Source organism: Perognathus longimembris, chromosome 4 (assembly GCF_023159225.1).
Source record: "Perognathus longimembris pacificus isolate PPM17 chromosome 4, ASM2315922v1, whole genome shotgun sequence".
Taxonomy (NCBI): Eukaryota; Metazoa; Chordata; class Mammalia; order Rodentia; family Heteromyidae; genus Perognathus; species Perognathus longimembris.
The window spans coordinates 6,339,754-6,568,395 of record NC_063164.1 but is presented as its reverse complement, the minus strand read 5'-3'; the positions used below and the strand labels follow the sequence as shown (position 1 = coordinate 6,568,395).

The window sequence follows — 228,642 nt, the reverse complement described above, 5'->3', positions numbered from 1 at the left end:
GGGGTCTCCTGGGTTCTGGGGGAGCTGTCATCATTTGAGGGGAGCAATCTGGTCAACAGGAGTTGGTTTCTCCAGCCCAGGGTGCAGACTGATCATGCTAGGTCGCTGTCGCATTAGGAGGTGACCGACCTGTCCCGCAAGGCTCTGCTGTTTTAAGGGTTATTTCAGTCCTGGGTCACAAAGACATCCATCAGTTCTGTCTTTCCTGGAACTGAAGGTGATTGCAAGGTGACAGTGGAGAGAACGGCTTAGGACAATGACACAGATGGAGGCAGAGCTGTCAGGCTTTTCTCCTGCTTTGAGCTCATTTGTGGCAGCAAACACAGACAGGTTCAGCACCCGCTACAGACACACTTTCAATAGACGAAACTGGTCATCTCTAGGGTGAACAGAGCAGCATTAGCCTTTGGGGCCTGAGTATTTATTGAGATGATTGGTGAGGAACTTCAATCCCTAGGTCCAGTCTACCGGGCCAAGGTCACCTTGAGCTGGGATGTCTTAATCACGGTATTTTCTCTTGGAGACCGTGTGATTTCATTCTCCAGCTTAGGTTCCTTTGCCTTTCCATGGCTCATAGCTGACTACTACTTCTCATCTATGACTGGTGCTGACACAGAACTTTCTATTCTCATACTATTTTGAGGGGATTTGGTGTCAGTCTCCTGGACTGAATTAGAGAAGTTGGGTTTGCAGTTTTGCTTTTTTTAAAAAAAAAAAGTTTAATAATATTTGATCTCATATATGTTCAAACATGCTTGAGCCAGAAATAGCACTAAATAGTGAATTCTAAAATATAAAGCCTTTTGCTTGACCTAGAGATGTCAATGCTTAGAATTTACCTTATGGGTGTGTCCAAACAAGCACATAAAATATACATACAAGAAGGATATTTTTTTTGTGGTACTGGCAAGAAGTTGAAAACAGAATTGGAAAGCCCCTTGACTGGAGACTTAGTTTTTGTTTTGTTAAAGGTACAATATTTTATTTCTGCTACAAAGAAGCATGTAAAGTTATTTGTACCAATATGTAAAGTTCTCCAAAATTTAAAATTAGCAGATGCAGATGTATGTGCATATTTGAGTGGCGTGTGTGTGTGTGTGTGTTGTGTGTGTGCACGTACAACCCATTTGTCAACTTTAAAAAGGTTAAGGTATGGACATTCATTTACTCCTTCCGGAAGGATACTCCAAGCTCCACAGCACCAGGGGCCTCAGCAAAGCAGTGTCTTTCCATGGCTTCTTAGACGTGTGTGTGTGTGTGTGTGTGTGTGTGTGTGTGTGTGCATGTGTGAGCATGTCCTGGTCCTTGTGCACCTACCCGGGTCTGGGACTTCCTCCCTTTCAGGTAACTGCATTAAGCCTGGGTTTGGCTAGGAGAATAGAGCAGTTGGAAATGCTAAGTTGACATAAATAGGAAGCGTAACCCTCGTGCAGCCGTTGCCTTGGAAACCAGAGCCTGGGCAGTTTCCATAGAAACCATTCTCAGCCGTTTGCTTGAAGGCGTCGCCGCCCACTGATGCTTGGAGTCTTTCTTATGAGGAGGGGACTTGGATCTTCCTTGCCTGCTTAGGGGATGACAGTGGATGTCCCTGACATCCCGGCAGTGCCTGCCCAGGGACCTGGGCACCGGCTACCTCCTGCCCACGAAGGAGAAGCAGCCCTGCCTGCTACGGGGGGGTGTGTGTGACGCGTAGGAAGCAGAGACCACCAAGGGAGTGTGTGCACCGGCCCTGGGGTGAGGAGGGGTCGGCACCTGGAGATCCAGGGGTCTACGCTCTGCCCTGGAGACCAGGCTGGGCAAACACTGTCTCTGGGCTCCCACCTCGCCTTCTGTAGAGCGGGGAGTCTGGAGACTCATGCTGCAGCTCTTCTCCAGCACTAATAGCGCGGTCTCCACACAGGGCTCACTGGAAGAAGGGATGAGCTGGCAGCCCCGGCAGGCTTCCCGGAGTCCTGAGCTTTGCGGGCGGGAGGAGGAGGCAAAGCAGGAAATGGGAACACGCGCAGGGGTGCGGCTAGCGCGTCAGGGCTGCGGAGACCCCAAGGTTGGGGCCCGCTGAGGGTGGGCTTGAGGACTAGAATGGAGACTCAATCCAGGGCGATCGGCTAGGGAGGCAGTGCTGTCCCCGGAGGCCTGCGCCGCCCTGTCTGTCCCCCCCCCCACACCAAGCATCTTGTCATCCGTGCAGGGGCTGCATACACGCCAGCTACCGCAGCATGGAGGGAGCAGCCCAGGAACAAAACGCCTTGACATCACCAGCGGCTTCCTTGGGAGTTGTGGCTCTGCCCCTAACAGGGCTGATGAGAACCAGAAAAGGGGTCACTGTGAGAGGCCGGGGCGGGGGGGTAGGGAGAAGCGGGGGCAGGGGCTCTGACCAGCAATATCCTCCCTCACCCCACTCAGCCAGGGATCCTGTCGAAGCATCACGCCCCTGGCTCCCACTGCTCTCTTTTGCCTACCTCTTGTATTAGAGTGGGGGTCGAAACCAGGGTTTTAGACCCCAAGCTCAACGTCCAGGAGTCCCAAGTCAGATCTGGCTGCCAGATCCAGGCTCTGGACGCCAATCCTGGAGGAGTTTGGGGGCTGTCGGCTTCCCAGGTAACTGGGGACATTGCCCTTCCCACTGGTTCCCACTAACTAGCAGCTAGTTACTGTGATACACGGATGGATAACCTCCAGGGTGCCTCCAACGGGCGTCTCTTCCCAGGAAGAAACTAGCTGAGGGGCTGGGAATGTGGCCTAGTGGTAGACTGCTCGCCTTGTATACATGAAGCCCTGGGTTCGATTCCTCAGCACCCCATTGATAGAAAACAGCCAGAAGTGGCGCTGTGGCTCAAGTGGCAGAGTGCTAGCCTTGAGCAAAAAGAAGCCAGGGACGGTGCTCGGGCCCTGAGTTCAAGCCCCAGGACTGGCAAAAAACAAAACAAAGAAACTAGCTGAATAGGAAAGTGGAAGAGGAAGGAGGAGACTACAGAGATTTTAGGGAGAGAGCCTACCCTGCCCATCCCAGCCTCAGCCCCAGCCTGGCAGACTGAGGTAGTAGGTTCATTAGCGTACCACGGCCTCTCTGTCAGGCCTGGGGCCCCTTCCGCACGGCATTCAGGCATTAGCCGGGTCTGGAGCAGTCTCATGGGGTACCGTGTATAACATGCGAGATGGGGCAGCCCTTACTGGTCCGGACAGTAAAACTCCTGATCTTCTAGGTGATCAGAAACACCTGCCTGAAGCACGGAGGGGCCTGGGTGGGGGTGGGGGGGGTGTTGCCTAATGGAGAGAGAGGTGGCAAGACTCACCCCGTCTCGGGAGCTCCTTTCTCCCGGAGGGGGGGGTGTCGTGGACGGCATGCTGGCCACTACGCACCCCGGGCACTCACCTCCCAGGCTGTGTGTCTGCTCTGGATGGCACCGTGGCCAGCAGAGCTGCCCCACAAAGCCTTTCCAAAGATCCCCTCCCCCATCCCCCACCCCCCCCACCCCCCTGCAGGGCTCCAGCTCCCAAGGCTGGTCCATGGTTTCCAAGGAAACCACAGTCCCCGGGGCTCCCGGGGCAGGCTGGACAGAGCAGAGCGGGAAGCTTTCCAGTTGGATTGCCTCCGGGACGCGGTCTTCGTGTTGCTGTTGTTGCTAGTCGTAAAACTCGAATTTACCAGAATTGGGCCAAACACAGGGTGGAAAGAACAGCATTTCAGTGGCTTGTGCCAAGTCCCGGGGCTCCGGTGGCCCCACTCGGGTAGCCAGAGCCCAAGAATTGGATAGGCTGGCTCACGAGGGCCGTGTTCTGCATGGCAGGCACGTTGCTGGCCTGCTTGGGGAACTGGATGGAAGTACAAGTGAAAACGCCCCACCCAGGGTGCCCCGAAAGGCCGGGATATGAGGACACTCCTTCCCATCTCCCACCCCCCCCACCCATCCCATCTCCTACCCACCATACCTGAGCTGTGAAGAGATTCCTTTCCTGGGTCATTCAGCTCAGCCAGGTCGCAAACCCAGATGGAGCCCCCCCAAAGGAAGCGAGGAAGGAGCGGCCGGCACATGTTCCTGAGCCCCACTATATGCTGGGGGTCCTACTCAGTGCTACTCAATGGGGCCTTGTACTCGCCGGCCTCTCTTCCTTGTGAAACATAATCTAAGCCGGGCGCCAGTGGTTCACGGCCTGCAACCCTAGATACTCGGGAGGCTGAGATCTGAGGCTCTCGAGTCAAAGTTAGCCCAGGCAGGAAAGTCCATGAGACGCTCATCTCCAAAAAACTGCTCAGAAAAAAGCCAGAAGGGGTGCTATGGCTCAAGTGGTAGAGTGCTGGCCTTGGGCAAAAGCAGCTCAGGGACAGCACCCAGGCCATGAGTTCAAGCCTTAGGACCATTATCAAAAAAAAGCAACCAACCCACAATCTAGCCCAAGCCAGGCCTCCCTGCGCCTAGAGCACTAGAGATCCAGGCTAGAGGGTACTGAGGAATGAACCGGAAGAGGTTGGGGAAGGGATATCTAGGCCAAGCAAGCAAGGAACAGGGTATCTATGTGTTTGCTTCATGTCAAACATCCTCCTGTGTCATCCAAGGCCAAGCGTTTCCATAGGCTTGGGAGGACCTTGTGCGATTCTTTTCATGTTTCTTGGTGACCTTGGCAACGTTTCCACCCTACTACAGAAGGCTTGACTGGACCCGCACAGGTGGATGGCAACTGGCCTGTCTCCTGACCCCGAGGCCAAGGGATGGGCTGGGGCCATAAGCTGAGCAGAGAGAGAGAAAGTGTGTGTGTGTGTGTGTGTGTGTGTGTGTGTGTGGTTGTGGGGCTTGAGCTCAGGTCCTGAGCATTGTCCGTGAACTCTCTCCCTCAAGGCGAGCGCTCTGTCACTTTGAGCCCCAGCTCTCCTGGATCTGCTTGTCTGGTGGTTCCTTGGAGATCAGAGTCTGGTGGACTTTCCTGCCTGGCTGGCTCTGAACCGTGATCGTGAGATCGCAGCCTCTTGCGTGAGCCCCCAGTGCTGGCTCGAGCAGACTTCTGGTAGCGTGGCCTGGGGGCCCGGCCTTCCTTCTGCAGCGGGCTCGGGGAAGGACCCTGGCTGTCTCCAGCTCTCCAGCTGCCCCTCCGCCAGCCACCCTCGCCTCTGGCTTATCCTCAGGCTGTTTGTCATCTCCCCCATAGGGGGAGGTACGGGGACTCGGGGAGCAGCTTCGCCTCTCGGGCTGGGCTCTGGCTGGCGACCTCTGACCTTTGGGGCTTCCCCGGCCATTTGGGTCGGAGGCCCTGCATCTGTCCTGGCAGGACCAGCCAGTGCCGAGAATCAACACGCTCTGGTGAGGGGAAGGGAGATGGGCGCCGGTGGGCAGATTCTTCCCCTTCGCCCACACCCAGGACGTATCGCCTGGCCTTGTGAAGGTCAGCAAGCCGTGGCTAGCTCAGCTCCCCAGGAGCTCCGTCTGAGCCGCCAGCTCCTTCCCGGCTGCTCTCCCAGCCACTGATCGGCCGCCCCCGGCCCCCTTTGAGGCGGCGAGGGACGCAGTCTGGGCAGCCGCCGCCGCTCGGAGAGAATGCAGCCAGTGCCGGTGGCTCGCCCTGCGATCCCGGCTACTCGGGAGGCTGTGATCTGAGGACAGGGGTTCAAAGCCAGCCAGGGAAGCAAAGCCCATGAGACCCTCATGTCCACTTAACCACCAGAAAACCAGAAGTAGCACTGAGTTCAAGCCCCACAACTGACAGAAAAAGTAAGAGAGAGGAGGGAGGGAGGGAGGGAGGGAGGAAGGAAACAAAAGGAAGGCAGCCAAATCTGAGTGTTCCCAGCCGAGAGCAGCCTCGTGGGCTTGTCTGCTAGGACCCGGGTGCCGGGTGCACAAGCCCGGCCTTGCAGTCCCGGGCAGTGCTTAAGGCTGCCACTGTCACGCATAGCCAGGGGTGTGTGTACCTGTTTGTACCTGGCACTGTTCTGCCAGGCAATCAGGGTAAGTTAATGGGCCAGATAGGCAGGCAAGGGCTTCTTCATAGACATAAAACGATCACATAGTCCTCATTTGCTGGGGATTGTCCAAGAGCTGGCCCTGTCTGGCCTGTGTCCCGAGAAGAAGTGGCACGGTGGCCGCTGCATTCAAGAGGCAGGAACACGCAAGGTGTGCCGTCTGGGAGGAGCGCCCCGCCCCCATCCACAGGGAGAGCCACAGGTGGTATACCCACACCAGCAATCTAGGTAACACAATTCATTGAGCTCCTACTGTGTGCCGGGCACTCTGAACGTTTTGGAGGAACCAGGGATGGAGAAGACATCGTCTCTGCCCTCTAGGGCTTACCATTCAAAGCGATGGGCAGGGAATAGAAATATTAGAGATTTGGGGAGGGGGGGGCAGTACACATTGCTGTAATAACTGAACTCTGCCATTGTTCCCCCAAAAAGCACCCCAGACAACACGGCCAGGCATGAGCACACGGCAGTGAAGATTTCTGGGGTGAGGCATGACTGTAATCCCAATCTCTTGGGAGACAGAGGGAAGAAAGATCGCAGTTCGAGGCCAGCCCGTGAGTGAGACCTCCGTCTCAACATATAATCTGGGTGTGGTGACGTATACCCAATCTCAGCTGTTCCGGCGGTGTAAATAGGAGCACCTGAAAAATAGCTGAGAGCATTGGGGCTGAGGGCAAGGCTCAAGCGGTAGCAAGCGCAAGGTCCTGAGTTCAAATTACAGCATTGCCTAGGTGGTCATGGGATGCTTCTAGACAGAAAACATACAGCCTTTCTCCTTGCTATCATTCCCTCCCTACACAGTGCAGCCTCAACTCCCCTGGCATGCTGGGATTATCACTGCACATCATCTTCACAGAAGGAAACTTGCTTGCCCTGGTGCCGGTGACTCCGCCCTGTAATCCCAGCTGAGACATGAGGGCTACAAGTCAGATCCAGCCCAGGCAGCAAAGACCATGAGAGTCTTATTTCTAATTAAGCACACGCACACACACACACACACACACACACACACACACACACACACACACACACACACCTGGAGGTAGAGCTGTAAAGGCTAGCCTGAGAACCTGAGTGACGAAACATTAAGTTCTAGTGTTGAAATGATATCAGCTTCGAAACCCTGGTGATGACTCCATGCTAGAGGGCTGCACCCCCGCCCAGGAGACTACGTTCTTATAGTTTGACATTTAAAATGTAGGGAGCCCTTGTTCCCCTCTGTACCTGGGTAGCAACCAAGGTAATGGACAGTAAAAAATGATCATAGTCACAGACTATAGAAATAACCATAATAGTAGTAGAAACGCCATGGTAACTGTCGGGTTGGTTTACTTATGATTGCGTACTGGATTGTTTTAGCCCGCTCAAGCTTGCTTGGTGGTAATGGGAAAACATGGTTGCAATTGTTAAACTAAAGTTGGTGCTAGGTCAGCCTGACCACAGAATTCTGCTTCTGTAAACAGCTTGCTTAACCCATTTGTGACTTGCTCTACCCCCTGCACGAACCCCCTGCATCAGTGCTACGTGACCACCTGTTGTCAATTCCTGATATTGAGGCCAGTTCCCGATAGCAAAGCCAAAATAGATAACTGAAAGGGTAGACAGCCAGTAGAAGGAGGACAAGACTTGCTTGCTAAATGCCATCCAATCAAGTATCTGCCAAGTTGGAAATACCCTGCCCCTGTTGTAACCACAATCAAAACCCTGCCTATCTGAGGGTCGGGACTCTCAATCCAGATCCGCTGTGTCAGTGACGGTTAAGAGTCCAGGCTCGAGCTTGCAATAAAGACTCTGGTGCGTTTGCATCGGAATCGGCTCCTTGGTGGTCTTTGGGGACCCGAAATCTGGGCATAACAGAGCTCTGGCTCAAGAGGTAGAGCACTAGCCTTGAACAAAACTCAGGGTCAACACCCGGACCCTGTACTCGAGCCCCAGGATCAAACCTTTCTTTCCTTTCTGATTTTACTCAGCATTTAGTAAATGTCTAAAGTTGTACACCTATATTCACCTCTGCAAGAAACTCATGTGTGTGTGTGTGTGTGTGTGTGTGTGTGTGCATGTGTGTTGGTACTGGAGCTTGAACTCAGAGCCCTGCGTGCTTTTCTGCTCAAGGCCAGCACTCTACTACTTGAGCCACACCTCCACTTCCAACGAACCTGCTCTCGAAGGAGCCTGCATGAGTTTCCTACCAGCGCACGATCCTCAACCTCCAATCCTCTTCAGGAAGACAGACTGCGTCAGGACGCAGAGGAGACCCCTAAGAAGAGCTCTTCCCAGAGAGGGGAGGAGGAGGAGGAGGAGGGAGGACTCCCTATGAGATGTGGGGGGAGGCACCCCTTAAATGACCGCTGTCAGGTGACCACAGCTGGTCCAGCTGTCTTTTGCCACAGACCTGGGCGAGGCAGGACGCTTTATCCACCCCCTCCCACCCGTCTTTGCCAGCAAGCGTCATGTCACGTCTCCGTTTCCTCCATGGCGTCTGGTCTCCTTGGCCCCCCCTTGCTTGGGCACCGTCCCCTGTCCCCCTTAGGGCAGCGACTTTCCACTCTGCCACCTGCACCACCCCAGAGCTTTCCTCCAAGGGAAGTCCTCCCTTGGGGTTTCCAAGGACTTGAGATGAGACTGTCACACAGGTCTGACCTGTCATCCTGAGGCTTCCGGGGAAAGCCTGGCCATTACCACTGCCCACTCCCCTTCCTGTCACACACACACACACACACACACACACACACACACGTGAATCTCCAAGTCTCACCCACACACCAGAGTAGTCTCTGCTGCCGTCCCCTTTGCCTTCTCCCCCTTCTCATTCTAGAAATGCCATTTTGTCCCTGCACTAACAGTGGGGAGCTTTGTGTTCTGCAAGAGAACCCCACTGGAGCTTGTTCAAGTAAACAGAGACTCCTCGCCGGGCCCAGGAGCAACTTGCCAGTGCAGAGCCGTTGCTGGGCAACCGGCTGCTGCCTCTCGTCGCCTGGGGCCCCCCTCCCTCCACTTCCCTTCTGGCAGAAAGAAAGCGCCTTGCAGAATATGGGTGCAAGGATCCGTCGCCTCGGGCCCTTGGATGGCTGGCAGGGAGCAGGGCCATTGGCCCGCAGACCTCTGCCACCTGAACAGGCCACCAGGTCACGGTTTGAGTATCCAATGTCCCCTGCAGGTCCTGCGGTAGGACATTTGGTCCCAAGCTGGTGCCGCTATTTGGAGAGTTTCTAGAAACTTGAGGAGGTAGGGCCCGGTGGGAGGAAGTATGCTCTGGGTCTCTTCCTCACACTCTGCTTCCTGGCTGCCCGGAGGTGAGCAGCCTCCTCCTCTCCTACATGTTCCTGCCACCATGCCTCCATATGGGCCCAGTCACGCGGGGACAACCAGCCGCGCACTGAACCCTGGGAAACGTGAGCCAAAGGGAACCCTTCTTCCCTTGGTCACAGTGACAAAAAGTCTGATACATACCCATACCTACTTCTACATCCAAGTCTCTGGAGCTCGGTGCTGGTAGCTCGCACCTGCAATCCTACCTACTCGGGAGGCTGAGATGTGAGGATCACAGTTCAAAGTCAGCCTGGGCAGGGAAGTCTGTGAGATGCTTCTCTACACAATAACCAACAGAAAACCAGAAGGGATGGTGTGGCTCAAAGTGGTAGAGCAAATGAGCTTAAGGAGAGAACCTGGGCCCTGAGTTCAAGCCCCACAACTGACCAAGATAAATAAATAAATCCTGAAAAGACAACAGGGGTAGCGGCCATCAGTAAAGCTGAAGCACTGGCAGGCATTGCCTGCTGCTGAGCTGTCTTCAGTCTTGCCAGACACAGAGCCCAAAAAGCTCTGCCTGCTACAGATCGCAGAAAAGAAAGTCCTTACCGCCTGCATCTCTATTTTGTCTAGGTGACTTTGACCTCTAAATGTCCCTGAAGAATCGAGGCAGTCACAGGCATGATGACGAGCTGCCCAAACGTCTCTAATTCAGGAAGTCCATTTGTCCACCCAGTTCTTCCCCCCCACCCCACCCCAAGTGTTTCTAGGATTCCCTGACCTAGGCGCTACATGAAGTCCCCCAGGTGCCTTTGGCTTGGCATTTGCACTGCATCCCACTGCACAGCACATGCCTGACCTCCGGAAGTGCCAACCGAGGCCCAGCTGGAGCTCAAAGTCAGGAAGCTCAAGTACAGCCAGGAGAGTGGAAGTGGCCTTTCCCCAGCCTCGGTGCTCAGCAACATTCCGCCCACCCTGGGGCAGGCGTGGCCTCCCCACAGCCCACTCAGGCCTGAAGCCAGACCTCTGGAATCTTCCTTAACCAATCTAGGCCCTCCAAAGTCTTCCCACTTTTATTCGGGGCCCGCAGCACAGTCTCCAAACTGGACATCGCATCTTCTCTAAGCCAAGGTCAGGCTGGGCAGTGCATGGCCTGCCAGCGTCAGCGATCTGAATATCCCAGGGTAGCCAGGAGAGCCATTCCTGAAGTTCTTTGTCCTCTCTCCTCCTCCTCCTCTTCTCTCCCCCTCCCCGACACACCACCTGAACCAGAAACACACACCAACACGTGTGTGCACAGATGCCCCCTCCAGAGCAATTCCTAGCAGGGAGAAGCTCCTCGGATCTGCTGGGCAGATCCCCCCGACGTGTCTTTGTGTGGCTGCACCGCACCTTACAGAGACATGTTTCGGTTGGGCTTGCTCAAGGGGCAGCCCCGGAACACAGGTGCTGTCTGGGGCCTGGAAGATGATAAGCTTCGCCCGCCCGCCTGCCCCGCCCCCCCCAGCCCACCTTGAAGGGACAGGGCTTCTGATTCTGCCTCCTCCAGACTCCAAGGCACTGAGGGCGACACGGCTGTGCGTCAGGATCACTGCCCGGGGGGGGGGGGGGGGGGGGAGGCTCCGGCTAGGAGCAGGAAAGCAAGGGTCGTCGGAGACCAGGTCATCACGCACTGGGTGAACTTGTTTATTTGTCAAGGCCAATGCATCAAATTACTTTTCCAGTTAATCGGACCTCCTCCCTTCCCCTTGGCTGCTCCCCACGGCCGAGACTTCAGTTGAGACCCTCCCCCGGGGGTGACAGGGGGTCCGGTCCTCTGAGCCCTTGGTCCCGGTGGCCCATCCGGCCCTAACCACAGGGGCAGACTAGAATGTCCGTGGCAGACACCCCTCGACTCGACTGGACTGTCTCCTAGCTCCGCCCCCCCCCAACCTGGGGGCTACGTGGCCCCCACACAGCAGTCACCCAGGGACTCTGACCCAGCCCAGCGCCCCACCCCCCATGCCCGGCTGGGTATCACGGGGGGGGGGGGCTTCTGTGTAAGATGGCTGTGGGGCAGGGAGAGGATGGGGCGCAGCCCTGCAGCCCAGGCCCGTGGGCGGCCATGGCCTCAGCTCCGTCCACAGGGTCCTGACTCTGCCCGGCGGCTCCTGGAGGCCCAGGCTGGAGGGGGGGGGTCACCCCACTTGCTCACCCATCGCCATCACTGCTTGACATGTTCCCCCCCCACCCCGCACCTGGAAGAAGCATCTACAGAATGTCACCTGTACACGGCCACCGCTGAGGCTGACAGGGGCCCTGCCCTCCCCGGACTCTGTGGCCCAGAGGACACAGGGGCTCCCCAGGAAGTGGCTCTGCCCTCCCCATCCCCTCCCCCCTCCCCCACGGCTGCAGGACACTCCTCCCCCTCCTCTTTCTTCACCGCCTCCTCCTCTGCTTCCTCCTCCCCCTCCTCCCCCTCTGCCTCCTTCTCTTCCTCCTCCTCTCCCTCCTCCTCCCCCTCCTCCTCCTCCTCTTCCTCCCCTCTCCCTCCTCCCCCTCTTCCTCCCCTCTTCCTCCCCTCCTCCTCCCCCTCTTCTTCCTCCTCCCCCTCTTCCTCCTCTTCCTCCTCCTCCTCTTCCTCCTCCTCCCCCTTCCTTTTCCCCTTCTCCTCCTCCCCCTCCTCCCCTTTTCCTCCTCCCCTCCTTCTCTTCCTCCTCCTCTCCCTCCTCCTCCCCTTCCTCTTCCTCTTTCTCCTCCCCCTCCTCTTCCTCTTCCTCCTCCTCTCTCTCCTCCTCCCCCTTCCTCTTCTCCCTTCTCCTCCTCCTCCTTCCCCTCTTCTTCCTCTTCCTCCTCCCCCCTCTTCCTCTTCCTCTTCCTCCTCCCCCTCCTCTTCCTCCTCTTCCTCCTCCCCCTCTTCCTCCTCCTCTCCCTCCTCCTCCCCTTCCTCTTCCTCCTCCTCCCCCTTCCTCCTCCCCCTTCCTCCTCCTCTCTCTCCCTCTTCCTCCACCTCCTCCTCTTCTCCTCTGTAGGCAGGTCCCAGGTTTTACCTAAATCTCTGTCCTCCCTCCCATGTAGCCACCCTTACAGCCCCCGCCCCCGGCCGTCCTCCCCCCTGCTCCGCCGGAGCCTCTGCTCCTCCTCCTCCAGGCAGGCTCACTGAAGCTGCTCTCCGTGCTCAGATGCGGCTCCTCCCCCCGGCGTCCCACTCCTCCCGCCTTGCAGAACCGCCCCGCCATGTACCCTTCCAGGCTTTTCTCTGGGGGAACAGCTGGGTCACCGCCTGCTCCTTCCTTCTCCAGAGCACCGGAAGCCAACCGACGACGCAGCCGGAGCGCATTCGAGGGTTCAGAGCCCGCTGCTGCCTCCGCTGCTCCCCCCTTCCCCCCTGCCGGGCACCGGAGAGGGGCCCTGAGCCCCCTGGGCGACGTCCCCCGGTGATCGCAGCCCTTCACCCTGCCGCCTCGGGGTGCCATCAGGACGGGGGTCGCCGCTCATCCGCACCGTGGGTCTGAGGAGCTGGACGGCTGGGCTCGTGGGAGAGGGAGGGCCGTCCGCTCGCCACCCCGGGCCCGGCTCCTTCCTGCTCCGGGTGCGTCCTGATGGCTCGGGCCGCTCCGGGGTCCTCACCGCCCTACCCGGCAGTGTCCCCAAGGCCTGGGCCACACAGCCCCCCTCGCTCCTGCCGACGGCCCGGCCCGGGAAGGGTTCGCTGGCCTCCTGTGCTGGGGAGGGCCGAAGGGAGTGGGACTGCCCCCATGTCTTCTCGCCCCTCGACAGTCCTCCTGGCGTCGCTAGGACATTGCCACCGAGGGGGCCCGGCACAGGGCGGAAGGGCGCGGGCCTGGTCCATGCTGGGACCCCCACACTGAGACAGGGCTGGATCTCCGCCCAAGACACCCCACCGCAGCTGACTCCATGCATCCCCTCCCCCAAGCCCTCTCCTCCTTTCTAGAACCTTCCTGTGAAACAGATGGAGGGGAAAGCTGACTAACAGCCCCCCCCCCTCCTTTTGTGTTGTTGTTCACCCCGATGTATTTTGAATCATCGGCCTCAGACTTCTTGGGACGTCGAAATGAAGCGTTCACCTGGGTCTTAGGTTCACCCACAAATCCCAGCCCCGGGGCTCCTGCACATCAAGGGTGCTGTGGAAAGATGTCCGCGGCATGGAGAGCCAACATGGTGTCCATGGTCAAGATGGCATCACGCCAGCGAGGCCACTGTGGCTTAACCCCCTGCTGGTCACCGTGTCCTGCAGGACCAGCCGCACCCGGGAAGGCCGGTGGGCCATGATGCCCGCGCGGAACTCCTTGACGACGAAGTAGTAGCAGAAGACGTCGAGGCAGCAGTTGACGTTGGAGACGCACAGCGCCAGCTGCAGGAACAGGCTGATGGCGCGCCGGGCCGCGCAGGCGGCGATGAAGCCGTTCCGCACCAGGAACTGCAGCAAGAAGGCCAGGTGCACGGGGAGGAAGGACGCCACGAACACGGCCAGGCTGGCGCCGATGGTGCGCACGCACGCCCGCTGCTGCGCCCAGTCCTGCGTGCGGCCCCGGCGGCCCGCGAGCGTGCGCATGCTCCCGTACGAGCAGAAGCTCACGACGGCCGTGGGGAGCAGGAAGCCGAACACCTCGAGGGGGAAGAAGACCCGCGCGCTCCACGTGCCGTCCGACATGTTGTGGAAGCACGTGTAGGTCTCCACCTGCCCGTGGAAGCTGTAGATGGGCACGCTCCCCGTCCACACCAGGAGCCAGATGGCGAAGCAGATCCCCAAGGTCTTGCGGGGGGACCGCAGGTGGCTGACCAGCAGCGGGTACTGGATGGCCAGGAACCTGTCCAGGCTGATGACGGAGATGGTGAAGACGCTTCCGTACATGCTGACGAAGTAGAGGCACTCGACGAGCGTGCAGACGGCCGGGGAGGGCGGCCGCCCGCGGGACAGGGCCATCTTGAACGGGAGGGACAGCACCAGCAGCAGGTCGAAGACGGCCAGGTTGATCATGTAGATGGAGGTGGCGGCGTAGTCCCGCCGCCGCCGCAGGAAGGAGCTGAAGCCGCGGATGGCCAGCAGGTTGAGGAGCAGGCCCAGGAGGAAGGTGGGGATGTGGACGGCCAGCTGGAGGGTCCTGGTGAGCTCGTCCACGTCGCTGAACGAGCAGTTGCTGCCTTCAGGGGGCTGGCTCATGTTCTTGCCTGCAACGGCAGTCATGGGTTAGAGTCTCTCTCTCTCTCTTTCTCCCTGGGGACCCTGCCACCCCAGGGGACCCACCCCACCCTTGCCGCTTCCATAGAGCTGCCCCTCCACCGACTGTGGGATCACACCCCGATCAGCCCACCGCAAGCCGAAAGAGACGCTAAGTCATCGACGCCCTTCCTGCCCCTCCCCACCCCCTCCCCACCCCATCTATCAAATGGCCTCGTCCGGCTTAGCCCGTCATAAAGGTTGGCTCGGAACACTTCCAGCAGCCCGAGCCTGGGTGAAATCATCTAACACAAAGCCTATTCTGTAATAAGGTGTTGAATATTTCATGCAACGTATTGACCACTGGACTGAAAGTGGAAGACAGAATGTTGTAAGGGTAGGCTCCGTACCGTCATAAAGGGAAAATATCCAAGGTCGAGCCGTGGTGAATTGCAGATCGTCTGTATATCAATCCAAACATTCTCTCTCTCTCTCTCTCTCTCTCTCTCTCTCTCTCACTCTCTCTTTCTCTCTGTCTCTCTGCACAAAATATCTTTTTTTCAGTCAGAACTCCAGTTTAAAGGAGTAACAGCCCAAACCCTGCCCAAACTGGTTTAAGCAGGGAGAGAATTTCACAGTAGAAAACTAGGGTAAAGTTGTATTCAGGTCCAACTTGATCAAGGATTCACGTGCTGGTTCAGGGTGCAAGGGCCTCTTTCACACTGTCCCCTCTACCGTACCTCACTTTCCCCATGGGTGACCAGCGCTGACTCGGGCCCTCACTGTAAGGACAGTTACAGTCTGTGAACCGCATCCCCCCTCTCCCCACAGGACTGGGTCTGTTCATTGGGCCAGTCACAGACACTCGACACAGGCAAAGGCAAGGGAACTCAAGTAACCCCCTTGCCCGGGTTTCTTTCTGTAGTGTCTGCAGTTGGAAAGATGTCAGGTCTGGGACCGCTGCAGTCTCTGCTACCCCGGAAGAGAAATCCAGACCCCAGAAAATAGAGTCATCAAAGAAAGGACGGTAGCCCCAGGAATGTGGACCTGAGATCTCCGCAGGGCGAAGAAAGGCCCGAAGACAGGTAGGCAGACAAGCACAAGGGTGGAGGCTGCAGGTGCACCGCACGGAGTCTGAGCACTCCGGGTAGACGATGGGGCTCAGGGTCAAGACAGGTGCCCCGGAGAAGATGCTCAACCCAGGCCTCCAGCGGCCACCTGGCTGGAAACCTAATTCCAGTAGGACCCAACTGCCATCTCCCCTCCACCCCACCCATCCGCCCTCTGCCCAGCCCCTCCTCCCTCTCCCCCTCCCCCACGGGAGAGCCAGAGCGGAGGCAAGGTGTGTTCTTGTTTGCAGGTGCTCAGGGTCCCTTGGTTGAAAAGTTGGTCACAACTGGCCACTTCCATCATCCACGCCCCCCTCCTCCCCCAGCAGGAGCTAGGACACAGCTCAGCGAAGGCCTAGGCCCTCCCCAGCCTCCCTCCCCCACCCCAGGGCTGGCTAGGGGGGGAGGGGGGAGGGGGGCTGGGCAGCTACTGTTGTTAGCTCAGGCTATTAATCAGCCAGCACAAAAGAGTGTGCCAAGGAAAGCCAGTCTCTAATTCGCCAGCAGGTTCCAATGGACTCTTCCAGAAGCAGTCACGCTTAACATTTCCTCGAATCTTTTCCACGCAGGTGCCTTCCTGCAGTATGTATATGAATATGGAGGATATCTCTAAAGTTTTGAGAGTATTATTATACCTATAATTCCGGCCCGTGCTTTTCCAGTGAATAATATTTCTTGGAAGATGTTCCATATCATGACATTGGAGCCAACTTTTTTCCTTCTTTTGTTTCTTCGAGTGTATTAATTCTATTCGGGCATCTCTCAAAGTTTGACAATATTACATAATACTATATATTATTCTGTCCCTTGCTTTTCCGGTGAAGACTGTTTCTTGGAAGTCAGCCTGTATCGCTATGTTGGAGTCAACGTTTTCCTTCTTTTTTTTTTTCTTTCAAGTTTATTAATTCCATTTTAGAATCCAAGATGTGTGGCTATTCCACTGATTTTAATAAAATATCCCATGACATGACAAGGAAGAAATGACAAGCAAGTATAAGAAACTTATAAGTAATAAGAGGCTCCATACTGTGGTGGTTTTCCCAGCCTCTCACAGACCCAGTAGCTTTATCTGATAGTCACACCTGTTCTGGTGCTTACAACCCACTCTTGGCCCGGCTGACCTCCATTCCTCCCTGTGGCTTCATTCCTAGCGTCTCCTCTGTGGATTTGATTCTGTATAGACTTACTAGGACAGGGACTGTGAACAGAGCTAACAAGGTGTCATCAGATTCTGTGGACCTGTAAAAGGAGATCGAATGTTTGCACCCTGAGGCCCTGTCACTGTCACCACAGAAGACATGGGCCTAACTCTCAACCACTGAAGTTAATGAAAATAGATGTTCAAGCGTCATAGTGAACTGCCTGGCTCACAAGCACAGGGTAAAGCCAAGGGAAGTCTCTGGAAGTTGACACCATCAAGAAAATAGACAGTATAGCCAGCGACCAGTGGTTCACACATGTAATCCAAGCTACTCAGGAGGATGAGATCTGAGGATTGCAGTTCAAAGCCCTGGGGAAGGAAAGTCCGTGAGACTCTTATCTCCACTTAACTCCCAACAAAGCCAGAAGTGGAGCGGTGGCTCAAAGTGGCTGAGTACTAGCCTTGAGCAAAGAAGCTTAGTGACAATGCCCAGGCTCTGAGTTCAAGCCCCAGGACCAGCACACACACACACACACACACACACACGCACACGCACACGCACACGCACACACACGGCAGTAGACAATTGAAATAAGACCCCATAGGCCCCTGTGAGGAGATTCTGATTGTTTGAAGTTTTTTAACGTACCTTAAACAAAAACTATTCAATGGATGCTACTTGATTTGGTGGCTTTCCAAAGAGTCTACGCCATCCTAGGTGCCAACCTTCTTAAGCTTCATGTCACATGAGATCTAGGACAGCTAATCTCCTCGTGCTCACGGCTTCAGGCCCTTGTAATATGTGGAAGCTAGTGTTTGCACTAGAACATCTGGCAGATAGATCCCAAATTCAGCTCCTCCACATATCTGGTCCAGCTGGTGGAGGCTTAGAATCCATGTAAGCTAGACCAGCACCGGTGGCTCACACCTGCAATCCCAGCTACTCAGGAGGAGGAGGCGACCTCAGGATTATGGCTGGATGCTAGCCCAGACAGAAAAGTCCATGAGACTTTTATGTCCAATCAACCAGAAAATAGCCTAAAGAGGAGCTGTGGCTCAAGTGGAAGAGTGCCACCCTTGGGAAGAAAAAAGCCAAACAAGAGCATGAGTCTCTGAGTCCAAGCCCCAGTACCAGCACAGACGCGCGCGCGCGCACGCGCGCACACACACACACACACACAAATAAAGACATGAAATGAACGAATGTTAACTGTCAGGCAGCTTCTTTCAGAACAGCCACAGGCCTCTCTCAGATAACAGCCAGCATAACCTGTAACCCTCCAGACACATTTTATAGGCAGGAGAGAAAATAAGGCCTAAACCCACTACAGATTTCAGTAAACAATGCTGCACCATAGAAGAGCAACAAGCTTAGAGCCATCACCTTCGGAACACAGAAGAAAACTAAGAACCCCGAGTGAACACAAGTTTATGCGTAAAGATGGCCAGCCAACACAGACCTACCCTATGACCCAGCCATACCACTCCTAGGCATCTATCCTGGACAACAGTTCTCAGGATATCAAAAAGACATCTGCACATCCATGTTTATCGCGGCACAACTCACAATAGCCAAAATATGGAAACAACCCAGATGCCCCTCCACAGACAAATGGATCCAAAAAATGTGGTACCTGTACACAATGGAATACTACATAGCGATTAGAAATGATGAAATGGGGCTGGGGATATGGCCTAGTGGCAAGAGTGCCTGCCTCATATACATGAGGCCCTGGGTTCGATTCCCCAGCACCACATATACAGAAAATGGCCAGAAGTGGCGCTGTGGCTCAAGAGGCAGAGTGCTAGACTTGAGCAAAAAGAAGCCAGGGACAGTGCTCAGGCCCTGAGTCCAAGCCCCAGGACTGCCCCCCCCCCAAAAAAAAAGAAATGATGAAATATTGGTATTCGCAGGGAAATGGTCAGAAGTTGAACAAATAATGTTGAGTGAGACAAGTCTAGAACACAGAAAACAAAGGGGCATGATCTCCTTGATATATGACTGTTAAGGTGGGGGGAGGGGGGAGACAGTAGAGACCAGGTCTGCGAAACAAAAAACTTCTTGTCAAATGGTATTTCCCACAGGTTTGGGTCAGCGACCCTACATTATGTAACTAAAACCAAACAACTACTCAACATATAAAGGTCAAAAATTGACCTCTCAGTGGATCACAATAGTTCAACAGCTATGTATGCATGATCATATAAGACAAGGATGAGCAAACTCTATTGTTGACGTTATATTTAAAGTTCTAGGTGAATTTCCTTTGGCGTAGGCCACGTGGCTACTGTATATGTTTTTGGTACACTGGGTATTGTATATATGCCTACCTGATCTAGGGAAGGGAAAGAAAAACGAGGGTGTAAGATATCATAAGAAATGTACTCACTGCCTTTTTTTTTTTTTTTTGGCCAGTCCTGGGCTTGGACTCAGGGCCTGAGCACTGTCCTGGCTTCTTCCCGCTCAAGGCTAGCACTCTGCCACTTGAGCCACAGCGCCACTTCTGGCCATTTTCTGTATATGTGGTGCTGGGGAATCGAACCCAGGGCCTCATGTATATGAGGCAAGCTCTCTTGCCACTAGGCCATATCCCCAGCCCCTCACTGCCTTATTATGTAACTGTACCCCTTTTGCACAACACCTTGTCAACAAAATTTAATTTAAAAAAAGAGTTGGTTACAGGAATAAATTTATTAGGAGAGGGCGAAAGAAGGGGTAGAAACAATTCAATCATAAAAAAAAAAAAAAGATGTCCAGCCAAGCTGCAGAAAAGGCATTTGTTTGGAATAGGGCCAAATGCTCAGGCAAACTCCACGGTAAGCCCATCCTACCAGCGGGGTCGTTTGAATATAAGAACTAAAGTGGGCAGGAGAAAAAAAACAGTGATGTTCAAAAGCCAACCCAAGGGCTGGAGACATGGTTCAAGTGATAGAGCACCAAGAGCCTGGATTCAAACCCCAGTAATGACAACAACGCGCGCGCACACACACACACACACACACACACACACACACACACACACACACAGCCAACCCCAAATCCACACATGGCTAACCAAGGAAGAAAGCCCAGGCAGACACGGTGGTGCGTGTGTGTCAGCCTCGCTCTCGGAAGGACACAGCGGAAGGGTTCTTTCGGCACGGAAGTCCGCCATGAGCCTGAGTCCCGTAGGGAGACCCCATCTCAAAGACAGAGAAAGGCAGCGGCTCCCCACGGGGTCCAGCATGCTGGGGGTGTCTCGGCTGAGTGTAACGGGTATGGGGGTGGCAGGGTAGGCATGGATCAGCTACAGCGCTCCCCGGGGGGGCCTACGTTAAAGGTCACCTCTGAATCACTGCTGGGCTTCACGTGGAGATTTCTCAGATGCGAATCTTTGAAGCCAGAGAAGTCGTGCAGGCCGTGGACAGAGAGAAATTAGGTTGGGGGGTGGGAGAAAAATCCTCCCAGAGCAAAGCAGAGCCAACAGAGAGACTGAAATATTAATCCTCCGAATTCCTCTGAAGACTGAGGGAAACCACCTCTTAAAAGAAGCTTTAAAAAGATTCCAGGACTTCTGAAACAAGATAAGAAGGCACACGCGCGTGCCAAGCGTTAGCAATCAATCGTCCTTCTCGAAGACATGCTGCTTGGGATAAAGGTCGGTCTGTAATCTCCGGGTCTTGGGAGGCGGAGACTTAGAGGATTGCTGGTAGAAGTGAAGCGGGGCAGAAAAAAAATCCAAGAGATTTCACCTCCAGCTCACCAGCAAAATGCCATCCTGGAGGCACGGTTCAAGTGGCAGAGGACCAGCCATGAGCAAGCAAGCTGAGCGACAGCACAAGGCCTCGTCGTCGATGTCAAGGTCTAAGCAATACACCTGTACAGCCACCAGGGGGCGACCCCGACGCTTCTGCTAATGTGATGGTGCCCCGCTGTCATCCTTCAGCAAGAACCAGTGAGCTCTTTTTCTTCAAGGATTTCAGTGGGCCTGGTCCCAGCCTCTTACAAGGAAAGATAAAGAATTGAACAGGGAGCAGAGCGCCCATGGCTTATGCGTGTAATCCCAGCTATTCGGAAGACTAAAGACCTAAGGATGATGGTTCAAAGCCAGCCTGGGCAGGAAACTCTATGAAACGTATCTCCAACTAACAACCCATAAGCCAGAAGTAGAGGTGTAACCCAGTGGTAGATGAGCGAAAAAGCTCAGCGATCGTGCTCAGACCCGGAGAGCAAGCCACAGTACCAGCACGCACACGCACACACACACACATACACGCGCGCGCACACACAAAGCGGTTTGGGAGAGCTATGTGCATGTTCACACAAGTGTGCGTGTGTGCGTGTGTGTGTTGGTACTAGGGCTTGAACTCAGGGCTTTGCACTTGGCTGTACACTCTGCCACCTGAGCCACAGCTCCACTTCCGAGGACGTTTGTTGGCAAGCCTTTTATAACCCACTGGCTGGTTGCTAGAGAGCAAGGTGCACACTCAGGCAGGTGTGGCCGCCGGCAAGCAATTTCCTCAGAGTTTTCGACTTCCAGGAGATAACCACAAGAGAGCCCGATGCCGACGCTGAGGCGGGCACCTTCGACTAGTATCCACAGTAGGGTGGACGTGCTCCCAAATCTACGACGACACGGGAAAAGAGGGAAAGCTGGGATCTGGCGTGAGGCTGGGGGTAGAGCTCAGGGGCAGAGCACTTGCCTAGCAGGCAAGAGGCTTTGGGTTCCATCCAAGAAATTGGGAGGAGCGGGTGAGAGGAAGAGGAAGGGAGGGGCGGGGAGAGGAGGGAAGGAGAGGAGAGGAAAGGAAGGAGGGGAGGAACCTTGTGCACAAAATTGTCTCTGTAGAGTTCTGTTTATCCAGTTGCAAACACCCCATTGGGGTCCTGGAACGCACCCCGGCGGAGTCCGGAGACCAGTGAGATACTGCAGATAAACTAACAAAGAAGGAAGCAGCTCTTGTGTTGTGGGAAGGGAGGGGAATGAGCTAGAACCATACACAAGCACGTGGCTTCCCCCCCCCCCCAGCATTCCATAAAAGCAAATCCAAAGTCATCGCCCCTCTCCCCTCCCTCATTTTTTTTTTCTGGTACTGGGGCTTGAACTCAAGGCCTCACCTAGATTTTTCACTCCTGGCTAGCGCTCTACCACCTGAACCACAGCTCCACTTTGAGCCTCTTGCCGGTTCATTGAAGATTGGCGTCTCACAGACTTTCCCGCCAGGGCTGGCTTTGAATCACGATCCTCAGATCTGGGTCTCTGGAGTAGCTAGGATGACAGGCCAGAGCCCCCAGCCCCCAGCTTGAGCTCCAGATTCTTTTTTCTTTTTTAGAATGTGTATTTAATGTTTATGAGCATAAAATTGCTACGCATATTTATGCGGTACAGTGTAATATTTCAACACACGCACAGGAGCGCGCAGATCGTATCAGGGTAATTAGCACTTCCCCTTTTTATCTGTACGTTGAAGTCCTGGAGTCTCTCCTGCAGGTCTTCGTGCGCGACGAGCCAGGTTATGTGAGCAGCGGTTGCCTCACGACACTGCAGAACCCCGGGACTCCTTTTTCTTTCATAATTACAAAAATGCAAGTGTAAGATTAAAAAACAAAAACCACCAAAGTAACTATTGACTACTCAAATAGGATGCCCATCTTCAAAAACCACTGAAGAGGAAAAAAAGAAACAAAAACATCCAACTATGTAGCACAGGACCGTAAATGCGATGGGAAGAGAATCTCAGAGTGACGTGTCATTAGAAATTCAGATTTTCCTAATTCACTAAGAACAGCCTCTGTTCAGTTAAGAAGTGTAAGTCAGCGAGAGGTGGCATGGCTCACGCCTGTAATCTCAGCTACTCAGGAGGCTGAGACTGGAGGATCTCAGTTTGAAAGCAGACTAGGCAGGAAAGTCTGTGAGACTCATATCCTATTAAACATCAAAAAGGCAGAAGTAGAGCTGGGGCTCAAGTGACAGCATGATAGAGAGCCTTGAGCACAAGAGGTGCAGAGACTGTACCCCCAGCCCCGAACCCAAGCCCAGGCCAGCACCACCCGAAACAAAACAACAACAACAAAAAAACTAATCACAAAATCCCAAACTCATTAACGAATGACATTTAACAAAACCAAACCACAGAAAAATCTAGATGCAAACCTAACAACCTGTTTATAAAAATTACCAGAGGGAAAAGCCAGTGAAACAGAAAATGAACACAAGTCTGACTATTAAAAAAAAAAATAGAAAAATTCTCTCATTAAAAAAAAAAACAAAAAAACTTTAATATCCAAATGAGCACAGAACAACGAAATCTCTGGGAACTAATTTGGGAAGGGGAGTGTGATAAGGAAGAGTAAAGGGAGAAAAGTTGGTCCCACGAGTGTGATCAACATTGTACACGTGTGTGGCACTGTCACGATGGAAATGCTCTATAATTAAGTGATGTACGCTAATGAAATTTTTTTTTAAGTTTAACTTCAGACCGAGTGGGCCGGCTCGTTCCTGTAATCAGCTATTGGGGGGTAGAGATCAGGAGCCGATGGTTCGAAGTCAGCCTGGGGGGAAAGCGTTAGGGAGACTGCATTTCAACACACAAGATGGAGGTGGTGGCCCACACCCCTAATTCCAGCTAAGACGGAGGTACAGTTAGGAGGACTGAGTCTTGAGGCTGCCCCAGGCAAGGGCGTGAAACACTCTCTGAAAAACAACTGAAACAAAGAAGTTCTGAAAAGTAGCTAAAGTAATAGAACACTTGCCCAGCAAGAGGAAGGCTCTGAGTTCAAACTCTACTGCCATCGAGAATAACTTTAAGGAATATATTGGAAGACACATCATGCCACAGTGTGTTCGATGACCTGTGTCCTTTAGGAAGAGACGGAACACAGGGAGACATAGGAAGAGGATGACGGAAGAGTGGCAGGGGTCAAGGTGCACTGTGCTCAACTAACACGTCCAAGTAAAACCCCTTCTTCCAACTATGTAAACATAAAAGAGGAAGAGGAGGGGAGAGAGAAGGAGACAGAGACCACAGACAGGCAAAGGGCAGTTCTCAGGAGAGAGTTCACGGAAAGATTGAAGTTTTTTGTCCAATGTAACAGGCCAGCAAGACTCAACCCGAAATCATGCATGCAAATTTCTACAGGGCATTTGGGACTTAGTAACTTACACTGCCAACCATAAAAATCACGAGGCTTTCATCTAGTAATTCTTAGACTTTACCCGAAGTAAATTATGCAAAAGAAAGAAAGATTGCACCCAGATCGTTCGGCATTTTTTGGTAAATAGCAAAACATACATACACACACTTCAATGCCAGGAAGAGGTTCATTTCCCAAGGGTCAACCTACTCAATGGAAAATTTTTCTCTGCTATGTTTATGCTGACTCGGTTATGTAAAAAACCCACAAACTATAGCATTATACATTCAGAATGATTGCAACTATGATTTAAAAAAACCCACGCCCGAGGAGAAAAAAATAAAAAACCTAGAAAAAAAAATTCCACCTGTGCTTTCTTCCAGTTAGATGCAAAGTGATTTCTAAATAATTTACTTTTTCTCTTAATTTGTGTGTATATTTCTAATGACATCATACTTTCGGAAAACAACTCAAGAGGCTTCCAGATTTATACTAAATGCTGTGGGGGAGGGGGCGGGGAGAGGAGCCGAGAATAGAAGAATCGCTTTTGGGTTTCTCTCTTTTTTTTTTTTTTTGGCCAGTCCTGGGGCTTGGACTCAGGGCCTGAGCACTGTCCCTGGCTTCTTTTTTGCTCAAGGCTAGCACTCTGCCACCTGAGCCACAGCGCCACCTCTGGCTGTTTTCTATATATGTGGTACTGAGGAATCGAACCCAGGGCTTCATGTATACCAGGCGAGCACTCTTGCCACTAGGCCATATCCCCAGCCCTTTTGGGTTTCTCTTGAATGTCAGAGAAACAAAGCATCATCAGGGCATGATACTGAGGCCAAGAAAGCCATCGTGCTCACCGGTGCCCAGCGGACAGAACGGCACACCGCCTCGTCAGAGATGAACGCCTCAAGATGTAGTAGCATCTGGTGGGACAGGGGGGTAAATGAGAGAAGCCCTATGTTACCTGAGAAAGCAGATTCCACCAAGAGGGGAAGAGATCACCAACGAGACACCCATCCATTATTTGAAAAATAACGAAACAAAACACGGCCTGGGACAGTGGCACACACCTGTGAGCCCCGTAAGCGATCAAGAGGCGAAGGCAGGAGGATTCACGAGTTTGAGGCCAGCCTGGGCTACACAGCTCCATAGGTAAAGAAAGATATCTAAAATATAATTTTAAAGAGGGTAAAGAAAGATATCTAAAAATAATTCTTCCAGAAATAACGCTCCCCAAAATGTAATTCTGTCAAAGCTTGGTGATCTATTAATTGAAATAAATGTAGAAGTTAAAATGCTGTTCCTTTTCAAATTAGCGGTTTCGATTAAATAATCTTCGTTATTCTAAAGGTCAAAAGGAAGAGAACATTTACAATAGAAACTGAAATTGAAAAAAAAAAAAGCGTGCAATATCTCAATATAGAAAGCAAGGGGCAACCCCGCAGAGGCTTAAACAAATATAATAATTACAAAACTAATACGCCCTCTGAAAAGAAGCATCCATTCAAATAAACCCAGACATCTTTCGTTGATAAGAAACACAGAGGACATGAAAAAGGATGGGATGCAGAAGAGAAGGCTATAACGGCACATTTCTTTTTTCAAGTCGAAACGATTGAGAGAGTAACAGGAACTCCACAACGGTAAATAATGAAAAGACACCACATTCCATTTAGATCCCAATGAACAGAGCAAAAAGAACAAGGTGGAGACATGTCAGAAATGCAACAGAAAGCAAGCCAAAATTGCTGGGGGGGGGGGGGCGGGGGAGGGGAGTCATTGGAGTTAGAGACCTCCGTGATGCCTTCTTAAAACATCATCAATCAAACAGAGAAATTGGACCCTGGATGGCGCAGTTAATAGGAGAGCTAGCAGATCGGGGAAGAGCGGGCCATCATAAATCAGGGGAATATTCTCTGCGGTGCTGAAAGGTCGCTCACATCATTTATTCCCCCCGAGCTCCAGGCTAAGGCTGACTCCACTTCTCAGACCACAAAGAACAGACAGAGTGATTCTCGGAGCCGAGCCTCTTATCTGCAGCATCTCGGTTCCACCAGGCCGACGAGAGCTATTTCTAGGCGTCCTCTTGTACGGTCTAGTTGCTTCAATACCGCGCGAGTGGGCGATGGAAACCCGACGTGCAGGGCTGAGGTACCGGAAAGGAATGATGTTGGCACACAAGGCGCGGGTGCAGTTAGAGATGAAATGAAAATGGGGATTTGTTCTCGTGCTTGTAAACAGGAAAGCAAGAAACGTGAAGCGCGCCTACCCTGAGAGAATTCAGAAGAGGAACGGCAGTGGGGGAAGAGGGGGGTGCAGGGGACCCCGTCCCCTCCCCCCCCCCCCTTGGCTGCAGGGGGAGGAGCGAGGAGGGAGGACGGGCCAGGCTCTTCATCCTCGCCTCAGGCTCAGGACGGGCTCCGTGGGTGCCGCTTCTCGGGGCCACAGAAGGAGCGAGGCACCGCTCAGTGTCGACGAGCGGGCAAAGCAGCCGGGCCATGGGCGTGGGGTGTGCTACCAAAGGCGGGGGGATAGGCTCACGGCCAAGGTGGGGCTTGCTGGACTTGGTGACCTGGTCTGGATTCCCACCACGCAAGTCTGAGGATGATGGAAAGTTCCAGGCCCGGCTAGGTAGTGAGATCCTACCAAGGAGGAGGAGTAGGAAGAGGAAGAGGAGGAGGAGGAGGAGGAGGAGGAGGAGGAGGAGGAGGAGGAGGAGGAGGAGGAGGAGGAGGAGGAGGAGGAGGATAGAGAGAATACTTACAAACAATGGGGTCTCACAGGAGGGTATTTTGGGGTGTGGGGTATGGGGTGTCCTCCAGTCCTGGAGCTTGAACTCAGGGCCTGGGTACTGTCCCTGAGCTTTTTCGCTCAAGGCTAGTGGGTGGAGAGCGTGACTCACGGCTCCCCTTCAGGATTTTGGGTGGTTCATTAGAGATAAAGAGTCTCACCAACTTTCCTTCAAGGGCTGGCTTTGAACCTGGATCCTCAGATCTCAGCCTCCTGAGTAGCTCGGATGACCGGCCTAAGCCATTGGTGCCCAGTTGGTGTGTTTGTTTGTCATGGGGAAGTGGACTCTTCTTTCAAAGGGATTTTCGAAGGTTTAAGGAAGAGGAGGCAAAAAGCTCCTGTGTGTGAAGGGCGTTGGCCACACTTCCGTCGTCCTCCTGGCTGGCGTGGGGGGCTGGGGCTCTGTTCTCCCACGGGCCAGGCCCTGCTCGGTACCAGGCACCAAGCAAGCACTGGGAGCTGCCCTCCCCCTTAGTGCCAGCCCCCCCCCCCTCTCTGCACCGAGAGCGAGCCCCAACTCGCCTTGGCTTATGGTCACCCTACCCTCCGGCACTCAGAGTTCCACCTGGGGCAGCTGCGAGCTGTGTGCGCAGCTGAGGCCCCGAAACTCAGCTGCGCGCCTCCACCCGGACCCCACCCCCCACCCTCCCCCCCAGCCCCCCAGCCCCCCGTCATCCAGAGAACACGGAGGGCACGGCGGGCACCTGTCTGCAGTCCCGGCGGCTCTGCGAGGAGCCTTTCCTCCGGCCGAAGGCACAGACGCGAGGGCCAGATTGTGGGTGGGCAGAGCCCCGCACCGCCATTGGGGTGCTGTGGGATGCCAGCCTGGGGCCTTTCCCGGGCTGATCGCAGCTCTTCGGGGATCCTCACCCGAAAACCCAGTGTCCTCGGGATGTGGCATGGGGCACCCCAGCCAGGATGCAAATACTAACCCGGAAGCAGTTATCCATCACTATGGCCCTGGTAGGGATAGTTCATTCGTGTGTGTGTGTGTGTGTGTGTGTGTGAGTGAGAGAGAGAGAGAGAGAGAGAGAGAGAGAGAGAGAGAGAGAGAGAGAGAGAGAAGAACTAGGGGCCAGGATATAAGAAAGCACAGGCATAAAGAGAATAGCACATGCCCTCCCTGGTACAAGAGTTTGGTGGAGTTTGGGGGGGCTGAGTGGAGCTGGGGGAGGGGAGGAGCCAGTCCAGGGACTTGAGGTGGGACTGGCTCTGTGGCAAGTACCCCACAGAGAAGGGGGGGTAGGGGACACTCCTGGGGTGTTGCGACTCGTATACCCACTTTCCAGATGACGCGCGAGAGGCTCAGCGACGCTAAGGAGTGTGTGTGCGTTCAAAAAGGCAGGGGGGAGGGGAAGGATCACGCATCCCGAGTTCCCCCTCCCTCGGGCTTCTTCCACGGCCTGTCACCAAGGCCGGAGCAAGAGCAGCCGTCTCTGAACGGAAGGCGGGCCAAGCCGGCCCCGGGTCCCACACCTCCGCTCCCCGTATCTGTTGCCTCTGAGTCGCGCAACGCCCAGCCTAGGACAGTCCCACAGACACTGCCTAGCCTGCGGGCTCACTCCCGGAGAAGAAACTAGAAGCTTCCGGATCCTAAATGCCGGTGCATCGTCCCTCACGCCTCTCCCAGAGACGCTGGAGTAGAGTTCAAGAACAGTCCAGGCGGAGGAAAGCACCTGACCGCCGCAGACGGGTAAACCGAGGCGCAGCTGGTAAGTGGCTGGCCCTTGGCGTGGCACAGACCTCCTTCCTTGGGGCCTGCAGGTTACAGTTCGTGACAACGTGTAATCGTGAGCCTCTGGTAAATCCCCGACACGATGGTGGGCTAGCCGCAGGCCGTGGGCCCGTGGACCGTGTTGGCACGTGAGGCGAGCCCGGGACCGCCCCACCCTGCCGAGACAGCGCAACCGTGACTCAGACCAAGAGGAAGCCGAGGGCTCGCAGAGAAATGTCACCCGCGATCGGGAACGAGCCGGGCCTGCAGGGAGCCGCGGCGGTGGCTGCCAAAGACCGCGCGGGGGTTGTCATTGTCCCCAAAGCCTGGGGCAGCCCCAGGGGTAGACAGAGCCCAGCCCCACAAAGCCTGGCTGAGCTCAGGCTGGGTCACAGGCCCTGTGCCTCAGTTTCCTGAAAGGCCCAGAGGTTGTTACCTGTGTTGGGAGGGTGGGGGGGGGGCGTCCAGCAGAGCCAAGGGAGCGGAGAGGTGTCACTTCTCCTGCAGGCCTGGCCTCCTGCCTCCGCTGGGCAGGGCCACTTCCCTTCTCTGGGTCTGAACTTCCTCGGGGTACCGTGGGGGGTGGGGGTGGAGCCAGGAGGTCGTAAGTGACTCCCAAGGCAGCTGTCTGGTCGAGGTGCCTAGAGAGAATGGTGGGGGGGTCGGGGGGGGACCCTCCCTTCAAAGAACCAGAATATTGGGTATCCAGAGCATGTTTCTAGAAAGGTTTGCATGCCTACGTCCTCTTGGTGGTCGAAACCACTACCCCGCTTCAAGAGAGAGGCCAAGAGGCCGTGTGTACGTGCGTGCGCGTGTGTGTCTGTGTGGACGTGTGTGTGTCTGTGGGATGGAGAACTACTGACCACAGACGCAGGCGGCGCTGAGTGCCTTGCTCGGCCCGCGTGTGTGTATTCCTGGGGACTTCCATCTTTCGGGGTGAGCACTAAGAGCCTCCCAGCAGGTGAGCCCCGAAGAGCCCAGGCAATCAGTAAAGTCAGGGCTGACAGCCTGGCCCGGTAGGAGCTGGTGCCCAACACAGGCCAGGGAGGAGCCGGACTTGCTCGGAGAACCCAGGCTCCAGCTGTCTTGACATGTTGTTCTGCCTGTGGCTTTCATAGCCAACCAGGACACCGAGGCCAAGCTGGCCTGGGTGCCGAGGCAGGATTCGAGTCATCTGAGACGGAGGCCGGCTCCCACTGGGCGAGAAGCCTGGGCCGCAGCAGCAGGGTAGAGAGACACAGGCGTCCAGGGCCCACCTTGCTGCCCAGAGCCTGCCTGTGGGGGCCCGGGAAGGGGCCACATGGCCCTGTGTCTCCTCAGAGAAGCCCTCCCCCACCCGCTGCCCTGGGTAGCTTCTTCTCGCAAATCTTTCCTTTCCCTACGTCCTCCTTGCCGTTGTTTCTGTCTGAGAGCGCGGGCCGGGAGCTGACCGCTCGCACCTGCCGGCCCAGCGGCCCCGGAGACGGAGCACAGAGGGTCTCAGGGAAGACAAATCCAAGACACTCCTGTCTCCAGTTCACCACCAACACGCTGGAGGTGGAGGCTCGGCCTTGAGCCAAAAAAAAAACGCCAAGCAAGAGCCCGAGGCCCTGAGTTCAAGCCCCAGTACAGGCATACACACAAAAAGAAAAAAAATCATAAATGCATGCAGACACCTGATTCCCATACGTGTGTCAATAGGATTAGTAAATTACCTAAAAGACCACCATCTGCTTCCCCTAAACACACTTGCCCCCTGCCCCATGCACTCCAGAGATTCCCCTAATACCCCAAGGGTTGAGCCCCAGCGGGGGTGGCCAGGCAGGGGCCTGGCCAAGCCTTCTCTGTCTAGTCCTCCCTACGTCTTTAAATCTCCCCGGAGAGAGCCTTCAAGAAGAACTGCTGTCCAGGCCTCTCACCACCCAGAACAGCGTAGAGGCTGGGGAGTCCCGGGGCAAGATCCGGCCGCCTTGGAGAGGGAGACCCCAGGAGGTGACACCGGGGTGACGCTGGAGCACGTACCTCCGGTTCCCAGCAGAGCGGCGAGGAGGGGGATCCAGGAACGGGCTCCTTCCAAGGCGGGGAGCAAGCTCTTCGGGAGTGCTCAGCCAGAGGTGCCCCCTCCTCCCCTCACCCCTGCAGCCGTCGAAGGCCCAGCGCCGCCTCCATGAAGGCCCCCCGTGGAGGGGTCCGTTTGTGCAGAAATGAGCCGGGTAGGGAGCAGGGGAGGGCAAGGCGAGCGAGGGAGAGGCCGGAGGCACAGAGAACAGCCCTGGTTCTGTCCTAGGACGCCGGAGAAGCTCATCCCGGGGGGCCGGGGCTCCCGTGCGGCTAAGGACCCGGGTTCTAGGACACGTCAAGAGAGCAGAGGCCAGCCAGAAAGGAGAAAGGGTGACCGGATCATACCTGCAGAACAGGTACGTCATACAGGAAGCGGTCCCCTGAAAGAGGAAACGCAGACGTTCTTCGGACCCTTATCTAAGTCGAGATCAGCTAGGGTGGGACGGGGCCTCTCGGGGACTGGACACTGGCAAGCCCAGCCAGGGGGCAGTTTGGAATGAGGCAACAATCATAGAGAGAAAAAAAAGAATCGGGACAGGAAGTGAGGTCAGGGAGTTTGGGAGAGAAGGTCCCCGGGTCAGTGGAGGCGATCGGATTCTTAAAATAGTCCCACCAGGCCTGGGAGCCACCACGCTCCCTCAAAGGAGCTCTCTGCGACCTGGAGCCCATTGCCTAACTTCCCCGGAGTCACAAGTTCACCCCATCAGCCAACGTGCGATCATCTGCTAGGTAGCCAGCAGCTGCGGCACCTGCCCCCAAAACCACAGACAGGAGTCCCAGCAGGAAGGTTCCGCAAGCTCATCCCACAAACCCACCTCCACCCCCCCAACCCCCCCACCCCAGTCACCCTGAGAGAGTGTGTTTGGACCAAGGGTGGGGGTGGGGAAGGGGTGATGTTGACAATGGGACCCTCCTGAATGAAGGCAGCTGAGTTCCCAAGCAGAAGAGCAAGCATCCACAGAGGGGAAGGCAGGAGAAACCGAGGAAGGGGAGGCGGGGGGGAGGGGGGGAACAGAGCAGTCTTCTAGACCCAAACCCCCCAGGTTTTCTGTCCCCAAGTCACGTGACTTCCACGGGTGAGCTGGGAGCACTAGCTGGAATCTCGGCCAAGTCCTGAGGGCTGCCCGCCCCCCTCCTCCAGCCACCAACCCAGGCTGAAGATGTCTCGGCATCTTGAGCGTACGTCCCAGGGTTGACATCCAGGCAGGAGCCAGCAGCTGGTGAGAGCACCCCCTCAGCGCCCCCACCCCTGGGATCTGCCTGCCATCTTCCTGGGAATGTGGCATGGTGGGTGCTCCTCTCAGAGCCTCCTGAGTCCTCCCTGCAAGCCATTCTCCCTGTGGCTACTCCGGCTACTTCTTAGGTCTTTGCTCTCAAAGGTTAACAAGATGGCGCCCTGAAACCCCCTGAATGTGCAAAAAGGAGACACAGTGCGCGAGGGTTGTCTTGGCACTTGAAGTGTAAAGGCACCCCTGGGAGAGGGAACGTCATTCGCCACAAAGGGTCTAGAAAAGATGGGTGTTCGAGGTGTCTCCCCCCCTCCCCTGCTGAACTCAGGGAGAGAAAAAGTGGGGGGGGGGGGTGTCTGTGTGTCTGTGTGCGTGTGTGTGTGTGTGTGTGTGTGTCTGTGTCTGTGTCTGTGTCTGTGCCTGGACTAGGGCTTGAACTCGGGGCCAAGGGCACTGTCCCTTAGCTTGGCTTGTTCATTCAAAGCAGGTACTCTACCACTTGAACCACAGCTCCACTTCCATCTTTTTGCTGGAGTGGAGGTAAGAGTCTCACAGCCTTTTCTACCCAGGCTGGCTTGGAACCTGGATCCTCAGACCTCAGTCTCCTGAGTAGCTAGGACTACAGGCGTGAGCGCCGGGGGTCCAGCTTGAGCTTGGTGTTTTATGTTCGTGAGGCTGCCGCCTGGATGGAAATCTACCTCGTTCTCTGGCTTCCCCATCTTAGGAACACTGAACAAATGCTTCAGCCTTCAAACCACTGGCTTCCTCTTTCTTCTTCTTAGTTTTTCCTTATCAAGTAGTGGTACAAAGTAGTGGTGGTTTCGATTCCACAAGTCAGGTCATAAGTACACTTCACCGTGATCAAGGTGAACCCTGACATCGTTCTCCTCAGTCTCTCCCCAGCCCCTCCACATCCTCGAGTGGTTCAGTTTTCACATAATCTAATGACTGTATTTCCTCGCCCTTCCCCTTCCCCCTCCCCAGCTCCAACATGGTGCATCTCCACCTCCTGGTGTTCATGTTGTTAAAAGGGTCAGAGGCATTACACCCGTTGGACTCCCCTGCTGAATCGACTCTCCTTCAGTCAGTGTGTCTGTGTATGTATGCACAAAACCTGTATGTGTGTGTTCGTGTAGATGTGTATTTTAGGTCTAAGTTCCATCTAGGAGAGCAAAGGTGTCACTTGCCTGTGAACAGTGGCTTCCTCCTCCTCCACTGTCCCCAGGGCTGGGGGCGGGGAGGGGGGTTGGGGGCTGGAGAGCCAGACCCAGGGCGATTGTATATCTCCTGAGGGTCACCTCTGACCCCCGTGGTCCCTGCCCAGGCCTCTCTGCCCAGGCCGCCTCTGGCCTTTCCTTGACATTGCCGAAGGTTATAGACACTGAAATGTTCTTGCTGATTTCTTGGGGGGTGTCGGGGGCGGGAGGGAGGGGGGGCTGGGCAGGTGATGAATCCTTTTGAAATACGAATTTTCCGTTTCCTGTGGCCGTGGCCTGTTTCCTCTATCAGGGGCTTGGTGTGCATTTACTCTTTAGCTGTTACATTTCTAGTCCTCTCTTTTGTGAACTTTTTCTCTTCTCTTCCTCTCCCCTCCCCCCCCAGCCCCCCCCCCCCCAGCATAATATGTTTTAAGCATTGTTTCCCTGCACGGAAGTTGTTAGTCCTGCTGGTGATTGATTCTGTGTGTTCTGGTGGATTGCCTTGTAGCAGATGATTCATTCTGGTTACTCCCATGGGTTGTCTTTAATAATGAGAGTACTCGCCTCTGTTACTCTGCTTTACATTGCCGTAATCACCTAACTCAGAGAAGTACTTTAAGAAGGGACCACTCAGGCTTATGGTTCCAGAAGCTTCTGGCTAGGATCACTTGGCTCCTTTTTTTCCGGGCCTGCTGTGAGGCAGAGCTTCGCCATAGTGAGAGTTGAGAAAGGCCGGGGACCTGGGGTGATCTTCAAAGACACATCAGCCCAGGAGGACTTCCTCCAGCCAGGCCCCGCCTCCTTCCGGTCACCTCACAAAATAGTGCCACCAGCTGGAGACCAAGTGCTGGGGGACACTTCCTGCTGAAACCAAAGCACACCTTCCAGAGTTTGTCTCTAACTGTGGTATTCACTTCCTTCCTGGAAATCCTTGAGTTCGTGTGTGTATCTGTGTGTGTGCAAGCCTGTGTGTGTGCCAGCACTAGGGCTTGAACCCAGAGCCTAGCTGTTATGCTCAAGGCTGGTGCTCCCTCACTTGAAGCACAGCTTCGCTTCTTTTGGTGGTGAATGGCCTCACTGATTTTCCTGCACTGGCTGGCTTTGAACTGCAAGTTCTCAGATCTTAGTCTCCTGAGCTGCTAGGGTTACAGGTGTGAGCCGCTGAGGTTTGGCTTTGAGTTCATTTCTATTGGTTATAAATCCTGGAGTGAAGATAAGGATATTCTTCTCCAATACCAAGAGCCCAATAGTCGGGGCTTTGACCAACCCTGACATGCCCTGGTATCATGTGCCAGCAGATATAGATTCTACTTCTACTCCTTGATGTCAAGGACTTTCCCATCATGCCCCTCTCCAACACTAAGTTCAGGTTTCTTCTCCATCTCTAGATGCACGCCATTAATGGGGGTGACAGCCCCCTCCCGGACATGTTGCATGTCCCAAGGATTCGTCAGCGAGCTACAACTTCCAAATAAATCAGTTACCACCAGGAGGTGTACAAAACACAGCCTCAAGACAGAGGAGGCACCCAAGAGTCTAGACTTAGGTCAGGCAGCAAGCCCAAGGAGGCAGGACCACAAGCCCGCCCAGGAGGAGGCTCTAGCCTCTGTTGTCAAAGTCTAGCCAGTGTCTGAGCGCACCCAGCACCTGGCAAGGGTACCCTCCTGAAGAGAAACCCTCCGCACTACAGCCCCCCGCCATCTCCTGGGTACCTGCTCAGCAGCTGTTCTGCTGCTGGGATGCCTTGAGGAAGAGAAAATGTGAAAAGGATGACCCAGGAACAAAAACCCGGCTTCCCGTGAAGGTAGAAAACAAGCCCTGACCTCCAGGGGTACCGCTGCACAATCTCAAGTGACCAGAAGTCTTTGTTGATGTATTATGCAACTCTTAAAGTACAGAAACAGCTGGGAAGGCACGCTGAATGCTGTTATATAAAACACATGATGTTAGAAGAAAGGAAGGCTGTGATGGAAAGGGAAAGTTCTCAGCGTTCATTAAAATAATTGGATCTACACTTCTAAATGAAAAGAACACGGGCATGAATATTTATCAGATGAAAGCACAGAGGCCTTTTGCCTAAACACCCCCAGAGAGCTACACTGGAGGTAGAAGAGGAGGAGGTGGAGGAGGAGGAAGAGGAGGTGGAGGAGGAGGAGGAGGAGGAGGAGGAGGAGGAGGAGGAGGAGGAGGAGGAGGAGGAGGAGGTCCCGCCCCTCCCATGCTGGCTAGGCCCTGTCTCTGTCCCCAGCCTCTGCTTGAAACCTGACTTCCTGCTCAGTTTCCCACCCTGGTCCTGGTCCACTCTGGGCCTCTTCCTGCCTGGCCTCCTGCACTAACTCTAGCCCGAGCCCTGCCTCCAGCAGCTCCAGGGCCTCCGTTTCCACACCTGGGCAGTGGGCACAGTTACACTGCAACAAGACCTTCTCCTTCTCCATCCTTGTCATGGTCTCTCTCTGTGGCTCTCATTCTCTCTGTCTCTCTCTGTCTCTGTCTCTGTCACTTTCTACTTGGTCATAGAACAAGTTCTTCAGGAACAGACACACAAGACAGAACTCAGGTTTCAGAGCCTTGGGGGCCAGCTCCCCCTCTTTTCACAATGCCAAGGGAGCCACAGCTCCGCTGTCATGTAGCCATCCTAACTCTCCCTGGGGCTCCTCCCCCTGTGAGCTGCCCCCCTCCTCCTGCTTGCCCATCTCCCCTGACCCATCTCCCTCCAGCCAGCCCAGCCAGGCCCGCACCTCACCGGCCCGCCCTTCCCCTGCCCTGGCCTCTCAGCCCAGGAAGTCTTCTGACATCTGGGGCTCTGGCTTGGTCGTTAGGTGGATGCCTGACCTTTGGCCCCTCTCCCTACCTCAACCCCACCTCTGGGGCAGTCACGGGGAACTGGAGCTTCACACGGAATCCGTTTTCTTGAAAAGACTATGTAAGGACTGGGTTTATGGTGCAAGTGGTAGAGCACCCGCTAAGTAAGTGTGAAGTCCTGAGTTCTATCCCCAGCACCACGGTAAATAAATAAAATAATCACACAATGCATTTTACTCCCTTTAAACACATAAAAACATACCACGAGCGTTCTCTTCCTGTAACAAGAGCACTAGGCAACGTGTCAGCTCAACCTCTAACCTGGGCCTTCACCCCACTCTCCCGAAAAATGATACACACAAATACTTCGTAGTGCTTTGAGAACTGCTACCATCTCCTGGCGGGTTTTCACGTGAAGGACAGGGAAAGTGCTGGATACACTCGATTCAGCAGGTCAATGAAGGTTCCAGACACTTCTTTGGGAAGTTGTGGAAAATACAAGAGGCTCAGGAACCCGGAAGAGGCCTTGTGGAGCCCAGAGCCTCCCATGAAGCCCTCTGGTGGCCTGGCTTGACTCTTCTCTCCCATTCCCCTTGGGCATCTGCCTCCCAGGGGGTCCCCTTCCTAGGAGGACAGGCTGCTACTTGGTGGTGACTCAGCTCAGCTCAGCTCTCTGGCTCCCAGGGACAAATAGGAAGGCATAGAAGGTGGCGGGGGGGGGGGGGGGGGGGAGTCCCATCTGGCCTGTCCTATCTCCACTCGCTTCTGTCCTAGGAGGTATGGAGGCTACGGGGGGGGGGGGGGGGCTGATGACCCCTTCTGGATCCCCAAATGTCCAATCTCCTTGGATTGATCTCTCTGCCAGAGCAGAATTCCTGGCTGTCAGGGACAGGAAGAATTCCCAGACCACCCCAAGGGGGGCCCAGCCCCCAGACTCCAGCCCTAACGTCTGGTAGCAAGGCTTTATCCAGCAGCCTTTGCTCTGCCAAGGAAACCCCCACCTGTCTCCTGGGGAGCTGGTTTGGGGGAGCCGCCTCCTGCTGCCAGCAGGATCCTGACTCCCACCGCCCGGGGGAGGACCAGGTGCCCCCTGGCAGGAAGCCCCAGAGAGGAGGCAAGGGGGCAGGGCAGCTGGGCAGGCTGGGGTGGGGGGGAGGAGCTAGAGGCCAGAGCAGAGCCAGGGGGAGGAGACTCCGCCCTCTGACTTGAGCATCTTGGTTCTGTTCTTGTGGGTGTGTCCTGGTGATTTCACACAAGGACAAAGAAGGGCGCTCCAGACGGGAAAGTTCTATTTGCAGCACCGCTGTGCCCACTGTGAAGATGTGGACGCCGAGGACTCTAGCGGCCACATCAGCATCAGTCCATGGGCAGAAACAGGGCAAAGCCCCTACAGCCTGAGTCTGTTCATGTTAGGCTTCATTTGGGCCCCGGGCTCTGCCCATCGACTACCACACTGCCCGGGAGTGGGCAGCCCAGCCAAACACATCCTCCGCCGCGCTGTCTGAGGTCTCTCCACGGGATGGGCTCCTGGGAGATGTCTGGGCTTGGGAATTTTCTGGAGTGACCGAGGGTAGGCACCATGTTTATCTTTGGGCATCTTTGTGGCAGGGTGGTGGAGAGAATGGAAGGCCAGAAAGCCAACAATGGCTGTGTTGGCGAAGAGGCAAGACTTAGGGAACCAAGAGTCTCCAGATGGCGTCTGTCCTGGGGGGGGGGGCGGCGGTGGGCACAGGAGTCCCCAAGTCTACCTCTGTTCTCTGAGGCCAGGGACCACAGTCGGGTACTTTCTGTCTTGGCTGGCTTTGAGTCGTGATCCTCGGATCTTAGCCTCCCAAGCAGCCAGGATGACAAGCGTGAGCCACCGGCAGGCAGGGCAAGAATCATTCTTGAGGTCCTCAGGCAACAGGTCCTACACTGTGCAGATGGGACAGAGAACCGAAACACAATCCCGGCCACACGTGTCCCTGCCTGGTGAAGAACCCAAGTCCTGCCAGTGTCCTTGTGACCCGGCTCTGTGGGGACGCAGCCAGAAGCTGAGCCTCTCCACCTGCCAGGCCCTAAGGGAAAGAAGGTTGTGTTAGCCTGCTCAGGCCTTGTGGAAGAGGCAGGGGTGAGGAATGAGTGAGAATGAGGGGATGGGGGGGAGGGGTACCATCTCATGGTCATGGACAGAACAGACAGAATACCAAGGGAGGCTAAGGCAACCAGAGGCAAAGAATAATAGGGGTAGGGAGAGGAAAAGCAAATTCACAGATCAGTGCAGGGGGGGAGGGTTATCGTGAGACTGGGATTTGAGAGGAAGAGGCCAAGAGGACTGGAGAGGCAGCTACCTCCTGTGGAGAGTACTTACCAAGCAGTGTTTAGAAAATGGCAGAGCATCTCAGTGATGAGCTGTGTGTTAAGAATGCAGTCCAGGCCCAGCGCGAGTGAGTCACCCCTGTAACCCTAGCTACTCAGGAGGCTGAGATCTGAGGATCGCTGTTTGAAGCCAGCCCAGGCAGGAAAGTTTATGAGACTCTTATCTCCAAATGACCAACACACACACACACACACACACACACACACACACACACACACACACACGCAGGCCAGAAGTGAAGCGGTGGCTCTCAAGCCCCAGTCCTGGCTTACACACACACACACACACACACACACACACACACACACACACACACACTGAATACTTCTCCATGTTTAATGTGTGTTTAGCTTGCCAGCGGCTCCTTGCTCTTGGCCATGACACAGACTGACCCCATCCTTCTGCAGAGCTGGTCCAGGAGATCCACTAGTTCTCACCCTGATCTGTTCAATCACTCCCTGCCTGCTCGCCAGGAATTCAGTGTTGTGCGGCATCCCCCGGGCTAGCACCACCATCCTCAGGAAAATGGGTTCTTACGGATTTAGGGATGTGACTAGAAAATGGGGGGGGGGGGGGTGAAGTCACTGGTACAAGTGATGGCAAATGACCTTGGCAGTGGGAGCCAAGGACGGGGATCAGCGGATGTGCTGACGCCAGCCAGAAGCACTCGGACCCACGCCAGCCCTGTGCAAAGCGCCAACGCGTAACTAAAAAGCACGTTTGCCATCAGGAAGAGTGCATTGAAGCAAGTGTGACTGGCGATTCAGTTATAGTCTTAACTCAGGGGAATAAAACTCATTCCACACTCCCCACTCCTTTCCCAATAACACTGAAGCTTTTGCTGAACTTGCTGGCTAATTTTGTGTCCTGCTTTAAGTACTGTGTTCAGGCCAAGCATGGTGGGTCACGCCTGTAATCCTAGTTCCTCAAGAGGCTGGTTCTGAGGATCATGATTCGAAGCCAGCTAGGGCAGACAACCCCAAGAGACTCCAATTAACTATCAAAAAGTGGAGTGGTGGCTCCAGTGGTAGAGCACCAGCAAAACAAAAAGTGAAAGGACAGCACCCGGCTCTGAGTTCAAGCTTCAGTACCAGCACATGCACACACAGGTGCACGCACACACACACACACACACACACACACACACACACACACACACGGTGTCAACATTAACTAGTCCTCACAGGCTACCTGTGAGCCTTCCTGAAAGACCACACCAGCCTCCATCCAGTACCAGCTGGGGCTGGTAAGGCTTTCCTTGCTCTTCTGAGAGACCTTTTGTGGAAGCTACTAGAAAAGTGGCACCACTACAGATTAAACACAGTAGGAGAGGCCCCTCATCTTTAATGAAGCCTGACATCAAAGAGACCGAGAAAACTGAAAATAATGCCTCTATTCTCATTAAATATGTCCACTGAGTATTTTTCCTTTTTATTTATTTATTGTTTTGTGGTGCTAGGGATGGAACTCGGGGCTGTGTGCATTCTAGGCAAAGGCTCTATTACTGAGTCACAGTCCCCAGACTGTTTCGAAGTAGAAATACTGATTGATAGGGTCTCCATAGTGAAAATCTTAGGCTGGGCACTGGTTGCTCACAACCTATAATCCTTGCTATTCCAGAGGCTGAGAGCTGAGAACCAGGGTTCAGTGCAGACAAATCCAAGAGACTCGCCTCCAATTAACTAGCAAAACGCCAGAAGTGGAGGCATGGCTCAAGTGGTAGGGCACTAGCCATGAACCAAAAACCCAAGCAGGACCTCCAGACCCTGAGTTCAAGCCCCAGTACTAGCATGAAAAAAATAGAAAGAATGAGAGGATTAGGGAGAGAGAAAGAGAGAGAGAGAACTAAGGGCATGGTTCAAGGCGTAGAGCACCTGCCTAGCAAGTGCAAGGCCCTGTAAGTACAAGCTCAAATTCCAAGACTACCAAAAAAAATCTTGGTCAGGTGCTAATAATGATTCACACCTATAATCCCAGCTACTCCGGAGGCTGAGATCTAAGAATTCACAGTTCAGAGTCACCCGGGGTAGGAAAGACTGTGAGACGCTTATCTCCAATTAATCACCAAACAGCCAGAAGTAGAGCTGTGGCTCAAGTGGTAGAGCACTAGCTTTGAGTAAAAGAGCTCAGAGATAGCACTCAAGCCCTGAGTTCAAGCCCCAGGATTGGCACCCACCCCCCCCCAAAAAAAAAGTTTTGGAGGTCCTTTAAGGATATATAATAGTCTAAAGGAGTCCTGCGGTCTCAGGGCGTGAGACTCCCTGGCTTGGATGCAATGTGGCAGAGCAAGAGCCCGGAGCAGCGCTACTGGGAGCCAGAGCCTATCAGCCCACCCCATGCATCTTCCCTGGGCGCCATGCAAAGCAATGGAACTTGTGGGGGAGCTTCCATCTCTTCGTTCTGTGCCTTCCTCCTCTTCTCTGGCCCTTCTTCCTAGCGCTGCTCTCGCGTTGCTTTGCTTTCCCCTCCCTTAGTCCCAACTCTCATACCAAGAGCCACACAGATAACGAAACCTTCCCTTCTTCCTGAAGCTTTCTCTCACTTCGCAGTCGAGATTGAATGACATTTGAAATAGACTTTTCATTATTACTAATCCCAAATCAAAGTAAGTAATGTGCATATTTTGAAAACGCATCTTCGCACGCATGAGATGCTTTTTCCTATCAAGTTGGCAGAGATTTATCAAACAGAAGGTAATCTGGAACATGGACTCTTAAAATTAACCTGCTCTAGCCTGGCACTCGTGGCTTATGCCTATGCCTATAATCGATCGCAGTTCAAAGGCAGCCTGAACAGGAAAGTCTGTAAGACTTACCTCCAATTAACCACCAAAAAAAGCAGGAAGTGGAGCTGTGGCTCCGGTGGTAAAACAATAGCCTTAGACAAAAAACAAAAAAACAAAAACAACTGAAGGACAGCATTCAGGCCCTCAATTTAAGCCCCGGGACTGGTACACACACACACACACACACACACACACACACACACACACACACACACACACACGTAGCCTAGCCTTTAACCCAGAGGAGCACAAACAGCCACCAGCTCCCCTTGGCACCAGTTGCAGCCTGGAATTGTCTGGGTTCTTACAGAGAGGGTTCTCGAACGTCAGGCCGAGACCACCGGCCCAAAGGAACCGTTCCCAGGACCTGCTGGCATGACCCACGGCAGGAAACACTGGAAAGACCCTGTGGCGGGTACAGCTGGGACACTGGGAGTCACACACCTGGTGGCCTCTTGCAAGTAGGGGGAAATGTCCTTCTGGATCTCCAAGCCTTGTGCCAGGAATGCATGCGTGGAAGTCACAGCCCGGTCCTAGCCATAGCGCCTGGACAAAGGCAGCTGGAGTCTGCCGATGACTCCAGCTCTGGCCTCTGCTTTTCCCATGGTGCCTCTGGCCACTCTGCTCTTCAGTTGCTTCTCAGAGTCCCTGCAAGCAAGACCCTTGTCCTCAGACAGCTGGGAGGGTCGTGGGGGGTTTTCAAGTATTTGGGGGGTGGGGGAGGGGGGTGCTGCAGAATCATGGAGATCTCACATCACCAAAGCTGAAGCTTTCAGATGGTCAGACAGGCGTCTCCCCAGCAGACGCCGCTGGTCAGCTTGTACCTGGCTTGACTTACCCACTGCCTTCTGGAGCATTCCATTGTGCACTGGGAGGCTCTGACCTGTGGCCTAGGCTCCTACAGCCTCCCATGCTTCCAGCGCCACTCTCTTCCCTACCACTAGCCGGGGAGTGCCCTGGCTACCACGATTCCTGATGCTTTTGGTCCATTGATAATATTTTTACTCCGTTCCAACTAGGATTTGGTGAATTAGGGTGATTCCTGGACTCACAGGCACCCCAGAAAAAGCTTGCTCCCCAGTGACCAGAGGCAGGGAGAGTGATGCCTGGCTGAAGTGGCCAGCAGCCACCAAGGAGGTTTTGTGGGGGTTCAGGAGCATTCCTCGGGGTACCCGGGATGGTGAGAATAATTCCTCTCCACTCCAATGGTCATTGCAGCAATCTCAGAACCTGTGGTTAGGTTCCATTCCACGGCGCATGGGGGTGAAGTTGCTGATGGAATCCAAGTTGCTAACCCACTGACCTAACAACTGGGAAATTGCTCCAGATTACCTGGGTGAGCCCAACATCATCGTAAGCATTCTTAAAGCTAGAGATGGAGCTGGAAGAAAGTCACAGGGACAGGAGATGCAAAGGACTCAGCCACTCCTTAGGAGAGGAAAGATGGGGCCACAAGCCAAGGAATGCCAGGATACAAGCGGAGCAGCCACCCGAACGCCTCCCGAAGGTCAATAGACGTGCGCACGCCTTGATCGCACACCAGCAAGGCTTGTGCTGTCCATCTGACCTACAGAACCATAAGAGAATGCATCGTGCTGTTTTAAGCCACAGAAAAGGCGGCGTGTTATTGGAGGATGAGCCTGAACACACGCAGGAAGAGAGGGCTGGCAATTCCCAAGGCATCTGGAAGCTTCCTCCCCTGTGGAGGCAGGTAGGTCCTCGGTGGCAAAGGCTCTGGGGTCTGTTTAGGCCTTGGGGAACAAGTCACATTAGCTGAGCTCATTCGGAGAACCACAGCTTCCCAAAAACTCACTGAATTCCGGTAAACAGGGCCATGTCTCACTGAAGCCACAATGCCCAGGAAGCCATCACAACCAGGGGACTTCTCAGCAAACTGGACATCTCGTGTTTCACAGCTGCTGCTGCTCACGTCCCTGCCGTGCCCAAGTAGCTGACCCTGTCATCATCCAGACATCCCGGGCCTGGTCCCCCCAGCACCACCCCCTTGACAAGGTATCACCTGCATTACCAAGGCCAGCCCTTAATTGTTAATTTTCAGTGTTTCCATGATGACAACCCACAAACCCACTCTGTCACCTGCAGGGAACTTGACTCAGCCCTCTTCTGATCCACTTCCTGTTGATAGTGATGCTTAGCTTTCAGACCACAACCCTATTTCCTTTCTTTCTGCGTCATCGGCCGAAGCTTCTAGGCAGTTTCTGAGTTCTGACAATGTTGTTCAACTTAATATTTATTTCGGAACCAAAACCTCCTAGGAGATGGCGGTGCCGCCGGCGGCCTGGGCTCGGTGGGCTCTCAGCGGCTCTCTGAAGCAGAGGTTGGGTCTTTTCCCTGTCCCACAGGCCCGTGGCCCACCTCATCTCATCCCCGAGTGGCGGGAGTGTCTCACACCCACGGGGAACCCGTGTTATCATTCCAGAAGCGCCCTGGGCACCCGGTCTATTTTATTCTCAAAAGTTAAACACTTCATTTTCTCTTAAGCGTCTGCGTTTCTCGTCCTAAAGGGAAGTCGGTCAATTTCCTAATGACACAGCTTGGAGCACCCCTTCCCACCTGTCATTACAAAGTCGCTGGAGCACGTTTGCTAAGGGCAGCAAACGACTCTGGGCTTTATTATTTTTTTTTTTTATTCAAGAAGTACTTATCAAGCAATAACTGACTGGCAAACTGCTAGAGACACAGTAGCAAACAAGATAAGCACACCCCTGCCCTGGAATGCTGGCAACCCAGTGGGAGGAGACAGACAACAAACAAATGGCTAACAGAAGGTCAGCTAGAAACAGGGGCCAAGGACAAAATAAAAGCAAGGGGAGTTCAAACTCCACTATTATCTCTCTCTCGCTCTCTCTCTCTCGCTCTCACACACACACACACACACACACACACACACACACACACACACACACGGGAAGGGGATTGAGAGAAACAGAGCAGGGTATCATTTGAAATACAATACTCGGGGAAGGCCATACTGCAAAGGCATGTACACACCTGCACTGCAGAAAGTGACTTCCTTTCCTGATTTGTAACATGGGATGACAATAATAGTATTTATCTCATCAAAGTATTTTAAGGAAGCAAAGTTCTACTGGTTCCAGTCTGTAATCCCAGATGCTCAGGAGACTGAGATCCAAGAGATTAAAGTTCAAAGCCAGTTTGAGCAGAAAAGCCCATGAATCTCCATCTTCAAAATAACCAGCAAAAAGCTGAGATGGAAGCATGGCTCAAGTGGTAGAGTACCAATTGAGCAAACAAATTGAGCAAGCACATGGTCCTGAGTTGAATCCGTAGTAACACCGAAATGAATTTTAGAGATTACAGGAAATTGGCACCAGTGGCTCATACCTGTAACCTGGGTGGCTCAGGATAGGAACAGAGTCATCTTTTGAATTCCTCCCATTAATTTTATCCTGCTACTATTGTTATAGTAAATTTCCTGAGTCACCAGGAGTTGGAATCCTACTTCATACATAAATCCTTTCTGTGAAACAATAAACTGCATCTGAAATCTAAACTAATAAACTGCAGTGGCAAAGGAAAATAATAGTTCACAGCATACTGCTGGGATTGTGTAAGATAGTATAAATAACCCTACCCCATTAGTTCTCTGATGATTCTGTGCACCAGGGATCACCAACTAGAAGGGTCTGGACTTCCAGCCTCTCACAGTCCCTTAACACATAACAGGTCCAAGTCTTTGTTAGAGGCAGTGGTGATGGTGGAGCAGATCTCAGCAAAGAAACTTTCATATAAACTTCTTGCTTTCCTTATATAACTGTAACATCTTTTTACAACCTCAACATGGGTTCTTTTCTCACTACATATTACCTTCATCCTGTTCAAGACAATTCTTGTGTCTAGAATTAGTAGAACACTAGTAGTATCAGCATTCAGGACCTTGTTAAGCATCCATTCACTGGCATTTTTCTCAGAAAAATGAAATGTAATTCAAGCCTAGAGAAAATTCTGCTTGCCCAGGTAGACCAGATGTCTATCCGATTTTCTCAGAGACCATAAAAAAATGCTAGAGGTAAGATCACTGAGAACTTTTGTTCTATTCTTAACTGAAAAGAAGATTTTTTTTTTTTTGGCCAATCCTGATGCTTGGACTTGGGGTTGAGCACTGTCCCTGGCTTCTTTTTGCTCAAGGCTAGCACTCTACCACTTGAGCCACAGTGCTACTTCCGGCTTTTTTGTTTATGTGGTGCTAAGGAATCAAACCCAGGGCTTCCTGCGTGCAAGGCAAGTACTCTACCACAAAGCCACATTCACAGCCCAAAAGGAAGACTTTTTTTTTACCCCCAATTTTTATTCTTTAATCATGAAACTTACAGAAAAAGTAAAAAACAAAACAGATACCAAATTACCTTTCCAATTGCATGTGTATACAAAATGCACTTTTTTTTTTTTTGCTAAGTCATTTGAGGTAAGTTGCAGGTAAAAGTTCATTTCACACTTAAATACTTTACCTGCATCTCTTCAAGGAAGGACAGTCTCTTACACAACTACAGTTCCATCATCACAGTCAAGGCATAGAATATGGGTGTATTATTACATAAACAGGCAGTGCTTACTCAGATTTCCACCAGTTGTCTCCCAAATTAGTTTTATATTAATCAAATTCTTCAATATCGTATAAATATCCTCTTCCCAATCACTTTTCACCTGGCGGGATTGGGATTGTAATGGCTTGCTACTTTTATATAGTAGTTGCTTCATTTATTAACTGGCATTCTTCTGCGAAGAAAAGCTGATTTGTTTTAAATGTCATAAGTCACACTTACAACAGAAAAACCAATCTTTCCCTGGAAGTAGGGCAGTAAGCCTGAGCCCTGTGGAGGACAGCACTGGGGGTGGACAGTCACACTTCCCACGGTGGAAGTTGCGTATCCACGGCCCCCCACGGCTCTTCCTCCTCCTCCAGTTCCCCCTCCAACTGCTCCTTTCATTGAGAATTCTGTCACCCCAGGATTCAGCGCTTTATGCGCACCAACGTTTCATGTCCTGTAGGAAATGGCTGGTAATGGTCTCACTTTCCAGGTGAGGAAGAACACAGACCGAATTGAAACTCACCCTCGTTCACCTAGAGGGAGACCAAGGATTTGGACCACGACCACTCAGTGACAAAGGTCACATTCTTCAATGAATTATCATTTTGTAGATATATAGGTTCCCTATAGCAATCCTTACTAATAGCTTTTTAAAAAAAAAATCTTCTTCCTCCTCTTGTCTTATTGCACAATTAAAAGGTCAGACTACTCAAGAGACTGAGATCAGAGAATCGCCATTTGAAGTCAGCCTAGGCAGACAAATTTGAAAGACTCTTATCTCCAATTAACCAGCAAAAAGCCAGAATGGCACAAGTAGTAGATCAATAGCCACGAATGCGTAAAGATCAATGAGAGTTCGGGGCCCTCAGTTTATAAACTCCCAGTACCAGCACACACACAAAAAAGCCAAAGCCAGCCATTGGTGGTCCATGCCTGTACTCCTTGCTATCCAGGAGGATGAGATCCAAGGACTGCGGTTTGAACCCACCCCACGGCAGGCAAGTCCATGAGATTCCAAGAATCCCCCAAAAAGCTAGAAGCGGAGCCGAGACTCACACAGCAGAACACCAGCTTTGATCAACAAAGCTAAGAGACAGCATCCGGGCCTTGCGTTCAAGCCCTAGTACTAGCACAAACAGAAAAAGGAAACCTGTTACAGGATGTGGGCCAATTTTACCTTTCTCTGCATTCCTATCTATTCCTCATCTTTCCCACAAGGAACACGCATTGCTTTTATGGCAGACACGTAATGCTTCCAAGGAGAACGGGCAGGGAGCAGAACTTACAGACATCAGATTCAGAAGGATTTCCTCATCCGACCCACGATCCTGGGGAGAGCAGGTGGATCGTACCTGCCATCGTACGTTAGCAAGCAGCAACTTAGAAACACACATGACTACAGCAAAGTCTCTAATGTCTCTCGGTTCTCTAACAACAAGCTGGCTCTGAGAGAGACCCAGGGTCTTGAGCCTCAAACGACTTGCAAAGTATGAGCAAGACAAGGAATGACTGTTGGCAAGGCCAAGATAAGCAGTGGTCTGTGGCAGAAAAGGAGGAATAACCTTTAACCAAGAAGGTCAGATACAGAAAAGGACTCAAGAAACATCTAGAAAGAAGGCTAGAATCCCAGATCAACCTGTCATTATTCCAAGTGGGGAAGATTTAGGGGTTTTGTAACTTTCTTGTTTTCCTTATTATTTTTTGGGGTTAGTCCATGTCATTCTCTGTAGCTTTCAATGGAGGGGGGTGGGGCGGAATGTATTTGAAAGGAAGAAAAAGGAATTAGCAGAAAGATTGAACCCCATGACAAAACCGTGTGCAATTTTGATTGCCAAAAAGCCACCATGAGGACACTGTAAGAGCCGGAAAGTCACTACCCTTCATCCTCTGAAGAAGAAACAATAGAAGCTGAACACACCGAAAAGAAAAGCAGAGACTTGTCTTAGATTGCTCAGAAGCTCCTGGGGGAATCCCGCACCCTGCCAACGGGAGAGACAGGCGGTGAACCGCACTTACCTGGAGCCCAAGGCAGCGCTGGAGCCCGAGGAGCACGTTGGGTCATGCGTGGTGTGTGAGAGAAAGTTCTGGAAGCTGAGGGTAGGCTAGCTTGAAAGCTAGAAAGCCCTGGGGTCCAGTCTTCAGGATGCATACACTTTCCTGAGATTTATTCCACGTCCTCACCCTGAAAAATGGGAGAGAAAATCCCAGGCTTCAGGCAAGGGGGAGAAGAAAAGTAACTATTTCACAACAGGATCAGGACAAAGTAACCATTTTGAAAGCCCAGAACATTCTGTTCTCCCTACCCAAGGCCTGCTGGGAAGGGACACTGCTTGACCAGCGCCTTATCTTCCCAAGGGGAAGGGCGAGGAGGCAGCTCCTCCTGAGGCCTTCAAGTCCCGCATCGGGGCAGCAAAAAAGAGGCTGAGAGCTGCTGCTGAAGGTCACAGCCCAAGGACACGAGTCCGCTGAGATTTTTCATCCAGACTGCCGTGTCCTGGTGCAGCCATTACAGAGACCGCGACCTCAGGGGCTTGAACACCAGGGATTTATTCTCTCATGGTTCTGCTGGTTTCTTGGAGATAAGAGTCTCTCTGGTTGGTCTGCCCTCCCTCCCCCCCCACCCCGGCTTTGAACCACCCTCCCCAGATCTCAGCTTCCTGAGTAGCTCTGGTGACAGGTGTACAGCACCTGGTTTGGATGTATCTCACATACATGCTACGTGACCCAGGAGGACATTCTGTGCTGATAGGATACGAGAGGTGAGGTCATTGAAAAAAAAAACTAAAGGGCATTTCTAACTGTTCTAGGAAATCCGTTGTCGGGGTGCCTTCACATTTGCTATCTAGAGAGAGTCTAAGATGGCGTCCTGAAAGCTATGTGGCCAAAACAAGATGAATGGCCCCCAAATCCCATTATTGATCCATGCATCTGGATACAGCCCACATGACCTAATACGAGTCCCCATCTCTGGACACTGTTGATATGGAGGTTAACATTCCAGTACTTGACTCTGGGGGGGGACACATCCAAGCCACAGCAGGAATAAAAGACCCAACGAAGCTTCTGGAAGCAAACTCTTACATCCAGGGCTGGATAGTTAAGTTGTGAAGGTGAGATTAGGCAAGAGGGCTTGGCTAAGATGGTTAATTGAATAGAAACGTGGCTAGGAAGATAAGACTGGTTTAAGATTAGTGAGTTTGTCCAGATTGTACAGGTGTCTTTCTGCTTTAACTGTTCTTCTTCTGTTTTTGTTGTTGTTTGTTTGTTTGTTGGTGGTATTGAGGCTAAACATCGAGGACTCACCCTTGCTAAGCAGGCACTGTACCACCTGAGCCACGCTTCCAGCTCTTTCTGTCCTAGTTTCTTTTTGGATAGAGGCTCCACTTTTTGCCCAGGGCTGGCCCTAGATGGGGATCTTCCCATCTGTGCCTCCTGGTAGCCGGGTAGGCAGCTACCCACCTCCATTCCCAGCATGCCCCATACCCACCAAGCTTGTTGGTTGAGATAAAGGTGTCCCTATTTACACACACACACACACACACACACACACACACACACACACACACACACACACACACAGGGCTGGCCTGAAACTGTAATCCTCATCATCTCTGCCTCCTAAGTTCCCGAGAGCACAAGTGCATGCTACCACGCCCAGCTGGCTGTTCCCTAACATTCAAGGACAGCCCAAAAAGTTCATAAGACGCTACCCCAACCAATAACAACTAAGCATGGAGGTGCATGTCTGTCAGCTCAGCTATATGGGAAACATAAATAGGAAGATTATGATCCAGGCTGACCCAGGTATAAGTTCAAGACCCTGTTTGAGAAACAACTAGGACTAGGAACAAAACAAAACAAAAGACGAGGACATGGCTCACATGGTAAAGTGCCTGCCTAGAAAGCATAAGCCCTGAGCTTAAATCCCAGTACCCACAGGGGGAAAAAAGAGATTGAAGGAAAGAGGGAAGGAAGGACGGACAAGTGCAATGGATAGAAAAGCTACAAATGGGCTGGGAATATGGCCTAGTGGCAAGAGAGCTTGCCTCGTATACATGAAGCCCTGGGTTCGAGTCCCCAGCACCACATATATGGAAAATGGCCAGAAGTGGCACTGTGGCTCAAGTGGCAGAGTGCTAGCCTTTAGCAGAAAGAAGCCAGAGACGGTGCTCAGGCCCTGAGTTCAAGGCCCAGGACTGGCAAAAAAAAAAAAAGCTACAAATGCAATAGGTATTAGTCCATCTTTGTCAATAAATCCTTTAAATGTAAATAGCCTAAGTAAACCAATTTAGAAAACCAGAGACTTAGGCTGGATTTAAAAATGAAACCCAACTATGTGGTCTACAAGAAACCCACAAAAGATAAAGACGTTGAGCCTCGATCCTCAGATCTCGGCTTCCTGAGCAGCTAGGATTACAGGCACCTGGCTTGACCACTATTTTTTTTGTAGTGAAAATAACAAGAAAGATTATTCAGAAAGGAATACACTTTTTTTTTTTACCCTAGGACAGGTTTTATTGAAGTGTAGGAGTCACTGTCCCAAGCTAGAGGCATCTTATTGAATTACATTTGACATTTACCAGCCCGCATGGCTAAATTAAAGATCTATTGTATAAGGAACTAGGTGCTGACTCACCTTCGGCTGTAATGAAACCTCTCATTAATCCTTACCCACGTGAGGTACAAACCCATCTTGTGATGATTGCCTGAGCAATCTGAGAAACTGCGTCTCTAGCACGGAGGTTCTCCGCCTCACCCAGATCTAGGTTCTAGATCGTTGGTGTCCTGAACAAAAAAAAGTGAGCAGGACAGACAAAGTGCAGTGAAACATGGACTCATGGAGAACACTCCAGGAAAGTACAGGAAAGTGCATGCGCAGGCTGGGCTCTGCCACTGTGCAGGAACAGGCGGAGAGGAAGTGCTGCTGCCGCAAGGCCTTCACGGGGGCGGCCAGGAAAGCCTGGTGGGTCATTGCGTGAGGCCAGGCCAGGCCCTTGTTTGGCACGAATGCTGATAGACAGGTTGATTAAAAGGTAGAGCTTCTATACAACATGTTAGCACACACCCAGATCTGTCAGGATTTGAGGGGAGAGATGTGTAGCAAGCTCCTCATAGACATCCAGCTTGAACTCTGGGCCTAGGCACTGTCCCTGAGCTGCTTTTGCTACGTTTTGCTTCTTGACTTCTTTTGCTTCTTTGGCTGGCACTCTACCGCTTGAGCCACAGTGCCACTTCCAGCTTTTTCTGAGTAGCTTATTGGAGTTAAGAGTCCAGAGCTGGGGATATGGCCTAGTGGCAAGAGCGCTTGCCTCGTATACAGGAAGCCCTGGGTTCGATTCCCCAGCACCACATAGACAGAAAACGGCCAGAAGGGGCGCTGTGGCTCTACTGGCAGAGTGCTAGCCTTGAGCAAAAAAGAAGCCAGGGACAGTGCTCAGGCGCTGAGTCCAAGCCCCAGGACTGGCCAAAAAAAAAAAAAAAAAAAGAGTCTAATGGCCTTTCCTCCCCTGGTTAGCTTCAGATTTCAGCCTTCCGAGTAGCTAGGATCGAAGGCATGAGTTGTCACCAGCACCCAGCAATAGGCACCTTTTGTCAGCACTTTTGAGTGCTCTTGGAGCAATCTTTTGGAGCGGTTTTGGGGCCTGTGATCTGTTTTGTGTGAGGGAAAGCCCTGGGAATGGAGACATTCCTGCAGCCCCTCCCATCACCCAGAGACTCCAAAAACTGATACACTCTTGGTGTGAGCCTGGCTGAGATGGCTCACACCTATAATCCTAGCCATCCAGAAAACTGAGATCGGAGGATGGGGGCTGGAAGCCAGCCTGGGCAGGAATGGGTGTGAGACTCTTATCTCCATTTAATCCAAAAAGCTGGAAGTGACACTGAAGCACAAGTGGTAGAGTCCCAGCCTAGAAGGGAAAAGCTAAGGGATGGCAGCCAGACCCTGAGTTCAAGCCCTAGAACCTACGTGTGCACGTATGTGTGTGCACACGTACACACACATACACACTTTTTTTTTTTTTGCCAGTCCTGGGCCTTGAACTCAGGGCCTGAGCACTGTCCCTGGCTTCTTTTTTCTCAAGGCTAGCACTCTGCCACTTGAGCCACAGCGCCACTTCTGGCCATTTTCTGTATATGTGGTGCTGGGGAATTGAACCCAGGGCTTCATGTATACGAGGCAAGCGCTCTTGCCACCAGGCCATATCCCAGCCCCCCCTCCCCATTTTACATGAAAAAAAAAAATGCACCAACAGGGGTTGAAGAGGACACAGATTTGGAATGTGGAGTCTGGGGGTGTAAACCCCCAGGAAGTATAAGTCTGGAGGCATACACGTTTCCTGGGGCTCCCCGCAGCTCTGACCACAGCTCGGTGTCTCAAAACAGCAGCAGCTGTCACAGCTCCAGAAGCCCAGAACCGAGGCATGCGCAGGGCCCCCCTCTGTCTGGAGATGAGGGGGACAGCCAGCTCCTTGTCTCTTCCACTTGGTGGCTCCAAATGGTCGTGGATGGTGGCTGTCACACTCCAATCCCTGCCTCTTTCTGCCTGCATGCCGGTTTCCTGTGTGTCTCTCTCCCTGGGTGTCCTAAGATTGGGGCTCCATCAGATAATGGCTTCATGAGTCATTGTATCTCACCATCCTTAAGCCATGTCTGCACAGATCCTTTTGCCAAATAAGGTCACGTTCCCAAGTCCCAGGACTCACATGCTGGGCCGTTCTAGCCACCGTGAGCTGAGACTGTCACAGATCTGCGGGTGGGAGGCCTTGTGGCCAGGGCCGCTCATAATGGAACTGCCCCCACCAAACCCACAGGCTCTCACCACTGAGGCACACACAGGGCATTCTGGGAAATTCAAGTAGGCCCCAGCTCTACAGACGGTCTCTCAAGCCCCCTTTGTCGAGGGCTCTTGCCGTCATCTCAGACCCCAAGTGCCCGCCCCCCCCCCACATCAGATTTAGAACATTGAACATTGGTCTTACATGCCCAAATCCCCGGACAAGTATTGACTGGCAGTCCACCCAAAATCTGACCTAAAGCTGATGAGCACACTCGTGTGTGTGTGTGTGTGTGTGTGTGTGTGTGCCCGCGCGTATGCTGAAGCTTGGATTCAGGGCCTAATACTTCTCAGCTTTCTCCACTAAAGGTTGGTACTCTACCACTTAAGCTATATCTGCCTTTTTGGCTTTTTTGCAGGTTAACCGGAGATTAGTGTTTCCCCGACTGACTTTGAGCCACAATGCTCAGATCTCATTGATAAATGAGTCCTGAACCCCCCCCCCTCCCCTCCAACCACCAGGAAAGGGCGGCCCTGTTTTCCCATCCCTGTGGGAGGTGCTAGAAGGCCATAGTACAGAAAGCTGCAAAGCAGCCTTTAACCATCCAGGAGCCAGGCCCGGCCACTCCAGAGCAAAACCCACCAGGAGGGGGGGCTCCCTCCCTCTGGGGAAGAAAACAAGAAGAAAATGTGCTCGTGGATTTTATTTTTCTCTTTTCCTCCTCTACTTTTAGACGCTCCAGCTGGTTTTTCCCACGTTCTGAGCAGGACAGCGTCCTGGGTGAGCCGCCCTAGTCCAGGCCCTTGGAGGGAGAAGCGAGCCCAATGGCTCCTGGAGCGGGCCTGGGAACAGCCCGGGCAGAGGCAGAGAAGAGGCTCTGTGGGAAGGCAGGAAGGGGTGCCAGTGTCTCACCTGGGGTCTCACCGCTCCAAGGGAGCCCGCAGGGACCTCTTCCGCGAAGCAGGACTCTGGTGGGCAGTTACTACCAGGCTTTGCCAGCAACCGCCTGGGTCGGCCCCCTTCCCTCCGCACAAATGTCCGCCCAAGCCACGTCCGGGACAGACAACTGCTCTGCACTCAGTCCTGGGTTGCAGTGACTGCGGGGACCTGGGGATCGCCACGACGTAGCACAGAAGGGGTGGGTGTATTAGAGGAGTTGAGTGTTCACCCGTCTCAGACAGGGCTGTAGACGTCTCGGCATGAGCCAAGGCTGCAAAATCCAAAAGCTGTAGAGAAGATCAACAGGTTGGAGGCCCCGAGCTGACCGCCGCAGCCCCGATCCACTCTGATCCCCTCTGGGATGGGAGAGATGTTGACGGGGAAGAGGGACATCAGTCCCCAAACCATCAACTGGGAGCCAGAAGCATGGCTTAAGTGACAGAGCACCAGCCATGAGTGACAAAGTTGAACCAGAGAGCGAGGCTCTAAGTTCAAAACACACACACACACACACACACACACACACCTGCCTACAGCTGATTGGATGAGGAAGCCCCACCCACATTGTGGACGCAAATCTGCTTCACTCACTCAACTTTTGGGAAGAAGAGGCTGTACTAGGATTTGAGCTCAGGGCCTCACACCTACTAGGCAGGTGTTTTCTACCACTTGGGCCATGCCTCCAGCCCTAAGTTAACTTTAACGTTCTAATTCAATGTTGATCTCACCCCCATATGCTTACAAAAACAGCTAGAGTATTTAAACAAATATCCGAGTAACCATGGCCCAGCCTCATTGACCCATGACCCCAGCCATTCCTCCAGGCTGAGGCCCCTCCCTGACCTGTTCTACCCAAAGGGGTTCCGGTTCTTGAATTCTCCAGGGGCTTTTCTCCTCCCCAAGAAGCCCCTCGAAGATGCAATGGAGACTGCAGACGGTGCCTTGGGTGTGGGAACAGATCTCCCTCCCCGGCCCTGGCTAGGCCCCTGCATCACTTCCAGAGTGTGGGGGGCAGATAACAGCTACGGATCAGGTGGCTTGCCTTGTTTTTCTCTCTTCTAGAGGACAGTAGCATGGGAAACTGTACTATGGGGCCACCTGTTAGCTAGCTCTCTCCTACCAGGATGAACTCATCCTTCCCGCATGCAGGGGCCAGAGAGGGACTAGGAGAGCAATGCCCCAGGGCAGGGACTAGGGCCCCTGGGCTCCTGGGCCAACAGGAGGAGATGCCTCAGGTCTGTTGGGACCCACACAGGGGCACTGGCGCAGTTGCATCTGTTCTGAGGCTTTGCAGAAGGGGAGCAGAATGAACTTTGGAAACAGTCTCAGCTTTGCCCCCAGCTCTTCTCCATCTGGGGCTCCTTAAGGCCCCCTGGATTCCCAAGGAAGCTGTTGATTGGTTCCTGCAGCACCCTCTGGTGGTGATGGGTTTCTGTCTCCTGACCTGCAGCCCCGCAGCGCCCCCCGGTGATGAATGTTGGGAATTGCAATCAGGCCTCTTGCAGCGAAGGGAGAGGCTATAGAGTTTGTCTTTTCTTCGACTTGGCTTGGAGAATCCATGCCTCCCACACAAGGTGGGACTTCAATTTCTTTCCCTTTTCTATTTCAAAAGCATTGTCCTGCAGTACTGCGTGGTGGTGTCCCATCAGTGTTACGATCTTTATGTGTAGATGGATCCGTTAAAAAATTTGGGGTAAGAATAATTGTTTATCCTTTTTGGACAGTCATCCCTTCCCTCGCTCTCTCCCAGTTTCCCTCCCATCCCCACCCATAAGTTGTTTAGTTCATTTTCAACATAAGTGTCTAGTGAGTTCCACTGCTGTTTATTCATCCTTTGTCCCTCCATTTCTGTGCTGCTCTTGCCCTCCGAAGGAAAGATAAATGAACAAGGCAAAAAGAAGAGTTTAAAAAACAAAAACACAAAAACCTCGTTTCCATCTCCTGAAATTCTGTACGCTCAGAGGCACACAGGCATGGCGCCCTTGTGTTTCCTCCTACAAGTATCCTCCTTTGGTCCCACTGTGTGTGGATGCCTAGATTTTAGCGTGTCCTGGTGTATTTCAGGTCTAGCTTCCACACAGGAGAAAAAAACATGTTCCATTTGCATCTCTGAGCTTGGCTCATCTCACGTAGCCTGACTTGTTCTAGGTTCGTCCATTTCTCTGCAAATGACATACTATTCTTTCTAATGTGAAGGTCCCATTGTGAATAGGAACCACATTGTTTGGACCTGCTCATCTAAGATGGGGCGTTGAGACTGTTTCTAGAATTTGTCTGTTGCAAATACTGCAGCAATGAACATTGACACAGAGGTGTCTTTACGGTATCCTGGCTTGTGATGTTCTGGGCTGATAGTCTGCAGTGGAATGGCTGGGTGATAGAAATAAAAACTGAAAAAAAAAAAGAAATATGCACTTATTAGTTTTAATTATGAATTTATTTATTTATATTTTTTGCCAGTCCTGCGGCTTGGACTCAGGGCCTGAGCACTGTCCTTGGCTTCATTTTTGCTCAAGGCTAGCACTCTGCCACTTGAGCCACAGTGCTACTTCTGGTCTTTTCTATATATGTGGTGCTGAGGAATCGAGCCCAGGGCTTCACGTATATGAGGCGAGCACACTTGCCACTAGGCCATATGCCCAGCCCCCACTTATTTGTTTTAAAATACAGGTAAGCAGAAAGAAAATCCCATGTCCTATTGGTAAATAAAATAGGGCATCTCAGTAAAAAGACTTCAGATTCATCACTAATTGCACAAGGTATAATTATTCTAAAATGATCTTAAACTCAAATATATACTGAAACTCATCTATATCTATATCTATATATTTGCTAAATGTGTCAGCTCTATATCCTTAACCTAGTTATACCCTAGTTAACATGTCCATACAGCTTTTCCCCTTTATCTATAGTGTAATTGGGAGGGGGGGCAGAAATGGAGTGACACTGGGATTTGAACTCTGAGCCTAGATGTTGCTAAACAGGTGCTCTACCACTTTAGTCCCAGTCTCTTATGTACAATCCGCGCCCTACCCTGGGTAAACCCCTTTATACTATTTAGTATGCTTTCTTTTTTTTCAGTACAGGGTTTGAACACAGGGCAGGAGATTTACCACTTGATCCATGCCTCTGGGCCCTTTTGCTGTGGTTATTTTTTGAGACAAGGGTCCCATTTAAGCCTAGCCTTCTATCCTCTATGCTTCCTGCTTGGCTGGGATGACGGGGACCTATGGCTGCCCACAGCCTTTTCTGTTGAGATGGGGCTCTTGCAAATCCCTTTGCCTGGCCTGCCTCAAAGCAAGGCTCCTCATCTCGGCTTCCTTGGGCTGACCCACGCCCACCTTTTGCCAGGGCTGTCTTGGAACAGTGATCCTCCTGGGTCCCAGTGGTCTCCTTGTAGCTGGGGTTACAGGCGTGAGCCCCTGGTGCCCAGCCACCCAGAGGTCTAGCTTCTCATGCTGACCTAAAGAAAGACGCAGACATCTACCTAAAGGTAAATTGCCTTCCTCCCTCTCCCTTTCCTGTTCCTGGCTCTGCCTCCAGGGAGTTCCCATGCTGCTGGTGCTTTGCAGCTGTGGGGGGGGGGGGGGGGGGAGAGGAGGGGGGACCCAGTTGGCAGTGCTTACACCACCAGGGAGCCCCAGTGGGGCTCTCCTCGGAGAGGTGTTGGGGACCCAGCCCGGGCACGGAGGGCTCCAGCTGCACCCAGCTGCACCCCTGTACTCACCAGCTCCTTGAATGCAGCCGGACCTCACCTGGCCCAGCCTCCTGGGTGGTGGCTTGGGTTTGCCATCCCAGGGCGGCTACCGACACTCCCTTCACCACGAGGGGGCAGCGTCCACACAGGCAAGGAAAGCCCAGGGCCAAGAGCGTCCCAGCCTTGGGGTCCCCGTCTCGGCGGCGGCTGCCCCGGGGTCCCTCGGTTCCACCTCTCCGGGCTCCATGGAGAGCTTTAGCTTTCCGCTCCGTTCTGGCCGCGATCGGTGCCGGTGTGGTGGCTGACACCCCCCCTCCTCCACCCCCACTCCCCACTTTGGCTTTTTCCGTTCCAGGCTGGCTTTCTACAGCTCCAGCGGCGGCTCCACGTCGGGCTTTTGGCTAGTTATCCGGTGAGTCTGTAAAAGCAGAGTCTCGCGACTTTTCCCGCCCGGGCTGGCTTCGAACCACGATCCTCAGGGCTCGGGCCCCACCCCCCCCACCCCCGGTCCAGAGGAAAGCACACCCTTAGGAGGTGCAGGCGACGCGGGGGACCACGCGCGCGTTCCACCGGGCTCCCCCCCCCGCGTTAGCTTTCCAGGAGCGCGGGGCCGCGGCCCGGGGCGCCGAGGCGGCGAGGCGCCGGGGTATTGTGACATGATCCGGGAGGCTTTTCCCGGCGCCGGCCGGGGCCCCGGCCACTGGGACAAGCCGGCCAGCATGGAGCCGGGGTCTGGGCTGGAGTCTGCCCGGGCCCGGCGGGGGAGGCAGCCGGCGGCGCCGCCGCTCCTGTCGCCCTGGTTCCAGGGCCGCGGCCGGGTGCTGCTCATCGACGAGTTCTGGAAGCGGGAAGATGGGGACGTGGAGGGGCCCGAGGACCCCGGGCGGGGCCCCGACGAGCTCGGGAGGGACCCCCGGCGGGAGCCGCGGCGGGTGCCCAGCGAACGGCGCGCCGGGACCCCGCCCGCCCGGGCCTCGGGCAGCGCGTGCGGCTCCCGGAGGCTCAAGCGCTCGGGCGCCCACAGCCCGGTCGCCTGGTGCCGGTGCCCGGCCAAGAAGGCGCGGGGCTCGTCGCCGGAGGCCGCGGACTCGGACGAGTCGGAAGCCCCTTGGACCCCGCCCGCGTCCCCGGGCCCCGCGGCGACGGCGGAGGAGCCCGCGCCGCCCGGCGCGCAGCTGCTGCTGGTGCTGTGCGGCGCCGCCACCCTGCGCGCGCGGCGCTCGGGGCTCCGGCGGCTCCTGCGGCAGCTGCGCGCCCGGGACCCGCGCCCGCCCGCCGCGCTGCTGGGCGTGCTGGTGCAGCCCCGGCCCGGGGAGGAGGCCGCGGCCCGCCGCCGCCTGGAGGAGCTGCTCTGCGACGTCTTCGGCCCCGGCGAGGTGCACACGGCCGTCTTCGGGCCCGGCCGGCCGCAGGGCGCCCTGGACGTGCGGTGCGCCTCCCGGCAGGGGCCCCACCGCTCCCGCGTGGACCGCCAGACGCAGACGGATGGTGAGGGGCCGGGGGTGGCGGCGCGGGCGCGGGCGCGGGGCCGGGGGAGGAGGGCGTGGAGCGCGAACCCGGGTCCCGGCCTCCAACCCGCCCGGGAGGCCGAGGGTTGGGCACCGGTCGGCGTTGGGGGGAGGAGCTAGCCTCGGAGCAACCCGATTGGTTCGTTCGTGGATCGCGTCCTCCAATGAACGAGCTGGGTTGAGGCGGGGAGGCGGGGCCCCGCTCGCCCACGGGCCCTACCTGCAGCCCGCAGCTGGGAGCTCGGTTTCCAAGCTGCTCAAAATCCCGCTGCTTTGGTGCCGTCCTGGCTGTGATTTTAAAGGACCCAGGGCCCCACCCCACCCACCCCTAATCCACGGACCCCACAGTGGCCCCTCCGTCCGGTACCCGGTCGTGTTACCCAGGGAACTACAGTGGCCACAGGCGTGCCCATTGTGAGCCAGGCACTGTGCCCACGGGGCCTCCACCTCCAGTCCTCACAGCCGCCCTCGGGGCAGCAGGCCAGCCCCAAAGGTTTTGGGGCCTTGGACCCCCCCCTCCCAACACACACATACACACACACTCCGCTCTGTGCACCTTCTGTTTCCAGAAACGCCTCCAAGGCAGCAGCAGGGGCTGAGGGAGTACTCTGGAGAGATGAGGGGATCACAGTCTGTGGTTTCAGAGGCCCTGCCACCCTCCCCTCGTGCCCTCCCGTAGGCCAGAACCCCTCATGTGACCTAGGAAGGGCTAGCCTGGGGACAAATGGGGATGTGTGTGTCCTGGGTGTCTGGGACAATGCCAGGAAAGATTGGGGGGGGGGGGGCAGATAGCCCTCACTATCCTAGGTTCATATCCTCTAGGCTTCAGTCTCCTAACTCACTGGCACACCTACTCTGAGAGCCCCCCCCCCCCCCCGTGGGCAGGCCCATGCTCCTCAGCCAACTCCAGAAAACCCTACCCTGTCTTAGGGAGCAGGTTCTTCTGGACAATATCCACGGTCCTCCCTCTGATCACTTACACCCGCCTCGATACCACACACACACACACAATCTGGGGGTTAGCAAATGAGAGTGAAAACAGGCTAAAAGTCATTCTATGTCTGGATAGAATGTAATCAATGTGGCCCAGGCATTCAGGAGACTGGGTCGGTGGTGTCGAGGAATGGCTTCTCCCAGGGGTTCTCAAAGGTTTTTTGAGATGGATCTGTTTGAGAGGGGTCTTAGCCACAGAGGGGAGATGGAGTTGTATCCACCAGACCCGTAGTGGCCACAGGCAGCAGCTTGATGACCCGGAAGAGTTCTGGACAAGAACCCCAGTGCCGTTCTGGGACAAGCTTTTGTTCCTTGAAGGCCCCTCTGTTTCCAGGAACCATCCAGGCTAAGGCACCACTTAAATCTCTGTAGAAAGTTCTGAGTTTCCTCCACCTGTCTCCTGAGAGGATTGATGCATCCCTCAGTTGAAATGGAATCTCAGGACTCCCAGGAAATTCTTCCTGTGAATGCCTGATGCATTTAAGCCGGTGATTCTCAACCGAGGAGATTTTAGCAGCCCTTACACCTCCCAGGGTGTACTTAGCCACGCCTGGGGACATTCTGGATTGTAATGGAGAGGCTCTGTGGGTCGAGGCCAGAGAAGCTGCTACACTTCCTATGAAGTCACAGACAGGCCTCCCACAGTGAGGCATTATCTGCCCACAATGCCACAAGGGCTAAGAAACCTGACAGGAACCAGTGTGAGGCCACAGGTCAGGGGTCAGAGGTGTTCCAGATCTGTCTGCTTACAGACAGATCTGGAACACCTCTGACCCCTGAAGTCCCAGGGAAGCTACTGGCTGGAGTTCCCAGCCGCTCCCATTCTAAGTGGCCATAGCCAACTCGTTGAGCCCCCACCCCTTGCTCTGGGCTTCAGGGAATTGACGGAAGGGACAGGTCTTGTAGATTTAAGTGTGAACCAAATACAGTCTCCCCCTCATGCCTTTTTTGGGGGAGGGGGGGTGCTGGTACTGGGGCTTGAACACGGGGCCTCACACTCTCCCACTCTACGCTCTACCGCTTGGCCCACACCTCCCCTTCTGGCTTTCTTTTGCTGGTTAATTAGAGATGAGAATCTCATAGACTTGGCTGCCCCGGTTGAGTCTGGACCGTGTCTTCTGGGGGAGGGGTGCTCATGAAGAGAGAGAGAGCCCTAACCTGAAATCAGCCCTGTCCGTGCTTCCAGCTCGCTGTGTGACCTCAGGAAAGTGGACTTCTCTGGTTCTCCATATCTTCTTCTATAAAGGAATGATCTGATCCTTGAAGGCTTTGCAGGCTATAGAAGCCTGAAAACAGATCCTGCCATTTCATAGTTGACACTGAGCCAGGCCTTGGGGTTGGGGGGTGGGGTGGAGGGCTTTCTCTGAGCCTTTCCTAGCCAGCTAGCTCAGCCCTGGGCCTTCTCCTGGGCAGGAGTGAACTCCGCAGTCCTCCGGGCACGTGGGAGGGTAGTCCACTCACCTGCACAGCCACACATTCCTGGTAGAAGGTCTGTCTTTACTGGCAATGCTTTTTTGTTGACATTGGTAATGTTCCAGCTGTCTTTCCAAAGTACTTCCCCCTCTTCTGTCCTAAAATGAAAAATCACATCGTTCACTTACTAGAGAAAAAATTCACACACACAAAATGTGGGCTACGGGAGGTCGTCAGTCGTTGCTTTCTGTTTGCAGCTGGTATTTTGCAGGGGGAATTATATCCCAAATAAAAAGGAGAGAGAAATCAGGACATTCCCCCCTTTCCCGTGCCCACTCCCACAGTAGGGGAGGCAGGCTCCGAGTTGCTGGAACACTGCAGGCCAGGGAAGGCAAACCTCTCCAAGAAGCCCCAAGTCTTCTGGAAAGTTAACCTGCAGCTTACTAAAGGTGCTCTGAGAAGCGATCTGTGGGTACGTGGAAGTCGGCAGGGAAGTCGAGGGTCTTAGAATAAAACAGGGAGCTCACACAAACCGGGCCTGCACCAGCCGAGAGGGGCCTGAAGGTGGCGCTCTAGTCACAGAAGCCTCAGGATACAGGTGTCACAAGCCCCTGGCGTGCTTAGCTAGGCCTTCCACACAAGCAGTAGCCGCTGCCCCTCTGGCCATCCACCCTGGCCTTGCTGAGTACCCTCAGGAGGAGGGAGGACACCAGGCTTGACGATGCCCACCAAGATTATCCCAGAGCCCCTGGCCCTGGGGGGCTACCTGGCTTTTGTGACCTCACAGGAGGTGTGGCTAACTGTTCTCTGTAGGCCCTGGATCCAGTTAAAGACCCAGAGCTCATACTCCTGGGACAGAGGGCACCCGGCCTCCCGAGGAGGGAGCCAGGAAATAAGACGGCTCATGTAGGTTCACGTTCGGGCTGGGAAGACCCACCATGAAGAAGGTCAAGAAGAAAAAGGCCACCGCCAGGCGGCGCCGAGACTCCACCTCTCCACAAGCCAGCTCCGACTCCTCGCAGCAGCCCAGCTCCGAAGCTGCCCAGCCTTGCCCTGAACCCATCCTACCGCAACCCTGCCCACAACAGTCTCACCTCGAGGGCAGCCCTCAGATGTCCAGACCTGAGCCCCCCCCTCCAGAGCCCACGCCCCAAGCTCTCCCAGCTCCTGAACCCCGTCTCTCTACGCGGTGCCTATTAAGTTCAAAGGCCGATCCTTCAGCAGTTCCACCATTCTGGAAAGCAGGTGGGCAGACTTCTAGGGCTTAAGCTATTCTAGGCTTCCTTGCCATTAGGAGGGCATTGAGCTCTGCTTTTGGAGCGGGGCGGGGGGGGGCGAGGTTATTTTTTAATTTTAACTCAAGATACTAGAAGTCCTGAATTTTATGGAAGATAGACATCTGTGCTTTCACTGGGCTTCCCAATGATACCATTTCATTGGTGGGAGACAGGAAATGTTGTGTGACTGCTACAAACGTAAAACAAAGGAGGTGTCGTAAGCGTGTATTTGGTTTAGAAGGGAGGCGATTGTATTGTTTTACCCTGTATCGTCATGGCTGGGTTAAGAAGATAGTCTGGGGTGATGGAGAGGAAGAGGGGGCTGGAGGGGCAAGAATCACTGGGTATGAGATGGATTGTTGAGCGGGCTGGAGGATGCCTGTCTGTAGGTGGAGATGGGGGAAGAGATTTTTTCTATCTTGTCCCAGAAGTCTGACAAACAGCCCATGGAGAGAATATGCAGATAAGATACAGTATTCCCAGCAACATTTAATTAATTATTGTGGCAGTACTGAGGCTTGAATTCAGGGCCTCGAGCTCTCACTTGGATTTTTTGCTAAGGCTAGTGTTCTACTCCTTGAGCCACAGTTCCATGGCCGCCATTTTGGTCGCTAATGGAAGAGTCTCATGAACTCTTCTGTCTGGGGCTGGTTTCAAACCTCAGTCCTCAGATCTCAGCATCTTAAGTAGCTAAGATTACAGGTGTGAGCCAACAGCACCTGACATCCCAGCTAAATATTTTTATTTATTTATTATTTTGCCAGTCCTGGGGCTCAAACTCAGGGCCTGGGCACTGTCCCTGAGTTTCTTTTGCTCAAAGCAAGCACTCTACCATTTTAGCCATAGTTTCGCCGCTGGCTTTTTTTTTTTTTTTTTTTTTTTTTTTTTTTGGTAATTTATTGAGAGTCTCATAGACTTTCCTGCCCTGGATGACTTTGAACTGTGATCCTCAGATCGCAGCTTCCTGAATCACGACGATTACAGACACGAGCCACCAGCACCCCGCTACATTATAATTTTACGTAAACAATTTTTCACATATGTATCCTGACCATTGCATGGGCACTCCCTGTTTTTATTCGTTAAATTGTCAACCTTTTCTATGGAAGAGCTAGACGTAGACAAATAACTGCTCAACGTTACTCAGCAGCAGTAACTGTATCCTAAATGCAATGGCTATCTAGGAAATGTGGCGTCACCCCCATGGGTAGCCCAAGAGAGACTGAATAAGTTTAGCTATATGAGGGAATTGGGGTGGTGTTCAGCAAGTAGGGGGAGGAGCTGGTAATCACCAACTTACCTTTCTCACTGAGTACATGTACTGGATCCCCGGTACTCAGCCAAACCATCTAAGCTCACCTCATCGGAAAGCCCTGCAGGGACCATTCTCCTGTCTGGAGAAGACCGAGGCCCATGGAAGTCAGATGATTCGCTCAGGATCAGGGCCCGGTAGTACTGCCGGGGATTCCGGCCTCTTAATCATGCCCAACCTTCCCATTCCAGGGAGCCTAGCAGTCTCCCCAAGAGGAAGAGCCACGTTCTCGGGGCTTCTGCACCTGCCAATAATGGGCTCAGGGGCGCTGGGCGCACTAGGCTCCCTGGACCACGGCAATCCCTCTGGGACGCTGTGGGCACTAAACCTAAGCAACTGCTGTGAAGGCATCTCCATGGCTCCGGGACCCATGGTCCTTGATACGTGCTACTGGTTTGGTGGTGTGTTGTGTGGAACCACGGACGTGAGCATGTCTGGGTTGTGGCTTTCACAAATCATGTGTGTGTGCATGTGCACGCGCATGCACAAGTGTGCAAGCCAGGACTGGGGCCTGAACTCAGGGCCTCTCAATCTCACTTGGCCTTTTCCATTCAAAGCTGCTGCCCTACTACCCGAGCCACAACTAATTCTGGATTTTTATATTTTTTTTAATGGTTAATGGGAGATGAGTCTTACGGACTTTCCAGTCCGGGATGGCTGCAAACCATGATCCTCAGATCTCAGCCTCCTGAGTAGCTAGGATGACGGGCCACCAGCCCCCAGCACCTAGCTTTGTTCCCAACGCTTTTTAATGACTGCGTATCCCTCATTGCCGCCAAAGAGAACTTTGGCTTATTGAGACCACAGTGGGAGAGTATCAGCCTCGAGTGAAAAAGCTAAGGGACAGAACCCAGATCTTGAGTTCAATCCACAGTACCAGAAAATAATAATAATAATAATAATAAAGAAAAGAAACAAAGAAAGCAAACCCGACGTTGCCTTCTGAGAGCAGCGTGGCTGTTGGTGGAGTCTTCTAGAAGACTCCTCCAGGCTGCCCCCTGCCCTCAGCAGGCAGGGACGTCTGTCAATTCTCTCCTTCTCTGTCCACCAGGACCTCTGGCCTATACGGGCCTGCGCTCGTGCTCCTGCTCCGCCTGCCCGGGCAGCTCGGCTTGCTGGCGTCGCCTGGGGCTGTGCCACAGCCGCATCTTCGATGTCCTTCTGCCGCGGGACTGCCAGGCCATGTCAGAGAGCGGATTCCCAAACCTGCTCACCTTCTACAGGTTCCCAGGGCGGGGAGGGATGCGCAGGCGCAGACGACGGTTCCCCCGGGGGCCAATCGCGCGTCCCCAGGCCCTGGTAGCAATCAGGTGTAACCCCTGCAGGAATCACAGGCCACCAGAGGCCTCCGTCACTTCTGGGGGTGGGGTGGGGGGGGAGAGGCCAAGCCCTTCTGTCCCAACCCCTGCCATCCTGGCTTTCCTTTCTGCCTGAGAGTGAGAAGCCCTGTCAGTTCAATGTCACCCCACGGGGGCTCAGGGGGGGCCGCAGCTTCTTGACCTGCACATGGCTCCCCCGGACTTAGTGGTGAACATTCACTGTAGCTGGGCACTGGTGGGCCTGTCATCCTAGCTGCTCAGGAGGCTGAGATGGGAGGATCCTAGTTCAAAGACAGCCCAAGGCAGAAAAGTCTGTGAGATTCTCATTACCAATTAACCAGCAAAAAAAAAAAAAAAAAAAAAGCCAGCAATGGAGTATGGCCTAGGCGGTACAGCACTAGCCTTGAGCTTTGAGAAAGCCACACGAGAGCACAAGGTCCTGAGGTCAAGCCTGTGGGGTCATCACAGCCCGAGGTCTCCCTCCAGTAATAGCAAGACCTGCGCCCCCCACCCGTCCCCCGTTAATGCGCGCCCTGGCAGGGTCAGGTGCTGCTCTGTGAGTAGCAGCCCCTCCCACCTCGCTCACATCCAATGCCCTGCCGTTGCTCGGGAGAAACGCGTGTCCTCCTGAGAGGACCCCGGCCACTGTAGGAGGCAGGTAAAGACGCCCCCATGGTGCATGGGCTGGGAGAAGGTCCTCCACCCCTCAAGGGGGCAGCCCCCGCAGATCTCTATGGAGGAGCCCCCCCCTCCCAGGAGCACCCGGTCTCCTCCTGAACCTCCTCAAGCCCCTTCCCCACCCAGCCCCTCTCCCCCCACCCCCTCCTACTTAAGAAACTCATCTCCCCCCACGCCTGCCTCAGTCGTAGCTAGTCAGGAGGCTGAGATCAGCGCCAGCCCGGGCAGTCACATGTGTGAGACTTTTATGTCCAATTTAACCAGCAAAAAGCCAGAAGTGCAGGTGTGGTTCAAGTGGTATAGAGGGCCAGCCTTGAGCCAAAAAAAAAAAAAAAGCCAAGGGACAGTGTGAGGCCTTGAGTTCAAGAGAGACAAATAGTAAGAGAGACAGAGAGATAAACCAATATGGAAGTGGGAGTTGGGCATACCGGAGGCCTAGACAACCTAGAGTCCCGTCCAGAAGGCCACACACCTCTGCCCTTCCTGTGTTTATCCACCTGCAGCCAAATGGTACCCTATGAGCTAAAACCCAACCTGTGCTAGCAGGGAAGCATATTCTGCCTAGGACAGTGGAAAGCTGTGCAGGAAATCAGAGCAGGATCTTTCCCCTACTATGCGTCTGTCTGCCTGATGAGCTAAGCCACATGCATTTAGAGATGAGGCCAGAGCTCTGTGTCCAGAAAGGGTTACAAGAGTTTCATTCAGAACAGGACGGTGATGCATTTGGGGTTTGTTTGGTTTGGGTTTTTTTGTTTGTTTGTTTTTTTGCCAGTCCTGGGGCTTGGACTCAGGGCCTGAGCACTGTCTCTGGCTTCTTTCTGCTCAAGGCTAGCACTCTGCCACTTGAGCCACAGCGCCACTTCTGGCTCTTTCTGTTTATATGGTGCTGAGGAATCGAACCCAGGGCTTCATGGATACGAGACGAGCACTCTACCACTAGGCCATATTCCCAGCCCCCGTGCTGCATCTGTATTGGTGTCTAGGGCCGGGCAGGGGAGAGGGGAGGGGGGAGGGGGCTAGTGAATTGTACCTAGTGTAGGAGCTGAGGAAAAGGACCCTATAAAAGGTCCCTGAGATTTTCTACAGCTTACAATGAGAAGGAAAGGAATTATGGGTGGATGAAAATACAAAATCCAGACTCAGAATTTGGAAAGGGGTGTGGGGGTGGAAGAGATGGGGGCCTAGCCTGAGTCCAGGCACCAGTGGTTCACACCTGTAATCCTTGCTACTCAGGATGCTGAGGTCTGAGGATCAAAGCTAGCCGAGGCAGGAAAGTCCATGAAACTCTATCTCTAATTAACCAGCCAAAAGCTGGGTGTGGGAACTATGGCTCAAGCACCCTGGCCCTGAGTTCAAACCCCAGTACCAACACACACACACACACACACACACACACACACACACCTTTATAGTCTGAATCCTGTGCAAATATAAATGACCTGCTTCCACAGTCGTGATGCTGGCTTTGGGTGTCATTTACGCATTCCCATTAAAGAAGAATCCCCTTTTAGCGTTTTAGCTAAACAGATGGTGCACTTTTCAAACGCCTTCCTTGCGATTCTTAATGCAGTGGTGTACTTTTCCTGTCTTTAGCATGTCATTTCTGGAGGCTCCTAACCTCCAAAAAGGAGTCACTGACCCACCTCAGAGGGCTGTTGTGAGGACTGGAGAAGACTGGGTGCCAGGACCACCCCAGGGTCCCCCTCTAGGCTTGCCGAGTCCCAGACCCCCTCATCCTCCCATCCCAGGCGTCTTCTGGTCAGGATTCCAGGGGTGAGGTGGAGTCAGGAAGTGTTCTCTTAAAGGGCACGAAGGGATCTCATCCACCCAGCCTCTGTGGGTGGGTGGGTGGGTGGGGGGAACCCTGTATGTTCTGCTCCTTCCTGCCTATGGAGGGAACGTTAAACTTCCCAATCCACGCATCCTGCCTTGACTTACAGAAGACCTTCAGGAAAATCCGCTGGACGCAACTCACGTGCTGCAAACCCTTGGGACTGTTGCTGTGGCACTTGGGGTCCTGGGAGCTGCCTACTACATCACTGAATCCTAATGGACACCCCAGGCCCAGGTCTGGCAGGTATGGGCAGCCTCTTGACCCCTCTCTGAATGGAGACGTCGTTGCAGGTGAGCCAGGACTTGAACCTCTCAGAGAGAGCTCCAGAACCCAGGGCCTCATCCCTGGCTAAGGGTGGGCTAGCATAGCCCTGGGTACTCTCCCAAGTGCGGGAGAACAAAGCCCCTCCCTGCTCCCTGGCCGCTCTGCGCATGCACACTGACCAGGAGAAGAGGGGAGGTAGCATCCCCATCTCAGAACTGCCTGGAAGCTTACCCCGATGTTTTACGATTTCAGTCCCATCCGTCCTCGATGGCATGGTCCACCCCTACCCCCACCCCACCCCAGCTCCAGCGATGTCTTCCACCTTCTCCATCATTCTCCAGTCTGTTCCATGCTGTGCTGCGGATGATCATTGGTAGGTGTAGAAACTGCACCCCAAGGGGGTGGGGAGCGCGCCTCGCAGGGCTGTCTTCCATCCGTCTCCGCCTCTGCTGGGCTGCCTCGGTACAGAGCCTATCCTGAGCCTAGGAGAGGAGGATGAGAATGGACATCTTTGTAGAAAGAAAAAGTACTTGGAGAAAGAGGTCAGCTCTGGACTGTCAGAAGCCAGAAGAGACAATTCACAGGAGCCCAAGGCCCCCGGGGGCCCAGAAAGGGCGGTGGCTATAGTCACCCCGACTTCGACGACCCTGCTCAATTCAATGACTGCTTAGGAAGTGACAATGGGGCCTGCGGGGGGGGGGGGGTGTAGGAGGAATATAAGCCCACCACAGCCCTCCACGGCACACGGAACTGGACAGGAAATGGTCGCCATTAGGCAGAAGTCAATGTGTAAAATGTCTCGAAAGCCAAATCCAGAAAAACTCTCCAGTGAGAGCTCAGCATCCTCTCCGGGGTCTTACTGTCTGTGCGAAGGCTATTTGTGGGATCGTACTAGACTGCTGGGGCTCCCTGGCCCTCAGGAAGCACGGCAATGAAGAGCCTCCATTTCCCCATCTGTAAACAGGGAAAGCCACGGCGCTTTCTTCTTGGGCCTCTCGGGGTGGTGAAGGACTCTAGGACAGCTGGTGGCCAGCAGGTCTTGTCCCTTATCACTGTGGTGGCTGGAAAGGTACTGGCCTTGGAGTTGGAGGTGGGAAGTTCCAGTGTAGCCTGTGCCGTCTCTAAGTGGCCATTAGGGATATGTTCTTAACTTCGGTGACAGCGGCATCATCTTTAGAGTCTGGGGGCTGAAAACCCCACCAAGAGCAACAGTCGTGGGGATTCGGTGGGGGACGTGCAAGATACGAGTCTCACAGGCTTCCCTGCCCTCAATCCTTAGGTCTCAGCCTCTTGAGTAGCTAGGATCCCAGGCATGAGCCACCCACACCCAGCTTGAGATATGTTATAGCGCCTTCCACATCCCGTCGCACTAGGGCTCACCTCCACGTGTCCTTCAGTGACACTGTGGGCCTGAGCATCAAGAATAGCCCTTCTGGGCTGGGGATATGGCCTAGTGGCAAGAGTGCCTGCCTCATATACATGAGGTCCTGGGTTTGATTCCCCAGCACCACATATATAGAAAATGGCCAGAGGTGGCGCTGTGGCTCAAGTGGCAGAGTGCTAGCCTTGAGCGGGAAGAAGCCAGAGACAGTGCTCAGGCCCTGAGTCCAAGCTCCAGGACTGGCAAAAAAAAAAAAAAAAAAAAAAAGAATAGCCCTTCTGAGAAGCTGGACGTTTTAGTCACAATTAAAACAAATCTTTGCAAAAGGCAGCATGGTCCTGAAGATTTGGACCTGACTCAGCTTGTCCCTCTTCTGTCTAATGGGGCTGGCTTTACTGTGGTGGGGGTAGACAATAACCACAGAAAGGCTCCTCTAATGGGGTTTTAGTGAGTGAACATTCCATTTCTTTACCACATGGTGTCCCCTGTTTTGTAATGGCAGGGGGGGGGGGCGTTGACAGGCTAATGGAAAGTCTCTCTTTCTCGTTGCTGGGGTGCTCCAGTTTGGGGATAAGATGTCCCAGTAGGTCCAATGCCACAGTTGAAAGTCTGTGCCAATAAGATGTCCTACTACCTCCCTCTCCCCCTTTTTTTAAAATAAATTTAAACCACAAAAGGATGGGTAGAAATAGTTCCCAAGCTGGGCTTATCTAGAATGTATTAAGGTTACAAAGCTGACGCTGGGTGCCGGTGGCTCACCCCTGTAATCCTACAGCTACTCAGGGGGCTTAGATCCGAGGATCACAGTTGGGAGTAGTAATTAAGATAAGATTCATTTAAGTTCATGTCAATGAGTATCAAATCTGTAATGCAAACATCTTGAGTAGTTCTAGTAAAAGTTTTTGTTGTTGTTGTTTTGCCAGTCCTGGGCCTTGAACTCAGGGCCTGAGCACTGTCCCTGGCTTCTTTTTGCTCAAGGCTAGCACTCTACCACTTGAGCCACAGCACCACTTCTGGCCGTTTTCTATATATGTGGTGCTGGGGAATCGAACCCAGGGCTTCATGTATACGAGGCGAGCACTCTTGCCACCAGGCCATATTCCCAGCCCTAGTATAAGTTTGGAACATCAGCTGATTAAACAAGCGAGCTTATCTTCATCGCATACAGCAGTTAGGACAGTCATTAAGGTGGACAACGTTATGGATGTCACCAAGCCTTTCTCACTGAGTAGGGGCACATGGACACCTCTGCGTGGGGTGTTCTCACTGATGGGTGCCTGATGGGTGCGATGCCCTCCTCAGCTTGGCACCCAAGGCGGCTTGCGTACTTGGGAAACAGAAATACATTAAGAAATACATTCAATAAGCAACCATTAGTATTACTGTTCTACCGACTTAAGCAGTTAAATGGTGCCACTGAGGTAAATGTCAATGATCCTTATCTTAGTTACTACTCCGTTTGGTGTTTAAAAAAAAAAACAAAACTTGACAAGCTTAATAGTACACAATTAACTACTTAGACATGCAAAATGAAACACTAGTTTTATGTCAGTTTATTAATCTTGACCTCAGGGAGGGACATTTTAGAGTAGCTTTTAAATCACAGGCAATCTAATTACATGCAATTTTTTTTTGGGGGGGGGTGGGGGTTGGTTATGGGGCTTGAGCTCAGGGCCTGGGCATGATTCTTAAGCATTTTTGCTCAAGGCTGGTGCTTTACCACTTGGAGCCACAGTACCACTTCCAATTTTCTGGAGGTAAATTGTCAATAAGAGCTGCACGGACTTTTCCTGGAACTCCAATCCTCAGATCTCAGCCTCCTGAGTAGTCAGGATTACCGGCGCAAGCCGCCAGCACCTGGCTCATACAAATGCTTTGAAGTTTTATCACATGTACTTTATGAAATTTTCATACCCACTGCTACTTGGTTGAACCTTTTAAGGTTTGTCTTAATGTCTCCTTTCTCCATTTTTGGAACAACCAGTTAAGACAATCTTTACTTTTTAAGTCCTGTCTTATCCAAACCAATTTTTTCCTCAATTCCTTTTTAATGCCTTTTTTTTAAAACTCCTCCCATCTTTTTATACATTACATTTCCTTTTCTCTTATTTACTGATTTTCCCTTTAATTTGTATTTTGAAATAACTCTTGTAAAAATCTTTGAATTCAAATAACAGTTTTTAAAGAAAATATTCTGTATCTATGAAGAAAAGCAATTAAGAGATTTAATGTAAGTAATCATTAAATACATTTATTAGCACTCACCACATCTTAAGACCTCTTAAGTTTAAAACTACCTTTTCCCAGGGCTGGGAATATGGCCTAGTGGCAAAAGAGCTTCCCTCGTATACATGAGGCCCTGGGTTCCATTCCCCAGCACCACATATATAGAAAATGGCCAGAAGTGGCACTGTGGTTCAAGTGGTAGAGTGCTAGCCTTGAGCAAAAAGAAGCCAAGGACAGTGCTCAGGCCCTGAGTTCAAGCCCCAGGACTGGCAAAAAAAGAAAAAAAAGGGGGCTGGGGATATGGCCTAGTGGCAAGAGTGCTTGCCTTGTATACATGAGGCTCTGGGTTCCATTCCCCAGCACCACATATACAGAAAACGGCCAGAAGTGGCGCTGTGGCTCAAGTGGCAAAGTGCTAGCCTTGAGCAAGAAGAAGCCAGGGACAGTGCTCAGGCCCTGAGGCCAAGACCCAGGACTGGCAAAAAAAAAAAAAAAAAGAAATAAAAAAAGAAACTACCTTTTCCAGCCAGCTAAGCCAGTTAGCTAGGATACCTGAATTTATTAAACCTAATTGAGGTACAGTGATAATAGTTTTTATGCATGAAAAATATATCACATGTGCTCATACACTGTGCACAATAAGCTTTAATTTAGATATGTAAACTGTGCATAAAAAGTGAGCTCAAAAATGAAAACTGGCAGTAAATTGTTTTCTGGAATTCTGGTGGTAAATGACAAGTCCTTGCCAAATGTTTGATAGACCAATGTACCAATATAACAAGGACACTAGAGTACTCTAAGGTAGATTTCCCCCCCATAGGTTGGTGACAAAATGGCACAGGTCTTCGTGTCTGTTGTTGGGAGCAAGCAAGGCCAGTCCTTGAAGATGGATAAAACCACGTGACAGCCACTGCTAGAAAAGCAAAGACTGGGAAAAACTTCACCAGCAACACACACAGAATCCATCTCCTCTCAAAACACACTTAGGTGACCAAGAGTGGAATCCCTTCATAACAACCTTGTTAGAGGGCGTGGCTTTACGTTAGCACACCACCTGACCTTTGGGCACTCCTAGAGGAGCTTTAATCTGCTTCCAATCTTGTAGATCTTGTAAGGATTCTGGTCCCCATACCGGAACACCTGGACTTTGGAGACCTGGGGGGTCTTTCTTCCCATTTGCAGAAGAGGTCTACTCTAAGATTGTAATTTGTAGTGTCCCCCCTCAAGCCATATTTGTCACCTCCCGGCAGGGCATTGGGGCCAAGCTTGGGCACATGCCTCTGGCGCTTTAGGAGCCAGAAACACCTATAAAAGAAAGGCTCAGATTTAGGCTCTCCCCATCATTTCCAGGGGCTCCTGAGACAGTAGCCCACGGAAAGAAGGCTGCCTCTCCCCTCTTTTCTGCCTCTGGCGGCCACCTGTGGGGCTAGGGTCACGAGGAAGGCCTTAAGATCCTGATCTAGGCTTTGTATATCATCTAGCACGTTTCCAGTTTGAGATAAGCCTCAATCCCAAAAACTATCCCCTGAAGAAATGGCCCCACCTAAGTCTGTGAAGCAGCTCTTCCCAGGGTGGGAGGGGGAGGGGGAGGGGAGGAGAAGGGGAAGGGGAGGGGGAGGGGGAGGGAGGAGGGAGCCTGCAGAAATGGAAAAGAGGGAAACCTTAATCCTCACTCCTAAACAGATTGGGACAGTGACAGGGGCTGTGACAATAAGTTTTGTTGGGTAAAGTCAAAAAGGGCTTGAATTTCACGTTTTGGGGTTAGCGGGCCCATCATTTAGTCGGTATTGGACATAGGCAGTGACTCTGTCCCAAAGCACAAAAGGGACAATGAGCCTCTGGGGAGGCCAGGTCCTGGTGACAAGGAGGTGAAAACACTTGTCTCCAAATGCTGGACGAGCTCCCCAGAAATCCTGTGAGACACACAGACAGCATCGGGATGCCAAGGCTTTTGGAGAAACAGCGCTTATTTCCCTACCAACACTGGGCCAGCAGATTCGAATGCAAAGGCTGAGCCCCGAGACCAAGGGTACACTGGTACACTGCCATATATATTATACCCGGGCAGGCAGGCTTCAGACGTGAGAAGCAGCTAGGCATCCCTGTCATTCCATTGACTACTCGGTCTTTAGGACTCAGAGACCACTCTCACGCTCATGCGTTGTCAACTTTCAGTGCCCTGCCATGTCCCCCTGCTGCTTAAGTCATGGGTGGAACTGGAAGGCTGCTGGAGTTCTGGGTCACAGGAACTGTTTAAGCTAATGGTCATGTCCTTATTTTTTCTTAACAGATCCAGTTTCCATCTGAGGATCACGCTTGTCACCAGAATAAAGCAAAGGAAAAAAAGAAAAAAAAAACTTTCTTTTTTGTTGATTGCTTGCTTGTTAGCGTTTGTGAAACAGGATTTGATATGTAGCCCAGGCTGTCCTCAAACTCACAATCCTGCCTGAGCCTCTAGGGTGCTGGAATTATAGGCATGATCTACCATGCCCAGCTAGGATCCCATTTCTTTAGTCTCTTTTACTCTGAAACACAATAGTTGGGTCTGACAGGCAAGGAATAAATACAGTGATCTCAGGGACTTTTTGGGGAAGTGGGCAGGACTGAGGTTTGAACTCAGGACCTTGAGTGTGTGGGCAGGAGATCTACCACCAAGCCACCCCATTGACTCTCCCCCCCCCGCACCCTCTTTTTTTTCAGTCATGGGGCCTAAACTCAGGGTCTGGGTGTTGTCCCTGAGCTCTTTTGCTCAAGGCTAGCACTCTACTTTGAACCACAGCTCCACTTCCAGTTTTTCTGTGGTTAATTGGAGATAAGAGTCTCATGAACTTCCCTGCCTGGGCTGGCTTTGAACCACCATCCTCAGACTTCAGCCTCCTAAGTAGCTAGGATGACAGGTGTGAGCCACCAGTGCCCAGTGTGCATTAGGTATTTTTGAGATAGTGTTATGCCCAAGTCGCGAGAAGACCACCAAGAAGACCACCGAGAGCCAGACTTCCGAAATGCAAAAGCAAGGCTTTATTCAAGCGGGCCGCGGCTCGAGGCCTCGTCCTACCCACCGACACAGCGGAGGTTAGGAGGAAGCCCCGAGCTGCGATTACACAGGGTTTATAAAGGCAAAAAACAAAGTTACAACAATCAGGTGTTCAAGCAAGCAAGATTAGGACACAGGTACAAATCTGATTGGCTCAGGGCTCAAGGCATTCTGGGGGCGGTTAGAGTTAAGCATTCCCAGTGGTTAAAGTTCTTGACCAACTGGGCCCTAATAAGCTTGTCCTGGGTTTGCTCACAGGGCCTGCTTATCTCAGGTTCACGTGGTAAAGTGGGGTTCGCGTGGTAAAGTGGGGTCTGACTTCAAAGTCTGGCACTTCATTTCCCCCTTTTTTCTTTGGTACCTTGGGAGCCAATTATGGCTCCATTCTGTCCATTTCAATGGCTTGCCTGTCTAGGGGATGATATAGAGATAAGGCATGGGCCAATAGGGCCCAAAGTAGTAACCGAAAACAACTCTGGTCCCTTGGTTTTAAAGGGGGGGCTGATGGGTGAAGATCATCCATCTTCTGTAGCTTCTTCAGGCTGACTGAGGGGCGTTGACCTTACCTGGCCAGAAACCTATAGCCTTAGTCTACTTTACCAAGGGACTGCAAGATTACTTCAAACTGGAAATTAACTTTCAGCTATACAGGCTTACCATTAGCTGTATAGTGTTTAAGATACGAATGTCAGCAACAAAATAATACATGAACTTCTCAGCTGTGCTCTAAGGGTCGGGTGGTTATACCCGTATTCCTGAGCAAGCCCAAAACTACCAATGCCTTCTTGCATGGGACTTTACAGGACTCCTGTTAGTTGCCAAAATAAGGGGTCACTCCACTTTGGAGAGAGCTGCCAAAATAGCATCAACATTAGCCTGAGTAGCAAGGAAAGAAGGCAAAAAGAAAATTATAACAATATTCAGTCTAACTTTCTTTTCTTGAGGCGAAGGTGAAGCGGCTGAGTCGGGTGCTTGGAGACCTCCCATGTTCCACCACGGTAGTCATCGTCCAGGGCAAAGGGGTCAGCTGGCCTGGCGTGGGAGCAATGGACCCAAGTGGCGATGCCATCTACCTTGAGGGCGGTGGGAGTAGTCAGTAGCACCACATAGGGTCCCTTCCACCGTGGTTCTAAGGATTTGGGGTTATGCCTCCGGACGAACACCCAGTCCCCTGGTCTGAATAAAGGGGGGGTAGGGACAGAAGCAGAATCATATAATGCCTTAAGTTGGGGCCACATATTCTTGTGCACGAGCTGCAAATAATCAAGTTTACACAAAAATTTGGCATCATCCAGATCAGCAAGCAATTCAGTCTGAAGGCTAGGGATAATGGGCGGGGGGTACCCGTACATTATTTCAAAAGGAGTAAAGCCAGGCTGATAGGGAGAATTTCTCACTCTAAGCAGAGCAAAAGGAAGGAGTGACACCCAGTCTGCGCCAGTCTCTAAGGCCAATTTAGTTAAGGTCTCTTTTAGAGTCCGATTCATTCTCTCTACCTGTCCTGAACTCTGGGGTCTATAAACACAATGCGATTTCCAATCCATCCCCAGTGCAGCGGCTATTCCCTGACTTACTTTTGAGACGAAGGCCGGTCCGTTGTCCGACCCAATGGTGGATGAGAAGCCATACCTGGGTAGGATTTCTTCCAGGATCTTCTTAGCCACTATATTCGCAGTCTTATGCTTTGTTGGATAGGCTTCAACCCATCCTGAAAAGGTGTCTACAAAAACTAGCAAATATTTGTATCCAAATTTTCCAGGTTTAATTTCTGTGAAATCTACTTCCCAATACACGCCTGGCCTATCCCCACGGAGGCGAGTTCCTTTAGTAACTTGTTGATTGGGGGCATTGGTGAGCTGACAGGCCTTGCAATTTTTAACAATATCTTCAATAAGTTGGTCTCCTTGTCTAATTTTTACTTTGGAGTGTCGGAGCAAGTCCTGCATTTTTCGGGTTCCCATGTGAGAAACTCAGTGGATTCTCTTAAGGATCCCCTTACCCAGCCCTTGTGGCAAGATAAGTTTCCCTTCACAAGTTTTCCACCAGTCATTGTTTCCTTCTCTGTCCGGGGGTTTTGTGGGCCATGGGAATTTTCTTTATCCACTCCAAGTCTTCTTGGGAATACTGGGGCACAGGAGGCAAAGCTCGTGGTCCTGGGTCTACTAGAGTCAATACTTCTGCTCTGGGCTGGAGGGCTGCTTCCTTAGCTGCCTGGTCAGCCAAATTATTCCCTCTAGTCACCAAATCAACTCCCTTTTGATGATTCGGGCAATGCATAATGGCAATCTTTGCTGGTTCCCATAGGGCCCGGATGAGGCTTAAAATCTCCTGCCTGTTTCTAATGGCCTTTCCTTCGGCTGTCAGTAACCCCCTCTCTTGGTAGATGGCTTCATGGACGTGTACGGTGGCAAAAGCATACTGGCTGTCCGTATAGATGTTTAGTCTCTTTCCTTTTCCCATCTGTAAGGCTTTTGTGAATGCCACTAGTTCTGCTCTTTGTGCAGAAGTTCCCTGAGGGAGTGCCTCCGCCCCCACTATCTCAGTGTCCATAGTAACCGCCACACCCGCATACCTTTTTCCATCCCAAATGAAGCTGCTGCCATCGGTGAACCAGGTGTGCTCGGCCTGTGATAGCGGCGAATCCAGCAAGTCTGGCCGGAGGCTATGTGTTTGGGCCAGGATCTGCTCACAATCATGCAGAGGCGCGCTTCCAGATCCGGATCCGGCAGCAGAGTTGCTGGGTTTAATGTTGTAGGTACACAGAAGCTGATACGTGCCGAGTTAAGTAACAAGGTCTGGTAATGGACCATGCGGGCATTGCTCATCCGTCGGTCGGGCGGTTGTTTTAGCACCCCCTCTAGAGCGCGTGGAGTGGCCAGTCAGGTTCTGTCCCAGAGTCAACTTATCTGCATCTTTTACCAAGAGGGCTACTGCAGCTATTATTCTTAAGCATGGAGGCCACCCAGTGGCGACAGAATCCAATTTCTTTGACAAGTAGGCGACTGGTCGTTTCCAGGGCCCAATTGGCTGGGTGAGCACCCCTTTTGCTATTCCTTTCTTTTCAGCCACGAACAATGTGAATGGTTTATTCACGTTTAGGTAGGCCTAAGGCGGGGGCTTCCAGAAGGCTTTTCCTAATTGTCTCATAGGCTTTTTGCATCTGCTCAGTCCAATGAAATTCTGGGAGGTTTTTGGTGGCTTCATATAGAGACTTGGCCATCTCAGCGAACCCAGGTATCCACAGCCGGCTAAAGCCCACTGTTCCCAGGAACTCTCTGACTTGTCTGGCTGACTTAGGCACAGGGATTTTCAGCACAGTCTCTTTACGCGCATCTGACAGCCAACGCTTGCCCTCTTTTAATATGAAGCCCAGATAGGTGACTTCAGGTTTACAAATTTGTGCCTTTTTAATAGAGGCCCTATAGCCCAAATTGCCAAGAGTCTTTAAGAGCCTAGCTGTTCCCTTTAGACAGCTATTTTTGTCTGGAGCGGCTATTAATAAATCATCTACATATTGCAATAGACTTATTCCAGTATTTTTGGAGCGGTACTCAGGTCTTCATGTAATGCCTCATCAAAGATGGTAGGCAAATTCTTGAATCCTTGAGGCAGCCTGGTCCAGGTCAATTGACCGCTTATCCCAATTTCAGGATCGTGCCAAGTAAATGCAAAGTAGCTTTGGCTCTGGGGGGCTAAGGGCAGGCTAAAGAAAGCATCCTTTAGATCCAACACAGTATACCACACATGGCTCGGTGACAGGGAGCTCAGCAGGGTATATGGGTTTGGGACTGTTGGATGAATGTCCATTACTCTCTTGTTAACTTCTCTCAAGTCTTGCACTGGTCTATAATCATTGGAATTAGGCTTTTTTACAGGCAACAGTGGAGTATTCCAGGCTGACTGGATGGGCTTCAGAACTCCTAAATCTAGCAATTTTCTGATGTGAGGAGTGATCCCCTTCTTTGCTTCTAGTGACATAGGGTACTGGCGAACTCTTAACTGGGTCAGCCCTGGCTTTGAGTTCCACAAAGATTGGAGCACGATGTTTTGCCAGTCCCATTCCCCCAGTTTCTGCCCATGCTTGGAGAAATGCTCGTAGCCACTCATTTTCCGGAGAATCAGGCTTGGGATGCTGGTATAGCCTATACTCCTCTTCTAACTTGCCAGTTATTAGTATACTAACAGGCTTTTCTCTTGAGTTCGTCACAGAAGCCCCACTGCCTGTGAACTGTATCTGAGCTTTCATTTTTGTTAAGAGGTCACATCCAAGCAATGGATAGGGGCAGTCAGGGATGACTAAAAACGAGTGGGTTACCTGGCCCGCTCCCAAGTCCACTGTTCTTCGAGTAGTCCATTGATAGGGTTTAGTGCCCGTTGCACCTTGGCCCCATGTTGTTTTAGTGGACATCGGCCCTCTCGGGGCTAGTAATACTGAATTTTCTGCTCCCGTATCTACCATGAACATGACTGGATTCCCCTCCACTTTCAATGTTATCCTGGGCTCAGGGAGGGGATCTGAACCCCGACTCCCTCAGTCACTGTCCTCAGCCAACTTTAAGGCTGCCAACACTCTTGATCCTACTTTCTGTTTTTCTTTTTTTTTCTTGGCTAGCTCTGGGCAGTTTTTGATCCAATGCCCCTCCTTCTTGCAATAGGCACATTGATTCTTCCCCACTCTTGATTGGAGTTTGGGCTCCTGCTCCTTACTTGGAGATGAGGACTGTCTAAAGTTTCCTGCCTGCACAGAGGTCAGGATTTCCCTGAGGTCCTTCTTGTATTGTGCCTGTTGTTGCTCCAAAATTCTAGCCAAACTCCTTTCCCATCTTTGTTCTCCCGTTTCTCTCTTATTATAAACCTTTTCTGCCACTGCTACTAGATCCCTAACAGATTTTTCACCAAGCCTGTCTAGAGCCTGCAATTTCCACTTTATGTCCGGTGCGGCTTGATTTACGTAGGCAAACATAATCATCTGAGCGGATTCTTGGGTCTCAAGATCATACGGGGTGTATTGACTAAAGGCTTCCATGAGCCGCTCAAGGTATGCTGCCGGACTTTCACTTCCTCCCTGTCTAACATCATAAACTTTGGCCATATTGGTAGGTCGGCGAGCCGCCGCCTTGAGACCTGCCAGCAGAGCCTGGCGATAGACAAGGAGTCGCTCCCTACCTTCAGCCGAATTGTAGTCCCATGCTGGTCGGGTCTCGGGAAAATAGGTGTCAATCAAGGCAGGATTCGTGATGGGCGCTCCGGTGGGGCTGGGGATAAGTCTCCGGGCCGCTTCTTGGATACAATCTCTCTCCTCAGTGGTGAAAAGGACCTGTAAAAGCTGGCTACAATCATCCCAAGTGGGCTGGTGAGTGAAAAGTACGGTTTCAAGCAAGCGAATTAAATCCTGGGGTTTTTCAGAAAAGGGGGCATTTTGGGCACGCCAATTGTAAAGATCACTAGTAGAAAATGGCCAGTATTGGTCTCTCTTGTCACCCTGTGTCTTTGGAACGAATATTGGGGTAGGGGAAGGAGTGGAGGAGGGAGTCGGTAAGAAAGGCCGAACCCAAGCTGGAGCGTCCCTGTCAACGAGTTCCCTCCAGGTGTCTATATAAGGAATCTGGTCTAGATAGCCTGAACGAGGGGCATCGATTAGGCTTTGTAAAGTCCTGACCTTAACTATGTCAAAGCTCCCCCCAGGTGGCCAATTAGCTCTCTCAAGGGTGGGCCATTCAGACTTGCACAGGGTGATCCATTTTTCCTTCTTAAGGGCCACACCTAGGTTCTGAGCTATCTCCTTAACCTCCTTCCAGTGAGCTAGGGTCAAGTCTAGGGGGCTAGATGGAGGTCCCCAAGATAGAACGTTACCCATAGCTCTGATCAGATGTTTAGTCCAAAAGGCTACAAAACACAAAACAATTATACAGAAGGAGGAAAACACACAGGCCTGAGAAAAAGAAAAGCTACAAGTTGGAGATCTCCCAAGTTGGCCCACAACCTCCTGCAAGGGGGCAGAAGGAGTGGGCCCAAGTTCAAGGTGGGGTTCCATGGGTCCCCCTTCAAGGGCGGAGAGTCTGGGGAGTCCCCAGTCCCCCCAGGATTGCTGTGCAAGTGCGTCTGCTTCAACAACCCCTTCAAGAAATATGAGTCGGAACGGCCGTCCTCAAGAAGGAAACAAAACAGACAGACAAATGACAGGACAAAACAAATCAACAGCGCTGCTTTCTTACCTTCGGAGTCTGGGGTCTCGGGGGTCTCTGGGGCTATCCCGGACAAAACCCCAACTGTTATGCCCAAGTCGCGAGAAGACCACCAAGAAGACCACCGAGAACCAGACGTTCCGAAATGCAAAAGCAAGGCTTTATTCAAGCGGGCCGCGGCTCGAGGCCTCGTCCTACCCACCGACACAGCGGAGGTTAGGAGGAAGCCCCGAGCTGCGATTACACAGGGCTTATAAAGGCAAAAAACAAAGTTACAACAATCAGGTGTTCAAGCAAGCAAGATTAGGACACAGGTACAAATCTGATTGGCTCAGGGCTCAAGGCATTCTGGGGGCGGTTAGAGTTAAGCATTCCCAGTCGTTAGAGTTCTTGACCAACTGGGCCCTAATAAGCTTGTCCTGGGTTTGCTCACAGGGCCTGCTTATCTCAGGTTCACGTGGTAAAGTGGGGTTTGCGTGGTAAAGTGGGGTCTGACTTCAAAGTCTGGCACTTCAATAGGATCTCACTTCCTGCCCAGGTCTGCAATTCTGTTTTTTTGCTTCCTAATATTGCTGGTTTGATCATGTATGTGCTGCCCTCTTCTTTTGTTGAGATGGAATCATGTGAACTTTGCTGCCCAGGTTGGCCTAGAACCTCAGTCCTCCCAGGCTTAGTCTTCCGAGTGGCTAGGACAACAGCCATGAGCCACTAGCACCCGGTGTTTGGGGATTTTTTTTGAGCCATAGACAGACCCAGGATTTCCTTCCCTGACAGGCACCGATGCACTGCTGGACCTCCTGGCTTTTGGGACTAAACACACGTATTGTCTTTTTCTAGCATACTAATTAGGTCCCACCCCCTTTTCTAATTTTCAGTTTTTGCAAAGCCTAAGCCAAGCTGGCCTAAGGGGCCAGTCTCCTACTTCCTGATCTGTCTCAACAGGACAAGTAAGCTAGTTCTAGCTGTTGCCTCATAGCAAAAGGCATTACAGTTGATTCCATCCTACCTGTCTCCTAGGCGCCATTGCTCTACCCAAGGGAATGCAGGGCACTGGCACAGAGCTGCATGGCCCCCTGCAGAGCCCAGCGTAAATCTCGGGCACTGGGGGCTCGTACCTGTAATCCTAGCCACTCAGGAGGCTGAGACCTGGAGGATCATGGTTAGAAGTTAGCCTGGAAAGAAAAGTCTGTGAGACTTCATCTTCAATTACGCAAAATGCTGGATTGGAAGCATGGTTCACGTGGTAGAGCATTATCCACGAGCAAGCAAGCAGAGAGCATGAGACTCTGATTTCAAGCCCCTTCACCAACACACACATACATACACACACACACCAAAATAACCCTAAGCATAGCTGGGAACGGAGGTACATTCCTTTAGTCCTGACAGGTAGCAGGTAACCATGAGCCACAGGGAAAGGCAAAGGAACCTAAACTGGAGAATGAGATCACATGGTCTCCAAGAGAAAACACTGATTAAGACATCCCTGCTCAAGGTGCCCTTGGCCTGGTATTCTGGACCTGGGGATTGAAGGTCCTCACCAGCAAGCTGAATAAATATTAAAGCCCCAAAGGCTAATGCTGCTCTGCTCACCCTAGAGATGACCAGGTTTCCTCTATTGAAAGTGTGTCTGTAGAAAGTGTGTCTGTAGCGGGTGCTGAACCTGTCTGTGTTTGCTGCCACAAATGAGCTCAAAGCAGGAGAAAAGCCTGACAGCTCTGCCTCCATCTGTGTCATTGTCCTAAGCCATTTTCTCCACTGTCACCTTGCAATCACCTAGAAAACCAGAAAAGACAGAACTGATGGATGTCTTTGTGACCCAGGACTGAAATAACCCCTTAGGACAGCAGAGCCTTGCGGAACAGGTCGGTCACCTCCGAATGCGACAGCGACCTAGCATGATCAGTCTGCACCCTGGGCTGGAGAAACCAACTCCTGATGACCAGATTGCTCCCCTCCAGTAATGACAGCTCCCCCAGAACCCAGGAGACCCCGAACTGAGATCATGCCAGTCCGGCCACACCTATAACTGAGATGTGTCAACTGTGCGCACCTTTGTTCCCTGCCTCTAATTCCTCCTCTTAAACCGAATGCTCAGATCTGCGCTCTGAAGATGGCTGAAGGTGAAGTGTCAGCTTCCTGTGGCATCATGCCATATAAAGATCTTTCTCTGCCATATTTTCTAACAAATTTCTCATTCATTTTTTACTATACTTGACTCATGCCAGAGAAAAGGCTTGATTTGCTCTGCTCACTTGCAAATGACAAGCCCAACTAAAGTGGAAGTGGAGACCGGAGGATCACTGTTCAAGGCCAGTCCAAGCACATGTTCAAGACACTAATCTTTGCTACTCAGGAGGCTGCGATCTGAAGATGGTGGTTTAAAGGCAGACTGGGCAGGAAAGTCCCTGAGACTTTATCTCCAGTTAATCATCAAAAGTGGAGCTATCGGGCTGGGGATATGGCCTAGTGGCAAGAGTGCTTGCCTCGTATACATGAGGCCCTGGGTTCGATTCCCCAGCACCACATATACAGAAAACGGCCAGAAGTGGCGCTGTGGCTCAAGTGGTAGAGTGCTAGCCTTGAGCAAAAAGAAGCCAGGGACAGTGCTCAGGCCCTGAGTCCAAGCCCCAGGACTGGCCAAAAAAAAAAAAAAAAAAGTGGAGCTATGGCTGGGAATGTGGCCTACTGGCAAGAGTGCTTGCCTCGTATACCTGAAGCCCTGGGTTCGATTCCCCACCACCACATATATAGAAAAAGCCAGAAGTGGCGCTGTGGCTCAAGAGGTAGAGTGCTAGCCTTGAGCAAAAAAGAAGCCAGGGACAGTGCTCAGGCCCTGAGTTCAAGCCCCAGGACTGGCAACAAAAACCAAAACAAATTTTTTTTTTTAAAGTGGAGCTATGGCTCAAGTGGTAGAGCACTAGCCTTGAGCAAAAATGCTAAAGGACAGTGCCTAACCCTTGAGTTCAAGCCATACTACCAGCACCAAGAAAAAAGCTGGGGGACGGGGGGGGGGGGGATAGGGTGGGGGGGAGGGGTAGTTCTAGAGCTGGAAACAGCGGCCCTTGGCCGTGGAGACCAGGCTTCGAGTTTGCCTCTCTCAAAGCAGCTCCCTGGAAACCTCAAGGGAGAAATCACACACATATCCCAGCATCCTCTTGGCAAAACATGTCCTTGGCAAAGGTGGTGTCCTTCCTCCCAGCCTGCAGCTGCTCGAGGGTGCAATGCGGTTCCTTTCTCTCCTGATACCCCCCCCCCCCACACACACACACTATTCACAAGAGTGCCAGATACAGAAAGCCCTTATTCACAACCCCGCCAGCCATTGAAAGCTTTCTGAAAATGCAAATCGCCCACAAGGGGATTCTCTCTCCAAACACTTGCAAGTTGTGTGTTCCCACTGAAAGCTGGGAAGCAGAGCAGGGTTTCCCAGGGCCCCGAGGCTCCTTACGAAATACTGCTGGCATTTAACAGAAGCAGAACTTGGAGCCAGGCCAGGGCACTCAAGACAAGAGGCTCATCCCTTTGGGGGTGAGCAGATCTGAAGCCTCCTGTCTAAGTGGACCCCACCCTGCCCCGTCCCCACCGGTGGCCTAGCCACCTCTGGTCTTTCATTCTTCTGCCACATTCGGTCACATGGGTGACTGGGCTAAAAAGGACAGTCTCCAAATGAGCCAGCATCTCTGCTTTGGGGGTGGGAGGGGGTAGAGCCTGTGACTGCCTGGTCCTTCCACCCCCAAGAAAACCAGGACACTCAGGCTCAGATCTTCCCTGCAGAAGCAGAACCAGGTTGGGATGTGTCAATAAGCATCAGACATTGGGGGGACGGGGGGGGCGTTGGTCGGTTGTGGGGCTTGACCTCAGGGCCTGGGCTCTGTCCCTGAGCCTCTTCGTGCTGGTGATGAGCACTCTACCACTTGAGCCACAGTGCCACTTTGTTTTTGAGTGGCTAATTGGAGATAAGAGTCTCAGGGGGACCTTTCTGCCCAAGTTGGCTTTGAACTGCGATCCTCAGAGCTCAGCCTCCTGAGTAGCTAGAATTACAAGCATGAGCCACCGGTGCCCAGCTAGCCTCAGATGTTTTTGTCTCTGCCTCCTCCCGTATCTCAACAAGCTCCTCCTAATTTTTGTTGCTGTTTAAAAATGAAACAGGTGGGTACTGGTGTCTCATACCTTTAAACCTAGCTACTAAGAAAGCTGAAGATCAAAGCCAGTCTGGGCAGTGAGACTCTCATCTCCAAGTAATCAGAAAAAGCCAGAAGAAGAGCTGTGGCTCAAGTGGTAAAGTACCAGCCTTGAGGGGGAAAAAGCTCCAGAACAGTGCTCAGGCCTGAGCTCAAGCCCAGGGACAGTGCCAAGGGTCCTGAGTTCAAGCCCCAGTACCAACACATACACACATATATCCTTAGGGTAAGTGCTCTTGTTATGCCAAGTCGTGAAACGACCACCAAGAAGGCCACCGAGACTCAGACGTTCCAAAATGCAAAAGCAAGGCAAGACTTTATTCAAGCGAGCTGCAACTCGGGCCTTGTCCTACCCACCGACACAGCGGAGGTTAGAAGGCAGCCCTGAGTTGCGATTACACAGGGCTTATAAAGGCAAAAAACAAAGTTACAGCCATCCGGTGTTCAAGCAAGACAAAAAACAAAGTTACAGCAATCAGGTGTTCAAGCAAGCAAGATTAGGACACAGGTACAAATCTGATTGGCTCATGGCTCGAGGCGTTCTAGGGGCGGTTAGAGTTAAGCATTCCCAGCGGTTAGAGTTCTTGACCGGCTGGGCCCTAATAAGCTTGTCCTGGGTTTGCTCACAGGGCCTGCTTATCTCAGGTTCACGTGGTAAAGTGGGGTTCGCATGGTAAAGTGGGGCCTGACTTCAAAGTCTGGCTCTTCATTCTAACTTAATGAGTGCTGGAGGCTGATTTGGTAGTTGGTGAATGTCCCCCCATGCAGGTATAAATAAAGCTGTCATGTGGAGGAGGTGGAAAGCGGGGGGCGGGGGGCGGCTGGGGTAAGGATGCTGCCTTCAGTCCTCAAAATAAATGTCCCTGAGAACTGGAGCTCTAAAGTACCAGTAAGTGGCATCTCTCTCTTAGGATGTGCTAAGAAGATATATTTATTCTTCATTCAGGTTCAGAGTGCAAATCTCTGAATGATAAGAAGCAAGGGGCTTTGGTTGTTTTGGCCATCCTGGGGTTTGAACTCAAGGCTTCAAGCTTTCTGATTTTTGAGATGGGGGGTCTCGATTTTTTTCCCCCAGGCTCAGCCTGAACCATGAACCCTCCTATTTACCCTTCCCACTGTTGCTGGGATGACAGGTGGGAGCCACTACATCCAGCTTTTTCCAACTCTCCTTCGGCCCCCATTGGCCTAGAACCTCATTCCAAACCTTCCAAGTGGCTAGGATACAGGCGTGAGGCAGCAAAGAGTGTGTGTTTTCGCTAGGTACAGTAAACCACTTCCAGCGATGCCGCCATCTATGTTAACGTTGTTGCTATTCGTAGAGAAGAGAGCTGTTCACCAGGGAACCAACTGTGTGATTGCCAGTGCTAAACGCCCTCCTAACCCATCTTCGGGAGGCGAGAGGGCTGGAGAGTGACCGCATCACTAATGGCCAAAGACTTAATCAATCGCATCCATAAAAACAAAGTCCTCGGGGCTGGGGATATGGCCTAGTGGCAAGAGTGCTTGCCTTGTATACATGAGGCCCTGGGTTCGATTCCCCAGCACCACATATACAGAAAACGGCCAGAAGTGGCGCTGTGGCTCAAGTGGCAGAGTGCTAGCCTTGAGCAAAAAGAAGCCAGGGACAGTGCTCAGGCCCTGAGTCCAAGGCCCAGGACTGGCCAAAAAACAAAACAAAACACACAAAAACAAAGTCCTCAACAGAAGATCCACAGCTTCTGAATTGAAGACACCCCAGATGCTCCATAGGGACAAATGGCTCAGCTCAGGACCCTGTGGTGTTAGGCATGAAGTAACCGCAGTCAATCCTTCACCACTTGGTTCTTTGCAAGGCTCCATCCCCTACCTTTGCTAGGCATCCTAAATTCTAAAAAGAAGCCCCACCTAAGTGATAACCATGGTAACTGCTGAACAGTCTTCCTTTAGAAGCACAGCCCGCAGAACACGGACTGGGCCCTCAGATTAACACCAGAACGTGTGAACCCTTGGATTGTTGTCCCGGTCTGTCGAACAAACTACCAAAAAAGCGTGCAGAGTGCGGTGATAGGTGAGAAGCGATGCTTGTGTACAGAACTGCAGCAGCTAGCTCCAGAAAGTCAAAGTCCGCGGCGATGGTGCATCCAGAGAAGCAAAATGGAGATGCATGCCCGGAAGGAGGAAACCCCACTCCGATAGAGTCTACTCACAACTTTACTGCTCTGGCTGACAAAACCACATTCCTCAGATCTCAGCTTCCTGAGTAGCTAGGATAACAGCTGTCAACACACCAACACCCAGCTTGCTTGCTTGCTTTTCTTCTTTTCTTTCTTCCCTTCCCCTCTTCCTTCTGTTTTTAGAGGCCTGGGGTATGAACTCAGTGCCTTGTACTTTCTAGACAGGTGTTCTACCATTTAAACCATGCCCCTAATCACCCCCTAACTCCACCCCCTCCCCGCAATTCCACTGTTCCCTTCCTCTAAAAGCCCTTTGGAGCCTTGAAGACAACAGCTCCTCTTGCCTTCCAGGATGTTGGTTCTTGAATAAAACTGAGTATCATTTTCTGAGCCACAACACTGTCATGAGAATTCTTACATTTCTCCGTGGCTGTCCATTCTTCACTGAACCTACGAATAAAAACAGACAGTGTTCTCCAAGTCTTTGTTTTATGAAGGCTCCTGTGTTTTTTGTTTTTTGTTTGTTTGTTTTGGCCAGTGCTAGGATTTGAACTCAGGACCTTCCACTTGCTCAGCAGGGAAGCAGATGCTCTGTGGTCATGACTGAAGTCCACAGCCCTGTGAGCTATCTTTTGTTCCAGGGTTATCAGTCATGCCCCTGACAGTGGGGTGAGGAACAAGCTCACCTCTTTTAGGTCCTGACACAGAAAGGTCAGGAGGTAAGCCCTTGAAGCTACAACAACGAAATAGCAAATACAAGGAAAACATCTTCCTCGCTTGCAGCCTCCTAGGGGCTGCTGGGGGAAGAAAGGTATCTAGACTGTTGCCTCCACAGTTCAGACCCTGCTGACTATGAATGGTCTGCTGCCCAGGAAAGGTGTTTGGGGAGACTGCAAGCACAGCTCTAGTGCAGTCTTTGAAAGCTGTCCACCAAGGATCTGTTTCCAGTTACTTGAGCTATCCATCCGGACAACCCAAGCTGTTTTAAAATCTGGTGGCTGCCACCCCAAAGGTAACCACCCTGGTGGTCACCAGCGCCCTGGAGAAACTTCGGGCCAGCTGCAGCTATCACGGAACAGACTTCACTTATACTATCACCAAGGTGGCCATAGTGACTTTGCCTTGACTTTACCTCTTTGGCAATGCCAGCTTCAGTTGAGCCTTCCAGGACCCCTTGTGTGAAGCCGTCATGTAAGAGATGGGCCTGTGAATGAACTAGAAGTGTGCCCCCTCTTTGAACTGGGGCATTCCTTGCTGCTATTATATAATCACCTTGGGCTCCAGGAAGAACAGGATTCATCAATAAGCATCTTGGGACAAAAGCCAAACTGGACCTTTCCCAGGCAATGCCTTTTACTATCATCTACAGAGAAATGCCAAAAATGCAGGAGATCACCCCCGGGCAACTAGCTCCTGCTCCTCTGCGTCTGTAGCAAAGTGATAACAACTTCTTAGAGCACAAAAACTGAGATAATAGCCAACCCGTGAGCTAGGACTGTTTTAATTATGAATATCTATCTCACCCACTGCCCCTAAGTCTCCCAATTTAACCTAAGGCCAGTATTTGTATCCTAGCTGAAGATGTACTGATATGCTACCTTCCAGTGGCTGTCATGGAATAAAGCTCCTTTCTCTGCCCTTCATCATGTCTTTCGTTTGTTTGTGCATGTACTGGGGCTTGAACTCAAGACTTGGGCACTGTGCCTTAGCTTTGTCCCTCAAGGCTGGCATTCTAAGAGTTCAGCCACAACTCCACTTCTGCCTTTTCAATGGATAATTGGAGATAGAGTCTCATGGACTTTCCTGCCTGGGCTGGCTTCAAACCATGATCCTTAGATCTCAGCCTCCTGAATAGCTAGGATTCCAGGCGTCCATCACCAGTGTCCAACACTTGGAATCTTTTATCACGGGTAGAGTATGATGAGCTGATTGCACAAAGAACAGTCAGCTCCCACAGCAACCAGCCCCAAACACCCAGCAGCAGCCAGTGGGCGGACGACTCCAGAGAGTAGCCAGGAGCGAAGCGTGGAGAGCGCCACCGTGGAAAGCAAGAGGCTCTCAAGGACTGAGATTGCAGAGCCACTTCAAATCCTGGCCACTGGGAGAATCGCAGAAGGCCTTTGAGTGATTAGTGCTGCCAACGGCTGGGGGCCCAGCACCAAAGCTGAGCTGTATCTCTCTGTATCTGCACACTGGGATATTGGCACTCAAGGCTCAAAAGCAGTAAGCCCCCGGCTTTGTGAGACTAGAGCCATAGGGTCTGGCTTTGGAAGCCTAGAGCCCAAGTCTCTGATTCTCAAGACTTAGCGCTGTAAGCCTCTAGTTTTGAAAGCTCAGTTCATAGGCCTCTGGCACTCAGAAGCTCAGGGCTGCCAACAACAAGGTTCTCTGCCTATTTGCAATTGCCATCTGAAGAGAGCAAGAAAACCCCCAAGGGTTTATGACAATATTATTATACTGGGTAGTGTGTTCCAGCACGTAAGTCCGTGGTGGGGCTGCGGGTGGGGGTGAGGGAGACACACTTAAACTATATCTAAACCACAGCAGGACTGGTCTTGATGGGATCCAACCCTGTCAGCTTTTAAAGACTATGTCTAGGGCTGGGAATATGGCCTAGCCGTAGAGTGCTTGCCTTGTATTCATGAAGCCCTGGGTTTGATTCCTCAGCACCACATATATAGAGAAAAAAAAAAAAAGATTACATGATAAAGATCATGGCTACCTCCTGATTCATTTTGGCAAGCACCATTTTTCCCAAAAGGTTGATGTGGTAGACTACTCAAGTTCCAATTGATATGGCCAGGTAGATTTTAAAGAAGGCCCAGGTTGAATGAGTTCGAAGCCATCGATCACGATTGTACCTGTCCCCTCTTCAGGAGCCTCAGCTGCTGACAGATCCCCTTGAAGTCACCTTGAGGCTGTGACCTCCAGGGCATTTCACCCTTGCTGTGACACCACGCTTCTGTTCCCACAGTATTGTCCTCTCCGGTTCACTTTGATGTTCTCTGAGGTCCACAGCGGGTAGAGGCCGTTTGAGTCACGGCCCTTCTGGCTCCCAAACTGGCAGAAACGTCTAGGCTTGCAGCGTTCTAGCAGGCAAGACCTCCTAATGTTACAGCCCGGCAGTGGGCAGTGCCTGAGGGTGTTATGCCTCCATGTTGCGGCGGTTGACCTCCCAGATTCTTGAAGGGTGAGCATGAAGAACTTTATTCAGAAGAGAAGTGCCTCCGCCAAAAGGCTTCTGCTGCTCTCTTTCTAAGTAGCCGAGTTCAAGGGTTTTTATAACCTGGACTGTGCTCTGATTGGTTGCCCCTATTATAACGAGGTTCTGGAAGGTGACATTTTCTTGGCTGATTTCTGTGGCATCCTGACATCCTGACATGGTTGTTAATTTCTAATCAGGTTCCTTCCACAAATCTAATCCCCACCCACCCATCCAGGGTCATAAGACAGCTGTCAGAACTTGAGGAACTAAAAAGGGATAGGAAAGGGCAGAGGTAGGATATTTTTTTTTTCCCTGCTGGAACCAACGTTGTCTATTTTGCATCCACGACCCTGGATTCTACCTGATCTACTCTTTCGCCTTGACAGCTCAGGTGTTTCCCAGCAAGATTCCTGTCCCTTGTCCTGACATGGCTGATGTCCTGGGCCCTGTGAGAGGGTAAGAGGGGTTTCTTCGAGCCACACTTCTACCTTACAGCATTTCCTCTCCCTGCCCCACCTGAGGACCGCCCCCCTTCTCCCCTTCCCTTCCCCCCCATCTCTTGCTTGCAAGCACTCTCACCTCTTGAGTTAAGACCCCCCCCCCAAACCCTTTTGTTTCTATTTCGTTTTGGATGAAGGGTGTCACTGACTTTGCCCAGGCTTGCCCAAAGGCTTCCAATCCTCCTACTTCTGCCTACTGCCAGAGTAACTGAATGGCAGGTTTGCATACCTCTCTTCTCTGGCCCTGTGAACACACCTTCACCAGATCCCTACCGTTGAAATGCCACCGGGGTGATTAGACAGTAGCTGACATGCAGAGCTGTATTTCTGGTACCTCACTGGAGCCAACCCCAGTTAGGCAGATAAGGTCTGCTCATCCAGCAGCCAGAACACAACTCGCACGCGGGCGGCTTGCCAGCCTGGCCCACAGCCACGGGAAGGCCCAGTTTTAAAGCATCTTCTTCTTCCTATGACAGCCTTATTCGCTGTGGGCCTTGGGGTGTCCCCCATTTCCACTCCTGACAAGCCACCAGCTCCACCTTCAGAGCCCCCAGCACAACTGTCTTGGGGAAAAAAAAAAAAAAAACAGAGTAGCAGGGAAGACAAGAGAACAAAAGGACAGATGATAAAACACTGGTAGCTCACGCCTGTAATCCTAGCTACTCAGCAGGCTGAGATCTGAGGATCTAAGTTCAAAGCCAGCCCATGCAGAAAGTCCATGTGCTTCCTATCTCCCAACTAGCTACCAAAAAGCCAGAAGTAGAGGTGTGGCTCAAGCAGGAGAGCAGCAAGCTGGAGCGGAAAAAGCCAAGCCAGAGCATGAGAACCTGAGTTCAAGCCCCAGTACACACGCTCTGTCTCTTACACACACACACACACACAACAACAACAACAGTGAAAGATGAGCTCTCTGTTTTCTGAACCAGCATTTCCTTATTACATCTGCCACCAAGCTGGGCTTAAGTGAACCATCAAGAGACAAAGTTTTTCACAAATCTCAGTCTCCCATTACACCTCCATTGAGCTCAAGAAGAAGAAATGCATTTGCTTTCGGATTTTCCTTGGGCGTGGTGGAGAGGAGGAGGCAGAGATCATTCTTGGCATCTGGTCTGGCTTTTTTTCTTTCCTTGTTTTTTCTAAGGTTTTTTTTTTTTGTAATTTCCTGCTAATTTCATAATAGAAGCTGTACTGTGCAAATAACACAGATAAAGGTAAAGTCCAGTGGCCCTGGACTCCAACCTTGGTTAAATATTCCACCATCTGTCTGATCTGCCCTCTAGCTACCTCCGGAAGGTTTGGAATTTGTTACCTGGATGTCGAGGGGCTGAGAATCAGTAGTTCAGGAGGTAGATGAGCTTTGGAATAAAAGTTCTTGTTGGTTCCCTGCTGGGCCTTCCTCTGTCCCATAAAAAGATGTGAACTCGATGGGGGTCCACTCATTTCCGGATCCATCGTCCATCCGTCTTCACTGGGGGCTCACCCGGCTCTACCACCCACGTAGTGCAGGCTTTCTGAGAAGGCAGTTATGCCCTGAGCAGGCCCCACAGAGGCCAGAGGGTGCGTGGATCATAAGGTCACTGACATCTGAGGAGGCTGAGATCCCAGGATCACAGTGCAAATCCAGCCCTGTCAGGAAAGTTCACCAACGATTGGCCAGCAAAAAGCCAGCAGTGGAGGGATGGCTCAAGTGGTAGAACACCAGCTTTGAGTAGAATAAAACTAAGCCAGCATGCAAGGCCTTGAGTTCAACCGGAACAGGCACACACACACACACACACACACACACACACACACCACACACACACACACCACACACACACCACACACACCACACACACACCACACACACACCACACACACACACACACACACACACACACACACACACGAAGTACCACCCTACCCCCGAAAAAGTAGCTGGGCACCAGTAGCTACTCAGAAACATTCTTGAACAAAAAAAAGCTAAGGGACAGCACACAGGCCCTGAGTTCAAACCCCAAGACCACCGCCACCACCACCACCACCAACAACAAAAACCAAGTGGAGGAGGAGGGTAGGCCTAGAGAAAATCTTACACTCCATCTCTTGCAGTCTGGTAGAGAACCCGGCCCACCCCAGCCCCAGCCCCATCCACGCCCCCACTGAGGCCCCCAAAGGCAGCTCCAGGCCTGCCAGCGGGGAGGGAAATGCAACACCTGCACCTGTCCTCTTCTTTTCCCTTCTTTGTGGCCAGCGTCTTTAACCACAGGATTCACTTCATGAACAGAACAGTGGCCAGGTGACAGTGCCAAGGGGCTGTGCCTTGCTGGCACTGTACCATCATTGAGGTAAACTAGTGGTTTAATCCTTTACTTGTCATTAGTTAGCACTTCCTAGATCTCTCTCTCTCTCTCTCTCTCTCTCTCTCTCTCTCTCTCTCTCTCTCTCTCTCTCTCTCTCTCTCACTCCCCTGCAACTTCTTGCTTTGTTTTCTTCTTTTTTTTTTTTTTTGGATGGGTCATGGGGCCTGAACTCTGGGCCTGGGCTCCATCCCTGAGCTTTTTGGCTCAAGGGTTGTGCTCTATCACTTGAGCCACAGCGCCACTTCCGTTTTTGTTTTTTTGTTGTGTTTTTTTTTTTTTTGGTGGTTAATTGGAGATAAAGAGTCTTATGGCCTTTCCTGCCCAAGCTGGCTTTGAACTGTGATTCTCAGACCTCAGCTTCCTGAGTAGCTAGGATTACAGGCGTGAGCCACCAGCACCTAGCTTTTTTGTTTGGTTTTGTTGCCAGTGCTGGAGCTTGAACTCGGGACCTGAGTGCTGTCCCTTAGCTTTTTTGCTCAAGTCTAGTGCTCTACCACTTGAGCCATAGCACCACTTCCAGTTTTTTTGGTGGTAGCTGAAAAATAAGAGTATCACAGATTTTCCTACCAGGGGTGGCTTTAAATCTCCCTCCTTAGATCTCAGCCTCCTGACCAGCTGGGATTACAGGAATGATCGCTGACAGTGGGTTCTCTTATTTGCTTCCTGATGGAGTATTTCCTTAGTATATATTCAGAGAGGGGCTTTCTGATTCACTATTTACCTGAAGTCGAAATCTAGGCTCAACGTTGCTCTTCTTTAATACTTTAAAACTGTTTTTCAACTTTTTCTTAAATCTTACATTTTTCTTAAATTCAGGATTAGGAAATCTGAAATCCATCTGAGGCGAATAGACCAGGAAAACGAGGCACGGGAAACAGTTGCCGGGAATTCAGAGATAAACACTCTGTTAATGAACAGCTTGCTTAAAAGCACACAGGCACTATTTTCTTGGCTTTAAGCCTGACCCTCACTCATAAGCTTCAAACTTTAACAAAAAAAGGAAGCGAAAAGTATAAATGGAAAAGAGCAGCTCTCTCTCTCTCTCTCTGTCTTTCCTACCTCCCAATTTTGTGCACTTGTTCAGACATGTCAAAATGACCCAAACTTAATGGGCAGAACAGTTTTTATATTGCTGGGCCTAACTGGTAAAAGCATAACAGCAAAATGACAACATATACAAGTGTCAGATAAAAACAGAGCACTTATCCTGGAGCAGATTTGAGCCAAGCCTCCAACTCACCTTCTCACCATAGAGATCTGTGATGTTAGAGCACTCATTACACCTGTTACACAGTGTGTCCTCACGCAGGTCTGGGTTGTGGACTATCTTTCCATCTTTGCTCTGTTAATAAACTTTCTTTTTCTTTTTTTTTAGCCAGTCCTGGGGCTTGGACTCAGGGCCTGAGCACTGTCCCTGGCTTCTTTTTTGCTCAAGGCTAGCACTCTGCCACTTGAGCCACAGTGCCACTTCCGGCCTTTTCTGTATATGTGGTGCTGGGGAATTGAACCCAGGGCCTCATGTACACGAGGCAAGCACTCTTGCCACTAGGCCATATCCCCAGCCCTAATAAACTTTCTTGTTCTCTAATTCCACGTGCCCTAAAATTCTTTTTTTCCCCTCAGTCCTGGGGCTTGGACTCAGGGCCTGGGCACTATCCTTCAGCTCTTTCTTGGTAGCTCAAAGCTAGCACTCTACCACTTTGAGCCACAACTCCACTTCCAGTTTTTGAGTGGTTAATTGGAGATAAGAGTCTCTTGGGGACTTTTCTTCCCAGGCTGGCTTTGAACCGTAATCCTCAGATCTCAGCCTCCTGAATAGCTAAGATTACAGGCATAAGCCACTGGCACTGGGATCTAAAATTCTTTTTTGCAACGATATCAAGGGCTCAGTGCCCAAGGGCCAGGTGGAGGCTTCTTCCCTTTTGGAGACTTCCTCCCTGAATCATCGTCCAATTCTGGTAACAAATCTAACTTTTGTTCCTTCTTCAGTCCTTGTACTACCCAACCGCTTGGAATGCACATGTGATGGCTAGAACATTAGCTGCAATCTTGGATCGGTGGACAATGTTCATTGTGTTTATGCCACTGTTATTCAGTGTTATCAGACCTGAAATGAAAATTAATTTGTCCTTTAAATCTGCTGTTTTATACTTTTCGGAAATCTAATTTTTATCCCCCCCCCCGCCCCCCCCCCCGCCCATGAATTCATGTTTTCCTAAATATCAGCTATCTCTGCTGGCAATAGGCCCCCTCTGTAGGAGACTAAAATCTACAATCTACCTTGTGTCTCTCCTGAGCTCAGGAAGAGACATGGGGGAAGGGGGGCTGGGGATATGGCCTAGTGGCAAGAGTGCTTGCCTCGTATACATGAGGCCCTGGGTTCAATTCCCCAGCACCACATATACAGAAAACTGCCAGAAGTGGTGCCGTGGCTCAAGTGGCAGAGTGCTAGCCTTGAGCAAAAAGAAGCCAGGGACAGTGCTCAGGCCCTGAACCCAAGCCCCAGGACTGGCCAAAAAAAAAAAAAAAAAAGGAAGAGACATGGGGTGAGAATTGCAGCAGTTTTACAACGTGGACCTGGCTACACCCTCTTTGTCAACATCTGGTGACACTGTGGCCTGGACACTGTTCTTTCCATAAGCTGAGCCCTGTGGATAAAATCCCTGCCAGTGAAGAAGGCTCCAGGCCTTGTGTTGTTTCCCATCTCTGATTGGCAGGCTGGGGTGGGGCAGTATTCCCCCAGCCTCCCCTCTCTCCCATTTGGCACTGGGATGGAGGGCACCTGAGGGCTTCTCCTGTCTTTCCATTGGTTTCTCAGGGCCCACCTGCCTCTGGTGGGTGTGGCCTCCGTGGGTGTGGCCAAGCTGATAAGCAAAGGAAAAGGCCCAGTGCCTCAATTACCACATCAACTTGCATTAGGTTTTTTGGTTTATTTGTTTGGTGGGTGTTTTGTTTTGTTTCCTTTATTGTTGGTTGTGGGGCTTGAACTCAAGGCCTGGGTGCTGTCCAGTGAGCTCTTTTGCTCAAGGTTAGCACTCTACCACTTCGAACCACAGCTCCACTTCTAGTTTTCTGGTGGTTAACTGGAGATAAGAGTCTCATGCACTTTCCTGCCCTGGCTGGCCTTGAACCACAATCCTCAGATTTCAGGTTCCCGAGTAGCTGGGATTTCAGGTACTGTTTTTCATAACATCCATCTCCATCTAAATTGTCTCTGTCTCCCGGCCCTGGCTGGAATGCCTGAGCCACGGAGGTGAACTCCTCTGTTCATGGCTTTTTCCCCAGCACTGGGCACACACAGTGCCCGTTGGACATGTGCTGATCCTGCTCGCAATCTGGTGCTCTTCCCACCCGCACTCTGCTCTCTGCTTGGAGAACTGAGGCACCCTCCCAGCGGAATCCAAAAGACAGTGTGTAAAGACAAAAAGCCACACTAATATGGATCGGGGCCAAGGTCCTTCCTCCAAGTTCCGGCTCAAACTGCTACTGAATAACGACACTTGGGGAAGGGCTGCATCTTCAGTGAATCACCACTGCCGGCACACAGTGGGTGCTCAAGAAACATCGTTTTACACAGACACAGAAAACACTTCTCTGTGTGTATGTGCACGTGTGTGAACTCAAGGCTGGAGCTCTACCATTTGAGCCAAGGCTCTACTTGTTAATTGGAGATAAGAGTCTCGTGGATGTCCCTGCATGTACACTGGCTTCTAATCATGATCCTGAAATCTCAGCCTCCCGAGTGGCTAGGATTACCGTGAGCTACCGGCACCTACCCACCATAATACACTTCGGAGGAGACGATTTAGCAGAATGACTGGACACAGGAATCAAGGCAAGCAGAAGAGGAGCTGGAGCTTATTTATAGCCTGAGGGCAAGGCTGGCCTTAAATAACATGTTATGGGGATTGATCTCAGTGCCTACCACTTGAGCTGCTCCCTGCTCTAAACAGGTTTTTGACACCCAGGCCCTTTTGGTCTACTATTGTACAGCAGGTGGGAAAGTAATGGGCCTAAGGTCCCCACCACAGTAACTACTTGAATGTAATTGAAATGAAATAGCATAAAAAGTTGGTCCCTCTGAAGCACCAGCCTCCCTCTAAGCGGCTCATTTCTAGCACCACACACACTGTCCTGTCGGGCAAAAGTGAAGGAGAAGGGAGGAAGCGTGTTCTGCTTCTGACTGTCCAACAGACACCCTTCCCCGCCCTCAGGCAAGCTAGCACCCTATTAGTGTCCATGCCAGACCCCCTCCCCTCTGCTCCATGGGGGGTCACCAGTGCACCCTCTTTCTCTCCATCTCCTGCTCTCCGTAAGGATTTGTGGAAGTAATCTTGGACCCATTTGGGGGCAAACGTTGAAGCTTCAGAAAGAAGAGCTCTGGAGTATCCCCTGCCCTCCCCCCACCCCACCCCCAGTCCCCCCACCTGGCTTGATCTGTTCCACTCCCACTCCACAGCCCAGGGGTCCGAAGAGCGCCAAGCTCTAGCCCTATCCATGTGGGGATTCCTTCCCATTTTTGGGGGGGTCGGTTGTGGGGCTTGAACTCAGGACCTGGGTGCTGCCCCTGAGCCCCAGCGCCACTTCTGGTGTTTGAGTGGTTAATTCGAGAGAAGAGTCTCACGGGGAGGTTTGTTTGTTTGGGTCCAGGCTGGCTTCGAACCCCGATCCTCGATTTCAGACTTCTGCGGGGGGGGGGGGCGGCGGGCAGGATCATTTTGACTCCCCGACTCTTGGCTGCCTCGGTCAGTACCGGCCGAATGAATGAATGAATGAATGAATGAATGAGCGATCCACGGGCATTCCGTCTCCCGAGCTGAGCGCCGGAGCTGCGGGAGGATCCCCGTCCCCGTCCGCGGGCCCGGGGGGTCCGGGCGGCTCGGCTCCCCGGGGGGGGGCGTGTCCTCGGGCCCCGGGGCGTGGGAGGCGGGCGCGCGGGCGGCGGCGGCGGCGGCGGCGGCGCGCGGGGCGGCCGCGGCGAGCATGGAGCGCGAGCAGGCGGCGGCGGCGGCGGCGGCGCGGCCCGGGGCCCCGGCGGAGCCGCCTGGATTCCAGGCGCTGGTGGAGGCGGCGGGGGGCCGCGGGCAGGTGCTGCTGGTGGGCGAGCTGTGGGAGCGCGAGCAGAGCCGCGCCCTGCTGCGGGACTTCGCCCGCGCCGTGTTCCCGCCCGAGCCCGCCGGGGGGCCCCGGGGAAGCGCGGCGGCGGCCGGAGCCGAGGGCGCGGACTCGGGCCCGGGCGCGGCGTGCGGGGCGCCCAGGGCCCCGGGGACGGCGCCGCGCGCCCTCCGCTCGCCGCTGGTGTTCGTGCTGTGCCGCGCGGCGTCGCTGGCCGCCCGGGAGCCGCGGCGCCGCGTGCGGGAGATGCTGCGGGACGTGCGCGGCCGGCGGCGGGCCGGCGCGGCGCTGGTCGGGGTGCTGGTGGCCGACGCGGAGCTGGAGGACGCGGCGGCGGCGGCGGCGGCGGGGCTGCGGCGGCTGGAGGCGCTGCTGCGCGCCGTGTTCGGCCGCCAGGTCGGGGGCCCCGTGCAGGCGGCCGCCTACTGCCCCGCGCGCCCAGCCTCCAGCCTGGCTGCGCAGACGGCCGCCTGCCGGGCCCTGCAAGCCGCGGGACCCGGACGGCCAGGTGAGGCGCGGCCGGCCTGGGGACGACGCCCCTCTTTAGATCGTGGTGCCCGGGGGGGGGGGGGAGGGGATAAACTGAGGCCCGGGGGCGAGCCGAGGGCAGATGGCGGGGAGGGGGGCGGCGGGACTCGGCGAAGATCTGAGGAGTTGGTGGGGACGGGGCTGGGGTGGGGGGGGGGGACACAAAAAAGTCCTGAGATGCAAATGTAGGGGTGATGCGCCGGGGAGGAGGGGGGGGCGGAGCTTGGGAACTCAAGCTGGGGGCGGCGATGCCTGGAGCGTCCGGAGCGCGGCGCGCGGGGGACGCGCGGGAGGAACCCGCGAGGGGTTGCCGCGGCCGAGGCGAAGAGGGGGTGCGGGGTGCGCGGACGCCAGGGCCGGGGGGGGGGGTGGGGACCCGGCTTCCCTCCTAGGTTCCACGCTCACCTCCCTGCCCTTGCCCTACGGTGGGCCGAGGCTGTGCGCGTGTGCGCACACGTGTGTGTGTGTGAGTGCGCGCGCGCGTGCGCGTGGAGGTCCGCTGCGGCTTGAACTCGGGGCAGGCGGGGGGGGGTCCCCCCCCTGAGCTCTTTGGATCTAAGCTAGCGGCTCTGCCATTCGAGCCACGCCTCCACTTGGGGCCTTCGGGTAGTGTATTGGGAACCGATATCTTCCGGATCTCTCCCTTCCTAAGTACCCAGGGTTACAGGTGTGAACCCCCCCATCCCCCCGGGGGCGCAGCTGCGGACACCCCGTTTCCCCTCCACCCGCTCCTGAGTGTGGAGGGCATTTGAGGGCTTTTGCTGCTGCTGGCTCAGAAATCTCCTCTTGGTATTTCAGGTTCTATAGGAACAGTGGCCTGGGATTCGAACCCGCCCTATAAGTAGAACTGACTCTGATAAAGTGGAGGCCTCTGCGTTACACACACACACACACACACACACACACACACACACACACCCCTCTACTCCATCCGCCGCTCCTAAATACCTAGTGGGGGCAGGCTGCATTGGGGTGCCCCAGGGCTCTCCCCAGGCACCTGTGGTTGGGGGACAGCAATGCACAGGTAGGGTAGGGGCTTTCTCAGTGCCCGTGACAAATATCATATGCGCTCGTGCCTGTCTGATGAGGGGTACCGGGTCTCCAGAAGGCAGACCTGGGGACCCCTGCCAGGCCACACCCCCACCCCCCTTTCTGTGAGGCTGCATTGGAAATTCCACCTTCAGCATCCTGAGACCCGAGGACCCTCCCTAGGGTATCCTTGGGTTGATTATTCCATCAGCCTGGGGTGGGGGGGGGGGCGGGGGAAGAGGAGAAAGAAGGGAATTCACACAAATCACAGATGTCCTGCACCGCATGGAACTGTTATCTTCAGAAGTCTAACCCTAATCTCCAAACCTAAGGCTTCTTCCATTCCCGCGGGACAACGTTCAAGTTGTCACCTGTTCACTTGCTTCGGCCTCCTAAGCTTTTGTACGCCTGGCTCTCGCCTGGGCCTGAAAAGCCCTTTTCTTCCCCCTCTGGTCTCCATCACTCCCTTCAGAAATGGACTTTCTCCTTCAGGAAGCCTTTCTGAAAACCTGGCACTCTGGTGTGCAAGTTCACCAGTGACGTGCCCACAATCTTTTGTGTTTCTTTTTAAGTAGTTTCACAAAGGGGGGTTTCAATTAAGTCCCAGGTCTTTTGCCCTCCTGTTCTCTAAGCTCTCACCACCTGATTTTTAAAATCTAACTTTATTTATTTTGTCAATGTTCTCTTGGGAGTTGAACCTTACATTCCATTTTTTTCCCCCTGCCTAGAAGGAAGAATGGATTTTTGCACGCCTCCACCCTTCCCCCCCCCCCACCTCCAGCTATTGCTTGGCTTTTTTTTTTTTTTTTTTTTTTTTTTTTTTTTGCTCAAGACTGGCACTCTCCCACTTGAGCAACACCTCTATTTCTGGCTTTTTGTTGGCTGACTGGAGATGTGAGAGTCACAGACTTTTCCTGCTGGGGACTCGATTTGAACCCTGATCCTCGGATCTCAGTCTCCTGAGCTGTGGGGATTACAGTTATAAGCCACCAGCAGATGGGTCTCTCCTCCTTCTAGATCAATAGGAACAGTTGAACAATTTGCAAAGTTCTCTGTTAAGTGTTTTCCTCCTTTTGTGAAAACATATTACAAGATGGAAACCATTTATGAATAAGTAAAGGTCCTAAGTCTCATGGTAACCCATTCCTTCTCAGTTCTTGCAGTGGGTAGCACCGGTTCTGTCCCACCCCTAGACCGGCTCATACTGCTAAGGTTTCCTTACATTACTGTGTTTGCCAAAGTTTACCAGCCTCTTTCCTCACTGCCTGATGACGATTCTTGTTTTATTAGCTTGTTTGCCTTGTGACAGGGTTCTTTGGCCCAGTATCTGTTACCTAATTCAGCTGCCTTGGGTTGAAAAACCTAAGGATCCAGGATTCAATCTGGTTAGAACTGGATATAAATTAACAGTAAGTCTCCACTGGGTAAAGATTGTGGAGGAGACTTGAGGGAGAGGTTCTATTGCCAGGATTTTTGTTGGTGGTGTTTTGAAGTATCTTGCAAGTGCTCCATGTTGAGCTGCACCCCCAGCCCCTTTAAAAATACTATCCCTGATAGCTTCATTGCAGACCGTGAAGAGCTCAGATGATTCCAAGAAAACTAAGGTAGTGCTGTGATCTTAATAAGACAATTAGAGTTGTTTAAAGTTTTAGATGTAGTTATCAAAAGAGATTCAATCTGCTCATGTTAAGTAACAGTCTGGGGCTGAGATCTGAGGATCTCAGTTCCAAGCCCGCCCAAGCAGACAAATTAGAGAAACTCTTATCTCCAAGTAATGAGCCCAAAAGCCAGAAGTAGAGGTGTACGTTCAAGTGGTTGAGCATCATCCTTGAGTAGAAAAAGCTAAGCAAGAGCTAGAGGCCCAGAGTTCAAATACTTGTGCCAGCATACACACACACACACACACACACACACACACACAGAAAAATAGTTTGTACTGACAACCAGAGAGATACACAGCTGCCCTTTGAGTGTTTTCTTTGGTGCTATGTAATTGTAATAAATTTTGGGGTCATTGTGGTGCTATGGCTTCCCCACCATAGTTCAGACAGCCCAGGGGTTTTGTGAGGGTGAAGTGGAAACTGGGAGGGTTGGGGGGGAGGGGGGAGCTGAGCGGAGATTCCTGGTCTAAAGCAGCCACTGTCTAACATCTATCTGTTGGGCTTTGCATTCTTTCTCTCAGAAGGCTCCTGGGAGAGACCCGGCCTCCCAGGGCTGCTGACCTGCTTTTCTTGGGGTCTCCGGAGCCAGAGGAAGAACCAAGATGCTCCCTTTTCCCAAGGCCCAGCTCAGGGTAAGTGCTTCAGTTGCCTGTACAGTACTGGAAGGACACTGGCCTGAAGGGCAGCGGACTAGCAGGCAGGGAGGAGGTGCTCCCTCCTCCGTGCTGGATCCAGGGTCAGCATGGTAGCCAGGTGTCTGTTCCTCCAGGCAATGGGGTCAGGCTCAGTCCCCTAGGGCTTCCGCCTCGGGAGTCTCCCCCTGGTGAAAGATGGGCGAGGAGGACTAGGGTGAATGTGGTGGGCCAAAGGTGTCCCCTGAGGCCCAGGAGTAGCAGGGAGCCAGTGACCTCCGAGCAGGAGGGGGAAAGCTTTCCCTAGGTGAAAATGGGAGGGTCCCGCGGGTAGCTCACACCTGTCAGCAGAGCTGTTCAAGACACCAGAGTCCCAGTTCAAAGGCAGCCCAGGCAGGAAGGTCTATGCGACACTCATCTCCAACCAACCAGCAAAAAAACCAGAAGTAGGGCTGCGGCTCAAATGATAGAGTGCTAACCCTGAGAGGAAAAGCTGAGGACAGTACCCAGGCCCTGAGTTCAAGTCAGTACTAGCAAAAAGAGAAAAAAAAATTTAAATTGCCTACCAAGCTTAGTTGCGCAACCTTTAATTCCACCTATTTGGGAGGTAGAAATGGGAAGGATCATAGATGGGGAGCAGGGGCCAAAGGGGGGGCTAGTGAGAACTCATCTCAACAAATAAGCTAGCGGCATATGTCTGCAATGCCAGCTATCTAGGAGGCGAAGGTAGAGGATCTTGTTCTGAGGCTAGTTGCAGGCAAGAACAAATGACCCTATCTTAAAATATAAAGTGAAGAAAGGAGGGGGGGGTGGAGGTTCAGCTCAAATGGTAGCAAACTTGCCTAGTAAGAACAAGGCCCTGAGTTTATACCCCTGTACTGCCAAAAATAAAATAAAAATTGCACTTACAGACAGTCGCAGTTATCCTTAGACTCCAAAGAGGATTTGTTCGAGGACCTCTTGTGGAAACTAAAATTTGAGAGCACTAAAATCCATGATATAAAATAGCATACTGTTTACATATAACCTATGTATTTTCTGTATTTTCTCCCGGGTGTTTCTTTTTCTTTTTCTTTCTTTTTTTTTTTTTTTTTGCCAGTCCTGGGTCTTGAACTCAGGGCCTGAGCACTGTCCCTGGCTTCTTCCCGCTCAAGGCTAGCACTCTGCCACTTGAGCCACAGTGCCACTTCTGGCCATTTTCTACATATCTGGTACTGAGGAATCAAACCCAGGGCTTCATGTGTACGAGGCGATCACTCTTGCCACTAGGCCATATTCCCAGCCCCTCTCCCGGGTGTTTTAAATCATCTTTAGATGACTTAAAATCCCTAGTTAAGTGTGATTACTATGAAAATCCTTGTTATACCATACTTTTAGGTAATAATGACAAAAATGTACACATGTTCAAATATTTTCAGTGTATACATTGTTCAGATATTTTCAATGTATTCCTTTTCAGATATTTTCAAACCAATGTTGGTTGAATCTGGATGAACTCAGGAATAAAGAGAGCTCACTACTATATAGACTGTTTTTGGGGGTTTTTTTTTTTTTGCCAGTCCTGGGCCTTGGACTCAGGGCCTGAGCACTGTCCCCGGCTTCTTCCTGCTCAAGGCTAGCACTCTGCCACCAGAGCCATAGCGCCCCTTCTGGCCGTTTTCCATTTATGTGGTGCTGGGGAATCGAACAGAGAGCTTCATGTGTAGGAGGCAAGCGCTTTTGCCATTAGGCCATATTCCCAGCCCTATATAGACTGTTTTTGAAATCTGCTTTATCAAAAACATTGTGACTATCCATAGCCATACTTACATACCAACATGTTTTATTTTTCTTTAAAAGAGAAAAAATTTGCCGGGTGCTGGTGGCTCATGCCTGTAATCCTAGCTGCTCAAGAGGCTGAGATCCAAGTCTGACAGTTTAGAGCCAGCCCTGCCAGTAAGGTCCATGAGACTCTTGTCTACAATTAGCCACCAGAAAACCAGAGGTGGTGCTATGACTCAAAGCAGAATGCTAGCTTTGAGCAAAAAGAGCTCAAAGACAGTGCCTAGGCTCAGAGTTCAAGCCCCATGACTGACATGCGTTTATAAGATAGAGAATTCCTGTGTGTACTCGGCCCACTTTCTGCCAATGGTAACATCTCACAAAACTGTCGTGCAATCAGTTATCATGGTTTGTGCCTGTAATCCTAGTTACTCAGGAGACAGAGATCAGGAGTATCATAGTTCCAGGTCAACTCCAGCCAAAAAAAAAAGAAAAAAGAAAGAAAGAAAAATCACACACTCGGATATAAAGAAAGGATCATGGTCCAGGATTGCCTGGGATAAAGGCGAGACGATCTCAGGCACCCATGACGAATGCCTCTACGCCTAGCTATTCATGAAGCTGTTATCTGATGATCTCAGTTTGAAACCAGCCCAAACAAACAAATACAAGAGATTCTTAACTCCCTAATCAGCAAAAAGCTGGAACTGGAGGTGTGGCTCAAGTGGTACAGCACCAGCCTTAATATGTGTATGTGTGTCTATGTATGTATGTATGTGTATATATGTATGTATATATATATGGAGAGAGGGAGGGAAAGAGAGAGGGAGGGAGAGGAGAGAAGGAGGAAAAGAGAGAGGGAGGGAGGGAGAGGAAGGGAGAGAGAGGAAGGAAAAGAGAGGGAGGGAAAGAGAGGGAGGGAGAAGAGAGGAAGGGAAAGAGGGAGGGAGAGGAGAGAGGAAGGGAGAGAGAAAGGGAGGGAGAGGGAGGGAGGGAGGGAGAGAGAGATGAAGGGAAAGAGAGAGGGAAAGCTAGAACTTGCCCATGCAAATAGGGCTGGAGGCGTGGTTTAAGTTGTACAGTGCTAGCCTAGCAAGTGTATAGCTGTAGGTTTAAGCCCCAGTACTACTTCCCCACAAAAACATTGTGAGTGTGGTGTAGCTCTACAGATTTTTATGCATGTGTTCCCTTCCTCCTTCACTTTCCCGTTCCTCCTGTTTTCAGTAGTGCTGGGATCAACCGTGACCCTGCACACAGTAGGCAAGTACTCTACCGTGGAGACACAGCTCAGCTCTCTAACAGCATTTCTTTTTTTTTGGCCAGTCCTGGGCCTTGGACTCAGGGCCTGAGCACTGTCCCTGGCTTCCTTTTGCTCAAGGCTAGCACTCTGCCACTTGAGCCACAGCGCCACTTCTGGCCATTTTCTGTATATGTGGTGCTGGGGAATCGAACCCAGGGCCTCATGTATATGAGGCAAGCGCTCTTGCCACTAGGCCATATCCCCAGCCATGCATTCTTTTTTTTTTTAATGCTAGTACTTATCCTTGAAACTAGAGCCTTGTATTCTTGCTTGGCTTTTTCTCTCTAAGCTGTAGTTCTACCACTTGAGCCACAGCTCCACTTCCAGCATTTTACTGGTTAACTGGAAGTAAGAATTTCACCCATTTGTCTGCTTGGGGTAGCTTTGAACCTGGAGCCTAAGATCTCAGCCTCTCATGTAGCTGGGATTACAGGTGTGCGCCACCGGTGCTGGGCTGTTTTTTGTTGTTGTTGTTTTGCCGCGTCTGGGGCTCACACTCTGGGCTTGGGCACTGTCCCTGAGCTCCTTTTTACTCAAGGCCAACGCTTTACCACTTGAGCCGCAGCTCTAGTTCTAGCTAGATAGTTTATTGGAGTTTATTGGAGATAAATCTCATGGACTTTTCTGCCCAGGCTGGCTTCGAACCACAATCCTCAGAATCTCAGCTTTCTGTGTAGCTAGGATGACAGGCGTGAGCCTCCAGCTCCCCATTTGGCTCTTTTTAGGTAGCTACTCCGAAGGGCCCACTTTCTCCCTCCCAGTCCTCTCCTTACACTTTGTCTTCTCATTGGTCACTCCTTCTCCTGTGATCCAGGGAGAGCCCAGGATGTGGAGGAGGAGCTGGCACTCACTGCCGTGTTTCCCAATGGAGACTGTGAAGACCATGGAAGTGGATCCAGGGCCCAGGATGGAGTTGTCCATCTTCTGCCTGAGCCCGTAGGAGATCCGAGATGAAGGCCGACCCCTCGGGCTGCCCCTGGCTCTGATCTCAGCCTGGGGACTGGCCCTTCTCGCTGAGCTCATGTCTGCACGCGGACCTCACCTGCTGGGAGCTGTCACATTCCCTCGTGCCAGCTAGGCAGTGGGACTGGCTAAGACGAATGGAGCCCAGAGGACAATCTCTCCCCCGGGAAGGGCTCACTCAGTCTCCAATCACAGTGACATTGGTTTGTCTCTGGACCTTTGCTTCTCCGAGTTGGAGACAGTTGACTTTCTACTTTAAGACTGTGCTCTGGGCAGGTGTTCAAGGGTAAAGCTGTGTCAGAAGTCATCAGATCTAGCCAAGTGCCAGTGGCTCACACCTGTAATCCTAGCTACTTAGGAGGCTGAGATCTGAGGATCACAGTTCAAAGACAAGCCAAGGCAGGAAAGTCTGTGAGACTCTTATCTCTAGTTAACCACCAAAAAGCTGGAAGTGGAGCTATGGCTCAAGTGGTAGAGTGGTGTCCTTGAGCACAAAAGCTCAGAGACAGTGCTGGGCCCTGAGTTCAAGCCCTAGTATTAGCACAAAAAGAAATCATCAGATCTACACCCTTGGATATGTCACTCAGCCTCTGGGGCTTCTGCTTTCCAGATGATTGAAGGGACTGCCAGGCCAGTGGCTTTCAACAAGGGACCGGGCAATGTGTGAACACACATGCATATGTGTATGTCGGGGGGCGGGGCTCACTGTGACGTGTGGGGCACCCCTGCACTTCATGGCCTCTCACCATGTTCAGGACAATCCAACAGCAAAGAACTGCTTTGCCCACAATGCCAACTGTGACACCTTTAAGAAACTGGAAGGGGCAGCTCCTATCTCTGTCATTCTACGAAGAGTCACCTTCAAGCTTCCTGAGGCCTTGGCTTTCAGCACAAGCCAAAATAAAGACTTCCGTGTGAGCCTGGGGGCTTGTTGGACCCCAACCAAGACTGTCAGTTTGTTGCAGGGCCAGGACAGAAATAGCCTTGCACTCCGGTGAGAAGAAAGGACCTCTGGCTTCTACTCTTTCTCATGGGCACATTGACTTTCTGGGCCAAGTCCTTTGATGATAAGATTCCCAGGAGCAGCCCACGGAACAAAGGAAAGCTAGGAGGGAAGGATTCTCAGGCCTCTGACTCCAAGGTCAGAGCAGACACAGCCTAGAGATTCTCGAATCCGTGTGTGTGTGTGTGCGCGTGTGCGTGTGCGTGTGTGCGTGTGTGTGTGTGTGTGTGTGTGTGTCCAACAGGGTGGGCAGTTAAGAGCTGGCAAGGCCCTGTCCACACACAGGGGCGCCTTGGCCTTACCTCTGTCATTCTTGCCTGCTCTGCAAGAAGCCGGTTTTGGGAAATATGAGCAGCTCCTGATTTTCCCTGGTGAGGAGCCCAGGGAAGCAGCCAAACCCCTTCATTCCTTTCTGATTCACTGGGCAGATGGGCATTTGTGCCCGTTCTTTGCCTAGCACCCAGCAAGCGCTGCATTACCTGGAGAAGTCATCTTAGCCCTTCTGCAATGGTAGCAGCTTGGAGGTTAGGAAAGGGGCAGTGCCCTGTGCCGGGGCTGCCACTTCCTCTCTGTAGTAGGGAGCCTAATGCTCTCCCCCCTGCTCCCCCCCCCCCCGGTCCTGAGATGCTGAGTTGGGGCAGGATGGCAGCAGTTACCATGGACCTCATCCAGGGTTGTCTCCCCATTAGATGACAGACAAGGAAATTTCTGTTCGTTGGTATTGCTGCTTTTCCTTTTAAATGAGATTGCTATTTTTGAACCTGCTATATTTGTCTATTTCCCTACTGATTTCTATGCAGTTTTATTTGGTTGGAGGAGGGGCTTTTTTTTTTTTTTTTCTTTCTTGGCTAAGCATTTGTCTGGGGCAAAAGTTACAAGACTGAAAAATCCTTTGTATTTGTTGCCAATGTCTGAAACTTGGCATATTAAAAAAAAAAGGTTTGCACATTTAAAAAACAAACTAGTTTTATGCTGTGGCTTCACAAAGCAGAGATCTAATCATCTCAATTTGAAGCCAGCCCAGACAGACAAATCTGTGAGACTCTTATCACTACTTAATTGGCAATAAAAGGAAGTGATGTATGGCTCAAATGGTAGAGTCCCAGCCTTGAGCGAATAGGCTGGCCAAGAGTACAAGGCCCTGGGGCTGGGGATATAGCCTAGTGGCAAGAGTGCCTGCCTCGGATACACGAGGCCCTAGGTTCGATTCCCCAGCACCACATATACAGAAAACGGCCAGAAGCGGCGCTGTGGCTCAAGTGGCAGAGTGCTAGCCTTGAGCGGGAAGAAGCCAGGGACAGTGCTCAGGCCCTGAGTCCAAGGCCCAGGACTGGCCAAAAAGAGTACAAGGCCCTGAGTTCAAATCCGAGTACTGGCACCCCAAAAGAGAAGGTTTTCCGGGTGGTGGATGGGATATGGCCTCTCTGTGATTTACCCTCCCCACCTCCCCAGGCTCCCTTTGAGCCCCTCCCCCATCCTCCCAGAAGGGCCTGAGGGAGGCCCTGGGCCCTTCTCTCCCCCCAAGCCCCCCAGGCCATGGGTAGGGGAGCACCAGCCAGGACAAATCACCAGTGTGGCATGGAATTTTGCCACTTTCAACTTGGTTATTTTCTCTAACGAACCACGCAGTCCCTTGCTGATACCTTATCAAATGCAGAACGATCCTCCCATTTGTTCTCACAGTGCCTTCCTCACAAGGACTTGTGGGGAGTTGAGGATCTGCACAGATGGTGAAGCTTCTGGAATAGTCTGTGAGCTGAAAGTCCTCCAGCCATAGTGACATCTCCGTCAGTAATGAGGCTTGAACCTTTTTCTTTTTTGTCAGTAATGAGGCTTGAATTTGGGGCCTGGATGCTGTCCCTGCACTCTTTCATTCAAGGCTAGTACTCTGCCACTTTGAGCCACGGTGCCACTTACAGTTTTCTGGTGGTTAATTGAAGGTAAGTCTTACAGACTTTCCTACCAAGGCTGGCTTTGAACCACGATCTTCAGATCTCAGCCTCCTGAAGAGCTAGGATTACAGGCAGGAGCCACCAGCACTAGTTTAATATATATTGCCAATCTAGCCTGAACTCGGGGCCTGGGCACTGTCCCTGAGCTTCTTTTGCTCAAGGCTAGCACTCTACCACTAGAGTCACAGCGCCACTTCTGGCTTTTTCTGTTATGTGGTGCTAAGGAATCAAACCCAGGGCACATAACAGAAAAAGCCGGAAGTGGCGCTGTGGCTCAAGTGGTAGAGTGCTAGCCATGAGCAAAAGAAGCTCAGGGACAGTGCCCAGGCACTGAGGTCAGGCCCCAGGACTCACAAAAAAAGAGATAGCATTCTGATGATGATGATGATGATGATGATGTGTGTGTGTTTTCACATATACATGTTAAACTGTCCTTATCTGAGTCTCAGATAAACTTTTGTCATGTTCTGTTGTAATTTGTCTCCAAGAGTCCTTTGGTTGTCAAAACAAAACATCAAGCAAACCTACAAAGGGCAGCTGGTGCCTGTAATCCTAGCAATTTAGGAGGCTGAGACCTGAGGATCGCTGTTCAAAGCCAGTCCAGGCAGGAAAGTTGGTGAGACTTTTATCTCCAATTAATCACCAAAAAGCTGGAAGGACAGCTGTAGTTCAAGGTAAAATGCCAGCCTTGAGTGCAAGAGCTCAGAGACAGCACTCAGGCCCTGAGTTCAAGCCCCAGTACTGGCACCAACAAATCCCAAAATGTAAAAAAACAACAACTCTACAAAGTGCCAGATGCTTATGCCCTCAGACCTGCACACATCACCAGAAGCTAGCGATGACTCTTAACTTGAAGGCCAGCCCGGCTTTACAGTTCTGCACAGTGACATGGCTGGACTTTGTCCTCTTGGCAGAGCAGACCCAGCCAGCCAGGGGAGGTCGCTGGCCTAGGAGGGCCGCACATGCTCTCTGACCTGCTTCTGTGTGTTAGCATTGGGGCACGAGTAGAATTTGGCTGGGACAGCTGCAACTTGTGTAACTGGGGTTGGGGAGGCCAGGGTGACGGGATCCAAGGTAGAGAGGATGACCAAGGATACTGAGCACACCTCTGGTGGCCTTACACTTTGGGCTAGCTGGGAATGGAGGCACAGGCTGCCCCCTGGGCTGTGACAACGTTGATAGGTTCTGAGGGATCCTACAGGTGAGGGAGGGGAGAGCAGGGTGTTGGATAATCAGGTCCCCATTGGGGCTGGAGCTTCCTGTCCAGACTCCCAGCCCCAGTGGGCTCCTGCCCTATGGGGTAAGTTGAGCTTGATTGTCTTCCTCTGGATTCCCTGGGAGCTTAGCTTAATCCTGTGACCAAACTCTCATTTTGAGCTCCGAGTTCCTTTTCTCACTGGCTAAGGAGGTCTTATCAGAGTGGAATGTTGCTTCCATCATCAACCTAATCACAAACTAAGCTCTCCCCTAACCACCTACCTCCCTGCGGAATATTTGCCCCACAATTCCTGCCTGGGAGTCACTCCAGGCCCCTTCCTCCCTGGCAAATTGGGAGTCTCTCTACAGTCTCTACCCCCTCCTCTCCTGCTATGGTCTAGTCCACATCAGCAGCTCCCAAGGGCCAGGCCTGAATGAGAAGTAAAAGGAGTGGGGTTCAAGAGCAATCTAAGAGCCAGGTGCTGGGTGGTTTACATCTGTAATTCTAGCTACTCAGGAGGCTAAGATCTGGGCAGGAAAGTCCACGAGCCTCTTATCTCCAACTAGCCAGCAAAAAAAAAAAAGCCAGAAGTGGGAGTGTGGCTCAAGTGGCAGAGCACCAAAGCTTAGGGACAGTGCCCTGAGTTCAAGCTCCAATAGTGGGATCAAAGAGGAAGGAAGGAGGGAGGGAGGGAGGGAGGGAAAGCAAAGGAGAGGAAGGGAGGGAGGGAGGGAGGGAGAAAGAGAAATCTAGGGTAAGACATTAAGGCAGTTTTCTACTTTCTGCTGCACATCAGGAAAAAAAAACAGTTAAGATTAATTTAAGCTTAATTACACTTCATATTTAGCTCACAATATTATTTTATTTTGCCAGGGGTTAAACTTGGGGTCTTGCGCTTGCAAGCGTTTGGCCAATTGAGCCACACCCTCAGTCCTCTTGCTTTTTATTTATTTATTTATTTGTCTTTTTTTTTTGGCCAGTCCTGGGGCTTGGACTCAGGGCCTGAGCACTGTCTCTGGCTTCTTTTTGCTCAAGGCTAGCACTCTGCCACTTGAGCCACAGCGCCCCTTCTGGCCGTATTCTATATATGTGGTGCTGGGGAATCGAACCCTGGGCTTCATGTATACGAGGCAAGCACTCATGCCACCAGGCCATATTCCCAGCCCCCTCTTGCTTTTTAGTTTGCTTTTCAGATAGGATGTCTCACTTTTGCCTCCATGGACCCACCTCCGCCTCCCAGGTAACTGGAATTACAGGCAATTTGCCACCATACCAGAACCAAGATACTGTTTCAACTGCACATTATTAATAAAGGAGTTCACATTCTATTTTGCATGCCAAGTCTTTGCACCTAGTGAGACGCTTAGAGCCCAGATATATTTGATTTCCATCAGAAATACTCCATCTGTATTTAGATGTCATTAAGTTTATAATTGCAGAAAAACACATCCTCAGACTGTCCCAGATATGCTTGAAGGCTTCTCAGTAACTGAAATGATTATCCATTCAATTTTAACTAATGCAAATTTCAACATTATAAATTCATATTTCCATTAAATTTTTTATGCTGGTCCTGGGGTTTGAACTCAGGGCTGGGGCACTGATCCTGAGGTGTTTTTTTTTTGCTCAAGGCTAGTGCTCTACCACTTGAGCCATAGCTCCACTTCTGACTTATTTGCACCTTAGTTGGAGATAAAGAGCCTCAAGGACTTTTCCTGACCAGGCTGGTTTGGAACCAGGATCCTCAGATCTCAGCCTCCTGAATAGCTAGAGTTACAGGCGTGAGCCAGTGGTACTCGGCTTTAGCTCCTAATTCATTTCAATGAAATGTAGCACTGCAGTTCAGGTCCTTGCGGGCATGAGCACATTTCCGGTGGGGAAGGGGACTCGGATTCTCTGAGGTTCCCTTTCTGGGAGCTAGGCCTGTGCACACCTGCCAGGCCCCGGCACCTGGAGCTCCTGCAGCCAGCGCATGCCGAGCCGGGCGGCCCACCAGGTGCCCAGGGCACAAACTTCCCTCCCGGGCCCTGCTGCCTCAGTTTACCCCGGTCAGTAATAGGGCGAGGTGCACCCTCATTTCCTACACAAGCCGTGGGAGGATCAAGTGACTGGCTGCCAATCACATTTCTGCTCACCAACAGACAAGCTGTTGCTCTAAGGATGCCGTTTCCTAGGCAATGTGGGGCGTGGCCCGGCGGGGCGTGGCCTGAATGGGGCGTGGCCTGGCCGGAGTGTGGCCTGTCTCAGGGGCGTGGCCTGTCTCGGGGGGCGTGGTCCTCGGGGGCGTGGTCGCAGGCTGTCACAGCGGAGCCCGGGGCCGTTCCTGTCCTGGTCCTGGGCCCCGGTAGTCTTGCCCATCCCCGGAGGAGGCCACAGTTGACTCCCTTAAGGCTTTGAGATGTGTTGTGGCCCTTTTGAACGTGGAAGGGGATCCTTTCTCATAAGCAGAGCTCATTCTGTCAGAATTCCTCCTGTGATTTCATTATTATTTCAAAACAATAGAGTTTTGGAGAAGGCAAGGATTTGAAGCGAGGGGGTCTCGGTGTTCATGCAACTGTGTGCCCAACACAGTGCTCTAGCGGCTGGCTAGTGAGATGTGGTTTTGCCCTTGAGTTGTACCTAGTAACCGGTGCCCTTGGGACAGGTTCAAGGACACTGGATTCAACTGTGAGGTAAAGACTGTGAGGGAGGTGAGCTAGGAGGTACCAAAGAAAGCTTCCTGCCCAGATCTTAGCCCCCTGAATAACTAGAGACACTACTCGACTGGGCCTCCAGACGAGTGGTATTAACCAGGGCTATAAGGGAGAGAACCTAGAAGACGGAAGACAAGGGCAAAGGCAAGGTGCATGGTGTCATGGCCACTCTGGGAGCTGCAGGGGTTCAGGATGGTTGCAGTGCAACCAGCCAGGTATGACCAAAAAAAAAAAAAAATAGAGAACTCCTGGTCTTGTTTGGTTTTGTTTGGCTTGGGGTGTGTGTGTGTGTGTGTGTGTGTGTGTGTGTGTGTGTGTGTGTGTAAGCAAGTGGGTGCTGGTGGCTCATGCCTGTAATCTTAACTACTCAGGAGGCTGAATTCTGAGGTCATGGTTTGAAGCCAGCTAAGGCAGGAAAGTCCATTACCAAGAATGAGATGGGAACGGAAGGGAAGTAGGGAAGAAGAGAAGAAGAGGAAAGGAGGAAGGAAGGACAGAAGGGAGGGAGAGGGAGGGAAGGAAGGAACTTATCTCCAATTAATTAGCAAAATGCCAAAAGTGAAGGTGTGGCTCAAGTGGTACAGCACCAGCACTGAGCTAAAGAACTACATGAAGCTGAGCACCAGTGGCTTACACATGTAATCCTAGATACTCAGGAAGCTGAGATGTGAGGATTGAAGTTCGAAGCCAGCCTAGACAGGAAAGTCAATGAGACCCTAACTTCCAATTAACCACCAAAAAGCTGGAAGTGGAGCTGTAACTCAAGTGGTAGAGATTTAACATTGAGCCAAAAAACTAAGGGACAGCACCCAGGCCCCGAGTTCAAGCCTTAAGGCCAGGAACGGCAAAGCAAGGAGTTTAATAGAGAGAAGGCACACCATTGAGGTAAATGGTGGGCTTCCAGTTAGATGGTGTAAGAGCCAGAGCAAAAGAGAAACGTTTACTGCTCTCCTTGTAGGAAATAGGAGGTAAAGCCCCTTCGTTGGGTTTGATGGTGCTTCTGGTTGGCTGTGAGGATTGTTTGGGAAAGTTGGGAGATGGCGAGCAGGGAGTCACAGTCATCGGGGTCTGCTGTTCTCCAGGAGAGAAGAGAGAAAGATGGACAACAGGTAATGGATGAGGATGGAGACAGCTGGTAGAACAGATGTTAAGGGGACAAGATCTGGTGCTAAGTGGCTGAGAGGGAAGGAAACAATTGGGGGTGCTCCCATATTCCTGCATCCGTAACTGAGAAACACAGAAGGCAGAGGTGAGAGAAATGGGTTCCCAGTGGGCAAAGGTGTGAGACCCCAAAAGCCAAGCTGTGAGACCCGAAAGGATTGGGAGGATGGAAGGCCTCCTCCCAGAACTCTCAGAATGCTAAGAGTTTCCTGAAAAGTCAGTCCTAGCTTGAGGGAAATTCAGATTGCTATCCTGGGTGCAGGCTAAATCCACCCCAAACTTTCTGGGAACTTGGGGATAGACAAAAATCTATGCTAACCTTAAGCCGTCTGCTGCTTAAGATAAAAAACAGTTGTTTATCACTTGAGTAAATTTATACCATGATTGGTGCGTGAGACTTCAAGGAAATGGTGACTTCACTTTTTGTGTATGCATCTGTACCCTACTCAATAGATACCTTGTAAAATGAACCCAGGACACCTGAAGCTGGGGGAAAACTTCAGGCCCCCGGCGCCCCAAACCTCAGTCTGGTGTCCATCATTGTCTTGTCCCCAGGTTGCAACAAAAAGGTTTCAGGGAGCAGAGGCATTTACACATGCTAACATTTTGAATTAGTAGGCAACATTTAAAATCCTAGGACCGGGGCTATCGCTGAGTGGTAGAGTGCACAACTCTGGATTCCATCTCCAACCTGCAAAAATGAATGAATGAATGATATTCCAAAAATGTCACGTGGGGTGAGAATTTCTGGCTTTTCTTAGAAAACCCGAGTTAACTGTCACACTGTGTGTGACAGTTAACTAGCATTCATGCAAGGTAACACTGCAGGAGCTGAATGTAGCTGCTTCACAAGGAGCCTGCAGTACCCTCCCTCTTTCCCTCCCTCCCTTCCTTCCTCCCTCCCTCCCTCCCTCCTTCCCTCCCTCCCTTCCTTCTTCTCTTCTTCCGGCTTCCCTTCCATTCCCATCTCACTCTTGATACTAGGAATCAATCTTAGGACCTCATGCATGATTGGGTGCTTTGCACTAAACTATCATGAGCTTGCTAACAAATGTTATACTACTGTTTTTTTGTTGTTGTTAAAAGAGAAAAAAACCCTCTCACTTTCCTCTCCTGGAGTTCATTTTGGGATATATTATTTTATATGATCAGAGCCAGAGAAGCCTTGTACCTTTGTGTTCCTCCCCTAAGAGTATCCTTCTTTGATACCACTGTTTTGTTTTTCTTTATTTCAGTTGGTTGTGGGGCTTGAACTCAGGGTACGGGCACTGCCCCTAGCTCTTTTGCTCGACTAGTGCTCCTGAGTAGTTAGGATTGTAAGTGTGAGCCACTGGCATCCAGCTACCACTGGTTATTTTTGAGGTAAGGTTTTGCTTCCTGCCTGGGTCCACACCCAGATGGTGATCCTCCTGTTTTTCACTTTCCTTCAAAGCTGGAATGACAGGTATACACTGCCACACCCAGCTTCTTCCTTTGAGACGAGTATTATGGACTTTTCTGCATGTCTGCCTGAGTGAGTTTCAAACCTCAATCCTCAGATCTCAGCCTCCAGAGTAGCTAGGATGATAGGTGTAAGCTACTGAGTCAGACTTGCTCCTAATTTTTGACACATGTAAATGTCCAGTATGAGTTATTCTAAAAGTAAACAATCTTTATTGTTTAACTTTACAATAGACTGGTTATTGATTGATGTGTTATAATTTTTTTTTTTTTTTTTGCCAGTCCTGGGCCTTGGACTCAGGGCCTGAGCATTGTCCCTGGCTTCTTTTTGCTCAAGGCTAGCACTCTGCCACTTGAGCCACAGCGCCACTTCTGGCCATTTTCTGTATATGTGGTGCTGGGGAATCGAACCCAGGGCTTCAAGTATACGAGGCAAGCGCTCTTGCCAATAGGCCATATCCCCAGACCCAAAACAAATATTTCTGTGAAGTTATTTATTTAATTTTTATTTATTTTATTATTATTATTTTTTTTTTTTTGCCAGTCCTGGGGTTTGGACTCCGCCTGAGCACTGTCCCTGACTTCTTTTTGCTCAAGGGTAGCACTCTGCCACTTGAGCCACAGCACCACTTCTGGCCATTTTTTTTTCTGTATATGTGGTGCTGGGGAATTGAACCCAGGGCTTCATGTATAGGAGGCAAGCACTCTTGCCACTAGGCCATATCCCCAGCCCTGTGAAGTTTATTCCGAAGGCAGAGTTTGCTTTAAAAAATTTTGCAGAGTTTGCTTTAGAAAAATCACTTTTTTTGAGACTGTGTCTTACTATGTAGCTCACACTGATCTTAAACTCACGATCTTTATGCAATTCAGCCTAGAAAATCACCTTTCTTTCTCTTTCATTATTTAAACCATACTTCATGCTTATTGCACATTGAAATAACACTTCAGGAACAATAAGTTAAAATACACTACAAAACTATCATCACCTTGTGGGGTTTTAATTTTACTTATTGACATAAATACAGGAAGCTGGAAGTTGGGATACATGGGGGAGGTGGGCATGATCAAGGGAGGGGGGGTAAATGAAATGGAGAGAGGAAGGGTGGGGGAAGGCAAACGTCCTGTCCTATTCAATGTACCTATGTGACAATGGAAGGAGGAAATTGAGGAGGAGGGTGGGGTCTGGAGATAGGGGGCAGAGCGATGAAAGGGTGGCCTTGATCAAGATGTACTCACGAACACACTGAACTGAAGCCCGTTTGCACAACTAGAGTAGTTTTACAAAGAAGCTTGAAGCTTCCAAACGCAGCTCACATGACATTCGGCTACCACTATAAATCCAGCATAGTCTGAGCCCGCTTAGCATCCTTTCTTTCTAGCTTAGAGTAACTGGGCCTCCTGGTCTCTTAACAGTCACGCACTGACTCCACCATCACCATGGAGTCCCATCACAACTGCAGATGTCCAGTCTTGCCTTGGTGGGGGACGCTGCAGTGAGACAGCCTGGGCGGCAGGTGGCACTGCGGAAGATGCTCACACCTTCCCTACCACCCTTTCTTATCGCAATGGCGGGTGAATGGTCGGGTCCTTTCCTCGCCGGGGTTGCCATTGTAAAGCCTGATGCAGGTGCAGGATAATATTTCCACTCCTCAGAAACCCTGACCTCAAGGAATGTTATGGAAAACAAAGGCGTCATTTTTTACATTTGTGCAGGAGGCAGCGGTGCCAGAAAACAACCTAAGGAAGGTGGCAAGCCTTGGCGAGCGGCGGCAGGCGGTGCGGCGGGCAGCCCCGGGGCGGGCGGGGTCCTAGACTAGAAGCGAGCCGGCGGCCTGAGCGGGCGGCTGAGTGAGCCGCGCACCGGGAGAGTCGGGAGGCGCGGAGCCGCGAGCGGGCCCGAGCTGACAGATACCGGCGCGGCCAGCACAGCGAGCGAGCAGACGGGCGAGTGCAGGGCGCAGCCATGATCACCTCAGCCGGTGAGCGGGTCTGGGAGTCGGCGTCCAGAGGGAGGAGCCGCGCCCGAGCCGGCTTTTAGCTGAGTCAGGGCCGGTGACTGGGCACCTCCGGGCGGAGCGCCGGCCGCGCGGCCCCTCGCCGCCCAGGCCCACCCGGGCTCGGGGGGGCTGGAAGGCCGATCGGGCCCCTTCGGCCCACGAGAATCGGACCGGCCTCCCCTCCCCCCACTCCCCGGGGTCCACCGCCGCGGCGTCCCTCTCTTGCCACACCCCCGTACGGGGGACCACCGAGCCTTCCTGGCCGGGCCCTGGACCCCAAGGAGATTTCCTTCCCTCTGACCTTCCTGGCCTTGGTTGTGTAGGGCCGTTCATTCACCCCAGCCCCTCCCCACGGTGTCTGGGGGCGGGTGGCTGGCGGGGCTGCTGCATAGATGCTTCTGGATCCGGCCATAATGCATTCATTCTCCTTAGGGTGAGATCCGAAGTGAGGGTTGAGATCGGGTCAGTGCCATTGTGTTCAGTAAAGCACCCAAATAACTTTGTTCGGTGTGGACAGTACCCTGAAGACAGCATTTCAGCTGTGCGAGCCAGCTTAACAACTCCCCCCCCCCCCCCCACAGCTTGGTGCTCAGTATGTCTTCTGCATCTAAGAAAGAACTCTTGGGTCTGTCTTCAGAGAAAGTTTCGTACACTGTCAGTAGTTATATATAGTTAAGGTAGTGACAATTGAAATAGAACAGCTACAGAGATCAGCTTATGGAGATTCTTTTAAAGCCCCCAACTACAGACTGATTTTTCATATAGCTGTCCACAGACTTGGTGGTTTTTGTTGTTGTTTGGTTTTGGTTGGATCTTTTTTCCTTGGCTGCTTCTCCTTCCTTTCTTGTCGCTTTGCCGTGTACTTTGTCCGTAGGTATCTTGCAAACAAACTGGTGATCAGAAGACAGTAAGCTGGGTGGTAGGGAGCCCAAAGTTTTTTGAGGATTAATTAAGGAAGTTGAGAGCTGCTCGCTGATATGGTTTGTTTCTTTGTTTAATGCTGGTACTGGGGCTTGAACTCAGGGCCTGGGCGCTGTCCCTTAACTTTTACACCCAATGCTGGCAACCCTACCACTTGAGCCGCAACTCCACTTCCAGCTTTTTGCTGGTTAATTGGACATAAGAGCCTCAGACTTTCCTGCTCTGATTGTCTTTGCACCAAGGTCCTCAGATTTCCTCCTCATGAGTAGCTAGGATTACAGGTGTCAGTTTAAGGTAGCTATATTCAAACACTTCAGTAGCTTCTAACTTTACCTGGAATTAGTCTTTTGTCTCCAGGATACAAATGATTGAGAGACAATGTTTAGTAAGAGGAAGAACTTTTCCAGTGGGCAAATTCTTAAGACAAACATTAAATTTCTTGCCACCTGTAAATATAGGCCTCATTCCATTTCAGATCCTCCATTGCCACTGACTATCAGTATATAGTAATGCTGTCTTCAGGGTGTAGCTTTCACTGAACACAAAAGTTCTCTGGGTGCTTAACTGAATACCCTTAGAGTGGCCCCCAAATAACCTATCTCATTTCTGTCTTGGCCCAAACCACCTTCATCTCCTCCATGAGTTGTGATAATAGCCATAGACTTTGTTCTTCTGTAGTACCTCTGTTGACTTTGTTCTTTTCAGAGTTTTTCTTTTAAGCCTTTTTTTGGAAGACCAAAACAGCTTTTAGTTATTATTTATAAATGCTTTTTGTAAAGGTGATGTACAGTGGGGTTACTTAAGTAAGGTAATGAGTACACTTCTTTTTGAACAGTATTCCCCCTCCCTTATTTTCTTCCACTTCCCTTCACTACCCCAAAGTTATAAAGTTCATTTCCAACATAGTGTCTAGTGAATATCACTGTTCAATTGGTTCACCTTTTGCCCCATGGTTTCTGTGATTTCCCCTTCCCTGCCAAAAATCAAATAAATTTAAACACAAGACAATGGGTACAGGAAAAAAAAAGTGTCAAAGAGCTAGGGATGTGGCTTAGTGGTAGAGTGCTTGCCTAGCATGCCCTGGGTTCGATTCCTCAGCACCACATAAAGAGAAAAAGCCAGAAGTGGTGGTGTGGCTCAAGTGGTAGAGTGCTAGCCTTGAGTAAAAGGAAGCCAGGGACAGTGCTCAGGCGCTGAGTTCAAACCCCAGGACTGGCAAAAACAAAAAGTGTCAACAGGGAACAAAAAATCAAAGGCGGGGGTGGGGGTGGGGGTAGGGGGAGAAGTAACTGCAAACAGTACACTGAAAAAACCTCTTGTTTCCATTTCTTGGCATTCTTTTTTTTTTTTTTTTTGGCATTCTTTTTGATAAGCATCATTTTATATGTTCATATGCATAGATATTGAGCCATTGTGATCTTTGCCTAAGAGTCTCCAGTGCTGCCTCTGGTCCACACTATATCCCAATCACACTGGCCTTTTTGTTTAATTTGTTTCTTATTTAAAGTCCTTGCACATTCTATTCCATTTCTCAATTTTTTTCAAGTTGTCTCAGCTTCCCAATCTTTAGTCTTAACTGAAGTGTTAGTTTTATCTAGCTACTCTATTAAATGCTGCCTTTTCTCCTTCCTTGCTGCCACCACTCCGTCACAATTCTCTACTTATCACTGCCTTTCTCTCCCTAGTGGAATTTTGGGCAGAATGTTTTTCACTGCACTTAGAACACTGAGACTATGGCAGCAGTTCAAAAGCATGCCTTAAATAAAGAAATCAGCCAGCCAATCATATCAATGAATAATTCCCTAGAGTTTCCAAAGTAGAGGTCAAAAGATTGTTTGATCTTACTCTGATATCATATGGTTGACTGTTATTTGTTACATGTTAGACTACTTGTTAGCTTCTCCTCCAAACCTTTTGTTAGTTTCCTGTCCTATAGCTTGGGATCTGTCCCAGGTGCTAAGCAGTCCAGTGTTGTGGTGCTGGTGTATCTGTATTCACTCAGCACTTGATCCTCACTACAGTGAATAAGTGAATAAGAAGTGATTACTGGTTGTTTGTTTGTTTTTTGGTGCCAGTGTTGGAGCTTGAACTTAGGGCCTGGGTGCTGTCCCTGAGCATTTTGAAAGCTCATAGCTAGTGTGCTATCACCCGAGCCACAGCTCCACCTTGTTCTTTTGTTGTTTATTTTTGAGTTAATTGGAGGTAAGAGTCTCTGGGACTTTCCTGCCTTGGTTAGCTTTGAACCAAAATCCTCAAATCTCAGCCTCCTAACTAGCTAGGATTACAGATATGAGATTTGAAGATGAAAGGGAATGAAGAAGATAGGTGCTTTCTTACGGGAGAGATGTAAAATTGCAAGGATTTGATTTAACTTAAATATTAAGCACAGGACATAGGGGAAAATAGTGCTAAATAGCTTTAAAACAGTAGATTTCTACACTTTTCCCTGCCTGATCTTCAGAGGCAATTACATTAAACTGTGTGTGTGTGTGCGCACATATATCAGTGCCTGCATGTGTGGGCCAAGGGTTTGAACTGAGGACCTAGTGCTATTCCTGAGCGTTGTGCTCAAGGCTAGCTCTCTACTCTTTGAGCCACAGATCACTTCCTTTTTCATGGTTAATTGGAAATCAGAGTCTTATGGATTTTCCTGCCCTGGCTGGCTTTGTACCACTATCCTCAGATCTCCACGTAAGTAGCTAGGATCCAACTGTGCCTGTCTTAAACTTTCAAGCAGGAGCAGGATCTTCTGGAATACACCTCTGTACTAATTATATCCAGGTAGCTGTAAGTTAACTGAGCAATTTTAGGAAGTATCTATAGATTTCCTATTATGACCTAACAGGTTTTCAGCATCCTTAGGTCTTTCCCATTCTTTTACCCATTCAAAGAGAGTTCTGTTTTCTCTTTATAGAAGGAAATATTAATATGTGGAGTGTGAAATATTTGACATAGTTGTGTTCCATTGCAACAAGCTGACCTTCTAGCCAAAACAACTGTGTAACCAATTAGTCCTAAGTGAAACAAAATGAAATCCAGCTTCTCTTGGAAAAAAAAAGCTATTCAGATACAGCATCTGGTCTATGGTGTATCAAATACAGATTCTGGTCCATATTCTAATCCATATTACTAGTTTGCTCCTTTTCACTAAAAAAAAAAAAAAAGTACATTTTTAATGGAAATGTTTTTCATTTTGGTGTTGCTTATGGGGCTTGAACTCAGGGCCTGGGCACTGTCCTAAGCTTTTGTGCTCAAGGCTAGCACTCCTGTCTTTTGAGCCACAGCTCCACTTCCGGTGGAAATATTTTTAATAGTTAATTGGAACATGTAATGGCTAAAATGATGCATTTCTAATTTATCTCTTCCTCTGTTCTGGCTTTGCCCTACAAACCTAGAGTAATAGATCCTTTTTTTTGGCCAGTCCTGGGCCTTGGACTCAGGGCCTGGGCACTGTCCCTGGCTTCTTCCCGCTCAAGGCTAGCACTCTGCCACTTGAGCCACAGCACCGCTTCTGGCCGTTTTCTGTATATGTGGTGCTGGGGAATCGAACCTAGGGCCTCGTGTATCCGAGGCAGGCACTCTTGCCACTAGGCTATATCCCCAGCCCTAGATCCTTTTTTTTAAGATCTTTTTTATTTTATGTTTCAGAGTAGTAGTATGCCCTTGTTTTGCTTGCTTAAATTTGTGCTCTTTCCATTTCCTTATGGCTCCCTAAAGACTGCTAAGCTATTTGGCAGACCTTTACTTGGAAATGGCTACATCTCCTAACTAAATTGCTTCATCAATCAAATCACAGTTTCAACTCATTGTTGCAGAACTATTTCAAAAACTATATGGGAGGGCTGGGGATATAGCCTAGTGGCAAGAGTGCCTGCCTCGGATACACGAGGCCCTAGGTTCGATTCCCCAGCACCACATATACAGAAAACGGCCAGAAGCGGCGCTGTGGCTCAAGTGGCGGAGTGCTAGCCTTGAGCGGGAAGAAGCCAGGGACAGTGCTCAGGCCCTGGGTCCAAGGCCCAGGACTGGCCAAAAAAAAAAAAAAAAAAAACTATATGGGAAATATTTGAAAGAATTTAGTTTCCTTTATAATGCAACAAAATTTCTCATGCCTTTTTCTCATGATGTTCATGGCATGACTGTATTTTAAAGAGCATTTTTTCAAAGAGGGCAGTTATTTCTTTTATTCTCCTGTGTTACTGAGACCTTTAAGATAAGTCGTATGGAGAATGATGCTTATGTTACAGAATCTATAATGAGCAGACTTGCTCATTTAATAAAATCTTTCCTGTTGCTGTGATGGGAATGAGGTGCCTTAATATGAGCACCTTGAAATAATTTAGATAGTTTACTCTGTTGGGTTAATAATTAAATATAACTTTTTTTTCCCTAAGCAATTATATAATTGTTAACTTATTTTGTTTTTTGTTTTTTGTTTTTTTTTTGGCCAGTTCTGGGCCTTGGACTCAGGGCCTGAGCACTATCCCTGGCTTCTTCCCGCTCAAGGCTAGCACTCTGCCACGTGAGCCACAGCGCCGCTTCTGGCCGTTTTTTCTGTATATGTGGTGCTGGGGAATCGAACCTAGGGCCTCGTGTATCCGAGGCAGGCACTCTTGCCACTATGCTATATCCCCAGCCCCTGTTAACTTATTTTGTGTAAATGAATTTTATTCTAAAATTATATGTGAAAGTTTCCCAGTTTGGTCAATAAGATAGGCCAGTGGTTCTCAACTGTAATAAGCACAGAATCACAGGGAAGTGTGCCTTCTGGGACGTGATCGCCTATGTTCAGTTCTCTAGGTATGGAGTGAAGCTAAGAATTTGTCAATCCCTGGGCATCAGTGGCTTACCCTTGTAATCCTAGCTACTCAGGAGGTTGAAATCTGAGGATCACAATTCAAAGCCAGCCTGGTAGAAAAGTCCATGAGACTATCTCCATTTGACCAGCAAGTGGTAGAGTACCAACCATGAGTGGAAAAAGCTGAGCACCCTCCCTGAATTTGTATTTCTAATGGGTTTCCAGATAATGTTAATGTTGTTGGCCCAGTGACCACATTTTGAAAAACATTTGTGTTAGGTAAATGGTGTGATATAAATGAGGTTGATGACAGTTTATATATGTATACATAATATTTCATGAGAGGTTGATAACACAGCTAGTTTTTCAGCTTCAAATTATAAACCTCTATAGTTTTAAAGAAGAGTGAGGGGGCTGGGAATGTGGCTTAGCGGTAGAGTGCTTGCCTAGCATGCATGAAGCCCTGGGTTCAATTCTTCAGAACCTCATAAACAGAAAAGGCCAGACAGAAGTGGCTCTGTGGCTCAAGTGGTAGAGTGCTAGCCTTGAGCAAAAAGAAACCAGGGAAGGTGCTCAGGCCCTGAGTGCAAGCCCCAAGACTGGGGAAAAAAAAGAAGAAGAAGATGAAGAATGAAATTCTCTGTACATCACCTTTCTAATAGCAATAAAAAAATTAAAAGAGGGCTGGGAATATGGCCTAGTGGCAAGCGTGCTTGCCTCGTATACATGATGCCCTGGGTTCAATTCCTCAGCACCACATATATAGAAAATGGCCAGAAGGGGCACTGTGGCTCAAGTGGTAGAGTGCTAGCCTTGAGCAAAAAGAAGCCAGGGACAGTGCTCAGGCCCTGAGTCCAAGGCCCAGGACTGGCCAAAAAAAAAAAAAAAAAAAAAAAAAATTAAAAGAAAAGTCAACCAGGCACCAGTGGCTCATGCCTGTAATCCTAGCTTCTCAGGAGGCTGAGATCTGAGGATTTTGTTTCAAAGCTAGTCCTGGCAGCAAAACCCCTGAGACTTATCTCTTATTAGCCATCAGAAAACTGGAAGTGGTAGAGCACTAGCCTTGAGCTGAAGAGCTCAGGGACAGCACCCAGGCCCAGCATTCCAGCCCCATGACTGACAAAAAAAGAAAGAAAGAAAGTCCAAAACATGGACTCAACCCAGATGCCCCTCAGTAGATGAATGGATCAGGAAGATGTGGTACATATACACAATGGAATTCTATGCCTCCATCAGAAGGAATGACACTGCCCCATTCGTAAGGAAATGGAAGCACTTGGAAAAAATCATACTAAGTGAAGTGACCCAGACCCAAAGAAACATAACCCTATGGTGTCCCTCATAGGGAATAGCTAGTACATGAATAGGCTAGTCATGGTAGAAGACCAAAATACCCCAATAGCTACACCCATATGACCACATAAGATGATGCCAAGTGAAATGAACTCCACGTTATGGAAACAAGAGTTATCCACTGTTGTAATTATTCTCAACACGCCCTGTGAACTCACACTACTTTTTTTTTCTCTTTTTTTCTTGTCTGTTTGTTTGACTGAGTGGTTTGTCTAGTTTTGTTTCTCCTGTAGTCCCTTCTTGTGGCTGTACCCACGCTACCACTGTATTACATCCGAGTACCATGGATGCTGTTTATAGGGGTAATAGAACAGGGGAAGGGAGAGGGAATACCAAAATCGAGAGACAAAGAACAAAAAGACAAACCATTCAAAAAGCAACACTTAGAAACCATTTGGTGTAAACCAACTGCAGGGGAAGGGGGAGGAGGAAGGGGGAAATGAGGGAGGAGGTAAAAAAATATATAAATTAAAAAAAAAGAAATTATAGTTCCCCTAGTGAAGTCACCCCTAAACTATAGCATTTTCTTTCTCTTTCTAAGACAAGGCTTTATAACCTAGACTAACCTCAAATTCAAATTCTTCCTATCTCAGCCTCCTAAATGCTGGGATTGCCTAGCATTTAACTCATATATTTTTGTGGTTTTTTTTTGTTGTTGGGGGGCGGTGCCTGTACCAGTGTTTTTGTCTGTACCAGAATTCAAGGCCTTACACTTGCTCGCTTGGTACTCATCACTTCAGCCACACTTCCAGCCTAGCTTTTTGCTGGTTACTTTAGAGATGGAGTCTAGTAGACTTTTCTACGTGGGACAGATTCCAGCTGAGTTCCTTAAGACCTCATCCGCTTGAGTAGCTAGGATTACTTATAACAAGAATGGCAGATGTTTTGACCAATTTTATTTACTTTCTCTCAAAGACATTGAATGCTTTTATATGTTAGAGACATGAGAAAGACAATTAGGAACAAAACTACTCTACAACAAGAATAAGCAGGTCATCTCCTGCACTTATTACTTTATAAGAAATGGAAGACTAGAAGGGGCTGGGAATATGGCCCAGTGGTAGAGTGTTTGTCTTGCATACATGAAGCCCTGGGTTCAACTCCTCAGTACCACGTGTATGGAAAAAGCCAGAAGTAGCACTGTAGTTTCGGTGGTAGAGTGTGCTCAGGTCCTGAGTTCAAGCCCCAGACTGGCAAAACCAAACAAACAAAACGGAAATGGAAGAATAGAGAGATGAAATAGAAAGGAAAGAATTGGTACTGGGCTCATCCTTAAGTGTTAGGATGTTTCTAAGTGGCACAAACAGGTGCTTGGTGTGAATTGAACTTCTTATGTCAGTATAGTCAGAACAGACTACTTTTATTGTTGGTTTCCTCGCCTCCTAGGTAACTTTATAATTACAAGTATAATAAAAATAAATATTGTACATGTGGAGGTTTCTAGCTGCAGTATGTGGATTGTCTTCCATCTTCTGTCTTCTTAATGGCTCGTCGTGTACAGTTCAGCCATCTCTTCCTCACAAGTCTTCCATTCGGTATTTGTCTACATTGTGATTCACTCCATGAAGATTCTGCTCTTCTCTTTTCTTTCCTTGTAGACTCATGCATGATACCACACATAAAATTCAGAAATACACAACTAGCAACAAAAAGGAGATCAGTTGTTTCTATAAAATGCCATGTGTTGGTTTTTTTGGCCAGTCCTGGGCCTTGGACTCAGGGCCTGAGCACTGTCCCTGTCTTCTTTTTGCTCAAGGCTAGCACTCTGCCACTTGAGCCACAGCGCCGCTTCTTGCCTTTTCTACATATGTGGTGCTGAGGAATTGAACCTAGGGCTTCATGTATACGAGGCGAGCACTCTTGCCACTAGGCCATATTCCCAGCCCCAGTCCTCAGTTCTGTGGCTCTCACCATCTCTGCCTCTATCAGTGATTTTTGACTTTGCAAGTTCTAGATTCTAGTTGGTTGTGAGACTTTGAGGCAGCATTCTTCACCTGAGCGTCGTGTTCATCTCAGGACAGCTTCCATAAAGCGGTAGACATGCAGCAAGAGCTCCTCACACTCATGCTGTTTTAAAATCATGCATACCCCCATGCATGATCTCAGAGGCACATTCCATTGATTGCAGTGTAGTAGGACATTTTTCTTTTCTTCTAAGCTGGACTTGTCTTAATTGGTAGACTAATAAATGCTTGTTGCTTGGCAGATACTTATAGACCCTTAAGCCCATTGTCTATAAGGTCCCTTTATCTCCACTGTGTCACTGTAAGTGCTGCACTTGTATGTGAGAATAAAGGCCTCAACTGTTCATTTCTGTTTGCACATGTTTTATAATCATGATATGCCTTTTGTCTTATAGCTGGAATTATTTCTCTTCTGGATGAAGAAGAACCACAGCTTAAGGTATGTGTTGAAGACAAACATTTAAATTTATTTTCATTTGACAAAGATTTGGAATGTTATTTCACGTGGCTGTAGTCCTTTCCATTTAAACTAATAACCTGATGTCAGTCCTCTATATTTAAGGAAGGAAAAAGTTCATTCTGTGAACCTGTGAAGCTTTAAAAGTTTGTGGTATCTACATTTTCTTTTCTTTTTTTCTTGGCCAGCCCTGGAGCTTGCCTCAGGGCCTGAGCACTCTCAATGGCTTTTTTTTTGCTCAAGGCTAGCACAAGCACTCTGCCACTTGAGCCACAGCGCCACTTCTGGCCGTTTTCTATATATGTGGTGCTGGGGAATGGAACCCAGGGCTTCATGTATACGAGGCAAGCACTCTTGCCACTAAGCCATATTCCCAGCCCTACATTTTCATTTTCTTTCTTTCTTTCTTTCTTTCTTTCTTTCTTTCTTTCTTTCTTTCTTTCTTTCTTTCTTTTTCTTTCTTTCTTTCTTTCTTTCTTTCTTTCTTTCTTTCTTTCACCAGTCCTGGGCCTTGGACTCAGGGCCTGAGCACTGTCCCTGGCTTCTTTTTGCTCAAGGCTAGCTAGCACTCTGCCACTTGAGCCACAGCACCACTTCTGGCCATTTTCTATATTTGTTGGGCTGGGGAATCAAACCCAGGGCTTCATGCATACGAGGCAAGCACTCTTGACATTTTTTGTCATTTAAAGTAGCCACCCTACATCTGGAGACAGTTATCTAGCTAGAGAGAGTAGTACTTTTAGCAATAGCAGTTGGTTTTCCTTGAATTTAACATAACTGAGGCAAATAAACCTTAAAAGAGCATTGGACTAACCCTCCAGTTTCTTTTCTTTTTTCCAGTACTAGAAATTAAACCCAGAACCTCACACATTTTAGGCAAGTGTTTCACCACCAGAGCTATTCTGATAGCCTTTCTTATTTATTTAATACTGCGGTTAGAATTTAGGGCCTTGTGCGTGTTACCAGGCACTCTACCACTTGATCCACACCCCTGCTTCCAGTTTTGTTAATTAATTGGAGATAAATGTTTCTGATTTGGACTGGCTCAAAACCCTGATCCTTAGATCTCATCCTCCTGAGTAGCTAAGATTACAGGTATAAGTCATTAAGTCCTTAGCACTCGGCTTTAGTCCTCTTCCCCTCCCCCATAAGAAAACAAACAAACCAAAACCCCACTTTGTTTTGCCTTGTCCTTGCACTCAGGAGCCTCCTGTCTCCCCTCCTTAGTAGCAGTGAGGTATTTGTTACCACAATGGCTTCCTCCAGGTTTGGTTTTGTTTTTAACAAATAACAAAAAAAGTTGTTTCTTCTGTATTACATATTTAAAATTATTTTCATTTGACAAAATTTTGGAATGTTACTTCATGTGGCCCTATTCATTTTCATCTAAACTAATAATCCGATGTCAGTCTTCTATATCTAAAGAAGGAAAATATTCATTCTAGTAAGGAATAGCAGTATATGATCAGTCTGATGTTTTGTAATTGCAGAAAAGAAATGTATAAACCCAAATAAAAGCAGGTTAATTTATGAATTTCTATGTTTGTTATAAATTAAAGGCCTTAGAAAATATTACTAAGTATTTGGCCATTGATTTGTTGGGCACTTTTAAAGAAAGTATATTACTAAATCTATCTCAAAATAGAATTTTGGTTTTGTCTTTCACAGGAATTTGCACTACACAAATTGAATGCAGTTGTCAATGACTTCTGGGCAGAAATTTCAGAATCTGTTGACAAAATGTAAGCAATTATTCCTACAATTTTAAGTAAGGTAGATCCTCTTTCATTTTCTGCGGATATGAGTCTTTTGGCTTATTACTTCATTTAGTAATTTACTACTTATTACTTCATTTAGTAATTGTGGCTTGAATATTTAGATTTGGGCTTTTGGACGGAGGGCAGTATTGAGGTTTGTGCTGGGGCCTCATTCTTGCTAGCTGGGCACTCTACCATCTGAGCCATACCCTCAGGCCTGTTTTTCACTGGTTATTTTTTGAGGTACAGTCTTGCTTCCCACATTCATAACGACACCTCCATCCACCTATTTCAGGCCTCCCAGGATGATAATGAATCCACCAAATGCAGATTCCCTTCATGGAGATGAAGCCTCTCTGACTTTTCTGTTGCTCTCTGGCCAGGAGCCTCAGTCCTCCCAATCCCAGCTTCTCGTGTAGCTTGGGATAACTGGTGTGAGCCACTGCACTCAGCTATGAGTTGAGGGGCCCTTGAAAACTTGAACTGGGTGAACTTGAACCCTTTTCTTCTGATCTCAATCTCTAAAGTATCTAGAGCCACCTGTAGCCAGCTAGATTTAAGATTTATGTTATTTTATTATTCAAATAGTTGTACAAAGAGGTTTTCTTTCAACAAATCAGTTTATAAATACAATGCATCTTGATCAATGGGATTTTTTTTTTTTTTTAAGGAAAACCACAGCTTAAATGAGGCCTGTCTTTTCCTAATTTCTTTCAGAGAAGTTTTATATGAAGATGAAGGTTTCCGGAGTCGACAGTTTGCAGCCTTGGTGGCTTCTAAAGTATTTTATCACCTGGGGGCTTTCGAGGAATCTCTGAATTATGCTCTTGGAGCAGGTGACCTCTTCAATGTCAATGATAACTCTGAATATGTGGAGACTATTATAGGTAATTATCTTCTATCTTGGCCACTTCCTTCTTGTCCTGGTGTATATAGCATTTTTCTTTTTTCCTGAATATGATATTTCTAAGTATTTTTTATTTTTATTGTTATCATAAAGGTGATATACAGAGGGCTTACACGGGGCTGGGGATATAGCCTAGCGGCAAGAGTGCCAGCCTCGGATACACGAGGCCCTAGGTTCGATTCCCCAGCACCACATATACAGAAAACGGCCAGAAGCGGCGCTGTGGCTCAAGTGGCAGAGTGCTAGCCTTGAGCGGGAAGAAGCCAGGGACAGTGCTCAGGCCCTGAGTCCAAGGCCCAGGACTGGCAAAAAAAAAACAACAAACAAACAGAGGGCTTACAGTTACATAAGTCAGGTAATGAGTGCATTTCTTTTTGAATAATGTTGCCCCTTCCCTTACTGACCAAATTATTTTAATTGGAAGTACATATTCTTTCTGTAATAACCTTATGTAGGCCGAGTTTTCAGATTTGTCTCAGAATGCTAGTTAGCTGTTACATCTCTTTCTAACCTAGTGAGTAGTTTTACCTAATGCTAAGTAGGATGATTCTGAATGACAAATTAAATAATACTGATATATATACTCCTCCATTTGTTTTATTTTGCTTTTTGAGGCAGATATCATGGCTTCAGACTAGCCCTGAACTTGTGATCCTTGTGCCTCTGCTTCCTACCTTGGGATTACAGGTTCATGCCACCAGGCTTCATTTATTTGTGTATTTTTGAAGTGAGTGGAAGGGATATGTTAGTTTTCCATCACTATAACAAGCATCTAGTTGTAAAGGAGAAGGGCTTGTTCTGGCTCACCATTATTTTTTTGAGGCTATAGTTTGGGGCTATGGCAAAGTGGCACATCATAGTGGAAACGCATAGTATAGGGGGACTGCTTGTTTCATGTTGGAAGAGATGGTAGAAAGGCCCTGGGATCCTGTTCAACGGCATGTGGATTCCTTTCTACCTCTAGCTGTGCCAAACAGGAGACACACTAATAAATGGGCTTCTGAAAAACGTTCAGTTATAGCAGTGGATAACTTTATAGACGAGGCTTTAGTGTCTCTATCTTGTATTTCAACCAGAGTCACAAGTTCTTAAGAACTAAGGCCTGGGCTTCTGGTACAGCGCAATGGTAAAGTGCTGGCAAAACACAGCTGAGACTTTGGGTTTCATCTCCAGCACAAGCCAAATCCTCTCAAAATTATGAAAGGCTTTCTTTGTTCAAAAATTGTGTGTCTTCAAAAAAGAACGTCTGAAAGCTGCTTTCTAGTAGTTAAGGAAGGGACCACGCCCTCAGACATGTCTTGCAACTGTGAAAGCTTGGAATCATAGTTTCAAAGAGCTCCTGAGCAGGTACTGTGCCAAGAATGTACAGTGTAGGTACTTTGCACTGTTGACTAAGAGGAAACCCGCATTATTCACCTGGTCTCCTAAAGGCAGAAAATTGGAATCTCTTCCAGGAATTAAATTGGGAAAGTGCTAGCAACAAAAAGTTACCTTAAAATGCCCTTAAAGTTCTAACTAAGATAGTATTGAGATTTGAACCCAAGCCTCATGCTTGCTAGGCAGGTACTCTACCACCACGCCACCTCCAGCTGGTTGCTGGTGGCTCTAGCCTATAATCCTAGTTACTCAGGAGGCTGAGATCTGAGGATCAAGGTTCATCGCCAGCCCGGGCAGGAAAATCTGTGAGACTTTTGTCTCCAATTAACCACCAGAATACCGGAAGTGGTGCTGTGGCTCAAGTGACAGAGCACTAGCCTTGAGCTGAAGCACTCAGGGACAGTGCCCAGGCCCAAAGTTCAAGCCCCATGACTGACCCTCCTCGCCTGGCACTCTACCGCTTGAGCCACAGCGCCACTTCCAGCTTTTTCTGAATAGTTTATTGGAGTTAAGAGTCTAGGGCTGGGGATATGGCCTAGTGGCAAGAGCGCTTGCCTCGTATACAAGAAGCCCTGGGTTTGATTCCCCAGCACCTCATATACAGAAAATGGCCAGAAGTGGCGCTGTGGCTCAAGTGGCAGAGTGCTAGCCTTGAGCAAAAGGAAGCCAGGGACAGTGCTCAGGCCCTGAGTTCATGCCCCAGGACTGGCAACAAAAACAAAACAAAAAAACAAATAGCTCTTGTAAGTAGGACTCTAGTTACAAAGTACAAGGAGGTAATAGAAGCCTTCCCTACCTCTAAGCCGTATATAACATCTTAGCTTAATAAAGGTGATTGTGGATCCAGAGACTAGTTTCATATGCTTGTGTTTGGATGGAAGTATGAGTCACCCATCTGGTTTTGTATTGAAATAATTTTGTATATGTTAGCAAGATTTAGGGGGATATACAAAATAGAATTTTGCAAAGGCTTCCTACAGTCTTAATGAATTGCATAAACAGTACATACAGAAAATATAAGACAAGGAAATTTTCTCCTGGTTTTGATAAGCTAGGAATGAGGCTTGATTTTAGGCATTAGTTACCATATAAACCTGAAATATATTTATGATATAAACATAAACTTGATGTGAAAGAATGAACCTCACTTGAAACTTGGGAAGTACAATTTTTTCCCTTCAGTTAGATGATCTAAAGAATATTTTCCAAATGTCCTAATTCATAGCTTCTATTATGATAGGATAAGAATGATGTTTCCACACATACCTGCAGTTGATTGAAAAAGCTCTTGTTGGCAGCTGCAGAACATTTTCTACACTCAGAATTATTTAGTGTCTGTTTTATGACTGCTATTTGGACTCAACCATCATAGTTCTGTCTGGATGAACCCTGAATGTGGCATACTCCTGTTTTATTAAGTCTACAGTTCCCCTAGAAATACAGACTGATTTAACATGGGCCATCAGAATGGGATAACAGTTCCTTATGCTAGTTCAAATTACTTGGATTTTAATTTTGTTCTAGTCCCACCCCCCTCTTTTTTTTTTTTTTTTTTGGTCAGTCATAGGGCTTGAACTCTGGGCCTGGACACTTTCCCTGAGCTCTTCAGCTCAAGGGTAGGGCTCTATCACGAGCCACAGCACCACTTCCAGTTTTCTGGTGGTTATCTGGAGGTAAGTCTCATGGACTGACTTTCCTGCCTGGATGGCTTTGAACCGAGATCCTCCTGAGTAGCTAGGGTTACAGGTGTGAGCCACCTGAGTCCAGCTAGTTCCCTTTTTTCTCTTTGAAAGGGGAGACCAGCCGGTGAGTTATAGAAAGGATAATTAGAACATACATTACTCCTCTTGAGTGGCTGTTTATGTTCTGTATGAAGGTAAAAGGCAGCTTTTCTATTTGTACCTAGAAAGCATATATAACTAACTTGCAAATTGTATTACTATAAAAGTGGGGTTTTTTGTTGTTGTTTGTTTTTACCAGTCCTGGGGCTTGAACTCACTGGGTGCTGTCCCTAAGCCTCTTTGTGCTCAAGGCTAGTGCTCTACACCTGAGTTATGGTGCCACTTCTGCCACTTTCGACTTTTTCTGAGTAGTTTATTGCAGATAAGAGTCTCACAGACTTTCCTGCCATGGCTGACTTTGAACTGCAGTCCTTAGATCTCAGCCATCTGAGTAGCTAGGATTATAGCCACCAGCACCGGCCATAAAAAGTTTCAACTGAAAATATAAATCAAGTAAAATTTTGAAATGTGCATATTTATAGTTATAAGTATATATGATTATAAATGTTGACCTTGTCATTTTTGGTAGTATAGCCCAGTTTATAAGGTAATTCAAGTTATTTTGTTTTCTCCATAGCAAAATGCATTGATCATTATACCAAACAGTGTGTGGAAAATGCAGATTTGCCTGAGGGAGAGAAAAAGCCAATTGACCAGAGACTGGAAGGCATTGTAAATAAAATGTTCCAGCGATGTCTAGATGATCACAAGTATAAGCAGGCTATTGGCATTGCTCTGGAGACACGAAGACTAGATGTGTTTGAGAAGACCGTACTGGAGTCGGTAGGTAGATGATACCACTTTAGAGCTTGCTATTGATGGTGAATCAGCAAAGCAAATTGTTTAAACTGAAAATTAGTTGCTTGTGAAAAGAAAATCTAGTTAAAAACAAGATGCTGTTTTTAAAAATAGGTTTATGTGTATATGTGAACTTTGGTTATGCTTTGTGTTCCTAGAGTATCTACTTTTATCTTGCCACATTTCTTTTTTACAGGGGGAAGCCCCTTTTAAAGAAGAATGTATTGATAAGCTACTATTTTAATACCTTTACTATGTTAAATCTAAGAGCTAGATAGCAGATTTAAGAATCCAGGAATTAAGATGACTTTAAGACACCACGGCTGAGTTAAATGGATATGGTCTCCAGCCCCACCTTGCACTCTCCACGAGTTATTTCTCTGTACTTCAGTCATTTTGGCTTTGACTTGTCTTCCTGTTCTTTTATTGCCCCACCCCACTCTGCTAAAACAAAAATCTTTCCTTTTCTTACCTGCTGTATTTCTGTTCTGCTTAGAACTCAGCTTAATTATTAGTTGTTTGTGAACCTTTCATCAATACAAAACCTCATCCTCCACTTCAAAAGACTGGTCCAGTAGTTTTGTTAATTTCACGGAGCCCTAGGTTTTTCCATAGTATCCATTTTATTTTATTTTTTATTTTTGTGATACTGGGTTTTGAACTCAGAGCTTACTATAAGCAGTTATTACTCTACCATTTGAGCCACACCCCCAGCCCATGATTTTTAAATTAATTTTATTAGATACTTAACAACTGACTTTCCTACCAGAAGCCACCTGTTTTTTTTTTTTGTTGGTTGTGGGGCTTGAACTCTGGGCCTTGGCGCTGCCTCTGAGCTCTGCAGCTCAAGGATAGCACTCTACCACTTGAGCCACAGTGCCACTTCTGGTTTTCTGGTGAGTAATTGGGGACAAAGTCTCATGGACTTTCTTGTCTGGGCTGGTTTTGAACTCTGATCCTCAAATCTCAGCCTCCTGAGTAGCTAGGATTACAGGTGCGAACCACTGTCACTGGGCTGGCTACCAGGCATTTTTTGGGGGGGCCAGTCCTGGGCCTTGGACTCAGGGCCTGAGCACTGTCCCTGGCTTCTTTTTGCTCAAGGCTAGCACTCTACCACTTGAGCCACAGCGCCACTTCTGGCCGTTTTCTATATATGTGGTGCTGGGGAATTGAACCCAGGGCTTCATGTATATGAAGCAAGCACTCTTGCCACTAGGCCATATTCCCAGCCCCTACCAGGTATTTTTGTACATTTTATTACTCTATTCCCAAATCCTAAGTCCTAGTTTAGCAAAGTAATGATTTCAGTGAGTAAAACAAATGAATAAATATGAATAAATACAAATAATTACAAATATAGATAAATATAAAAATAATTCTTATTTTACTCCGAATTTCAACTCTATGTAATTGTAGACTCTCGTTATGTTCATGTGAGTAAAATTAAAATACTTGCTATTATTATCATTTAACAGAGAGAGAGAGAGAGAGAGAGTGTGTGTGTGTGTGTGTGTGTGTGTGTGTGTGTGTGTGTGTGTGTGTGTGTTAGCAGTTGAACTCTGGGCCTTGTCCATATTATGCAAGCACTCCACCACTAAGTTGTGTCTCCAGCCCCAAGAAATATTTTGTGGATGCTCTGTGCCAACCACTGTTCTGAGGCATTGAAAACACACTGGCAAAAAAGTTTTTACCCAAATCAATTTTTCTGGATAAGTTCTTGCATTTTTGCCCAGGGCTGGCCTCTTACTACAATCCTCCTACCTATGCTTCCCACGTAGCTGAGATTACAGATGTATGCTATCACATCTTGCTTATTGTTGAGATAGGGTCTGGCTAACTTTTTATTTGTGCTGGCCTGAACTGAAGTCCTTTTCATCTCTGCTTCCCGAGAAGCTTGGTTTATATGTGTGAGCTGCTGCACCCGGCCTAGGTTTTTTTTGTTTAAAGGGTTGAAATCATTGGCAGTTTTGAATGATTAAAGAAGATAGAAAATAATTCTATTTCTAAATAAAAAATGCTTAAGTAATTATATAATGATATATCTTTTAATTATCTTGCAGAATGATGTCCCAGGAATGCTAGCATATAGCCTTAAGCTCTGCATGTCTTTAATGCAGAATAAACAGTTTCGGAATAAAGTCCTAAGAGTTCTGGTTAAAATCTACATGAACTTAGAGAAACCTGATTTCATCAATGTTTGTCAGGTAATTACATTGTGTTACATTACATTCTATTTTATTCCCCCATAATTCTGTTACATTACATTACTGTTCTTCTCATATGTTTATCAGTTGCTCTTTACACAATCCATAGGAAATGGAGTCTCACAACACTAAACATCTATTTTGTTATAATTATTCTTCACTTTTTACTTTTTATTCTTTTTTTGTGTGTGTTTTGAAAATAATCCAAGCACTTAAGTAAATTTTGGAACCACATTTTAAAAAAGGAAAGAAGATAACTTAGGCCCTCTTGTGTCATTATGAAGTATGGAATTATAAAGTGTAGCAATTATCTGTGTTGCTTACTCAAACACAACCAAACATCTGGGTATATCTTATCCCTTTTTCTTGGATGAATTTGTTCAGAAAAACATTTAAATAGTACAGAAAATATACAAAGTAAAATTTGTATTTTACATTTTACAAAATGTGTTAAACATTTTTTTAAATGAAGTTTTTAGATAGGTGGTATACATGCACATGATTTAAAATTCATAAAGAACCATAGACTATATAATGCAGTCTTTCAGCCACAATTCTCTTCTCTGGAGACAATATTAGTTGTTTATAGCTTTCCTGGTAGCATTTAAAAAATTTTTTTATGTTCAATTTTTGAACTTCTCTTCATTGTGCTAGGGCTATTCAGTGTTTGTACTTTGCATTACTTAAGCATTCTCCTATTATTGGTCACTTACTTTCCCCATTTTCTCTTCTTAATTTATAATAACTTTGATCATATGTTTATCGTGAAACTGACTTACTTGCTGCTTAAGGGCACAAGAAAACTTAAGCTGTTTTTAAGAGAAAAGCCTAATTTTGTTAGAGGATAATTTTGCTAACATACATACAGATGAAGAGTAGAAGTGTACACAGTGATCATTTTGATTTCTCTTGTTCTATTGTGGCCTAGTAGTAAGTGTTAAATGAATGAATGACTCCTGCAATGTATAGCAATACCGATAATACCGGTTAAAGATTATTTGTATGTAAATTATGGATAAGGATTCAAAGAAGGGATGATTTATTTGGCATCTTTTACTGAGTAATGTTAATAACTCAGGCACGATGTTAGGATGTGTGAATGTAACGTGTATAAGCTTTTTTATGGAAAGCAGATGCATTTTCAGAAACATTTGCTTAGTGTTCAGTTCAGAACCAAAATGCTAGACACCATGATCTGCTCCACCTAGTCTGTGTTTATATTTAAAGGTAGGTTGTTTGCCCTGTTCTAAATACTTTGCAGATGAAGTTTTCAATTACTGTATGCTTGTTCTTTGTTTCCTTTTCAGTGCTTAATTTTCTTAGATGATCCTCAGGCTGTGAGTGATATCTTAGAAAAACTGGTAAAGGAAGACAACCTTCTGATGGCTTACCAGATTTGTTTTGATTTGTATGAAAGCGCTAGCCAGCAATTTTTGTCATCTGTAATTCAGAATCTTCGAACTGTTGGTACCCCTATTGCTTCTGTGCCTGGATCCACCAATACGGGTACTGTTCCAGGATCAGAAAAAGACAGGTATAAATATCTTTTTCTGCAACAGAACTAACTGAACAATCTTTATTTTGTTTTTTTGGGGGGGTCACCTGTTTTTGTTATGTCTGTTGTTTATTAATTTTGCTGAATAAAATGTTTTTTTTTTGTTTGTTGTTGTTTTTAGTTTGGGAGAATTGGAACAACTGGGATTCCTTCATCTTAGAAATGCTTAGATTTTTTTTTTTAACTTTCCTTAGAAATACTCAAAGAGGAAACATTTTCTTGCAAAATAACTTAACTTGACAAGGTGCAGATGTATGACATAACACAAATTCTATTTGGTAAAAAATTAATTAATTATAAATTAATGGTTCTCTTCATTTTAGTGAGTCAATGGAAACAGAAGAAAAGACAGGCAGTGCACCAGTAGGAAAGACACCAGAAGCGGTGAGTGTGCTTTTGTAGTTGAGGTTGCCATTTAGCAATTATTCCTGTGGTGCATCGTAACCACCCCCCTCCTTTGTTTCTTTTTGCATAAATCATGTTTTATTGAGTTTAAGTTGCTACATATATTTCACAATACACATTTTAACCTTCACAGTGATGAAGATCATTCTGTTCCACAAAGCTTACGAACTCTATGAACTTTAACAATAAAACCATTTCTTCTAGATCAGGTGATATGTATACTTCTATCTTCATCAAACACCTTTTGAGTAAACGATTCATACCTGCTCTTTTTTTTGGTGGAGGACAGTGCTTGGGTTTGAGCTCAGAACCTCATTCGTCTTGCTTGCTCAGCTGGCTCTACCGCTTGAGTGTCTAGCCCTCTGTGTACCTTTTTGAAGTTATTGTTAAGTAAAACTCAAAGTCACTTTATAAAAAATAGATTGTTTAGTGCTAGGCACTAGTGGCTTAGGAGGCTAAGATCTGAGGATTGAGGTTCAAAGTCAGCCTGGAAAGAAAAGTCTGTGAGACTCTTAAGTCCAATAAAGTAGCAAAAAGTTAAAGTAATAAAAATTGTGAGATCTTACCACAAGAATGATCTCTGCTTAGGGCTGGGACTATGGCCTAGTGGTAAAATGCTTGCCTCATATGCATAGAAGCCCTGGGTTCGATTCCTCAGCACCACATATATAGAAAAAGCCGGAAGTGGTGCTGTGGCTCAAGTGGTAGCCCAGAGCAAAAAGAAGCCAGGGACAGTGCTCAGGCCCTGAGTCCAAGCCCCAGGACTGGCAAAAAAAAAAAAAAAAGAATGATCTCTGCTTAGAAAAGCTTCACAAAATGAGCATAAAACATGACATTTACAAATTATATCTTAGCAGATAGGGGGCAGGTTAGTTATGTGTATGGTGTATGAAAAACTAGAAACAATGATGTGTTAAATGTAAAGTTTTCCCTGTCAGGACTTTTGGATACATAAAGTTCAGCTGTTCTTCTGGGCAGAAGAACAGCTTGGTGTCTTAGTTGTTCCTAAGATTATGTGTATATGTTGGTTTAGGATTTTGGTTTTCTGAATCCTAACTGGGAAATTTTTCATCTAAAGCGTAAGTTTAGTATAGAAATGTGGTTCATGTGGTAGAGTATCTGCCTAGTAAGCACAAGGCAACCCCAGCGCCATAACAATGTAAAAACAGTGTAAGTTGGCTATGTATAAAGTAATTTTTCATTTGTTTGTTTAGTGCCGAGGATCTCAACCAGAGGGGCCTGAGCTAATTTCCCAACTCATCCTACCTTTTGAAAATACTAAACTATTTTACACTGGGAACTAGCTTTGAATGAGTCATATTTGTCCATTGACTTGGTCTGTATCTTCGTAGTATCAAAAGGAATAAGTAAAATTTTCTTCTTCCTTTCAAGTAGTGATAATTGAATTTTCTCGATGTTACCAGTAAAATATTAGATGTGTATATATGTTTGTATATTTATTGTTTTAATTAATTTAAAGATGGCTTAATGAATTTCAATAATATATGAATTTTGATTCTTGTTTTGACAGAGTCCAGAGCCCAAGGACCAGACTTTGAAAATGATTAAAATTTTAAGTGGTGAAATGGCTATTGAATTACATCTGCAGTTCCTAATAAGAAATAACAACACAGACCTCATGATTCTAAAAAACACAAAGGTGGGAAATTCATAATTGAGATTTATTTGCTTGTTTCCTTTTTTTTGTTGCTGTTGGTTGTGGGGCTTGAATTCAGGTCTGGATGCTGTCCCTGAGCATTTTTGCTCAAGGCTATCACTTTACCACTTTGACCCACAGCGCCAGTTCTGGTTTTCTGGTGGTTAAATCACAGACTTCCCTGCCTGGGCTGGCTTTGAACCACAATGCTCAGGTAATCCTAGATAAGCAAGGATTACAGGTGTGAGCCATCTACACTTTTGTTTCTTATTAAGTACTTGGTTGTATTTATTCCTAATCAAGGAAATTCGTATTTTACACTTTTGTAAAAACAACAAATAAATAAATATAATAACAGCGTGAGAGGCCCAGTGGGAGAACTAGTTTTTAGCTTGTACAGCCTTGAGTTCAATCTCCAGCAATGGCAACAAAAACAAAACACACTTGAACCCAGCTCCACTTCCAGCTTTTTTTTTTTTTTTTCTTGGTGTTTGGAGATAAGAGTCTGGAGTTTGTCTTCCTGGGCCAATTTCAAATTACAGTCCTCAGACCTTAGCCTTCTGAATAGCTGGGAATGTAAGCAAATTTAGCTCTCTTTTCCCTCCTCCCCTTTTCTCCCCTTTCCTGTATCAGTAGAGAGGCTTAAACTCAAGGCTTCACACTTTGCTTTGCTTTTTCCACAAAAGCTGATATCTACCACTTGAGCCATACCTCTGCCTCAGATCAATATTTTATTATTATTTATTCCTTTGCTTTTTTTGGTGACAGACCTGGCGCTTAAATTCAGGGCCTGGGTGCTGTCCTTAAGCATCTTTGCTCAAGGCTCATGCTCTATCACTTGAGATACAGCTCCACCTCCAGCTTTTGTGTTGGTTAATTGGAGATAAAATTCTCACAGACTTTCCCGCCTGGGCTGACTGAACTACAAATCTCAGCCCCCTTAATAGCTAGGATTACAGTGTGGCCACCAGTACCTGACTAAGATCAATATTTGAACTCTCAGATCAATTTGTTCCTGTTTGCATTATAAAATAAGTGCAAGCATGCACACACACTGGCATACATGCTATGTATGAATACTTGGTCAATTGTAAAAATACTGGGTTTTTTTTGCAGGATGCAGTACGGAATTCTGTATGTCACACAGCAACTGTGATAGCAAACTCTTTTATGCACTGTGGGACTACCAGTGACCAGTTTTTAAGGTAAAGATTTCTACTTTGGTTTTAAACAATCTTTGACTGCAACTGTATTGAAATTGCTATACGTCTATGTAGACAGCTTTCTCTGCCAACCAGTCTTGTCCTGGCTATTTTATGCGTTTTTTTTTTGTTTTGTTTTGTTTTGTTTTTGCGCTAGTCCTGGGGGCTTGAACTCAAGGCCCAGGCACTATCCTTGTGCTTTTATGCTCAAGGTTAGCACTCTACCACTTGAGCCACAGATCCATTTATTGCTTTTTAGTTGTTAGTTGGAGATAAGAGTTTCATAGACTTGCCTGCCTGGGCTGGCTTTCAACTACAATCCTCAGATCTCAGCTTCCTGGGTAGCTAGGATTATAGGCATGAGCCACCGCTACCCAGCTGTACACATTTTCCCCCTATTTTTAGTTAATATAAGATAAAATGAATTCCTTTTACTAGCTTGATCATAGGCTTTTGAAGGAAATACAATAATCTCTGAAAGTTTAATGTAATTTTCCTTTTATTCATATTAGAATTATATATAATATATTTTAAGAGTCTTTAAATATTAAGGACTTAGAGCCAGGCATGGTTTTGTATGGTTCTAATCCATGTACTTGAGAGGCTAAGGTTGAGAGGATTTGGAGTTCAAGGCTAGCCTGGGCTATGTAGTGAACCCTCTTAAAAACCTTAGAAAGTAAGTTAGAATCAACAGTAATAATAAGCTTTGTTTTCTTACAGAGATAACTTGGAATGGTTGGCCAGAGCCACAAACTGGGCAAAATTTACTGCTACAGCCAGTTTGGGTGTAATTCATAAGGTAATATATGTTGTTTTTTTGTGAATAGTGGGCATCAGAACAGAAGCAGTTTTTCTGGAATTAAGAAATAAAAGCCTGATACAATTCATTGATTGATAGGTATATTTTGTAAGCAAGAAAGATACAATGTGGAAATTCTTTCTTCTGAAGACTAAGACATTTTACATTTTGCAAGGGGCAAACTGAAATGTTACTTGCATAGTCTAAAGTGAACTTGGGAAATATTATAAAATAAAAGTAAAAATTGAAGTATTTACAATTTTTTTCTAATTGTAGTGTCTCTTAAAGGCTCTGAGTGTATGGGAAAAAGAGCTCCCTTCACTACCTCCCTTTCTTCCAGCAAATGGATATTCTTGGGGAAAGGCAGGAATTACAGTGATACTGGGTATGCTTCCCCCACCCCCCCCTTTACTGACGTCTTTGTGACTCAAATCTACAGGGTCATGAGAAGGAAGCATTACAGTTAATGGCAACATACCTTCCAAAGGACACTTCTCCAGGATCAGCCTATCAGGAAGGTGGAGGTCTCTATGCACTGGGTCTCATTCATGCCAATCATGGTGGTGACATAATTGACTATCTGCTCAATCAGCTCAAGAATGCCAGCAATGATGTAAGTATTGAGATGCAAAACTAAATTTCTATTACTTAAGACTAGGAAATTATGCCAAACTATTCCCAAAATACACTCTTTTCTTATTTATTTTATTTATTTTTTATTTTTTGCCAGTCCTGGGGCTTGAACTCAGGGCCTGAGCACTGTCCCTGGCTTCTTTTTGCTCAAGGCTAGCACTCTACCACTTGAACCACAGCACCACTTCTGGCTTTTTCTATATATGTGGTGCTGAGGAATCGAACCCAGGGCTTCATGTATATGAGGCGAGCACTTTACTACTAGGCCATATTCCCATATTCCCAGCTCCTTCTTATTTTTTTTATTTTTATTTTATTTTTATTTTTTTTTTTATTTTATTTATTTTTTTTTTTGGCCAGTCCTAGGCCGTGAACTCAGGGCCTGAGCACTGTCCCTGGCTTCTTTTTTTGCTCAAGGCTAGCACTCTGCCACTTGAGCCACAGCGCCCCTTCTGGCCATTTTCTGTATATGTGGTGCTGAGGAATCGAACCCAGGGCCTCATGTATACGAGACAAGCACTCTTGCCACTAGGCCATATTCCCAGCCCCCCTTCTTATTTTTTTTTGATAGGGTGGTGGTGAGACAGAGTCTTCCTGTGTAGCCAGGCTGGTTTGAATTTGTGATCTTCCTATGTCTGACTTGTTTTCAATTTTCATTCTCTCTTTTTCTTTTTTGGCTGTTCTGAGGTTTGAGCCAGGTCCTCATGCTAGGTAGGTAGGTGTTTTTCTGCTTGAGCCACCTCCCCATTTCTTATTGCTTTCATAGTTTTTTTGTTTTGTTTTTGCCAGTCCTGGGGTTTGGACTCAGGGCCTGAGCACTGTCCCTGGCTTCTTTTTGCTCAAGGCTAGCACTCTGCCACTTGAGCCACAGCGTCACTTCTGGCCATTTTCTGTATATGTGGTGCTGGGTAATCGAACCCAGGGCCTCATGTATACGAGGCAAGCACTCTTGCCACTAGGCCATATCCCCAGCCCCGCTTTCATAGTTTTTTAAAAGCATCTCACTCTTTTCCTGGGATAGCCCTGGACCTCTTATTTATGCTTTCTGAGAAGCTGAGTTGCCAGATACACACTATTATGCCATGCTTTTAATTTGTTGAGATGGAATCTCCTGACATTTTTTGCCAGCTTAGACAAAATCAGCCACAATCTTCCACTTCAGCTATCTGAGGATTTAGCATTAGAGTCATAAACTACCATGCCTGGTGTTGTTTTCAATTTTGAGAGACAGTTCTAGATTTGTAGCCCAGTGTGGCACTCTACCACTTGAGCCACAGCAGCACTTCAGCCTTTTCTGTTTATGTGATACTGAGCGATCGAACCCAGGGCTTCATGAATGCTAGGCAGGCACTATCACTAAGTCACATTCCCAGCGGTATTTATTACATTTATTGATTTGCATATATTGAACCAGCCTTGCATCTGTAGGATGAAGCCTACTTGGTCATAATGTATGATTTTTTTTAAATTAGTCTCTGGATTCTATTGGTTAGTATTTTATTGAAGAGCTTTGCATCTGTGCTCATCAGGGAAATTGGTCTGTAGTTCTTTTTTGTTGGATCCTTACCTGGTTTGGGAATGAGTGTGATAATGGCTTCGTAGGATAAGTTTGGAATTGGTCCTTCTGTTTCTATTTCACAGAAAAGTTTGATGAGTATTGGTGTTAGTTAATCTTTAGAAGTCCTTTAGGATTTAGCTGTGAATCCACTGGGTTCTGGGCTTTTCTTTATTGGAAGACTTCTTATTACTTCCTCAACAGCCCTTATGGGCCTGTCTAACTGGTTTATATCTTCTTGGTTCAGCTTAGGCAGTTTGAATGTTTGTCCATTTCTATTAGATTGTCCTTATTTGAGTGTATAGGTTTTGAAAGTCCTTTATAATAATTTGGATTTCTTGGTTGTTTGCTGTAATGTTTCCTGTGGCATCTCTAATTTTATTGATTTGAATTTAATCTCTTCCTCATCAATCTCACTAGTAGTAAAATTTTTCTAAAAACCAGCTATTTATTTCATTGATTTATGTGTAGACTTTTTAGTCTCTAGTTCATTAATTTCTTCCCTAATCTTTGCTATCTTTCTCCGTCTAGTAATTTGGAGTTTAGTTTATTTTTCTAGCAGTTTTAGTTGCATCATGAGGTTATTTACTTGAGCTGTTTCTGTTTTCTCTATATGTGCTCTTTAGAGCTATGAACTTTCCTCTCAGCACTGCTTTTGCTGTATCCCAGAGGTCCTACAATGGTTCTTATACTTCATCACAGAATGTTAGAACTGTAAATGACCTTGGTTATCATCTAGTTTAACCACTCTATTTTAAAGAAAACTAACCTCTGCTGTCTCAGAATTCAGAATCATTGTTAATCTTTTAAATATAATTTTAATATAATATTTAAATATAATTTATATATTTTAAAGAACCCTAGTGCTGGGAATGTGACTTAGTGGTAGAGTGGTTGCTCTGAGTTCAAGCCCCAGGGCTGCCCCCCCCCCACCTCCAAAAGAAACCCCTAAAATAAAATCTTAGACTTTAGTTTTCATGTTTATACAAGCTCTTTTTGAAAGCTATCAGGAGATTGTTTAAGGAAGCCACAACACTTATTCCTCCTACTTCAGTAAAAAAGAATAAGACGAAGGGATGGTTTGTCTCCACTAAAAGCCCCTTGTCCAGAAACCATCTGTATGTATTCATGTCTGTCTCATTTCTTCTCATATCAGATGTGGTTTATGGTTACAAAAACCAGCAGCAATGGACAGTAGTAGAAACTTGTTCTGACTAACTTAAGGATTTTATCTAAGAAGTAGCTGACCTGATTAACAGTAAATCTTATTTATAAGCCAACTTTTTATTAAGAATCAGGCAAACTTGGGGGTCTGTATAATAGCTAATTGAGTTGTTTCTTCAGGGCCCTCCTGTCAGAATGAATGAACTCTAAGACATTTTTGTCCTTGGACTGTTCCACTTGGGAAACATTAAAATTCCAGGGAAGAAGCATCCTTTTGGCCTGAATTGAGTCAGAGCCCATAATTTGTCTAGAGCAAGGTAGGAACTTCCTAAATGACAGTTCCAAGTCTAACCAAGAGGGGAGGAATATTCCCAAGACAAGGTTACAGTGCTGTCATCAGTAAGAGGATAGCGTTCATTCAACTCACTAACCCACTATAGTCTCCTTTTTCAAATGAAGACCAACTTTATATGCCCTGACTCCGTTTTCTCTTTCTTCACTACCATGTTTCATTGGAAACTTTTTCTTCTCTATCGTTAGCTTCTCCTCAATATAGCCTTCTTCTTGTCCATAAACATGCTAGGTTTCACTATTCCCCTTTCCCTTAAATATCCCTTAAATATCTGGCTGGGAATATGGCCTAGTGGTAGAGCGCTTGCCTAGTATGCATGAAGCCTTGGTTTCAATTCCTCAGTACCACATAAATAGAAAAAGCCAGAAGTGGAGCTATGGCTCAAGTGGTAGAGTGCTAGCCTTGAGCACAGAGAGGCTCAGGGACAGTGCCCAGGCCCTGAGTTCAAGCCCCAGGACAAAAGAAAAACTTTTCCTAACACTTGCATCTTAGTTGTTAATTTTTCCCCTCTGCTTCACATTTAAATTTGCTAAAGAGAGTTATACTCTCTTTGTCCTCTTTTATCCTTTTTATTTCTCTGCTTATAACTTATATCAAGAAGCATTGATCTGTTGAAACTGAGATTGCCATCACTGGATTTTGTGTTACTGGATCTTTCATTGTTATCATCGAGCCAACCTGCGCATAGTTAGTATCAAAGTATATTTTGAAGTTGGAATTTTAAAGCTTAGATTCTAAGTACAGTATATAAAACCAATGGAGCCAATGCTTTTCCTTAGATTGTTCGACATGGAGGCAGTCTGGGCCTTGGTTTGGCTGCCATGGGAACTGCTCGCCAGGATGTCTATGATTTGCTTAAAACGAACCTTTACCAGGATGATGCTGTTACAGGTACTTTTGTTGATATTTTTGGTAGCCTCTTAAAAATACAATGGGTCATTTACTTGAAGGAGTGGATTTTGTCCCATTTGACAGACAGATTTATCTTATAAAAATTACATTTTGTAATGTATTTCCAAGATATCATATCCTATGTATAGGAGCTGACTTTTGCAAAAGTTATGAATCATCTATTTGTATCATAAGGCTATTTCATGATGCTTGGTGATAATGTAGAAAAATGGTGCTATAATGTCTCCTTTGAAGTTACTGTAGAATTTAAAAGTATATTTCATCACAGTTGTTTTAAATGAAAACAGCTCTGAATATATGGATGTATTTCTACACAATATCTTCCTTTTGACCACATGATTTGAAAAAAAATGCTATCAGAAATTAGTGGTTATTTTGATGAATGATACAAATCAAAGTTTTTGTTTGTTTGTTTGTTTCTTTCTTTCTTTTTTTGCTAGGCCTGGGGGCTTGAACTCAGGGCCTGAGCACTGTCCCTAGCTTCTCTTTACTCAAGGCTAGCACTCTACCACTTGAGCCACAGCACCTCTTCTAGCTTTTTAAAAAAAAAATATGTGGTGCTAAGGAATTGAACCCAGAGCTTCATGTATACGAGGCAAGCACTCTACCACTAGGCCATATTCCTAGCCCATGTTTTTGTTTTTTAAGAGGTGTTTTTCCCCGACTTTGACAAAACTAGGGTTTGAATTCAGAGCCTCACCTTGGTTAGGAAATACTCTACTGCAGCCATGTCCCTGTTCCTTTTTTGCTTTGGTGGTTTTTGAAGTAGGGGTTTATTTCTTCCTCAGGTGCACATCTGGACCTGACTATATACACTTCCACAAAGTTGGATGACAGGTGCATGTGACTACCACGTCCAGCTCTTTGTTGAGGAGTTTTATGAATACTTTTGCCCTGGCTAGTCTCATACCACAGTTCTTCCTATCTCAACCTCCCAAGTGGCTAGACTTACAGGTGTGAGCCCCTGGCACCGCCTGGATATGCTTTATTGACTGTATAAACATAACACTCTTTATTTTTTACTCATTAGGAGAAGCAGCTGGCCTGGCCTTAGGTTTGGTTATGTTGGGCTCTAAAAATGCCCAGGCCATTGAGGATATGGTTGGCTATGCACAAGAAACTCAACATGAGAAGATTCTGCGGGGCCTTGCAGTTGGCATTGCATTAGTGATGTATGGGAGGATGGAAGAGGCTGATGCTCTCATCGAATCTCTCTGTCGTGATAAGGTGAAGCCCCATTTACCTTCTCTGTTAGATCCTACACTCTGGTTCTCTAAAAAATTATCCCTGTTCCCCTCAGAAGACCGAGTACATTTGTTCATCAGACTTCTTGCAAGATATATAATTTGCCATAACATTTAAAAAGGAAAGTTACTGGCAGGGATGAATGCAAGTAGTAATTTGAGGATCTTCAATTTTTCACAGCTATAAATCAGTGATAATTCAGATAAACAGATCCAGAGAAATTCTCTAAGAATTTACAAGGTACCTTTGGAAAGCATGGTTTTTGAACGAGAGATACAAAGTTTAGTTGGCCACAGTTGGCTCATGCCTGCAATCCTAGCTACTTAGGAGGCAAACATTGGAGAATCGTAGTTGAAGGCCAGGCTAGGCAAAAAGTACATGAGACTTCATCTCAGCTAATAAAAGCCTAGATGTAATAATACATGTAACTATTCATCCTAGCAATGTGTGAAGCATAAATAGGAGGAAGCATCCCTGGTCACAGTTGTTAATCCCTGAACTAGTAATGTCTAAATTAAGAAGGGCAGCAGTTTTATAAAATATGATACAAAGTTTATTGCTCATGGTTCTTTCATCAGAAAACAGTGATATCTCTGTAATTAATTATTTGGGTAAATTTTTTTTTCTGTTACCTTTTATTTTTACTTTTTTTTTTTTTTTTTTTTTGCCAGGCCTGGGCCTTGGACTCAGGGCCTGAGCACTGTCCCTGGCTTCTTCTTGCTCAAGGCTAGCACTCTGCCACTTGAGCCACAGCACCACTTCTGGCCGTTTTCTGTATATGTGGTGCTGGGGAATTGAACCCAGGGCTTCATGTATGGGAGGCAAGCTCTCTTGCCACTAGGCCATATCCCCAGCCCCTATTTTTACTTTTTAAAAGTTTTTTTTACATTGGTCCTATGGCTTGATCTCAGGGCTGAGGCATTGTCCCTGAGCTTTTTTCCTCAAGGCTAGCACTGTACCACTTGAGCCACAGCTCCAGCTCCACTTCCAGGTTTTTCCTTTTTTTTGGAGACACTCATGGACTTTACTGCTTGGGCTGGCTTTTGAACTGTGACCCTCAGATCTCAGCCTCTTGTAGCTAAGATTACAGGCATGAGCCATCAGTGCCCAGCTTGTTTTATTACTAGAGTGGTATTATGTATGGTAGGTAGTCAGTTGTAATTTGTACAAATCACTAAAAGCTGGTAGAGAAGAACCACTTTCACAGTTTATTGATAAATGTACTAATAAATTTAATATCAAATTCCAATTCGTTAATAGGAGAAAAAGGTGATCTAGAATATGGAATAGTGAGAAGCTAGCTTCTTTATTGTTTGTCTTAAAAATGGAAGGGACTACCACAGCTGTGGTGTTGGCTGTTTAAGTGTATATTTCCTGGAGAGTGTGAGGCAAGATAAATACTACACATAAAATTAGGAATTAAGAACAAATCCTCCTTTTAGAATTTTACTTCCTTTAGGAAGCTACCAAACATGTACTTGAGTTCATGGTTTCTTTAAAAAAAAAATTAACCGTATAGATGCTGCTATACTACACCTATCATACTGTAGCAATTACTGTTTTGTTTGTTTGCATATAGGCTTATTTGTTTGCTTGTTTGCTTTGGGGAGTGGGTCTCACTTTCCCCAGGCTGGGCTCAAGTAATCCTCCTAATAAACCTCCTAAGTAGCTGAGACTATAGGCTTGTTCCATTGTGCCTACTAGCAGTTACTATTTGGATTAAGTTGAAGGTTCATGTTGAACTATTCTTTCTTAGGACCCAATTCTTCGAAGGTCTGGAATGTATACCGTAGCCATGGCGTATTGTGGCTCTGGGAACAACAAAGCCATTCGACGCCTCCTTCACGTTGCTGTAAGTACTCTGACCTTTCTTGGGACTAGAATAGAAGGAAAAGTTTACAGCTGAACAAAGTATCTAGATGATGTGGCACCTTTGCCACATGTCCACCATCAGTGGTCTCAGGTGCAGATTTTCATTCATTGGACATAATAAGCTATAGCAAGCACTGGGGTCACCCAAGTTTATAGGCAGTAAGACAGAATAATGGTATGTTAGTGTGATGGAAGTCTTCAAAGCCATGGAAGTGTAATTTCCCAACCACACTCCAGGGGGGTGCCCTCACAAAGCCATGGAAGATGTATCATCTTAGGACAGGCAAGTTTAAAAACAAGAAGAAACCACTTCTTTCTAGTTCCTAAAGTTAATTTTCAAGTACCCCAAGACACATCAGTATTGTAAGAGACACTGCTCAAAAAAAAGCCAATGCTGTGTGTTTCACAGCAGGCTTTTCCATGGTCCTTTCAATTTGGTTGTAGTTTATCAAGAATAAACACTAGTAGCAGAGTGCCGGTGGCTTACTTCTTTTTTTTTTTTTTTTTTTTTTTGCCAGTCCTGGGCCTTGGACTCGGCCTGAGCACTGTCCCTGGCTTCTTTTTGCTCAAGGCTAGCACTCTGCCACTGGAGCCACAGCGCCACTTCTGGTCTTTTCTATATATGTGGTGCTGAGGAATTGAACCCAGGGCTTCATGTATACGAGGCAAGCACTCTTGCCACTAGGTCATATTCCCAGCCCAGTGGCTCACTTCTATAATCCTAAGTGTTAAGATTTCTGAGAGAATTTCCAGAGGATTGTGGTTCAAAGCCAGCCCAGGCAGAAAAGTCTGCCCACTCCATCTCCAAAATAACTAGTAAAAAGCCATACTGAAAGCATGGCTCAGGGGAGCAAGTAAGCTGAATGACCATGAGTTCAAACCCCAGTATTGCCACAAAACTAAAGAATAAATAGTATTGCCTGGTCACTCAGTAGACACCCCACATATGTCTTAAGAGTGGGCTTTTGTTCTCATGCTAGAAAAAAACAGATTTCAAGGTTATCTTCTCATGAAGAAATCTTTAGCCATGTTGTTGATTCCTTCTTTCCAGAGATATACTTACATCCCACGATATTTATTAGTAATTTATCCTTTCATGACACAATATGTGCCAAGTTCTAAATGTATTTTGCTTGCACTTTCCTTTTTGGAAACAGCATTGAATAATCGATAGATTTTCAGTGTCATGCTAACAAACTATGATGCAGCTAAAAAGTCTTCAGAAGTTGCCCTGAATCTTCAACTTGATCAGGCTCTTGAAAGCTTCTTAGCATTGAACTGGAATTCTTCTTCTTTTTTTTTTTTTTTTTTTTTTTTTGTTGCCAGTCCCGGGCTTGAACTCAGGGCCTGGGCGCTGTCCCTGAGCCTCTTTGTGCTCAAGGCTAGCACTCTTATCACTTAAGCCACAGCACCACTTCTTATTTTTCCTGTTTATGTGGTACTGAGGAATTGAACCCAGGACTTCATGCATGCGAGGCAAGCACTCTACCACTAGGCCGCAATCCCAGCCTTGAAATGGAATTCTTCCATGTAAGGAGTTTGTTTTTTCTAAGTTAGGGAAAGCCTGCTTAAGAATAAATAAATGTTTCATTTAGAAAATTTTTATTTATGGTGTGCCGTTTTAGCATGATGTTTTGGTAAACATGGTGAGGGAAAGGACATCATAATGAAGAAATGCTAATGAGGTCTGATGCACATTTGAATGATTCAGGCTGGGAATTTACCCTAGTTATGCATGGTATGACATAATCACCTTGGCCTTTTCCCCTAGGTAAGTGATGTCAACGATGATGTCAGGAGGGCAGCAGTGGAATCACTTGGGTTCATTCTGTTCAGGTAATAATTTCTAACTTCCAGTTCCGTTCTTTGTTTTCTTTAGTCACCATACAGCAACTAAATATCTGAGGAATATATATATATATTACTTGCAGGAAACATTAATTGTGATCTGTTTATCTGAAAAAAAGTGTCTTGGGTTTGAGAAGCTATTTGAGAAGTAAAACAATTTAATTATTTCTATCCATTTTTCATAGTGTCTTGCTTAATTTTTAAATTGCAAATAACACCTCCATTATGTATCCTCTTGTGTATATCAGTAATTCAGTTATAATGTTATGTGTTACACCATTTTTTTAAATTCCAAAGGCTCTTTAATGAAATTAAAAGTTAATAAGCTTTGCCTGAAAGGAAAAACAGTAAGATCTTGAAGATTAATAAAGCTTATTTTGGCTTGCAGTTGTTCAGATGCGCCTTCCTGGCAGTATAATGTAGTTATGTTTAAGAAGGCACACTCTAATCTGCCCAAGTTGACTTTTCACTTCACTTCTTTCTAATTGACTGACTTTGGGTAAATTACTCAGCCTCTTTGAGCCTCTGTTTTCCCATCTGTAAAATGAATATGATAACATATTGGAGAATATTTTTTTCCTGACAGTTAATAAGACTAGTGTATCTAATGACTTTAGAACACCGTGTGGCATTAGTCAGCACTACCTAAGTGTGGTGCTGCTAGCGGTAAATGCAGTAGAATTTCTTCCAGAGTTCTCAGGCAATGTTATGAAGGCAGGTTATTTAGCACTATTGGGATACTGCCTTCGATCTTACTTGTGATGAGATCATATAATAAAACCAGTTCCTGAAGTTTATATTAGATAAGTCAACTCCTTACAATCTCTAAAAGAGATTTCTACTCCAGGTTCCTTAGGAATGAAGATTTGTTGTGAACTGTTATATAATTTCTCATATAGTTCTTATGTATTTGTTTCTTAAATTGCAGCCATAGGAAGACAGCACTTAGTACATCTTCACCTGTCTTGAAGTGTTTAAACATTTGCCTTAGGTTCAATAGGGAGGATTAGAGGCCGGTGTGGGAAAGGTATGCACAGTTGGCACAGTTCAAAGGTCCATGTAGGTTCAGAGGTGGTATCCGCTGGTCTGACAGTCTGTTTCCTCATGATTGCTCAGGGAGGCCTTATTACAGTAAGTCATAGATGCCTGAAGGTGGTCTTGCCCTTCCTGAATTTCAATATGGTCACAAAATGACTTCATGTGCCTGATGTTTGGGAGATTGTAGAGCCAAATCGAAAACTTTTACTTTCACATAAACATATTCTCCGTTCCCATGCAAAAGCTAATCTAGTGGGTGTTGGAGCAGCTAATTCACCTGGATTTTTGCATCTGCCAAGTGAAGAATTCAGGCAGCCACTGATGTAGTAAAAGTGACAGCAGTTTATTAAGAAAGGAAGAAGACATTTCAATAGACTGGGTCATATCTGGGGTAAGCATGACCCTTACAAAAGTCCACTATAAATTAGTTAACTTCATAACTAGTTAATAACATTATAATAACCAGGTAAATAGTCACCCATTTATTGCAAGTTATAAATATTTTCTTCAGCAAAACAGTTGGGGTGTGCAGGGATGGGGTACAGTGGTAGAGAGTATGAAATCAAACTACAGCATGAAGCAATAAGAATAGAAAAAAAGAATAGACCAAAACAGTTTTATATGATATAGCAGGCTAATGGGTCTTTACTTAGAATAGTTGTCTTCAGTGAAGTTATTCAGCCAGATAATAGTTTTCTTCACTTTATCATCCTCTAACCATCATTTCGTCCACCTACTCACACAGACAACTAGAGACCCTTCACTGAGTCCTATCAACATGTTGACCTAGATCCTTCTAGTCCAGGAACCTCAAATAGTGTATGATTAATATTAGTAAGATTATTTCCTATGTGATGCATTTCATAGAAGTGTTAGGTATTCATTAATAAATATTCCCAGATCTCTAAAATTTGGATAGCTATATTCTAGCTATGTAGCATAGCTAGATTAATTGAACTCAAGACAGTCTGCTAGATAGGCACTCTATACTTGAGTCTGCCTCTAGGCCCATTTTGCTTTGGTTATTTTTCTGGTGGAGTTTTGTGTTTTTGCCTCAGCCTAGCCTCAAGCTATAGCCCTTTTAGCTATGCCTCCTGCACAGCTAGGATTATAGGTATGAACCACCACCGAATACCTGGCTTATTTATTGAGATGGGATCTCACTAACTTTTTGTGCTTGCTGGCCTAGAATCACTGTCTTCCCAGTTTTGACCTCACCAGTAGCTGGAATTGCTTGGAAGTATTCCGTACTGTGCCCTTTCTATATATACTTAGTCTTTTTGTGCTGTTGCCATTTTTTGGTTCTCTTCTAAAATTTGCCAGTAGAGTTCCATGGTTACATCCTTAATTATATTCTTTTTTTCTAACTTTTAAATTTATTTACATTAGTCCAAAATATTTATATATCTAATAATTAATATTTATATAATATGTTCTTTGAAAACTTGTATTTCTTAATATTAAAAAAAAAAACAAATATTGGGGCTTGGACTGTGGCTTAGTGGTAGAGTGCTTGCCTAGCATGCATGAAGCTCTGTTCAATTCCTCAGCACCACATAAACAGAAAAAGCTGGAAGTAGCACCGTGGCTCAAGTGGTAGAGTACTAGCCTTGAACAAAAGGAAGCCAGGAACTGTGCTCAGGTCCTGAGTTCAAGCCCTAGGACTGGCCAAAAAAAAAAAAAAAAGGCAAATATTTAAATATTACCAGATAAGAGGAGAACAATTAGCTGTACAGTTACCCTTTTTAAAATTAGTGTTTAACTATTATAACCAAGTAAACTAAGATTCAAAATGTAAATAAGCATCACAAAACAAAACGAAAGCATTTTTTTCACTCGTGAGGTATTTCCTATTTTAAAAAGAATATACATTTAAGAATGAATCAGTGCTTTACAGAAAGTTAAATAATGAAGGATATGAATCTATTAGGTTTTTGGTACTCTTAAAAAAGTAGAATTTTTGTTTGTTTAGATTCTTTTACACAGAATGAATTTGAAATGTTAAAAGAGAAAAAATTGATGTTAAAAACATCTGAAATGGGGCTGGGGATATGGCCTAGTGGCAAGAGAGCTTGCCTCGTATACATGAGGCCCTTGGTTCGATTCCCCAGCACCACATATACAGAAAACGGCCAGAAGTGGCGCTGTGGCTCAAGTGGCAGAGTGCTAGCCTTGAGCAAAAAGAAGCCAGGGACAGTGCTCAGGCCCTGAGTCCAAGGACCAGGACTGGCCAAAAAAAAACAAACCTGAAATTTCAAATTGGCAGAATTCCATATTCATCTACTTTCCAATGTAAAAAAAAAATTGAAACAAAATCTTTTGGTCTAAAAGATGTATTTACTTGTGCATAACTATTAAGTAAATATAACAGAATTTTTTTTAAGGAAAAAAAATAATGGTACCTTCTGTGTAGTTAGGTCTAATTAGTCCTATGATAAATTTTTCAACATTTTTGCACCATATCTGGGATATTTTAACTGTACCCCCAAATAGGTTACCATCACTGTTTCCATATTTGGTCCTATTACAATTGCATAAATATATTCTTACTTTATAGAGGCTATTGATTTAGCTTTGAGGTTGAAATCTAATGTGGTGAGTTTCTTACCCTGTTTTTATTTTGATCAGTTTTTTCTCTTTCTAGTACAAAAATCATTCTCTTCAAAGGAAAGGTGGAAGCCAAGTAGAAGTTGAATAATCGTTTCCTTCCTATTATCATCCTAGCCAAGGTCTAACACTAACCTTTCCCTACTTTTGCTAGAGTCTAGGCACAGTTGAAAAACAAGACAAAACAAAAATGGTTATTACCGTTTAGAGTGAGGGTTTTGTCTTGTTTTGGTTTTTTATTGTTGATGTTTGGTTTTTAAATTTTTATTGGAAAACTCAAAAGTTTACTATAGTAAGCATAATCTTCCAAATGTGCCCTGCAAAAGACAGTGCTTTATTTATTTCTTGCCAATGACTTTATGTATCATATTTGAAAAGTATATCCTGCTACATAGGAAGTTGATGGACTTGGTGAGACTGTTGTTATTCCCTTTTTAGCTGATACTGCATCTCTGATGATCAGAATTCATTTCTGCCTTCATATTTCCTGTAGCTTATACATAGTTAAAATTCCCTGTTTTCAGCGGCAGATGTCTCCTGTGAACTGTTTTCTGACTTTGCTAATAAGCTTTCTACCTCATAGCAGGATAATCAGATCAAGTCTGAGGCAATGAGTTGTTTATATGCTTACTAGTTCTAGGGGCTTTTCCTTTATTCCCTCTTCTTTTCATCCCTTCCTCTTCCATAGGCCTTTCCTTTGACCTGCCTTGCTAAAGGATATTTCTGAGTTCCTTTTCCATAATAATGGTTCTTTAAGAGGTAGAAACTAGAAAATACTTAAGAGATGGTCTTTACTTCTTTTAAAGCTGAAGAAAAATAAAGGAGTACAGATTGGAGCCAGGCACTAGTGGCTGCTCATGCCTATAAGCCTCGCTACTCAGGAGACTGAGGTCTGAGGATCATGTGAGACTCTTGTCTCCAGTAAACTACTTAGAAAAAGCCAGAAGTGGGCTGGGAATATGGCCTAGTGGTAAAGTGCTCGCCTCGTATACATGAAGCCCTAGGTTCAATTCCTCAGCACCGCATATATAGAAAAAGCCGGAAGTGGCACTATGGCTCAAGTGGTAGAGTGCTAGCCTTGAGCAAAAAGAAGCCGGGGACAGTCCTCAGGCCCTGAGTTCAAGCCCCAGGACTGGCCAAAACAAAACAAACAACAACAACAAAAAAAAAACAACAGAAAAAGCCAGAAGTGGTCCTGTGGTTCAAATGACAGAATACTAGCCTTCACCAAAAAAGCTCAGGGACAGTGCCCTGAATACAAGTCACAGGATTAGGGCTGGGGATATGGCCTAGTGGCTAGAGTGCTTGCCTCGTATACATGAGGCCCTTGGTTCGATTCCCCAGCACCACATATATAGAAAACGGCCAGAAGTGGCGCTGTGACTCAAGTGGCAGAGTGCTAGCCTTGAGCAAGAAGAAGCCAGGGACAGTGCTCAAGCCCTGAGTCCAAGCCCCCAGGACTGGCCAAAAAAAAAAAAAAAAAAAGTCACAGGATTAGCACACATGCGTGCACACACACACACACACACACGAATTGGCCACCATTTTCTGAGTGTCTACTATGTATTCATCTAATTCTTATAAGAACTACGTAAAATATAGACTGAGAAGACAAAAACACAAAGAAACTATCATTTCTAAACTTAATCAGCTATCTTGTAAGTGGTACAGATTGGTCTCCTTCCCAGATCTAACAGTACAAAATGAAATGGTGAATGTAATTATTTGTGCCTGAAGTTCAGCCTACTCCCTGTATAAACATTAGAAGCTATGATCACAGTTTGTGGCACCACTTAAGCTTTATGTCCCCAGATTGACTTCTGGTTTGAGCACATTCATTCAGTACCTTTTAGGAGCATAATGTGTTTAAGTACCCAAGAAGGGTCTCATTTTCCTCTTCTTCCTCTGTTTCCTCCTGTCCTTCCCTACCTCCTCTCCTCTTCCACCTCTCTCCCAACCTCCAGTGATTAAGTACCTAATGCTAGCCATTTAATAAACAACTAATGTAAGGTCCTGTTATTTTGTGTGTCATCTGATTCTTCTTCTGCCTATCCCTTCCATCAAGACAGTTTCCTGATTGAAGGAAAATTATGACTATGTTTTACTAAATGAGACTATTGCAGGCACTCTTAGCTTACATCTACATGTGACTATTGTGTATACATTTAGTTTTCACTCTCATTCCTGTCACTTCTGTTCATATTTATGCCAGGGATCAGACCTTTTTTTTTTTTTTTCTGGCAAGGCCCATTTGGATAATATGTAAAACATCATTTTTGGGCCATACAAAGCTGTCAACACAGCAGCTTGCAGCAGCTGATAAGAAAAATGTCAGGTCTTTGTCATCCGGCACCAAATGATTAGATCTGGACTTTGCCCACCTGTCTTGCAAGGATTTTAAAACTGTGAAAACAAGGCTTATTTGTTTGACTTCATTTCACTCTTAGCACAACTTTGCATACAAATTTATAGCACTTTTTTTTTATAAGGCTGAAATTTATTGATTTACTTACTTAATTTTATTTCATTTAAAAGACCTAACGTCTTGACAGATACTTGGGTTGCTTTTGTTTGTAACCACAAAAAAATGATATTTTTCATTAGTTACTTTGTCAATAAGGAAAATTGGGTAATTGTAACATATAACTGTTCATTTAAGGAGATGATTTCTGATGTACGACATGCATACAGTTCTTTACATAATTCTTACATCCTGCTCATCACCTTAGTCACTGTTGTGTTAGACAAAAACTGCAGATTCTGCTATACATAACTGACTTGGTCTTCAGTTTTATCACCTTCATTTTCAGTGAGGAGAAGTGTATCTAGTAGAATGGTTGATGAAGACTGAATGGTTGAGTTTCGGAGCCTCACTGGGCTCTGGTGCGTAGCAGGACTAATCCCATTTCGAATTCCACATTTCATGAAGAATTTTGAGTTCTCTGCCCTTGGATTTCGGAAGTAGATTTTACTGGAACATTTTCTGAGAGTTCTTACTGACTTTGTGGCGCGGTAATTGCAAGTGATGTATCGGCCAAATGCACTCCGAAATGTCTTGTTGAAGAGGGTGTAGACCAAAGGATTTACCCCCGAGGAAACATAGCCTATCCACACAAATATCTCCAGGAGCTTCTTGAGAGTAGTTTGGTTGCAGGAATCGCACATAGCTAACGTTATATTTGTAATGAAAAAGGGGCACCACATAAGCAAAAAGAGGGAGAATACAATTCCAAGGACCTTTGAGGCTCTCTGTTCATTGGAAATGGTTTGTGCTGACTTTCTTCCAACCGAAGACATTCTTCGCATAAGTGTTTCATCATTAGAGTTGGGCAGAGTTTTGTCTTTTCCAGAACAGTCTAGCATTGCTACCTTTTCAGGTGATGAGCAAGGTGTTTCCTCTGTTTGGAAAACAGTGGACACGGTCAGCCATGTTAGACGTTGAGGTGGCTTGCTTTTGGCCATGCATGCTTTCCTCTGTAAAGTCTGGATAGTGAGAAAGTAGGTGACGATCATGATTGCAAGAGGTGTAAAGAAGGCAGCCAGAGAGCCAAAGAGCATGAAATTGCCAAAACGCTCCTTGGTCAGTTCACAGGTGATATTGTTGGTATTCAGTGCATTAGTTTCTAGTCCTTTAATAGGGACTGGAATGGCAATGCCTAAGGAACAGGAAACAAGGTAGTATCATTATTATAATTTCTACTTTTGTTCAGCTTTTGTCCTAGTAACTTTATACTGATGGATGCATTGTAATTCCTGAGACCCATGGTGTAGTCTGTTGAGACATTTATCAGTGGAACCTTTGGCAAATTGAGTGTAGGTGAGCAAAATTTGCTGTTTTTTAAACAGAGATTGGTTAGTAATTTCAAGTTTACAATGGATGTTTCTTGAAAGGTATATGTCAGTGAAAGAAGAGGCTATCTTTATCTGTTCTGTTTTTCTGAAGCAATTTTTGATTTTTGGTCTATCCCAGGTTAAGGAAAAGTAATTCAGAAGGGAAGCTAGAGAAACTTCAGTACTGTCATTCAGTATCTTAATTCTCAGTAGATATTTATTTCATTTATTATTTATTGACATTGAGATAGTTTCCTTTCCTTCTGATTTTTCTTTTTTTTTTTTTTTTTTTTCCCCTTTTCGGTTATGGGGCTTGAACTTAGGGCTGGGTGCTACCCTGAGCTTTGTCACTCAAGGCTGGCACTCTGTCACTTAGAGCCACACCATCACTTCCAATTTTCTGAAGGTTAATTGGAGATAAGAGTGTCGCAGACTTTCCTGCCTGGGCCAGCTTTGAACTGCCATACTCAGATCTCAGCCTCCTTGAGTAGTTACAGGCATGAGCCACAGTGACTTTTTGACTTTTTAGGAAGAAAATAACGGGCGGGGGGAGGGGATCGAGGATCAGGACTAAAACTTATCCCACAAATCCCTTGTGTGTGCTAGGCAAATATTCTACCATAGAGCCATATCCCTAGTCCATAAAGAGCTCATTTTTATTTTAAATGATAATAGTAAGTTGAGAGTACATGAATTGTGAAGATAATTTTTAAATTAGAGGAATGAAATTGAATTTATAATGCATTAAGTACTATGATATAGGTAAATATGTTGCATAGCAAATTTGCTTGTTATCAAAATGAATGATGGCCTGGGAATGTGGCTTATTGGTACAGTGCTTGCCTATCATGCATGAAGCCCTGGGTTCGATTCCTCAGCACCACATAAACAGATAAAACCAGAAGTGGGGCTGTGGCTCAAGAGGTAGAGTGCTATCCTTGAGCAAAAGGAAGCCAGGGACAGTGCTCAGGCCCTGAGTCCCAAGCCCCGGGACTGGCAAAAAAAAAGAAAAAGAAAAATGAATGGCAAGGGTTATATTGAATCTTTCCCCTTCAAAATTGCAGATATCATTTAAAAAATCTTAGTTGATCTCTTATTTGTGTTGGTGTATGAATCCAAAAATTACTTCATTATCCTCAGAGCCTGTGTATGGTGGTAGCTAAAGAGCCCCAACAAGAGTATTTTCCTCAAACCATTTATAGTTTATGCCACTATTCTTCTACGTTTTTCATCTTCACCACCAGAAAGAATATTCTGTATATTTGGCAGCATGCTGTAGCTTAAGGCCAAATCCAGCTCACAGTGTGTTTTTGTGAAAGCTTTCCTGGACCACAGACACGGAGATTTTTTTTTTTTTAATTATCTTTGTGTATGGCTGCTTTTGTTCTGCAGCAGAGTTGAGTAGTTGTGATAGAAACCATAGACCCTACAAAACTGAAGTACTTCCTTTCTTGCCCTTTATAGAAAAAGTTTGCTGATCCCTACTCTGCCCTGTTATTTCCAGATCATCATTCTACTATTCTTTCACCCCACCAACATGTCCCTTTCCCACACAGTCAGCTTGATGACATATGTCTGTCTCCCTCAGTACTTGGCAGTAGTCTTTCACACTGCTGTGCCATTACCATCACTGACTTCATCCCATTGGTGATCTTCCGACTCTTCAGTCTTTTGTCCTCTGATTATTATTGCAATTTTTTGTCATTTGAGGGACTTGAACCCAGGGCCTGGGAGCTGTCCCCGAGCTTGCTCAAGGCTAGTGGTGTAACACTTTGAGACAGCTCTACTTCCAGTTTTTTGAGTGTTTAACTGGAGGTAAAGGTCTCATGGACTTTTCTGCCGGGCTGGTTTCAAACCACAGTCATCAGATCTCAGCCTCCTGAGTAGCTAGGATTACAGGTGTGAGCCAACAGCACTGGCTATTATTGGCTTTTTTTGTTTTTTTTTGGGTTTTTTTGGCCAGTCCTAGGGCTTAGACTCAGGGCCTGAGCACTGTCCCTGGCTTCTTTTTGCTCAAGGCTAGCACTCTACTACTTGAGCCACAGTGCCACTTCTGGCCTTTTTGTATATATGTGGTGCTGAGGAATCAAACCCAGGTCTTCGTATATACAAGGCAAGCACTCTTGCCAGTAGGCCATATTCCCAGCCCTGTTGGCATTTTTTTAAACTAACCATAACTCAGTCCACTTGGCATGATCCTGTATCAGAAGGCATGGACTCTGATCTTTCTCTTTTTGTTTTGTTCCTCTACACTGCTAGAGAGTTCTCTTTAACTGTTATCTTGGCCACTAGTCTATCTGTCCCCTTCTGTTTTCATGTTCTAAGGACATGCTTATTAAGGCTCTCTGGTTTGTTGGTAATAAATTTTGGGTTTTCACTGTTACTTTCTATAGCCTTAATCTGTTTTTAAAACTTAGACTTAACTGTGTTCTAAGTATCATGTAGGTGTTTTAGCCCATCATATGCCGCTATAACAGGATTACCAGCTGAGTAGTTTATAATGAAGACATTCATTTGGCTCACAGTTATGAAGGCTAGGAAGTCCAAGATCCGGAGCAGCATCTTAACTCTTCCTTTATAAGGATGAGCCCACTCCACCAGTGACAGCTTTAATTCATCAGAGCAGAGCCCTGACCTCATCACCTCTAAGCCCTACCTCCCAACATTGTTGCTTAGGCTTCTAGCACATGAATTTTGAGGATCACATTTAAAGCAGAGCACTAGAGTAACTGTAAATTCAAAAAAGAAAGTAAAAATTATTTGGCACTTCATAGAACTGTCATCTGCATTTTGTTTTTTCAAAGGTACTAAGTTGTGGTTGCTTCTACAATAAAATGATGAAGTTTGAAAAATGGTATTGCCCTTTGGTGCAAAAAAAGCTGTAATAAGAGTCCTTATGCCAATTATATGTTCCTTTTTTCTTTTATTGGTGTCCTAGGGTTGAACTCAGGGTCTCTTCATTTGCATGCATCTGCCACTTGACTCATGTCCTAGCCTACAAATGAAATCTATTTCTGTGAGCTGAGCCTATCCTATTGCTCAGTGGTACAGCCATTGCCTGGTAGGAACTGGCCAGAGGAGTCACTTGGAATGAATGACTAGATTTTCTTCATTCCACTTCAAATTTGATTATCACCATTGCCTCCTATCTTCATTGTGTCCTGGGGCCAGGAGAGCACTATTCTGTACTGTCAGTCAGCCTCTGCCTGCTAAATTGGTCTTTTTTCAATGCTTACAAATCTCTTCATTCTGAATAGACTTTTCCTTAATCCTGGTTTTTATCCCATAAAAAGCAGCAACGCTCCTTGCTTTTATCTCTAAATTTTTCAAAAGAAGTTTGCCTGTAGTAGCATTTCAGGAACATAAAGGTGAATTTCTTTCTTGCGATTTTTTTTACCATGTTCTTACTCTGATTTAGGAGAAATACTATCTTTCCTTTAGCACTGTAAATTTCTTAATATTTTTTCCTCTTCATTTTTTTAAAACTAGGAAGTTGTGAATTTGCAATCAGATCATTGTATTTGTTGTATTGATAAGTATTTTTTTTCCCCAGTTCTGGGGCTTGAACCCAGGCCCTGGGCACTGTCTCTGAGCTTCTTTTTGCTGAGACTAGCACTCTACCACTTGAGCCATAGCACCCCTTCCAGCTTTTCCTGTGTATGTGGTACTGAGGAATCAAACCCAGGGCTTCGTGCATTTTAGGCAAGCACTGTACCCCTAAGCCACATTCCCAGCCCTATATTGATAACTATATTTGACTTTCTGACATTAACTTGTAAGAGCTTTGATTAATGTACACTATACTTCGTGTAAAGGTATTGATTGATAGCTGCTATCTTTGAGCATTAAAAATGAGACCAGGGACATAAAACAATCTAGAAGAATGGTGGTTTCTTCCTATAAATCATTTCTGGACATCAGTTTAATATTATTTCTGCATCTAAAAATTTCAACATTTAAGACTTGACTGCTTTTATTTACTGTATACGTATATTAGAATATTGGCTTCCTGGGTGAATTTATGATCTTTGACAAATACAAAATGTTTGGGTTTGTTGGGTGTTTTTTTTCTTTTGTCTTTTCCTATTTTTTTTCAGTATAGCTTTTAAGATACATCTCTTTGTGTTATGTTAATGTAACTATGGGATTAGTCAAGTTAGCAAGGACTTAATTCTCTATTGACAAATATGATGACTGTTTTTTCTCAGCTTTTTTGCATATCAAAATTAAAGTGGGATGATAGTGTAATAAACATGGAAGTTGGTTCTATGGACATGAACCTTACTACTTCTTTTCAGTTATTGCTGATAGAATGGTTTAGAAGCTTTCTGTGACATAGTACCTGTTACATTGATATCTTAATATAGACTGTCTTACTGTTTCATTCTGAAGAGTTTTCTGGACCACCAGAACTGGTGTTCTTCTAGTCAAAGGCAACTAAAGTCTATGAACTCTACCCACATCCTGGCATTCCCCACATACCTATTGAAATTAACCACACCACTGTAATCTTGATGAATGCAGTAGCTCGGGAGTTATATTGATTGGCCTGGATTGGCTTTTTGATGGCTATATAACGATCCACTGAAATGGCACAGAGGTGCATGATGGATGCAGTTGAAAAGAGAACATCAAGAAATAACCAGGTAGGACACAGAACAAGTGGAAGGGGCCACATAGCCTCTGAAAGAAAGAAAAACAAACACATTTTCTCTTGCAGAATGACAACCTTCAGTTTAAGCTTTTTTCTTTTAAATTTTAAAAATAATACATATTTTTGTAACTTTTTTCATTTACTCATCTGAAAATTTATGACTTTATAAGACAATGTCTTTAGGTCTTGGAGACAATAATATTAAATATAGTATTTCAAAGCATGATACTTTTTAAGACATTTTCTGTTTTGTGTAATGATTACATACATACCTTTTTTTCTAAGTGAGCAGTGTAGCATTTTTAATATTATTTTGACCTTTGCTATTTTGTAACCTTTTAAAAATTTAGGCAGTATTGTAACTGGAACCTAAATTTACTATTCAAATAAAATTTATTTTTAACTTGCTATTGTATGAAAATAGGACATTTTACCATATGGAGGAAGCATATATCATGAAGTATATTAGGATGGGCATGTCCATGAGGCAGTTAGTGAGCTTTAGGCTCACTAATAGCAATAACTTCCGGTATGATTCTAATTTAGAGCAAACTCTGGTAAAATAATTAAGTAGTGATTTTTTTTTTTCCTTTTAACAGAAATAGTTCTTGAGTAGAGATGGTAAAAGGAATGACTTTCCAGGTTATCCTCTCATATGCCATCATTCCCTCTAAGAACTGGAGATGGAATCAGCATCTTGGTTAGAGTAATACTTAAGTTATTCAACTCTAATAACCACTTCTGTAGTCTTAAGTATTTGAGAAATACATATTCAAATTTAAGTTTGAGTATGATCGTTTTTAACAGAGCTTTTCAATAAATTTACTTACAAAAGTGCCCATATTCTTTTCGATTTAATAAATTGTGCACTATATATATATATATATGTCCACCACGTACACATATCCAGTTTATAATTAACATAATTGCACCTCAGATAAACCTCATTGGCTATGATACTGCCATTGCACAAAGCTCATATATTCCGTTTTAAAACAACTAAACTTTATTTTAGAATTCAGTTAAAATTAAAATTTCAGTTAAAATCCATTTTACCAAAATATATACCATGCGTATGAGATTATCTCTGTCTATTTTTTTGTTTGATTGTTGTATGTCCACAGATAAAATTTAAACCATGTTTCTTCTACACTTGCCTTTGCAAAAATATATCTCACTTTCACCAGTACAAAGTGACTGAGGGAATTGAAGGAAAACCAAGATAACCATTTTAGGATGACAGGACACCTAGCTGTGAACTGTTTATATTTAAGGAACTTATAGGTAGAGATTAGAAACCCAGATCATGATTTAGGGAAAGAGTTTTTAGGTAGTCTTGAATATAGTATTTTCAGGAGTCTAATAGGGTTTCAGTGAAAGAGCCTCAGGCTGTATACTTGTCTTGAGCTGTATTCAGAGAAAGACCAGAGGAGTGCTGGTTGCTAATTCTAGCTACACAAGAAGCGGAGACCTGAGGCTTGGGCAGAGAAGTTCTCAGGACTCTGTCTCCAGTTAATCAGCAAAATGGGGGACTGGAGTTGTGGCTCAAGTGGTAGTGTCAGTAATGAGCAGTAAAAGCTGAATAAGAGAGAGTTCAAGCTCCAGAACTGATACACACACACACAGAGAGAGAGAGAGAGAAAAGAAAAGATACTGGTAATATTAAGGATTAAATTTTTTAAAAGGCAAGTAATTACTACGCTATATAAGTGCATACTCTAGCATCTTTTAAAATGATGTGCTAATAACTTAAACAGCTATTTAGCTATTCTAATCATGGATTATGCTTTTGAAAATTAAAGTCTGGAAAATTCTAGTCATAAATCTTGTAGCTAGGAGCAGGAAGCCACAAGAGAGCTCTTATATAAACGTGAGTGTCTTTGGAATTTTACTATCTGACCTGCATATTCCTCATTGTGGCCTAAGAGGGAAAGCTTTCCAGTGCGGATTTAAGCCTTGTTAAGCTCTGCTTCCTGACAGAATACATTAAGAAAGAGTGAGAGGCTAAGAATTGCTAAGACTACTAGCACCGATCTTGAAGATTCTTAATTTTATAAGATACATATGAAACTAACAAGGCTAAAGTTATAGGACGCTTTCATAAGAAACTGAAAGGGGTAGGGTATGGTGTGGTACGTGCTTGCAATGCCAGCATATTAAAGCTGAAGCAGGATAGTTGTGAATTCAAGGCCAGCCTCAGACCAAAAGGAATTTAAAAAAGAGACTTAATTCATGGTGGAGCACTTGCCTAACATGGGTGTAAAGCCAGGGGGGAAAAGGCTTTTACAGTCACCTCATATAATAAGATAATTTGTGAGTTATACAGTTAAAATCGTTCTAGACATTTTAATAAATGGACTTTTCCTGGTTCTTATATTTTAATTCTTAAACTTTTCAAGTTAGTATTAATTTGGTAGGCATAAACAGCAAAGCTTCCATTTAGAGTAATTGAAAATTGGTGTCGTGCTAAATTGGTGTGTTAAGATAGTTTAGCTATTCCAAAACTTTTATGGTTACTTTTACCAGGAGTTTCAGTTTGTGTGAAAATTTGTAATTACTTATTTGTTATAATGTGCTATATCCAGCCAGTTCCCAAAAGCACTAGGACATAGTCTAAAACTTGAAATAATAAAGTAAAATAGCTGCAAACTTAATTTTTTTTTTGTAGGATCAAGAAAGTGAACTATATGACTTGCCAGTAGATTTGGGAGGGAAGGACTGGGAGAGAGTGGGGGAAGGGATGACACTGTATGAAAGAAATATACTCATTGCCTGACTCATGTAACTCTAATCCCTCTGTACATTGCCTTTATAACAACAACAAAGTAAATTTTTAAAACTGTTTCGAGTCATTCTAGGGGAAATAAATTATAAGGAATGTGGAGTAAATCTATTCTGCCCCTCATAAAAACTAATAAAGGAGAAAACATTGTTGTCTCACAAAAAGAAGGGCATAGGACTGTGGATAGAACTTAGTACCTCATGGTGCTGGGGATATGGCCTAGTGGCAAGAGTGCTTGCCTCATATACATGAAGCCCTGGGTTCAATTCCCCAGCACCACATATATAGAAAACAGCCAGAAGTAGCACTGTGGCTCAAGTGGTAGAGTGCTAGCCTTGAGCAAAAAGAAGCCAGGGGCAGTGCTTAGGCCCTGAGGCTAAGGCCCAGGACTGGCAAAAAAAAACCCAAACTACTTAGTGCCTCACAAATGCTAGGAAAACACTCTACCAATGAGCTACACTGCCCACAAATTCCATTTCATGCCTTCTTCTTCTACTTGCTTCCCAATTAAACTCAGAGGAGTTAATTTTAGTAATATTTGAGTAATGGCATTTCTGTGGATGCTTATAAGTAATTGTAGTCTGAATATTATAGGAGCAAAACAAGTCATACGTTGGTTTTAGATTTATTGGTAATTAATTAATTGGTAGTTGATAGTAGCACAATTTTTTTGTTATTCAAAATGATAACGATGCTCTAAATACCATCATACATAAGGGGTGTGTCATTTGGTATCTATTTCCCAGAGTTCTGCTTTATGTGTGTAGGTCTGGTACCTTCCTCGGGCATCTCAAGATTTGTAAAAGTACTTGGTGCCCCAGTATTCTTACCACTTAATATGAAATAAAGTTAACTGGGGAAAGAAAGAATTCTTCCCTGTCCTTGCAGAAACAATTTATTATCTCTCTTGTTAGATGGAGTTACCTTATAAATGTTGGCTCTGTATGCCAAATATGAATGATCATGTGGGCTGCTAGGGTTTCTCATGTTTGTGAGGAAACAAAATAATAGAGGCTGAGAGGATGAATTCTAGAATTCTGGGTTTCCAGCATATCTTACCACTTTGTGATCTTAAACAGATTAGTTATTGCTTTGTTCTGTGTCATCTGTAAAGTGGGCTAGTAATACCTCTTTTAGAGCACTGCTATGTAGTGTTTCTAAGGTTCAAGAGATTTAATAAAGCAACGTGTATGACATATTTAGACGAATATATGGCATAGGAAAAGCATAAATGTGAGTTGCCTTTACTGTTACTTGCTAGAAATTAGTCAGCTAGCCCAACCATAACACTGCTACTCATAAGCAAGCCAGTATATAAGTATATTTGTATAAAATAAGTATTTTATTTGTCTTGCTGTGTACTATAGTAAGAGTGCAGTTAATCTGATTGAAAACCTGTACTGCAAGGAGCAGGGAACGAGAGGCAAACATGTTTATCTCTGTCCACTTTTTTTTTAATGTGTATTTACATATTGATTTAGCATTTGATGCAGTAGTGTTCTAAAAGTTCTCACAATTTTATTTATTTATTTATTTTTTGCCAGTCCTGGGCCTTGAACTCAGGGCCTGAGCGGTGTTGTCCCTGGCTTCCTTTTGCTCAAGGCTAGCACTCTGCCGCTTGAGCCACAGCGCCACTTCTGGCCGTTTTCTATAAATGTGATGCTGAGGAATCGAACCTAGGGCTTCATGTATGTATACGAGGCAAGCACTCTTGCCACTGGGCCATATTTCCAGCCCAGTTCTCACAAATTTGAATCTACAAATGTAACAAATTCAGAAGGTCAAATAAACACAAATATTGCTATCTTTAGTGCCCAAAGGCAAAACTTTAGACATCATAATGTTTGGGATATATCTGTTGACTTTTGAATTCAGTTTTCCATGAAATTGTCTTTTGTTAAAGTTGAATTTTTGACTACTGTTTGTTATGACGTAGAAACAACCCATTTGTATTTCTTTGGGGCTCTGCTTGGGTTTTGTGGGGGTAGAGGACGAAGGAATGATGTCTGCTTTCTTTTTCATTCAGAAATCTAATTTATTCTAAACACCATACTCCATATATTGCCTAGATTTTAACTGAAAACTACCCACTCTTTAGCTTTTATTTTGACTTTTTTTTTTTTTTATCTTGGGGCTTGAACCTCAGGACCTGAGCCTTTTCACTCCAGACAAGTGCTCTATCACCACAGTGCCACTTCCCAGGCTTTTCTTGTTTGTTAGTTTGTGTTAGAAAGCCAAGTTTTTTGAGAAAGCCAAGATATATCATTTGCTTAGAAAAGTAATTAGCATCAATCTGTAAGCCAAAAACATAAAATAACTTCCCTGTTGAGGACTTGGAAAACTTTCTTAAAATCCATTCCAAAAGGCCAGGTGCTGATGCATCTGTAATCCTAGCTACTCAGGAGACTGAGATCATGGTTTGAAGCCAGCCTGGGTGGGAATGGCCGTAAAACTCTTGTCTCTAATTAACCATCATACAGCTGGAAGTACAGCTGTAGCTCAAGAGGTAGAAATAGGCTTGAGCACAAAAGCTCAGGGAAAGTGCTCAGACCCTGAGTTTAAGCCCTAGGACAGGCGCGCACATGCACACACACACATATATACATATATATGTATATATGTATATATGTTTGTATTCCAAGAAAGCTGTGCCTACAGAGTTGACAAAGATATAGAGTTTATGAACTTAATTGGAGCAGGACAAGTCCTAAACACCTTTTATGTTTAAAACGGGCATGGTTTTCAAATACCTTTTTTTTCTTTTTTTGATGGGAATGAGGCCTTGCACTTGCTAGAGAGAGACTCTACTTCTTGAGCCAAACTTCCAGCTTGTTTTGTTTTGTGATAGGGTCTCTTTGCCCAGGCTAACATGGACCACAGTCTTCCTAATCCTCCTATTTTCCATGCTGTAACTCAAATGACAGGTATGCATCACCATGCCAACTCACATCTCACCTAAATCACATTTAATTTGCACATTCTATTAATACCAACCAATAATTAATATGTGTAATATACTGGGCTCTGTCTGACAATGTCTTGTACAGTTTAAGATGGATGTGACATACCCATTTTACAGTTTTATAGATAGCACTGAGATACTAAATGACTTGTCCCAGCCAGCCCAGGATTGAAATCCTTGGGGTACCTTGGGTCAAGAACACAGCTTTTAACCACTTCACACACTATTTTCCACAGCAAACTGTTTCAACTTACACATCATTAGGTAAGGGTGTGAGTAAGTAGTAGATGACCAAATGCCATCTTTTTTCATTCACGTTTTTAACAACCAGTTATACAATAAGAGATCTTAAATGGACATATCTTTTTTACATCAAAATTAGATTTTCAGATTCTGTATTGTAAGCTACTGAAGTGTGGTCGCGTCATTTTAGGAATTGCAGACCACAACAGTTTAAAAATAACATAAAACTAAAGCTGTAAAGTCCATTGCTCCCAGAGGAGGAAAGGTGATGGAAAAGTTGAACTAGCACAACTTATTTGAATGGTAGTTTTGTGCCATTTGTTATAATTAGATATTAAATAGATATTCATATTAAACAGATATTAGATATTAAACAGATGAACATCTGAATAAAATATCCTTCAATGTAAAGGCATGAGAATTTGGTTTTTTAATTGCTCACTTACTTGCCCCCCCCTTCTTACCCTCCCACATTTAATTTTAGTAAAATAGAAATAGAATTGTGTTTTAAGTAATGAATTAACACCATGTTTTAAGTAGTGGTTAAAGCCCCAGGTTAGTTCATTATAATTCTTTTAACTTCATTGTATGGTATTATTACTGATAATAAAAAGTTTTGAATACTTGGCAAAAATTTATAAATAACAAATATTTGAGAGAATATTAAAATGTTAAATAAGAGATTCCACTTATTTTATGTTAAAATTTTGGCTTTCTGCTAACTTTGGAGAATAGTTTTGACAACAATTCTAAGTATAAATTTATTTTTTTAGCTGTTAGGATAACCTACTATCTTCTTATTGAATACATAGGATTATCTTTGTTATCTTTTTTTTTTTTTTTGCCAGTCCTGGGCCTTGGACTCAGGGCCTGAGCACTGTCCCTGGCTTCTTTTTGCTCAAGGCTGCCACTCTACCCCTTGAGCCACAGCGCCACTTCTGGCCTTTTCTATATATGTGGTGCTGGGGAATCAAACCCAGGGCTTCATGTATACAAGGCAAGCACTCTTGCCACTAGGCCATATTCCCAGCCCCCTGTTATCTGTTCTTTAGTTTCATTTTTCACCTTGCATTAGTACTATAGAACTTTGTCTTTTTAGGAGTATAATCTTAGCAATTTAGCTGATAATTTAAGTATCTACCATAGTTGTTGCCGTGAAGTAGATATTTGGTATTAATGGACTGGATTTCGAAGTTAATCCACTTGTACATCATTCATTCAATTATTAATTCATCATAGCATATCAGCTGAATTTTGTAGTAGTATGAAATAAGCATTTTAACATTTTCTGTATACCTTGTGAATTACTGTTTGTGGTGTATGTATTTTTACAAGTATCTATATACCACTACATAATTTTTACCTTATTTCTTTGAAACTTCAGAATTAAGTTGCTTCAGTTCCCCATTAGAGTATTTCCATGGTTACACGTAGCATTAGACTATTCAAAGAATTACAGATTTGTAAGAGGAACTATCATAGACAATACTAAGGACTCTAGAATCTGATTAAAGCAAAGAACCTTATTTATTAGTGCTTGTCCTGTCACAGAATTTTCTTGATTTACTTAAAGCCTGGGCAAATGTTTGATTTATTTTAGAAGGTTTAAGCACCTCACCTTCATATTTTATCTGGGGGAACCAGTACTTAGTTTCAAGTACATTTCTATTATTGCTTACAAAGATAGTTGGAATAATAATTTTCTTCACTTTATAATAAATTAATGCATCCTAGCTTAATAAATTTTACTCCTGTAACAGTGTTTATGGCTAGGATGTAGCTCAGTGGCAAAGCGCTTGCCCTGCAAGTGCAACATCCTGGGTTCGATCCCCAGTACCAAAAAAAGAAAAGACAAAAAAACAACTGTTTATTCTCACCATAAGTATAATTCTTAGAAACCGTATCTGCTACAGATAATCCTTTTTCTTAGGTAATTTATGAATGGAATATCAATTTACACCAAATGTTAAGTTAAATACCTTTTAATCCTGCTTTGAGGTAGGCACTCCATAATTCATCAACAGATTTGTTTTGTGTTTACCTAAATTTTTTAATCAGATATGAATAAATTAAAAGCTACTTTTGCCTGTATTAATATTATCTTTTTATTATAGCAAAGGTTTCAGTGTCAAACTACATTTCTTAATATTATGACAACTAGGGCTTTGGCCCACTCTTCTTAATTTAAGAGGTCTATCAAGAGCACATATGCCCAGACATAAAAAGATTGAACAGATCCATCATCTCTTGGGACACTGAGCCAGCCCATTTCCTTTAGCATCTAAACTTGCTCTTAACACGACACATATGCAAAGATTGTGTTCCATTTCAAAAAAACACAGAAATTATCTGGTGACTCGAAGACCTAATAATTAGTAATTAACCTAGTACAGACCTATTCCACAATTTTCCTAGTTACTGATTGCTTTATTAAGAGGAATGGAGTTTGGAAGATAAAAAAGGAATTGAATCTTTTCCTTTCAATTTTTATAGGTAAAGCAGGCAGAATTTATGAATATTGCTAATTTAAATGGCCTATTTGATTTTATTGGATGGTTGAGGAGGGAGTAAACATGTTTTTCCCAATGTTATTTTTTTTAATCTTTAAATTATCAACTATAGAAAATGAAGAAAAAATGCACAACTTTTACCAGCTGTATCTTCTGTTCCAATCCATCTTTTATTCCAAAGAATATAAAGATCAAATGACTGTCCCGTTCACTTAATAGTGTATCATAGTTTAATGATTTTATGGCAAAAAGAAAGAGAAGTACTTACCAAACATTATTGTCAAGAGGGCAATTGGCATCACAAACAATCCAACCAGTAAGTCAGCTACTGCCAAGGACATTAGAAAGTAATTGGTAGCATACTGCAGCTTTTTCTCCAGTGAAACAGCCATGATGACCAGGGTGTTGCCCCCCACCGTGGGGATTATCACCACCAGGATCAGAAGAGCTGCCCAGTGCAACCTCTTTCCCTGTTCCTCACCAAGCGCTTTCATTTCCTCTGGCATTGATTCTGTCTGTAATCCGGACTGGTTAGAAGAGATCAAGCGGTCAAATGTACTCTGAAAAGCATGCTCAGGAATTGTGCTTTGTTCCGACATTCTGGAAGAGATTGCCATTTGCTGTTCTGCGATTTGATCCAGTTCCAGACAGTGCTTACAATAGTCAGTAGATAGGTTGGTCATCAGCTTTTTTAAGGCATCGTATTCATGCCAAACACATGAAACCAAAATTGACCACCTTTCTTTAAAAAAAAAAAAATTAATGTTCTTTAGGATAAAGAGTGTACACACATCTGCCTATGTTTGTAGACAAGACCTTCAAGTTTTGGTGTTTTCTAGAAGCATAAATTTCAGAATGCTCAGTCTCTTGCCGTAGTCTTTGAGTCTGGTTTGATTTCAATGGCAGAGAGTTCCACCTAGGTTCAGATATGTAGATTGCATTATTTTCAAAAAATAATGAAAACTGGAATTTCGTAGCCCTTCGCAATAGCTCTAATGCTGTGCCAGTTCCCACACTTAATGAAAGAAGAGATACATTAATTTTTCAGTGGTTCTACGTCACTAGATGTTTAGTGATTCTTATTTTGTCTTTATCTTTACGTTAGAAAATGTACTGAAGAACAAGGGGGAAAAAGCACTAAATAGTTCTGAATAGAACTTTGTGTATACACTTGGTTCAATCCAGAAAGACACCAAGTCTACCTAAGGTCTTAATAAAAAGAAGTCTATCTTACTGCTGATTTACATGCCATTTTTATAATGTATTTCAGAACCCCTTCCGTTTGAGAGAACATAAAAAATTGGTATTACTAGGATCTCAATCATTGCTTTTAGTAATTTCATTTGTCATAGCATATTTAACCTTTTTTTAAATTTAGCTACCAAATATGCCAAATTTGAACTAATACTTTTTTTGTTTAAGTACTATTTTTTCCTTACTATTCCTGGTTCAGTCGGGAAGTAGGAGAGGCTAAAAGGAAGGGCAAGCCCTTTTAAAATTTAAATTTATAAATCTCATATTTAAAAATCTACTCTTTAACATCTGTAAATTCTAAATCACTAAATAAAAATAAAAGATTTTGTAAACAGAGTTCTTCAAGATTAAAAAGCAAAACTGCAAACCCTTTAGGTAGTGCCCTATGTATCTGTTCAATACTTACCTATCCTTTGCTTTTGGCTTTCCTTTCCCAAGCAAGTTGTCCTTGGATCTGTTCAGTGGACCCACTTGCTGCTGTGACCGGAATCCTCCTCCATTGACTTGCTCTGAGCGTCCACGGCCGGCACTGGCGCTTGCAAGCAGTGAAACAAGCATGTTGCAGAGCTGCAAGCATGCCAAGGAGGTTATTTCCTCTTGGATACATCATTTTTAGATCATAGCAGCCCTCATTACAATTCATAAAAACACCAGTTAAATGTGTTGAACCAGTTCATGACCATTATTCAAGTTATGTTCTTAAGAGCTCTTTGATATTTAGGACTGTAATAAACTGTTATTTTAGCTTACGTTAGTTTTGTTTGAAATTCAGCGTGGGCTGTTTTTCCTGCTTGAGGAAAAAACTGAGATATAATCTAGAAATTTTGGAACTTTTATTTTGTGAACCTTCTACCCTGTTAGCCGTGCAGTGATTTTCACCGTTGTACTTTCTAGCAGTGCAGTAAGGTTCTTAGCCTTGTGCCTTTGCTGTGGAGTACAGTTAATTTGCTGTAGTTACAACCTTATATAGAAGAACACAGAAAGATAAGAATTCTACATGTATACACAGATTTTGGCACTAACCTTGTCACTGCTCATTTTTAAACAGCTTCTGAGTTTCGGGGTTGGTTCACAACTTTTTTTCCACAGATTTTACATAGGAGAAAGTGTATAATCCGTGGTGAAAATATACTTCTGCCTTATTTCAGAAAATTGATGTATAAATCTTAACATTAGTTACGCTATTTTCTCTAAAACTGTAAGACTGGCTTAATATGAGAACATTAGCATTCTCCATGTTTCGTTACTTCTAGATCACCAATGACATTTGTGCCCTTTTGTTTGAAATTTGTTTTTGAGCCTGTGTTGAAAGTTATTGGAAAATATTTCATTTCAGTTCTACTGAGAACTTCGTGTGTGTGTACGCGTACGTTCTTGAACTTAGATCCTAGGCACTTTATCTGAGCTTTTGTTGCTCAGGGGTAGTGCTCTACTATTGGCTTTTCCACTTCTGGCTTTTTTTTTTGGCCAGTCCTGGGCCTTGGTCTCATGGCCTGAGCACTGTCCCTGACTTCTTTTGGCTCAAGGCTAGCACTCTGCCACTTGAGCCACAGCGCCACTTCTTGCTGTTTTCTATATATGTGGTGCTGGGGAATCGAACTGAGGGTTTTATGTATAGGAGGCAAGCACTCTTGCCACTAGGCCATATTCCCAGCCCCACTTCTGGCTTTTTTTTTTTTTTTTTTTTTTTTTTGGTATTTAATTAGAGGTGAGTGTTTCATGGACTTTCCTGCTTGGGTTGGTTTGGAACCACATTCCTTAGATCTCAGCCTCCTCAGTAGCTAAGATTACAGGTATAAACCACCAGCAGACCGAGTGCAATATCTGCTTTTTTTTTTTAACTGAGAATGCTATATTACAGAAAAATATTCAGAATTCTAGGTGAGAATATATATTAGTAAGCAATCAGATGGATTCTGGTGTGCCAGGGTTTCTATTTTAGGAATAAGAAAGAATTTTTTTTTTTTTGGCCAGTCCTGGGCCTTGGACTCAGGGCCTGAGCACTGTCCCTGGCTTCTTCCCGCTCAAGGCTAGCACTCTGCCACTTGAGCCACAGCGCCGCTTCTGGCCGTTTTCTGTATATGTGGTGCTGGGGAATCGAACCTAGGGCCTCGTGTATCCGAGGCAGGCACTCTTGCCACTAGGCTATATCCCCAGCCCAGAAAGAATTTTTTAAAAATGCTCTCCCCTTCCCTTCCCAGATCACAATTTGCCCTCTGTGCTTACACAGGCTGGTAGAGATTTATAAAGAAATCATGTCAGATTGAAAACAGCAAAATCATTATAACCAAAGTCTTGTGTGAAATAAGCCTTCATGTATTTGTGTTTATAGATAAAAAAAAAGTTTAATACCCATTGATGATAGTGATTGTTACAATGCCTTGCCAGCATTAGCCCTTTCGTTTGTATTCACTCGTTTTCTTTCATTATACAAAGTCATTTAAGGGGCTGGGAATGTGGCTTAGTGGTAGATGCTTGCCTAGCATGCATGAAGCCCTGGGTTCTATTCCTCAGCACCACATAAACAGGAAAAGCCGGAAGTGGCACTGTTGCTCAAGTGGTAGAGTGCTAGCTTTGAGCTGAAGAGCTTAGGGACAGTGCCTAGGCCCAGAGTTCAAGGCCCACGACTGACCAAAATAAAAAAAAATTTTTTTTAATGGTCCTTTGTTTTATTTTATTGTTGCATTTTTGTTGGTCAGTTCTTTGACACATGGTCTTAAAATTGCATTTTGTTTTGCAATGATTAAAAATAAGAGCTCTTGAATCTGTCTTGTTCTACCCCCGCCCCCTGCCCCAGGCTTCATGGTTATGGGGTGAGTAGAAGGCAGTCTATTTTTGTATTTTAAAATCAGTTTAATGGCTATGGATCATAAAAGGGTAGATGAATCTCTTAAGTCAGCAAATAACTAAACCAGTTCTCTAATATCCCATGTACTTTCAGTAGAAAGGAATCTGTAAGTCCCCACTCCAAGTCTTGTACTTTTCATACACACACACACAATTTGCCTCTCTTCCCCTTTAATAAAAACAAAATTTTCACATGATGGTAAACCTGAATAGTAGGAAAAAATGTTCAGTGATAAATTCACTGCAGACAGTTTTAATGAACATGTTTCTCTGCATCCTCCAGATTATAGCAACAAATTAAAAGGTGAACAATACTTTAATAATAACAATCAGGGTCAATTGGGGGAAAAAAGAATTTATAGATATAAGTCTACTGAGAATATAAATACATGTAGCTCTCATAAAACTGAGCCCTCCACAGTTACGTGGCATAATAATTGGTAGCATAGTGATCATTCCCGTGTATTTAAGAAAAGGCTAAATTATGTCCATTCAGCTTGGTTTGGATGCCAGGAGATGTTCAGGTGCATTTTTTAAAGATTTTCATCTAAAACATACAAAACGGGGCTGGGAAAATGGCTTAGCGGTAGAGTGCTTGCCTTGCAAGCTTGCCTTGGTTCGATTCCCCAGCACCACATACACAGAAACAACCAGAAGTGGCACTGTGGCTCAAGTGGTAGAGTGTTAGCCTTGAGAAAAAAAAAAAGAAGCCAGGAACAGTGCTCAGGTCCCAGAACTGGCAAGAAAGACAACAACGTACAGGTGTGAAAAAATAAATCATACAAATGTGGTAGAGCTAAAATTAGCTCATTTCAACAGGATCCACAGCACATATCAGATATTTTTCAGCTCCCTTCCCCCCATTTCTCTCTTGTTTCTCTCTGACCAGATCAGTGGACAAGCTAAAACAGTAAGAATTCCAAACTCAGCCTGTTCTTGAGCTCCATCACTCACTCTTCCTAATAACTGAATTTACAATTTACTTTTTTTGTGTGTCTCAGTTATGGGGCTTTAACTCAGGGCTGGGCACTGTCCCTGAGCTTTTTTGCTAGCGCTCTACCTCTTTGAGCCACAGCTCCACTTATGGTTTTCTGGTGATTAATTGGAGATAAGAGTCTCAGGGACTTAACTGCCAAGGCTGGCTTTGAACTTAGATCCTCAGATCTCAGCCTCCTGAATAGCTAGAATTACAGATGTAAGCCACCAGCACCCTCCTGACTTTACTGTTTTTCTCTCAGGGCTGGTTTTAGCTAACTGGGTATAACAGCTTCTAGGTCCTAAACAGTTTGTGTTATCTGAATGGACTCTTACAAACTTACCCAGCTTGAGGTGCTGAACAGTGTGAATCTCACAGTGTTTAGCTGGGTTCAAGTTTTCAGGACAGCTGTTTCATTCAGACCACTTTGAACTTGGTTTTGGTTAACTGGGAATAACAGCTTCTAAATCCTAATCAGTTGATGTAGCCAAATGAACTTTAAAAAAATAATAATTGTTGGCTGGGAATGTGGCTTAGTGGTAGAGTGTTTGCCTAGCATGCATGAAGCCCCAGGTTCCATTCCTCAGTACCACATAAACAGAAAAAGCCGGAAGTGGTACTGTGGCTCAGGTGGTAGAGTGCTAGCCTTGAGCAAAAGGAAGCCAGGGACAGTGCTGAGGCCCTGAGTTCAAGCCCCAGGACTGGCAAAACAAAACAAATCAAGAAAAAAAATTGTTATTATAAAGTTGATGTACAGAGGGGTTACAGTTACATCTGACTGTGCTATTTCAATAGAGCACTTAGGCAAATTCTATCTTTAAAGTGATTATCATTTGTCCTTGCCACACCTGACTTCCATATGGTTGCTTAATCCTAACTTCTCTGCAGTCTTGCTGAGTAAGGCATTTCTTTTTTCTCACACAGAACCCATGCCTTGAGAATTCATCTCTCAGCTCTTCCTTTCTCTTGGAAGGCAAGCAAGCTCAGGTTTTCAGCAATGAAAAAGAAAATATTTCCATGTATTTTAGGTCTTTTTAAAGAATTGACTATCTTTTTCTTAACCACCTTGGAAACTTTATTAGGAAAGGAATACACTTCCATTAGACTGAAAACTTGACATCTCTAGAGAGAGTGACAGTGATTTTTACAAAGTTTATATTGAAGTCTATTTCCTTATTGCTCATGATTAACTACTACATATTATCTTCCCCCTTCCCCCTTTAATTACTGGAGACCCTGAAGCCTTTTAAGGAATGGTAAATATAAGTCTTTTTTTTTTTTTTTTTTTACTACTTCCTGGTGCTTTGTAGCATAGGCCTAGGTGAGGAGTTTCTTGCTCTATTCTCTGTTAAGGGAGGTAGCTGGTATGGCTAGAATCTCAGGTCATGCATGATCCAGGGGCCTCTCGCTCTCCAAAAGATCATCAGCAGTGTCAACCATGGATGTTGAATCCAGATGAACAAGAAAGAGGACAGGGGCTGGGGATATAGCCTAGTGGCAAGAGTGCCTGCCTCGGATACACGAGGCCCTAGGTTCGATTCCCCAGCACCACATATACAGAAAACGGCCAGAAGCGGCGCTGTGGTTCAAGTGGCAGAGTGCTAGCCTTGAGCGGGAAGAAGCCAGGGACAGTGCTCAGGCCCTGAGTCCAAGGCCCAGGACTGGCCAAAAAAAAAAAAAAAGAAAGAGGACAGGAGATTCCCAAGTTTCTAGCACAATTAGGCAGTTCATTGGTCTAGGCGTGCCTATATTGGTTAGAATTTTGTAAAGTTAGCCTTTAAGCTATACTATTTGTAGTTTTATAGACTTTCAATCAGTAGATTGAAAATGAATCATCTGTGCAGTGAAAGTGATAGAAAGTTATTAGGAAAGAAATAGACTCTTGGTAGATTGAAAGTGACTCTTGGAGCTGGGGATATGGCCTAGTGGCAAGAGAGCTTGCCTCGTATACATGAGGCCCTGGGTTCGATTCCCCAGCACCACATATACAGAAAATGGCCAGACGTGGCGCTGTGGCTCAAGTGGCAGAGTGCTAGCCTTGAGCAAAAGGAAGCCAGGGACAGTGCTCAGGCCCTGAGTCCAAGGCCCAGGACTGGCCAAAAAAAAAAAAAAAAAAGAAAGTGACTCTTAACAACCATAATTTCATTCTTGGAAGCCCAGTAACACTAATACTTAGGTATAAACTAAACATTTCTCCTTAAAACTAAATCTTGGCTTACAAGACACCTAGTTCTGGTTCTGTATCTTACAGTCTTTTCTGACTCTACTCATATTCTTCTATAATATGCAGACCTTGTCTGTGACTGCTTTCCTTCTTTACTGCACTTAAACTATTGGCTTTTCTGCTGCTCCCCAAACATGCCAAGTATGCATGGTAAGGCCTTTCAGGAGTTTGTCTACCTTAAGGTAAATACTTAGCATACTTCCTTAACCTTCTGTTGTCTGGTTTAAATGTCACCTTCTCATGGATGCCTACCCAGCCCTGAATTCTGCACCCTCCGATCCTGAATTCAGAATCCCTTACCTTGGGGCTGGGAATATGGCCTAGTGGCAAGAGTGCTTGCCTTGTATACATGACGCCCTGGGTTCAATTCCCCAGCACCACAAATACAGAAAATGGCCAGAAGTGGTGCTGTGGCTCAAGTGGCAGAGTGCTAGCCTTGAGCAAAAAGGAAGCCAGGGACAGTGCTCAGACCCTGAGTTCAAAGCCCAGGACTGGCAAAAAAAAAACAAAAAAAAAACCCCAGAATCCCTTACCTTGATCTCCTTTGAACTTCACCGCTTGGTAATTTATTCACTTATCATGTTAACTGTCTTGTGCTAGAATCCTTCTTGTTCACTAAGTCTATACAGCTTGGAGTTTAACTTGCCTTTCATCAGAATTTAGAAGTTTGGGGTCCTTATTTCTGGGACTCGCCCTCCTTCTCTTCAAGACTCCCATCATCTATATATCAGTAAGTTTGATGGTTTCCCACAGATCTCTTAGGCTCTGTTCCTTTTCATTTTTTTCTTTCTGCCTCTTGGAATAGCTGCGTTTGACCTGTCTTTAGATTTACTGGTTATTATTCTTGGTCTTGTCTTCCCTTTGTTCTTCTGTATCTTTGTCTTCATCATGGTCACTGGCACCTCACCGATCTCAACATAGAAAGTCTTCCTTGTCTCAGCCTTCTAAGTCCTGGGATTATTACAGCTATACCCCACTATGCCTGGTCGGTTGTTTCTTCTGTCCTCTCAGTTCTGCTATTAAACTTTTCATATCAGTTGTTGAGCTTTTCACCTCTATAATTTGTTTGATTTCTTTTCATAATTCTTTCTCTTTGGTGATACATCTCTTTCATTTGGTGATATTTTGTTCTCCCATTTTCTTTAGTTATTTGTTCAGGGTTTAGTTTATGTATGTATGTAAGTATGTATTTATTGTGCCAGGACTGGGGCTTGAACTCAGGACCTGGGCCCTGTCTTTCAGCCTTTTCACTCAGGGCTAGCACTTTAGCCCCACTCCACTTCCAGTCTCATGGTCTTTTCTGCCTCCTCTGGCTCTAAACCTTGAACCTCAGATCTCAGCCTTCTAAGTAGCTAAAATTTACAGATGTGAGCCATGGACACCTGACTGAGTCTGTGGTTTTATTTAAAATAATTGATTTACATCCAAAGCCTGGGCTTCCTCTGGAATAATTTGTTAATTTATTTTTTCTGTGAATGGGCCTATTTGTATGCATGCTTCATAAATTTTGTTGAAAATCAAACAGTTTGAACATTATAATGCAACAATTCAGGAAATCAGATTATCCCCTTTTCTATAGATTTGATGTTTTTCTTGTGGAATGTTGTTTACATCGTGACCTTTTCCAGAATTTTTTTTTCTTTTTGTCTGTCATGGGGCTTGAACTCACGGCCTGGGCCTTGTCCCTGAGTTTTTCACCTCATGGCTAGCAGTCTACCACTTGAGCCACAGAATCACTTCTGGTTTTCTGGTGGTTAATTGGAGATAAGGGTCTCACATACTTTCCTGCCTGGACTAGCTTTGAACCCTGATCCTCAGATCTCAGCCTCCCAAGTAGCTAGGATTACATTATAAGTGTAATCATGGTCGTGTGTGTGCACTAGAGTCTGTGTTCTGTTAGCTTAGTGGTGAGCTGTTGTTTTCATTATCATTATTTAAGTAGCTATACAAAGAGGTTACAGTTCCATAAGTCAGATTACGAGTACAGTGCTTCTTGGTCAGTGTCACCCCTTCATTTGTGTGCTGGTGTTTTGACAGTTCTTTTTTTTCCCCTGAATAATTACTTATTTATTGTCAACGTGATGTACAGAGGAGTTACAGATTCATACGTAAGGCAGTGGGTATATTTCTTGTACAATTGGTTACCTCCTCCCTCATTTCCCCCTTCCCCCTTCCCCTCTCCCCCCATGAGTTGTTCAGTGGGTTTTGTAAGTATTGCTTTTGGAGTTGTTTTTTATCCTTTGTCTCTCAATTTTGATATTCCCTTTCCCTTCTCTAGTCCTAATACCACCATATACAGTATCTAGCGTACTCAGATGAGATACAATGATAGCACAGGGACAGCCACAGGCAGGAGATACAAGAGGATCAACAACAACAAAAAAATCTATGGTTTCACTTGGCGTGTTGAAAGTAATTACAACAGTGATATAACACTCGTTTCCATAACATGGAGTTCATTTCAACATCATCTTATGTGTTCATAAGAGCATAGCTATTGGGCTCTTGGGATCCTCCTCTGTGACTAGCCTAATTTGACAGAGTTCTTAAACACCTTTGCAGGCAGGCAGGCAGGCAGGAAGGAAGGAAGGAAGGAAGGAAGGAAGGAAGGAAGGAAGGAAGGAAGGAAGGAAGGAAGGAAGGAAGGAAGGAAGGAAGGAAGGAAGGAAATCTTGTAGTTTTGCTGATTGACCCTATTGTGGGGCGTCCATTTAGGCTGAGCCGGGCCACTTACACTGTGCTCTTTCCTGCTTTTGTGGAGCCTGCAGTAAAAGCTAAAAGATTTTTCAAGCCTTTTCTGGACAAGCATCCAACTCTGGCTATGTCTGTGGTCTTTCTTCTCTGTTCTCCTGATATTCAGGGGAGTTTCTTAGAGTCCTTATTGCCCCCATTTACCTCCTTCCTAAATCTCTTGTTTCACCAGCTTTCCAGCCTGCTTAGTGCTTATTTGCGTATCGCTGGCCCCAGGCTCCCATGGGGAGGGTGCTCCAGCCTTGGAACCCTGAGTCAAATGAAGGCCAGCCCTTGTACTGGATGTCAAACCAACCACAGTTCTGTGAGAGTTAAGTCTGAATTGTTCCAGAGCTGGTGGCGTTAACATCTATCCCAAGAATGCACCTTGCCAGCTTGACTGTGCTGGGTTCTCCTCTCATAGTCATACGATAGTGATGTCTAAAGTTAGCTCTAGGTTGACCATGTTCAGGTTCAGCTCTAGTTAAAGACTGGTAGTATATACAAGATGTAATTAGTTCTGTTTTGCTGATGTTAGTTACTGATAAACAATCTGGGCTTCATTGGTTCATTATAGGTTGCAAATGGTGATATAATTTTATCATCTCTGAAGTTATTAGGCATTACTTTTAAAAAATTAAACACATAACACCATATGTGTTATTGTGTGTAAAGATTAATGTGCACAAATTTGGCTTTCAGTGAGTGTTTGCATTCTAATCATTGCTTAGAAACATGCCTTTGTCCTTTCAGGGCTGCCTGCTGGAACACTGAAATAAACATAATATTATGGTTTTATTGTATTCTTGAAGAGATGAATGTCTATGCTACTTTATTAATGAACTTGTCATTCCTTGTCTTAACACTTGTTTTTCCTCAAGAATGTGTCTGAGTTGGAGCTGTTATTAGATTGAAAGTGACTCATGTTTTAAAATATACCTTTTAATTTATAGTCCTTACAACCTATTTCAGTCTTTATTGCAGTCCTTCTTGTTCTCCATCAGACTCTTAATATTTGTTGCTTAGCAATTAACTGAAGAAAAGAACTCGAGCTAGGCACTAGTGGCCCATTGTAATCCTAGCTACTTGGGCAGCTAAGACTTAGAGAACCATGGTTCAAAGCCAGGCTGGGCAGAACAATCCTCACCAGCAAAAAGCCAGCCTAGAGTAGTGCAAGCAAGCAGGGCACGAAACATGCTCTAAGTTCACGTGCTGATAACTGGACTGGAGGAGAGATGATTTGAGTTTTGTTTTGTAGTTGTCTTAAGAATCAGATGAGTATTTTATTTTGTTAGCTCTCTCTAAAAAAGATGAAGCAATCTAGAGATCAGAATCCCAAATGTAAGTATAGGCATAAACTCAAATGCAGCAGGGCATAGCTGGTTTGTGCCAGTAAACTTAGCTACTCAGGAAGCACAGATCTGAGGATTGGGGGTTTGAATCCATCCTTGGCAGGAAATTCTGTGAGACTCTTATCTCCATTTAACCATCAAAAAGCCCTAAGTGGAGCTGTGGTTCAAATGGTAGAACACTAGCCTTGAGCAAAAATCTCAGGGACAGCACCCCAACCCCTGAGTTCAAACCCCAGGACGGGCACCAAAAAAACTAAACTAAGCTAAACACCTCAAACTACAGCATTTTCACAGATTAAACTAAATTCCTGGTTCTGGTCTGAAGCCAATTTCTAGTTCTGTACCTAAATGATGTAGCATAGAATTTTATTTCACTACACTATCAGCTCTCTGCAGCAGACATGAAAGGGAGCAGATACTGTTTTATGGATGAAACAAGCCTCAGAGAGTTTCAGTGCTTGTCACTGTTAATAAATGGCTGTACTAAAATTGGAGTCCAAGTCCTTCTGAGTTGAAGTCTCTTGTTCTCTCTACCACAACAAACAGAAGAAAAGGGAAAGTTAGAGGACATTTATGGAGATCCTAAGGATTTCACTTGACATGGCTGGCTGATTACTTGTGGGGATTATGTAGATGAATGTCCTTGTTGGGGGGGGTCCCCTTTCTTCCTCTTTCTCTAAAATGACTGTAGTGTCTCTGGCATATTTTGTTTTAGATATCCAACCGGCTCTTAGTCATTCAGGATAACTATTCAATTTTCTGGAATCTCTTAGAGAGTACAAAGGACTTAAATAGAGGCATATACACAACACAACAGGAATGTGTTGTGTTAGTGCTCTGACATTGTGGAACTTAAACTAATGAAAATTATTGTAAATTAAGAATTCTACCAGGGAACTATCCTAAGGTTTGTAACTTCAAAAATTATTTTGTGATGACCCTTGTTAGGAGGAAGAATGTTTCCGTGTATGTGCATGTATTACTCTGTTTTTCCTCTATTAGTGAAGATGGATGAGGAGGAGAAAAGCCACCACGTTCTTGAAAATGTCTTGATTTATGGATGTGATTTAATGTTGGGGCTGCAGCAAATATTCAATAGGAAAAACAGTAGTTAAAAGCCAGTGTGTTGAAAGAAAGGAATTCCTACGTGTGGTTTATGGTGGGATGCTATGTCAGCGTCTGGGCACATGGCCTTGCACAGTTCCTGCTTTGTGAAAGGCTTGTTCAAATAGTCATCCTGGCAGAATGGCTGTTAGCTACAGACATGAAATTGTACTGAAACACAAAACCGGAGTTGGGTTCCTATTTCTGCGTGTATAGCTTCTTTTCATTATGAAGTAAATTACATACTTGGGATTAAAATATTGCTTTTACTGTTGCTGCTTATAGTTTTGTTTCTAAAAACATGTAAGAGTGATATGATTGGGGTTTTTTTCATTTTCTTTACATGATACTATGTAAGCTAAAATTTAAAACCTAAAAGGATACATTTCTTTTTTTAATATGGGAATACTAGACTCCCAAAATAGCATCTACACATTATGGCAGAGGTTAGGGGTTAGAAGGAGTAACTCTCATCCAAAAAGTGATTTAGAATCTACATTATCAGGTGATTGGCAGATTGTCACTAACAAGGCCTAAATGAGCTTAAATCAGGACTCCGTTTTCTCAAATGTTTGTTGTCATTTAAACCACTTTATACATAACAAGCACTTAGTTATTATGACTCACCAGACCTAATCATGAGGTGTAATGATACAGAGAGACTGCTACAAATAATATGTATTTATACTGTATGTTTCGGAGCTCTTTGATATACGTGATCTTATTTGGTCTCTGGGACAGCTAGCCTACTAGTGCAACTGTACTCATAAAACACATTTGCTTCATTAGCAAGACTAAACAGATTAGAGCATGAGCAAAAGGAGGCCATCGGAAAGAGTAGAACTTTAGAGAATAAAACGACACATCCATCCACTGGAGTGGATTTGACAAAGAAAGGGGAAGGTTAAGGGTTGGAGACTTACTATTAAAAAGCTTGGATACCTGCTGTGTCAGTATTCCTGGTGTTTTATTTTCAGTGTTGTGTCTCATTTGTAGTTTACTCCACTACTTTTTCTTCAAGCTTTCTTCTTTTGCTCACACTTAAGTCTGTGCTCGGTAGTCCCAGTGCCAGCACAGGTCTCGCCTGTGCCCTCTAGCTGACTCCTCTGAGATACTTCCTACTCCAACGTCAGAGTGCTCAAATAGAGAACACTTGGGTAGACTTTATGACATACTGCTCACATGTATATTAAAACTATCCCTGGTTTTGATTTTCTAGCTGGATTATAAATTGAGACAGAAAGGGATCACAAAGGGTTTGGTAGATTTCTGAGTGTTCAGTCATCAAACCTTAAACCTAAAAGAAGATTCTTGTTGGTGAATTCTCTATAAATTGAGTTTGAATCCCTTTGCCTCTTCCTAAGTAATTTTAAAAAATGTCATAGTTATGTAGAACATAGAGTCTCATCCCTTAGTCCTTGATACTTGAATATTAAGTGATTTTATTAGGTGGAAAGATGTGTAAATTTATCAGGATTTAGGTATCATTTCTGGGAAGAACTTTAAATTCTTAGTCTGCTTAGGAGTGAAGAAAGTTACATGATGGTGATGTCGATTTTAAGTTGTAGAATAACTCTCTAGCATTCTTTGGTATCATGTTTACTTCATAGGAATATTACTCATTGAAGTTGTCCTGAAGTACAGGCATTCATTTAAATCTGTGATAACTGCTTCACTTCTAGAAGCCAAGCCATAGCATTATAAAAATGGAACTGACTTTATAAAAGTTGGAGTCTTTTTTTTTTTTCAGATATGGAATGAGACTTTCAAAGTGATTAAACTTTGTCTAAATTGGTACGGCAAACAAAATAGGATCTAGAATATGGATGTCATATATATTATATATATAAAACTTTATTACTTTTTATTTCTTAACCATTAACTGAAAAGGTTTGTTTTTACTTTTTTTTTCTATCAGTTACTTTGGTTTTTTTTTTTCCTGTACTAGGGTTTAAACTCAGAGCCTTGGGCTCACTCAGCTTGTTTGCTTGGCAGGCACTTAACACTTGAACCATGCCTCCAATCCTGGGTTTTTAGTATTTATTTTGGAGATGGACTCTACTGGTTTTTCTGCCTGGGCTTGCTTTGAACTCCTGAGTAGCTCAGACTACAGGCATGAGCCAGCAGCGCCCAGATTATCTACACATTTTTACAGAATTCTTACAGAATAATCAAAAATACCTCCAAGGCTCAAAATCCCCAGTTTTCTGGAAGTTTCCATCTCACCTTCTTGTAGTGACTACCCTAGTCCTGCAGCCTCTCAAGGTTAGCCACTGGAACAGGAAGAAGAGTCAGGATTCCATTAGTCAGGTTTGGCCTGTTCTTGTGATTGCTGCAAATATGAAGAGTATGGGGAGCAGGAGAGGAAGAAAAAACTTAACTAAAATAAAGAAAATAATTACCTAAGACTTGTATTAACCATGCTGGTATATGACTAGGGTAACACTACAGTATCTAAAATAGTCTTTCACGCAGCTCTAGAAACATCTGTAACAGGACATCTATAACAGGACTTGGGGAGCAGAAGGCACAGTGACCAGGAGAGTGGCTCTGGAGCAGTGTGCTGTCCCTCACTCACGTGGCCATTTGTCTCTGTGGAGAGAACCAGAGAATGACTGGAATGCAAAGCTGTGGTTAAAGCTAAATTTCCACTATCACCAATTAGAATTGTTGGAAGTCTTAATTCTGCAGTTTATTTGTCAAGCACTCTGTTGATTCCCATAATCTTTAAAACAAACCTGCCCCAAAAAATCTTTATTAAAGTTCTTCCAATTTTATGTATGATATGTTACCTATAACAGTGCCTTCTACTCTGTTTCTCCTCAGGACCCCTGAACAGTGCCCAAGTGTGGTTTCTTTGTTGTCAGAAAGTTACAACCCTCATGTGCGCTACGGAGCAGCCATGGCCCTGGGGATCTGCTGCGCTGGCACAGGAAACAAGGTAAAGCTCAAAGCCAATGGGGTCGGTTCTTTCCTGGCGCCAGACTGTTTTCCCTTGTAGAAAAGTTTATGTAACAGCTGTATAAATACAAGAGTGGTCTGATGTCAAAGACTGAACTTGCCTCGCACAGCTTCCCAGTACTCCCTCATAGTTTTCTTTTTCCCCCTCCTTTAACTGTTCTAATCATTTTACATGGTTATTTTCAGTGTTTAATTTGTATAGTTGGTATTAGAGAAAACAAGATTCTCACCTGAAGCCAACAAAATCAGCTCATTTAGCCTGGCGCTGGTGGCTCATGTCTGTAATCCTAGCTACTCAGGAGGCTGAGATCTGAAGGTTGCTGTTCTAAGCCAGCCCAGGCAGGAACGTCCATGAGACTCTTATCTACAATTAATCACCAAAAGACCAGAAGTGGTGCTATGGCTCAAAGTGATAGTACTAGCATTGAACAAAAAAAAGCTGAGGGACAAGCACCGGGGCCCTGAGTTCAAGCCCAACAATTAATAGAATGGAAGGGAAGGGAGAGAAAGAAATTCACTATTGCTTAACTAAATAACAAAGTTTTCCTTTGTTTTGCCGCTATTTTAAATTATCTAGGATAGATTCCTAGAAGTCAAATTCTTGTTTCATATTGCCAAATTACCTTCTTCAGTATTTGACTGGGTTAGATTTTTTTTTTTCATTTTTCATTATTTAACTGATTCATAAAAACAAAATGAGCTGGGTGCTGTTGGCTTATGCTTATAGTCCTGGCTACTCAGGAGGCTGAGATTTGAAGATCGCAGTTCAAAGCCAGCAGGAAAGTACATGAGAATCTTATCTCCAGTTAGCCACCAGAAAACCAGAAGTGTTGCTGTGGCTCAAAGTGGTAGCACTCTAGCCTTGAGCACAAAAGCATAGGGACGATGCCTAGACCCTGAGTTCAAGCCCCACAACCAACCAAAAAATAATGTGTTGGCATTTTTTTAATGCCAGTACCGGGTCTTGAACTCAGGACCTAATTCTTTCATTTACTGGTACTCTGTCACCTCCATATCCCTCTTTTTGCTGGCCAATTAAAGATAAGAGTCCATATCTAACAGACTTTGCTTCCTGGGCTGGCTTTGATCGGGTGATCCTTATATCTTAGCCTATGATTAGCTATTACAGGTATGAGCCACTGGCACTTGGCTAATACTGTGGTTAATGAGGTGCCATGTTCATAATGTTGAAATCAGGTCAAACACTTTTATAGTGAAAGCATTCTGAATCTGTGCTTCTGGTGTTTAAAAATACACAGTACATAATAGTTATCTGTAGTCAGCCTGTTATACACCCTGAATCAGAACTTTTTATTTCACTCTACCTTAATACTAGCCATTGATCAACACCGCTCCCCTCCTTCACTACCACCTTCTTCCACAATTCCCTATTGATGAACAAGCAGTATCCACAGCATTGACATAATCATCACTCTTTGCCTCTGATAGGCACATGCCTATGTTTTCTTATAGTAGTTCCAAGGTCTTTGACTCATTTTAAATTGACTTTTATACAGACGGACCCAGTTTCAGTCTTTCACATGAAGCTATCCAATTTTCCAAGAGTCTTTCACTGAAAAAGCTATCTTTTCTCTACGTGTTTTTGTCAAGAACCAAAAGGCTATAGCTGGAGGAGCTTATTTCTGGGGCTTTTATTCCATCTCTTTGTGTCTGCTTTCCTACCAGAATCATGCTGTTTTTGTTACAATGACTTGTTTTTGCTACGGTCTTTGATGCTCATATGAATTTTTATGATTGGTTTTTCTGTTTCAAGTGATCATTGGAATTTTGATGGAGATTTCTTTAAGTAGATTATTTTCAGTAAGATGATCACTTTCACAATATTCTCCCAGTCTGTACAATCAAAAATGGAGGTCTTTCCATCTTCTGTCTTCATCTTTCTTCATTGTTCTGTAGGTTTCATTATAGGGTTGTTTTCTCACTTGGTTCCTGATATTTAATCTTTTTGAGGTTATTGTAAATGAGATTGTTGTCTTTGTTTTTTGGCCTATTATTACATTAAAAAGCTGAGTTTTGTGTATGGATTTTGTATCATGATACTTTGCTGAGAGCGTTGGTCAGATCTAAGAATTTTTTGGTGGAGTCTTCAGGTCTTATGGATAGGGTAAGGAAAGAGTAGAGAAGGAATAGTTTGCAAGGGAGTCAGTGGGGAAAAGCAGTCCTAGATTATAGTGGAAAGAAAAGGAGAAAAGAAAAAGGGGATAAGGGGATGACTGACTGTATAAAACTAGAGTAGTAAGAAAGAGAAGGACTGGGAACATGGCTTAGTGGTAGAGTGCCTACCTAGCATGTATGAAGACCTGGGTTCCATTCCTCAGTACCACATACACAGAAAAAGCTGGAAGTGGCGCTGTGGCTCAAGAGGTAGAGTGCTAGCCTTGAGCAAAAAGAAGTCAGGGACAGTGCTTAGGCCCTGAGCTCAAGTACCAGGACTGACACACACACACACACATATACGCACACACAGATCTGTTTAATATGCTGGAGAGCTAGCTGTTCATGTGCCATTTTAGGTGAGTTGGAGTCTTTCTGGCTTTGCTGTTCTCTGTATTCTGCAGCCCTCTTCCTAATAGTTGGTGCAAGGTGGCAAGGGGACAAAGGGAGGCAGTTACAGGGGCTGGCGCAGAGATTCTCAGCCCTTTTGATTGGGGTAGGTTGGTCTGTGGCATGATGGGGATCAGATCCCTAGCCCTTTTTCCTGCTGGCTTGGGGAGCTCCTTCACCCACCACCTATGCCCTGGCACACAATTTCTTTGGCCCTTATCACTGTTTTTGTGGACACTGGCAGCTGCTGCACCTTCCGTGGCCCGTACAGAAGGGTATTAGCAGGCTGTCAGGGCTCGGTTAGGCTCCCTCTTGCAGAGACACATGGGAGCAGAGCTGGCTGGTTGTTGGGGCTCCATAGGGTGCCCTCCCTGGCATGGACAAGTTTGTTGAGGCCTGGCCGGGAGCTATTCCTGGCACTGCTGTGGTGGGGGCTACGAGGGGACACTCACTGTCCCCCAGCGTCAGAAGAGTCCCGGCAGAGTCCTGTAGTAACCTCACAGTGAAGCGTTGTCTGAATGTGGCAGTGCTGGTGCGCACTCCTGTGGCTGTGTTTGTAAGACTTAAACTTCTCAGACTGTAGGCTGCCGCTGCAGCCAGACCACTACTCTCTCAGGTTTAGAATCCTATCATCTGCATATCGATCATTTGACTTCTTCCTCTCCTATCTGAATCTCTTTTCTTTCTCTTAAATTTAAATTTAATATTAAATAAGAGGGAAGGGAGTAGACACCCTTGTCTCATTCCTGACTTTAAAGGGAATTTTTCCTCCATTTAATAGGATGTTGGGTGTAAATTTGTTATACATAGTTTTTATTATGTTAAGTTTCTAGTTTGTTCATGGTTTTTATCAGGAAGGGATGTTGGATTTTACCCAAAGCCTTTTCTGCAACTAAGATGATCATGTGATTCTTGTCCTTTATTCTGTTTATATTTGATAGTACACATACAAGTTTGTGTGAAACACTTCCATATCCCTGGAATAAAAACAACTTGATCATGGTGCATGACTATTTTAATGTGTTGTTGAATTTGAATTGTAAGTACTTTATTAAGATAGTGATCATCAGGTATATTTAGTTTGGAATTCTCTTTTTCTGTTGTGTCATTATCCAGTTTGGGTATTCTGGTAATACTGGCTTTATAGAATGAGTTTTGTAGCATTCTTTCCTTTTCTGTTTTATGGAATAGTTTCAGTAGCATCAGTGTTGATTCTTCCTTGAATGTCTGGTAGAGTTCAGCAGTAAATCTGTCTGATCCTGGACTTTTCTTTGGGAGTCTCTATTACTGCTTCAATCTTGTTGATTATTGTAGATCTGTGTATATTTTCTCGGGTTTGGTAGGTCAGATGGCTCTAGAAATTTATCCATTTCCTCTGTAGTTTCCAGTTTCTTATAACATAATGAACAAAATTTTTTTGAAATATTCCCTAATGGTCCTCTGAATTTCATTGGCATTTGTTATGCTATTCCCTTTTCATTCCTAGTTTTTGTTTGTTTGTTTGTTTTGTTTTTTTGTTTTTGTTTTTTTTGCTGGTTCTGGATCTTGAACTTAGGGTCTAGATGCTGTCCCTGAGCCTCTTTGTGCTCAAGGCTAGTGCTCTGCTACTTGTACACAGCTTCACTTCCACAGCTTTTTCTGACTGGTTTATTGGAGATAAAGTTTCATGGACTTTTCTGCCTGGGCTGGCTTCACACCATGATCCTTAGATCTCAGCCTCCAGAGTATAGCTAGGATTACAGGTGTGAGCCACTGGTGCCCTGTTCATTCCTGGTTTTTATGAATTTAGGTCTCCTTCTTTTGGTTTGTTTGGCTAATGGCTTATCAATCTTGTTATCTTTTGAAAGAATGAACTCTTTCTTTCATTATTCTTTGTTGTTTCTTTTTGTCTCCGTTAATTTGTTGCCCTGATTTTTATCGCTTCTTTTCACCTTCTGGTATGGGGTTTGCTTATCTAACAGCTTAAGGAGAATCATTTGGTTATTTATTTGGGCATGTTTATTTGAGCTCTTTCTGGTTTTATAATGTAGGCCCTTAACAACAAATGTTCTGGTGAGTTGTGTGTTTTTATTTTATTCTAAGATTTTTTGATTTAGCACTTGTTTATTCCATGACTACTGCTCATTCAGATGTATACTCTTTAGTCTTCATGTGTTTTTATATTTTCTGTAATATCTTTTGTTGTTAATTTCTACTTTTATTCCATTGTGGTCTGATAAAGGAAAGTACTTCAATTTTCCTGTGTTTGTAAAGACTTGATTTATGTCCTCAACTAGGATTTATTTTGGAGAAGGTTCTGTGGGCTGCTGAGAAGAAAGTATATTCTGTGCTGTTGCATGGAATATTCTGTAGATGTCTGTAAAGTACATTTGATCTGTGGTATCATTTAATTGTGAAGTAGTTGGTGGTGGTAATGGTGGTGGTGTCTGTGTGTATATTGGGGCCTAAGACTCAGAACCTTGTGATCTCAGCTTTTCCAAAACCTCAAGGCTGGCACTTGACCACTTGATTCACACCTCTGCTTCCAGCTTTTTGCTGTTTAGTTGGAGATTAAGGGTCTCTCAGAGTTTGCCCAGTTTGGCTTTGAATCATATCATGGACTTCAGATCTCAGCCTCCTCAGTAGTGAGGATTATAAGGCATGAGCCCCTAGCATCCCACTAATTCTCATTTATTAATTTTTTTAAAATCAAAATGACCTATCTTCTGGTGAGGGTGAGATACTGAAGTCATTCACTATTGTTGTTTTGATGTCTACCTGTGTTTTTATGTCCAGTAGTGTTTGTTTTATGAAGCTGCAAGTCCCAACATTTGGTGTATATGTGTTTACAATTGTTATATCCTCTTGGTGGATTATTCCTTTTATCAATGTGAAGTGACCTAGTAACTTTATCTAGTCACATATTACTCAAGTTATGAATCAAATAGATTTTTTTAGTATATTGGCAAGGATTGTATAAAAAATTATAAAGATATTTTATCCTGTGCGTCTCTGCGCTGTCTTCATTACCACCTGACATGTTTGACTGTTTAGCTACTGTCTAAACAACATGATCACTGCTACAACTACATATCTTCCTGACAATTTTTTGGAGGAGTTTCTGACATATAAGAATGTATCTTCTGGGCTGGGAATATGGCCTAGTGGCAAGAGTGCTCGCCTCCCATAGATGAAGCCTTGGGTTCAATTCCCCAGCACCACATATACAGAAAACGGCCAGAAGTGGTACTGTGGCTCAAGTGGCAGAGTGCTATCCTTGAGCAAAAAGAAGCCAGGGACAGTGCTCAGGCCCTGAGTCCAAGCCCCAGGACTGGCAAAAAAAAACAACAACCAAGAATGTATCTTTTGTTTTATTATAGAGGTCATTGCACTTTGTAGAAACTGGCCTTTATTTTTTTCCCCTACAATATATCTTCTGTATACAAGGGAAAAATATTTTTGGACGTTTTACTTGCCATTTTTTTCTCTTCTGTCTTTAATTGACATTTATGTCAGACCTCATACATTAAATACAAATTAGATTTTCTTTTCTTTCCAGATTATTCTACACTTAATATAATATCTAGGAGCAAATGTTCTCTGAGACACAGCATCTGACAAGTTAATCCAATGAAAAATGTTTATTGCTTAGACTTAAACAAGTCTGCTTTATTTCTAGATAATTTTGTAAGACCTAGGTATCAATAGATACCTGTTTTGTCATAACTGCTTCATAAAGAATAGCAGTATATGTTTACACTGTGTTTGGTGGTATATGCCTGTAATCCTAGCTATTCAGGAAACCCAGGCCTAAGGATTGCAAGTTCAAGACCAGCCTAGGCAACTTATCCAGACCTTGTCCCAAAACAAAATCAGAAGAGTGGAGTCTAGTTCAATGATGTACTGGTAGAAATGTCTAAGATGTGCTAAGCAGTGGACTCCATCCCCATTGCTAAAAAAATCAAAATACGAATAACTGTTTGAAAACCTATTCCTCTGTACGATATCATCACACTTTTCACTGAAGAGATAGAATATACATATCTGGTGTGTATCACTGTTAATAACTCTAATTTTAAAAAGTATTTTAAGTCCACATGTGAAATCTAAAGTCATCTCCTGCTGCCCCCAAAAGAAAAGGATTCAATGTAGTATTTTCTTGGTTCCTAGAGTGAAGGATACATAGTAAATAATCTACTGGATCTAGAAATAAGTGTGGTAATACTGTAAATCCATTTTTTCTGGTCCTCATAGGTATTTTCTTATTGAAAAGTGGTAGTTGATACTTGCCAAAAGTCTGTGAGGTGTCACAAAATTGTATGGAGGCACTGAACAGATGCTAGGACAGTGTGCATATTTTGTTTTGTTTGTTGCAACGTACCTAGAGCTTTTGTTATGATACTTAAATCCCTATACTTGTGTACATTTTGAGTCAACCAGATGGGCAATAAATATATTGCTCTTATTTAATTGAGGAATCCTGGTTTTTTTTTTTTTTTGGCCAGTCCTGGGCCTTGGACTCAGGGCCTGAGCACTGTCCCTGGCTTCCTTTTTGCTCAAGGCTAGCATTCTGCCACTTGAGCCACAGCGCCACTTCTGGCCGTTTTCTGTATATGTGGTGCTGGGGAATCGAACCCAGGGCCTCATGTATACGAGGCAAGCTCTCTTGCCACTAGGCCATATCCCCAGCCCTTTTTTTTTTTTTTTTTTTAAATAAAGCTGCTGTATTGGAGAAATAACAGAGTTTAGAAAACCCCACTGCATAGTGTTCTTTACTTGCAACAATTAAATACATGCTGGTCTATTAATTTGTTTCCCATTAAGTAGAATCTATCTTATTTTGGGTGGGAGGGCAGGTGGGTTTGTTTAGTTTGTTTTTTGGTGCTGGTCCTGGGTCTTGAACTCAGGGCCTAGGAGCTAGCTGTCTCTGAGGTTTTTTGTTTTTTTTTTGTTTGTTTGTTTTTTGTTTTTTTTTTTGCTCAAGACTAGTGCTCTACCACTTCAGCCACAACTCCACTTCAGCTTATTTTTGTGATTAATTGTAGATAAGAGTCTCACAGACTTCCCTGCTGGGCTGGCTTTGAATTATAATCCTCAGAACTCAGCCTCCTAAGTAGCAAGGATTAAAAGTACCAGTGACAATTGGCACCTGGCCTTCCATAATTTCTGTATAACCTCTTTTACCTGAAGACAGGAGCACTCCAGTTCTACCATACTCATTGCCTTTCACTTACAATACATTTCTAAACTTTTGTACTCCCAAGAAGTAAATTAGCTCGTTACTATACTGTTAGATGAAAATAAAGCTTTTGTTGTTGTTTTTGTTACTACTTTCAGGAAGCAATTAATTTGCTAGAACCAATGACAAATGACCCTGTGAACTACGTGAGGCAGGGTGCACTCATAGCTTCGGCTCTCATCATGATCCAGCAGACCGAAATCACCTGTCCCAAGGTAAGCAAACAAAACAGTTCCCTGTGAGAAAACTGGCTCAGAATTCCCTTCACTGATTTGCCTTCTTTAGAGGGTATTTTTACTTGAAATATACTGAACACTGAAGTCACAGGAAATAAAGAGTACGATTTTAGGCACAGAGAACAGGAAACGTGTAAATGTAGAGTATTGCTTAAATGCATGATTCATGGATTTATACACTGTGTTAATTTAAGTGGATAGTAATCATTGTAAACGTAGAACTCATGACAAAATCTTGAACCTTATTGCCTCTCAATGTTCTCTAAAGCTTTTTTAGTGGGAATGACTTGGTACTCTGGTATAGGGTGTAAATTCAAATCATCCTTGACTTTTTGATCCATCCTTCTGAGGCAATAAAGAGTCTTTTAGTTGCTATATAGTACAACTTAAATTTTCAGAAGTATATCCACATTCTGTATTGGAATGTCTCTGCTCCACTGGTGATCATCTTGGGCAGAGTTCAAATCTCTCAGGACAGCTTTCTTTCACACTTGACTCACATCCATACCACAGTAATGCTCTTTTTTTTTTTTTTAAATCAAGTGTTTTTCTTTTTTGTTTTATTGTTATTGTAAAGGTGATTTACAGAGGAGTTGACAGTTATATAAGTTAGGTAATGAGTATATTTCTTTCTTTTTTTTTTTTTTTGGCCAGTCCTGGGCCTTGGACTCAGGGCCTGAGCACTGTCCCTGGCTTCTTCCCGCTCAAGGCTAGCACTCTGCCACTTGAGCCACAGCGCCGCTTCTGGCCGTTTTCTGCATATGTGGTGCTGGGGAATCGAACCTAGGGCCTCGTGTATCCGAGGCAGGCACTCTTGCCACTAGGCTATATCCCCAGCCCCCCACAGAAATGCTCTTGAATATTTTGCTGCCTTTGGGGGTAGGAATAATAAATAGGCTTTCAGTGCTAGTGTCTCAGTGATAGCTGATGTCTCACTTCATGTCAGATGTCAGTGCACAGTAATTCCTGATCATATTGGGTGCTGTATATGATCTTTCTGGAGCCCTTTCTTAGACTTGAAGTGATGGGAAAAGACAATCCCAACTCTCCCCAAATATCCTCTTCCCCCCTCTAGGTGTCTTCTTTTGTTTGGTTTTATTTTTGTTGCCAGTTCTGGGGCTTAAACTCAGGGCCTGAGCACTGTCCCTGGCTTCTTTTTGCTCAAGGCTAGTAGCACTCTACCTCTTGAACCACAGTGCCACTTCCAGCTTTTTCTATATATGTGGTGCTGAGGAATCCAACCCAGGGCTTCATGTATATGAGGCAAGCACTTTACCACTAGGGCATATTCCCAGCTCTAGGTGTCTTCTTAACAGGTTTTGAGACTTGTGTTTTAAATTTTATTCGTGTCAATCTCTCAGGCCCCATGTTAATGTTTGGGACTTAATGTCATCTTTGCATATCAACCAAAGTTTTGCATTCAGCTGGGAAAACAAAAGGGGGCTGAGAATATGGCCTAGTGGCAAGAGTGCTTGCCTCATATACATGAAGCTCTGGGTTCAGTTCCTCAGCACCACATATATAGAAAACGGCCAGAAGTGGCACTGTGGCTCAAGTGGCAGAGTGCTAGCCTTGAGCAAAAAGAAGCCAGGGATAGTGCTCAGGTCCTGAGCCCAAGGCCCAGGACTGGCAAAAACGAAAAAAAAAGGGGGGGGGCCCATTCCTCTTCCTGTCTTGGTTTTTCTGTGTATATACCTCAGACTGTCACATGTATGTGTATATATGTAAATCTACATATACTAAAATTATGCTTTATATATTAAATAGGATTATTTCTTCAAATTCTTAAACTTAGAGCTCTTAGCAGCCTTGTATTAGTTCTGTTTATATATGTAAGAACCAGTTTTTTGTTTTTGTTTTTGCTTTTGGCCAGTCCTGGGCTTTGGACTCAGGGCCTGAGCACTGTCCCTGGCTTCCTTTTTGCTCAAGGCTAGCACTCTGCCACTTGAGCCACAGCGCCACTTCTGGCCGTTTTCTGTATATGTGGTGCTGGGGAATCAAACCCAGGGCCTCATGTATACGAGGCAAGCTCTCTCGCCACTAGGCCATATCCCCAGCCCAAGAAGCAGTTTTTTAGGTTAAAGAAAAAGTAGGGCCTGGGAATGTGGCCTAGTGGTAGAGTGCTTGCCTTGCATTCATGAAGCCCTGGGTTTGATTATTCAGCACCATATATATACAGAAAAAACCAGAAGTGGCACTGTGGCTCAAGTGGTAGAGTGCTAGCCTTGAGCAAAAAGAAGCCAGGGACAGTGCTCAGGCCCTGAGTTCAAGCCCCAGGACTGGCAAAAAAAAAAAAAAAGTTGGTAGTCAAATATTAATGTTACATTCAATTCTTCTTTATCAAGCAGATATAGAACACCCTCATTTTCAGCAAAAGTATAGAATTTCATTTAAGTTTAGCTTCTAAGCAGTTACTATCATTTGACTTTTTATCCTGATTTTATGGTGTATTATTTAAAAAACTTCTAAAGCATAAACATCTTTCAAACATTTTGAAATATAGCAGCTATCATGAGTAGCTTTTATTTCTGCTTTTGATCTTGTACTGAGCTTTTGGAGCTTATCCAACTGAATAATGTCATTAAAGAAGCAAGTGTAGGAATGTACCTCCTTGAACAGTCAGATGTGTTGATATTTTTTTCACATTGGTCTCATGTACACGTTATTTACATTATCAACAAGATAAAATGTTTTACCCTTCTCTACCATCTTTGAATCCTTTGGGGATAAGGTAAAACAAATCATATAGTTTGAAGGGGAAAAAAGTTCAACCCTAAAATGATTTATATTTAGAAATAATGAAAATGTACAGCAGTTCATATAATTTAACATTTTTAATAACTCCAAGTTACATTGTTGATGAAAGCCATAGCTGGGTGAATAGATAGAGTTATACTCCCATCTTCAGGTTATATCAGAATATTGAGATTAATTAACAGTTTTGAAATGAGGGCTAAGAGTAAGGCTCAGGTGATAGAGTGCTTACTTAGCACAAAATGCTGAGTTCAAAACTCAATTAGCATTCAGAAAGGAAAAGAAAAGAGTGTTGAAATGAACCTGTAGTGTAGCCTTTGCCATTGATATAAACCTAAGTGTGCAGTTGTGGTTGTTTTCACAGTGAATACAAAAGCGTATTTATTGACAGTGTCTCTATTTCTGAAGAAATGTAAATTCTTTGCTGATTTATGGAGAGTCCTACCCCATACATTTATTTACATTTCCAAAGCACAGAAAAGACACTTAATTCCATCAAAAATTGTAATCCTCCCTCAAAAGAATCTGGGAATGTAGTTTAGCAGTAGAGTGCTTGCCTAGCATGCACGAAGCCCTGGGCTGAGTTCCATTCCTCAGCACCACGTAAACAGAAAAAGCCAGAAGTGGCACTGTGACTCAAGAGGTAGAGTGCCAGCCTTGAGGAAAAAAAAAAAAAAATCCAAAAAGAGAAACTAGATGTTTTGTGAGATTCATTGTGGAAATTTCCAAAGGAAATGTTTTTGTGTAATATTAAGTGCAGCTCCATGCCATTTTGTGCTCTATATATTGTGGTCTTAGTTGAAGAAACTCTAATACATCTTTGCTTTGTTTCTGTTAGTTCAAATCATAAACATAGACCAACATACATAAACCCCTGGATTGTTAAAAGCCCAATTAGAAAGACCTTTAGGGTCATGTTTATAGAATAGCATCCTTTTATAGGTCCTCAGCACTAGTTTTTCTTAAAAATCCAAGTCTTCCCCTTTTGTGTGTGTGTATGTTTTTTCTTTTTTGTCAGTCCTGGGGCTTGGACTCAGTCTGTCCCTGGCTTGTTTTTGCTCAGAGCTAGTCTTGAGCCACAGCGCCACTTCTGGCCCTTTCCATATATGTGGTGCTGAGGAATCAAACCCAACCCAGGGCTTCGTGCATGCTAGGCAAGCACTCTACCATATTCCCAGCCCTCAGATAGATCCTTGATATGCAGCTTCATTTCTGTAATCAAGACAGAAAAAGGTAGAAAGGAGTTAACTCACATGATAAGTACCAGCAAAAATGATCCCAAAGAATTTTGTTCCTTTCTGCCTGACATCTAAAAGTTTTTTTCAATACAAGGCATAAAAATTAGAACATGGGGGAGGGGAGAATGAGGGAGGAGGTAACAAACAGTACAAGAAATCTATCCAGTGCCTAACGTATGAAACTGTAACCTCTCTGTATATCAGTTTGACAATAAAAATTTTAAAAAAAATTAGAACATGGTGAATGAATATTGAAAATACAGGATTTTAGAAAAGATAGATTTTAGATATTTATACATAATGGAAAATATAGAACACAGAGTAACCTAAAATTTTCATTGCCTTTCCTAAGTTTATCATAATATAAAATGAGGCATTAAATGTATCTTCATGTATGAATTCTACTTTTTGCTAGGGGGGAGATACAGTGACAGTAAGAAAGTTGTAATCCTCACCCTAATTACCACTGTCTGTGATGACCCAATAGTTGTTAAATTAAACCTATATTTAATTAATTTGAACATGTACATAGTAAGTATTTTATATTGTAAAGATAGAATATTTTTTTGTAAAAAAGATCTGATGTTCCTCTTGCCTAAGGTCTTCTGGCCTTTGGTCTGTTCTAGAAAAACCACTTGCCAATGATTGTTTCCACTGTTTATGTCATTCTTCCCATCTGAAAATAGAGGGAGTAAACCAGGTGATCTCCAAGTTGTCTTCTGAACTTCAAACACAGTCTTAATGTACAAAAATAAAAATTCAAGGAAATGTTTCATATAGGAGAGAGCAGCATAGAGAAGAAACTCAGTAAAGGCTGTTAATCAATAGAGGTGGCAGGAGATAGACTCTGTAAGTGGGTGAAGACCAGTTGGAACAGACTGGGCTAGGAGGGGAAGTCAAATACTGTCAGGAGAGAGTATTTGCAATTATGAAAATAAAACCAGGAAACCTGTTGGAGATGCTATTTGGGGCAGGGGAAGGGAGGACGGAATGGGGCAGAGAACATAATTGAGGGATGAAATGGATTGGAGTACAGTGTAAACAAATGTGGAATATATAACAATGAAATCCACACACATATAACTAATATAAACTAATAAAACGTTTTAAACTAGCTTTTTACTATTAATTGGATAAGCCTGTTTTATTTTTATATTGACTTTTAAAGACCTATTTTCGATTTCACTGAATGCTTTCCTATTTTTTGAGCACATAAACTCTCTTCTGTAACTTACATACAGTACTTTGCCCTGTGCATTATTTTTATAAGTTCATGAAATGTTTCATAAACCTTTAGCACATAAATTTCCATCCTATATAAGGTAATGTAAGTGTCCATCTAAAATAAGTTCCAGATCAAAGGAATTTGACCTGTTGAACCAGAGTAAAACATAAAATGTTAGGATTTTTTTAAACTAAAAGGGAATTTAATAATGTTTTAATCATTCTGGGTTTTATAGTTAAAGTAAGACCTAGAGATGTGACTTATAAATGGTTATTTTCTTAGCAGTAACATCTCATTATTTTCCCCCACTATAATCTATCGTTGCCTGTGAATAAAAAATGAGAAGCATCCTTAAGAACAATATTTTGTTAGCAGCATTTAGGTTGCAGAATTAATAGTCAGGAAGGACAGTGGGATTTTGTCCTCATATGGTAAGACAGCTATGTTTATTGAAGGATGAGATGCCTTGTACATATCACAACATATATGCTATCTCAAGCAATTCTTACAATAGGTAAGAAAGGTAGAAATGATGAAACTAAGGTTCAGAAAAGCTAGTAACTAGACAGACACAGTAGCACATGTATAGAGTCCCAGTTACTCAGGAAGTCAAGATAAGAGGATCATTTGGGCTCAAGAGTTCAAGACCTGCTTGGGGAACAAAAAGAAGAAAAGGCCAAGAAAAGACAGTAATTTACTCTAGAGACTTGTAAAAGCAATGATAAACATAAGGTAGGATTGTCTGAATCTATTACTCTGCCCCATGGACCCCTCAGACCAAGGCAAAGGAAAAAGGGAAGAGATTCTGAAAAAATACATACTGTAGATGAAGTCACTATATCAGGAAACTCAAATGTGGTATTTTCTGCTTTTGGCAGATTTGGGGAGCTCCATGATCATGTGCTTCTTGAACAAGCAGACTTCTTGGGTGCCTACCATTTGAAAAGCACTGTTGGGAAAGCAAAGTGTAAGACATGGAAGAAGCATAAAATAGTTCCCTTGTTGCCTTGGATTTAAAGGAACCACTTTATCAAAAACATACTTTATGAACATTTTTATTATGAAAGTAATAGCATTTCAAAAGCTACAGAAAAGAATAAAGAAGGGAACAAAAGTTGCTGGAAATCTCACCCTAAGTGTGAGTGTTTTGGTATGTTCCTTTAGATAAGAGTCTCAACTCTACAGGAAATTAGTGTGTGTTCATAATGAAAACCTTTAGTATATTTGTGAGCACACTAACCTCACACAGCTCAGGGAAGGGTAGGTTAAGGTGGAACTGAAGGAAAGTAGAACTGTTGGAAATATGCCAGGTTGATGGTAAGCAGCATAGCTGTAATGCTGAGTACAGTCAGAGCAGTAGACAGCTAACAGTAGTGTAGAATGAAATTGTATTCAGTGTTCCTTGAGCCCTTGTAGGTGATGATTGAAAACAGACCAACCAGAAAGTCGTAATAATACTCATGATGTTAAACCCAGAACTGTTCATGTCTGGTCCATCTCCCTCTTTTCTAAATGTTGTGAAATTCAGAACTAAATCTCATTTACCGTTTGAGCAACTTATCCAGTACACTAAAATGATACCACAAATGAATAGAGTTATCCCATGATTCTTTTTCTTGCTCCTTCAGGTGAATCAGTTTAGACAGCTATATTCCAAAGTCATCAACGATAAACATGATGATGTCATGGCCAAGTTTGGCGCTATTCTGGCCCAGGGCATACTGGATGCAGGTAAAAGTTTTGTCATTTTCCAGGTGTACTTATTTATTTAACCAAACCTAATAGATAACTAATCTAGTATTGTAATTATGTGCCATAGTAGAAATTGACTCTGAAGTAGATTACTTCTCAAGAACATTTATGTACATATTCCTAGCTGCAGCTATATTTCTATATACGTGGTGTTGAGGATTCAAACCAGGGCTTCATGTATACGAAGCAAGCACTCTTGCCATTAGGCCATATTCCCAGCCCCTTTATTGTTTTCTTGTTTCTTTGCTTTTTTTTTGTTGCCAGTCCTGGGCCTTGGACTCAGGGCCTGAGCACTGTCCCTGGCTTCTCTTTGCTCAAGGCTAGCACTCTACCTCTTGAGCCACAGCGCCACTTCCGGCTTTTTTCTATATATGTGGTGCTGAGGAATCGAACCCAGGGCTTCATGTATATGAGGCGAGCACTTTACCACTAGGCCATATTCCCAGCACGTTTTCTTGTTTCTGTTTTGAGTTTGTACTGGGTTTGATTTTCTAACTGTGGGTTTTGAGCATGCCATCTGGCTCCAGAAGTCATTTGGTCAGTACATTATGACCTCTTTCAATGAGAGAATGGTATCTTTTAGTAGATTACATTAGGATCCATTTGTTATATTCCTTAACTTTATTGGTAACATCTCAATGAGGTAAGAGGGAAAGAGGGAACATATATTTAATTTACTTTAACATTCTTATGTGTGATTCTTATTCTTATTATGTCCTAGTCATGTAGAATATAATCTTTTTAGTTCTCTCTCTCTCTCTCTCTCTCTCTGTCTCTCTCTCGCTAATTTGAAAATGAGGACTAACATCTCAAATTTATGAGAACTTAAGAGATTTGGTCTCTTCAGGAAGAAAATTCAAAGACTTCAGGTTTGTTATTACCTGGGTATGATAGCACATGCCTGTTGACACCTGTTACAGAGCTTGGGAAGTTGAAGCAGGAGGATAGTGAATTCCAGGCCATCCTGGGCTATATAGCAAGACCATGTCTTTAAAAAATAAAGGATCTAGTGATCCTGGGCCTATAGTAATACCCTGTTTAAATAAGGCATGGACTTTTCAGTTCACTTTGGTCCTCAGTTCTCCCAGCCAACTTTTGCTTTAACTGACTGGTTCCTAAAGGCTTTATTATTTTTTCCCCCTAGTCCTGGGGCTTAAACTCAGGGCCTGGGTGCTGTCCCTGAGCCTTTTGTGCTTAAGGCTAGCACTCTACCACTTGAGCCACAGCTCACTTCTGAGTGGCTTTTTCTGACTGGTTTATTGGAGATCAGAGTCTCTGGACTTTTCTGCCTGGGCTGACTTTGAGCAGTAATCCTCAAATCTTAGCCTCCTGAATAGCTAGGATTACAGGCATGAGCCACTGGCACAAGGCTTTTGTTTCTGAGATAAGGTCTTAATATCTAATCTATGCAGGCCTCCAATTCCTTATGTATTATTTATCCCAGCCTGACTTTGAATTTGTGATCTTCCTGGCTCACCCTTCAAGTGCTAGGATTATAGGCATGTGCCACTACCCTCAGCCAATCCAAACTTCTGATTAATAGAATTAACTCTGATTTCTTTTTTTTAAATTATTAACATATTGTGCTTCCATAGAAAATGTTTAGTTTAATCAAGGATCAGTAGCAAAAATTTTCCTGGTAATAGTAATAAGTGACCTAGTTCAGGTGCTGAAGTTCAAACCCTCGAGTGGAAAAAGCAAACATAGGTAAGAAATTACTTTTTAATCACACGCTAGGAGCCACTGTATAATATAGACTAATGTTTAATTTAAAAAATTTTTTTTTTTTTTTTTTGGTGTCAGGTGCTGTCCCTGATCATTTGTGCTCAAGATTCCACTTGAGCCACAGCTCTACTTCTGGCTTTCTATGTTTAACTATGTTTAATTGGAGATAACAGTCTTACAGACTGTCCTCCCTGGGTTGACTTTGAGCCGAGCTCCTCAGATCTTGGCCTTCTAAATATCTAGGATTACAGGAGTGGGGTGCCCAGCTAGAATCACACTTTTTTGCATCCTTCCATCTTAGTTTTTAAAAACTGCCTGCCTGTAGACTTATAGATTTCCTCTTAAGTCATTAAAGTACTTTTAATTTTGGAGAGGCTAGGTAGCTCACAGATGGATTCCAAGGACTCTGTATTAAATAGTTTCAACCGTGCATTAAAATAATCACTAGGGAACCACAGTGATTCCCTGGTCCACTGCTTAGAAATGTTTGCTATTGCCTGCTGGATTGCTGTTCATGGCTTTTCTCTATTTTTCTACAGGTGGTCATAATGTCACAATCTCCTTACAGTCCAGGACCGGACATACTCATATGCCTTCTGTGGTTGGCGTCCTTGTCTTTACCCAGTTCTGGTTCTGGTTTCCTCTTTCACACTTCCTGTCATTGGCTTATACCCCTACCTGTGTCATTGGCCTTAACAAGGACTTAAAGGTTTGTTTGTGATCCCTCATCTTTGCAATGTAGCCTATTCATAGTGTACACACACACACACACACACACACACACACACGCGCGCGCGCGCGTGGATTCCTGTGAAATTTTAAAGAGCAGTTCATCTCCAATAGAGTATTTTCCCTTCAGTGCTACTCATCACCTTATTTAGTGGAATGTATTAGTGTAAGTTTTAGAAACCAAGCTGCTGTGTAGCATGGGGTACATGTTTTGAGAGAGAATTGTGAGAAATCTTAATGCAGAGACATGGAGAGGATTTACAGACCACTCTAAGTGATTTTATTTAATCTCAAAGGTGATGAGAGGTCTTGAAAGACTTCAGTAAGGTAAGATAAATGACATGAGGTTTATATTTTAGAAAGATTATTTTAGAATCCATAGAAGCTGTTACACTGCTGTGACACCACTTGAATAAAAAGGAATAAAGAAGCTAGGTGCTGGTAGCTTATGCATGTAATCCTAACTACTCAGGAGGCTGAGATCTGAGGATCACAATTCGAAGCCAGCCAGGTCAGGAAAATCTGTGAGACTCTTCTCTCCAGTTAACCACTAGAAAACTACAAGTCACTGTGGCTCAAAGTGGTAGAGCATTAGCTTAGAGTGAACAAGGTCACAGACAGCATGCAGGCCCTGAGTTCAAGCCTTCAAGCCCCATGACTGATGAAAGAAAATGAAAAGAAAAAAAAAGGAATTAAGACTTAAACTAGCCAGGTAACCGTGGCTCATGCTTGTAATCCTAGCTACTCAGGAGGCTGGGATCTGAGAATGGCAGTTTGAAGCCAGCCCAGGCAGGATATTCATGAGCCTCCTTTGTCCTATTAAGCACCAAAAAAGCCAGAGGTAGAGTTGTAGCTCAAGTGGTAGAGCACTAGCTTTGAACAAAAAAGCTCAGAGAAAGCACCTAGGCCCTGAATTCAAGTCCCATCTCTCTCTCTCTCTCTCTCTCTCTCTCTCTCTCTCTCTCTCTCTCTCTCTCTCTCTCTCTCTCTCTCTCTCTCTCACATACACACACACAGATTTACTTAAAGTAAATCTTCACTAATTAATGAAAGAGAACTTGAGACAAATGTACTTTTTAAAATTCTGTAATACTGGAGTAACTGATGAAAGAGTTACTACTAGAGAGAAAAGCAAAGTAAGGGAATTTTTCTTTGGTGGTGTCAAAGAAAAAGACCCAACAGTGAGGAATTCAGACAGAACAAAACTGGTAATGTAGGTTAAAGACTTAAGGTGCTATGTGCCCTGTCATCTCATTTTTTGAAATTGTTTTTCTTTACCAGTGCCAGAGTTGGTTTGAACTCAGAAAGTTGCTCAGCTTACTTGCTAGACTGGCACTCACTCTATCACTTGAGCCCTCTTTATGGTATTTTTTAATGAGCTTTGTTTGTTTGTATTTAGATTTTTCTCAGTCCTGTGACCTGATGATTCATCTTGTTCTTCTTTAAAGATCCAAGGCCTTTTGACCTTTAAATAACTTTTTTGTCTGGTCATCACCAATGTTAAAATGTTTCATTACATTTCAGAGTGGAAAAATTTAGGCTAAAAAATTAATTGGTTGAGTATTTCATCATACTGATTTTTCAGTATAGCCATGCAGTTCAGCTATTCTTTGTTAAGAATTTCAGTATCAAAACTGCTCATACTTGTAAATATTGGGCATTTTTATTTCTCTAAGAGTATTACCTATTTAGATGGGATCAGTTCCCAATCTCTAACTTTTTTTTTTTTTTGGCCAGTCCTGAGGCGTAAACTCAGGCTCTGAGCACTGTCCCTGGCTTCTTTTTGCTCAAGGCTAGCACTCTGCCACTTGAGCCACAGTGCCACTTCTGGCTTTGTTCTATATATATGGTGCTGAGGAATCGAACCCAGGGCTTCATGTATGTGAGGCGAACACTTTACCACTACTCCATATTCCCAACCCACCAATAGCTTTCTTTTTTAACCTGAGTGGAAACTACTGTCCCTTTATATCTGAATGCTTGCTAAAAGCCTAGAACTTAAATACTTATTTTTCAGTCATGGGGATTGAACTCAGGGCCTGCAATCTGTTCCTGAGCCCTTGCTCAAAGCTAGTGCTCTCCACCATTTTGAGCCACAGCCTCACTTCTAGAACTTAAATGTTGATGCTGATTGTTTTTCCTTTTTTTGTCTGTCATAGGGCTTGAACTCTGGGCCTGGGTGCTGTCCCTGAGCTCTTCAGCTCAAGTCTAGCACTCTACCACAGCTCCATGTCCTGATGCTGATTGTTTTAGTGGAGATTCTGATATTACTTATTTACAAAGTTCTTTCATTTCTTCAGATGCCGAAAGTTCAGTATAAATCAAACTGTAAACCATCCACGTTTGCATATCCTGCCCCGCTGGAAGTTCCAAAAGAAAAAGAAAAGGAAAAGGTAGGATCCTTATTCTTTTGAACTGCCTGTTATATAAGGGAGCCCCACCATGTTTTAATTGAGATTATTTTCACTGCATTAATCCTTTTCTTCTTGGTATCTAAGTCCCACATTGTCAGAATCCCAACTTGTGTCTAACAGTTTTCTCTGCACTTGCCAGTGTACATGTATCTGTACTGTGTGTCTGTGTACCACATGCACATTCATTCTCCACAGCTTTCTTATTTATTCTTTAGCACTGTAGCCTTAGTACTTTCAGTCTATATGGATCACATTTTTCCCCAACCTGCAGAGCAATACCTTCATGTATGTATGGTTATTTGGTTTTTTATCAGGTTATCTAATGTACATTTATTTCTCATTTGTCTCTACTACAGATGAAATGAGAATTTTTTTTGTACATACACTTGTGTAAGTGTATCTTTTAGTTGGATAGAATTAGGTGTGGAATTGGTTGATCCCAAGTAATGTATGCCATTTAATTTTATAAGTATTAACTTATCTGCTTTTCACAGTGAATATAGCATTTATATTCCTTCCAGTAACCTATAGGACACTGAATGATAGGTAATAAAGATGGATGCACAGTTAGAGGGCTGCACTTGCCCATGAAATTATACCCAGTAAAATTATCCTTCCATGGTACTTACATATGGAAAAATGGTCGTTTTCTTTAGATATATTGTTTCACATTACCCAGTTGTAGATTCTTTGCTTTAAGATTTGTTTGTGAGTAAGAATTGACCAGGGCTGGGGATATAACCTAGTGGCAAGAGTGCCTGCCTCGGATACACGAGGCCCTGGGTTCGATTCCCCAGCACCACATATACAGAAAAAACGGCCAGAAGCGGCGCTGTGGCTCAAGTGGCAGAGTGCTAGCCTTGAGTGGGAAGAAGCCAGGGACAGTGCTCAGGCCCTGAGTCCAAGGCCCAGGACTGGCCAAAAAAAAAAGAATTGACCAGATTCATGAGTGTCGGGTAACAAATATCCTTGCTTCAGACCTCCTCTAAGGTATGGAAGCAATCAGCTTGTCTAGCAATGTTGCTCAGCTTTCCAAAATCCTTTTCCACCTTGAATTTGCTACTAGTCATCCATTGTATATTACAAGGCATCTCTAGGACCAGAGGAAATTTTTATGTCCTCAGTGTTTTCCCTATAAAGCAAGAAAGGGTATAACACTCATCTCTTATCTGAGAAGTAGGACAAAAAATTCATATCCAGATCAGAAAAGATTAGAGTTACGCTAGAAACAGCCTCCAGGATCTAAGAGTCATCTGATGACAGTGGTAGTAAGTTATGTAAATAAATAATCTGCTAGGGCTGGGAATATGGCCTAGTGGCAAGAGTGCTTGCCTCCCATACATGAAGCCCTGGGTTCGATTCCTCAGCACCACATATATAGAAAAGGCCAGAAGTGGTGATGTGGCTCAAGTGGCAGAGTGCTAGCATTGAGCAAAAGGAAGCCAGGGATAGTGTTCAGGCTCTGAGTTCAACCCCAGGACTGGCAAAATAATAATAATAATAATAATCTGCTTGCTTTTCCTATGTATTCTCCAATTATTTTGTTCTTTTTAATACTTATTGCCAGGACACAAGATCTTGAACTCAGGAAATAGTACTGACTTCTCTTTGAGCTTAAATCTTCAGAGTAGGTAAAATATTGCAATAATTTATCTTATTCTCTAGGTTTCTACTGCTGTGTTATCTATTACTGCCAAGGCTAAAAAGAAGGAAAAGGAAAAAGAAAAAAAGGAGGAAGAGAAAATGGAAGTGGTAGGTATATCTTAGTGGCTATATGGGTTAGATGTATCCTATCTCTATCATGATCCAATCTTTATTATTTAAACATTATTATGCTTTGTTTATACCTTTTTACAAATTTAATTATTTTGTTCCCAGCATATAGAAGCACATCCTGCTATTAAAAAGAGAAATCTAAAGATTATCCATTTGTGGTAGGAATGAAAGGTCACCAATCAGGAATGAGTTCCTAGAGAAAATGACAATTAAAATGGGTTTTGAGGGGCATAAGTGGACTGTGGAACAAAAGTGAACATTTATTGAGTTGCTTTTTTCTCCCATTAGGATGAGGCAGAGAAAAAGGAAGAAAAAGAGAAGAAAAAAGAGCCTGAGCCAAACTTCCAGTTATTGGATAACCCAGCTCGAGTTATGCCTGCCCAACTTAAAGTCCTAACCATGCCAGAGACCTGTAGATACCAGCCTTTCAAACCAGTAAGTAACCGGTGCCTCTAAGAGCTGTGTATGCCAGTGGAATGGTCATTTGTACATATGACACAGAAGTCTGAATCCCAAAATATCGATCAATTTTGCAAATACTAAGAAACCTACTTTTAGCAAAAGACTGGACATTTCCTGTTTGATCTAGATCTTGAAGTGCTTTATCCTATAAATTCCTCCCTTCTTTTACCACAGACTTACATAGAAGTTGCTAAGACAGCATGGTAATTAGACACAGAAACTCTACAGATATGCCGGGTTTGAGCCTTGATTCTAGCACTCACAGACTGTGTGACCTTAGCCCATATATGTCACTCCTCTTTCCCTCATTTTCCCTGTGAAACCAGGCCATTTAATTGTTTGTGTTGCAGCTTCTTCATCAGTGAAATTTATATGGAACTAACTTTTGGGGATGCTGTAAACATTAAATAGGTTGTTGCTTGTAAAACACCTAAAATAATTGTGCTCCCAGTGATTTAGCACTGCCTGACCTATAGTAATAATTGAATAAACCGACAACCCCCAAAGAAGTGTATTCACTTTCTGAACTGCAACTCATTTCATTCTAGTGATATGTTCCACTTACAGCATCTATGAATTTCTCTTGCCAGTTGAGATATATCTTAAACAGACATATTCAGATACAACTAGTAAATACTTAAGATTCATAATTGTGTGTGTGCATGTATGCATATGGGTGTGTGCCCCAGTACTAGAGCTTGAAACTCAAGACTTGGACATTGTCCTTCAGCTCTACTTCTAGGTTTTTTACGTAAGAGTCTCATGGACTTTCCTATCTGGGCTGGCTTTGCACTATAATCTCAGCCTTCTGAATAGCTAGGATTACAGGCATCAGCTACCAACACCCACCTAGAGATACTTAGCCCCCATTTTTGAGTTATAAAGAACTAAAATCAGAAAGGCATATATTCAAGGCTATGAGGCTATCTGAGCACACTGGTGGACTACAATTTGAAATTCAGTGATTGTTGAGCTTATGCTCAAAATGTCTGACCATAGGTTCATGCAGATGTCTTCAGGTCAAATAGTAGGAGTAGCTACCCAGATTTGTGGATTACTAAAATTTTTACTTTGAAAGAGTGAGTTTTATACATATTGTACCCTCGATGTATAATGTGTATGTGAAGAAGGGACTCCCGGTGTCCCATGCCCACCCTCAATGGCAAGGTCCTTCCTCTGATGATTGTGTGGAGTCGGCAGCTGTGTGCTGTTCTCTGCTTCACACCCAGTGTGCTCTGGCCTGTGTCTTCAGTTGTCCTTAGATCCTAATCTCTCCTCAGTGTGAACTGTGTCTCCAGGCTATGAAAGCATTAATAAACCTGTATTGCTATGGTGACTGTGTTGCAGAATTTGAGTTGGATTATTTTGTTCCTGTTAGGCTTGATATAGTCATAACCTGAGCTACATGTTTCCAAAAACTAAGCAGTCCTTTTGCATGTGGGCATTCTCTTGTCTTTGGTAGAAGCTCATCTCCATTTGATTAAACTTGCAGGCCTTGGAAAAGGATCAGGGCAATGGTCATGTATGTACTTTGTTGTTCTTGTCATGGGAATCAGTAGTAAAGGCTGAGTCTGTTCATAAAATGCATTCAAGAAAAGCAAACTTGTTTACGAAGTTATGGATTCATGTTTCTGTGTGTTGGGAGGGGGAAAGGAGTTGGCAGTTTATGAAGGCACACCAGGTTTGCAACGAGACAGGGCAGAATGGTGGTGAGTGAAAATCGGATTAGGTTCAGCTGCAGAAATGGTTGTAGGCATGTGAGTCATTTCGCTGATGAGCCTGTGCCGCTTTGCCTGCCCAGAATGTGCCGTGGTAGAAATATGCTTTTCCCAGATGTGCCTACCACTGTTGACTAATTGAATTACAAAGCACAGCTTTCCATTTCCTTTGACACAGGCAAGCAAACAGAATGAAATTAGCACACCACAGATGGGTGGACAGTTTGATGTTTAGATTCACCTTCTGCTGATATGTTGAGAGGGGGCTGTATAGAATTGCTGTGGCCATCTGCTTTTCTTTTTTCCCATGTGGCCTGCATCACAAGGACTTAGAGATTACAATGAACATGCAGGTGTCTATGCTCTGTTATTTTCTCCATCATTCTGGAATTTCTGGAGGAAACTTGGTTTTTTATGTCTATATTTCTCTTGCATCCAAAATGATGGCCAATATACTATTTGTTTATAATTCTATGTTTCTAATACTGTAAATAGGATTCATATCAACTGAGAGCTTGTTAAAAATGCAGATCCAACAGGGAACAGCTTTTTTACTTTTGTGTTTCTATGTATGTGTGGGTTCGGGGACCTACTGTTCTTGCTTGGCTTTTTGGTCAAGGCTGGCGTTGTACCAGTTCAAGCATTTTGGTAGTTGATTGGAGGTAAGTCTCATGGACTTGCCTGCCCGGGCTGACTTCAGACTGCAATCTTTGAATCTCAGGCTCCTGAAGAGCTAGAATTACAGCTATGAGCAACTTGCTCCCAATGTTTCCACACTTTTAACAAGTCCCAAGTTGATAAAAATGATGGTGGTCAAAGGCCATTATCTTGAGTAGGAAGGCACTGGCATGCAAAATTAAAATAATAAACATTTAGGGTTGGAGGCTGTAGCTCAGGTGTGAGAGCGTCAAGTCAGCCCATGAGCCAAAACAGATCAAGAGTTCAAATCCTGTTCTTGGGAAAAGAATAATAAATATTCTACTTGCAGTCAAAGTAAGGTTAGTCAGCAGGTCTTTGGCTAGGAAACATTTCTTAAATTGAGATGCAGCATTCAAACAGAGCAGCATTTAGAACCACTGGGATAAGGCTTTTTTTTGGGGGGGGGGGTGTTTTTTGTGCCATTCTTGGGGCTTGAACTCAGGGTCTGGATGCTGTCCCTGACCTTATTTTGCTCAATGATAGCACTCTACCACTTGAGCTATAGCTCTAGGCTTTTTTTAGGAAATATAGTGGAGATAAATCTCACAGACTTTCCTGTCCAGGCTGGCTTTAAACCATGATCCTCAGATCTCAACCTCCTGAGTCACTAGGATTATAGGTGTGAGCCACTTGGGCTCAGCATGGGTAAGTTTTTCAATACTCATAGGGGTTACTGTTATCTTTACCCTGGTATGGCTCGCCCTTGTAAATTGTAGAACACGTGGAACTCGGAGCGAGGCTCATGCTGTGTTGCTGTGTTTCAGCTCTCCATTGGGGGAATCATAATTCTGAAGGACACCAGTGAGGACATTGAAGAGCTGGTGGAACCTGTGGCAGCACATGGCCCGAAAATTGAGGAGGAAGAGCAAGAGCCAGAGCCCCCAGAGCCATTTGAATACATTGATGATTAAGGACCAGAGGTGAGTGTTCACCAAAACCACTCACAAGGGAAAAGCCCTTCATCAAGACTTCACAAAGGCTTTGTGCAAAAACATGGTCTCACTTCTCCTCTTCTTGTGTGCACGCCTATGTATCTACAGCTCCCCCTCCCACTTTTGACCCCTTTCTGCATGTGAAACCACAAGTTCTTTTTTCTTTCTTCCTTGACTCGCCTCCAGTACTCTACCATGGTACTCAAAGTGGCTTGTCTATAACTATTTCTATAGTTTCCAAAGGAAATAGGAGGCTTGCTGCAGAGTATAAATATACTGTGCGTCTTCCTTGGAGAAAAGTCTTCTGCTGAATGGCACAGTTTGCTTAGTGATGAAGTTAATTTGCGTTCTGCTATAAGCTCCTTGCTGTGGTTCAGTTAGATCTAGAGGGCCATTGGTCCATAGGTCACGCTGTTGAAGAACACCGGCAGCCCAGCACTGGTGTATTTAATGGGCAATTGCACACCAAACATACTGAAAAACATGTTACTCCTGGAAACTTTGGAGTCATCCAGTTGAAAAGAATTACTGTTTTGCCAGTATTTTGGGGTGTTTTTTTTTTTGGTGGGGGTGCTACATTTTAAAATATAATTACAAATGATTGCCAGTATTTTTTTAAATTTTTATTGTTAAGGTGATGTACAGAGGGGTTACAGTTATATATGTAAAGTGGTGAGTGCATTTCTTGTCAAACTTATTACCTCTTCCCTCAGCCAGTATTTCTAACAGTGTTGAAGTTGGTTTTTAGATTTAAAAGACAGGAATAATTTAATTGTATGAAATTACTACTCAGTTCTCCTGTTTCCTTTTAATAGTTATCACATATCTGAAGGCACATGTGAATGATAATCAGGTTTTTCTAATTAAGTTGTCCTATTACAGTTTCTCTTTAAGGAAGATGAGAACTCATTTATTTCAGTCTGCTCAAATAAAAAATAGATTTAGGACTGGGAACATGGTTTAAGGCCCTGAGTTCACACACCAGGGGAAAAGAAAAAAAAGGCATTTTTAGGTTGGAAATCTATCAGTGTTACACACTGATTAGCAATTTTAGAAAAATCTCTGCTACATATTAAGACAGAATCTTTGCTGTTAGTAAGAAAATGTATTCAGGGCTGGGAATGTGGCCTAGAGGCAAGAGTGCTTCTTTTTTTTTTTTTTTTTTTTTTTTTTTTGGCCAGTCCTGGGCCTTGGACTCAGGGCCTGAGCACTGTCCCTGGCTTCCTTTTGCTCAAGGCTAGCACTCTGCCACTTGAGCCACAGCACCACTTCTGGCCGTTTTCTGTATATGTGGTGCTGGGGAATCGAACCCAGGGCCTCATGTATACAAGGCAAGCTCTCTTGCCACTAGGCCATATCCCTAGCCCAAGAGTGCTTCTTGTATACATGAAGCCCTAGGTTCGATTCCCCAGCACCACATATATAGAAAACGGCCAGAAGTGATGCTGTGGCTCAAGTTGGCAGAGTGCTAGCCTTGAGCAAAAAGAAGCCAGGGACAGTGCTCAGGCCCTGAGTCCACGCCCCAGGACTGGCAACAAAAAACAAAACAAATAAAGAAAATGTATTCATGACTCAGAGGATGAGGCAGAGAGTAAAGGAAATAGACTGCTTCCCCACCACCTAAACCTGCTGTTAAGAATGAGGTTTCTGCCTTGGTTTCCTAAGCGTTCCCCACCAAGCATGCAACAGAGTATTGTGACTGCTCAGGCCATGGCAAATTGACTTTGGTCAGTCAGCTGGATGTAGCCTTTCTTGGTTCCACATCGAAACCTGATTATGGGCTTCAAAGCATTTAACTGTGGAACAGCTTAGAGGTCTATTGGGAAGGAAGCAGCTTCTTGTGTAAACTGGCTATGGATGCACAGGCAGAGATGGAGACTGGTTCTAGATACCAACTGATGGTAGTTGTGGGATTTGGGGGTTTGTTTGAGTAATTTTGAAGCAAGAATGATGCCAAGTTCCATCACCACAACCCATTTGTCTTTCCCAGGATCTCGTTGGCTTACCTGAAGAAGACTCCAGGCTCACCTTGGAAATGCCTGTGAGGGACCTCGCGCTGGAACTGCCGCTCAATGCATGTATCATTGCCTCTGCACTCATCTGAAGAACCTTATCTCCAAGTCTTTGGCTGAAGAGAAGATATATGACTGTTTAGTGTGCTCTTTCACAGAACTTGGTTTTGAAATAAATATATTAAAATCTCCAAACAAGATGTCGTTGGTTTGTTTTTCAGTCTATGATTTTTTTTTCTCCCTCTATAAGCCAGGCATGGTGCCTCAACAAGCCGAGGCAGGTTGATCTTGAGTTGGAGACCAACCTTGGCTATATTAGGAATTGACTCTGAAGAACAGATTTTTTTTTTTCCTTCTCTCTCACTGTGCTAAAGATGGAACCCAGGGCCTTGTACATACTAAAAGTAAGCACTCTATTGCTGTTACATCCCCAGCCTAGGATCTAGGTTTTGATTCTGAAAAACCAATTCCCGGATAGCTCAGCCCTAACGCAATCGTCTATGGTCTTGTTAAATCCGGGTCTAAAGGTTACTGATCCCCAAGGATGGCTCTACTGAGTTAATTTCATTGTGTCCCCTCGTTTGTAAATTCCTTATTTCCTCAATATCAGATGATTCTACAAAAGCGATTATCTCATTTCCTAGCTTCTCATTAGCTATGTCCTTCCTGTTCAAGCTCTTAACATTGCTTGCATTTCGGACAGTTATCTCTTACATTTCCCTTAATCTACAAAATGCTCAAAGAGCAGAAGTTTCTCAGTGATGTCACTGTCCAGAATTGAGTAGTGTGGGTGGGATGATCTGTTCACTGGCTGCCTGCCAAAGCCATTTCATTCCTTCCAAAATAACAAATTAAGCTTTAGGAGGCGGTCAACACTGGTTCTTATTAGGCAGTGCGGTTCAGAATTTAAGTCTTGAGAAGGCTATAGCTTTAAAAAGTGCAAGCTATAAAGTAGAATGGCCACTTGGATCTGAGTATAGTGCTACCATATCTGTTTTCGTGATGTTTGTTTTTCCATAGAAGATTTCTTAGGAAATGCATGGCACTGAGAGCTAACCTGCTGGAATTAAGTCACATGGACAAGATAGGAACTAGAAGTAGCATGTTTAATAGAAGAACAGGGAGACTAGCAGCAACCAACTCCAAATGATGTCATAGGACACACTACACTCCACAGTACAAGACAAGTGGGGTATACAGCCATGAAGCCAGTGGAAGTAAATGTTGGATTATTGTTGGGTTGGGGTTTTTTTTTATGCCAGTACTAGAGCTTGAACCCAGGGCCTGGGCACTGTCTCTTAGCTTTATTGCTTAAAGCTTGCCCTCTACCACTTGAGCCATACTTCTGGCTTTTTGGCGGTTAGGAAGAGCTAAGTGTCCCACAGACTTTCCTGCCTGTCCTGACTTTGAACCCCAATTCCCAGGTCTTAATCTCCTGAGTAACTAGGATTACAGGCATGAGCCACCATTGCCTGGAAGTTAATGTTTTTTGGTTTTTTTTTTTTTTTAATTTGAATCTGATCTTAGAATCCAGTCTTCATCCCACTGGTCTGAAGGTAGACCCTTGCCTTTTAAAAACCCTCTCTTTGGTGCCTACCCTACTTTTAATTCTCTACCTGTCTTGGACTTACCCTTTATTTCACAGATTGGGTAAGAAAGTTGTCATTTGTGCAGATCCTACTACCTCCCGACTGCTAGCCTTTAGACATCTGTTACTGGGTTCTCTTCTCAGCTGCTTTCTCTAAGCAACTCTACCCATTCTACACCTTGCCCTTAACAAAGGTGGGTTTTGTTCTTATTTTTTGTTTTGAAGGTCCAGTTTAACAGTTAAAGCTGTGGAACTCCTTTTATGCCACAGCACACAGTGGAAACAGCATGGACTTTGCTCTTGGGCTGAGTTCAAGTCCTGCCCCTTAGTGGCATCCTCATTTGTGCAGAGGAAATAAGTTTTTTTGTTGTTGTTGTTTTTTGTTTTTTGTTTTTTTGCCAGTCCTGGGGCGTGGACTCAGGGCCTGAGCACTGTCCCTGGCTTCTTTTTTGCGCAAGGCTAGCACTCTACCACTTGAGCCACAGCGCCACTTCTGGCCGTTTTATGTATATGTGATGCTGGGGAATCGAACCCAGGGCTTCATGTATACGGGGCAAGCACTCTTGCCACTAGGCCATATTCCCAGCCCCGAAATAAGAGTCTTATGGAGATTAAGTCACAGCAAATTCTTACTGGCTTACCTTTGTGCCAGACACTGAAAGAATAGATCATCGTGCACAATCTACAGGTAGTCCGCATTAGAGAGGCCAGGAGTCTAGTGGCATCCACCACATTGCCTCATCCACTAACAGTGTGGTCCGCTCTCATTGTGTATGTGGCATCAGGATTCAACATCACAGATTCATCTTTCTACTAAGCTGGGCTCTGGCCTCTGAAATTTCTGGGGTTATTTGATTCAGTAAATCTAGACTCAGCGATAGGCATGTCTCTGCCCATCCTGTAAATCCTCCCAGTGTGTCTTCCTCTGCACTCCTAACTCCTGTCTTTTTTTATCCTTTGCAGAGAGGCAACATTAATTACTACAGAACCCCTTTGACCTCCAGCAGAGCCCACCAGGGATCTGCTTGCCGGAATCTGGATATGTCTTAGATGTGTAGAAACAGGATTTTCCAGATTGGTGAGTTCGTGGTTTTAGTAAAATTGCATCCAGGAAATAATTACTTGTAAAGACCCAAGCCATTACTTCAAACCGGAACTTGGTAAATCGTTGGACTAAGAAAAAGCCTTGCCTATCAGATGTCATTTCTATGACCTGGTATGAACAGCCATCCTCTCTCAATGTCCCAAATACTTAAAAGGTTCACAGCATCCAAGGCTTTCTGCTTAGGCTGAGTTTGAGCTAGCATCCCTAAAATAAGGACAGGTGCTAGGTATAAGCAAACCCCTTCCTCTGTTCCCAGAATGTAGCCTAGGAAGGGGGGCTAACTTGCCTCCTGTATTGTCTCCTCCACGCAGCTCTTGGGTGTCTATGACCCCTGGCATTTGTAAAAGGCTTAATGGCTTCCTCTGTGTGTTTGCTTCCCAACCAGTCTATAAATCAACTCTTCAAAGGTAAGTTGAAAGCATCCCCTCAAATGCTGGCCAGTGCTGCCTGCTGGTTTCAGATGGAATCATCTGATTTAGCTTCAGGAGGGTAATGCCCTGCCTGATTTTCCTCCCTGGCACTGGAAGCCACCTGGCCTGTGTTTATTGTCTTTTTTTCTGATTTACATCTAAACTCAATGATGACCAGGAGTTTGTTTTTGATGATTACCCTGTGCCAAGTGCCCAGAGAAGGTTCTGGCTCATTATAAGCCCCCTGTAAATATTTGGTGGATGGACAGATGGCAAATGTATCTTGGCTTCCGTGTTCTACGCTTTCCATTCAGCACTTCTACCCATTAGCATCTCTAATCCTTTCAATCCTATTATGGGCTTTGCACACAAAGATAATGAGTCCTAAAGACATGTAGGGTACCCAGTAAATTAGGCAACTGGAACTCAAACCCAGGTCTGCCTAACTACAAAACTTTTCTCTTATATTTGCCTTTTCTTTTATCTTGAAAAAGAGTCCAGGCTGGTCTCATGCTCAAAATCCTCCTGCCTGAGCCTCCTCAGTGCTGAGAGTATAGGGAGCACCAGCATGCCCAATTTTTATTTACTTTTTTGTCCTTTAAATATTTTATTAAACATAATTTCTAGGGACTAAATCTAAGGCCTTGAACCTGCTAGGCAAGCACTCTACCACTAAGCTACATCCCAGCCCTGTTTTCACTTACTCTGTGTGTGTATGTACGTGTGTATGCACATGCATGTGCACAGGTCCTAGGACTTAAACTACTATCCCAGAGGCTTTTGTGCTCAAGGCTAGTGTTGTCATAGCTCCTGTTAACAGCTTTGTGGCAGTTAATTGGAGATACAGAATCTCACAGACTTTCCTAACGGGGCTAGTTTTGAACCAGGTTCCTCAGATCTCAGCCTCCCAAGTAGCTAGGATTACAGATATAAGCTACCAGTGCCCCAGCTTTATTCTGAATCACCACGGCAATGAGTGGTTCAGTGGAGATTGTGTCCAACTAAAGAACCCAGAAAGTCTCACTGACAGACTGCAGATGGTTTAGTTCACTCTGACAAACACTGTCAAAGCAGCACAAAGACCCAAGACCCCTTGCTGCTGAGGCCGTGTGAATATGGGGATAGTGGGACCCTGTGGCCCTTCCAACAGCGTTACAAGCAGACATCAGCAAAAGCCCCTCACTACAAGACTGGTGTCTCTGAGCGCAGTCAAAGGACTTACTACAATAGAAGATGTGCCTAAGAGACAGAGTTCCCCAGAAGTGGCATCAACCAACCGCAGCTGCAGGCGCAGCGCCCCCTGCTGCGAGAGGCCAGGCCAGTCTCGAGCACCGCATGCGCAGGACCAGGCCTGCTGGCTCCCAGGCACCAGGCTCTCCACCCTCCTCCCCTCCATGGCAGTACTTTGCAGCCGGGCACCAGCGGCTCCTTCCCGCCATCCTAGCTACTCAGGAGGCTGAGATCTGAGGATTGCCGTTCCGAGCCAGCCCAAGCAGGAAAGTCCATGAGACTCTTCAGTTAAGCACCAAAAAGCCAAAGGTGAAGCTGTGGCTCGAGTGGTGGAGCACTAGGCTTGAGCACAAAAGTTCAAGGACAGCGCCCAAGCTGCGCATTCAAGCCCCCCCCCCCAAAAAAAAAAAACACAAAGAAGAACTGCATTTGTATTTGGCCGCAGTTTTGGAGATGCTTTTTGCTCTTTTTCCTGGAACTCTGTGTTTTGCCTCCTGTGGAGCCAAGAGGCCCCAAAGGCCAACAGGAGGGGCCACAGCCCTCCCACACCCCAGGCTTTGCGTCTTGCATCAACCTGGGGGGGTGGGTACACAGACTACCCGAGCCAACAGACCTGCAAGTGGGTGCCGCGGTGACAGTCTTGGCAGTCAGCCTGACCCAGGGGGCCTGCACACAGGTGCCTCAGCCTCTCCTCTCTCTGCTCCGTGGAAATGGAGTTCAGTCACCCCGCTTCCTCAGCCGGAAGGAGGGAGGGTTGGGATTCAAGGTCAAGTGAGGCTATCAGGGCTCAATTCCCTGAAGTTGGCAAAGCATGTCCTACAGCCAGTGTCGCACAAGGCCAGGAGAAGATAATTTCATTTGTCTTAAAATCAGATCAACATGTATGGGTAATTAAAATAAACGTTGAGGGGGAGCATACTTATTTCAGTGGTGATAAGAAGTAGGCTGAGCTAGAGGTGCGTCTCAAGTGTAGAGAGTGTCCTAACAAATGCAAGGCCCTGAGTACCTTGCAAGGACCCCAGGACCGTGGAGAATACGGAGAAGGACATTAGTAGGAGATACCATAATTAATATTTTGTGGAGCTTACTGTCATCTCATTTTTCTCCTTTGAGGCAAGTCTCACTATGTGACCCAAGCTATCCCTTTTGTTTTGTTTTGTTTTTCCAATCCTGGGGCTTGAACTCAGGGCCTGAGCACTGCCCCTGAGCTTCTTTTGCTCAAGGCTAGCACTCTACCACTTGAGCCACAGCGCCACTTCCGGCTTTCTCTGTTTGTATCGTTTTGAGAAGCCAGCCTGCCTGTCCTTGCACAGTAGTTCTTGGAGCCTGTCTTCTGGGAGTTCTTCCAAGTGTGGACCATTGCAGGCAGGCCGAAGGGGAAGTGGAGGCACAGGTCCGGGTGGTGACACATCTGTGTGAATCTGAGTGTCAGCACTCAGCTGTGCCACGCTCCTCCCTGTCCCCGGCTGCTCTACCCTCTCCTCCAGAGGCTGCTGCGCTGAGTCTGCTTCTGGGGCCACCAAAGATAAAGGGACTGCCTCTACAGCCACCACCTTAGCCTGGGGTATGAGCCATGCATGACCTTCGGCCTAGCAGGGTAGATAGGACAGACAGGGTTAGGCTGCCAGTTCCCTTTCTCCAGGACGACGGTCTGGCACATGTGCCAGCATGGCTGAGTGGACCCGTGCTCGTCGCTGACCTGTGTGGCCACATGTGGCCGGACACACCCTTCTGACTGTGGGCTCCTGGAGAAGGTCCGGAAGCACTGTGGGCCATGTGTCCAGCAGAGACAGCTCAGAGACCCCCCGTCTGCCCTGTCCAGGGCAGCCAGGTCCAAGCTCCAGCCCCCGAGGCCTCCAGGTCCCGAGACTCCTTCCCACACTCCACTGGGGCTTTCCCACTTCTGCCTATTTCCTTCGCCTGAATCTCCCAAACCAGAGTGCCTCAAACAGGAAACATGGCTGGGCTAGCTAGACGTCAGCTCCCCTTCCTCGGGCTCTGGCAGCCAAGCATCCTCGCTTCCTTAAAAAAGGAACACACAGACATAGTCACGGAAGACCGCCATAATTGGGGAGATGCAGTTACAAGAGATGCCAGCAGCCTCTGGAAGCCAGGAGAAAGGCAAGTAACAGATGTTCCTCTTGGAGCTTCTGGAAGAACCCAACCCTGCTGACATCTTGATATTGAATTTCTGGCCTCTTGCTCTGGGAGAATACATTCCTGTTGTTTATCAGCTTCCAGCATGAGACCATTTGTTCTGGCAGCCCCCGCAGGCTGGTAGCAGCCACCATGCTGGCTGCCTTACCCAAGGTCACCTCAAAGTCCAGCATGCGCCAGTGCTTCAAACAGCCCATCTGCACCCCAGCCACTGGGAAGGAGAAAGGAAGAGGAATGCTAAGATGTCACAAGGGTCCCCTCGATAGACACTTCCTGGAGAGACTGTATGCTTCCTTTTGCTGTCAGCCCCTCCAGCTTGCATTGAGTTCCCTGGCATTATGGAAAGAAAAGTGGCAGCCCAGTCCTGCCCGTGCCACAGTGCGCAGCCTACGTCTACTGGATGTTTCTGACCCGCAAAGCTCCTGCTGGAGGAAGCCTGCCCCTTTTCTCCTTGTCTGAGCAACATCTCCCAACCCTTATTGCCTCCCCTCCTCCCCCTCGCAGTCCCCCTCCATCGCTGGACACTTCTGGTCAGTCTCAGCAACTTCCCAGAACCTACCCAGCCTCCTTAGCGGGGGTTCTGAGACCTGGCCCTTCTTTCTTGCTTATCCAGGTCCTGCTTCTGGATGAACCCAATCAACTTCCTAAGAAGAAATGTGGAGAGACGTTTCCTTCATGTGATACCAGTGGAAGCCCATCTTCCCTGCCCCGTGGTGGGCTGGGCTCCACCATGCGCAGCTGGACCAGGACACCTTCCACCCACAGCCTCTCCTCCCTTTGGATGACCCAGAACACGGGGTGCTGCCTGCCAGGGGGCTCGCGCTCTGCAGTCTGGACAGGTGCGGGCTCACCTGTGTCAGGCTTGCTCAGACAGACTGTACTTTCCTGAAGGTGAAACGGGAACAGGGCTCAGGTCATTGTTTTGTTCTGGACAGCTTCTCAGCCACACTCAGTTATCCAGGGGAGGTGTGATTCACAAGGGCACTGGGCGCTGACTGGCATCCCACCTGCTTCAGCACCTGCCCAAGGCCTGTGCCCCCTCCCCGCTTGGCAGGCCGGGGAGGACAGTACTGTCCCCCACCCCAGACACCCTGAGAGGAAGGCTAGGGCCTTGTCCTGCTGTCCTCCCTGCTTGCAAAGACTCTGGAGACCTCCAGACCAGGTCCTGGGGGCGGGGGTCCCCTCTGATTCTCCACCTTGGGAGTGACATGTTCACCCTTAGTGGGAGAGCTAGAGTGGTGAGGGTGGAAGCAGGCCAGCCCTGCCCAGGGCTTCTCTGTAAGGAGTTGGGGGTGGGTGAGGGCTAGGGACAGTCAGCAGGGCGGGCAGAAGAGGGGCTGCCGGGAAGGGCTGCTGGAATCCATGGGAGGGGTGGGGTGGGTTGCAGGGCCCTGGGCAGAGCGGCCTCCGCAGTTTGTTATTTCTGGAAAGCACCAGGCCTGCCAAGCCTGGATTCCTGGAAGCCAGTTGGGAAAGGTGGGGCGCCTGAGGCCTGGTGGGGTGGGAATGGCTACCCCCAGGCCTCCACCCAAGCCTCCAGCGGCCTGAGAGGGGCACAGCGCACCTCCCATCCCACCCCCCAGGCCTGGCCGGGCTCCTCCTCCTCCACCTTGGCTGCCTGGAGCTTGGCTGGCCTGGCCCCTCCCACAGTGCCTACCGCAGCCCGCCCAGGCCCAGGGGTCACCCAGCCCCAGCGCCCATCTGGCCTGGGCCCAGGACTCTCAGGGTCGACCGGAGTGGAGCCTGAGGACTTCCATGGCCAGAAGGTTCTCTCCGTCCCTGGAGAGATGTGTCCATCAGTCCCACGAGATTCTGTCTTTCCCCAGGCCCTGGCTGTCATCCTTCAGAAAGGAATGGCGTCATACAGAAAGGAGCTCCAAGGCTTACCCTTGCACTCAGGGTCAGCCTGGCTCAAGGACGATCCGTAGCCACCGGGACTCATCTGTGGGTTCGGGGCCTCAAGTAGGATTGGGCCAGGTAGAGCTGGGGTTTAGGCTAAGCCCGGAGGTACTTTGTGGCTTGAGGGAATTCTCAGAGGCATGCCCGTCTAACTGAAGGTGGTCTCTGTGTGCCACGGCTTGCTGGTCTTCAAGGTGTGCCCGCCAGGCATCGTACAAGCGTGCCCCAGTTAGAACTCTTCCACTTCTAGCCAAGGCACTTCCTTTTAGGCTCACAACACATGCCTGCAGAGTGTGTGTCTGTCTGTCTATGTGTTGGTACTGGGACTTGAACTTAAAGCCTGGGAGCTGTCCCTTAGCTTTTTTTGCACAAGGTTGGCACTCTGCCACGTGAGCCACAGCTCTAGTTGTGGCTTTTGGGTGGTTAATTGGTGGTAAGAGTCTTAAAGACTTTCCTGCTCAGGCTAACTTCAAATGTCCATCCTCAGATCTTAGCCTCCTGACTAGCTAGGATTACGGGCATGAACTACCAGCTACCAGCGTTGTTAATTTGTATTTTTAAACTTGCTTACAAATAGGCCATAGTCATCACTAACATTTTGAGTGTCTGTGACTATGAATACCAGTGAAAAGAGCCTCACTGGTGCCCAGTGCTGATGACGCAGTCCTGTAATTCTAGCTACTAGCAGGCTGAAACCAGCCCGAGGAGAAGAGTCTGTGAGGCTCTTATCTCCAATGAACCACCAAAAAGCAGGAAGCAGAGCTGTGGGCCATGAGTGCAAAAGCCAAGCCAGGGCAGGGGGCCCCTGAGTTTTAGCCCCGGTACTTTGCAGGGGACGGGGACTGCACTGGTGTCTTGGCTGTGCTTGCTTGGAAACTGTCCTTCTGGTAGCCAGGTTTGGTCTACTGAGGCCACTGAATAAATGGGGCTGTGATGTGACTCACACTCCTAGAACTTGGGAACAGGAATACCCCTCAAGGCCCAAGTGGATTGCATGTCCCCTGCTGGACGCTCACCAAGTAGCTCTCCTCAGGTAAATTTGTTCCCAGCCATGTTCCCTTCCCACAGAGCAGCTTCGTGATTCCATCGGCCTTGATACGGGAGAGGCAGCGAGACCCAGTTGTTCTGTTCACATGGGCTCTTTGGTTGTTTTTTTTTTTTTTTTTTGCCAGTCCAGGCTTGGACTCAGGACCTGAGCACTGTCCCTGGCTTCTTCTTGCTCAAGGCTAGCACTCTGCCACTTGAGCCACAGCGCCACTTCTGGCTGTTTTCTGTATATGTGGTGCTGGGGAATCGAACCCAGGGCCTCAGGTATACAAGGCAAGCACTCTTGCCACTAGGCCATATCCCCAGCCCTCTTTGGTTGTTTTGATTTTGCTGTTTGGGGAGAGGGCCTCACCACGTAGGCCCGGCTAGCCTCGAACTCAAGATCCTCCTGCCTTCTCCCAGCCGTGGGATTGCAGGCATTCATGACCCAAACCTAACTTTTCTGCAAGGAAAGGTTCTTTTTTTAACCTCTTGCTGTAATTTCCATCTAGACAGATGCCTGGGATTCCTGTGGGTTCCTCCTCCGTCCCAATTATTTTTTATCCAGGCCCAGAGTTTATCCAGAAATGGACTCTTGATTTAGATTCCTGTTACAGGAACTTACGACCAAACTGCTACCAGACAGGCTTATTGGATTTAATCTAGGTGGACTTTTCTTTTATCCAACTCGGGTTGATGATGACCAGCTCTTTTTCTCTCTGCTGTGGTCTCTATTCTTTGCCCTTGTGCACCAGAGACAGTGGCCAGCTATTTGCCTTCTATAGCTTCAAAGGTGAATTCATTCACGAGTTGTGTACAATGTCATAGAGACACACAGCCTCGCACTCCTAGAGCGCTTAGGACTGGCTCTTCAGGCTGCAGAAGTCTCCGATTGCCTCCCTCTCCCCGCAGTATAGAGCTCAGCAAGTCCCTTTGGTGTCTATCCAACAGTGTAGAGGTGGAGATGTTGGCTGAAGTTCTGCATATTCCAAGGATTTAGTTGGAGGTCAAGTTTTGCCTATCATTTCTTTTTCTTTTTTTTTTTTTTGCCAGTCCTGGGGCTTGGACTCGGGACCTGAGCACTGTCCCTGGCTTCTTTCTACTTAACGCTAGCACCCTGCCACTTGAGCCACAGTGCCACTTCTGGCCATTTTCTATATATGTGGTGCTGAGGAATCGAACCCCGGCTTCATGTATGGGAGGCAAGCACTCTTGCCACTAGGCCCTATCCCCAGCCCATTGCATATCATTCCTTGATAGTCTTAGAATCTGAGTGGTGGGTTCATGGGGAGTCATTAAACTATTCCCAACTTTTGCATATATTTGAAGTGTTCGTAATTCAATATTGTAGAAAGTCATCCTGGGTCCACTGGTGTGTGTCCTGCTTTGGGAAAACTGCAGAGGTCAAACAAGAACACATAGGGTGCTGAGTGCTTGAGCAAGTCTTAAGGAGGTGGAAGTTTGGGTCCTGGCTCAGTGTGCCGCTCTGAAACCAAGGAACACAGAGCCGTACGCTGAATCGATTGCCTGTCATGACACAGGCATCCTTCGTACTCACACCCACACGTATCAAAGGAGTTAAGTACAGTGAATTTGTCTTGGAGATTTTTCCAATTTGATGCTTGTATTAAACATCATACAAGTGTTCCAGGACTTGAAGGAAGTCTTAAATTATAACTGAGAAAGTATGGTGGATTTGATGTTTATTAACTGAATCAAGCAATATGTAGTTGTTGTAGTATATCCCACAGTCCCAAAGATTAGAGAATTCAGAAACAAACCCAGATCCTTGACAATTGAAGCTGTTGGTATGAAGCTACTTCTGGGTTTGTTATAGGAAAATTAATCTCACATTGCTGGGGCCACTTTTAGATGATGGGAGATTGTGATGTCACCAGAAAGACCAAGCCATTCCAGGTGCCAGTGGCTCACACCTATAATCCTAGTTACTCAGGAGGCTACGTTCTGAGGATCACGGTTCAAAAGCCAGCCTAGGCAGTAAAATCTGTGAGACTCTTATCTCCAGTTAACCACCAAAAATGCAGGAAGTGTCTCAAGTAGTAGAGTTCCAACCTTGTACACAAGAGCTCAGAAACAGCCCCCAGCCCTTGAGTTCAATACCCACAAACCACGCCAAAGAACAAAGAAAGACTAAGCCATGATTAGAAGCTTAGAACTGTCAGGAACGCGGAGAGGGGCTCGAGAGTTAATAGTGGGTCAGGCCTACATCAAGAAGCCTCTGTAGCCGGAGGCTGGTAGCTCCTGCTTGGAATCCACGCTGAGATCTGAGAATTGAGGTTTGAAAACAGTCCAGGCAAACAATTCCTTGAGACTGTTTTGTTTTGGTCAGTCATGAGGCTTGAACTCCAGGCCTGGATATTATCGCTGAGATTTTTTTTGCTCAAGGTTAGTGTGCTACCACTTTGAGCCACCGCTCCACTTCCGGTTTCCGGTGGTTCATTGAAGATGAGTCTCACTGAGCTGGCTTCGAACCGCAATCCTCAGATCTCAGCCTCCTGAGTAGCTAGGATTACAGGCGTGAGCCACCAGCACCAGGCTCCTTGAGTCTCCTTGACTAACTAGCAAAAAGCCAGAAGAGGAGGGGTGGCTCAAATGGCAAAGTACTCAGTCGGCATGGAGAGCTCCTTTAGCTAGGCCAGGATGGTGACACTTAAGGAGCCACGGAAGCTCCATGCCCTTGCTCCACACCTTGCCTTCTGTCCTTCTTCATCTGCCTATCTATCTGTGTCCTTGTGATATTCTGTATAACAAACCAGTAAAGGTGTTTACCTGCGTTCAGTGAGCCATCCTAGCAAATAAAGGAGGAGGAAACTCAGGGAGTGTTGATCTATTGTCATTTGGTCAAAACATAAGAGCCTACAACTTGTGATTGGCCTCTACACCGCGGGCATTGTTTGGCACCGGGCCCTTTCCCTATGGGCGATGACTGTGAATGCAGGGAGCTGGGTCAGAACCGCGTCCTCGCAGGCCCAGTGGTGAGGACAGCTGCGTGGCTTGTACAGATAAACCTCCACACCACTGGTGTTGCACGTGAAGTAATGTGCTATGTGTGTGACAGTCTCACACACCAGTCTATTATTCCTGTCTCCAACAAATATACAGAAAGGATGTCCGTGTGAGGCCTCTTCAGTTGCTAGTGACAGAAATCCACCTCAAAGTATTTAAAAAAAAAAATTTTTTTTTGTTGGTGGAGGGGCTTGAATTCTGGGCCTGGGCACTGTCCCCAAGCTCTTCAGCTCAAGGCCAGTGCTCTACCAATTTGAGCCACAGTACCACGTCTGGTTTTCTAGTGGTTTATTGGAAATAAGAGTCTCACAGACTTTCCTGCCCAGGATGGCTTTGAACCGTGATCTTCAGATCTCAGCCTGAGTAGCTAGGATTACAGGTGTGAGCCACTGACACCAGGCCATCAAAGCATTGAATTAGAAAACAGTGGTTGGCTGGAAGGATGCGGAAAGAAGTGCAGCCCGCAGCATAAATGGAAGAGCTGAAAGAAGGAGGGCAGCTCCAAGGAAGTCCAAGCCGGAACTAGAAATCAAATGCATCCCAGCAGCCCTTCTTTTGTGTCTCTCTGGATGAGGACTTTGGTTTTTCAGTCATTTCTTTGTAGTAGAAGCCATGGCTGTAGGCTGCCCTGTGGTCTCATTTTGCCAAGACCCATCCACTTCAACAGAACACCCCCAGGGAAGATCGACTTGGAGTCTGGAACCATTCACGTGCTCATCCCGGGCCAGTCACGGTGGCAGAAGGATGAGCCAAGATGGGGCCACTCCGGACCATCTGCTCATTCATGTGGTCAGGGATGGAGTGAGTGGGATGTGTTACTATTCTGGAACATTCTACTCCCAGTGTATAAGAGCTAGCCCCCAGGTATCATGAGACCAAAGAAGGAAGCAGATAAGATCCAGGATTGTATTGCAGTGCAAATTGGGGGGGGGGGGGGGACGGGGACTTAAATGACAGAAACGTAATTCTCTGTAGCAGCAAGACTAGGTCGACTTCCATAATTTGATGCAGCTTACAAAGTGATCAGGACAGAGGTGACTTTGTCAAAGTCAGAATACGTCTGGTTTATCTCAGGCTAACATCAAGGAGTCTGGCACATTCCTGGACCAGGGTCCAATCCTGCAGCTCCACATACCACTCGAAAGGTTTTGTCTATTTATAGTGTGCTGAGAAACTATGCAGGGGAAACCAAGCGGGGTGACTCAGGGGCAGTCCTGCAATGACAACACGAGATGGCCACGGTTATGTCAAGCTGAAGCCATTCAGGTCCCAAAAGGGAGAGCAGTACTGGGCCCAAGAACACAATCTCCACCTCAGTGACCCCAATCCTGGCAGGAAGGCAGTGCACCTTAGAAAGGAAAGCAAAGCGGGAATGGGTTTTAGTGTTGTTTGGACCCCAGGGCTCAGAGGTGCAGAGGTCTGGGTTTAACTCAGCTCTTCTATGTGAACCTGTGTGTGTGTGTGTGTGTGTGTGTGTGTGTGTGTGTGTGTGTGTGTACTGGTGTGTTGGTGTATATGTGTATGTGCTGGTGTTGGAGTTTCAACTCAAGGCTTCATGCTCTTGATTAGCTTTTGTTACCCAAGTTTGAGGCTCTGCCATTTGTCCCATACTTTTGCCCTTTGAAAGTTAATTGGAGATAAGAGTTTCTCAGATTTGTCTGTCCAGGCTGGCTTCATACCTCAATCCTTAGATCTCAGCCTCCTGAGTAGCTAGGATTACAGGTGGGCGCCATCGGCACCCGGCTCAGCTAGGAGAACTTTGAAGAGTTTCTTAACCTTTCTGTGCTTCGTGGCCATTTTGTCTAAGACACAGCCTGAACAATTGAGAAGGCTGACACATTCAGGCTACTGTAACGGGGACAGCAGGTTTCTCCGCTGTGGGCCGTGTAGAGAGGGAAGGGCGCGTGTGCCGCAGGTGAGCTGATTAAATGATGGCATGGTTTAGCAGACAGTGGAACAGGAACAGTTTGCCTCTGACTACTTTTTGGACATTGGTGGGGTGGGGTGGGAGGTACACTACAAATGGTTCTAATCTCAGCTAATGAACTATGAGACAGAGAACGGATACTTGGAAGGTGAATGTCTGATCTGGGGATGTATCAGAGATGGAGCACATGCTCAGCATGTTTGAGGCTCTGGGTATGGCCCCTAGCACCACAATAAAATAAAACAATTAATAATAATAGCTGGGCACTTGTGGCTCACACCTATAATCCTAGCTACCCAGGAGGCTAAGATCTGAGGATGTGGCTCAAACCCAGCCCAGGCAGGAAAGTTCATGAGACTCTTATCTCCAG

The 228,642-nt window shown here is 46.4% G+C and overlaps 5 protein-coding genes and 1 long non-coding RNA gene across 8 annotated transcripts; 3 read left to right on the top strand and 3 right to left on the bottom strand.

Moving 5' to 3' along the window:
- Window positions 1-13,370: 13,370 nt before the first annotated feature.
- On the bottom strand, window positions 13,371-14,363 carry Gpr55 (G protein-coupled receptor 55). Its single transcript, XM_048345722.1, has one exon. It carries the CDS (start codon window positions 14,361-14,363, stop codon window positions 13,371-13,373), a length of 993 nt encoding a protein of 330 aa, XP_048201679.1.
- A 43,642-nt stretch (window positions 14,364-58,005) lies between these two features.
- Spata3 (spermatogenesis associated 3) lies at window positions 58,006-73,159 on the top strand. Its single transcript, XM_048344145.1, has 6 exons — window positions 58,006-58,104; window positions 61,344-61,775; window positions 64,171-64,342; window positions 67,057-67,193; window positions 67,467-67,587; window positions 73,112-73,159. The coding sequence occupies exons 2-4, from the start codon at window positions 61,469-61,471 to the stop codon at window positions 67,157-67,159; spliced, it is 582 nt and encodes a 193-aa protein (XP_048200102.1). The 5' UTR covers window positions 58,006-58,104; window positions 61,344-61,468; the 3' UTR covers window positions 67,160-67,193; window positions 67,467-67,587; window positions 73,112-73,159.
- An 18,008-nt stretch (window positions 73,160-91,167) lies between these two features.
- Window positions 91,168-105,846, bottom strand: LOC125350212. The gene is made up of 3 exons (XR_007210698.1): window positions 105,567-105,846; window positions 95,207-95,213; window positions 91,168-91,178 (listed from the first exon to the last, which is right to left on the bottom strand). It is a non-coding gene; the product is annotated as an uncharacterized LOC125350212 (long non-coding RNA).
- On the top strand, window positions 97,408-105,574 carry C4H2orf72 (chromosome 4 C2orf72 homolog). Of its 2 annotated transcripts, none has more exons than XM_048344548.1 (3): window positions 97,408-98,047; window positions 101,282-101,395; window positions 105,271-105,574. In XM_048344548.1, exons 1-3 carry the CDS (start codon window positions 97,408-97,410, stop codon window positions 105,402-105,404), a joined length of 888 nt encoding a protein of 295 aa, XP_048200505.1. In that variant the 3' UTR covers window positions 105,405-105,574. The 2 variants fall into 2 exon arrangements, with proteins under 2 accessions (XP_048200505.1, XP_048200504.1); XM_048344547.1 differs by having other exon boundaries at window positions 101,279-101,395.
- Window positions 105,847-116,682: 10,836 nt separating the features above from the next.
- On the top strand, window positions 116,683-214,101 carry Psmd1 (proteasome 26S subunit, non-ATPase 1). Its single transcript, XM_048344543.1, has 25 exons — window positions 116,683-116,839; window positions 126,289-126,332; window positions 128,019-128,092; window positions 128,825-128,994; window positions 132,750-132,955; window positions 135,031-135,174; window positions 136,482-136,708; window positions 137,053-137,113; window positions 138,666-138,794; window positions 139,908-139,996; window positions 140,714-140,792; window positions 141,232-141,405; window positions 145,276-145,387; window positions 146,439-146,635; window positions 148,410-148,505; window positions 150,297-150,361; window positions 186,314-186,428; window positions 194,330-194,446; window positions 201,313-201,415; window positions 203,701-203,870; window positions 206,191-206,283; window positions 207,970-208,056; window positions 208,369-208,515; window positions 211,724-211,879; window positions 213,882-214,101. Exons 1-24 carry the CDS (start codon window positions 116,824-116,826, stop codon window positions 211,868-211,870), a joined length of 2,862 nt encoding a protein of 953 aa, XP_048200500.1. The 5' UTR covers window positions 116,683-116,823; the 3' UTR covers window positions 211,871-211,879; window positions 213,882-214,101.
- Window positions 156,505-173,458, bottom strand: Htr2b (5-hydroxytryptamine receptor 2B). Of its 2 annotated transcripts, XM_048344544.1 has the most exons (4): window positions 172,661-173,458; window positions 171,269-171,916; window positions 162,332-162,532; window positions 156,505-157,674 (listed from the first exon to the last, which is right to left on the bottom strand). In XM_048344544.1, the coding sequence occupies exons 2-4, from the start codon at window positions 171,681-171,683 to the stop codon at window positions 156,782-156,784; spliced, it is 1,509 nt and encodes a 502-aa protein (XP_048200501.1). In that variant the 5' UTR covers window positions 171,684-171,916; window positions 172,661-173,458; the 3' UTR covers window positions 156,505-156,781. The 2 variants fall into 2 exon arrangements, with proteins under 2 accessions (XP_048200501.1, XP_048200502.1); XM_048344545.1 differs by lacking the exon at window positions 162,332-162,532 and having other exon boundaries at window positions 171,269-173,458.
- Window positions 214,102-228,642: the final 14,541 nt, after the last annotated feature.

What these genes read in the sequence shown, in the direction of transcription:
- Gpr55 (XM_048345722.1), bottom strand. Translation starts at nt 14,363, where the DNA reads ATGAGCCAGCCCCCTGAAGGCAGCAACTGCTCGTTCAGCGACGTGGAC.
- Spata3 (XM_048344145.1), top strand. Translation starts at nt 61,469, where the DNA reads ATGAAGAAGGTCAAGAAGAAAAAGGCCACCGCCAGGCGGCGCCGAGAC. An exon ending in TCCACCATTCTGGAAAGCAG is followed by an intron (nt 61,776 to 64,170) that starts GTGGGCAGACTT and finishes TCTGTCCACCAG; the next exon opens with GACCTCTGGCCTATACGGGC. An exon ending in AACCTGCTCACCTTCTACAG is followed by an intron (nt 64,343 to 67,056) that starts GTTCCCAGGGCG and finishes CTTGACTTACAG; the next exon opens with AAGACCTTCAGGAAAATCCG.
- C4H2orf72 (XM_048344547.1), top strand. Translation starts at nt 97,408, where the DNA reads ATGGAGCGCGAGCAGGCGGCGGCGGCGGCGGCGGCGCGGCCCGGGGCC. An exon ending in CGCGGGACCCGGACGGCCAG is followed by an intron (nt 98,048 to 101,278) that starts GTGAGGCGCGGC and finishes TCTTTCTCTCAG; the next exon opens with AAGGCTCCTGGGAGAGACCC. An exon ending in AGGCCCAGCTCAGGGTAAGT is followed by an intron (nt 101,396 to 105,270) that starts GCTTCAGTTGCC and finishes ATCCAGGGAGAG; the next exon opens with CCCAGGATGTGGAGGAGGAG.
- Psmd1 (XM_048344543.1), top strand. An exon ending in TCAAGAATGCCAGCAATGAT is followed by an intron (nt 141,406 to 145,275) that starts GTAAGTATTGAG and finishes GCTTTTCCTTAG; the next exon opens with ATTGTTCGACATGGAGGCAG. An exon ending in GACGCCTCCTTCACGTTGCT is followed by an intron (nt 148,506 to 150,296) that starts GTAAGTACTCTG and finishes CTTTTCCCCTAG; the next exon opens with GTAAGTGATGTCAACGATGA.
- Htr2b (XM_048344544.1), bottom strand. Translation starts at nt 171,683, where the DNA reads ATGACCAACCTATCTACTGACTATTGTAAGCACTGTCTGGAACTGGAT. An exon ending in CCTCTTGACAATAATGTTTG is followed by an intron (nt 162,533 to 171,268) that starts GTAAGTACTTCT and finishes TCTTTCTTTCAG; the next exon opens with AGGCTATGTGGCCCCTTCCA. An exon ending in GGTGTGGTTAATTTCAATAG is followed by an intron (nt 157,675 to 162,331) that starts GTATGTGGGGAA and finishes CCTGTTCCTTAG; the next exon opens with GCATTGCCATTCCAGTCCCT.